Source organism: Saimiri boliviensis, chromosome 4, assembly GCF_048565385.1.
Source record: "Saimiri boliviensis isolate mSaiBol1 chromosome 4, mSaiBol1.pri, whole genome shotgun sequence".
NCBI lineage: Eukaryota > Metazoa > Chordata > Mammalia > Primates > Cebidae > Saimiri > Saimiri boliviensis.
In genome coordinates, this window is record NC_133452.1 from 99,444,432 (window position 1) to 99,669,388 (window position 224,957).

General features: G+C 46.7%; 4 protein-coding genes across 28 annotated transcripts; 3 read left to right on the forward strand and 1 right to left on the reverse strand.

Annotated features, from left to right (window-relative positions):
* Nucleotides 1-5,025: 5,025 nt before the first annotated feature.
* TCP11 (t-complex 11) lies at nt 5,026-149,512 on the reverse strand. Of its 18 annotated transcripts, none has more exons than XM_074397945.1 (14): nt 149,288-149,512; nt 134,595-134,670; nt 78,056-85,489; nt 67,160-75,683; nt 50,756-50,869; nt 27,093-27,230; nt 23,165-23,258; nt 16,725-16,845; nt 12,028-12,248; nt 10,789-10,925; nt 10,313-10,527; nt 10,044-10,225; nt 9,109-9,272; nt 5,026-8,263 (listed from the first exon to the last, which is right to left on the reverse strand). In XM_074397945.1, exons 5-14 carry the CDS (start codon nt 50,760-50,762, stop codon nt 8,031-8,033), a joined length of 1,512 nt encoding a protein of 503 aa, XP_074254046.1. In that variant the 5' UTR covers nt 50,763-50,869; nt 67,160-75,683; nt 78,056-85,489; nt 134,595-134,670; nt 149,288-149,512; the 3' UTR covers nt 5,026-8,030. The 18 variants fall into 18 exon arrangements, with proteins under 18 accessions (XP_074254046.1, XP_074254041.1, XP_074254036.1 ...); XM_074397940.1 differs by lacking the exon at nt 149,288-149,512 and having other exon boundaries at nt 78,056-78,143; nt 84,938-85,489; nt 134,595-134,923; XM_074397935.1 differs by lacking the exon at nt 149,288-149,512 and having other exon boundaries at nt 78,056-78,146; nt 84,938-85,489; nt 134,595-134,923.
* On the forward strand, nt 103,581-142,949 carry SCUBE3 (signal peptide, CUB domain and EGF like domain containing 3). Of its 4 annotated transcripts, none has more exons than XM_074397930.1 (23): nt 103,581-104,170; nt 117,297-117,419; nt 118,324-118,449; nt 121,461-121,595; nt 122,245-122,370; nt 122,581-122,697; nt 124,810-124,857; nt 127,509-127,625; nt 129,702-129,824; nt 130,296-130,412; nt 131,366-131,491; nt 131,756-131,872; nt 132,019-132,123; nt 132,421-132,537; nt 132,861-133,019; nt 133,261-133,476; nt 133,832-133,993; nt 134,204-134,371; nt 134,889-135,050; nt 135,469-135,666; nt 136,181-136,333; nt 136,441-136,520; nt 142,044-142,949. In XM_074397930.1, the coding sequence occupies exons 1-23, from the start codon at nt 104,086-104,088 to the stop codon at nt 142,131-142,133; spliced, it is 2,970 nt and encodes a 989-aa protein (XP_074254031.1). In that variant the 5' UTR covers nt 103,581-104,085; the 3' UTR covers nt 142,134-142,949. The 4 variants fall into 4 exon arrangements, with proteins under 4 accessions (XP_074254031.1, XP_003923226.2, XP_003923225.2 ...); XM_003923177.4 differs by lacking the exon at nt 142,044-142,949 and adding an exon at nt 138,742-139,771 and having other exon boundaries at nt 103,583-104,170; XM_003923176.4 differs by lacking the exons at nt 124,810-124,857; nt 142,044-142,949 and adding an exon at nt 138,742-139,771 and having other exon boundaries at nt 103,583-104,170.
* A 54-nt stretch (nt 149,513-149,566) lies between the features above and the next one.
* ZNF76 (zinc finger protein 76) lies at nt 149,567-183,366 on the forward strand. Of its 4 annotated transcripts, none has more exons than XM_074397931.1 (14): nt 149,567-149,723; nt 168,508-168,676; nt 173,936-174,016; nt 174,129-174,206; nt 175,436-175,635; nt 178,265-178,381; nt 178,621-178,696; nt 179,250-179,375; nt 179,529-179,708; nt 180,525-180,758; nt 180,852-181,015; nt 181,759-181,923; nt 182,465-182,578; nt 183,174-183,366. In XM_074397931.1, exons 2-14 carry the CDS (start codon nt 168,604-168,606, stop codon nt 183,276-183,278), a joined length of 1,713 nt encoding a protein of 570 aa, XP_074254032.1. In that variant the 5' UTR covers nt 149,567-149,723; nt 168,508-168,603; the 3' UTR covers nt 183,279-183,366. The 4 variants fall into 4 exon arrangements, with proteins under 4 accessions (XP_074254032.1, XP_010332358.1, XP_074254034.1 ...); XM_010334056.3 differs by lacking the exon at nt 149,567-149,723 and adding an exon at nt 149,730-149,837; XM_074397932.1 differs by lacking the exon at nt 149,567-149,723 and adding an exon at nt 152,107-154,854.
* A 2,259-nt stretch (nt 183,367-185,625) lies between these two features.
* DEF6 (DEF6 guanine nucleotide exchange factor) lies at nt 185,626-211,786 on the forward strand. Of its 2 annotated transcripts, XM_039467407.2 has the most exons (11): nt 185,626-186,602; nt 198,251-198,391; nt 199,041-199,226; nt 200,870-201,106; nt 201,194-201,340; nt 207,827-207,935; nt 208,120-208,418; nt 209,489-209,655; nt 209,784-209,982; nt 210,908-210,998; nt 211,202-211,786. In XM_039467407.2, exons 1-11 carry the CDS (start codon nt 186,507-186,509, stop codon nt 211,423-211,425), a joined length of 1,896 nt encoding a protein of 631 aa, XP_039323341.1. In that variant the 5' UTR covers nt 185,626-186,506; the 3' UTR covers nt 211,426-211,786. The 2 variants fall into 2 exon arrangements, with proteins under 2 accessions (XP_039323341.1, XP_039323342.1); XM_039467408.2 differs by lacking the exon at nt 199,041-199,226.
* The last annotated feature ends 13,171 nt before the right edge of the window (nt 211,787-224,957 follow it).

The following is a 224,957-nucleotide window of genomic DNA, read 5'->3' on the forward strand; positions in this document are numbered from 1 at the left end:
GCCTGTACAGGGTCTTGATCATCAATATCACTGTCTGCCGCCTCCACATCTTGTTTCACTCCAGTTCTTCAGAGGCAATAACACACATGCAGCTACCATCTCCTGTGATAATAATGCGTTCTAGAATACCCCCTGAAGGACCTGCCTGAGGCTGCTTTACAGTTAACTTAAAATATATATGTAAGTAGCAGTACACTCTGAAATAATGATAAACAGCCCAGTAAATATATAAGCTAGAAACACAGTCATTTACTATTGTTATCAAGTATTATGTATTGCACACTATTGTAAATGCTATATTTTGATATGACTGGCAGTGCAGGTTTTCTGGAGTTTTTGTTTGTTTTTTAGACTGAGTTTTGCTCTTTTGCCCAGCCTGGGGTGAAATAGTGCGATCGCAGCTCACTGCAACCTCTGCCCCCAGGTTCAAGCGATTATCCTGTCTCAGCTTCCCAAGTAGCTGGGATTATATGCAACCACCACATACGCCTAATTTTAATTTTATTTTTAGATTTTTAGTAGAGATGGGATTTCACTATATTGGCCAGGCTGGTCTTGAAATCCTGACCTCAGGTGATCCACCTCAGCCTCCCAAAGTGCTAGGATTGCAGGAGTGAGCCACTGTACCTGGCCTTGCAGTAACATGTAATAATACATTGTCCTATGAGGTTATGACAGCAATGATATCACTAGGTTAAAGGTATTTTTCAGCTCCTTTATAAACTTAGGACCACCATTAACCTTCATTGACCTAAATGTCATTATGTGGGCTCGTCACAGTGGCTCACACCCATAATCCCAGCATTTTGGAAGACTGAGGTAGATGGAGCACTTGAGGCCAGGAGTTTGAGACCAGCCTGGCCAGCATGGCGAAACCCCATCTCTACTAAAAATATAAAAATTAGATCGGTATTGTGGCACACACCTGTAATCCTAGCCACTTGAGAAGCTAAGGCAGGAGAATCGCGTGAGCCGGGGAGGCAGAAGTTGCAGTGAGCTGAGATCGCACCACTCACTCCAGCCTGGGTGACAGAGCCAGACCCCATCTCAAAAATAAATAAATAGGCCTGGCACGGTGACTCACGTATGTCATCCAGCACTTTGGGAGGCTGAGGCGAGTGGATCACCTGAGGTCAGGAGTTTAAGACCAGCCTGGCCAACATGCCAAAACTCTGTCCCTACTAAAAATACAAAAAATTAGTGAAGCATGGTGGCAGGAGATGGTAATCCCAGGTACTTGGGAGGCTGAGGCAGGAGAATTGCTTGAACCTGGGAGGCAGAGGTTGTAGTGAGCTGAGATTGCACCATTGTACTCCAGCCTGGGCAACAAGAGTGAGACTCCGTCTCAAAAAACAAAACAAAAAAGAATAAATAAATGTCATTATGTGGCATGTGACTATATAATGGTTCTCTTTACTCCACATCCTCACCATATAAACAGAACTATGTATGATCCAGCATTCCCACTTCTGGGTATACATCCAAAGGAAATAAAATCACTATTTTCAAGAAGAATCTTTACTTCTATATTCATTGCAGCATTATTCACAACAGTCAAGATATGAAAACAAACGTCCACTAAAGGATGAATGATAAAGAAAATGTATGCACACACACCAGAATATTATTCCATTTTTTAAAAAGAAAGGAAATCCTGCTATTTGTGACAATATGGATGAATCTAGAAGACATTATGCTAAGTGAAATAAGCCAGACACAGAAAGACAAATAGGTCACGAAACCCTGTCTCTACCAAAAATACAAAAATTATCCAGGTGTGGTGGCATGCGCCTGTAGTCCCAGCTACTCAAGAAGCTGAGGCAGGAGAACTGCTTGAACCCAGAAGGCAGAGGTTGCAGTGAGCTGAGATCACGCCACTGCACTCCAGCCTGGGCAAGAGAGCAAGACTCCGTCTCAAAAAATAATAAATAAATAAATAAAATTTAAAATTAGCCAGGTATGGTGGCATGTACTTGTAGTCCTAGCTACTTGGGAGGCTGAGGTGGGAGAAAGGGATCACTTGAGTCCAGGAGTCTGAGGTTACAGTGAGCTATGATCACAACACTGCACTGTAGCCTGGGTGACATAGCAAGAAGCCCTATCTCTAAAAAGGAAAAATAAAATCAATAATCTAATTTTACATCTAATGAACTAGAAAAAGGAGGGCAAATTAAACCCAATGCTAACAGAAAGAAGGAAATACTAAAGGTTAGAGTGGAAATAAAATAAGAGCACAGAAAAACAATAGAAATAATAAACAATACCAAATGTTACTCTTTGAAAAAGATCAATAAAATTGACAAATCAACAGCTAGATTGAAAAGTATAAAAAAAGAGAAGATGGCTGGGCATGGTGGCTCATGCCTGTAATCTCAGCACTTTGGGAGGCCAAGGCAGGCAGATCACTTGCAGCCAGGAGTTCAAGACCAGCCTGGCTAACATGGTCAAACCCTGTCTCTACTAAAAATACAAAAACTAGTTGGGTGTGGTGGCGAGTGCCTGTAATCCCAGCTACTCGGGAAGCTGAGGCACAAAATCGCTTGAACCCAAGAGGTGAGGCAGAGGTTGCAGTGAGCTGAGATCACACTACTGTACTTCAGCCTGAGTGAAAGAGACTCCATCTCAAAAAAGAGAGAGACAGAGAGAGAGAGAGAGAGAGAGAGAGAGACAGAGAGAGACAGAGAGAGACAGAGAGAGAGAGAGAAGATATACATAATTAAAATCAGAAATAGGGCCGGGCGTGGTGGCTCAAGCCTGTAATCCCAGCACTTTGGGAGGCCGAGGCGGGTGGATCACGAGGTCGAGAGATCGAGACCATCCTGGTCAACATGATGAAACCCCGTCTCTACTAAAAATACAAAAAATTAGCTGGGCATGGTGGCGCTTGCCTGTAATCCCAGCTACTCAGGAGGCTGAGGCAGGAGAATTGCTTGAACCCAGGAGGCGGAGGTTGCGGTGAGCTGAGATCGCGCCATTGCACTCCAGCCTGGGTAACAAAAGCAAAACTCCGTCTCAAAAAAAAAAAAAAAAAAAAAAATCAGAAATAAAAGTGGGGAAATTACTACCAACTTTACAGAAACAAAAAGGATTATAAGAGTAAACTATGAACAATCATATGTAAAATTTAGATAATCTAGATAAAATGGACAAAGCTCTAGGAATATCAATTACCAAAATGGATTCAGGAAGAAAAAGAGAATCTAAATAAATAGGTCTACAACAAGTAAAGAGTTTGATAATCAAAACTTCCCAACAAAGAAAAGTTCAGTACTACATGGCTTCACTGGTGAATTCTACCACTCGTTTAACGAATTAACACCAATCTTTCTCAAACTCTTCCAAAAAAAAAGAAAGAAAGAAAGAAAGAAAATAGAAGAGGCCAGCATTACCCTGATTCCAAAGCCAGACAAAGACACCACAAGAAAACAGACCAATATCCCTTAAGAGTACAGATGCAAAAATCCTCAACAAAGCACTAGCAAACTGAAATCAACAGCGTATTAAAAGGATTATACACCATGATCAAATGGGACTTATCCCATGAATGCAATGTTGATTCAATAAGAAAATCAAACAACATAATATGTCATTAATAGAATGAAAAAAGTAAAGCATATGATCAGCTCAACCGATGCAGAAAAAGCATTTGACAAAATTCAAGGCCAAGTGTGGTGGCTGATGCCTATAATCCCAAACTTTGGGAAAACAAGATGGGAGGACTTCTTGGGACCAAAGGTTTGAGACCAGCCTGGGCCACATAGTGAGATCTCATCTCTATAAAAGATACAAAAATGAGCCAGGCGTGATGGCACACACCTGTAGACCCAGCTACTCAAAAGGCTGAGGCAGGAGGATTGCCTGAGGGCAGGAGGTCAAGGCTGCAGTAAGCCATGGTCACCCCACTGTACTCCAGCCTGGGTGACAGAGCAAGGCCCTATCTCCAAAATTAATTAGACAAAAAAACTCAATACTGTTTCATGACCAAAAAAAAAAAAAAAAAAAAAAAAAAACCCAAAAAACAAAAAAACTGAGCAAACTAGTAATAGAAGGCAACTTCCTTAACACAATAAAAGGTATTTATGTAAAATCCACAGCTTAACTGTATACTCAGCAGTGAATGACTGAAAGCTTTCTCTTCAAGATGACGATATTAGACAAGTGTTTTTATCATTATCTTTAGACATTGTACTGGAAGTTCTAGCCAGAGGAATTAGGCAAGATAAATAAAATGGATCAAAACTGGGAAACAAAGATCCAAAACGATTTCTATTCTCAGATGACATGATCTTATACATAAGAAATACTAAAGAATTCACACACACAGAGTATTCAATATATAAACTCAGTGAAGTTGCAGGGTACAAGATCAATAAACACATTGGTTTTCTTTCTATACACTGCCAATGCACAATATAAAAAGGAAATTAAGAAAAACAATTCTATTAACAATTACATCCAAATGAATGAAATACTTAGGAATAAATTTAACCAAGAAAGTGCAAGGCTTATACACTGAAAACTATAAAATGTTGCTGAAAGAAACTAAAGACCTAACAAAAGGAAAAGACATTCTGTGTTTATGGATGGGCAGACAAGATGGCAATACTCCCCAAACTGACCTAAAAGTTCAATATAATCCCTATCAAGGCCAGGTGTGGTGGCTCACATCTGTAATCCCAGCACTTTGGAATGCTGAGGTAGGCTATCACTTGAGGTCAGGAGTTCGAGATCAGCCTCGCCAACATGGGGAAACCACATCTCTATTAAAAGTAAAAAAATTAGCTGGGCATGGTGGTGGGTGCCTGTAATCCCAACTACTCAGGAGGCCGAGGCAGGAGAATTGCTTGAACTCAGGAGGCAGAATGCTACTGCACTCCAGCCTGGGCAACAGAGTAAGAAATGTGCGTGTGTGTGTGCGTGTGTGTGTGCACGCATGTGCATATATATATGCACGTGTGTGTGTGCACACACGTGATATATATATATATATATATATATATATATATATATCCCCTATCAAAAATTCCAACTTCCTTTCTTACACAAATGGGATACTAAAATTCTTACAGAAATGAAGGGGACAGCCACGTCATCTTGAAATACAGCCTAGTTGGAGAACTTATACTTCCTAATTTCCAAACTTACTACAAAGCTACAGTAACCAAAACAATGTGTTACTGGCATAAGGCTAAACATACAGACCAATGGAATAAAATAGAGTTCAGAAATAAACCCTTCATGTATGGTCAATCAATTTTTGACAAGAATCAAAGACCAAGAGCATTCAATAGGAAAAGGAGTCTCTTCAACAAATAATGCTAGGAAAACTGGATATCCACATGCAAAAGAATAAAGTTGGACCTGTTCCTTACACTGTATACAAATACTAACTCGAAATCATCGTTTCCCAATAAATTTAGCAGAGATTATCATAAAACTCGGCAATTCTATTCCTGGATATATGGGTAGACACTCAAAAGCACAAAAGACAGGTGTTCAAACAAAAACTTACATATGAGTTTTGTAAGTAATGCCAAGTATTCACTGTGGCATTATTTATAAAAGCCAAAATATTCAGCATTATATGTTGAAAGGTACACATAGGCAGAGAAGGGAAAACTGAGGGCTTGCTGGCTTCTCAGCTAGGGCTGAAGTAATACGCACTGACTGATGAGTAGATAAGTAAAATGTGGTATATTCACATGACAGATTATTTAGCCATAAAAAGGAATGAAGTACCAATACATGCTAGAACACTAATGAATCTTGAAAAACGAGTGAAATAAGCCAGTCACAAAAAGCTACATATTATATGATTCCATCTACAGGAAATATTCAGTCAGAAAGCCCATTAAGACAGACAGATTAACGGTTGCCATCAGCGAGAGAGAGGGGAAAATGGGCTGGTTACTGGTTACTGGAATGGGATTTCCTTTGGTGGTGATGAAAATGTTCTGGAACCAGTCAGTCATGATGGTTATACAACATTCTGAGTGTACTCAATGTCACTAATGATAACTTTCATATTACGTGTATTTTCTCCACAATTTGAAATATGAATATACATTAATTGTTTAAAATTCCCTCAAACCAGTGGGCAGGATTGAGTGCAGCTATCTTTCCTTGCTTAGGGACAAGATCCCTGTCTCCTCCATGAGAAAGAATAAGAAAATAAATTCAAATTTTCTAATGTATTGATGATTCCCAATTTTAATGGTAAAGTACAAAGTGAGGTTCTATTGGCAGTTCAGGGTCTGCAACCACCAACCAGACAATCTTCTTTCCTGGAATCCTTTTTGCCTATAAAATAATGAGGCTTCCAAAATGTGGATTTTTTTTTTTTTTTTTTTTTGAGACGGAGTTTCGCTCTTGTTACCCAGGCTGGAGTGCAATGGCGCGATCTCGGCTCACCGCAACCTCCGCCTCCTGGGTTCAGGCAATTCTCCTGCCTCAGCCTCCTGAGTAGCTGGGATTACAGGCACGCGCCACCATGCCCAGCTAATTTTTTTGTATTTTTAGTAGAGACGGGGTTTCACCATGTTGACCAGGATGGTCTCGATCTCTTGACCTTGTGAGCCACCCGCCTCGGCCTCCCAAAGTGCTGGGATTACAGGCTTGAGCCACCGCGCCCGGCCAAAATGTGGATTTTTAAAAAATTGTTGCAAATCAGAGAATCCAATTGGGTAAGCCTCACTGTTTATTAAACATACCCCTTGGGCTTCCTCATCCTGAAGCTGTCTAGTTATGACTGGAAAATGTGAATGATCCAGGCCCTCCAACTTTTCTGGTCATAGTATAAGTCACATTGTGTTGACCTAGCTCTGTCACCCACCTAGGATCTACCCTCTTAAAAAAGGAAATCAATTAGAAGGAAACCCTGGGCCTAATGGAACTCAAATCCCCCTCCTGTTGTTCTTCCTAGATTAGGTGTGTAACAGTCAGCAACTTCCATCACCTGAAATGATGAGAACATTGTTTTTCTTCACCTTGCCTTGCAAACACATAACTGAATTTCCATTTTCTAAATCTGAATTGAGTATTTTCCTCATTTCAGCCACACTAGGCTGGAGCTTGTCTGCTGCAGTCGGCCTGAAAATGATGAGCTGGTCTCTACAATCTCAGGAGACAAGCCCAAATCCTTCCTAGAATGTCTCTCATTTGTAATGCTAACAAGAGCTTACAACTACAACTGCCCAGAATGGAGGCTGCTCCACCTCTGAATGCCCACATTACCTCTGTCTGGAAGAACCGGGTGTTCTAGGCTTAGAGTTGAGGGAAAGGAGACTTACTGGGCTAGAGAACAGGACCAGGAATAAATTTGATCCAAGTCAGTCACAAACCTAACTGTCCAAGTCTGAACTCTGGATAACTTGAGAGAGAGCTCCCATGAATGCTGAAATTGTCCTCAACAGAATGCTTGCTTGTAGCTAATACCCATTTTCATCCAGCCTCAGGTTTGCAAACTGCTTCAGACCATGGGAACTGAGACTAAGGGAACTGAGGCTCTTAGTATTCCTTGACTTCTTGTTGCATCCTTTGAAACCTTTTGAGCTCACTTCCCTAAACCACATCCTCTCCTAAGGTGAACTGGACAAAACAAAGGCTTCCAAAGAAGCCCCCATAGTCACAATTTGGATAATTCCAGAGTTCTCAGGGCCCCCCGAATAATGCTTTACCCTTAAAGAAAATAATGCTAGCACCTGGGTGTCTTGGCTGCTCAGCTTTGTATGTTGAAAGGTTCACACAGCCAGAGAGGGGGAAACTGAGGGATTGATGGCTTCTCAGCTAGCTGAGGGCTGAAGTCGCAGGGCTTGGCCTCAGCTGCAGCACAGGAAAAATGGGAGGATTTTTGACACTTCAGAAGTTTATTAGCGAATGGTTTTGGGCCAGTTGGTGTTTACATGCTTGATCCCTATACTAGCTGCAAGGGCTGGGATACAACCTCACTATCTGCTGGTCACTGGTGATGCTACCCTACGAAGATGATGGGCCTCTTGGATCCAAGGTACCAGGGCTCTGAGCCCACGCTATCAGACAGACTCCACCTTTGTTTCCAGTGCCTGGGCTGGGGAAATGAGAGTTTTGAGGATCTCAGTGTAGTAGGGACCAAACACCTCCTGATTGTGATGTGTCAAGTTGATAAACTTTTGGCCCAGTTCTGCCAGTTCTGCTTCAATGAGAGTAAGGCCTCCAGGGAGGTCTAACAGAGACCGCTGCACACCAAGAACCAAACAGCATTTGAGAAACAAATGGATCCGCTGATCTATGAGCAGGAAAAGACAGTGAAAAGGGAAAAAGCAAACAGATTTCAGGAAGAAACATTTCTCCTGCACTCTACTCACTCAGGTTCTAAGTTAACAGATATGCACCAACCTGCCCACTTACCTATAGATAAGGAAATTTGTTTTGTTTGGAAAGGGGGTTGCTATCTTGCTCTCAAGGACAAATATCAAAAACTAGTGTGTCAGTAAATTCCAGACTATTCAAAAGATCTTTTTTTTTTTTTTTAAGACGGGGTTTCACCATGTTGGTCAGGCTGGTCTTGAACTCCCAACCTCAGGTGATCCGCCCGCCTTTGCCTCCAAAGTGCTTGGATTACGGACGTGAGCCATTACACCCAGCCCAAAAGATTGTTTAAGTATCCATCAGTTAGATCCTAGTGAGTGATGTAACAGGAGGATCTTAGACTGATCCTTCAGATGGCTAAGGTAGGAGCAAGCTAGCCAAGTTCATGGCCTCCACTCCTGGGGAGTCCCTACTACAGGAACATGTCTTCCAGCCAAATTCACCATTAGTTTCTTGTTGGGAGATGTGGGAAATGTCAGATTTCCTGGTGCAGCCAGAAAATGACCTGAAGGCCCAAATGACTTAACAAGGTCAGCTGGATTCCACGCCTAGAAGTCATGAATTTCTGGGTGCAAATCATCCTTAGAACCATGGTCAGTCTTTAAACTGATTTGGATATGACTTCAACCCAGCATTTTGAAAAAACTCAAGGCTAAACAGTGACATACTGAATGACCATGCTTCCTGTTATTAAAGGTTGGGGTTCTATGGTCAGGATCTCTCTCTCCCCTCACCATTCTCACTACCCCACAACATACTCACCAATGACACTGCGGACACAGTTCTCCTTCCTGGCAATGTTCTGTAGCTGTCCCATCAGAGATGTTGCATTATCACTGCTTAGAGCAGCAAGGCCCATATTCTTGAGGCTTTGATGGATTTCCTGAGACACCTGTTCACTCACAGACAGTATAGCTTCCTCGGGCCTGAACATGAAAGAAAGTAAGCTGGCACCCACCCGGTAACCCTGGCATAGGCCCAGAGCCCAGCATGCTCTACACCAGATGCCAGGCCCACCTGAGGGAGAATGTCAGTCATCCTCTCCACCTCCAAATCCCAGCCCCTGGCAGGCTGCAGGGTCCAGTGGGAAGGTACAATATCCTCACTGTAACCCTCAAGACACCAGCTATTCTCTATGTGTGGTACCATGTTCTACTTCTTAGCAAACAAAGCAAACTATAAAATCAACTCTGGAAAAGTGTTTAGCTGTATTCTTGAATCCACTCATCATTCCTTAGTTCCATGGACTTTGTTTTTACATATACATGTTTAAGACTTTATTGGGCATTTTCCAGGATCATGTGTCCTACCTCATCATATATAACTACAAACCTGGCCTTCTGATTCCTCCTTTTCCTCTGGTGTGATGGCCTGCACACAGTGGGATATTCAATCAGTATTGCTGAGCAACTGACCAAGTCCTGGATATATGCGATGATACCAGCCCACTGTTACCACTCAACTAGATAATGGCCCTCTTGCAGCAAACTATCTTCCACGCTACCTTTTTTGGAAGAAAGTTTTTCCTTTGTCACAAGCCTCATGACCACTTATGGAAAAAAACGAACAATCTTTGTAGATGGTTCCAAACGGCCTTTCTGTGGTTTGTGGTAGACAGTAAGCAATCATTCATTACCTGTCTATGTTTTAAATACCACATATCACCTTCCACTCTAAAAAAGAACTATGCAGCTTACCTGGAGTGAAAGTCTTCCAACAGGGATTTGGTTATGCGTTTCAGTTTATCCACAAACTGAGGTGAGCCAAACAAAACACTGCCAGAAAAACTACTGGCCACCAGCAAGACTGAGGCCATGATGGTTAACTGGTGCAACTGGGACTCCAGCTCCTGCAGCCGGGTTCTGTCCATCAGCAGGGTCTGGAACCAGGGAAGAACAGACTGTCAGGGGAGGTCCTGATGGAAGCCCTGAATACAAAACAAGGCAATTCCCCCAGACATTCCTACCTCAGGGAACTCTTCATTTTCAGGGTCCCAGAGAAGGAGGTTCAGGAAACCCTGAGACAGCACCATTGTGGGGCTGAGAGGCTCTGGGTTTTTGGCCTCGTTAGGAGAGGGGCCGGCCACACTGGAGGAGTCTGAAGTGTCTGGGCAAGTCGGAGGTGACGTGGTAAGTTCTGCTGCTGCTTGGGTCAGCCATTTGGTGGTGTGATTAAGGAGGCCTATGACAGGGAAGGGAGTGTGTAAGCATCTTTAGCATCTTCATCTATGTGGCTTCAAAACCAAGGTTCTTTTCAAGATATTCCTGGTCAATAAATAAGTGCTTTGAGGGTCTTTCTGTCTTAGATAAATGTTCCTTCTCCCTCCTCTCACCTAATGAGAAACTTTCTAGTCCCAGAAAGAGACAGAGTACTCTCTAACATTATAAAAGTCAGACCCAAGGTAATATCTTTCCCACTCCTGGCCTCACATTAGATACATACTAGGCTGCTTATTGAGGAGTTCCTGGAATTTAGCCCGTTCATACTGAATGGAGTGTTCCTGCAGGTGGGGTTGAAGGCTCTGGATAGTGTAGTTCACCATGTCCATTTTCATCAGGCCCAGAACCTGGAAGATCCCTCTGACACAGGAGGAAAGAGAATATTTATATTAAATGGAACCTAGTAAGCTGGAAACGCACCCAAGGAGTCATTAAATCACTGTATTTTAGAGTTAGGAGGGGGCTTAAGAGTAACTTAGTCCTACCTCCTACATTTTCAGAAGATAACATGTGGCCCAGGACCCAATACCCAAGGTGAGTTAGTGGCAGAATTGGGAACAGCTAAGTCTCTGGACCTTGAAGCCTTCAATCTAGATCTTCACTATGGTCATTCTGTTGTCTCTTAAAAAGGGTAGTCAGTGGAAAGAAATACATCATCATGCTAATAATTTTCTTATAGGATTATAGAAGATTATAAGTAATGCTATTTCTGACTCACTGGGCCAATTTTTTTTTTTTTTTTTAACTTTCTGGGTCTTGGTTCCTAGAGCTGTGAAATAGGGATGACCACCCATCACTGGCTCCTCATAGCGTGTGAACTAGAAGAAGAGAAAATCTAGGAAAGGGCTGGGTGTGGTGGCTCACACCTATAATCCTAGCACTTTGGGAGGCTGGGGCAGGTGAATCACCTGAGGTCAGGAGTTTGAGACCAGCCTGGCCAATATGATGAAACCCTGTCTCTACTAAAAATACGAAAGTTAGCCAGGCGTGGTGGTGAGTGCCTGTAATCCTAGCTACTTGGGAGGCTGAGGCAGGAGAATCACCTGAACCCAGGAGGTAGAGGGTGCGATGAGCCAAAATTTTGTCACTGATCTCCCCGCCTGAGCAACAAAAGCGAAATTCTGTCTCAACAACAACAACAAAAAAAAAAAAAAAAAAAAAGAAAGAAAGAAAGGAAAACCTGGGAAAGGGATATTTCAACTTCTTAGAAGAAAGAAGTATGTACTGTAGTGTCTTATGGCATTATAGAGGGAGGCCCAATCAATCAAGCTAAGGTCTACAGAGCTGTCTTTGGAAAAGAAGAGTTAATTGACCAGAAAAGAGAAAAAGAGAAAAGGATTCTTAGTCAGGTCTTTAGCAGGGGAAGAGTTGGTCAAGATAATGGCTACAATCTAGGTCTGGCCCACCTTTTCCCAGCTCAAGGGCTAAAGCAGATTTTTGGGGGCAGTACCAAGTTTCATACCTCAGTAGCCAAACAGGATCCGTAATGCTTTCTAGTTTCTGCACCGCTTCATCTCGAACTGGTGCACAGAGCAAAGCCATCATGTTGAGAACATACTTAGAGAGAGAGGGGATTTTCAGGGCCCCGTGTTTTGCTTCCTCCTTGAGCAAGTCCATGTCCAGAGTTTCTTCAATCTCAATTCTTAGGCGGTTCTGGCGTGGCAATAGCAGTGATAGCAAGATCTGCCCAGGAAAGAAAGTCAAAGGAGTTGATCTGTTTAGAGCCCCAAACTTTACCCAATGGGTAACCCCTTTAAAGACATACCAGCCTATGTTTTTTAAGGATCAAGAAGCTGGATCTCTGTATTTTCCATGGAATGTCATTTATCTTTGTTTAGAGGCCAATGATAACTCAAGGCTTAAGGGGATCGATTACAGGAATTAAAGGAATATGACTTTCTAGGGAGAATGAGATACAGAGATGAATAAAATCAAGGAGTGTGTTAAAAAGACATATAGGGTACGATAAATATAAAATACCCACCATCACAGAGTGATGAAGTCTCTTAACTTTAAAATGTAGGCATTTTTTATATTTTAATTCAAAGGGCAAGGAAGAAATAGGCATAGGAGCTGTTTCAAGTCATTGAAATAGCCTATTAACCCCAAAAATAAGTTACTGGTGAAGAGGGGCTCTTATTCATCCCTGTGCTTCTGTAACACATAGGACATGATGGGGGCCTAGGGGATAGGGTTCAATGAATATTTAATTGAATAGGATATGGTGTTGCCAAAGTGAGATCTCAACTGTTTACCCTCATGTTAAACAAATAAAATCAAAGCTGTTCCATACTATCTATTTTAATTGCCAAGCTCTGCCATTTACCAGTTCAGAGCCTCTCAGCTCCAAATCTACTCTTCAGTGCCTACTCTGCAAAAATGGAGCTGGGCCCTTAAATTATTTTTCCTTTGCTAGCTGGCATAATGTTAGATTTTGTCAAAAGAGGGTGTTAAAAAGAAACTGCAAAAGAAAAGGGCCTTCCTTTCTGGCTCTGGTATACTCCTCTCGGCAAGCTCCTGCACTGTGGAAGCTTCTCTTTGTTCAAATTATTGCATGGTTTCTGTCTCTTGACTGGTCTCTGACTGATAAAAAGTTGGTACCATGAATGAAGTTTGAACTCAGATAGTCATATGTCCACTGGATCTGATGACCAGGAAGTATCAACTACTTTAGATGCCTTAGAAACACATGCAAACTTAGGGATAGCAGATGATTACCACAAAAATTCAGGGGCCTGTCGCCTCAGTAAAGTTTCTAGAGTTTCAGTGGTCAGGAGCTTTTCAAATGATCCCCTCTAGGGTGAAAGGCAAATTACTGTACCTGAGCCACTCACCATTTTTAAAAAAGGCATAACACTTAGGTCTTTGGAATTTTTTTTTTTTGAGAAAGAGTCTTGCTCTGTTGCCCAAGCTGGAGTGCAGTGGCATGATGATGGCCTCCAACTCCTGAGCCCAAGTGATCCTCTCACCTCAGCCTCCTGAGTAAGCTAGAACTACAGGCACATGTCACCATATCCAGCTCAGTTTTCTTTTTTTTTTTTTTTTTTTTTTTTTTGCTGTAGAGATGGGATCTCGCTATGTTGCCAGGCTGGCCTCAAATTCCTGGCCTCAAGCTATCCTCCAATCTTGGCCTCCCCTCCCCAAGTGCTGGGATTACAGTCATTAGCCACTACACCTGGTTCTACTTTTTGGATTTTTTTTTTTTTTTTTTTTTTTTTGAGACAGAGTCTCGCTCTTGTTACCCAGGCTGGAGTGCAATGGCGCAATCTCGGCTCACCACAACCTCTGCCTCCTGGGTTCAGGCAATTCTCCTGCCTCAGTCTCCTGAGTAGCTGGGATTACAGGCACGCGCCACCATGCCCAGCTAATTTTTTGTATTTTTAGTAGAGACGAGGTTTCACCATGTTGACCAGGATGGTCTCGATCTCTTGACCTCGTGATCCACCCGCCTCAGCCTCCCAAAGTGCTGGGATTAAAGGCGTGAGCCACCGCGCCCGGCTACTTTTTGGATTTTTTTGAGACAGGGTCTCGCTCTGTTGCCCAGGATGGAGTGTAGCAACATGATCACAGCTCACTGCAGCCGCCACCATCTGGGCTCAAGTGATCCTCCTACCTCAGCCTCCCAAGGAGTTGGGACTATAGACATGACCACCATCTGCAGCTAGTTAAAAAGATTGTTTTTCAGCCGGGCACAGTGGCTCATGCTTGTAATCCCAGCACTTTGGGAAGCCAAGGCAGGCGGATCATGAGGTCAGGAGATTGAGACCATCCTGGCCAACATGGTGAAACCCTAGGTCTCTACTTAAAATTAGCCAGGCATGGTGGCGGGTGCCTGTAGTCCCAGCTACTGGGGAGCCTGAGGCAAGAGAATCACTTAAACCCGGGAGGTGGAGGTTGCAGTGAGCTGAGTTCATGCTACTGTACCCAGCCCGGTGACACAGTGAGACTCCGTCTCAAAAAAAAAAAAAAAAAAAAAAGATTTTTTTTTTCTAGAAATGGGGGTCGGTCTCACTGTATTGTCCCTGCTGGTCTTAAACTCCTGGGCTCAAGCAACTTATAACACCTATTGGCCTCTCAAAGTGCTAGAATTACAGGCCTGAGCCACTACAGCCAGCCCCTTTTTGGATTTTTGAGGCAATATACACCACATTTGTGTTTGTTACTTTCACATTCATTTGAGTGATTTTGATTTAATTAGAATCACTCAAGTTTACCCATATGTTGTAGGGTGGGGGGGGCGGTGCTAACAAACTAGAGCGAGAGCAGGCTCTGCAGCAAGTTTAGACTGTAGTACAAGCCACTCTACTATTTGGGCCTTATGATCCTGCAGATCCAATGACACTTTAAGTGTCCATAGCAAATAAGGGTGCTGTACAGCACCAATAAGAGAACCACACATGGACCTTTAGTAATTGGAAGCAAATCTATCCCTTCTTTACTGATAATTATTTGCCTTTTGAGAAACAGTTTCTTGGGCCTTGGCAGAAAGTAAATGTCTCAGGCTCTTCAGCAATGAAGGTTTGGGTCACTGTACCAGATAAAGAACCCCGACCAGCTGAAGTTCTGGCCAAGAACAAGGGAAATAAGGGATGAATGAATAGTGGAAGAAGAAAGCCATAGATATCAACTATAGCCTTGTAAGCAGTTATGGAAACAGAACTATAAATTTTATCTTTGCTTACTATACGTATGTTTATTTGTATAGGCCAACATTTTGTTCTTCCTCCTTCTTTCCATTGATATTTTATATACAAGTTGTTAGAAGTTAACTTTATGATTTAGCCTTTAGGTAACAGAACATTCAGTGAAACTGGCTGAATTTGAGTGATGGATACAGTAACTATTTCGGCCATGTCTCCTCAGTTGGGGAGAAGATAAATAATAAATAGCTAGCTGTCCTGTAAGAGTTCTTTTCAGGAATTCAAATGTGTATAGAAGAGTGCAGGTAGAAGTTGAATAGCTATAGGGGTGGAACATGCCATCTATCAATATATTGCCTCACAGATCCTAATCCATTGTTCTTTTCTCTGCTCTGTGAAAATGGAGCTAAGTCCTTTCCATATCTTTCCTTTTCCAGATGACACATTTTAAGCTTCATCAGTAGAAGGTGTTACTTAGTGTTTCGTGCTGTCTAACATATTGCCATAATCCTAGCAGCTTATAACAACATATACATTTATTATCTGTTTCTGTGGGTCAGAAGTATAGACGCAGTTTAGCTGGGTCTTCTGTTCAGGGTCTCACAAGCCTGCAAGCAAAGTGTTAGCTGGGCTGCATTCTCATTTGTAAACATGACTGGGAAGATTCTGTTTCCAAGCTCATTCAGATTGTTGGCAGAATTCATTTCCTCACAACTGTACACTTGAGGGTCCCAGCTTCTTACTGGCTGTTGTTTGGATGCTAACTCCAGATCCTAAAAGCCACCTGCAGTGCCTTGCTATGTGGCCCTCTCGGTAGGCAGTTCACAACACAGCTGTTTGCTTCTTCAGGCCCAGCAGGAGAATCTCTCCCTCCAGTCTCCTAAGACAGAGTATTACATGATGAAATGTAACCATGGGAGTGATACACCATCACTTCTGCCATATTGGTTAGAAGTTGCAAATCTCATCCACTCAAGGGGAGAAGATTATACAAGGGTGCAGAACATTGTGATCTGGTATGTCTGCCACATACTATAAAGACATTGTAAAAGGCAAGAGCTTTTCTTCCTGGTTCTGGTATGCTCACTCAGCAGGCTTCTGCAGTACACGGCTCCTGCAGCATGAATAGCTCCTCCAGTGCCTGGCTCCTGCCGTGTACGGTGGTCAGCAGCATACGCAGGTCAACAACTTCTCATGGAATAGATATGCCTTCTCAAATGGGGTCCTTGGCTGGCCTCTCTCAGCCGTAGGGGTATGACAGATGCCCTTTATATATGATGTTCAATAATGCTTAGTTCTCTTTACTCTTAGTAGCCAACTCCTCATTTCTCCTGTTCCCTGTTATAATAATTTTATATTAAACCCTCCCTGCTGAAATTACTGTGCGATTTCTGTTTATTGCTTAGTCTCTGACTGATTCATGGACCATGTTCAGTTGAGATTTGCTAGCTACTGACATTCTAATGAGCTGGAGATGTCTAGAAACTTTACATTTACAAATGGAAGGTCAGTCACTCACCTCTTTAATTTCTTTCAGAAGTTCAAGAGCACAACTGAAGTCAGGGGGAGTTGCTGATAGTTGCTCTTTAAGATGGTCCCAAAAGGCATTGTGCATTGTCTCCTTGACCTTGCCTTCCAGACTATAAGAGGGTTAAATGAGCAGATTATTGTCTCAATCCCAAAACGGTTACAGTGTCACAACCTCCTAAACCCCAAACTGAGTTTACTATGGTAAAAGAACATTATAATAACAGGGAAGGGCCAGGAACTATGCTGGAACTGCAGCAGAGTTGAACAAGCAAGGGTTAGATTTGTATTTCAAGGGCAATCGTAAAACCTCTCAGAAGGGCTCCTTGTAGTTCCAGAGCAGCCCTCCCCCTGCAATAGGAAGAACCCTGAATGGAGAGAAGTTAGGTCGACTTTTACCGCTGACTGTGCATCTAGCCTAGACATATAACTTGATTTCCATTTGTGTATATACAAAGCATTGAGCTAAATGGTCTTTCATTTTCTTATACTCCTGAAATCTAGGAAAGGATATTCCTTCTTTGCAAACACCAAATGTCCACAGATATGTCCAAATCAGCATGTCTAAAACCATATTCATTATCTTTCTCCTCCAAACTTGCTCCTCTTGTATTCCCAATTTCAGTGGCACTACCATCTATCGAATAATGGAAGCCAGAAAGATCAGTCTTTCTTTTCCACCTTGAAAAAAGAAAAAAAAAGGAGCAAAGGAAATTTGTTTTACTTTTGAGACAAGGTCTGACTCTGTTGCTCAGGTTGAAATGCAATGGCACACTCAAGGCTCACTGCAACCTTAACCTCCCAGGTGCAAGCAAACCTCTTGCCTCTGCCTCCAGAGTAGCTGGGACCACAGACATGAGCCACGGTGCCAGCTATTTTTTTTTTTTAATTTTTAGTAGAGATGGGGGTCTCACTATGTTGCTCAGGCTGGTCTTGAACTCCAGGGCTCAGCAATCTACTTCCCTCAGCCTTCCAAAGTGCTGAGATAACAGTTGTGAGCCACTCACTGCACCTAGCCAAGGCAATTCAATTTAGAAATAAGAGCTTTTCAACAAATCATGTTGAAACAACTAGATATCTACATTAAAAAAACAAAAACAAAAAAAACTTAAATGCAGGCCTTAACCCTTCACAAAAGGTTAACTCAAAATGGATCACAGACCTACTTGTAAAATACAAAACTGTAAAACTTGCAGAAGATAACATAGGAGGAAATCTAGGTAACTGTGACCTTGAGTTTGGTGATTACCTTTTAGACACAATGCCAAAAACATAATCCACAAAGGAAAAAAATTGCTAAGTTGGACTCATTAAAATTAAAAACTTCTGCTCTGTGAAAGACACTGTTAAGAGAATGAAAAAACAAGCCACAGACTAGAAAACAATCTTTGAAATACATATCTGATAAGGCTATGTATCCAAAATATACAAAGAACTCTTAAAATTTGACAATAAGAAAATGAACAATCCATTAAAAAATAGGCCAAAGACCTTAACAGACATCTCACCAAAAAGGATGTACAGGTGGCAAATAAGTGTATGAGAAGACCCTCAAGGTCATTTGTCATTTGGGAGTTGCAAATTAAGACAACAAAAAGAAAAAAGACACCACTATATGACACCTATTAGAATGGTCAAAATCAGAAAACTTACAACACTAAATGCTGACAAGGATGTTGAGAAATAGGAACTCACATTTACTGCTGGTCAGATATAAGTGGTACAGCCAGTTAAAGGCAGCTGGGCAGTTCCTTACAAAACTGAATATATTCTTACACATGATCTGGCTATCATGCCCCTGGGTATATACCAAAATGAGTTGAAAGCTTATGTTCACACAAAAACCTGCACACAAACGTTTATAGCAGCTTTATTCATAAAAGTCAAAACCTAGAAGAAACACAAATGTCCTTCAACTGATAAATAAACTGTCCATAAAATGGAATATTATTCAATGATAAAAAGAAATGATTTGGGAGGCTGAGGTAGGTGGATCACTTGAGGTCAGGAGTTCAAGACCAGCCTGGCCAACATGGTAAAACCCCATCTCTACTAAAAAACACAAAAATTAACCAAGCGTGGTGATGCACGCCTGAAATCCTAGCTACTCAGGAGGCTGAGACAAGAGAATTGCTGGAACCCAGGAGGTGGAGGTTGCAGTGAGCCAAGACTGCACCACTGCACTTTAGTCTGGGTGACAGAACAAGACTCCATTTCAAAAGAAAAAGGCTGGGGGCAGTGGCTCATGCCTGTAATTCCAGTACTTTGGGAGGCCAAGGCAGGCGGATCACCTGAGGCCAAGAGTTCGAGATCAGCCTGGCCAACATAGCAAAACCCCATCTCTACTAAAAATACAAAAATTAGTGGTGCCATGTGGCTGCAATCTCAGTTACTCAGGAGGCTGAGTCAGGAGGATTACTTGAAACCGAGAGGCAGAGGTTGCAATGAGCTGAGATCATGCCATTGCACTATAGCCCAGGTGACAGAATGAGATTCCATCTCAAAAAAAAAAAAAAAGAAAGAAAGAAATGAAAAGAAAAGAAAAAAATGAGCCATCCAGCCACAAAAAAACATAAAGGAAACTTAAATGAAATTACTAAGTGAAACAACTAATTGGAACAGGGTCCATATTGTATGATTCCAACAATATGACTTTCTGCAAAAGGCCTCCTGAGCAGCTGGGTTTACAGGTGCACACCACCACACCTGGCTCATTTAAAAAAAAATTTTTGGTAGGCCAGGTGCGGTGGCTCACGCCTTTAATCCTAGCACTTTAGGGGGTGAATCATGAGGTCAGGCGATCGAGACCAATCTGGCCAACATGGTGAAACTCCATCTCTACTAAAAAATACCAAAAAATTAGCTGGATGTGATTGTGCATGCCTATAGTCCCAGCTGCTCAGTAGGCTGAGGCAGGAGAATCACTTGCATCCAAGGCAGAGGTTGCAGTGAGCCCAGATCACACCACTGCATTCCAGCTTGGTGACAGAATGAGACTTTGTCTCAAAAAAGAAAAAAAAAATTTTTTTTTTTTTTTGGTAAAGACAGGCTTTGCCATGTTGGCCAGGCTGGTCTTGAACTCCTGGCTTCAAGTGAAAGTGATCCACCCACCTCGGCCTCCCAAAGTGCTGGGATTACAGAGATAAACCACTGTCCCCGGCCCCCTCCCATCATCATCTCTTACAGTTAACTAGTCTCCCTGCCCCTAGTCTTGTTCCTTTATAATCTGATTTCCACACTGCCACCAATTCATTCTAAAAGTCATGCTTTTTCTAAGAGGCCACTTTGATCATGACATTTCATTTAAAATCCTTTGGGGGCTCCCCCATCACCAGCAAGATAAACGACTTATGTTACCTTATATCATACTGCTCTGCCCTCTCTTTGCAATGTATTTTCTTCGGCCTTGTAACACCTTGTGCTTAGCCACAGAAAACTGCTTGTGAAGAATGTATCATGTTTTACCACCTTTCTCTGCCGCTGACATGTTATCTCCACTACCTGCTGCGACCTTTCAGACCAAGACCACCTGGAAAGCACCTATTCAACATCCAAGACTCAAGTCTTCATAGGCCGCATCTTCCTCCATAGGCAAATCTTCCCTGATTCTCCATAGGTAGCTGAACAGCTGCTATTAAACTCTATATATGCACAGCTACAAGCGAACTTATTGGTCTAGTCAATCACTTTCTATTATTCAACTGTCTTCCCTACAAAAGCTTCTTGATAGCAAAAACAATGCCTTATCTGTATCTATGCCTAGCCCCCAGGATTTTGCCTGTAACATAATAAGGACTCAATAAATGGCTGGTAAATGAATATCTGAGAATGGAATTTCCCTTAGGAACCTACAATTGTAATTAACATCATCCTATGAACCTAAGGTAAAGCCAACTGCCAATATGAGTCACCTCAAATGATTTCAGCCTTTTTCCAAAGTAATTTTTTATATCACCATACTTGGGAAACCCAGCTCTGAACAGTACTATTTCTCTCACTTCACTTTTTCCTCTCTCGTTTCTTCTACCTGCCATACCCCTCTATCCCCCATGCACCTGCAACTCCCTCACCACCACCCTATCACAGACCTTATTCTCCCATTTTCAATTTTCTCTCCTCCCCTGTCAGCAACAAACATATCTAAACAGCAAGAGAGCAGCTGGGAAACCCGAGTTTGGTGAAAACCTGTTCTCAGAGTTATGCCTAGCGTGGAAACTTGCTGACACCAGGCAAGAACAGATCAAAGGAGCATGAAGACCAGAGGAGCAACATGTGATGGAGAAAGGCCCGTTAGTAACAGATGCCCCGCACTGGCCTTCTGACAAAAGCATTTAAGGAATGCAAATGAATCACAAGTTGTCATTATTTGTCTCTTGGTGGGAAATTAGAACAAATTTATTTTTAATTTTTATTTCTTTTTTCAGCCTCATTTGTGATAGAATATTAAAGCAAATTTTTTTAGAGACAGAGTCTTGCTCTGTTGCCTGGCCTGTGGTGCAGTAGCACGATCACAGCTTACTGCAGCCTTGACCTCCCTGGCTCAGGTGATCCTCCCACCCCAGTCTCCTCAGTAACTAGGACTACAGCCATGCACCATCACGTATGGCTAATTTTTTTTTTTTTTTTTTTTTTTTTGTAGAGACAAGGTTTCACTATGTTGCCCATGCTAGTCTTAAACCCTTGACCTCAAGCGATCCTCCCATCTCAGCCTCCCAAAATGCTGAGATTACAGGCAATAGCCACTGTGCCTGACCAAGAATTGTTTAAAAATATAAAATCTGACACTGAAATTTACCCACTTATTGTCAATAAACCAGCAGAGTCAATTCAATTCATACTTACTGAATGGTTCTTCTTTACCACAATGTCACTATAAGAACAGTAAAAACAAAGCCTGGTATGGGTGAGAAAGCATTCTTTATCAACAGAGTTCAGATTTTGATAAACAAATTAAGCTGAATTACGAACCTGGGGGGAAAAAAATCCCAACAGTCAAAACTCCACTAACAGAAAAGCTTTATCTGTGCCTATTTAGTATGAAGCCACTTAAAAGGATAGCTGATAGGAGCTATATGGTAGGCAGCTGACAAGACGGCCCCAAAGATCTCTGCTTCCTGATACAGTTATCCCATGATATCCAAGAGGGATTGGTTCCAGGATCCCCCTCAGAAATCTATGGATGCTCGAGTCCCTGATACAACATGGTATAGTATGCATATAACCTACACATATCCACCCATAAACTTTAAATCACCTCTAGATTACTTAAATATCTAATTCAATGTAAATGCTACGTAAATAATTGTTATATTATATTGCTTTTTAAATTTGTATTATTTTTATTGTTGTGTTATTTTTAATTTTAGTTTCTAATATTGTCTATCTGCAGTTGGTTGAATGCCCGATGCAGAGCCCACGGATTTAAGAGCCATCTGTATTCACAGCTTTGTGGAAACCTCTCCTTGAGTGTGGGGAGCGTCTAATAACTCATTTATAGCAAACAGAATGTAGCAGAAGCAATGGGATATCACTTCTGACATTAGGTAAAAAAGACTGGTTTCTGTCATGGGTACCATCTCTCACACACACCTTGTTCTCTCCCTTGGAGGAAAGCCAGCTGCCATGTTTAGAGCTGCCCTATAGAAAAGTCCACATGGCAAGAAACTGAGGGAGCCTCTGGCCAAGACTCACCAGACTGATTACAACCCATATGAGACTCTCAGCCCAAGGCATACAGTTAAACCATGCCCGTATCTCTCATCCACAAAAACTGTGACATAATGAATATTATTTTGCTGGGCACAGTGGCTCATGCTTGTAATCTCAGCACTTTGGGAGGCTGAGGTGAGAAGACTGCTTGAGCCCAGGAGTTTGAGACAAGCCTGGCCAACACAGTGAGACCCCATCCTAAAAATTAAAATTAAAATTAAAAAGTGAGGTAGGAGGATCACTTGAGCCCAGAAGGTAGAGCCTGCAGTGAGCCATGACCATGCCACCACATACCTGCCTAGGTAACAGAGCGAGACCCTGCCTCAAAATAAACAAACAAACAAACAAAAACCAAAAAACCCACCCCAAACGAAAAAATGAAATGTTATTTTAAGCTGCTAAATTTTGGGGCAATTTGTTATGCAGCAACAGGTAAGTACTACAGGCTGCTTCCTCCAAGTCTGTCAGAGAAGGATCTGAAATCCACATTATCTAATCCAATAAATGCTGCTTTGGTTTATTTGCTGGCTAAATAACATTTGCTTCTTGATCTTCTTTGGTACTAACAACTTATTATTACTCTTCTGTTTCAGTTGTTGAGACCGCTCAGTTTAAATACTGATTGGATTATTAAATAAAAATGCTTCAAGTCCGATCTGAAGCCATTAGAGCTAAGTACCTATGCCCAAATGAGTAACATGGAGAAAGAAGAAGAGTCTATACCTGCTTGGAGGTAAAACCTTCTCTTCCATGTAATCATGATTCATCCCAATCTCGCTGCTCAGCTTGGAAACTTCATTAACAGTTTCTGTCAGACCTGTGACAGAAAGAACTGATGGTGGACAACGATGAACCCATGCAAGTCTGAATTTCTATTTTATTCAGAAATTCACTCTATCTAGTAGGCCTCAAATTTAGATTCGTCAAACTGGTCTTACACAGACTCACCCAACTATTCTAGTGGCTTATGTTTCCTGCACTCTATGCCCCACAACAGTGCTAGAAACTTTCAGAATAAGTAGTCCAATACTGGGGGGAGGTAGGACAGAGAGCTAGTTTATAAAATGCAGGAAGTGAAACAGATGAAAAACTTTTCTCTTAAGGGTAAAATCATAAATATAGCAGCAATGAAACAATAATTTGAAATTTGCAAAAATAATCATTTCTCTAAGTATTAAGATTCCATGTTCCTTTTCCTGCCTCTGATGCTGCACATGATGAAAGCTAAATTCTCCCTAGAGATAATACTCGGATGTTACTGAATAGTGTCAAAGTCATTTGGTCTTCTAAAGTGGTAGCTCCCAGATTTTAGGATTTCATAGACCAATAAAATTTCCAAAAAGATTTTAAGGAATTAAAAACAACTTTGCCAACTTTTTATTTTGCCTACTATGGACACTGAAACAAGCAAATAAAAATCCATCTACCACCACCAAAATCATCATCTCATCAAAGAAAAGATAGTTTAACCTCCAAAAAAAAAACCCAGAAAGGAAATATTGTCAAAATAAAGAGCAGTCCTTTAAATTCGAATTAATTTAGCTAGGAAAACTCATTACAATATCTTTATGATTTCATTTCACTAAATATTGCTAAGAATTTTGTCATAGACTAGCACAGGCATTTGGCTACCACTGCTAAGTTGCATTCACACCTAACAGGTATATATAGTAGTTACAATGATTACTTGGTGTATAAAATGAAAACAATCAATAATATTTTATCATATTTCATCATTCTCTTTTGATGAAGCATCATGATTTTTCACAGAAAATTATTTGGCTCCAAGATGTGGAGGAGATATGGATGAACAGAGATTGGCCATGAGTTGATCACTGTTGAAGCTGGATGATGGAAAAATGGGGGCTCACTCTATTTCATGCATGTAATTTTTCTATCGTAAAAATATTTGAAACGTAAAAGGAAAAATAAGGTTACTGTAGAAAAGTTACATAAGAGAAAGCCCCTGCTCTTAGATACATGATGAAATATTTAGAGGTAAAGTCATGACTTTGTACCTCACCACAGCTCAAATGGCTTTTATCCAAAACGCAGGCAATTGCAAATGCTGGTGAGGATGCGGAGGAAAGGGAGCCCTCGTACACTGTTGGAGGGAATGTAAATTAGCACAACCACTATGGACAATAGTTTGGAGGTTCCTCAAAAAACTAAAAATAGAGCTACCGTATGATCCAAAAATCCCACTGCTGGGTATGTACTCAAAAGAAAGGAAATTAATCTATCAAAGAGGTATCTGCACTCCCATATTTATTTCAGCACTATTCATGATAGCCAAGATCTGGAAGCAACCTGTGTCCATCAACAAATGGTAGATATACACAATGGAGTACTATTCAGCCAAAACAAACAAAACAAAACAAAAAACCAACACAGGATCCTGTTATCTGCAACAACGTGGATGGAACCAGAGGTCATTATGTTAAGTGAATTAAGTCAGGCACAGAAAGATAAACTTCACATGTTCTCACTTACTTGTGGGAGCTAAAAATTAAAACAGTTGAACTCAGGTATACAGAGAATAGAATGATGAATAACCAGAGTCTGGGAAGGGTAGTTGGGTAGGGTGTTGGGGGGTTGCACGGAAGCACGGATGGGTAACGGGTACAAAAAAATAGAATAAGATCTAGTATTTGATAGAACAACAGATTGACTATAGTCAACAATTTAGTTGCACATTTTAAAATAACTAAAAGAATATAGTTGGATTGTTTGTAACACAAAGGATAAATGCTTAAGATGATGGATACTGCATTTACCCTGATGTAATTATTACACATCATATGCCTGTATCAAAATACGTCATATGCCTGATAAATATATATACCCACTATGAACCCACGAAAAATAAAAATTAAAAGAAGTCCATCCCAGCACTTTGGGAGGCTGAGGCAGGCAGATCACCTGAGGTCAGGAATTCGAGACCAGCCTGGCCTCGACCCCGCCCCTACTAAAAATACAACTATTAGCCAGGCATACCCAGCTACTCAGGAGGCTGAGGCAGGAGAATCACTTGAACCCAGGAGATGAAGATTGCAGTGAGCTGAAAACACGACATTGCCTGGGCGACAGTGTGAGACTCCATCTCATAAAAACAACAAACAAACAAAAACCAACAACAACAAAAATTAACTAATGACGTTGCAATTTTAAATGGGGGAGAGAGAAATACACACACAGGGAGACAGAAAAAGCAATATGGCAGAATATTACAATGTGGGCATTCACTGTATTTTTTTTTTACTTTTCATCAGCAGATTTAGAATATTTCAAAATAAAAAGTTAAGGGGATTGCAGACCTTTACCAGAAACCCACTGAGTCCCTTGCTTAGGGCAACATAAAGGCGAACTGGACCTTAAGTGGATGCTTGAAGTTCCCTTTATTTCTGCAGCCTCTTTGAAGTCTTTAGTTCCAGCCAAAGTGGCAAAACACAATCAAATATGGAAACAGATTCGCTGCTAATTCACTCATGCTAAATGAGAGCTAAGAGAAAATCTTCAGAAGGGGATTGAGCTACAACAGCTTATTGAGGGATGGAAGGAAATACACACAGAAACACTTTCCAACTGCAACAAATCAAAGTTCACAGCCTGCCTCGGTAAGACTGTTCTGTTGCTCAAAAGTAACACAGCACTAAGCAACTCCAACACAGCTCTAAAATTCAGGAATGAGGAGAGCTCGAAATTAGAGATAAAATTTAACTGAAATAGATTTTAAAAACCCAGATCCCCAAGACAAAGACATTTTCAAGGAATGTAACCCAGGTCAACCTAATATACAAAATTTCAAATTCTTTAAAAAAGAAATTTGATTATTCATCCTACTGAGAGTTGTTTTGTATATGGATTCACTTAAATAGACACCTCAAAAACTTAAATTGTATTTACAAAAAAAAAAAAAAAGAACTTTTCATCCTTCACCAAGGGTCACAGCTGTTGAAAATGCCCCCAATACGCCGCTTTGTTAACCAGCAGCGACCCCCTGTGGCCACAAGAGAAACGAATCTAACTCAGCCGCAGACTTTCAAACTTTCTCGCATTTCAATAGCCAAGAATTTTAGCTCAAGTTGTTGCATGTGGACAGCTCTTCAGTTTGATGACTAATCACGTTCTCTGGAGATTAAGAGAAATAAAGCCTGAGTCCCAGTGAGACTGTACCTACCACGAAGCGTGGAGGAGACCTTGTGCCCCAACATGAGTACAAAAGAACATCATCTACAGAACCGAGCTGGAGACTCAGCCCAGGACACTCCCACTTCTTGAGTCAGCAAAGCGCTGAGAAAACCCAATTCCTGTCTGGGATCGTTCGTGAAATCACCCCCAGATCTGCCAGTGCCCCCTACATATTCAAAATACCATACAAAGGAGGGCTTTGAACCAACTCAGTCTCCAATCTCGTCAGATTCAAGCAATCACGCTTGGGTCACTTCTTTCTCCAGGACCAAAAACTCTTTGAAGACCTCTGGTCGACAGGGGGCCCCGGGCCCATAAGTAAAGGCGGGTGGGGGAGAAAAGAACAAACAAGAGATGGACGGTGAAAGAGAGAAAAGCTGGGGAATGGGGCGGGGGGTCTGCGGACTCCCCACATTAAGCAGCCCCGAAGGGGCCGCAAGGACCGCCGACCTGGACCTACAGGAAGGGGGGTCCTCGGGGCCGCTCTTGTCTTCCTGGGGGAGTCCTGGGGTTTCCGGCTTGCAGGACCCGCCCGCTGAGTCACCAGGGTCCTTCGGGGGCACACGCTCCTCGACGTCCGGCATTTTGCTGATGGTATCTGGGTGAGGGAGAAGGGCGGCTTGTTGGCGTCTGGGAAGGGGCTGGGGGTGGGGGGCGGCAGGAAAGGAGGGTAGCGGCCTCAGGGTCTTTGGGGGTGCCAAGGGGCAGACGGGGCAAAGGAGCCTGGAGGAGCGGGAGTCGGGAATGAGAGAGAAATGGAGCGCTGGGCCGCAACGAGGAAGCTAAGGCCACGGAAGGCCACGGACGCCCCGCGCAGGGCGGGCCGCGTGGGAAGGCCCCTTCCTCCGCGGCGAGGCGGGCTCCTCGCCAGAAATGCCGCCGCCGGCCGGCCTCCGGGTCCCAGCCGTTCGCCTCACCTCCTCCTCCCCCGCTGCGGGGCGCCCACTTGGCGCCGGCTCGGGCGGCCTCGTGCCTGGCGCCCCGGACCGTACCACCGCGGCGGGAGAGGCCGGGGTCTGAGAACAAACCGCCGCGGTCGCCGGGGCAACGGGGCGGGGCGCGTGCCGCCCGCCAGGGCCGGAAGTGGCAGGCGCGTGCGTCCCTCCTGCGCTCCGGGCCAACCAGGCCTCGAGCGGGTCGCTCGGGCCGCCCCTACCGCGCAGCTCCCGCCCCTCAAAAACGATGGCGTGGAACTGCTGAGACGAGGCCGGAGCTTGCTTGGGGCTTTTCTCCAGCCTGTTCGGACAGACGAGAAGCGGAGCCACCCCCAGGAGGTTGTTTCCACCGCGTGTCCTCCGCCACCGCAGTAGGGGCGTGGGGGCCGCGTGCGCTTCCGTCACATGCGGGAGCCGCGGCAGAGCCGCCAGGGCTGCGGCCAGGTTCTGCCCACCGTGGTTCCCGCGCGTGGCCGCCCCCCGGCTCCTGGGCTCCAGCCCTCACCTTTCTTGACTCTGATTCTACTTGGTCCCCCTTGCAGTGATGTGAAGACATGGAGTGCCCCCGCCTGAGAAAATGGAAAGGAAGCATTTCCGCTTCACCTGCTCATGTCCCTCCTTATTACTGTCTTGACTTCTTACCGTAAAAGTGTCCAGTAACAAAACAAAAGATGAAAGTATTACGGTAAGAAGCCGAGCGCTGTGGCTGATACCTGTCATACCAGCACTTTGGGAGGCGGAGGCGGACAGTTCACCTGAGGTCGGGAGTTCAAGACCACCTTGACCACCATGGTGAAACCCCATCTCTTACTAAAAATATAAAAATTATCTGGGCGTGGTGGCAGGCCCTATAATCCTGGCTACACGTGATGCTGAGGCAGGAGAATCGCTTGAACCCGGGAGGCGGAGGTTACAGTGAGCCGAGATCGCACCACTGCACTCCAGCCTGGGTGAATAAGGGAGACTCTGGCTCTCTCTCTCACACACACACACACACAAAAGATACTACGGTAAGAAACTGCCTTGACTGATTTCTCCTTAACTTTGCCTTGGCCAGGCGGGGTGGCTCAGGCCTGTAATCCCAGTGCTTTGGGAGCCTGAGGCAGATGGATCACCTGAGGTCATGGAGTTCAAGACTAGCCTGGCCAACATGATGAAACTCCCTCTCTACTAAAACAAAGTCAGCTGGGTGTGGTGGGGGGGGGGCACCTGTAATCCCAGTTATTTGGGAGGCTGAGGCAGGAGAATCACTTGAATCTGGTGGAGTGGAGGTTGCAATGAGCCAAGATCGTGCCACTGCACTCCAGCCTGAGAGACAGAGCAAGACTTCGTCACAAAGCAAAAAACCAAAATCTTTGCCTTGTTAGTGTGGGGTGTGGATGTGTGGATATTTCTTGCACAACTCATGTGTTTGGGAGGGGAAAATTATAAAGAGGCCCAATAAGATTTGTGTGTTAAAAACGTCCATTCCACTTTGAGGCCCAGGCAGATATGAGGAGAGTGGCCTAGCCAAGTTACTGTTTATCCAGAGTATCTCAGACTTATCCATACCAAACCTGTCCCTTCCTTCTCCTCACCCTCGCCTGCTGTTTGCCTCAGGGATGCCAACTGTGAAGCGGCCAGCCTTCACCCTAAACCCACCAGAAGTGTGAGGAAGTTGCATGGTGAATTCAGCAAAGAGTTCAATGAAATATGATGCTTGCTTATTACACAGGGAGATATTTAGGCTGGGCGATGGATTTCTCTTTAAAAATACAAATCGGGAATTCCATTTGGCATTTCTGGGAGAAAGTTTCCAGAATGACACCAGTTCATTTCCCCTAGAAAAATGGCATTGCTGTAAAACTCCCTACTGATGTCTGAAATTCCTCTAAGAATTCTTTCATATACATTAAATTGTCTCTTTAAGTGTTCTCAATATCCAAATTCTCTGGGAGGGTCAGTGGGAAGAAACAGTCCAGGAGCAAATGGTAGTGAGAGTGGGGGGGGGGGGGGGAGGGGACCAAAGCCAGAAGAGGAGGGAAAGGAGGTAGTAGAGAAAGACAAAATTAGTTTTCCTAGGGTCAGCCCAGGTACAGCATTTTATGATCTTTATCGTTAATAGTCATCAGAACCAACCAGGCAAAAGTTAGAGGTTGAGGGGAGTAGAAAGAGGATGTGAGAGATAAGCACGTCTTCTCTTTGGGGTCTTAGTTAATAACTGATTTTTGTGTAATGATTTACAGAATGCTTTTACATTGCAGATCTGTATGCTCTGCACACAAGCCTATTCAGTAGCAAGGCAGGTGTTATACTGGACCGTTTGAAAGGTGAACAGGTTGGGGATCAGAGAGTAACCAAAAGTCACACAGTAAGCAAGGTCTTGACTCTTGATCAGATACTTTTTCTTAATTCACACCACCTCCTTGACTCTGGCTGAGAATCCATATGTACACAAGAAAATATGACATAGTAAGTATCAGGGCCAGGGATATGAACAAGAGTGCTACCTGAGGACTTTGAAAGGTTGAGAGATCTTACTGGTGTTTGGGTCAGTTCAAGCCTAGCTTTTAGCCAGGGTCCTCAGTAAGATTCTCTAACTTGGCTGGGCACAGTGGCGCATGCCTATAATTCTAGCACTTTGGGAGGCTGAGGCAGGCAGATCACCTGAGGTCAGGAGTTCAAGACCAGCCTGGCCAACATGGTGAAACCCTGTCTCTACTAAAATACAAAAATTAGCTGGCCATGATGGCAGGTGGCTGTAATCCCAGCTACTTGGGAGGCTAAGGCTGGAGGGAGGCTTCAACCCGAGAGATGGTGGTTGCAGTAAGCCGAGATGGCACCACTGTACTCCAGCCTGGGCAGCTGAGTGCGAGTCTACCTCAAAATATATATATAGATAGATTCTTTAACTCATTTGGTCTTTGGCTTATGTTAGGTCTAGTTCTCCCTCAGCCTCAGGACCTTTAAACTCTTGTAATGGATGAAACTAAAGTTTCTACATATGTCCATTATTTCGCAGGAATGCCCTTCCTGGATAACTTAACACCACTGCCCTATTAAAGTGCACGTACCTCAAATGACCCATAAGGCAAGTATTTCCAAGCAACCCAAGAACAGAAGTAAAAAAAAGCCCTGTCTCCTCTTACATTGAAGTATACCCAAAGCTGTCCAGCCCAGGGTTCCCTTTTTATACCAAGATGTTGAATGACTTTCTCTTCTTTTCATAATATATCCATTTGTTTTAATACTAAAGTCTATTTCCCTCCCTCAAATCTTTTTTTTTTTTTTCTGATAGGGGCTCACTTTGTTCCCCAGGTTGGAGTGCAGTGGTGCAATCTTGGCTCACTGCAGCCTCAAATTCCTGGGTTCAAGCAATCCTCCTGCCTCAGTCCCCAAGTAGGTGGGACTACAGGTGTGTGCCACCACAACCAGTTAATTTTTGCATTTTTTGTTGAGATGGGGTTTCACCGTGTTGCCCAGGCTGGTCTCACACTCCTGAGCTCAAGCAATCTGCCCACCTCGACCTCTCAAAATGCTGGGATTATAGGCATGAGCCACTGTGCCTGACCCCTCCCTCAAATCTTTGGGTGGAATTCTTGTCCCAGAAGGAAGGACTTCCTGTGCTTGTTGGCACACCTCTGTATATCCCGATGGGTGCCTACAACCTAGTTTGAGAAACAAAGTTTATGGTAATTTCGGGCCTGCAACTACAATCTTCCTATTCCTCAACCACGTTCTCACATATGAGAGCTTTAACTCAAGCCCAGTAGTGTGATTTGTTCTCATTTGTTAAATGCTATTCTGTGTACACTATCCCACAAAAGCACATTATGTAGAAAGTCAGTACTACACACAAAGACATTCTGAAAGGGGCGTATAAAGACAAAGATACAAGCAAAATACTTGGAGGTGGCTGGAAGAGGTACAGAATCACAGACTTTAAGAAGAATTCTGGATACAAATCTGCTAGCTAACACAAAACAAAAATGTAAACCCCCTCACTTTACAAAGAAACATTTTAGGCTTGGTAAGGTTAAATGACTGGGCTAAGGTCACCACCAGTTTATGGAAAATTCAGGACTAGAACCCATATCACAGTCTGTTTACTCTGTAATGTATAGAGGTATGCAAGAGTAAAAGTTAATACTGTAAATAAATATTTACATTTCCTAAAGAAAAATGTAAATGGTAGGGTGTGGAATGGAGAAAGTAAGGGATGCAGTTAAATAAAGGCCAAGACGCAAGTACAGTCGCGTATACTGGAAGATAAACAGTCAACTAAAGTGGGAGGGACACGTAAATACAGGGTGGGATATTTAAATGGAACCATTTGGAGTCATGTAAACTGGGACTGACTTCATTATAGCCTCCCTTATGGTACAGAACCGCACGTCAAAACTATTTGCTTTAGTCTTTTGACAAATGTGTTTTCTCCGCAGAACCCAAGAGAAAGAGAAGGGTTGAAGGAATCTGCGGGCAGTCTGGAGGTGGTCCTTTGAAGCTCAATGTGAAGTATGATGGATGGGGAAACCACTACAAATCTTTAAGAGAGGAGGCTCAAAGTGGAAGACAAAGAAGATTCTGGGAGCAGTGTTTACTGCCTCCTTTTCTGGCCACAGCTCACTCCGTCAGCAACACCTCACAGGCCTGCTCTTCCGACCTCAGGGTCTTTGCACATGCTGTTCCTTCCACCTAGCATGCTTCTCCCTGCTCTAAAAGCCCCTTTCGCCTCCCTGACTCTCATCCTTCAGAACCAGCTTACAAGGCCTAACTTCCTCAGAGGACCTTCCATGGCCCTCCATCAGCTTCTCTCCACACTCTGCACGTTTTCACCACAGCACTCATCACACTTCGTAATCACGTTTTTGGCATACTTAATCTTTATTGAAATATGACTCTCCCAAGAGACTGTGACTCTCCCATGAGACTGTGAGCTTTCTGGGAGCAGGAACTGTATGCATTTTATTCATTGCTTGTTGCCTGGGACATAGTAGGTGTCCAATCAATAATTATGGAATTATTGGGAGACTGCATTGTAGGGGGGGTGACAGAGAATGGGCCACTGCTCCTCCCACACACCCAAGAGGTCAAGCAAAGTGTCTCTGGATCCAGTCTCGGTTACCAGCGTCTGTCTCTCTTTTTGTCTCATAAACATATAGACATGTTTTCTCTCTTTCTGTCTCTCCTCTGTCCTTAGCTTCCTGAGAGAGCCTTTTAAACCAACAAAGACAATGTCTGAGAGAAAAGGACTTTTAAGGCCCTGTGACACTGGAGTGCCCCCCCCACCCCCAACCGGAAGGTGGCAGCAGGGGGCAGTGGCACCATGGGAGTAACTAGAGGCTGGCTCCTAGATGAAGGAGTTTCTCTCTCTCTGCAGAGCAACCCAGGGTCAGCAGCAGCCGAAAGCCACAAAAACTGACTTTAAAAGTCCTCCTAAGAGCTGCATCTTTTGAGTCCCCAAAACAATCACGCCTTGTGCCCCAGGACATGGCGCGAGTTACACACTTAAAGCAGTTTCCACAGAACCGCATTCAGTTGGTTTTAAACTCTGGGGAAAGCTGGCAGCCTCTTTGTGGGTTTTTAAAAAAAAAAAACGAGTTAGAGGGACAATTAAACCTTTATGGGCCCCAGAATGTACCTATGCAGACATAAATAAGGATCATTCTTCATCACTGGAGAATCCACTTTCTGGCAACAGATATATTTTTCTGCCATTGCAGGACAGAGTTGAGCTCACGTCTGAGAACCTTTATGATTAAATGGGCAGGTGATGGGGGTTAGCATGAGCAGCATTAGAATTTTGACCCTAAATTTGGCACAGCCCCTTTCTCAAAATGGACATATCACAGGCCTTGGGCTTAGCTGGTCTTAAATAAATCATATAAACTCCCAGAGCCTTTCCAGAAACTCACTGGGATTTTAGGCCAAGAAAACTCATCTTGTTCCCACTTTGTGTTACTTCAGGCCAAAATGCTCCATTTGTCAAAGAATCCCGACTCTTTTATTCCCATTCTTACAACACAATACAATGTATTCATATATTTACAGTGCAGTGCCCTTCAATGGTCCAGATGAGTTTTTTAATCCAATAATATCATTAAATGCACCAGGGGGCTCTCTTCTTAAAGAACTTCTGAGTAAACTCTTTTGTTAAGAAAAGCAGTCTTTCGTAAGGCAAATCATCAGCCTCCAATTTGTTTTATAAATCTGAGATTCTCTTAAACCAGGGTCCACTTTAGATGATGGCTTGTGCATTTTCTTTTATTTTTCTGACTTTGGTTAAGACAAGCTTTTCCTGACTAGACATTATTGGGTAGGGATGAAGGAACCTCAAACACTTGAGAAATAAATCAGTTTCAGTCATTTGTGTCATCCATAGTTCTTTAGAACCACCAGCTTAAAGCAAAGTATAATGATCTCCTGACAAAGAACCCAGCCGCACAGACTTAAGGGCCAGCCTATTTGAAGTCCGTCTCCAAAGAAATGTGAGGGGAGGGTGGTTAGGACATTATTGTAGGTTTTTTTGTTTGTTTGTTTGTTTGTTTGTTTTTTTATTGTGGCCAAGTACACAGAATAATATTCATCATTTTAACCCATTTGTGTGTACAATTCAGTGGCATTAAATAAATTCACGATGGTATGTGATCATCACCACTATCTATACTCAAAACTTTTTCATCGTCCCAAACAAAAACTCTGTAACCATTAATAATTCCCATCCCTTGCTCCCTCCAGACCCTGGTAAGCTCTATTCTTTCTGTCTCCATGAACAGAGAACAGTTTTATACTCAGTTTTTCTTTGGGACGTTTTTTCTTCCCACAACAGTGTGGTGGGGCAATGGGGAAAGTCATCCTTTTTCACCTTGTAGATCCTTCCCAGTCCCGCCTCCCCACTCCCCTTTCCTTCACCGACAGCGTCTCTTAAGATGAAGCCCGAGCTCATTTGAACGGTTTAAACTTGCAGAGGGGCTGCAGTCCCCAGCGGGAACAAAAGGAGGTCACTGGGTCTGAGTCTGTGTTACTAGCTCAGGAATGGCAGGAATTTTCTGACTTCAATGGACTGAGGAAGTGGAACTCGATGAACTAGGTGGTTGGTTTGGTGTCTGAAGCCTATGTGGCCCCCGTTTATCACCAATCAGTTGCAGAGTTACTCACCGGAGATCTGTCAGGGCTAAGAGAGATGAGATTGCAGTAAGAGGCATAGAGGGCTCCCTGGGGCACCCTCAAATTCCATGCTGTGGAATTTTTCATTGAAAAACACTGGCTAAGCCACTTACAACCCATGCAGAATTTACATCTCTTGTACCCATTTATGGCCGACAGAGTCACACTCAGAATGACTCATATCCTTCAGTTTGGGTTTTACTTTGCTCATAATGCTTGGAAACTCTCAAAGGAGCTAACCTCCCCCGGCCTCCCCACCCTCACACAACTCGGGATAAACAAAGAGATTCAGCTTATGAAAAATCTAATTTTTGGTTGTTTCAAGAACTACTTGGGAACCCCCAGTCTCCCCTGCCCGACTTCTAGGACTGTGAGACTGTTGAGGGGTCCTTAGGACAACCATATCAGGGTGATTCAATGGTTCAGAGAAACTGCAAACCATGGGATGGTGGAAGGATGGTCACCTCAAAGACGGGAGGCATGGACTTCTGCTGCTCCCCACCTGCTAGTGACCCTGGGCAAGTCACGTCACAGCCCTGGCCTCATTTCCCTGAAGTTGAGTGGAAGTGCCCTGCAACTCTGAGAATTTGGGGGTGGCAGGGAGAGCAAGGTTTTCTAATGTCTGGTACTCTTGAGACCCGGAACAAAGCCTTTTGTTTCCCATAGGTGCTGACCCTTAATGGAAAGAAGGGTTGTAAGGAGGAGGAGGAGATTTGGGGAAGGAGGAGAGTGGATGGCCGTTTTTTTTTAGGTGTATTTTAGGATAGATTGCGAATGACATTTTGCTGGATCTTTATGAGGAATTGTTCAGCAGGCATCTGGAAATAAGCACCTGGAGTTAAGAGGGATTGGGACTGATAACAGGAATAGAGGTCAGGAATCATGGTTGATAAATGAAATAGTAATAATACCAGACACATCTATTTACCATGTGCCAGGACCTTGGGAAGCCAGTCACATAGACATGTTCCTACAATACACACAACCACCCTATGACAAATATGTTATTTTTATACTACTTTACAGATGAGGAGAACTTAAATATCCCCTCCAAGGCCACAGAGTGAGTAAGTGATAGGCCAGGGGCTTGAACCCACGGAGTCCGACTTCAGAACCCTTAACCTGATTTTCCTATCACCTTATGAAGCCACAGAGGTGGAGAAGCATGGGAGAAAAGAAATACTGGTGGACAGAAACTTGACCAATACGGAAGGAAATATCCCATACTTGATCAACTGCGACCTAAAATCAGATTCTGAGAAGACGAAGATGTGGGTCAGAAACAGAGAACTATCCACTTCTATCTAGTGATGTTGGCAATTGGGATGGCTCCACACAAGTTAAATAATGACACCAAAAATATATTGAGCACTCATTATATGCGAGGCACTGTTCTAAGAGGACTTCACGTATAATATCTCATTTAGTTATCTTACAACCCCTACAAAAAGCTAGTATAGTGCCCATTTAACAGGAGAGGAACTGAAGCTTCAAGAACTTAAGGAACTTAGCCAGCTGGGAAATTTCAGGACTGGGAACTCAAAGCCAAGCTAAGCTGTGTGCTTCCAGAGACAAATCAAGATTTGCCTCCTGAAAGCAGTCTTTCCTGACTGCCTCTGGCAACAGAAATGGAGTGAAACCTCTTGACATTCCTGATTTATTTTGTGTTAAGATACTCCCTGGTTGCAGTTAACACCAGTATTTGAAGTCAGTAACTTCGGGAAGTTGCTAAAGGGTAATCAGCTGTCTTTAACTACTGTTTTAAGTTTATTATGTGCACCTTAGAGTTAATTTAAGTCAACTAGAACAAAGCACCATCTAATTTTTGGGCCCCGAGGCTCGCCCAACTCATTCCCACCACACCCAGTTCCATGGAGAAGCTTGATTGATCCACAGGTCCTGTCTCCCTTACAGTGATTCCTTCAGATAAAAACACGTGCCACAAGTCAGGCCAACGAATCACAAGGAGAGGTTAGCTAGCAGCTTCCAGCAACGTCCCTGCTCCACGTGCTTCCTCAGGCCTTTTTTTTTTTTTTAAAGTGAGAGTCCTTCTTGCTCCAGACTTTGTCCTACTGGGGTGGGAGGCCACCTGACTCCAGCTTCACTAAGAGGAGAGAAGCAGGGAGCCCTTGAAGCCCACCCTCCTGCCCGAGATTCCCCAGTATCCAGCCAGTACATTTTCATTGAAGCTCACTTGTTTTGGGATGCTTGCCGCTCCCCACCCGCGCTGGAATGTGCGCCCCATGAGGGCGCGCACCCTGTCCGTCTCCACTGCTGCACCCCCAGCGCTTATACACAGCTGGACACGGGGAGATGCCTCATCATATAGCTGAATGATGAACAAGTAAAGCCATGAATGAACGTAATATAACCTCAGAGTGCAAGGGGATAGCTGAAAAACACCTTAAAAATAATCTAATCCCTCACGCCTGTAATCCAAGCACTTTGGAGGCCAAGGCAGGCGGATCACCTGAGGTTGGGAGTTCAAGACCAGCCTGACCAACATGGTGAAACCCCATCTTAAAAAAATAAATAAATAAAAATAATCTAATCCACATCTCTCTTTTCTACTATAGTAAGAAAAGAAACAGGAGCTGCAGTGTTGGAAAGCAGTTATCCTGGCAGTGGCTCACGCCTGTAATCCCAGCACTTTGGGAGGCCGAGGCGGGCAAATCACGAGGTCAGAAAATGGAGATCATCCTGGCTAACATAGTGAAACCCCGTCTCTACTAAAAATACAAAAAATTAGCCAGGCGTGGTGGCGGGCACCTGTAGTCCCAGCTACTTGGGAGGCTGAGGGAGGAGAATTGCTTGAACCCGGGAGGTGGAGGTTGCAGTGAGCCGAGATAACCCTACCACTGCGCTCCAGCCCGGGCGATAAAGTGAGATTCTGTCTCAAAAAAAAAAGAGTAGCTATCCTAACTAGGGCAGACACTCACTAGTGCCATAATGAGGATCTTTGGTCACTGTGAGGCAAGCATCCCAGAGGGGCTCTGATGCCATGCCTGGTTCAAGTTGAGAACAGGAGACGCAGAAGAATCCAGCTAAATAAAACTTCAGCGTCAGTTGATGATAGAAATGGAGAGTTGGTAAGAAAGATACAAAATTTTGTATTTAGCTTTTTTTTTTTGAAGAAGAAGAACATACTATCTTTGTACTAGTTGGTTAATGTTTATTGTTGGCTGTTTTGATGAATAAAGTTTGGGAAATACATGGTTATGATTCCAGGGGCCTTTAGCATATAGAACTCCATCTGCGTCTCACTTTGGACATAGGACTGAGACCATGCACAGCCTTGTTTGCTGAGAATACACCTCTCTAAACATTCACAATTGCAAAATGAGAGTTACGAAGCACTGGCAGACTTCATGACTCCCTTACATTCCATTCCACAGTTTGTCTATGCTTTGTACCAAATATTTTGTTTCTTTCTCTGAGTTTCAGACGTCTACATTCCACAAAGATGTTCTTTTAAAACCAAGTTTATTGAGGTATAATTTTCATAAATGTGCAAATTTTAAGTATACATTTTGATGAGTTTTACGAATACATCTATCCACGAAGCCTCCACCACAGTTAAACAGAATACTTCCATCATCCTCGAGGGTTTCCTTGGCCTGGGTCACAGTTAGTATCTGTCTCCTTATCCCAGGGCCCAGGCAACCACTGATCTGTTTTACCTGTTCAAAAACTTCATATAAATAGAATTGGCCGGACGCAGTGGCTCATGCCTGTAATCCCAGCACTTTGGGAGGCCAAGGTGGGTGGATCACCTGAGGTCAGGAGTTCAAGACCAGCCTGGCCAACATGGTGAAACCCCCGTCTCTACTAAAAAAAAAAAAAACCCAAAAATTAGCTGGGTGTGGTGGCAGGTGCCCGAAATCCCAGCTCCCCGGGAGGCTGAGGCAGGCTTGAACCCAGGAGGTGGAGGTTGCAGTGAGCCAAGATCATGCCATTGCACTTCAGCCTGGGCAACAAGAGTGAGACTTTGTCTCAAAAAAAAAAAAAAAAAAAAAAAAAAGGGAATTGTACAATATGTAGTTGTGGTCAGGTAGCACTGCCAAAAAATATCACAGACTGGGTGGCTTAAGCCACAGAAATTTATTTTTTGCAGTTTTAGAGACTGGAAGTCCAAGATGAAGATGTCAGCAGGTCTGATTTCTTCTGAGGCCTCTCTCTTTGGCTTGCAGATGGCTGTCTTCTGGTTGTGTTCTCACATGGCCATTTCTCAGGACACACACATCCTTGGTGTCTCTTCCTCTTTTTATAAGGACACTAGTCCAACTGGGTTAGGGCCCCAATTCAATAGCACCCTATTAGATTTGACTTACTGGCCCTTTGACTTCATTTAACCTTAATTATCTCTTTAGAGGCCCCATCTCCAAATACAGGCATATTATAGAAAAAAATTTCAACTTAGAAATTTTGAGAAGGACATGATCATTTCATAACAGTAGTCTTTTGTGTCTTTTATGACTCAGCATGTCTATGTGATTTATCCATGCCATGGCATCTATCAGTAGCTTGTACCTTTTCATTGCTGAGTGGAAGTCTATTGTATGAATATATCACAATTTATCCTTTTATCTGTTGATGGACTTTGGACTGTTTCCAGTTTTTTACTATTACAAATAAAACTCCTGTAAACATTCTAGTGTATCTTTTTTGTGGACATATTTCTTAATTTCTCTTGAGTACATATCAAGGAGTAGGATTACTGGATTAGATGGTGTTTATTTGTAAGAAATGGTCAAACATTTCTCCAAAGTGGGTGTACCATTTTACATTTCCACCAGCAGTGTATGAAAGTTTCAGCTGTTCCATATCCTTACCAACACTTGGAACTGTCAGTTTTTTAAAAAGTCATTCTAGTAAGTGTGTAATGGTTCCTTTTTTTTTTTTTTTTTTTTTTAAAGGCCTTTAGGCCAGGTCTGGTGGCTCATGCCTGTAATCCCAGCACTTTGGGAGGCTACTTGAGCTTGAGCCCAGTAGTTTGAGACCAGCCTGGGCAACAAGACCACATCACTTTGGGAAAAAAATATATATAAATATGTATTTTTTTTTCTTTCTTTTTTTTTTTTTTGAGACGGAGTTTCGCTGTTGTTACCTGGGCTGGAGTGCAATGGCGTGATCTCGGCTCACCACAACCTCCGCCTCCTGGGTTCAAGCAATTCTCCTGCCTCAACCTCCTGAGTAGCTGGGATTATAGGCACGCGCCACCATACCCAGCGAATTTTTTGTATTTTTAGTAGAGACGGGGTCTCACCATGTTGACCAGGATGGTCTCGATCTCTTGACCTCGTGATCCACCCGCCTCGGCCTCCCAAAGTGCTGGGATTACAGGCGTGAGCCACCGCGCCCGGCCTTATATATATATATTTTCAAACAATTTAAAAGCACTTTATTTTTTAAGAGCAGTTTTAGGTTTAGAGCAAAATTGAGAGGAAGATACAGAGATTGCTCATCTACTCCCTGCCCCCACGTGTGTAGACTCCTCCATTATCAACATCCCCTGTGAGTGTGCTGCAATTGTTGCCATTGATGAACCAACACTGACACATCATAATCACCCAAAGTACATAGTTTACATTAGGGTTCTCTCTTGGTGTGGTACCTTCTATGAGTTTGGACAAAGGTATAATGATGTGTATCCATCATTATAGTGTCACAGAGTTTTCACTGCCCTAAAAATGCTCCGTGCTCTGCCTATTCATCACCCTTCCCCACTCTATCTTTCTTTAAATTGGCATTGGCAACGTTTTATTTTTTATTTTTATTTTTTGAGACAGAGTCTTGCTCTGTCACCCAGGCTGAAGGGCAGTGGCACAGTCTTGGCTCACTGCAGCCTCTGTCTCCCAGGTTCAAGTGATTCTCCTGCCTCAGCCTCCCAAGTAGCTGGGATTACAGGTGCCCGCCACAATGCCTGGATAATTTTTGTATTTTTAGTAGAGACCAGGGTCTCACCATATTGGCCTGGCTGGTCTTGAACTCCTGACTTCAAATGATCCGCCTGCCTCAGTCTCTCAAAGTGCTTGCAGGTGTGAGCTACCGCAACCGGCCGGGCAAAGTTGTTTATAATATTCCCTTACAATACCCTCCTATTACCTGCAAAATCTGTCATTAAGTCATTTCTCTTATTTCTGATATTCTTAATGTGTTTTTTCTCTCTCTCTCTTTTTTCCTGATCTATGCCTAGAAGTTGATCAATATGATCTTTTCAAATAACTAGTTTCTGGTGTCATTGATTTTCTCCATTGTTTTTCAGTATTCTATTTCACAAATTTCTGTTTTGATCTTCATTATTTTCTTTCCTCTGCTTACTTGGGGTTTCATTTGCTTTTCTTTTTCTCATTTCTTAAGGTAGAGGCTAAAGTTATTGACTTGAAATCTTTCAAGTGCTGATTAGTGGCACCCACAAATTTTGGTATGTTGGGTTTTAATTTTCATTCCATTCAAAATACATTCTGACCCCGCCTGCCTTTTTGACTGATAAGTTATTAAGAAGTGCCTTATCTAGTTTCCAAATATTTGGAGGTTTTCCAAGAATCTTTCTACTGTTCATTGTTTATAATTTAATTCCATTGTGTTGAGAGAACATTTTTATTATGACTTGAATCCTTTCAAATGTATTGAGACTTGCTTGATGGCCCAGAATATGGCCTATTTTGGTAAATGTTCCTTGTGCTTTGAAAAGAATGTGCATTCTGCTGTTGTTGGATGGAGGGTTCTGTAAGTGTCAACTAGGTCAAGTTGATGGATGGGGATATTCAAATCCTCTATATACTTGCTTATTTTCTACCTAATTATCTATTGGTTATTAAGAGGGAGTAGTGAAATCTCTGATTATAATTATGATTTTTCTATTTGTCTTTGCAGCTCTATCCATTTTTGTTTCATGTATTTTGAAGCTCTGTTATTAGGTATATAAACTTTTAGAATTTTGATGCATTGACTTATAATTATCAAATGATCTTCTTTACACTTGGTAATATTCTTTGCTCTAAAATCTTCATCTCATATTCATATAGCCAGTCTATCTTTTTTTTTTTTTTTGAGACGGAGTTTCGCTCTTGTTACCCAGGCTGGAGTGCAATGGCACGATCTCGGCTCACCGCAACCTCCGCCTCCTGGGTTCAGGCAATTCTCCTGCCTCAGCCTCCTGAGTAGCTGGGATTATAGGCACGCGCCACCATGCCCAGCTAATTTTTTGTATTTTTAGTAGAGACGGGGTTTCACCATGTTGACCAGGTTGGTCTCGATCTCTCGACCTTGTGATCCACCCGCCTCGGCCTCCCAAAGTGCTGGGATTACAGGCTTGAGCCACCGCGCCCGGCCTGCCAGTCTATCTTTTGATTAATGTTAGCTTGTTATATCTTTTTCCATCCTCCTTTTATATTTGAATATATTGTGTCTCTATATTGTGTTTCTTATAAGCATTATATAATTTGTCTTGTTTTTAATCCAGTCTGACAATCTCTGCCTACTAATTAGAACATTTAAACCATTTACTTTTGTTTCTCACCTCAAATATGTGGGTTGTTTTGTTTTCATTGTGATAAAATACACATAACATAAAATTTATCATCTTAACCAGTTTTAAGTATTCATACAGTCATGTTAGGTATATTCACATTGTTGTGCAACCAATTTCTAGAACTTTTTCATCTTGCAAAATTGAGACTTTATGTCCATACAACAACAACTTCCCATTTCCCTTCCTCCTCACCTCCTGGCAGCCACCATTCTACTTTCTGTTTCTGTGAGTTTGGCTGCTCTAAATATCTCATATAAGGGAATCCTATAGTACAGACCATTTACTTACAATGTGATTATTGACAGGTTAAGTTTAAGCCTATGAGCTTCTTTTTGTTATTTGCTCCATTTCTTTTTTGTTCTTTTCTCTTTTTTCTCCCTTCTTTTGGATCGATTTCTTTTTTAGAATTTCACTTCATTTTCTTTGTTAGGTTAGTAGCTATAATTCTTTATTTTGTTATTTTAGCGGTTGCTTCAGGGTTTATGGCTTGTATATCTTATCACAGTCTGCCTTCACCACTTTGCATATAAGAACTTTAATATACTTCCATTTCTCCTCTCCTGACCTTTCTGCTTTCATTATCATCCTTTTTACTTATTCACATGTTATAAACCACATAATACATCATATTCTTTAATTTAAGCAGTCAATTATTGAAAGATAAAAATAGTTGTTTATAAATCTTATGTATTTGCCCATTTATTTACCTTTATTCCTATGGGTAGATCTGTGTTTCAACCTGGTATCATTTTCCTCTACTTCAGGAACTTTCTTTAACATTTCTTTTCTGTTTGTTTGTTTGAGGCAAGGGCTCGCTCTGTCACCCAGGCTGGAGTGCAGTGGCATGATCACGGCTCACTGCAGCCTTCACCTCTCGGGCTCAAGCAATCCTCCTGCCTCAGCCTCCTGAGTAGCTGGGACTACAGGTATATGCCAGAAAACACAGCTAATTTTTTTTATTTTTTGTAGTGATGGGGGAGGGTCTAATTTTGTGACCCAAGCTGGTCTTGAACTCCTGGGTTCAAAAGATCCTCCCATCTCGGCATCCCAACATGTTAGGGTTGCAGGTGTGAGCTACCGTGCCCAACCTAACATTTATTATAGTACAGTTTTGCAAGTGATGAATTTTTTTTAACTTTGGCGTGTCTGAAAAGGTCTCTATTATACCTTCATTTTTGAAGATATTTCTGCTGATGTAAGATTCAGATTGACAGATTCTTTTCTTTCAGCATTTAAAATATCCTGCTGCACTGTTTTCTCATTTGCCCTGTTTCCGGCGGGAAATCTGCTGCTATCCTTATATTTGTGCCTTTAGACGTAATATGTCTTTTTTCTTTTGACTGCTTCTAAGATTTTATCTTTATTACATATATCGAGCAATTTGATTATATGTGCATTGGTGTAATTTTCTTCAGATTTCTTGTGCTGGGGCTCATTGAGCTTCTTGGATTTGTGGATTTACAGTTTTCATAAAATCTGGAAAATTTTTAAGCGTTACTTCTTCAAATAATTTTTCTGTACTCCCTGTATTTCAGGGACTCCCGTTACATGTATGTGAGGCCGCTGGAAGTTGTCCCATAGCTCACTGATGCTCTTCCTATTTTTTAAGCTTCATTTTTCTCTATATGTTTAATTTGGAATAGTTTCTATTTTTATGCCTTTCTTTTTTTTTTTTTTTTTTTTGAGGCGGAGTTTCACTCTTATTACCCAGGCTGGAGTGCAATGGCGCGATCTCGGCTCACCGCAACCTCCGCCTCCTGGGTTCAGGCAATTCTCCTGCCTCAGCCTCCTGAGTAGCTGGGATTACAGGCACGCGCCACCATGCCCAGCTAATTTTTTGTATTTTTAGTAGAGACGGGGTTTCACCGTGTTGACCACGATGGTCTCGATCCCTTGACCTCGCGATCCACCCGTCTCGGCCTCCCAAAGTGCTAGGTGCCTTTCTAATAACTAAAATTTTCCTCTGCTTTGACTAGTCTGCTGTCAACCTTAGGCAGTGTAATTTTCATCTTACTCATTGCAGTTGTCATGTTATTAATTGTAGTCTTCATCACAAAAGTTCATTTTGCATCGTTTAAATATTATATATGTTTTTGAACATATGGAATACAGCCATAATAACTGTTTTAACATACTTGTCTGTTAACTCTACCATCCTTGTCAGTTCTTGGTCAATTTTAATTGACTGGTCTTCTCCTCCTATGGGCTATATTTTGCAAGCCTGGTATTCTTTCATTAGATGCCTGACGTGAATTTTACCTTGTTGAGTACAGAATATTTAGGTATTTCTATAATACTATTGAGCCTTGTTAGATGATCAGTGTAGGATTCTATTAGGTTACTTGGCAACAGTTTGATTCTTTTGGTCTTTCTTTTAAGAGTTATTAGGTGGGAGCCAGGCAAGGTGGATCACACCTATAATCCCAACACTTTGAACACTTTGGGAGGCCAAGGTGGGAGGATCACTTGAAACCTGGGGTTCAAGACCAGCCTGGGTAACATCGTGAGATTCCATCTCTATAAAAAAAAATTTAAAAATCAGCCAGGCATGGTGGTGTGGGCCTATAGTCCTAGCTACTCAGGAGCCTGAGGTGGGATGATTGCTTGAGCCCAGGAGGCTGAAGCTGCAGTGAGCCAAGATTGTGCCACTATACTCCAGCCTGGATGACAGAGTGAGACCCTGTTTCCAAAAAAAATTTAAAAGGGTTATTACATGGGACCAAACCAATGTTTTGTATTGGGGTAATTATTCCTCCCGGCCAAGGCAATACCCTTTTGAGTATTTTACCCAGTGCCCCATGAATTATGAAGTTTTCCAGTCCGGGTGGTGATAACAGACACTGTTCCCACCTCTATGTGAACACATAACATTGCTCTCTCATCCTCTTAGAAGTTTCTCTCCCTAGCCATGGGTAGTTTTCTCACCCCAGGGGTCACTATTGCCAAATACTTGGGGGAGACCCTCCGTACATCTCCAGGCCTCTGCGCAGCTCTCTCCTGTCGAGTATTCTGTCCTGAAAATTCTAGATACCTTGGTTTCCTGGACTCTTAGCTCTGTCTCCTCAACTCAGAGAACTAGCTGAGACATGCCTGGTTTTCTTTCCCTATACCACAGCCTGGAAGCCTTCATAAAGCAGTAAGCTGTGGGACAGTTGTGGGGCTTACCTTGTTTTTCCATCTCTCTGTAAATGTCCTTTCTTGCCTGAAACAGTCTTGAAAACCAACCTTCCTTCCTTCCTTCCTTCCTTCCTTCCTTCCTTCCTTCATTCATTCATTCATTCTTTCCCCCTTTCTTTCCATTCCTTCCCTTTCTCATCTCCCTCATTCCTCCCTTATCTCCCTCCCTCACTTCCTCCTTTCCTCCATCCTTCTTTCTTTCATTTCAGGAAGGAGACGAAATCCAGTCACTATTGTTCCATCTTGGCTGGGAGCGAAAAGTCTTTTCAAACTCTTTCCTATTCTTTATAACAGCTAGAATAGTGCTGGACACATGGTTGGTTCATTGACTGACTGCTTCTTGAGTGCATTCATCTTTTAAGTAATACTAACCAAGTAAAAAATTGTTTAGAAATTCAATTGTAGGGCTGGGTGTGGTGTCTTATGTCTGTAACCCCAACACTTTGGGAGGTCAAGGTAGGTGAATTTCTTGAGCTCAGGAGTTTGAGACCAGCCTGGACAACAGGACAAAACCCTGTCTCTACAAAAATTACAAAAATTAGCTGGGCATGGTGGTGCACACTTGTGGCCCCAGATACTCAGGAAGCTGAGGTGAGAGGGAGGATTGCTTGAGCCCAGAAGGTGGAGGTTGCAGTGAGCCAAGATTATGCCACTACACTCCAGCCTGGATGGATGACAGAGCAAGACCCTGTCTCATAAAAATAAATAAATAAATAAAAAGAAAAGAAAGAAAAGAGATTCAGGCCGGGCACGGTGGCTCAAGCCTGTAATCCCAGCACTTTGGGAGGCCGAGGCGGGTGGATCACGAGGTCAAGAGATCGAGACCATCCTGGTCGACATGGTGAAACCCCGTCTCTACTAAGAATACAAAAAAAATAGCTGGGCGTGGTGGCGCATGCCTGTAATCCCAGCTACTCAGGAGGCTGAGGCAGGAGAATTGCCTGAACCCAGGAGGCGGAGGTTGCGGTGAGCCGAGATCGCGCCATTGCACTCCAGCCTGGGTAACGAGCGAAACTCCGTCTCAAAAAAAAAAAAAAAAAGAAAAGAGATTCAGTTGTAGGAGATTGGGCTAATTTTTCTCAAGTTCAATAATAAATTATTACAATTCTTACTCAAATGAAGACAATTTTTTTTTTTTTTTTTTTTTTTTGAGACGGAGTTTCGCTTTTGTTACCCAGGCTGGAGTGCAATGGCGCGATCTCGGCTCACCGCAACCTCCGCCTCCTGGGTTCAGGCAATTCTCCTGCCTCAGCCTCCTGAGTAGCTGGGATTACAGGCATGCGCCACCATGCCCAGCTATTTTTTTTGTATTCTTAGTAGAGACGGGGTTTCACCATGTCGACCAGGATGGTCTCGATCTCTTGACCTCGTGATCCACCCGCCTCGGCCTCCCAAAGTGCTGGGATTACAGGCTTGAGCCACCATGCCCGGCCCGAATGAAGACAAATTTATTTATGAAACTGCATGGAGCCAGATCGCAGATGTTTTGACGACATACTATATAGAAATGTTTTTGAAATGCTTGCTTCCTATGTACCCACCTTTAGTTATTTATTTTAAATTGTTTTTCTTTTTTCACTCTTGTTGCCCAGGCTGGAGTGCAGTAGTGCTGTCTCAGCTCACTGCAACCTCTGCCCCCTGGGTTCAAGTGATTCTCCTGCCTCAGCCTCCCAAGTAGCTGGTATTATAGGCACCTGCCACCATGCCCAGCTACTTTTGTATTTTTAGTAGCGATGGGGTTTCACCATGTTGGCCAGGCTGGTCTCAAACTCCTGAGCTCAGGTGATCCTCCCACATCAGCCTTCCAAAGTGCTGGGATTACAGGTGTGAGCCACTGCGCCCGGCCTATTTTTCTGACATAGAAGATGATAAATATGGGATAACACATCTATAGCAGAAATCATGTTTATTATTATTATCAGAGTCTTCCCAAATGCCTGGCACGTACTAAACACAGTACATATTTAAAGAGTGATTGGGCTGGGTGCTGTGGCTCACGCCTATAATCCCAGCACTTTGGAAGGCTGAAGCAGGTGGATCTTTTGAGATCAGGAGTTCAAGACTAGCCTGGCCAACATGGTGAAACCCTGTCTCTATTAAAAATACAAAAATTAGCCAGGTATGGTGGCAGGTGCCTGTAGTCCCAGCTACTCAGGAGGCTGAGGCAGGAGAATGGCTTGAATGCAGGAGGCAGAGGTTGCAGTGAGCCAAGATCATGCTACTGCACCCCAGCCTGGGCAACAGGAGCAAGACTCCTTCTCAAAAGAAAAACAAAAAAAAAAGATTGAATATTTTTGCGGTTGAATACTTTTTTTTTTTTTTTTTTTTTGAGACAGAGTCTCCCTCTGTCACCCAGGCTGGAGTGCAGTGACACGAACTCAGCTTACTGCAACCTCTGCCTCTCGGGTTCAAGCAGTTCTCCTGCCTCATCCTCCAGAGTAGCTGGGACTACAGGTGTCCACCACTATGCCTGGCTAATTTTTATTAGAAACAAGGTTTCACTCTGTTGGCCAGGCTGGTCCCAAACTCCTGACCTCAAGTGATCCGCCTGCCCCAGCCTCCCAAAGTGCTGAGATTATAGGCGTGAGCTACTGTACTTGGCCTAGAATACTTTTTGTTTCACCAAACAATATAATTTATTTCAACAATATCACTATCTGATGTTCCTCTTTCCATCATAAAAATTGAAGCTCTAGTTTTATAACTAGAAGACTCATGTCTCTTCTGGTCTCTTTACAGTGTGATCTGTTGGCCCTCACTTTGTAACACTTCTGGTCAGATGAAGTTAACACAAATCAACATTTCTTCCTCTACAAGAGAGGCTGACATTCTGATTTGGAAATCTTAATTGAAGACATTTGGCTTATACTCTCGGAAACTTCAGGCTTGCATAATACTTTGACTTCTAGCTTAATTCTTGTGGAATCTTGGGCTTTAGGCCCCTCTCCTCAAGTTCTTTCTGTGGCTCAGCCAAATCTTGCACATCCTTCCAGCCCAGCATAAGCCTTCCTGCCTCTGTGACACCTTCTGCCATGGTGATCTTGCCCTTCTACCTGCTCCTTGGAACTTCATTGTCTTTTCCACTCACTTGGTGCCTAATGGACTATACTGCCTTGTCATACCCTTTGTGTTTAGTCAGAGCATCTGTCTCAAGCAGCTTGTAACCACCTTCAGATGGGAGGCCCACAGTGCCTAACACAGTCATGATAATCATAGTAATCACCAGCATTTACTGAGTACTTACCATGTGCCAGGCCCTATTCTAAGAGTTTGTTATGGATGACTTCAGTTAAACTTCACCTCATTCAAAGGGGATAGTGCTGTTACAATCCCACTTTCCGGATAAGGAAGCAGAAGAGCAGGGGAATTGGGTCACTTGCCCAGGGTAGCTAGCAGAGCCGGGATTTATTTATTTATTCATTTATTTATTTGTAGTAGTTTCTTTCTTTTTTTTCTTTTTTTTTTTTGAGAGGGAATCTCACTCTATCACCGAGGTTGGAGTGCAGTGGCATGCTCTCAGCTCACTGCAACCTCTGCCACCCAGTTTCAAGCAATTCTCCTGCCTCAGCATCCCGAGTAGCTGAGATTACAGGCATGTGCCACCACGTCCGGCTAATTTTTGTATTTTTAGTAGAGATGGGGTTTTACCATTTTGGCCAGGCTGGTCTTGAACTTCTGACCTCATGATCCACCCGCCTTGGCCTCCCAAAGTGCTGGGATTACAGGTGTGAGCCACCACGCCCAGCCTAGTGGTAGCATTTTTTTTTGACCTGGAGCCTCACTCTGTCACTCAGGCTGGAGTGCAGTGGTGCATTATCAGCTCGCTGCAACCTCTGCCTCCCGAGTTCAAGTGATTCTCCTGCCTCAGCTTCCCTAGTAGCTAGAACTACAGGTGCCCGCCACCACACCCAGCTAATTTTTTGTATTTTTAGTAGAGACGGGGTTTCACCGTGTTAGCCAGGATGGTCTCAATGTCCTGACCTTGTGATCCACCTGCCTTGGCCTCCCAAAGTGCTGGGATTACAGGCATGAGCCACTGCGCCCGGCCAGAGCCAGGATTTAAACTCAAGTGCTCTGAGAACAGAGCCTGAGCCACCCTCAACCCCTACACTCTGTCGTGGCACTGGGGGTGCAGTAGTTGCTCAATACATCTTTGTTGACTGAATGAAAACATGGAGGCTTGGCCTGTGCAGAAGAGAAACTTCCAGAGGAGGCTCTGTTCTGTTATTCTTACAGCTTTACTGTTTGCCATCACTAATTGCACATCATTACTGTTGTTTCAGGAGCAAGATCCTGTGTGGTCCAGGAGGGAAAAGAGGTTAGGAAGTAAGATGCCCACACTCCTCTCCTGCCTTCCTCTCTTGCAGGTTGGGCAGAAAGCAAGTTGGGGCAGCTCTTCCTCCTGCTACCCCCTTGCTCTCAGAGCTAGCCACCAACCTGGAGCAGGGAGAGGTGGCAGGGAAGGCATGGCGGGCAGCGACAGCCTTAGGATCACTGGTTCCTGGGGCCTTTGCCTCCCGAGGCTCAGTCAACCGGATGTTCCTTTAGCTCACCGGAATTTGGCCAGATTTACAGAGATAAGATCAATCTGACCCTTAATTCCTTAAATGTAATTTATGGGCCTGCCTCCTGTGTGCCACAACACGTCTGGCTATCCGAAATCTGGTAATTATTTATGTAAACACAGCATCCTGCCTTTGTGGATTATAATTGGACTTGAACAGCAAGAAGCAGGGACTTACACAGTTGGGGCTGCACTGAAACCCTTCTTTTGAAAACACTCACCTGAGCCTTTGAAATCTTCCCTGTGGCTCATGGGTGGCTTTAACCAGACCAAAAAAAAAAAAAAAACTTTTTTCCTCCTCCTCCTGCAGGCCTGGGCACATTTATTCCCAAATACCACCAGGTTTTCCAGGTCCTCTCGGAGGATGGGGTGAAGCTACTCTGTCATCTGGGCTGGACTGAGAGGACAGGAGCCCTGGGAGGGAGCCTCCCCAGATCTCCTCATTGTCTGTTGGGACATGAATTTTTATACCCTCTCTAAGAATAAACAGGATTAGGAATTTTATGCTGTTTGGAAAAGAGGAGAGGTGGCTGGCACGAGAGAAAGATCTTTGTTTTTTATTCATGCCGTGAGTTCCCTAGGAGCCTTTGCTGTACATACACACATGAGAGCCAGGAGGATTAGAGGAAAGAAAATGAGCTGATTGAACCAGATGGTTCGGGAAGCACTCCCAGGAGGCTGCTGGGATGGATGAATCTGCATCTTTAAATAACATTAATTTCTGAAAGGGCCAAACTGTTTCCTAAATTAAGACACTGAACTCTTACCTTTCATCTATGTTTATGGCACCTCTCTGGTTGAAGCCAAGAGCTGCTACTTTCTGACAAACCAGCTCTGGAGAAATCCCTCATCCTTGATGCAGCTGGTGAGAAACTGCTTTCCTGAAGGAAAAAAGAAATCCTTAAGAATCAAAGCACTTTGAAAAACAGACTTAGGCAGAAACAACCACCCCTGGGTGATCAGAACAAGCTACCAAGTTCTGATGCCAGCTGAGACACTCATTTCCTCAGTGGCTGGGGGCAAACCACTTAACCTCAGTTTCCCCACCTGTAAAATGGGGTTAATAATGCTTACCTGCTGCAGGAGTGCTGTGAGGTTTAATTGGGTAATGGCTGCGGAGCCCTTTGATGTAGTCAGTTTTATTAACTTGCAAGGGATTCCCTGAGGCCAGAAAAAGCAGTTAAACCCAAGAGAGAGAAGAAAGGCACTAAAACGAAGCAAAGCTCAGCTAAGCATTTCACCTCCAGCTCCAATTTCAGAAGTGCAGAGACCAGCTGCTCCATTGTGAATGGAAAGCAGTGGCTGGGGCTGGAGACTGAATGGCATCTGGGGAGAGAAAGCTTCAGGGTCATCTCAGAGGGAGCCTGGCTTTCAGACTGTGAAGGGTGAAGGTAAGCAAGTAGTCTTGCTTGATCAAACCAGGGTAATTCTTTAGCCCCACTGAGGTTCTTTGCTATGAACCTTCTCCAGTAAGACAATTATTTTGCTGTTAATCCAAGGTCCTTATCACTGAATTTAGAAACCCCTAGCCTCTGGCCTCTTGCTTCTCAACAATTAAATAGAGAACTGGCCTCTAGCCAGGATTGCTGACCAGAGCAGAGTTGGAGGGACAGCACCAACCAAAGGCCAGAAAACGGGGGCGTTTTCCAAGTTCCACATTCACAGCTAGGCAGACCAACCTAGACTGCTCAGCCAGCTCTGTGCCTCAGTTTCCCACTCTATAAAATTGATTGTGATCACACGTCCTTGCCATTAAGGCCCAAGTAATTAAGATTTGGAATGTGAAAATGCACTAAAATGACAACGAACAAACCCCTACTTGCCCTTCAGTAAGTTAAAAAAAAATTTTTATTTTGAATTTGAATTATTTGAATAATATAATAATTCTCCAAGCCAACTCATTCAGCCTAAGAGACCCTATGCTCCTCCTGCTCCTTTCTAGCTTTTGGTGAGTGCCCAGCACACAGCCACAGTCATTCAGCATCAGCTACATGAACACAGCCCAGGAGGGTGATCAGCTTGTCCTGGTTTGCCTAGACTATGCCCATTTTAGCTCTGAAAAGCTCATGTTCCAGGAGCCCCTCCTCATCCCAGGCAAACTAGAATGGTTGGTCACCCTAACATGTCCTTGGGCTGTTTGGAAAGTGCTGGCCACACTTCCTGTCAAGCAGCTATTGACCTACCACGGGCATATCTTGGGAAAAGGGGCGCTGTGGTCAGGCAGAGGTGAGGAGTCCTATGATCCAGGCTGTCATTCCTGGCTCTGCCTCTAATGACCTCAGATGAGACCCGTGGCCTCAGTTTCCTCATCTGCAAAGGGAGGCAGTGTGACATGGTGCCTTTTCACCTTTCCTCCAGGAGACATGGCTGCAAAGACAGGCCTGTCAACCTGCCCAGCCCTAGGGGGGATGCTATGTACTTTGCAATGAGTGGCAAAACACACAGCCTGGGGACACACTGGGGACCAAAGTCCATCCCTGCTTGTGGGATTCCACTCCTTGGTGCCCACTGACTCCTTCAATGCCCTTTCTTTGTGAGGAGGAAGCACATGGCTGGGAATGTGTTAGCCCTCAACCAACCAACTGAGTGTTGTACGTGTCTCTTTAGATCCCTTTCCTTCCCAAAATGCACACATTATATCCCTGAGATCTGAAACTTGACTTTTCCAAGACTATGTTCAAGTTTGGCAAAATGAGTGCTGAGTCCAAAAATTAAAGCAATTTAAAGTGATTAAATTTAAAAGACCCACTGTTTCCCTTATCGTAGTTTAGGTTACACGTTTTAGCATGGTTTTCTATTCCTGTGTTTTATTTTACCATATAAACAGAAATACCTGCTGTTAAAGGAAGTAAAATTCTATAAATTCTACATATGTTTTGTCTTCCTTGTCCAGATTTTCCAGCCAGCCCATTGCCTGGATATCCCCTTTGTTCGACCCCTGTAGACAGAGGAGATGATCAGGGTTGGGATTGTTTTGATGGAGGGGGCTTTCTTTTTGGGGATTGATTCTTTTTAAAATGCCCTTGATAGGCGCTTATGTTAATGAAAACAGTCTTCTCATGACAAATCAGAACCTGGCTTTTATTGCATTTAAAAAAAAAGTAATTTACATTAAGAAGAAACGGGAAACAATGATTGAATCAAAGCCACCCTGAGCAGCTTCCCCCTGCTCTGCCTCATCTGAAAACAACCCTGTTTCCATTTCACCGCTGAGCTCAGCCTGCCTGCTCCAGACGTCCAGACCTCGCACTCTATAAATTGTCTCTGCCCTTGCCCCGGAGTTGCTGACTATATGTATTTTTGGGCCCGGCATTAATTCCCTCATCCTTGGCTGGTGACATTAAGATTTGTAACTGATAGAATGTGTTTTTAATGTATTTCCTGCAGGTTACTATTAAAGAAATCTAATTCTTCTGAACTTGCAAAAGGTTCTGCTTCCATTAAAAAAAAAAAAAAAGGTATTACGGGAAGAATTTCCCCAAAATCTCCAGATGGACTGGGCAGCCAGAGGGGTCTGGGGCTCCAGAATTCTCTGCTTAGCTCTGCCACTCACTCTTCCTCCTCCCGTCTAGTCCATTCTCTCTCTGCACCTTAGTTTTCCTGGGTATGAAATGAGGATAAATATTTGTCTACGAGATGAGGGTGTTGTAAGGATTAATTGGTTGGTGTTTCGGGAAGCCTTTGAAGATGAAAGACGCGCTCTGCAGATGCTAAGTGAACTCATAACGTGTCTGGTTTTAATGAGCCAGGTGAAGCCAGTGGCGATGGCTGGAGATTAACTGTGCCTAGTTCAGAGGCTGCCTGCATGGGCTGGACTGGAAACGGGGTGGAGCTCCCCACTGGTCCCCTGGATTTGATCCCATCACTGTTTCCCCTGACTCCTGGCACAGAGCCTGGCACATTGGTTCTCTAGAAATATATGCAAAAGGAAATGAGTTAGAATTCAACCTAGCCTCTCATGATGCAGAGAGCAGGGGTTCAGACTTCCTAAATCATGCTATTGACTCTCATTCTAGCACATGGCCTGGGCAAATTACTTAACCTGTGAATCTCAGTACCTCATTTGCCAGTGGGGATAGTCAGAGCCCCCAGTCTCGAGGGTCTGTGGTGAGGATTTGTCATAAACATGGCTAACAGCAATGGAGCACTTGATGGATGTCAAATACAGGTTCTAAGCATTTTGCACTCATAAACTCACTAAACTCTCCCCACCAGGGAAGGACTCTTTTTTTTTTTTTTGAGACGGAGTTTCGCTCTTGTTACCCAGACTGGAGTGCAATGGCGCGATCTCGGCTCACCGCAACCTCCGCCACCTGGGTTCAGGCAATTCTCCTGCCTCAGCCTCCTGAGTAGCTGGGATTACAGGCACACGCCACCATGCCCAGCTAATTTTTTGTATTTTTAGTAGAGACGGGGTTTCACCATGTTGACCGGGATGGTCTCGATCTCTCGACCTCGTGATCCACCCGCCTCGGCCTCCCAAAGTGCTGGGATTACAGGCTGAGCCACCGCGCCCGGCCGAAGGGAAGGACTCTTATCCCCATTCTACAAAAGGCAAAACTGAGGCACAGAGAGATTACTTCATAGCTTACTCAAGGCCTGAGTTCTTTAGTGTTAGTGAGACCACTGCTCACAAAGTGGAATACTGCCTGTTATACCTAACAGAGTGCTGGACACGTAAGTGCACAACAAATAAGTTGCTTGAGGGGTTCTCAGACTGCCGGATTTGCCCAACCAGGAATATAGACGCCAGGAGAAAAGGGTCCAGAGCAGACACAGACAGGGGCCCCAAGCTGGGGGAAGTCACCAGGTCCATTGTAACAAGCCAACGTGGTGCAGGTTTCAGAAAGGTGTAAGTCTGGGTCTACTCAGGGTGACCGCATTTGGGACCCATGATACTTTGTCAAAAAATATTTTCCTACCAATTCATGGTACCTCAAAGACAATCTGAGCTACAAGGTTTGAATGCTGACCTATGGGAACTCCTGGGATGGTGCCATGGCTTATGGTGGAGGATCGTGCTATTTACTGTTGCTATTCCAGGCAGTCAACAAACCAAGGATCAGAATGAATCAACATACATCAAGACTCTGGCCCAAGCAGTCCTCTGCGTCCACCTAGGAGCCAGAAGGGAGACTGAGACCCATGGAGGAATGATTTCACACTCCAGCACTGTGACATCACAGCCCAGGCTCTGACACAGGAAGGGAAGCAGCTGAAACGTGGGTTGGGGAAGCCTCTGGTCAGAACAGAAATATCTTCAGTAACTGCTACTGGTGATAGAAGGGGAAATGGAATTTTGTTTAAATATTATGTTGTTTTGAAAAGTCTGACTAATGTGAAAGTCCCTATTTAAAAAGGAGTTGACTCTACATTGAAATTGGTTGGTGTTTCCACACCCACATGTTGACTAAGGCCTTGAAAAACAAACTTCCTGGTAGATCCTGATGCAAATCACCTGGGAGCAAAGGCTTGAAGGTACAATCTGTGAGCTGTGAGCAGACTGGCCTAGCCAAGAAAAATCCTGGGTCTGTGTTTATGAAAAGGCAAACAGATCCCAAAAGGAGGCCCAAGCCCTAGCTGGCTTTGGGCACCGGCCCTCCAGGAAAGAACACACAGATTGGAAGGAGGCCCTAGCACACGTCTCTGGGACCCCATTTCAGAGCCCCTCTCAGAAGCACAGAGAATGAGGGAAGAGAGGAAGGGCCACATGGAGCCTTCTCTTACTGAGCATAAATGTGTGTCATTCACTGAATCTTTAGCACAGCCCCATGAAGCATGGAAATTCATCACAATGTCCATTTTTCTGATGTAGAAATAGGCTCAGGGAGTTTCAGCAGTGTGACCTATGTCCCAGTTTGCCCCAAAGAGTTTTGATTTATGCTGCTGTCCTAGCATAAATGGTAACAGCCTTTCCTGTCATTCTTACAAGGGCCCCCATTTAACAATCTAGGTTACGTGACTTGCCCAAATTCACCCCACTAGTGAGTGGCAGACTTGGGATTGAAATCTGATTTTCCTCTGCTCAGAAAGCAGACCCCAGGGCAATTTCTCCTCATTCACAATAACAAAGGTGGTTCAGGGGCATGATGTGCAAAGTCTCCGCAGCCCTTGGGGAGCTGAGAGCCTGCTCTCCTTCTCTCTTTCACTAAGGGCCTCTCCAAGCCTGATTGTGTCTCTGTGCAGGAAGGAGCCTACTGTGGCATTAGCTCTCAGCAGACAAAGCACACATGTTCACCAGCAACACACCTTGCTGTGTTTATTTTGTCTGCTGAGCACGTTTCTACCAGCTCCTCCACAATAAAAATGCAAGATGGGGCTTCCCCATTTGGGCCACCAGCCCAGCTCCTGAGCCCTAACCTCAGCCAGCACCGCTTCACCCAACTGAGAAGACCCCTTTCCTTGGAAGACTGCCCTGGGGCCAGTCCTCAGCTGTCCTTCCATGACCTCTTTCTCTAACACTTACCTTGAGACATAGTGAGGAGTTGTCTGTTTTCCCAAGTTCCTCTGCAACTCATTACATTTTAGGACCACAGAATCGATCCAATCTAAGTTCATTTTTCCAGTGAAGAAACCCAGGTCCAGAGACATCAAATGACTTGCCCAAGAGCACACAGCTGAAAGTTGAAGGCAAAAGACCAGGTCTTCTGACCCTGAGGCTAGTTTCTTAAAAGCTGTGTTAATTCTCACTTTGGCCTGAGACCTCTTGGTAGGGGGAGACCTCCAGTAATATACCTGGAGAAGGCCTTTACATGAGGATGCTTGGATGCCAGAGACCAAGATTTGTCTGCATGACCCCATCCCTCAGCCCATCTGCTAAAATCTCAGGATCAGCAACCTGCTGGGTGGTTACGCAGAAACATCCCTAAGTAAAAGAAATCACTACTCCTGAGGTGGCTCCTGTCTTCAGACAACTGGCTGCTAGAGATCCCTTCTGATCATGGAGTAGAAGATGGTTTCCTTTCACCCACTGTAGGGCAAGTCTGGGGCCCCTTCTTCACACCCTTAAAGTTGAAGATTCATAATGACTGCTCTTTTGATTGTTCCTCACGTGATGTTGTTTTGGAATATGCATTTGGAATGCAGACTAGATGGTCAGACCTGAGATTGAAGCCTACCTCTGCCTTTTATCTGCTGTGTGGCTTTGGGCAAGTGACTTAACCTCTCTGAACTTCAATTTGCTCATCAGAAATATGCTGAGATCACACTTAGTGTTTACTTCATTGGGTTTTGTAAGGATCACAAAATGATGAGATGATCTACATTACTGGCTAGCTCCAGTATCTGGCACAGTAATCACTTCTAAAGGGGAAAAATTAATATTCTTACTTTTTTTTTGATATAAGGTCTCTGTCACCCAAGCTGGAGTGCAGTGGTGTGATCGTGGCTCACTGCAGCCTCGCCTTGCCAGGCTCAACAAAGCAGAGGCTCCCACCTCAGCCTCCTGAGTAGCTGGGACCGCTGGCACATGCCACCATGCCTGGCTAACGTTTTTTAAATTTTTTTGTAGAGATTGGTCTACTTATATTGCTCAGGCTGGTCTCGAACTCCTGGGCTCAAGTGATCCTTCCTCTTGGCCACCAAAGTGCTGGGATTACAGGTGTGAGCCATCACTCCCGGCCAATTTTCTCACTTTTCCTTAACTTCACACTGTATTTCTCTAAATGCAGCACCAAACTTTTTGATTCTCTGGAAGCTGTATCGCATGACCAACTTTTATCATGAACTGAAATGCGTGTCCCTTTTTCACACACACAACTGCTAACACATTTTACCCCTAGCATGTCCTCTCACCATGTTATTTTGCTTCATTCTTCCCCTCGAGCTTGCAGCTCCCTGGACTCGTGTTCATCCTTTTAGAGGCTGCTTATCTTTCTGGCCCATCAGGACTCTCTTCTCGATCGGAGAGTTGGAGACCGGGGAAGACTATAACCACATGAAAACCACAAAGGCTCTGCCGTGTGAGGCTCCCGCCTGCATCTTTCTGCTTTCCCCCTCCGTGGGTCCTTAAGAGCCCGCCAAGCTGCCCAGTGAGGTGACCCCTTCGAGCCTGCCTGGCTGTATTGACGTTCTACCAGCAATTGTCTAGAGAGGAGCTCTCGTGCTCCTTTTGAAGTTCAGTGGAGTGAGGTGTAATCTGAGTGAGCTGGAACACATTTTGATAACACAGCTTCCATGGCCAGGGCCTCCTTTAGGCAAAGCCATTAACATGGGAAGCGGAGCCAGGCTCAGCTGAACTTTCCTGTCTGGGTCCCCCAGGCCTTCCACTGGCTTTTGATCACAGCGCATTAGGATTTTGGTGCTCAGAGGGATAGCTCAGTGTAACCCCTTCATACCCAGATGAGGAAACTGAGGCCCAGGGAGGGGAAGTCATTTGCCTGAGGTCACATTGCTGGTGAGGCGCAGAACCAGTGCTGGGACACTTGTTCACACTGGCTAGACCCTCCCTGTACTCTACAGAACGGTGGGTGAGCAGGGAGGAAAATGACAGAAAGGATAATGCAAACATGGACGGGTCAGGTTTCCTCCCTGGAGGAGGCCTGGCGGGCCCTGGTGTCCACACACAGGCCAGGTTGGCTGAGGAGGGGAGGATAACAGCTTAAGTCTGATGAGTCCTCACAACCTCCTCAAAGCATGTTTGCATTGTTGGTCTTAACTGAGTCCCATAACAGCAGGAGGAACTCGTCAGGACTGGTGCTTGCTGATGGGGAGTCTACCAGAAAGGTGAATTGACCTGCCCAGGGTCTCAAAGAGCAGGTGGAATGCTTCCATGGGAGTGTTTTGCCCTGGAAAATGGCTTTAAAATCACTAGGGTAACATATGGGAAGTCACAGAATCAATTTAAAGTTGTAAGGTTGCTGTGAGGATTAAATAAGTGCTTAGAATGGTGCCTAAGTAGGGCTGGCTTATGTCATCACCATCACCACCACCATCATCACTACCACCATCACTATCACCATTATCATTACCACCACTATCACAGCCACCATCACCATCACCATCACCACCATATCACAACCACCACCATGACCATCACAAGCACCCCACCATCGCCATCACCAAACACCACTACCACAACCACCACCATCACCATCAATATCACCACTATCATTACCACCACCATTACCATCCCAACACATCACAACAACCTCCACCATCACCACCACCATCATCACTACCACCATCACTATCACCACTATCATTACCACTACTACCATCACTATCACCACTACCACAACCACCACCATCACAAGCACCCCACCATCACCATCATCACCACCACCATCACCATCAATACCACCATCACTATCGCCATCATTAACACCACCATCATTACCATCCCAACACATCACAACCTCCACCATCACAATCACCATCACTACCACCATCACTATCACCACTATCATTACCACTACCACCATCACCATCACCACCACCCATTGCAACAACCACCACCACAACCACCACCACCATCACCACTACCACCACCACCATCACAATCACCATCACTACCACCATCACTATCACCACTATCATTACTACCATCATCAACATCACAACAACAGCCATCACCACCATCACAACCACCATCACTACCATCATCACTATCACCACTATCATTACCACCATCGCTATGACCATCGCAACCACCACCATCATCACCACCACAACCACCATCACCACCATCACCATCACAGCCATCCCACTACCACCACCATTACCATCACCATCACCAGGACAGCTGTTGTTCTTACCCACCCTCAGGACTGATCCAACCAGCAAGGCCTACCCTTCCTCTCTTCCCCTGGGAGAAAGGAAAGCTGCTCTGGCAAAAGGTGGCCTCATTCCCAGACTTCTTGCCCAGACTTCTAATCCACTGATCAGAGGACCTTAGGAGTACCCTATGGAAATTCTAGATCCATGGTGGACCCCCACATTAGGGGAGGTCAGGCTGACATCCTGAGGTGCCCAGCCTGTGTTCTGGCTCTCTAGACGCCCCTCTGAGCTTCCAGAGACCCTGAGAAAAGGGAGCCAGCCTGTCTTACATGTTCCCACATCCTTGTTTTCCGGGGAGGCTTCTCAAGAGTAGAGGGCTGGAGAAGGGCTTTCCCCACTCCTGAATGCCAGCAGGTCCCCCAGAACAAGACACGCAGCCAGTCCCCCACCATCTGGAGAGTGAGTGGGGGCAGAAGGCAGGGGGGACCTGATCTTTTTCTTCAGCCTGGGAATCTCCATGTGCTGCTCTCTAACAGCAGATGGTTCTTCCTAACTACGTCTGCCAGGCTGGTGTTAGAATGAGTTGGCCTTCGTAGGAATCGATGGGGTGAAGAGAGCCAGGGCCTGCTCAGGGCACCAGAGGAACCTTTCCAGAGATTGAACCAGAGCCTTCACGGTTCATCTTTTTGTGTGTACTGTATTTGAATTATTCTTTGCTTCATTCTAGTATCTTAGCTTTTCGAGGACAAAACTCCAGGACATTTTTTCTCTGGGAAACTCTTCACGGCAACTATCGGCTGACTTGTCATTATGTATGCGTAAATGGATGGATCACTTCCGAGCGGCATCCTACATCTCTCCCTCCACCCCTCCATCCTCGAGTGAGCACCACGTTTCAGACCTCATGCTGATCAGCAAAGGCAAAGACAGAGAAGACAGTCCCTCCCTCAAGAAACTCACTCACAGTAAACATCACACCTCAGACCACGTGGTGGGTGCCATCAGAGAATGGTACAGGTGTGTGGAGGGAGCAAGAGGAGAGGGACCCAGTCTGACTGAGAAGGGTATAGTCAGGGAAAGCTCCCTGGAGCAGGGGATATCTGAGCAGAGTTCTGCTGTAGGGCTCTGAGCCAGCAGGTATAGTGGGTAGGGATTTGGAAGGATATTAAAGATATCCCAGGCCACAGGATCTGCCTGAGTCAAGGTGCAGAGGCACCAAAGAACAGATAAGCCTGGGCCACTAGGAGATGAGCAAGCTGAACATGGGGTGTGAGAGGGTAGAGACAGCGCAGGGTGGAGACGGGAGCAAGGCTTCGCGGTGATGAGACAGCTCATGCTGATGGCAGCAGCATCCTCGGTGGAGGCTCATGTTTGTTCAGTCTCTCAATCAAAGAAGCAACACGGTAGGGGTGGGCAGGAGGAGGTGGCGGTCTTTCAAGCCTAGGGCTGAATCCTGACTCAGTCCCGTAGTGGCTGTATGATGTGGACAAGGCACTTAATCTCTCTGAGCCGTGGCCTCCTCTTCTGGAAACACAGGGATAATGGTCCCTCCCTTGGAGAGTTACTTGGAGAATTCACAAAAGCCCCCAGTATGGTTCCTACGACTTAGAAGGGGCTCCAGCTCCATCGAGGCCAGTTAGTCATTCCTTCCTTTATTCATTCTGGTTCTCCCTGCTGCTGGGTCAGTCTCTACAGTCAGCTTATTATGTTAATCACGACATAGGTTTGGCTGCTGTGACAAAGGCCAAGGTAACACTGGCCCCAACAAGACAGCAGGTTATTACTCTCTCACACAGCAGTTTAAGCATGGGTGACAGGGTGCATACGGTAGCTACACATGGCTGGGCACCCCGGCTCCTTCTCTGTAGCTGCTCTGCCACCTTAACACCCAGCTCCCATCTCAGGGCCTAAGATGGCTGCCCCAGCTCCTGCCACTGCCTTCGCATCCTAGCCAGTGGGAAGGAGAGATGGGAAGTAGATGGCTTACTCTTCCAATTAAAGGCCTGACCTGGCATTTGTACACGTCAACCTCCCTGAGTGTTCCAGGTCGCATGCCATTGGCCAGAACTTGGTGACATGGCTATATCTGGGTGCAAGGGAGGCTGGGAAATGTATCTCTAACTCAGCAATGCTCAACGGAGGAGACTTTTTTTTTTTTTTTTTTGAGATGGAATCTCACTCTGTCGCCCAGGTTGGAGTGCAGTGGTGCAATCTGGGTTCACTGCAACCTCTGCCTCCCGGGTTCAAGCGATTTTCCTGCCTCAGCCTCCCAAGTAGCTGGGACTACAGACATGCACCACCACACCCAGCTAATTTTGGTATTTTTAGTAGAGATGGGGTTTCACCATGTTGGCCAGGCTGGTCTTGAACTCCTGGGCTCAAGTGATCAACCCGCCTCAGCCTCCCAAAGTGCTGTGATTACAGGCGTGAGCCACTGTGTCCAGCCTGAGACGTTTTTGGTCCCAACTGGGAGAGTGGTTGGTGGTAGGTAGAGCCCAGGAATTTTGCTAAACATTCTACAATGCACAGGACAGCCCCCTCGCAAGAAAAAATCATCCAGCCCAATATGTTAAGAGTGCCAAGGCTGAGAAACCCTAGTCTAACTGAGCAGCCAGAACTTCTATCATAAAATGGAGGAGAGAAATGGTACAGGGGATAACCAGCAATTTCTGCCATATTTACATATGCTAACGGTTACATGATTGAAGAGGATTCAAATGATATGTTTTCCCAGGGGTATCTCTCTCCAGCAGGGATCAAAACTTTAAGTCAATGGAGCTTCAGGGACTATCAAGAATTAGCTTGCAAGACAGAGAGGATTGTGGTTGGCTAGTCCTGAAATCTCACCCCCTGGGTGGCCCACCAGAGTCACCAGGGAGGCCAGAACCCACAAAGCCTCCCAGGGAGACAGTGCTCCACAGGTGGGGTTCAAAGCCTGGCCTGCAGCGGTTCCCCTTCCACAAGGTTATCCTGGAGATAACTTGGGACCTTTTGAAACACATTTGTGATTGGTTCTGTTTTCCAAGGAGGTGAAATCTGGGCTGGCCACAAAAGAGGGTGAGAGATAAGGGGGCCTTAACTTTCAGGAAAAATACAACAGTAAAATTTTGGGGGTATTCATTGGGCAACAGTAAATTACTTGTCTTAAATCTCTGCATGAGAAATGCCAACACAGAGGAGTAGGGATTTTAATATATTTTGTGAAGCTATCCCTATTCAGCTTGGCTTTCTCAGTATCTGTGGTTATTGGGCATCTACAGCATTCCAGAGACTGTCCTTAGCACTTTATAGATGTTACCTTCTTTAACTTCTCTACCAACCCCACAAAAAAACTGTAACTGTTACCCCCATACAGAGAATCAGAGAGATGAAGTAATTTGCCTGAGGCCACACAGCTAGTAAGATGCAGTGAGACAAGTTTTGGCCTCAGGAATGTCTGGCCCTAAAGCTCATATTCTTCCCACAACTACCTCTTTATCTGCCAGGACGGTCACATGGGATCTACCCTATTGTTAAATGTCTACGCATCCCGGGAAGGAGGTTCACCCCAAGGTTCACCCCATCCCGTTACTCGCTTTTGTCTCACCCATAAATAAACCTCAGCTGGTGGATAAACGGGGCAAAGAATGGAGTCACCTATTCTCTAATGGCCAGCTGGGAAACCAGAGCACAGAGTGGTCAAGTGGCTTGTTCAAAGCCACACAGCAAGTCAGAAAGTAACTCAAAAGCCCTGTCCCTCAGCTTTAACGAATAAACAAACAGCTAGGGTGCCACAGTCCCTACAGCCCTTCAGGTCTTGCCAGGAAAGCTGAGCTATTCATCTGGGGAAGAGGTACATGAGGGAAGAGACACGAGATTTTCATAGCGGTGGGACTCCTGGGGCTGCACAGAGGAAACCAGCCACGAAGAAAGGTTGTTTTTGTCAGCGGGAAGTAAACAGCAGTGACTCAAAGACACACGTGCTCTGAATCCATTGAGCAGCCAGGGCCCATTTTTAGATGGATGCTCTTTTGAGCCATAACCACACCCAGTGCCACAAGCCGGCATTTGTCAACAGGAAGCCCATCCCTGTGATACATCTTGTCTCCCTCCTGCTGTCCGCCAGGGGTGACTGCTGGGGGCCAGTGGGAACCAGAAACAAGGGGCTAAGCCACCAGACTGCAGGAGCCAAGCCCAGGGAATGACCTTCATGCCTCTGAGGAGGGCAGTTGTGTCCAGCAGCCAGACCTCAGATTTTCCCAGGCCAGGTCTACCACGAAGGGGCCTGAAATAGCTCTGAGGTTCTGTGCCCACGAGGCAAGGAGGGCAGGGGCAGGGACTGTGGGCAGTGGGAATGAGCACAGTGCCACTTTGTTGGGGAGGTGAGAAGCTCTGCCTCCACCAGACTGTGGCACCTGCCAGAGACATAGCTGAGCAGGGATGCTGGCCCATGGGCTCAGCTGAAAGAGAAAGTCATTTGTAAGGCTACAAAAAATGGTACCATGAACCTGAAACTAATCACGAGGAAAACAATCAGACAATCTGAACAGAGGGACGTTCTCTCAGATAACAGCCTGGACTCAAAAAGTCAGTGTCATAGCAGCATTATTCACAACAGCCAAAAAGTAGAAACAACCCAAAGGGCTATCAACAGATGTATGAATAAACATAAATAATATTCCACTGTATCAATATGCATATAGTGGAATATTATTCAGCCACAAAAAAGAATAAAGTTCTGATTCATGCTACAACATGAATGAACCTTGAAAACATTATGCTAAGTGAAAGAAGCAAGTCGCTAAAGGCCACATATTATATGACTCCATTTACATGAAATGTTCAGAATAAGCAAACCCATAGAAACAAAAAAGTAGATAAGTGGTTGGTCTGGGCTTGGGGAAACGGGGGAATGCAAAATGACTGCTAATGGGCATGGGGTTTCTCTTGAGCATAAAACTTTCTGAAATTATTAAGTGGTGACAGTTCCATAACTTTGTGAATATATTTTTTAAAAGCCACTGAATTGTACACTTTCGAGGAAGGAATTTTATGGAACGTGAATCATATCTCAATTTTTTTAAAGTTTTAAAGACATTACAACTAAATACAATGTGTAGTCCTTAATTGGACTCTATACTGAAAAAGAAAAAAAAAAAAAAACAGCTATAAGGAACATTATTGAGGCTGGGCATGGTGGCTCACACCTGTAATCCCAGCACTTTGGGAGGCCAAGGTAGATGGATCACTTGAAGTCAGGAGTTTGAGACCAGCCTGGCCAACATGATGAAGCCTTGTCTCTACTAAAAATACAAAAAAAAGCCGGGCGCCGTGGCTCAAGCCTGTAATCCCAGCACTTTGGGAGGCCGAGGCGGGTGGATCACGAGGTCGAGAGTTCGAGACCATCCTGGTCGACATGGTGAAACCCCGTCTCTACTAAAAATACAAAAAATCAGCTGGGCATGGTGGCGTGTGCCTGTAATCCCAGCTACTCAGGAGGCTGAGGCAGGAGAATTGCCTGAACCCGGGAGGCGGAGGTTGCGGTGAGCCGAGATCGCGCCATTGCACTCCAGCCTGGGTAACAAGAGCGAAACTCCGTCTCAAAAAAAAAAAAAAAAAATAAGAAAAAAAGTATCCAGGCATGGTAGTGCACGCCTGTAGTCCCAGCTACTTGGGAGTCTGAAGCAGGAGAATCACTTGAACCCAGGAGGTGGAGGTTGTAGTGAGCTGAGGTCATGCCAGTACACTCCAACCTGGGCAACAGAGTGAGGCTCGAGACAGTTAGAGACATTTGAAAATAAACAAGGTATTAGATGATAGTATCAGTGATGATAGTTCTCAGGTCATATAGGGCAGTGTCTCTGTTCTTGGTAGATACGTGCTGAAATATTTAGAGTCAAATGTCATGACGTCTGCAACATACTCTCAAGTGGCTCAGTATTTACAGCTAACCTCTCAGTTGTGAGAAAGGACAAAGTTAAGAAATTGGTTATTATTTTGTACAGTGTTTAAGAGCATGGGCTATAGAGCCAGACTGCCTGGAAAAACATGTATCTCTGCCCCTTACCAGCTGTGTGACCTAGGGCAAATTACTCAACCTCTCTGTGCCTCATTCTTCTCCCTTTAAAGAGAGGAATGATGATGAAGATGATAACAATAGCAGCATCTACTTCCTGGTGTTATTTGAGTTTAAATGTAAAGCCCTTTGGAGAAGGCCTGGCACACTGAAAGTGATCTGAATGTGTTTAGGGAAAAAATCTGGAACCAGGCTGATCCTAGCAGAGACCAGAACTTCATGCTTCTTCCTCCCTAGAATCTCACAGGCTACCAGGAAAGAGAGCACTTTCAAAAGGGCCAAACTACTGGGAGAGGAATGATAGGTGAACAGGCCAGAGAAAGGGAAGGCCAGCCACAAGGGGCAGGACCTCAGAAATCAAGTCTAGGAGGGTGGGATGGGACGGGAGTGGGGAGAGAGCAGATGTTGCATAGGTCGGGGGGGCTTACAATTGGGTGCCCTGAACCAAAGAAGGGGAGATGGGCTTAGGACCTCCCATGTTCTAGCTCAGGAAACTGGGCCCCAGAGAGGGAAGTAATAAGACCTGGGGCTTACAACTCATAGTGGCAGAGCTGGGGAAGTATTGACGGGACTCCTGGTCCCCTGCTGTACCCTGATAGGAAGCCTCAGGATGTGGATCCTGCTGCAATTGAAAAGAAAAACACCTGGATACTTAAATGATGAGCATTATTAAAATGTTCTCTGAGGGATTACCATTGCTTTCCGTACTTTATCTCTTTCCCACACCATCTCTTGTCCCATGAATGGAAAGCTGTTATTGAAAGGAGACATATTACCTAATATTTATTGTTTCTTACAAGACTAAGAGCCATGCTAGGAAAATTACAAAAACCAGTCAGATAGGTTCTATTCCTATTTCCATTCTGCAGATGAGAAAAATGAGGTTTACCAAGATTAAGGAGTTTGACCGAGGTTACAGCTAATAAATAATAGGACAAGATTTATACTAGATCCTTCCGGCTGCAGAGTTGTACTGTTGATGCTGTACCAGTGGTTTTCAGAGTGGGTGCTTGTGCCCCAGGAGCTGAGTGGGAAGTAACATTAGAATGTCTATTTTTTATTTATCCTTTTAAAATCCCTACATTTTAAAAAGGTTTTTATTTTTTTAGAGATAGGGTCTTACTATGTTGCCCAGGCTGGAGTATGGTAGCTATTCACAGGTGCAATCATAGCTCACTGTAGCCCTGAACTCCTGGGCTCAAGCAATCCTCCTGCCTCAGCCTCCAAGTTTCTGGGATTCCAAGTGTGTGCCATCATGCCCGACCAAATCCCTATTTTTTATGTAGGTCTTATAAGGTACCCAAAACATTAGCCCACTCGTTCATGTGTAAGCAGACTCTATAGGGCAGCCACACAACAGCCCACCCCAGCCCCACTTCCCTTGTTGCCTAATACTTACCCAGACTCCCTTGTGGCCAGTGAAGCCATGTGACCAACATAGCCAATGAGACATCAGGGCACATTCACCACGGGACAGACATTTTGCTTGAAATGGGGCAGACATTTTGCTTCCTAAAAAAGGGACAACAAGTATTAGAACATGACCGGCTAGCTGCTGCCACCCTCCATTTTCCTGCTGAAAAGGCAGATGCAATATTAACATGTGATTCTGAAGGGACAGACGTAAGAACAAAAGTCAACACACTAAAGATGAAGGAACTTCAGAAAGCTGGAGAGATAGCCCAGCCCGTAATGACATCCTTGATCTAATAAAACCACCTCAGACCATCCTCTCCTCTATCTCATTTTAGGTACCAGTAAAGGTCCTCAGAGATCTAACAGTTACTGCCTGGCCTTTCCGTTATTTGCCATTTCATGCAACTGGACTGACTAATGGGAATGAGTCCATAAACGTGCATCTATTAGGGATACGTGCTCAAATTTTTTTTACTGGGATGGAATCATGTGATAGGGATTACAAAATACGGACCCTACCATTTTCTGCAGTGCTCTGGGGCATAGGGGGCAGATAAACACGCCCAAAATGATGAACTCTGTCCCACTCTCTGGAATGTTGGGGGAGTGACGGGGGATTGAAGTGTGTGTTTGTAAACTGGCTCTCAGAAGAATCCAATCTGTGCAAACTGCTGAGTGCTTGGAATTCTGTTTCCCCCCATTAGTTTTGCTTGCCTATAGAAACTCACAAAAGAAAGTGGGCCCTATGTTGCTTCTCATTCTCCAGAACTCTCAGCAGGTTTAAAGCTGCCTTCCTGATGACCCAAGTCCAGCAGGTAGAAACTGAGAGCCGAGAACTGAGGACACGGCCCTCTGCATTCCATGTGAGTGAGCAGAAGAGGAGCAGGAGACCGTGTATCACCAGAAACGAGGTCCTTGCATCTGGAGAGATTAAACAGGGCTGCAGAGGACGGGACAATCACATTGCAGTGGCTTAAACTAGATAGAAGTGTACTCTGTCATGTAAAAAGTCTGAGAGTAGGGAATCTGGATTGATATGGTGGCTTTCTGGTAATCTGAGACTCCACCCCATATATATTTCTGCTGTACCATCCTAGTGGCTTTTATCCTCAAAGTCTCCATATTGTCTGAGACAGTCGCTGAGCTCCAGCTCTCACAGCTGAAATTCTAGGCAATGAGGAAAGTTAAAAAGGGTCCATCCTTTCTACCCCTTTAAGAGTTTTCCTGAGGCCGGGCGTGGTGGCTCAAGCCTGTAATCCCAGCACTTTGGGAGGCCGAGGCGGGTGGATCACGAGGTCAAGAGATCGAGACCGTCCTGGTCAATATGGTGAAACCCCGTCTCTACTAAAAACACACAAAAAAGTAGCTGGGCATGGTGGCACGTGCCTGTAATCCCAGCTACTCAGGAGGCTGAGGCAGGAGAGTTGCCTGAACCCAGGAGGCGGAGGTTGTGGTGAGCCGAGATCGCACCATTGCACTCCAGCCTGGGTAACAAGAGCGAAACTCCGTCTCAAAAAAAAAAAAAAAGAGTTTTCCTGAGGTTTCTGCTTACATATTACTGACTGCAAGTGAATCTGGGAATTTTTTATTTTACCTGGGCACAAGCTGCCTTGAATACAATTGAGGTTCTGTTGCTAAGGAAGAAGTGGATTTGGGGTGGCAACTAGCACCTTCTGCCCTGGTCTCTAAAAGCAAGAGGCATCTCCCGTCAGAGGAGAGACGATGGGACCAGAAATCAAAGGACATGCTCTAACCTCGATGATGAATCCGTGACTTTGAGTGGGTCTCAGAACCTTGCTGAGCCTCAGCCCCAAGCAGAGTGCCATGGGAGAGTGAAATGAAACGATGCTGTGGAAGGGCTCCCTAAACCATTAAGGACTCTTCCCATGTAAGCAATTGCTATTTTTGCTGCTGCTGTCATGAATAGTAACCGTCGCTGGCCGTGCTCTGCGGGGAGAAAGGCGGAGGAGCCTGGAGGAAGAAGGAGGACAGCATTTACTGGGACACATAAAAGAAGGAAGGAGACGCTGCTGCTATAGCTGTGCCTGAGGAACACCTCTGCAACAGGGATCTGTTCCCCCAGTGCCACACGCCCACGTCATGTAAACACCTACAGTCTGGCAAAGGCCCGTGCTGCCTGCTTCACTCCTCAGGGCCCCAGACAGACAGGCAAACAAACCCCAAACTGTGGGGGAAGCCCAAACACCCTGGGGAGAGGGGAAAGCCTTCAGGAGCAGAAACCAAGGCCTGGGTCCCCACAGGGCCAAAATAACCTGCCGATCGAGTCAACTGGACAGCACATTGGTCAAGCCAGTGGGGGAGAAACTGAAACCCCAGCCAGATCTATTATTTAGCAGTTTGTCACAAAGCAAAAATAAAAATTATCCCGTCCCCCCCGACCCCAACCACGGGGTTGTTTGGTGTCAGGCCTCACCTTGGGTCAGCCCAGGCCAAGTTGATGTTTCAGACTGGCTTCCTCCACAGCATCCAGGAGGGTGTCTGGGAGGCGGACTCCTCATGTCGGGAGAAGGGGCAACTTCTCCTCTAGGCCTCCGGGCCCTATGTCCTTGACAGCAGCACCCCAAGGGGCTGCAAACAGCCCGTTTCTGACTGAAGGTAGTGAGAGGGCTCAGTGAGAGCCCTGTGGTACACTTGAAGACCTTTCATGACACAGTCCACCACCAAGTACGCTAAATGCCTACTCCCTGTCTGCAAGCCCAGGGTGATGGTGGGTTTCTGTTCCAGGGGCTGTGAGCTTGGGATCAAGAGCCTCTCTTGATGCCACTGTACCCCATTTCCCCCATGGCTCCCGCTCAGTGTGAGCTGTAGACAGTCTGCTGTTTGGAGTCCAAAAACTAATTGGTTACAGCTCATGGAGGCCTGGGGAGGGGGCAGTATGAATTACGGGCAGTGTAGAAAATAAGTCTTGTTCCACAGTCCCTTTGGCTTGGCACAGGTTAAGTGTGTATAAATCAGGGTTCTGTAGCTTGCCTTTCTAGTTTGTCATTCCCTTCACTCAAGACTCAAACCAGAACTTCAAAAAAAACACAAAGTATTTTCTAGAAGTAAACATGTACGGAAAAGAACACACGTAAGTGCAAAACAGCTGGAGAATTTCCCCAAAGTGCACACACCCAGGTCACAGCATCTAAATCAGGAAGCAGAACGTTGCTAGCCCCAGAAGCCCCTTAGTGCCCCTTTCCAATAATTATTCCCCAAGGGTAACCCTGTCCTGACCTCCAGCACCGTAGATGAGTTTTGTCTGTTTTTGAACTTTGTATAAATGGAAGCATACAGGATGCCTTTTGTGTCTGGCTTCTTTCACACAACATTATGTCCGTAAGATTCACTCAGCCTGTTGTGTATGGTTGTCATTTATTCTCACAACTGCATAACATTTCAGAAGGCATTCATCCATTCTGCTATAGATGGACATCTGGGCTGTTCCCATTTGGGAGCGACCACAAAAGTGCGGCCAAAAGCAGAACTTTTCTTTTCACAATCAGGTTCCATAGTCTTTCCTGAAAAGTGTTTTATTGTGGTGAAATATGTATAACATATACTCTGCCATTTTAACCATCTTTAAAGTGCACAAGTCAGTGGCATAATTACATTCAATGTGTGCGATCATCACCATAATCTATTTCCAAAACTTTTTCCTCATTCCAAACAGAAACTCTGTAGCCATTAAGCAATGACTCCTCATTTCTACCTCTAATCTACTATTTATCTCTATAAATTTGCCTATTGTAGATACTTTACATAAGTGGAATCACTCCATACTTGTACTTTTGTGTCTTCTTTCACTTAGCATAATGTTTTGAAGATTCTCCTGTGTGTTAGCATGGATCAGGACTTCATACCTTTTTATGGCTGAAAAACATTCCATTATATGGATGTACCACATTTTATTTATCCATTCATCTGCTCATGAACATCTGGGTTGTGTCTGCCTTTTGGCTCTTGTGAATAATGCCACAGTGAGCAGTGTTATACACTTACCTGTCTGACCCACAGCCTTCTACTGAGGACTTGCTGTGTGTCAGGAGCTGAGATAGGTACTCACCCAACCACTAGTAGACTGTCATGTGAATGAATTGGAATTATTATCCCCAGGCTACAGATGAGGAAACGGAGGCTCAGAGAAGCCAAGGAACTTTCCCAGAGTCATAGGGCTGATATCAAATTGGCTGAGGTCATGGCTCAAATCGAGACCTTTTGACTTCGAGTCTGTATTCTTTGCATCACTCCCATTTCTTACTTGCAATCCTGGTCATGGAGGAAGTTAGAAGATTCTGGTTTATGACCTAGTTCTTGCCTTAGTTCCACGTAGAAAACTTTCCCTTGGAGCCACTAACCTTGGACTTGGACTTTCTGGAAGCGTTTTCCTCTCTCCTGGCAAACGGCCCAGGACAAGGGAACAAGAGAGGCGTCTTGGCCCTCTTGACTCAGTCCTGAAACTAGTGCTCTAGTTTTGTTGCTGTTGTTTGTTTTTTTAGGCTACGAAGTTAAGTCATATTCCTGTCCTCCTGCCACCAGCCTCCTGAGTGGCCCAGAGCTCAGGCTATATTTCTTAGTTTCTCTCTTGGTACAAAAGACAGAATTTCTGAGACCTAATTTGATTTTTACTCAGGGGCACAGAGAGAACCACTGGATGCAAAGCATCCTCTTTCTCTGCCCTGTCACAGTGTTTTGGTGAAAGACACCTACTGTGTGCTGGGTCGCCTGCAGTTGTGCTCTGGGAAGTGGTCACATGTGTGATGCAGTCCCTGCACTCAGGGTCTCCCTGTCTGGCTGAGGAGGCTGGACACAGCTATGGAAACCTAATGATCAAGCCCATCAAGCAAGATTCTAACTGTACAGGAAGGCCACAAGGAGTTCTGGAGGGAGGGTGTGGCTATGGAGCCCAGAGTTCAGCGTGATGTTTCCTCGCAATGTTCACCATGCAAATGTTTATTGAGCGCTTGCAACGTGCTAGGCTTCTTGCTGGGCCCTAAGGAGCCAGCCACAAACGCAGGGAAATCCCAGGACCTGCCAGAGCTGTTCTCAGGCTCTAAAGTGAGGAAAACTGTGCACAAATCCTGTGGCACGCTGGGCACTGAGCTCCAGACCCTGTGCAGGCGGTAGTCGTCTCTGCTCAGAGTAGGAGCTTTGTGGGCCTCCCACCCAGCATCAGGAGAATAAGGGCCCACGTTGCAGGCCGGCGATCTAAGTCGCGGCCACGGGGCGCCCAGCCGGGGTCCCCAGCCCCACCCCCAGTCTCGCTGTCCCCGTGCCGCGCCACCTCCCCAGGCTGACAAATGCGCCTTTCAGGAGCCTCCGCCCCTGCTGGAAAACTCCCGCGCGGTCGGTCTCCGGGGCGGCCGGCGTCTGCTTTCCTCGAGGTGAGGGATTCCGCGCCCCCGACGAGGTACAGCTGCAACGCGCCCGCAGGCGCCGGCCGAGCCGGGCCTGTCTGTGACTCACCGCCCCCGAGCGCTAGTCTCTGGCCCGCGGGCCCCCAGGGGACCCGGGGAGCCCGCACCTCCTCCCCAACTCCGATCCAACACACTTTTAGATGTTGCATAAATATATACATTCCATATCACACATACTTTTTAAGTCTGTTCTCTTTTCTTTTCCTTGACTTTTCTTGCCCTCCATCTCCAGGTAACTCATACTAAGAGCCTAAAATGAACCTTTCTGTATTTTTCTCCATGTTCATGTAAACATATGCAAACATCTCACTATACATTTACGTATACACAAAGGCATATAAATGGGATATTGTTAGAGATTTTTCTGTATCTTTTCTTGTCCATGACTGGTATGGTTGCATAGCAGTCGTTTCTTTAAAAATTATTATTTACATACAATTCACCCATTTCAAGTTTATAGCTGGATGAATTTGGGTAATTGTACTTAATCAACAGTTCCCTCACTCTAGAGTTCCTCTGCCCCTTTGCAGCAGATCCTCTCTCCTCACCCCCATGGTGTAGATAATTGATTCAACTATCCCCTTCTGACAGGCATCCACTGTTGCCAGTTTTTTGCTATTTTGAGCCATACGGTGATAAAAGTCCTTGTCACATTATCTTTGTGTGCCCAGAAGTTGGATTGCTAGGCTGAAGTGTCCCTGGATTTAATTTTAGAAGATATTTCCGATTGCTTTTGCAGAAGGTCTAACACAATGTCCACGTCCTGGCCAATAGTCGATGAGGGTGCTTTTTCCCCCACACCCCAGCGGCAAATAGATGGCACAGCCCTTGGTGATTTCTCAGTCCTCTGAGACCACCCTGAGGTATCTCACTGTTACTTTAATTTGCACTTCCCCAACCCCTTAATAAACTTGAGCACATTTTCATCTGCTTGCTGGCCATGGGCTTTGCTTTTCCAGCAACTGCATCCTCTTGGTACATTTTTACATGCTTTAAGCATGATGATTCCCACTTGCCCAGAACGGCCGGGGAAGGAGGTGCTTGGAGTTTATGGAAAGGTCTAAATAATAGAGAGTTCCTTCATCTGTTACACCCAGTTATGAGCTTTCAAAAGATGAGACTATAAGCACATACATGTAGTAACAGTATAGAGAATAGGGAGTGGGCTTTGGGGTCACTTATAAGCTGTGTGCTTTTGGGTAAGTTATCTAACTAACCTCTCTGAGCCTCAGTGTGCTCACCTGTGAATCCCAGGCTTGCAACTGGAGATAATGATGATTGTGCCACCTGTCTCTTTAGAGTTGAGGAAGAGGTTAGCAGTAATTTATGTAAGTAACCTGGGACATCACAGATGGCCAATAAATGAAGTCAGGTATTTAAACTGGGATGATTAAAGTTTCCTGTGGACCCAGTGATCAGATGCACAGAAATTAGGGGTTCACAACCTTAGCACTATTCATATTTTAAGCTGGATCATTTTTTTGTTGTGGGTGGGGCTGTCTTGTGCCTCAGAGGATGTTTAGTGGAACCCCTGTTCTCCACCCACTAGATGCCAATAGCAGGCAGGCAGACACACACACACATATACACACACACACTGGTCATAATGATTAAAAATGTGTCTTCCCTATAGCTGTCCTTGAAATGCCCAGCCTGAGCGCAGGGGAGAAGGGGGACACCTACCAGGTGTCCTCCCCATATGTAGAAGCTGCCACATCTGCCCTCAAAGGTCTCATAGTTAAGTGTCCTCAGGCTGAACAGTCTGGGAGGCCAAGGAAGGAGGATCACTTGAGGCCAAGTTCAAGACCATTGACTTATCATTGATTCTTATTTCTCCAGCCAGTCAGACACCACAATCTGTTGATTTTCTGCATTTAGAACCTCCTGCACCTACCTGTCTTTTTCTCTGCATCGTTCTCAGCATTGCACATAAACGGGGGCTTGGTAAGGGAGAGAAGGATGTAGAGATGTTGGGAGTTACGGTCAGGGATGCCCAGCTGGGCCAGGAGACACCACCCCGGGCAGGCACCGGAGGTGGTAACAGTTTTGTTTTGTTTTTTTTTTAATCAGTTAGGACTCTTGTTTACCCTTTGTACCCAGTGCTAGCCTGGTGCCTGAAACACAGTAAGCACTCAAAAATAATATGGGGGTTTGATTAATCAATTGATTAATTAATTAACTTGATACACACACACATTTGCATGCATAGAGATGGCCTCTATTTTTGCCATCCATTCACATACACATTACCTTTCATTGCAGAGACACCAGGTTACAAAGAAAACCCTCAAGGGTTTGCTGTTGACTTGAGCAGTGTCACTTGTAAGAAGGACAAAATATGTATGTGGTCAGCTCGAATCCCAGGCTTGCAACTGGAAATAAACTAACCCCTTGTTGAAATCGCTCAGGAAACCTGAGGGGAGGTGGGAGAGACGGGTGGCAGGAAAATGCCTGAGATCTTACACAACTTGTGCAAACAGAATGACGGGGCTAGGCAGCCCCGGGAGTCCAGGAATTAATAGCCCTGCTGAGGCTCCGGGGCTCCGGAGATGGAGCTATTTAAAGTCAAGAAATGTCATTTCCACCCACAGAGGCTGCTCTAGTTGCATTATCTGGAGCCTCTTCAGCCCTGGTGTTCCGAAAGCCTCCTGGTCTCACCTCCCAGTGGCAGGACTACGGGGCTTATGGCCAACATGTCATCATTGCTCTGTTGGAGGGTTGGGGAAGCTGACCTTAGCCTCTCCCCATTCCTCCTCTCTATTCTGGCCTAGTACAGGCTGAGTGGACACTTGGGGCCCATCTCACCCCTCTGCAAAGGCAACTAAGAGCACTAAGGCTGCTGCCCACATACAGGGGCCAGCCAGCCCAGAAGGGTGGGCCTAGGGTTGGGGCTGGGGAGAGATGGGGTCTGGAGACACAGACCCTTTCCTACCAAAATCATATTCTTGTCCTGCTGTGTGACCTCAGGACATTTGCTTACCCTCTCTGGACCCCCATTTCCTTACCTGGAGTGGAAAATGAGAGTCTTCCTCTCCTTGCCCTGTTTCTGGGGAAGGCCACAGGAGATCAGAGAAGGGATTTCTTTTGAACCTTTAGGAAGAAAAGCACCATAGAAATCCAGGTATTATCTGCAGCCCCTCCTCCCCTCCCTTCCAGGCAAGGTAATCCAGGAATGCTTCCTCCGGAGGCAAGAAGGCAGGAAGCTGGCGTTTGAAGTGTCAGTGGGCTGTAGACTGCATGACAGAGCCATCCAGCACCATGCTCCCGGGAGCCCAGGTTCACATTCTTGCCAGGCATCTAAGGCGACAACTCCCTCACATCCTGTCTGCTCTGATCTTATGTATCTGCTCTGGCTGATGCTGCTGCAGCTTAGGGCAGGTGGGGGGCTTAGAAGCCCAGACAATGTGCCAAAACCAAGTCTGCCCTGCAGGTGTCTAATGCCTAGGGATTGCTGGGCTTTTTTCCTGAAGCTGAGGCCTGGCCAGGAGAAAGCACAGTGGCGCTAAATGAGTTTCCAAGAGAGGTGTAATGAAATGCCAGGGACACCCCAGCCAGAAGTCTTCCTTGAATTCATTGCTGCTACCACCCAAGAGGTAAAAGGGAGCTAGGAGATGTCTTTTTTTTTTTCCTTTGGGAAACAGTAATGAAAATGCAGCCTTCTACTCTCTTAAGTCCCACTTCTCTTGTCATATCTTAGAACTTGACTGAAAGGTATGGATATTTTCCTCATTTAATTTTTTTTTTTTTTTTTTTTGAGACGGAGTTTCGCTCTTGTTACCCAGGCTGGAGTGCAATGGCGCGATCTCGGCTCACCGCAACCTCCGCCTCCTGGGCTCAGGCAATTCTCCTGCCTCAGCCTCCTGAGTAACTGGGATTACAGGCACGCGCCACCACGCCCAGCTAGTTTTTTGTATTTTTAGTAGAGACGGGGTTTCACCATGTTGACCAGGATGGTCTCGATCTCTCGACCTCGTGATCCACCCGCCTCAGCCTCCCAAAGTGCTGGGATTACAGGCTTGAGCCACCGCGCCTGGCTCATTTAATTTTTTAATTGAATTATTCTGGATACACTAAAAGGTATGTATCAGAATAGCCTAGATTATACTGCAGTAAAAGCCCCAGTATCTCAGTGGCTTGACACACTTTTGCTTCTGCTACTTACTGCTTCTCACTTCAGCTCTATGTCCTTTGTGGATGGGCAGGGGGTTCTGACCACTGAAATCACTTAGGGACCCAGGCTGGTTTCTCTTATCCACAGGAAACCACTGTCTTCGTTTTAAAAGACATGCTCATAAGCTCATGACAAGACAAAGCAGCCAGGTGCTTGGGCAGAAGGGCAAGGCCCATCATCTGAGGGCCCAAACACCTTAAGCCAAGCTCAGACAGGATGGTTAGAACCTTGGCTCAAAGGTGGTGGCCCCTCATTTGGAAGGCTCAGGGCAACAGCCATGGTCTGGTGAATCACCCTTGGGTAGTAGTGCCCCTGCATTCAGAAAGCCAACAAGAAGCCTTCAATCCTTCAAGTAAGCAGTTGGCAAGACTAGGCCGGGGGCAGGTGTATGAGGGAACTGTAATTGCAGCAGTATTAGTGGTGCCAGTAATCATATTAACTATAGCTTAACTAAGGAAATCAATCCACAAATGCATGTTGAACCCAGGTATCAGCAGGATGTGACTCCAGACTCTCTAAGGGATATGAAACGTTTTTTAAAAACCACCTTGGCCGGGCGCGGTGGCTCAAGCCTGTAATCCCAGCACTTTGGGAGGCCGAGGCGGGTGGATCACGAGGTCAAGAGATCGAGACCATCCTGGTCAACATGGTGAAACCCCGTCTCTACTAAAAATAAAAAAAAAAAAAATTAGCTGGGCATGGTGGCGTGTGCCTGTAATCCCAGCTACTCAGGAGGCTGAGGCAGGAGAATTACCTGAACCCAGGAGGCGGAGGTTGCAGTGAGCCGAGATCACGCCATTGCACTCCAGCCTGGGTAAAAAGAGCGAAACTCCATCTCAAACAAAAACAAAAACAAAAACAAACACCTTAATCAAGGTATAATTCACATACAATAAAATGTGACCACTTAAAGCAGCAGTCCCCAACCTTTTTGGCACCAGGGACCAGTTTTGTGGAAGACAATTCTTCCACAGACAAGGAATGGGGTGAGAGTGGTTTCAGGATGAAACTGTTCCACCTCAGGTCATCAGGCATTAGATTCTCACAAGGAGCATACAGCCTGGATCCCTCACATGTGTAGTTCACAATAGGGTTTGTGCTCCTGTGAAAATCTAATGCTGCCACTGATCTGACAGGAGATGGAGCTCAGATAATGGTAATGCTCACTTGCCTGCTGCTCAGCTCCTGCTCTGTGGCCCAGTTTCTAACAGGTTGAGGACGAGTACCAGTCTGGAGGTTGGGTACCCCTGACTTAAAGTGTCCAGTTTGATGAGTTTCAATAAATGCCTACCTTTGTGTAAACAGCAGTATGATCAAGATACAGAACACTGATAAGAATATTTTTGAGATACTGCCACTTCTTTCAAGGAGTCCTTCATCTGCTATAAGAAAAAGATACATAAGAAAGATAGTCAACTATACAATGCAGGAAAGCATAAGTTTCAATCATTAGCACAGGCTATGAGGGCCGGGGCCTGGAGGGGGCAGCCAGCATCTTGGGAAATACTTGATCCTAATGCCAATATACTTGGGGCTGGAGGCTCTCCATCACCCAGAGAGAGCCAAGGCAGAGGCAGGCCAGGCACCACAAGACCTGCTTCTCCCAAAATATTTCATTGGCCTGAAATGCCACCATGAGTCACCCCTTTGGTTTAAAACATTTGGTAGTCCCTCTGGAATAGCCATATTAAAATGTACACAAATGACCCACAAGACAACCTTTGAGGTGTGTGGCAGTTTTACCTCCGCTGACATGTGCATGTAAAATTGGTTATCAGATTCTGCCACCTCAGGAAAGGGGAAGGCAGTATCTCCTTTTTTTCTTTTTTTTGAGACAGAGTCTCGCTCTATTGCCTAGGCTGGAGTGCAGAGGTGCGATCTCAGCTTACTGCAACCTCTACCTCCCGGGTTCCAGCGATTCTCCTGCCTCCTGAGTAGCTGGGATTACAGGCATGTGCCACCATACCTAGCTAATTTTTGTATTTTTAGTAGAGATGGGATTTCACCATGTTTGTTAGGCTGGTCTCAAACTCCTGACCTCGTGATCCACCTGCCTCAGCCTCCCAAAGTGCTGGGATTACAGGCATGAGCCACTGTGCCTGGCCATCTCATTTTTTTAAAAGCCTGTGAGAGAGTGATTTCCTTCTTTTAGGACATCTCTAATCATTACATGGAGGCAAGCCCCATCTGAAAGCTTGTAACATCCATCCTGACTCAGAAAGAAGGGGGATTTTGTTAGAATGAGTTCAGCGGGGATTTGGAAGAGGCCCAGCACAGGGGCGAGGGGAATATCCAAAGTCCATTGTCATTAGGGGCATTGGGGCACTGAAGGTTAGGACTATAGGCGTTTCCCCCTGGAAAAGGAAAGACTGCAGAGGTAGGAGATTGCTGTCCTCAAATATCTGAAGGGTGGTCGTGAGGTAAGAGGACTGGAATAGTTTGATGTGGCCTAGCTGGCAGTTGGGTGGGGAAAGCCAGAGGGTAGCAGGTTTTAGCTGAACGTAGGGAAGAACTTTCTTATGGTCAGAGTTAGAGGCAAGGGAATGGGTTGCCCCAGGAATCGGTCAGATCCCTGTCACTAGAGGCATGTAAGCTGAAGCCAGACACCCCTTAGCAGGAATTCAAGCCCTTAGGTCCCTTCCATCACTGAAATTCTCTAATTTGTTGACAATTTCATGGCTAGCCCTTAGTGAGCCCCAAACCAACAAATATTACTTGAGCAACTGTTTTGTACAAGGCAGGATGGGACTTGGAGACCAAGGAACAAAAGCCATGGCCTCTGGCCTGTTGTCTCCTGGGCAGGTGGTATGGGGCAGGGTGTATTTAGAATCACAGAAAGGAAAGAAAACACATGCTTTTAGGAGCTAGGCGTGGTGGCTCACGCCTGTAATCCCAGCACTTTGGGAGGCTGAGGCAGGCGGATCACCTGAGGTCGGGAGTTTGAGACCAGCCTGACCAACATGGAGAAACTCTGTCTACTAAAAATACAAAATTAGCTGGACGTGGTGGCACATGCTTGTAATCCCAGCTACTCGGGAGGCTGAGGCAAGAGAATCGCTTGAACTTGGGGAGGGGAAGGTTGTGGTGAGCTGAGATCATGCCGAGATGGTGCCATTGCACTCCAGCCTGAGAAACAAGAGTGAAAAGCTGTCTCAAAAAAAAAAAAAAAAAAAAAAGAAAGAAAAAGAAAGAAAAGAAAAAGAAAACACATGAAAGAAAAGAAAAAGAAAACACATACTTTTAGATTTTAGAAGGAGGAGATCCTGCCAAATGCTAGAGTAGTCCAGGGAGGCTCCCAAGAGGAGGCAAGATGGGGGAACAAGCCCTGGGAGAGTCTTCAGAATGCAGACAGGTAGAAAGGGAGGGTCCCCAGAGCGGGGAGGTAGGAAATGATGAGGTGCCAAGCTGGCTGGAGGGATGGAACATGAGGAGATACACTGGAGTATCGGAGAGCGGCCTGAGGAGGCTGAGAGAAGACAGAGAGGAAACAGCCCTGGGAGGACCAGGAAGCGGGGCACAAGTCCGCGGAGGACAGGCAAGACCCACAGTGTGGCCCGGGGCCAGGGCATCACTGGAGTGCTGTGGGTGTGTGGAGTGGATTTCTCTTCCACCCCGAAATGTGCTGCAGACCACCAGGCACAGCCTCTCACTCCCTTCCCTCAGCTCTGCCATGGCCTTCTCCCTCAGGGCAGTGAGTGCTGGAGAAAGACAGGAAAACCCACAAAAATCTTCCAAATAAGACAAATATGTAGTGCAGACAAAGGCCGCGCTGGGTGGGATGAGGTTTCGGTTGCTCCCCAGTGGGGCGGACCCATCAAAGTGGCTTGTGGCCACAGAAAAAATGCGTCCTCTCTTGCTCTGGGTGGGGGTTCGTTGTCTCAGCTACCCCCAAAGAAAACCCAGGCTGGGGGTTCCCATGGCCAGGGAATTGGGTCCTCCAGGTCACCCACATGGCCCTGCTCACCCTTCAGCAGGGCATCCAGGCCTTCTCAGGGAACTGGGACACCCACTTTGGGGTGTTGGTGGGGCTGTTTTAAGCTGTCCCCCTGTTGCAGCTCCTGGACTTGCTGGTATGTGGTGAGTGTCCAGGGCATGGCTGGGATGGAAGGCACCTGTGCAGCCCCCAAGAATCTCATGAAAGTATTGGGGGGTGGTTAAGTGGTGCTTGCAATGAAGTCATGTGCCACCAGAAGCACCTCATTAGAGACGGGGGCCGGGGAGGCGGGGCGGGTAACAGAGGGTGATGGGAGGAGGCGGGGGAAGGCACTCTCCTCTGTCCCTTGTCTCCCCAATCCCCTCCCCACTCTCACACCCCTCCAGGCTCCCAGGCCCCTAGGGTTCATTCCATTTCTGCTCCATTTCCATGCCTGTTAATGGCCATTGTTCTGTGGAGAAAGACAAAAATGTTTTCAGTTTAGAAGCATTGTTTCGGACTTTCTCTCTGTGGGCCAAGGGCCTCGATGGGAAGCCTCTATTGGCAGAGTGGTCCCAGGCATGGAGAGGCTGGTTACACTGGGAAGTGGGGGTGGGGCAATGGGGGAGGAGGGCCGGATGAGAGGCTGAGTGGAGTCCTCTGTCCATCTGTGCTGGGCATGCATAGGGACCGCCCCCGAGAGAGGCCAGCCTCTTCTGTCTTTGGTCCCCTCCTGGCCCCCAGCCCCACCCCAGCTATTTTGGCTTTTCTCTTTAGGCTCCCTGACTTTGGATGGGTGAGCAGCTTTCTCTCTGTGGGCCTCAATTTCCTCGTCTGTAATATGAGAGGCTTCCAAGACTCTTCCTGCTTCTACACTTCTGAGCTCAACAGCTCAGTCACATCAACAGCCCTTTCTTTGCTCTAAGACTTCAGTGGTCAGAACTGGCCTAGAATTCAGGCAGTGGCTGAGTTGGTGGCCACCTGGGCAGCAGGCTTTGAGTGGGAAAGTACCTGCCTCTGGCACCATAAATGCCTTTGACTTACCTTGTGGTCTGGAATTCAATCACTAGAGAATCACTCTTCGGGGGCCTCTTTCAAATGCCATTTTCAATAAGGGGGGAGATAATTGCTAATACCCTCCAACAATGACTGAAAATAATCCTTTGCTTATATATTTCTCTTCACAATGTTGAAATCATTTTCGGCTATATGATCTCATTTGAGGCTGCAAACAACCCAGGGTTTAGCTGACCATTGCAAAGTTAAGACCCCAGAGGCTGTGACTCAAGATAAGAACTTGGACACAGGTGGCTTCCTTCCAGGAATTACCTGTATTTTAATGGAGGACTATCTTGAGGGTAAAAATATCACAAAGTAATGCTTCTCTGGTGGCAGGCATTTGAAGCCCTGAGACACCAGGCAGGCAAAGCTGTCTAGGGTGGCTGGGAATGAGGATGCTGTGCCCAGTGGGTGCATGCTCACTCAGCCCAGAGCCAGGCTGGGCCTGCCCAGTGCCTGCCACTGTTGTCAAATCAAGTGACCAGCCCTCAAGGGCTCACTAGACCCCTGGCAGGGACAAATCAGTGTGGGCAGGTACCTGGGTTCATAGGAAACACCCAGAGAATTATTCCAGGAAGTCGATAATCATATTTCAGAGTAAGGAAGCCAGGTTTGGTGACTCATGCCTATAATCTCAACACATTGGAAGGCTGATGCGGATGGATCACTTGAGATGAGGAGTTCGAAACCAGACTGGCTGACATGGTGAAACCCGTATCTACTAAAAATACAAAAAAATTAGCTTGACATGGTGGCAGGGGCCTGCAATCCCTCCTACTTTGGAGGCTGAAGCAGAAGAATCACTTGAACCCGGGAGGCAGAGGTTGCAGTGAGCTGAGATCATGCTACTGCACTCCAGCCTGGGTAACAGAGTGAGACTTCGTCTCAAAACAAACAAACAAAAACTGGTAAAGAATTGCCTGTGCAGGAAATAGCAAGGATGCTCTTTGTGCTCACACATTATAGGTGCGAGCCACCTCGCCCAGCCTTTTAACCAGTTATTTTTTATTCACCAAGTAATGAGCAGTAAGGGTTCTTCTTGTGCCCCAGCTTGGTAAGATGACCACAAGAGGCAGAAAGCATCTCTACACAGCAAAGTTTTTCTATAAGGGGCCATATACAGTAAATATTTGGGGTTTTACAGACCATATCATCTTGTTGTAACTACTCAACTATGGGGAAAGTAGCCATTAGCATTATATAAGTGAATTGACGTAACTATGTTCCAATAAAACTTTATTAAAACAGGAGTCAGGCCAGATTTGGCCCTTGATCCATAGTTTGCCCTTTGAGAAAGCAAGATTTACAGTTAAGTAATAGGGCATGGCCGGGCGCGGTGGCTCAAGCCTGTAATCCCAGCACTTTGGGAGGCCGAGGCGGGTGGATCACGAGGTCAAGAGATCGAGACCATCCTGGTCAACATGGTGAAACCCCGTCTCTACTAAAAATACAAAAAATTAGCTGGGCATGGTGGTGCATGCCTGTAATCCCAGCTACTCGGAAGGCTGAGGCAGGAGAATTGCCTGAACCCAGGAGGTGGAGGTTGCGGTGAGCCGAGATCGCGTCATTGCACTCCAGCCTAGGTAACAAGAGCGAAACTCTGTCTCAATTAAAAAAAAAAAAAAAGTAATAGGGCATGAGTTAAGCAACAAGATGAGTGTCATGGACCAAGAATACGGGCTCCCAGATATCCTAGGAATAACCAAGAAGTGGTGAGTGTACCAAGAGTTTATGGCATTTTGCATGTTGGAGAAGCAGGAGAGGTGAAAAAGGAAAGGCAGCCTGGAGTCAGATTGTGGCACCTGGGCTTTGAATACCAGGCTGAGTACTACTGGGAACAGAGATAATGTTCCCCCTACTGGGATACCATGAAGGTGACATTCATATGGGAGATTTATACTCGTAAGTACACCCTGGAGCTGAGCTGTAGCAGAGATAAGCTAGGCTTCGTGTTCCAGGGAATTTCCTGTAAGTTAGTTTACATTTCCAGGTAAATATGGAGTGCCAATACATCCCAGCATTTTGAGGCTAATTTCTTTTCTTTTCTTTTTTTTTTTTTTGTTTTTTTTGAGATGGAGTCTTGCTTGGTCGCCAGGCTGAAGTGCAGTGGCACGATCTCAGTTCACTGCTATCTCTTCCTCCTGGGTTTAAGCAATTCCCCTGCCTCAGCCTCCCGAGTAGCTGAGACTACAGGCATGCACCACCATGTCTGGCTAATTTTTTTATTTTAGTAGAGACGGGGTTTCACCATGTTGGCCAGGATGGTCTCAATCTCCTGACTTCGTGATCTGCCTTCCTCGGCCTCCCAAAGTGCTGGGATTACAGGCGTGAGATACCACACATGGCTGAGGCTAATTTATGTTCATGTATTGTAGACAGAGAAAATGGCTGCTCTATCTTTTAAATAATTTGTTTGAGTATTTCTTTTAAAGTATATTGGAAAAAAAAAGTCTTCTCAATTTGTTGGATATAACATTAATTAAAGTTGATAAAATTTGTCATTCGATTCCTCTATTATTTTCATTATGACTTTTTTCTACTTGACCCATAAATTTCTGAGCCAGTCTATTAAAGCTTTCATCCATGGCCATAGATTTGTTCATTTCTCCTTGGTTTATATCAGTGTTTGCTTTATGTATTTTGAAGCTGGGTTGTTAGGTGCCTAAAGATTCAGAGAAATTGTATATGTTTGGAAGATTGTAATTTTTACCAATATATCTCCTTTTTTTTTTTTCTTTTTTTGAGACTGGAGTGCAGTGGTGCAATCTTCGCTCACTGCAACCTCTGCCTCCCAGGCTCAAGCGATCCTTCCACCTCAGTCTCCCAAGTTGCTGGGACTACAGGCATGTATTTTTAGTAGAGATGGGATTTCACCATGTTGGCCAGGCTGGGCTTGAACTCTTGACCTCAAGTGATCCATTCACCTCAGCCTCCCAAAGTGCTGGGATTTCAGGCATGAGCCACCATGCCTAGCCTTTCTTTGTTTCTTTTAATGCTTTTTGCCTTTGAATGTCATTTTGTCTGATACTAATATATTTCTTTTTTGTTATCGTTTGCTTATTTCCCCCAACTGTTCGTATTCAAAATGTTCTTGTCAATTTCAATACATCTATATAAACAGCATATGTATAGAAGGATTTTGCCCTTTAATGGGAAGTTTTCTCTTTTCTCATGTATTATTGATGATATTTTTAGACTTACCCTGTCATTTTATTTTATGCTTCCTCTTTACCTTGTTTTCTTCTTTTTCCTCTTTCCCTGCTTTTTGTTATATTGATCAAGTCTTCTTTGTCCCCTTCCCCATCTTTTTAATTCAGTCTATTGACCTGGAAGTTGATTTTCCAATTCTCCATCTTCTGTTGATTATCTTTAAATTTGAATCCTATTTTTTTTTTCTTCCATACCCTCCAAGGCAGATGGATCCTATATTCTTTAACTTTTGGTTTTCTATTAATGTCTTGAGCTGATCAGGCAGGAATTTTTTCTCCCTTAGCATTATTTAACTTTCCTCCTCCTCCCCCACCTGCCACCTCCCAAGTTGAGATCATCTGGGTAGATTATTGCTCCAAATTGTTATTTTAAAAATGTTTACATTATGCCTCAATAATTACTCAGACTAAAAGTTTTACTAGGTTCTTTGTTCACCACAGTTTCGGCATCCCACGTCTTCCTCTTTCTTGAATTCACTATTTTTCTATTGAAGCACCTCCTCTGGACATTCTTTAAGTAATATGAGGGTGGCAAACTTTCTTCCTGTAAAAAAAGAAATTTTTTTAAGTAAAAAAAAAAAATCTTAATTTTCCTCTCCCACTTGAATACTTCATTTCCCTTCAGAACCTTGGAGATAATATTTCACTGTCTTTTAACATCCAGTCTGATGCCAATTTAATATTATTCTATTGAAGACCTGCTTTTTTCTCTCCAGACGCTTCTAAGCTTTTTTTCCTTTATTTTTATTGTTATAAAGTTTTACTATAATATCTGTAAGTGTGAGTCTTTTTTCCTGGGAAAGGTCAAGCTAATGATTAATTTCTTTCTTCAGCAATGGGGAAATTTTCTTTTGTTAGTTCTTTAATTATTTTCCCTCTTCTATTCGCTGAAGTTCTAGCTTTCTGTAATGCCTATCCCACAGATGGTTCTTAATTTTTTTCTCTCAGACTTTCTGTCATTTTATCTTTTTTATTGTGTTTAAGGAGACTTTCTCAGGTCAGTCTTCCTGATAACCAGATCATGAAACCTATCTAGACCATCTACTGAGTTTTGAATTTCAATTATCAATTTTTAAATTTCTCAGACTCCTGGTTGATTCTTTTAAATGGCTTTAATATTATTTTGCATCTCTTGAAGATAATAATTATACATCAACTAAATTGGTTTCTGTTTTTATTTGCTCTATTATCTCTATTACTTTGGGTATTAACCCTTCAATATGTTAAGTTTAGAGCTATGCTATCCAATACAGTAGAGCCTTGCTGCTTAACTTTAATTAAAACTAAATTAAATTAAAAATTCAGTTCCTCAGTTGCAGAAGCCACACTTCAGTTGCTCAACAGCCACAGGTGGTATATGGCTACAAACTGGACAGCTCAAATACAGAACATTTCCATCATTATAGAATGTTCTATGGGCAATATTGGCTTAGAGCGACTCCCTATCATGGTTATATTTTTCATGAAATTTCTGGTGATTACCGATGTTCTGCTCTTCCTTAATTTGCCAGCTTTCAGTTCACTGTAGCCTGTCTCTGCTACAGGGTGTGGGAGAATGGTAAGTGGCCTGCTGTCAGCCTTGCTCTTGGCTGAGGGGTCCCTATTCCTCTCCCAGAGTGTAGGTAGCTACTTGGAGTACTGCTCACCTTTCTAGGCCAGCACCTTGGGGCAAACCCACTGCTGCTAGCTGCTGAACACTGGTGTTCAGAAATACCCCTGGGACTTCCCCTATTCCTTTGAGTCTGTTGTCTCAGGCTCGAAGTCCCCCAAACCACTCTTTTTTCCATAGCAGTCTTCTCCTGCATGTTTTAGCTGTGGTTTCCTTCCTTTTTTTTCTTTTTCTTTTTTAGACAGAGTCTTGCTCTTTTTTATTTATTTATTTATTTATTTATTTATTTATTTATTTATTTAAGATGGGGTTTCACCATCATAGCCAGGCTGGTCTTGAACTCCTGACCTCAGGTGATCCACCCACCTCGGCCTCCCAAAGTGCTAGGATTACAGCGTGAGTCACTGCGCCCAGCCTGAGTCTTGCTCTTTTAGACAGAGTCTTGCTCTGTCACCTGGGCCTGGAGTGCAATGGCATGATCTTGGCTCACTGCAACCTCTGCCTCCTGGGTTCAAGAGATTCTCCTGCCTCAGCCTCCTGAGTAGCTAGGATTACAGGCACCCACCACCATGCCTGGCTAATTTTTGTATTTTTAGTAGAGACTGGGTTTTACCGTGTTGGCCAGGCTGGTCTCGAACTCCTGACCTCAAGTGATCTGCCTGCCTTGGCCTCCCAAAGTGTTGGGATTACAGGTGTGAGCCACCGTACCCTGCCAGTTTTATTTATTTAATGGCTTTTTTTCTTTTTTTTTTTTTTTCTGAGACAGAATCTTCCTCTGTCACCCAGGCTGGAGTCCAGTGGCATGATCTCAGCTCCCTGCAACCTCTGCCTCCCGGGTTCAAGTGGCTCTTCTGCCTCAGTCTCCTGAGTAGCTGGGATTACAGGCGTATATCACCATGCACAGCTAATTTGTGTGTGTGTGTGTGTGTGTGTGTGTGTGTGTGTGTATTTTTAGTAGAGATGGGGTTTCGCCATGTTGGCCAGGTTGGTCTTGAACTCCTGACCTCAAGTGATCCGCCCACCTCAGCCTCCCAAAGTGCTAGGATTACAGGCGTGAGCCACCGCTCTCAACCTCTTTATAGCTTTGATGTTGTTTATCTCTCAGCGATCCAACATTTCTGATCTGCTGATAATTCTTGTTTCATCACATGATATTGAGTTTACTATTTTATTTGTTCTAAGAGTTTTTCTGTCATTTTGTGGATTGTGGCAGGAGAGAGCGTCTTTTGCCAGCTTGACCCAAACTGCAACAATGCCTTTGTATAAGCATCACTCTGTTCCTTGTACACACATTTTTCAACCAATGATTGAAAACCTTGCAATTCTGAAATTCAGACAGGTGCTGGGCTGGCTTAATTGGAATCACCTGAGAATCCATGGACCCACTCCTAGAGGCTCTGAATGCACAACTCAGCTTGGGAATCACTGGCTTACTAAGTGGGATGAGCAGGAAAGAGAATCAAGTACTCAAGACAGACCACTTTGTTTGTGGCCAGTGTTCGAATGTCCAGGATCTCCAGTAGCCATGTGAGTGAATGGGACAGTGGGCGAATGTGGAGATGGGGAGTTTAGGGGCTTCTTTCCTTTAGGACTGAAGGAGAATGAGGAATCACAAAACCCACTGGGGAAAACTCAAGGACAAGAGAGATAAAAAAAAGTGCAATTGAATGGAACTGTGAGGAATGATTGCTGCAGGCCTCTCTCCCTCCCACAGTGATATCAACCCCAGAGATCAAAATGTGGCCAGAAAATTCCCCCACCTAGAGATTTTTTTAAAAACTTTAATTGCTATCCTACTGAGGGGCCAACTCCAGCTTTGAGGGGATATATTTACTGGTTAGATTTGCAGTAATGATTATTATTGTTACTGGTAAGAAGAATACACTCATTGTCTCCAGTGAGCTCACAATGTTGCACAAACATGACCTCATTTCTCCTCTGAATGGGGCAGGTATTGTTAACTCTGTTTTCCAAAAGAAGGACATGGAGGTCCACTGCAATCCAACGCCTTGAGCAAGGCCACACATCAAGAGAGGGAGGGAAGATGGAACCAGGCCCTGGACCTCTCCCATTTGGGACATGGGGCTCTTTGCACAGATCTAGGCTCATGTGTCTGGTCAGTCTCTAGACTTCACTTATGATCACAGAGCTGGTTCTGGGGATCTGAGGGGTTCAGAGAAGTCAAGATCACCAACATCAGATACCAGGGGAGGAATAATCATCATCGTTCTGTGGCTCAGACAATTCTACACTACAGGCTCAGCAAACAACACCTCCCTGGTTTGGCCCTAGTTTTGCTAGGCTCTAACCTAACTGATTTCCCTCCCCGCTTCCTCAACAACTTAGGGGACTTAACTACTTCACCCCCTTGGATCTACTCAGACTGAGAATCATATTCACACCAGACTTGTCCTTTTGCCACACGACAAGTTCCTGCTGCCTGTTAATTGCAGTACATTTTGGCCACTGTGAAATTCTTTAGGCCCTTGCTTCTGCCATCCCCTAAACTGTCTTGAGATTAACCTCCCCGCTTCCTACCCAAGCCTCAAGCCTCAGCATGCCCAAGACACCTTCCCTAAACCTTCCAGAAAAGTCCCTCTCTGAACTCCTGCCACCCTTATCCATTCATTCCGCGGGTAATCACTGAGGACCTACTGTGTGGCGGGCAGTATGGGAGATGATGAGAATACAATAGTGAACAAGTCAGACATGGTCCCTGGTCTAATGGAGCTTACATTCTAGTTGGGGAGAAGGGAAAAACAAAAGTAAAAAACTCACTAAGTCAAATATTTACAAGTTCCCATAAGCTCATATGAAAAGGCCTCCCTGGGCTGGGTGCGGTGGCTCACACCTGTAATCCCAGCATTTTGAGAGGCCAAGGTGGGTGGATTACCCGAGGTTAGGAGTTCAGAACCAGCCTGGCCAACATGGTAAAACCCTGTCTCTACCAGAAAAATACAAAAATTAGCTGGGTGTGGTGGTACACCTGTAATCCCAGCTACTTGGGAGGCTGAGCCAGGAAAATTGCTTGAACCCAGGAGGCAGGGGTTGGAGTAAGCCAAGATTACACCATTGTACTCCAGCCTGGGTGACAAGAGCGAAACTCCGTCAAAAGAAAGAGAGAGAGAGAGAGAGAGAGAGAGAGAGAGAGAGAGAGAGAGAGAGAGAAAGAAAAAGAAAAGAAAGAAAGAAAGAAAAGAAAGAGAGAGACAGAGAGAGACAGAGAGAGAAGTGGGCCTCCCAGTAAAATCTAAAGAAATTAGGGCCTCTGAAACTTACTTCAAATCTGCCCATATCTGTCCATCTTCCACCCTGTCCAAGAAAGAGCTTGGCTTATCTAGGTATGTCAAAAAGGGATGTGTAGCTAAAGAGTGATGTTGGATGACAGCAGAGGCGCACAATGTGGGGCAGGAGAGGGAGGCAAGGCTGGATTACACAGGACCTTGAAGGCCATGCCAAACATCTGGATTTCATGCTCAGAACAATAAGAAGACATGGCAGGATTGTTGACCAGGGAGTAACATGGGCTGACTTATACTTTATGATGGAGATTCTCAGTGTGGCAGCGGGAAGAGGAGACAGGGAGATGATTTCACTCCCCTCCTCCAGGGGACATTTGTCAATGTCTGGAGACATTTTTGGCTGTTGCAACTAGGGGAGGGAGTGCTGCTGGCACCTAGTGGGTAGAGGCTAGGGATGCTGCTAAATATCCTACAATGTATAGGATGTCTCCCCAACAAATGTCACTCATGCTGAGGTTGTAAGGCCCAGCTTTAAACTGACTCTGGCGGCCATAGGAAAGATAGATTCTCAGCCCCCAAGAGTGGAATTAGGGAGAGCACCTGGAAAGCTATTTAAATCAACTTCATATAGCTATAGTATTGACCCACCTGCACCTTTCTCCCAAATCTTAACCTCCCTGGTGTGGGGTCTCTGCTTTCTGCTGAGTGACAGCCAACCAGCCAATCAGCCCAAGTCACCCTCCAAGAAGCCCCTTTGCATTTTAACCGGGACCTTCTGGAGACAATGCTATAACCCAAAAGAACAGTCAGGCTGGCTGAGCAGTAGGGCGAGTCATGTCAAGGCACCACTGTGCAGAAGCCACCTGCTCGAAACCCTGCAGATGAGGGTTTAGGGACCAACTCCGAGCATGCTATTTTCCTCCATAGTCACAGTCAGCCCCTGTCATGCCAGCTGCTGCCAGCTTGGCGCTCTCCTCCTCCCTGACCCTGAGAACGCCAGGTCTGTATGGGCTGCAGAGGATCTGGACACTGAAAGCATGTGATGCCCTGCACTTACTGCGAGTTTATGAGTATTTACACCAGCATGTAAACCTATCGTTTACAGCCTTGGCATGTAAATCAACATAGGATTCAAGGGCTCTCCTCTTGACCCCTCCCCACCAACTTGAGGTTGGTTTTAAGATTGGGGAAGCACATGATTGAGCTGTGGTGACAATGGGAGGTCTGTGGATAAGGAACTCAAGGAGGAGAGGAAGGTCTCTCCTTAGAGGCAGGACTGGCCAAGCAGATGGTGAGGGTAAGAGAGTTTGTCTTCTGTGCCCCAGTTACGGCCCACTCTTCTACTAACATAGAGGCTGTTAACCTTTTGAGAGAGAGAGAGAGAGAGAGACAGTATGTGTGTGTGTATATGTGTGCGTGGGGGTAGTTATGGAAGTTTTGAAGAAAGCTATAGAAAACCTCTCTCTGAAAAAATGAATACTGTCAACAAAAGTTTGTATGCAATTTAGGAGACTCCCAAATCCCTTTAAAGTGACAAGAACTAATTCACACCAAGGTATAAATGACTAACAAAGTTCAGTATATTTCCATTTAAATGGAGGAGGAAAGCCCTTAAACCAAAGGAGCTGGAACTCTTACTGGGGAACTTCTCTAAATCAGTGGGTTGAGATACATTCTAAAGAGACTGGGAAAGCATCTCCTAACTTCTGAAATCTCTGCATACTCCTACTGTACCTACATATAAAACTGAGTTTGGATATAGGGAAGCAACAGAGGGAGGAAGAGCGACAGCATGTTTTTAGGCTAATTTAGACTCAAAAGGTCGCCTGAAACTCCACCCAGGGGTTTGTTGGGACCTGGGTACTAGATATTCCTGGTCAGCCAAAGTATCTGATCTTGTTAATGGGCCAATAAAAATTAGGGGGACAAAGGCCAAGCCCTGGCTACTCAAATGAATTCCTCTGTGAGAGCCGAGCAAGCAAGAGCAACTCGTTAAAGAGTTGTAACCGAGCAAACAGAGGAATCATTGCGTTTCATTAACTTTAATAGAGCTTGTTAGGTTGGCTTCCAAGGGTTGTGAGACGGGAGAGAAAGCCAGACTCATCATCGGGGGTGGGGAGCAAGCTGGCCCTCACGGACTCCCCCTGCGTTTCCCAGCTCCAATCTGGAAGCGGCTGCTCTTGCCACCCCCACGGGCTCCCCAGCCCAGCATGACATCCTGGCTACACAGGCAAGGAGCCCAGGCCTCAAGGACTAATTCTTTCTTGCCAGGGTGGGGAAAGACAGACAGAGACAAAGAGCTTAGGGCAAACCATCTCCAGGCTTGGGCAGGCCACCTGGCTCTGGGCACCCACAAAGAGGCCCCCTCCGAGGGACATCAAAAGTTCAGCTTCAATGCCCACAAACTCCCATTAAAGGATCCCAGCAGCCCAGAGCCCGGCCCAAGGACCATTGTCAATGCCAGCCACAATCCGGTCCTCCTCTTCCTCCACCCCAGAACCGTGCAACACCAGAAAAACAAAAAAACAAACAAACAGGGCCAGCAGAAAACACATCACCACACAAACTCGCCTCACATTGTCCTCTGTGGTTGGCCAGGGCAAGAAGCCAGAGGGCATTTGCCTGGAAAAGCCAAGAAGGTCTTTGAGCTTAGCCCCTGAACCTTTCAGGGTCTGCCTTGCCTCCTCCTGGGCTGCCTCCTTTCTCTCTCTTCCTTCTCCATCTCTCTTTTCTTTCTATCCATTATTTCCCCCATCACTTCTTTCTATGTCTTTTCCCCCTTTTTCTTTCTGTTTCTTCCTGCATCCATGATGAAATAAATTCACTAAAAATTAACACATTGAAGAAATCCTGCTGCACACATAAAGCCAATTCATGATGCAAACCCGCCACACTGCTACTTTGCTGTAAAGTCGTCGGGTTCCTGGAGCCTATGCAACACTGTCAGCCACTCGGCATCTGACGGAAACAGGCTCTTCACTATCTGGCCCCATCCCACCCTTCAGATCGTCCTCCACACTCTCTGAAATAATTGTCTCTGATTGAACCACATTATTAATTCTGTGAAGACATTCTCCTCTCTTAAGTCTTTGCTCACGTTGCTCCTGTCACCTGGAAAGCCCGCAATCTCTTCACCCAACTCCATGTATGAGAATTCTATATATTCTTTGAGGTCAGCTTTAAACCCTTTCCTCCTCCACTGAGTCAGCCTCCTGCTTCCAGCTAGAATTAATCTGTGCTCTTTATGGCCTCATTAGAATTTTACGTTGGCACCTCCATATTTGGACATTTACCACATTCTGCCTTATGTTCCAATTATTTAGATATGAATTTCTCTTACCAAATTATAAACTTAAAAGGAGAAACCATGTCATTTGGAATCCTCGTGTTCTTTAAGTCCCTGGTATATAGTAACTGCACAATAAAGGTCAAACATGAGTCTGTGGTTATAAAGAAATACGCATACAATTAATTCCACATCTTAACTTTACCAATGTGGGTCTATTTCATATATAATAATTTTACTTGCAAATTTCTTTGAGGCAGTGGGTTCCCTGAGTAGACTCCCAGAGGTCTGGCTTTAGTACTTCACCAAGGGCTGAAGGATGGTATGTTAGATGGCGGCACCTACTGGTGAAGGTTGGCATTACAGCTTGGGTCTACCAAAGCGAAGCCACTAAAATTTCTCAGTCCCAGCAGCATTGGACTGGGAACTGGAGACAGAATAGGAATTAGAATGAGTTCCTCTCTGGCTTGGTGCAGTGGCTCACACCTGTATTCTCAGCACTTTGGGAAGCCGAGGCAGGCGGATCACCTGAGATCGGGAGTTTGAGACCAGCTTGACCAACATGGAGAAACCCTGTCTCTACTAAAAATGCACAATTAGCTGGGTGTGGTGGCGCATGCCTGTAATCCAAGCTACTCAGGAGGCTGAGGCAGGAGAATCATTTGAACCCAGAAGGCAGAGGTTGCAGGAAAATCGCTTGAAGCCAGGAGGCAGAGGTTACAGTGAGTGGAGATCGCACTATTGCACCCCAGCCTGGGCAACAAGAGTGATACTCTGTCTCAAAAAAAAAGAATGAGTTCCTCTCCCTCCTCAGTAGCCCTTACGCTGATCAAGAGGTGAAACATCGCTGAGTCCCTGGGTCAGGGCCCCAGGGAAAAGCCCATTCTTCTCCAGCATACTGCAGCTTCGTACAGACTAGATTTTGCAGGACCAGAGCAGGGCACCAAGGAATCTCAGCCTGACTGTGATATCCTTTAGCTTTGCCAAGTCGGCTCAGAAGAGGAGATGGGGCATAAAGAAAAGAGAGCCTCTTGCTGCAAAAAGGAGGCAAAATTTTGTAAGGATATCAACACTCAGCACAAGCACATAGCTGGCACACATTCTGAGGATCCTTCCTTACTGCAGGTTTTCAGCTTCTCCTAGAATGATTTTCAGCCCAGTGGGAGCCCTTCTCTGAAAATGTGTTAGAAGCTATTGGGTAACTGAGCTTCGTTTTACAGCAATTTGCTTTATGGTCTAATTGAAGTTGGTTCATGGACACCTTGAACTTTGCCCCAATACTTCCATCTATCCTTTCCTTGATCCAGGAAATTCATAGGTGTGGTATTGGTAGATGGAGTTGTCCTTCTCCACCTCTCTGTCTTTTCCTCTGAGGAGGGAACACAGTGAGGATCTAGGAAAGGACAGCCATAAAGAATAGGGGAGGGGGAGGGAAACCAAGCCACCTCTCAGCAAAAGTTCCTTACGAGTGTTCCTACAACCCCCTCCTCTGACACTCACAACACATTTGTCAGGGTGTCAGCTGATAACTAAAGTTTTAACTGGCAAAGGCCATCACCCTCTCTCACAAGAATATTTGTATTTGGAGCCAAAGAACATAAGGTTTAGCTCAGAGGAGTGACTCTCCAATAATGGAATTTTAAGCATCAGTCAGAAAGATCTTTGATGAGGTGGCAGAGAATCTCCCAGGGACTTTCAAGCGACCTCACCTAGGGTTCTCCCCTCCTGTACCTCCCAGAGTTCAAATGAGAGCTGCCTATAGACACCTTTCATCTGCTCTGGCCCCAGACCTCTGACCACTCGGGCTGCTTTTTGCCCAGTCTCCTGCCTCTGGCTGCTTTATCTAGGCTGTCATTACCCAATTCTTCAGACCTTTGGGGATATCCTGAGCTCTGGCTTGGAAGGTTCCACATATGTCTTCCAGACCCTAAAAGTCTCTAACAGGAGTCCTCTCCTAGGTTCCCTATGTGTCCATGGTCTTTCTTCAGTGGGGGTTTCCACATTGCTTTTTCATTCAACACGCTCTGCTGTCCTATGTCCTCCAGGAAACCTGAAGCATCCTCAGACTGGTGGGAGGCAGGGAGGCAAGATCAGGGAATGCTTCACTTCTCCTCTGAGATTTGTGAGACTCACCCTTCCTTCATTCTTTCAGCCATTCAACAAATATTTGCTGAACACAACTATCTGCCAGGCATATGCTTAGAGCTGGGGACACAGTGGCGACCCAAATGAGTCTTTCCCTGAAAGGTTTGACTGAACTAGCGGAAGATAAACAGACCATTCCCATTACCGTATGGCCAGGGCCATGACTGGGATATATTTCAAGGACGACTGAGCTCCAAGTTTCCTGGGGCAGTAAAAAGACTTTCCCAACAAGGTACCATGTAAGCTGGATCTTTTAAGTTTTAACAGGGTCTCATGTAGCCCAGGCTAGAGTGCAGTGGTGAGATCACAGCTCACTGCAGCCTCCAACTCCTGGGCTCAAGAAGTCCTCCCACCTCAGCCTCTGAGTAGCTAGGACTACAGGTGCACATCACCACTTTGGCTCATTTTAAAATTTTTTGTAGAGACAGGGTCTCATTATGTTGTCCAGGCTGGTCTTGAACTTCTAGCTTCAAGTCATCCTCCTGCCTCGCCTCCCAAAACACTGGGATTTCAGATACGAGCCACTGCACCAGCCCTAAGCAGGATTTTACAGGGCAGTAGTAGTTCTCCAGCTGACAAGAATATGGTGTGTGCCAGGCATGGTGTAGCTAGGGTGTAGTGATGATGAAGTCAGAAGACAAGCATGAAAAGTCACTGGAAAGAAAGGCTCAGGACTGGCACAGAAGGCCATGTACACTGTGCCAAGCAGCTAAAACTTAGCTCTTCCAGGGCGTGGCCCACAGGATATACAGAAAGTACCTGAACTGTAGCAGCAGCAAGAGGAATGGGGAGGAGAACTGTGCTTAGAACGCGGAGGAATCCAAATGCGGCCCCTGAGTGGGTTATGAAGCTGTTAACCTCAAGATGGAGATCGCAGGAAGGAAACAGGTCAGGGTGGAACATTGCGAGGAATGAGTTCAGTTGGGGGTAGGTTCAGCTTGAGGTTTTGAAAAATACCTTTGGAAGTATCTATACATAGATGGAAATATAGGACTAGATAGGAAAGAGAGGAGGGAGCTAGAGCTATAGATCTGCAAACTGAACATATGGAATTAGAGTTAGGAGAAAAGTGAGGTTAGGGATATAGATTTGGTGGTCACTGGCACACTGGCGGTGCCTGGAGCCATAATACCCCACTATGTGCTGTCCACCTATTTTGTGAGGGACCTTCCATATAAGTCATCATCAGTAACACTCCAACAACCTGCAAGGTCAGAAGTTTATCCTCCCTGTTTTCCAGATGAGGAAGATGAAGCTCAAAGAGATGAAGAAACTTGCCCAAGCTCACCCATTGATGTTGCTGGAAATTAAACTTAGGACTGTCTGACCACAAAGCCAGTGTTCTTTCCATCACCCTTGCTGACTCTCAGAGAGTCCCTAGGGAGGTCGCATAGAGTGAGAAGTAAAAAAAGCCAGGCTAGAAGCCCAAACTCTCTAGCATTTAAGAGGCCAGTGGAGAGAAAGCAACCAGCAGGAGATGCAGGAAAAGAAAGCGCTCCCAGAAGGGGAAGAAGAATGTTCAGAGGTTTTGGATGAGGCAGAGAGGTCAGGCTAGATAAGGACTGGCAAGCAGCCCTGGATATGAAGACGTGGAAGTCGCTGGAGACGTTGGGGGGAGGGGTGTCAGAGGGAGCCTGGGACAGAATGAGCTAGGGCCAGGGGTGAAAGGGAAGCACTGACATGGAGACCTCAGGCAGAGAAGCTGGGAGTCTGGAAGGACGGGAGGCAGTAGGGTCTGGGGAACTTTCCTGTTCCTACTATAGGATGCTGCAGATCTTTTTGTGTTTATAGAAGAGCTGAGATGAGGCATTCAGGCAAAAGAGGGGATACCTGACAGAGCGAGCTCCCTGAAGTGGCAAGAGGGGATGAGATCCCGGTACATGTATATGGTATTAGGCTTGGACAAAAGGAGGGACCCCTCTCTTATCAATGGAGAGAGAAGGGGGCAGGGACTAGGCGGCTCAGGTCAGATGGCTCCTGGGTTTTTGGAGAAATAGGAGTTGAGGATGCTGACTGGAGAAGTATGGGGGCTGGGGTGGGCAGAAGAGAAACAAATTTGAGAAGGCAGCTGTGTGGACCGGGACAGGGTGTAGGCCTGGGGTGGTTGGAGACTTGCCTTGTGATGTGCAGGGTTCTGGAACCACACATTGGTGATGATGCCAATTGGCAAAGTAGAGATTTTTGTTTCCTTTGTGGAAGCAGCTGGGGTGCAGGTGGAAAGGAAGCAGGTGGTAAAGTAACACAGGAGTGGAGGTGGGCAGAGACGGGGGTGGGAGGAAACTGGGGTGAAGGGCCAAGGGAGTTAAACTGGAGGTGGCCTAAGTATCCAGAAAAGAGGCTGGAACAGGTATAAACAGCTTGGATTGGGTTACCTCCGCCCTATATCCTGGCAGGGCTGCCTGTGGACCCCTCTGTAAAGCCAACACTAAGGGCCTGGGAAAAAGGTACTCCTAGAATCCCAGAGCTGGAACAGATTTTGAGAGAGGGTTACTTCTAAGCCTCTGCCTATATGGCAAAATGACTCCTCAACCATCCTGAAGGAGTGCAAAACACAGACAGAGTCGGCCTGTCCACCAGCCTAGTAAGATCCCCTCCCTCCCTTCCATTTCTTTTGTTGCTGTTCTGACTGGTCTCTTTTCCTCTCCATCTGTCCATTACTGATTTTTGTTTATGTGACTATTTTGCCTTTTTTTTTTTTTTCCATTTTTTAAGACAGAATTTCACTCGTCACCCAGGCTAGAATGCAATGGCACTATCTCAGTTGAAAACTCAACCTGCCAGGTTCAAGCAATTCTCCTGCCTTAGCCTTCCGAGTAGCTGGGATTACAGGTGCCTGCCACCATGCCCACCTAATTTTTGTATTTTTAGTAGAGATGGGGTTTCACCATGTTGGCCAGGCTGGTCTTTGAACTCCTGACTTCAGGTGATCCACCTGCCTCAGCCTCCCAAAGTGCTGGGATTACAGGTGTGAGCCATCGTGCTTGGCCTATTTTGGTCCACTTCTTTCTTTCTTGTTTAACAGTCATCAAGATTCAGCTCAAATCACCCCTCATTTATGAAGTCTTCTGGGATGACTGACTTCTGTTTCCTCTGAATTTACATGGCACTTTCTGTCTGGCCTTTTCAACGTCGCTCAGATATTCTTCATTCAAATATTCTGTTTTTCATATGCGGCCCTTGCCTACCTGCTAAAATACGTGGCATTTGGGGAATCTGCCCTGTGATGCATAGTGGTGGTGTGTAACCTTACATTGGTGTTGCATCTCCTCCGGTGAGGATCACGTTTTTCATTTCTTTTGTATACTCTAGAGGGTATATAACAGCTTAGCTGGAGGTGTAACTACCTTATACCACCGGATGGAAGGGCTGATGACTGGTCAAATCATCAGGAAGAAGAAAAGTGAGAACCAGAAGTAGGTACTGGCAGCTCTGAGGATACAGGCTAAGGAGTGCTCATTTAGGAGTCAGAAGTCAGGGGAGACATAGATTTTGCTTCCAGCTTTGTATCTTAAATATTGTGTGACTCTGGACAAGCCATGTTACCTCCCATCATCAGAGAGATGATGGTCAAAGTCTTTTGCAGTTCTATTAATGACTCTCCAGAGCAAGGAAATGTGTACAGAGCCCTGTATGTGAAGATGCTGGTCTATGACCCTCAGCCTGCCTCAGTGATTAGAGTGTAAGAGTGGCAAAGGTGTATCAAGTTTCTGTGAATTCAGAGGAGGCAATGTGGACAGCTGAGGAGGTATACAAGCTTCAGAGTTAGGTCTGGGCCCAAGTCCTGGCTTTATTCTTTCTTAGTCTGTCATCATGGGCAAGTTAATCTCCCTGAGACTGTTTTCCCACCAATAAAATGGGAATAACAATTCTTGCCTTATCGACTCATGATGGAGTGCCTGGTACAGTGCCTGGCACATAGATAGCACTCGGTAAATGGTAGCTGTGAGCTCTAATTTGTGTTTCAGGGTGTCTTCTTAAGGCAGAGAAGGAGGTGCAAGACAGTAGGGATGGAGAGACTCCAGAGCTACCTAGCTGGCAAGTCAATATTCTTCTAACTGCATAATGGATAATTGCTGCTGATAAGGGTAGTGTGCTGGAATGCATGGAATTTTTGGAACGTTCTCAGTAGGAATGTATGACAGACGGGAACCTGCTGGGGGTGCTGAGAATCTAGCCCAGTTGGCTGTGCTCACACCCAGTGGCATCAAAGCCTGATCTGGGACAAGGCTGCTTCCTCCCACCAAGCACTACTGTACCTTTGTTATCAAACACTTGGGTTTTTTTTTTTTTTGGACAGAGTCTTGTTCTGTCACACAGGTCAGAGCAGTGGCACAATCTCGGCTCGCTGCAACCTCCACCTCCCAGGTTCAAGTGATTCTCCTGCCTCAGCCTCCTGAGTAACTGGGATTACAGGCATGCACCACCACACATGGCTAATTTTTGTATTTTTAGTAGAGATGGGGTTTCACCATGTTGGCTAGGCTGGTCTTGAACTTCTGACCTCAAGTGATCTGCCCTCCTCAGCCTCCCACAGTGATTGGATTACAGGTGTGAGCCATTGCACTTGGCCCCAAACACTTGGGCTTTTGTTCTTCTGAGAAGTAGTGGAAAGAACAATAGCCTCCACCTATTGAATGCCTACTATGTGCCAAGTGTTTTCCACATATTATCTCATTTCATTTACACCATTAACCCTATAAGGTTTTTATTCCCTATGTCAGATGAGAACACTGAAGCTCCCTGAGATTGAGTAACTTGCCTGAAGTCACAGAGGTAGAAAGTAACAGAGCTGAAATTTGAATTGCAGGTTTGTTTAGAGTACACACAGACACTGATGGACACCTTTGAGGTCATATAACCGTATCTGTTTTTCCAGATGAAGAAACAACTCACCAAGAAAAATAGATGGCTGGGAAATAGTAGGGCCTGACATTGCCTCAGGGCAATTTACTTCTAGCTCATATGTGCTCTCCATTAGACTATGTGGCACTGCCCTTCAAGGTAGGGTCACTGGAGTCATTTTATATATGGGGAAGCTGAGAAGCAGAAAGAAAAAGCAAAGCTCATAGGAGACCTGGCAGGGGAGGGGAAGCCTCTGAGTGTGGTGGGGCCCTGGCAGAAGGATCCCTAAACAGGGCCTGAATCAAGATCTATCAGATATGGGCTCCCGACCCCTGTCCAGTCTTCTCCCCAGATATTTTCAGGAGCAAGTAGAATGAAATGAGTGTCAGAAGCATTCCTGAAGGAAAATGAAGCCCCCAAACAAACTGCAACCTTAGAGGTGGGTGTGGGAGGCCCAGAGCCCACTGGACATATTGTCCCTGCTGGTTATGATATGGCATATGCTGCTGCTGCTTCTGTAGTACCACTTGCAAGAGCCATCTTGTTATTCCTTCCCTGTTATCTTCCTGAGTTACTGTCCAACTGAGTCCCTGCAGAAGAGGACAAGGCAGAAGGCAATGGGAATTGGACCAGCACCCCAATTGAGGGACAGCAGAGAAAAGAGAGAGGATATTTTAAAAACTGGGGCAAACTGTGCAGAAGGAGCAATGTCCTCCAACCATGGAAGCTGCCTCTCGACTGTTCACCCTCTTTCTATCTTCTTTCCTTCCATTGTAAGGGAAAGAGGAAAGACCTCTTGAAAGGTTGTGAGGACTTTCTTGGAGTGTGAGGCTATGAGACTGGTCTCAGAATGAGACCAGACCAGGTCCAATTTTCTACAGGGAAGATGCTGCTAGGACCCAGACTAGCCTCACAGAGCCCTCAGGGTATCCAGGAGGAAGAGGCAATGACCAGGATAGGTGACTCAGTTCTGAAACCCTCAATATTGGATGCCCACATCAGCTGGGGAAAGGGGTGGGCTTTGTTGGCAATGGTCCTGTCCACCAGGAGAAGAGCTGAACTGTTCCTTTCCTAGGGATTGAGTAGAAAAGTAGGATGGAAACAGACTCAGACTTCTTTCCTGGGATAAAAATTAGTTTTAAACAAGTCCTATGTCAATGGGCCTCAGTTTCCTCAGAAAACAAGAGTTGGAAGGGGCAGTGCCCCCAGGAAGCCTGGGGGAGGAGGCCTGGAGAACCTTGCATAGCATCAGAGATGACCGTTGGGATGGGAGCACATAGATCATGGGAATGATGTGGAGGCCACAGAAAAGGCTGGGTCAGATGATCGAGGTCCCTCCCAGCCCTGTCACTCTAAGATGCCCTCCCTCCTTTATTCCACTGGCAAACCCCTCCCCTTGCAGCAGTTTTGCCTGCTGCCACCAATTATGTGTAGGGTTGGAGGACAAGTATAAACTTGCCATCCTATTTGCCCTAAACCGCATGGTTTCAAAAAAAAGAGAAAGATTGGAGGTTGCCAGACAGTTCCTGTGATCTCCATGGGGGCACAGAGAGAGAGCCGAGGAGCCCCCCAAGGCTGAGAGGGGAGATGGCACTCTGCCTTGCTTTGCTCTTCCTCTGCCTTCTTTGGACACTAGTGTAGCTCCTCTGGGTCCCTGGGGGGATGGAGGGAGGGCCTCTACATCCTCCTTAAGGTGGACAAGGAGGATTCCGTAAGGGGGTTATGGGTTATTTGGGGTCTTCAGTTCAGGGTGATTTCCCGGCCCTCTGAGTATGGATATTGCCCTGGCTTTCAGGGAGGGAGGTTCAGGTGGATTGTTCCACCTCAGCCACTATGTGTCTGGAAGATCGTTTTTGTTACCCTCTAGTTGCCTTTTATCTCATCCTACCAGTTTCCCTCTGATGATTTCTTCTTCTCCCCTTGGACCAGCTGAGCTTCTCCTCTACAACTCGGCAAAAAGAGGCAGTTCCCTGCTCTTCTCTCCCACTGCCACCCACCTAATCTGGTTCCAGAGTACCCTTAGCTCTTCAGAGGATTCTATAGGGTAGAAGCAGGGCTTATATCACCAGGACACTGTGAATTGGGGTGCTGGTCCAATTCCCATTGTCTTCTGCAGGGACTCAGTTGGACAGTAACTCAGGAAGATAACAGGGAAGGAATAACAAGATGGCTCTTGCAAGTGGTACTACAAAAGCAGCAGCAGCATATGCCATATCATAACCAGAAGCAGCATATGCCATATCATAACCAGCAGGGACAGTATGTCCAGTGGGCTCTGGGCCTCCCACACCCACCTCTAAGGTTGCAGTTTGTTTGGGGGCTTCATTTTCCTTCAGGAATGCTTCTGACATTTCATTCTACTTGCTCCTGAAAATATCTGGGGAGAAGACTGGACAGGGGTCGGGAGCCCATACCTGATAGATCTTGATTCAGGCCCTGTTTAGGGATCCTTCTGCCAGGGCCCCACCACACTCAGAGGCTTCCCCTCCCCTGCCAGGTCTCCTATGAGCTTTGCTTTTTCTTTCTGCTTCTCAGCTTCCCCATATATAAAATGACTCCAGTGACCCTACCTTGAAGAATGGACCGGACCAGTCACGACCACCTCTTGAAGCCAGGTGCAGGTTCGGAGGAGCCTCTTGAACCTGTCTTTATGTCTTCGTGTTTAGACACATAGACATGATTCTGCGGGGTAGCTTTCGCCCCTGTGCTGACCACATGAAAGTGTCTGTACGTTAGTCCATGTCTCGATGGGTAGGGTGGTTCAGTGGGCTTACCTCCGAGGCCTTAACTGCAAGGGAGTCTGCCCTGGAGCTGGCAGTTTTAGCATGGGGAGGTGACTTTCTTCTTGGTCCTCAAAGTGGACTCAGATCTAGGAATGGGGACTGAGTCCTGAGAGGGGGGGTGTCATAGCTGTAAAAGTTGGGAGGGGGTTACTCAGCCTGGTGTCGGAGGCGCTCTGTATTTCGAGGTTCTATGTCCCGTGGCAGGCTGTGTTGGTGGACATGTCCGAGTGCCCACATGTCCACGTCTGCCCCAGCCTCCCCGACACCTCACGCCCTCTTTGTCTCCGGTGGAAGTGTGCGTGCAAACCTGTGCCGCACGGCCTTCCTCGCGTGAGAGCGGTGGGGACGCACTCTCGCTTCCCCAATCTTTCCTCTGGGAGAGAGGACGAGCCGGGGCCCGGTGCTGTTTGGTCTGGAGCCGAGCGGGGCTTGCATTGATCCATTGATTGTGCGCGGTCTGCGCCTGACCTCCCTGCTCCCGGGGAAGCCGTCTCCATGGAGACCAGGCCCGCTCCCCCAGCGCGGGATTGTAAATTCCTGCAGGCAGCGGCCCGGCAGCCTGGGGAGGGGGCCGCCGCGCCCGGGCGCGCAGGGGGAGCGGCCGCCGCGCCAAGGCCCCATTTGAAAGAAAAAAGGGCACGAAAAAGGAGGTGGTGGAGGAGGAGGAGGAGGAGGGGGAGGAGGAAGAAAACGAAAAGGAGCGAGGAGAGGAGGAGAAAGAGGAGGAGGAGGAGAAAGGCGAAGAAAAAGAGCCGTAGAGACCGAGAAAGAGCGAGAGGAAGAAAGAGAGGCAGAAAGGGCGTGTTTCTGGCGCTGCGTTTCCCCTCCCCTTTCTCAGGTCCTTCGCTCGGGGCTCTGCGCGCTCTCCGGCTGCAGCTCTCTCCCTGCGAAGCTGGAAATTGGGTGGGATTAGACAGTGTAGCCCCGCCGCCGCCGCTGGCAGAGCCCGGCTTGGAGAGGGCGGGGGTTCCCCTCAGTCAGTCGCCCCGGGCGCCCCTCGCCTAGTCTCACTCTCCGCCTCGCTCTCCCCGACGTCTGGCCAGGAGGAGCCAGTAGCATCGGGAGCCTCCCGCTGAGGGCGCCGCGGTCCGCGCCCCGCGGCTAGAGCCCCCGGCCTGGCCTCGGCGGGGCGCCCCCTCCCCTCCCCCTCCTGCGCGCTGGGACCCAACTGGCTTCCGCCCTCCCCGGGCCGCGAGACCGGCCCCGGCGGCCGGGCCGCCCGTAGCTCCAGCCATGGGCTCGGGGCGCGTACCCGGGCTCTGCCTGCTCGTCCTGCTGGTCCACGCCCGCGCTGCCCAGAACAGCAAAGCCGCGCAAGGTAAGGAAGGAGGGGCGCACAGCCGGGGGGCTGTCCCAGCTGCTGGGCCCCAGGGCCTAGGCGCGATTCCCGAGGGGCAGGGCAGGTGCTGGGGAGCGTGCTGCTGTCAGAACTCGGCTCTGTGCACCCGCACTCCCCCGCCAGGGGCCCGACTGCTGGGCGCTGCGCCCGGAGCGAAAAGCCAGACGAGCTGGGGGCGGCAGAGAGGAGTGAGAAGCTCTGGGGGCAGTGGGCAGAAGAGACCACGCGCCTCAGAATTCCGCCCGACTTCATCTACCCCCAGCATCTTCGAAAGACTTCTTGTCCTTCAAAGTCTGAGAGGGAATCTTGTCTTCTCTCAAACATTGCCAGAAACTTACGCTGTGGCCTGGAGAGACTGAGGGAATAATGAAAACTTTTCAGCTGTGCGGTATATTTCTTTCCCTTACCCCCAACCCGCATGCAAAGTTAGACAGACATTTCTAAGTTAATGCCCTATCAGTGGAAAAATGTTGAAGAAAAATAGCGTCTTTTATGGAAAAAAATCAACTCATCTCTCACCGAATGGTAGGGGGTGAAGAGGAGAAGAAAATTTCTCTGACTGACTCCGACAGGAATGTTGCGTTTCTGCCTCTTTGGGGGGAAATCTCTTTCGTCTTGCAGGGCTTTCATTTCTTATCATAATATTTATTTATTAAGGCCTCGGGTTTCCAATTTCATTTAAATCCAGGTCACAATTGCATTAAAATAACAAAGTAGAATTCTAGGCTGGGGAGCTTTGACAGATCCCTCTAAGAATTAAAGAGAGAGACCGGGAGGCCTCCCGCCCCCGTCCCTGACCCCCAGCTCATCGCCTGGCGGGTCCCAAGGCTGTGCAGACACCGACAAGGCTGATGTACCACAGTTCTCTCAGGACAGTTTCCTCCTCCCACTTGACCTCTTGCTGTACCCCTCCCCCATCGTGTCCTCACAGACAAGAGATTTATATGGACAAAAAGAAAATTCCTCCTGGCAAGGTTTTGCCCAGGAGGGTCTGATTCTGCCTATTGTCTCAGGGGCTCCTGAAGCCAGCTGGGGCGAGGAGGTGGCTGGACCAGAAGGAAAGTTGAACTTGGGAGTTGAGGAAGCCTAAGTGTCTGACGTAGGTCACTGTGTCCCAGAGCCTGAGCTCTTGGCTTTGAAGCTGCTCTGTTGTATGGGATGGGCTCCTGCTCTGTGAAAAGGAAGGCGCTGTGTCAGTACCACTCTCCTCTCCTCGAACACTGCCTCTTCAGCTAACCTCTTCCCCCTCCAACCTGTCCTTTCGCAGAACTGAAATTAGACCCTCAGCTGTCAAATACTGGACCCTCTCCCCATACCTTCCAACCCTGGACTGCCTCTTTACCAGGCCTGGTTCCAGACAGCCCACCACCACTGCCACCTCAACCTGGGAGCAACCCCTCTCCTCATTGTGGATTTGTGTTTTCATAAACAAAGCTGGCCTTTGTAGTGTGTGTTGATTTATTCATAACATGGAATTCGCTAGGGAGTTTAGTCTGAAGGAAGGAACAGATTTCATGAAGTAATCTAGAGACAAGATAAGGGCCAAGTTGAAGCCAGTGTCTGTAGTGGTCTAGTGAGGCTGGGGACCAAAGGAAAAGCAGTGTATTCCAGGGGGGCCTGGCCCCTCCAAGGGACAGGTGCCATCAAACCAAGGCACTCAAGTATGGGAGATCAGTTCATCATTCGGGCATGGGAGTCAGAATTCCTCCGTGGTACTCCAGGGCTCCCACTTTCACTGGACTCCCTGCTGGGTACAGAGGAAAATGCTGCCAGAGTGGAGGCTCCTGCCCTCAAGGAACTTATAGAAGGGTAGTTTTGTCCCCAGCTTATCTCATTCATAGGCCACCCTTGCTGTGACTGGACTGCAATTAGCTTGGCATAGTCCTTCTTTTCTTCTGATCCCTAAGCTTGGCCTAGAAGCTTATCTAATTCACAGGCCACCCTTGCTGTGACTGGACTGCAATTAGCTTGGCATAGTCCTTCTTTTCTTCTGATCCCTAAGCTTGGCCTAGAATGGAAGCCTTTCATTGAACCCTTCTCTTCAGGAAATCTACAAACCCCATCTGCCAGAGATTGCCTAATAGCAGGTTTGCTGGGTTACAGGGATGTCTCTGGGCACAAATTTGCAGGCAGATCCTGCAGGAAGAACTAGTACTAACCAGGTGGGGCAGCCTTACCACCTTACCCATAGACAGAGTCTGTGGGCATCAGGGAGGTCTTGCCTTCAAACATACCTCCTGGTTATCAGCAGTGCCACAAAGTGTGTCTTTAATGCCACATGCTTTATGTGAAGCACTAGAAGATCTTTAAAATCAAATACGCTTGGTAAGTATCTTGCATGGAGTTACTATACCTCTGGGGATATCTGGGTTTCTGTCCCATTTCATCAGAGATTCCCGCAATGGGAAAACCAAAGTCATGTGGAAGGGGGGAAGGAGGGAGACAAGGAAGGGAGCCCTAAGTGTAAAGGTGAGTGTGCGAGTGTGCACACGAGAGGTTCACCACGATCACCCACAGGCAACATAGCTGGATGTCTGTGTTTCTTGCAACTTAGTTACTAAGAGTAAACTGCTGTTTTAGTGTGAGAACTGTGTGGAAGAGTGGGTGGGTAAGCCTGTGTGACTGGGAGGGAGGGAGCATGAGGGGACAGGGTTTTGAGTGTTTTTCAAGTGCTTGTCTGTATATTTTAAAGTAGACAGACTGGATAACCAAGATAATTGTTAACTTAAAAGCATTAATTTGCTTTGCTCGTAGGGGGGTAGGTGTGGGGGGGCGGCGAGTGGTTTAAAAGACCTAATCCTCACATAGGGCTCAGGTTACAGCTGAATGAAAAGGTCTCTAGGCCTCCAGGGAAACTTGTCCCCAGGGCTGGCTCCAGGAGAGCCAGGCTGGCCATTTAGTTTACCTGGTAGTTTTCTCTCCCTGTTAGGGATAGAGTTTTGATAAAGTCATGCATTTAGAATTTCCAAGTAACACCATACCTGGGACTGAGAGTGTTCGTGTGGTGGCAAACAGTGTCTCTCTGTCTCGGTGTGTCTCTCTGGGTCTCTGTCTGGGTATATGTGTCTCTTTCTTTCCCCCACCCTTCTCTTCCTCTTTAATGTGGCTGTTTCCTCTTCTCCCCGCTTCCCTGGGCCCCTGTGGCCAGCTCTTTACAGTGAGGGGACTGTTCCTCCTAGCCCCTCCCTCCAAAATATGAAATGAAAACCATAACCGTGTCAGCGGGTAAGGGTGGCCCCGTGGGCAGCCGGCTACTGCTTGTGCCCCATCCAGGCCACACTGGAGAGTCCCCACTCACAGCCTAATCTTTAGTCAGTTCCCTCTAAGCCCACCCCCCATTTTTCCAGAAAGTGGAGAAGGGAGTGGACTGCTTAGAAATTCCTCAGGAATCCCTTTGACCTCTCTTCTCTCAGTGACATGTCTCGGAGGTGGGGAAAGCCTGAGGGTGGGAGGATACAGAGACTTTTTCCTGTTTTCAACCCCTTCTCATCTCCTTGAGTCTCTGCAGGGTGGAATAAATGAAAGGGGACTGGAAGACACTAAGGCCAGAATTACTGCAGGCAGAGAAAGAAGACAGCCATCAGCAGCCCTCAAATGATATTGTTTTCTGAAACTTTCAGGAATCTGAGAGCATGAGAACCGGTTTGAGATGTGAGCAGCTGGGACCTGTTGTAAAAGGAGCCAGCCCTGGGTGTGAGTTTGGGAATGTGAGGTGTGCATTCGCTGGGATGTGTGAACGTGTGTGCATGACTCACAGTGTGTGTGTGTGTGTGTGTGTGTGTGCACGCACAGGGCTCTGGTGAGAGGAAAGAGGAAGTGGGGCAATGTGCGTTTTGTTTTAGTTGGAGAAGTAAAGAAGTGGAATGGCTTGGTCCAGTGCCTTGAACTGAGGACAGGGAAAGGGAACAAATGGCTTCAGACCTTTTGAGAAGATGGAGCTGGAAGAGCTTGCTACCTGAACCCATTCAGTCCTTGACCCCGGCTCTGGTCCCCAAATGTCAGGGTGTGGGCCTCCTTTGATGTCCTGTATCCCTGGTACATGACCACTTATAAGAAAGAGTCCCTGTCAGGGCTGGAAACTGTGGCGCTGCTCTGAGGCTGGCAGTGCCCACAAGAGGCCCAGACCTGGGGACAGCTTCTTTAGGCTCAGTTAGAAGACTGGAGTCTGGAAACAGAAGAACTGCTGGGCCTTGGGGATAGAAGTGAAACAACAGTCAATCCAGGGATGTTTCGGGGGTACAGGAGCTAGTCGCCTGGGTGAAGAGGGGACAGAGACTCCCTACTGGCCACTGGACATTGGACTGGCTACTCTCCTGTTCCCATGCCCACCCAATGCCAGCCTCAAGTGGCACTGGGGGTACAGAGGCAGATGGTGCCAGTGGGTTTAGACAAATGCAGAGCCTAAGGATTTGAGCCTCTGAGATCAATGAAATTCCTCTCCTCACTTGTAAGATATCAGTAGGGTTCCTTGCAGCTCTGAGATTATGCACATCTAATTGAAATCCGTCCTGCTGAAAGCTGAAGATGCTGTGGCAAGCCTCAGTCCTGAAATGGGGCCTCCACAGGTTACTCACCCAAATCTCAGGCCCTCTCCTCCCTGGACACTGCTCCACTTCTGTCTGCATGAGACTAGATCACTTGGATACTCTTTCTTTCTTCCCCTACCCCAGTTTCCTGGAGCCCCAAGTAGCTAATAGTTCTTACTGGGTCCATAAGTGAGTATTTACCTCTGGAAATAGTCCCTGAAGAACACATGTGTGTTTGTGTATGTGTGTATCCAACAAAGTTGGGAAGTGGAGCTGGGCCCCAAGACTAGCTCCTAGCATGTTTCTATCTCTGAGACTAGCTGTCTGTATTCTGCCCTAGCCTAGACATGTCACCCTGCAGATCCAAGCACTGCTTTGTAGTTGCTATTGGATGCCGTGCTTTGGCTGCACAAACGGGATGATGACCCCCTATATAGGGCACAGTGGTCCTTGCTCTTACCTATGGTTTTCCCTGTGGCTATAATCATAGCACTAGAAAGCTGTGGGGTATGGATTTCTGAGCCCCACAAACAGCTGTGGGGTTTGGATTTCTTCAGGTCTAGTCACTGAGGGTGACAAGCTGAGGAAGGACTTGGGCAGGGGCTGCAGGGCTGGAGGGAAGATCCAGGATAAGGAAACAGATCTAAGGAATCGCTCCATAAGGCGGGAGTATCAGGATATGTGGGCACTGAGGGGAGGGTTGGGGAAGGGGAGTGCTTGAAGGGTAGACTGTGGGGAGCAGGTTTACAGAGAGGACGTTTTTACAAGTTTCTAATTATATTTATTTGGAGTTTTCCTCTGGCGGTTTGAAGCTGTTAACAGCAGGAACCTGTATCCCTGGTGTTTGTTTTTGTTTCTAACCAGCTGCTTGGCCCCAGCATAGTGAATCCAAGGGCAGGCAACACCTGCCCACTGCTGCACCACCCACCCTTTCCTTATTGCAACTGTGTCTGCACCCTCCCTGCCCACTACTTGGCCCTGCTCTCTTGTGCTGCTCCCATGCCCAAAGCCTCAGAGCATCAGCATTCCCACTGCTAATTTCCTCCTCAGATCATCCACATTTCAGCTCCTTCCATTCCATGGTTATGTACTGGATACATGCTTCATGCTGAACTAAGTGCTGAGAGGGAGTTGGGGGAGGTACAACAATGACTAAGGCATGGATTTCCTCCCTCAAGTGCTTAGAGAAGACAGTGGGTAGTGAGAGAGCACTGGACTGGGAGTTTGAAGATATGTGTCCTGGCTCTACACTACCTGTTTGTTCTTTCCTGAGATATCCTCACTGGGGTTCACTTTCCTCATTTGTTCCATGAGAGAAGACAGTTTGAAGACCAAGTGAACCAACCTGTACACTTCATGAAAAACTGTACGCTTCATGAAATTATACAAATCTGAGTTTACTTTTTCACTTAATTTAAAGAGATAATAATACTAATCACAAAACCAAAATCTACCCATACCCATTGGCTGCCTCCCTGCCCCTCACTCCACAATGTTCTGTTCTTCCCCCATTTCACTACCCGTTCTCTAAAAGCCTCTGACTCAGGGTTGTTGATTTTGTCCATACTGAAAGGGAGAAAATTCTTGTCCAATTAGGGTTACATTCAAATGATCAAGGAGCCAGATTAGAGGTAAGGCAGGACATCAGAGAGAAACTTATCAGGGTCCCGGGAAAGTGACAAGGTTCTGAGGTTCAGCCCCCCACTCCCCTCCAAATCACCAAACACCAACAGCTTTTCCTGGCTATTCAGTTGAGCAAGCTAAGCTTGAGAGAGAGGAGAGGATACTTTTTTAAAAAGGAGAAAGTGCCCTGTCTCCTCCTTGGAATCAACAGGTGGTCATTTGTGTGGTTTTCTGGACTTTTCTAGGCCACCCTCATCCTTGCATAAGCTTTTTCCAGACTGAGAATGGGTCCAGGCTCTCGCTGAGGTCACATTGCCTCAGCCAGTCCCAAGACAGCCTGGTACTCCAAGCTCTGCCAATCTCCCTGGCTGCTATTTTGATCTGGAGGTAGATATGCACAGATGTGGGTACATGTGCATGTGCTGTAGGTTAGGATATCACAGCCCAAGCCTGGGCTGGTTCTATTTTGGATGTTACTTAGATGTAGCAACTTAACAGGTGAGAATGAGGGAACTCACCAGGGGCAAGCAGTGGAATGCCTGTCTCAGGCGCCCCATCACTGGGTGTTAGTTAGCATAGAGGCTGGAGAACATCTGTTGATGGGGATGCTCTGAAAAGATCCCTATAGCAGCCCCACATGATGTCTGAAGACTCTGAGACCCTATGACTCATTGGTCCCAGTCTCTTCTGGCCCCAACATTCATCATATGGATGCCTTTAAGTAAGTACTATCCCTTTTTGAGTTTCCTCTCTCCCTAGTCTTCACTTGAGACTAAACTTCCTGGGACTTCCCTCCACCCAGAACAGATGTGGGATCATAGGAAAGAAGTGAGATTTTTCTCTGAGGTAACACAGAGCAGAAGGGATGCCACAGATAGACCAATCCACTTACCACTAAGCCATCTATCTCTCCATCCACTCGCCTAGCTGTTTAACAAATATTTACTAGGTGCCTTCAACGAAGAATTCATCTCTTCTTCACTGACAAATCCCCAGCACCTAGCACAGTGCTCCCCATGTTGGAGGTGCTCAGTACCATTCACTGAGTGAGTGAATGAATGCTCAGCTCTATTCCAGTTGCTGCATGGGTTTCAAAGCTCTAGGAGCCATGGCCTCAAGGAGCTTACAGCTTCAGTAGGAAAATTATACCCATGAATCAAAAGTTAAATAATGGTACAAGGTAACATATGAGGTATCACAGGCCTGGGATTGATCAGGTGACCAGAGAGCCTGACAGTAAAAGTCTTAGGAGTGAAGAGAAAGAGTACATCACAGAAGGCTGGTAGTGTCACAGGGAGTGTCCCAGCAGAGGCACCTGAACTGGGTCCTCAAGGACATTTAAGGAGAGGAAAACAGCAGAATGCAGTACACACACCATATATCCTGGGCTAGACTGGCTGGGCCGAGGATGTCACAGCCATGTGGGTGGGTACATTAGGGCACTAGACAGGCTGTTTCTGACTGTCCCACTGGGCCCATCAAATTTGCCCACAACTACCACCACTCCTGTGGGTGGTAAGGTAATTACTGTGGTAATGGAAAGGCGGGGTGGACTCTACCTAAGGGGTCTGCTTGTCCACAGCCGGCATCCCTCCTTATTTCTATTTGTTACTCTTCCTGAGCTGGGCCTGGGCAAACTTGTGAAGTAGATGAAGTATTTCCTTAGAAACCCCCCTGCTTCCTTTTTTAGGGTACACCTGCCCATTCTCAGAATCTTAGGACTGCTTGTGTTCTAATAATCCACCCTTCTGGTCTGACCTTTTGACCCTCATATCCCCTACCCCATCCTACCCTTCCTACTTACATTTAGGAGAGTTTATGGAGCGCTCTGCTAGGCATTAAAGCAAATTTCAGAAGAAATGCCAGATGCCGCTGGGGAATGCTGCTGTAGTTAACGACCTGTGCCTTTGTGCCAGGACAGGGTGAAGCAGGGAGGTCTTGGCTTGCCTATGGTATCTCTGCAGCTACCACTCTCCCCCACTTCAACTTTGGTTCCAATGCATGGCATGAGGTAGGTGGGGATGAGGTCTCTCTAACCTTCAAAAAGAATTGTGGAGGACAGTTTTTGGGTTCCCAACTGGCCTCTCACCCACTTCACCCCCACTTTTTGGGCAGTTCCCAGCACAGGTAGAGTAAGCAGTGGGGATGTGTCTCCCCAAATCCTCCCACCAACACATGCTGCCCTGGTGCTGCATTCGCCACACCAGGCCTGAAATGGGGCATTGAGAGGGGAAAGGGAGTTCAGAAAGGATACAGGGAGAAAGCTGGAGAGAAGGAATAATAGTAGCAAATCTTGGTCACACATGGTGGCTCACACCTGTAATACCAGCACTTTGGGGGGCCAACATGAGAGGATCACTCAAGTCCAGGAGTTCAAGACCAGCTTGGGCAATAGACCCTGTCCCTAAAAAGAATTTTTAAAAATTAGCTGGGCATGATGGTGCATGCATATAGTCCCAGTTACTCAGTAGGCTGAGGTGGGAGGATCACTTGAGTCCAGGATTTTGAGGTTGCAGTGAGCTGTGTTCATACCATTGCATTCCAGCCTGGGCAAGCAGAGCAAGATCCTGTCTCTGTTTCAACAATAAAGGGAAAAAAAGCCAACATTTGTTGAGCACTTGCTATATGCCCAGAATGTGGTGCTAAGTACTTGATGGGCATTAACTCATCTGATGTTCCTGGAAGCCCCATGGGGAGGTACTATGATTAGTATTATTCTCACATACAGAAGAGGAAACTGGTAAGTTCAGAGGTTGGCCCAGGACCACACAGATACAGGTAGAGCTAGCATTAGAACTGATGGTGTTGCTCCAGAACCCCTCTCTTAACTACTCTGTCATGTGGCTGCCCCCTGATCTCTTCCCAGTTTAGGCAAATAGTTTATTTGCATTACCTGAGTTGGGAAAGGAAAATAGATGTGGCCCCGGCCTCACCCTGGAGATCCTGATTCCGCTGGCCTAGGGGGCACTTGTACATTCACATTTTTTCAAAAGCCCCCAGGGAATTCCAGTGTGCAGCCAGGGTTGAGAACCACTGGTCTAAACCAGTCCACACCCAATAGCATCAACTGGTTTGCCAGCTAGTAAACACTTGCATCCTGAGAAAACAAACTAAGATGAAACTGCTGTGAGTGTTGAAGGGTCCTTGCAAGGACAAATGCTGGATGGGCACATATGGTAGAAAGGAGCTCTGGAAGAAATGAGTGGCAAAAAGAGGAGACGCTGGATATAATGTGGGGCCCTTTCACAGCTCTTAGGTCTGTTCTGCGTCGAAAGAATCCAAACAAACATTGAAGGGACATTTTCCTGAGCAGGTACCTAGCCAAGTGAGGAAAGCCGAACATGCTTAAAGTATCAGCGGAGCAATTCAGTGACAGATGTAAATGAACTGAGGAAAACAGTCCCCTTGGACCAGGAACTCACTAGGATCAGGGCTTACAAGGAAGAGCTTTTGGGAAGACAATTTTGAGCCAGAATGGAAAGCTGAGCATAGTGTGGCTGGAAGAGAAAAGTAAGGAGTGCATCTGCAATGTGAATAATGAGACATGTGCAAATGCATGGAAAGGAAAAGGATGGTTAGGTATTGTAGGGGAAACAGGAGAGAGAAAGTCTTCTAGAGCAGAGACTTTGCTGGAGAAGGAAAAGCATTGTGAGCAGGGAGATGAGGGAGAGGGGCCAATAAGATGGTAGAAGAAATCTGGCTGTAGATGGGGTCTAAAGAATCTGCAGCCAGATGCAGTGGCTCATGCCTGTAATCCCAGCACTTTCGGAGGCCGAGGCAGGCAGATCTCTTGAGGTCAGGAGTTTGAGACCAGCCTGGCCAACGTGGCAAAACCATGTCTCTACTAAAAATACAAAAATCAGCCAAGTGTGATGGCATGCACCTGTAATCCTAGCTACTCAGGAGGCTGAGGCAGAATTGCTTGAATCTGGGAGGCAGAAAGTTGTAGTGAGCCAAGACCATACCACTACTGTACTCCAGCATGGACGACAGAGCAAGACTCCGTCTGAAAAAAAAAAAAAAAAGAATCTGGGGGCAGGACAGGTAAAATAACAAAAAGAATCTTCTAGGAGGCCTGGGTTTGTGGTGATCAGCATCAAGATCCACTCTAGTACTGGTGAGCACTGAATGGGAGGCAAAGGGAAGAACTGGGAGCCAATGTAGCCTGACACAGTCTTAAAGTACCAGCTGATTCAGAGATAGGCACATACCTCTGATATCGCCAGGGGAGCAGTTCAGACCAATCTCCATGCTGCTGGACCCAGGGAGTATCTCTTATTCAGAACCCCAGAGCAGTACTATCTAACAGAACTTTCTGTAGTGTTGGAAATGTTCCATATCTATGCTTTCCGCCATGGTAGCCTCTAGCCACATGTGGCTATTGAGCATCTGGCCTGTAGCTAGTGCAACTGAGGAAGTGAATTTTAAATTAAATAACTACATGTGGCTAGTGGCTGTCATACTGTCCTAGAGCCATCTGTTGCCTGAACAGTGAATGAATACCATCTCAAGCTTCCTGTATTGGGACCCCACTGTTTACCAGATACTTTATTAGGCAATTTACACAAATTATCCCATTAACTACTCACAGCCTCTCATGAGGAGATATTATCATCCCCATTTTAATGGAGAGGAGATGGAGAATAAGAAAAACATCCCTAGAGATGGGTAGAGCTGGATTTGAATCTGGGACCAACTGGTTTCAGTGCTTATGATTGTTCTGTGATAGCACATTTCTTTATATTGTTTTCATCAGTGGGACAAACTGATTCTCCACAGAGCCTCTTACCATCTACAAGATTTCTCTTGCCTTTACCTATGAACTAGTCTTTCATGCCCTCTCTTTTCTATTCTTTCACTATGGGTGTCTACCTGCTGGCTCACCCACTTCTCAGGGTGGGCCAGCAGGTAGACACCATAACTGTAGAGCCTGAGCAAGGTGGAGAGTAAGTGTAGACAGAGGCTTCTGGCACTTAAAATCAACAGGCATGATGGTTGGCTGCAGAGGAGTTGAAGGGTAGAATGCAGGACTGAACGGAAGCCTGTGAGATTTCAGGCAGGGTGTTTGGGGATTTCAGTTCTCTTCATAGTGCCAGGAAGCTTCAGAGTATAAAAGCAGAGGACAGATAACTGTCTCAAGCTAGGACTCCGGGTATCTATAAATTGGAGAGAATACTGGTCCATGCATCCATTCACTCAGTTAAAAATATCAATCACTTAAGGATTTGGATTCAAAAAGGCTAAAATGAGTCCTCAGAATATGCATTTTAACAAAATCCAGGCAAGTCTATGGCCCATAGATCACACTTGGATGTCAAACTGTCTTGGTTTCAAATCTCATCTCTTTCACTTGCAGGCTTCCACTTAAAATACTACTTTGGGTTTCCCAGTTTACTTCCGGAAGTAATCTTTCTCCTCTGATCTGCCCTGTAACACAGGTTCTCAACCTTGACTACACATCAGAATAACCGGAAGAGCTTTAGAAAAATACTGATGGCCAGATATTAGTCCAGGCTATTTGACCAGAATCTCTGGGGATGGGGCTTGGGCATCTCCTAAGAGAGCTGACTCTGATATGCAGGGTCAAGGACCGCCTCACCTTATCTTTCATGCCTTCAGGGCATTTACCTCATCTTGCTTCATGTTTTTTCTTTCTCCTTTTAGCTGGGCTGAGTCACCTTTGAGCCTCCACAGCCATCATTATGATGCCTTTCACAAATTCCCAATAAGGCATTTTCAACTGAGTAACATGTTTCTCTATTTCAGTTCAGATTTGAGGGTACCATAATATTGCCCCAGAAGTTGGAATCTTTTACCCAAAGACTCTTTTCTGTGTCCTTTCTTTTTTTTTTCTTTTTCTTTTTTTTTTTTTTTTTTTTGAGACGGAGTTTCGCTCTTGTTACCCAGGCTGGAGTGCAATGGCGCGATCTCGGCTCACCGCAACCTCCGCCTCCTGGGTTCAGGCAATTCTCCTGCCTCAGCCTCCTGAGTAGCTGGGATTACAGGCATGTGCCACCATGCCCAGCTAATTTTTTGTATTTTTAGTAGAGACGGGGTTTCACCATGTTGACCAGGATGGTCTCGATCTCTTGACCTCATGATCCACCCGCCTCGGCCTCCCAAAGTGCTGGGATTACAGGCGTGAGCCACCGCGCCCGGCCTTCTGTGTCCTTTCTTAATCATGTTCTTTTTGCTAGATCACGACTGGCCTCTTCAAGTATAGCTCTATGTATAGTACCTATTGTTAGAGCAAGGGCCAGGAGAGAGAGGAACACTGAGGGTTAGGGCCTCAAGGGCTGCACTTATTGGGCTCCTAGTAGCTGGTGCTAACCTCTGCCAGCTCCAGATGTCTCCATTGTTGGCAGCACAAGGGCTGAGAAAGATCATCCAAGATGGAACGTTTTTCCTCTAAAGCGTCTTGGAGCCATGGTGGGCAAGTGGAAGCAGGCCTGGTCTCTAGCAGAATCATGAGACAGATGAAGACCTCTCAGATGCCCCACCCCCCTTTCTTCCTCCTTTACCAATGACTGCTGGACCCTGCTACCTTCTCAGAGGCCACTGTTCCCATGCCTTTTCCCTTAACACTCCCTCCCTCTAAGCCTGCTTCTAAGAAAGATAAATTCATTCACTTTAAGTTGATAACTCCTAATCAAGTTACATATACTACCCACTCTAAGGGTTGTCTGTTTGTTTTCAAATAAAAGAGTGTTTTGAATGATGGAGTTTTAGCTGTTACTGTGGATTAAGTATTTTTGAGGGCAGGGGGTTCTTTCTGAATTCCTGAAATCAGTGTCTGCCGACTCTGAAATCAGAGGGATGTGGGACAGCACCTGTTTCTGGAGGGATCACTGCCTCTGTTTTAGAGAAGAGGGGATTCCACCTTGGAAGCCCACCTTCAAGATACCCCTTGAGAGGTGCCGACAGAGGTTCTGATGTGCCCCCTCTGCTCCTGCCAGATGTGGATGAGTGTGTGGAGGGGACTGACAACTGCCACATCGATGCTATCTGCCAGAACACCCCAAGGTCATACAAGTGTATCTGCAAGTCTGGCTACACAGGAGATGGCAAACACTGCAAAGGTGAGGCTGTGAGGGTACCTGGAGGAGAGGGACCTGTGGAAGAGGGCAAACCAGTGCCACTGCCCTCAGTTGGCCACTCTCAATCACACCAAGGCTAGAAATTCCACTGGTCAAGTGGGGCGGATGAGAGGGCAAATACACTTCCCAGAGAGGGTGCCATTTTCTAATTTGCACAAAGGCACCATGCAGGCTAGCAGAAACCCTGGTAGGGACAGTTCACAGTCTGTCTGGGGTAGGAGCATAAGAATCATGAAACTAAGGCCTGAGGTTTCCTGGCATTGAAACCTTTATCTTTAGACCCTTACACCAAGCCCACAATGGAAGGGAAGAGACGGTATGCTTCAGAGGAAGTTCATAATGTAAACACATCTTCCCCTCACAATTAAATCAATACAAATTAGTCTTGAGATACCGTATTTATGAGCTTCAGTGTCGGTAAGACTTTTAGTGGACAGGGTACACTTCATTCCTAGTTGCATTATAAATTGAAAAGTAATTTTGTAATACCTACCAGGAATCTTCAAAGGTATTTATTTCCTTTGATCCAGGAATTTTACTCTTGGGGACTTATTCAAAGAAACAAAATAATATATGGGAGAAGATGTTCCTTTGATGCATTATCTATGATGGTAAAAATAAATGAAAGAAATCTAAATGTCTAACAATAGAGAAAAAAGTTATGAGAATAGAAAAATAATATTCTGCAACCATGTACAGTGGTAATTAGAAAGACTGGTTGGAGACATGAAAATGTTTATGACTTAGGCTTAAATGAAAACACCAAAATGCTAAATGCTTATAGGACATAAACATAACTACGTAAACACAACCATAAGGCTGAGTCTGGGGGTGGACAGTGAGTTCACAGGTGGGTTCAGCTGTCTTAGCTTCTCTTTGCCCACAGACGTGGATGAGTGCGAGCGAGAGGACAATGCAGGTTGTGTGCATGACTGTGTCAACATCCCTGGCAATTACCGGTGTACCTGCTATGATGGATTCCACCTGGCACATGACGGACACAACTGTCTGGGTAAGCAAAGGAGAGGGGATTTGGTGGAGGGTTGTCTTGTGGAGAAAGAGGTCTTTTCAGTATTTCCTATTTCTCAGGGAAGGAGGAGAAAGTGATCAAAAAGAGCTACATTAACAAGAGAATAAGGTCAGCCTCCTTTTTGAGACAAGCCACTTAAGATGAAAAATCCTGCTGGATGAAAAACATCAGAGGAGAAGCTGCTATGAAATGCTCCTAGGGCAAGGGCCAGGAGATGGGAATAGTGGGCTTAGCCAGTGGTGAGGCATGTTAGAAAGCTGATTTGGCTCCACACAGATATCTTGGTTCTGCTGCTTACTAGCTTTGGGTCTTGGGAATATCAGTCAGTCTCTGGAAATCTCAGCATTCTCTTCTCTAAAATGGGGGTGGGACCAGGTGTGATGGCTCACACCTGTAATCCCAGCACTTTGGGAGGCTGAGACAGGAGGACTGCTTGAGCCAGGAGTTCAAGACAGGCCTGGGCAACATGGTGAGACCCTGTCCTTACAAATAATAATAATAATAATAATAAATAAGTCAGTCGTGGTGGCACACACCTGTAGTCCCAGCTACTTGGGAGGCTGAGGTGGGAGGATCACTTGAGCCCAGGAGGTCGAGGCTGCAGTTAGCCATGAATATGTCACTGCACTCCAGCCTGGACAATCTTATCTCGAAAAATAATAATAACATAGAATAGATGTGGTAATAACCCACTCAAAGGCTGCCGTGTGGATCACCACAAGACAACATGTGAAAAGAGCCCTGTACAATCCTTAGCACCTAGTAGGTGCTCGGTAATGGGAAGAATGTTGATGATGATGATGACGGTGCAGAGGCCCCAGGGAGCCTCTGCTTCTTACAGGCTTGTTTTCTCCCAGTTCTTCCTGCAATCTCGTCTCACCCTCTCCTCACTGATCTCCTTTGTCCAAAGAGCTGGGTCAGAGATAAGAGAATCTTTAAGGAACTGAACTCAACTATGGTCTCTGTCATTTTGGAAAATTACTGGGACCAAGTCAGTCTCTTCCCCAAGTAGAAAACCTGAAACTCATAGCAGAAAAGGATTTGAAATTTGAACTCAGGGCCTTCTCCTAAACTCCTTCCTGTAGCCACAATAGAAAACAGGCAATAGAAGCATAAAGGACCAGGAAAGGAAGAGAAACAAGAGGAATGATGTTCAGAAAAGCAGGCTGGGCTGGTCCCCATCCACCAATTGACCAAACAGATGAATTCTCTGAAGTCCTATTGGCTGAGGAGAGTCTCCTTACTGCAGAGCCTCCTCCAAACACAGTCATACCCCATCCCTGAACCCAGGTTAAAGGTTTCTACACCCAACCCAGGCCTCCAAATCCTGATACCTGCTGGGCCCTTAATCCCAGCCCTGGTCACTTCTCCTACCATTTTAGCTTCCAGGGAAGGGCCTCATTTCTATCTGCCCAATCACTCTTGACGGCCTCTTATGAAACTCCTTTGGGAAGGGAAGCTGTGGCACTTAGACCAGGACAGTGAGTTGCCTACAGGACACGCACATGAGCTTTTGAGTTCTTTGGCCACCTTTGACTTTTCTAGGCCCTGATTCTCACCATATCTTGTTTCCCTATAAGTGTTTTTGGGAGAACCAACTAGAGGGACAAGATAATGATTAGGTATAGAGTCAAGGGACAAAGATTACCTAGGGTTAGGGTTCGAAGTCTCAGTACTAACTTTGGCTCTTAGGGGAATCTTGAGAAAGTTGTCCATGCTCTAGGCCTCAGTTTCCCTACTGATAATTGGAGGAAAGAGCTTGGCTAGAGTAGCAAAGCTACAAGGTTAGATGGTAAGGGAGCAGACAGAAGGATGGAATGTAGGATGTGGCAAGAGCAGGAAGACAGGGATGGGGAGAAGTCAAGAGAATAGCAAAAGTTAGGGCGGAGACAGGAGCAAAGCACAGTAAAGTACACCTTAGCTCTTCTAACTGGTGTATTGCCCAGGCAAGAGCCAGCTGGATCTGGATCTCTCTGCCCTGGCCAGAAGGGGGAAGAAATGGTTTCAGGATCTCAGCAGAGAGGATGGGAAGAGAGGGGCAGATGAGGCCCTCAGGAGCCCAGATTCTAATTGCTCCATTTGACAACCAGTCTACCTGTTGCCTCTGTGGGCAAGGCAAACTGAGAAGGGCCATGGACTTGGGAGGGCAGTAACTAATGTAGAGATGGAGTCAAGATGTTGAATTGAGGGCCCCAGGGTGAGAGTCAAGATGTTGAATTGAGGACCCCAAGCTACTGAACCTGGTGGGTGGTGATTTGGGGGTGAGAGCCTCTTCTTCTCCCTATACCTTCCACCTCCACCATCTAGGGTGTGGCCTAGCAGCTCTCCCCAGATCCCTCCCTGCCAAGCTGCCACTTTTGTTTTGTTAAACCAAAATAGGAGAAAGGCTAGGGATATGGCAGCAAGCCCAGGCATCGGGGCAGGGGAGGAAGGACGGGGCCGTGGCCTGTCGGCAGAAATGGTCTCTACCCCACAAGAAGTTGAGGCTCAGCTGCCTTTCCTCACCCTACCCCTCCAGCCTCAGCACCATGGCCATAGCTCTCTCTGTACCCAGAGCCACTTCCCAGGTTCCTAGATTCCCTGGCTGCCCATCGCAACCAGCTGCCACCCCCAGTTACCTCTCTCCAACCAATGTGACCAATCTCCATCCTTACCATCATCACTGTTCCTCTTGCTCTGGCTTCTTTCCTGATGTCCTATGTCCTCATACCCAGTTTCCACAGGTGAGGAAAAGAGAGGCATGGTTTCACCTAGGTGACATTTGAGATTCAAAGGTCTCCTTGTCCCCCACTTGCTTAGCTTCCCAGCTCTGCCCTCAGGGCAGCCTCTTCTCACTTAGTGGAATATTAGCTGACAAGGGTGTGAGGACTTCCTGGCTTAAGGCTGGGCTTATGGGGTAGTAGTTCTTAAAACTGCCTTTGGTGCTGAAGTACTGGGATACAACCTGGAGCCCGCCTGCACCTACGGCCCCACTGACTACCTATCCTGCACAGATGTGGACGAGTGTGCCGAGGGCAACGGTGGCTGTCAGCAGAGCTGTGTCAACATGATGGGCAGCTATGAGTGCCACTGCCGGGAAGGCTTCTTCCTCAGCGACAACCAGCATACCTGTATCCAGCGTCCAGAAGGTCAGCCCATGAGCTGGGATGGCCCCCTCCCTGCCCTCCCCAGGCTTTTCTTCCCAGCTGTCCCTCAACAGCCCTTAAGTCTCACCCTCTGTTCTCAACTCAGCTAGCTCCTTCTCTTGTCCTTCAACTCAGTAACACCCTAAGGGATCCAGGAACAGCCACCCTGTTAGGGCAAAATCTGGGGAAATTACCTTGAGATTGGGATCAATATGGGATTAGGACTATTATGGAGTATCTTCCGTGTACAGACCTGAGGTGAATGTTGTTCCTACTTGTAGGTGGCTGAGCTTCTCTGAGCTGCTGCCTATCTGAGAGGGCCTCATCAGTGCCTTCTTCCTTGGATTGGCCTAGCAGGGTCAGGCAGGAATAATGGGGTATATATTGTCTATTTCTATGACTCATGCCCTCACTCCCACTAGACTGTGACATCCCTGAGGGCAGGGACTAAATGTCTAATTCATCATTACATCCCCAGCACCTAACATACTAGCCTGCATGTAGTGAGAGTTTAATAAATGTTTGTTGAACAAAATTGCATAGGAAACATCTATACCAATTATCCTCCCTAGGTCCCCAGTTGCCCCGTCTCGTCCCCTCCACTAGACATCCAGGGGTACAGAGCATTCACCCCCCTTTTCTTCTCTTTTAGAAGGCATGAACTGCATGAACAAGAACCATGGCTGTGCCCACATTTGCCGGGAGACACCCAAGGGGGGTGTTGCCTGTGAATGCCGTCCTGGCTTTGAGCTTACCAAGAACCAACGAGACTGTAAATGTGAGATAATTGGGATGGCAGCTGGGGGAGTGGGGTTGGGGATGAAAACAAAGAGGAGGGGTATAGGGCTTCAGGAGCAAGAGGACAGGGCTAGGAGGAAAAGGGAGTATGGGGGAGGCAACTAGGCAAGAGGGCCAGTACCCACATTGTGGGAAACCGTGGAATCCAGTGAGGAGCAAGCTGACAGACCTCTGTCCTCTCTGTGCATAGTGACATGCAACTACGGTAACGGCGGCTGCCAGCACACGTGTGATGACACAGAGCAGGGTCCCCGGTGCGGCTGCCACGTCAAATTTGTGCTCCATACCGATGGGAAGACATGCATCGGTGGGTGAGGCCAAGGGAGAACTCAGTCTACCTGAGATGGGGGTGGGGGTGGGAGTCCGTGGGAACCAGGGAAGTAGAGGAATGCATGTGCCCAGCTGCTGGGCACATAGGGCCTGGTGAGGGAGTTAAGACCCCAGACAATGCCAGGTCTAGTGAGGGACAACTCTAAGAGAAACTGAAGGGCTCCCCAGCCCTCTTCCCCTCCCCATCCTACTGGTTTTACCACCCTGTCCCAGGAGCCTCACCACCCTCTTCATCCCAGAACAAAGTGTTGCTAAACTGGGAATAATAAGCAGAGTTACTTATTGAGCAAGGCTGTGGTTGAGAAGTGGGAAGAGAGCTGGGGAAATGCATCTGCTTAGGCCTGTCCAGAAGCCCTTGGTTGACTAGTGTGATAAGAGAGGAATTATCAAAGCCCAGTGTCTCCACTCTGGAACTGAGGGTGGGACAGAATGCTCCTTCCTGGAACAACCATCCCTGAACTGACAGATGGGGTTTCCAGGCTCCAGGTGTCTTTTTCCTCTTCATTCTTTCTCTCCTCACTCTCCTGCAATTCCCCTTTCTGCTCACCTCACCCTAGTCCCCATTTCCTTCTCTCCTCCATATGCCAATGGTACTCCCTCTCAGCTCCACCAGCAACCCTCTTTCTTCCTCACCAACTCCAGCCTTCCATCTCTCACCTTGATTTGGGGCCCTCTTAATACCTGGATCCCTCCTCCTGAATTCCTAGGCCTCATCTCATATATTTTCAGGTACCCTAGATTAATTTAATTCCTTTAATTCATAATTCCCTCAGCCTTTAGGTCTTTAGTGCTGAGAAGGATGATGGGATAACATATCCCCCTGGAGAAGTGGGAAATGAAGAGATTTGGCAAGGAGAGAGGCTGTGTCTTTAGCCAAGCAGGGCACAAGCTTGCTGTGTAGGCATAGGTGTTTATCAATGACTGTCCATCTGGTGGGCTGCAGCATGCTGAGGATGGAGAGGTATGAATCCAGTCATTGTGTATGAAGCCATATATATCAGAGACATGACATTAACTGAAGAATTAGACTCTCCAGAGACCTCTCCCCTTCACTGCAGGAACAAGAACTGGAGAGCAGATCACGCTCTTACAGGGCTCCCTTAGGCACTTGCTCCACAGACTTGCAAATACAGTTCTGAAGTCCCTATATAATTAAAATCTCTCCTGCCACATTTCCCTCTGAATTAACTCTCCAAAGACCCCAGAACATTTTTAAGTCTTCTCATTGCCTTCTTTAGGCTAGTGTGTTTCAGCTCATTTCACTTTTTACTCATAGGTCTAATTCTTTTGCTTTTCAAACCTCCCACCACCTCCTGCACACATTCACACATCCCCAAAATTTCTCTCAAAAGAAATTGTTTGTTGTCCCCAAAGAAAAGATGCATGAATCAGGGACCAGGGATGTGAGGGTCTAATCCCTCTGTGATTTCTTTCTGTTCAGAGTGCCAGACATGGTTGCTTCTGAAAACATCCCTATTCAGCTTCAGCTCTTCTCTAAGTCAAGACCTATTCCACCACTGCGCCACGGCCAAATGAGGCAGAAAAGAGCAAATGAAGCTATTCTGGGGTTTACAGTTATCTTCTTTCCTAGTTCCTCTTCCTCTTCTCCAACAGAACTTATTTTACCTTACTGTATATCTAATTTTTCTGGCCATCCCTGGTAAGAGGAAAAACCATTGTTTGGGACTTTCAGAACATTCAGATTCAGTGGGAAGATGGAGAGGGCAGTATAGTTTAGCAGAAAGGGCGGCACCCTTTGGGATTTGGGATTCTGTGGTTAGTCAGACTTAAGGGTGCATTCCCAGCTTAGGTCTGGGCATACTCTATGGTATTGGGCCCATGGTTGGTTGCCCCTTTCTAAAACCATTACAGTTTTTCAGTCACTTGAGGGGAGCTTGGCATCTTTGAGGATACCACCGGACAGGATAAGGATGAGGAGTGAAGCTGTCATAAGGGTCCCAGGGTTCATCATCTGGGGCTAGTGGTTTGGGCTGGCAGCGGGGAGGAGAGGGTGGGAAGGGGTCTGGGGCCCAGAGGGCCACAGTGGCTCCTGCCCAAATCTAAACAGCTTTTTTACAATGTCAAACAGGGGAAAGGCGGCTAGAGCAGCACATCCCCACTCAGGCCGTTTCTAATGGTAAATATGTCTGCTCTCTCCGCTTGCTCTCACTGGCTTGCTAGGGGAAGTGCTAACCTGCTGGAGCTCCCACTAACTGCATGCCCACTGGGCCCAGCCTGACTGGGCCCCAACCTGCCAGCAGAACTACGCTGGCAGCCTGGGCACTGGGCCCATCGGGTGACAAGAAACCTAAATCCCTAAGAGCTGGCCTAGGAGCTTTCATGCTGGTCTTATCTTTGTTCCTGTCACTCTCCTTCTGCCCTTCCTCTTCTGCTGTCTCCTCCCACACCCACATTTTAACACCCCACCCCCTCTCTACCCAGCCACCCCCATCTTCCCCACTGTGCCACCTGAGATAGGGGTGTGATAGGGTTAGATGCCATCCCCTCCTTGGGGCTTCTTTCTTGGGTTCTTACCCACATTAGTTCACAGTCCCCGCATCGCTTACCATTCTCTCCCACCATAATGGTTAAGAGCATGGCATGTGTGTTCAGGCAGACCTGAGTTTGAATCCTGGCTCTGCCACTTTCTAACTGTATGACCTTAGGCCAGCTACTTTCCTCTCTGATCCTCAGAAAAAATCCTCATTGACCTTAGGGTTGTAATGATTGAGTACATGTGGAGCATCTATCTGGGAAGTGCCTGGCACAGCAAAAGCACAGGGTAACTTGTGGGGTTTTTTTTTTTGTTTTTTTTTTGAGATGGAGTTTCGCTCTTGTTACCCAGGCTGGAGTGCATTGGCGCGATCTCAGCTCACCGCAACCTCTGCCTCCTGGGTTCAGGCAATTCTCCTGCCTCAGCCTCCTGAGTAGCTTGGATTACAGGCATGTGCCACCATGCCCAGCTACTTTTTTGTATTTTTAGTAGAGACGGGGTTTCACCATGTTGACCAGGATGGTCTCGATCTCTTGACCTCGTGATCCACCCGCCTCGGCCTCCCAAAGTGCTGGGATTACAGGCTTGAGCCACCGCGCCCGGCCTTACTTGTGGTTTTAATATTGTGACCTTAAAAGCAAAGGGGTGAGATTATATACACGGTCCTGCTGCTCCACCCTACTCTCGAGAATGCTGTCCTGCAGAGGTGGGCAGCTATGCCCAGCTTGTCAGCCTAGGATGGACATTGTGCCAGCTCTGCTATTCCCTATATCCTACATCATTCAGAAGCCAGCTGGCCTTGGCACAGGATCTCTGTGCCCCTCCCCCTGCTCCTGGGCTTACTGGACCTCTTCTGCTAAGAGCACTCTTAAGGGGCTAAGTTTGGAACCTGAACTCAAGGTTCCCTACTAGGTTCCTCCCATAGTCTTGGGAGCCTCAGGAGAGACTGAAGTGGAAATGGTACAAAGAATATCCCACTCCAGGTTGGGCTGCTCCACACATGGGCATTTGATGGACCAGGGCCTGGCCAGGAACCCAGATAGAGTTAGGCTTCTTTTGGAGCCCTGGCCTTCTTGTTCTCACTGGTGACAAGAGTTGGGCCTGAGTGTGAAGAGTCAGAAACTCAAGAAGATGGCAGTACTTCTAGTACTTGTCTTATTCAATTCCCTTGATTCTGAGAACCACTCTTCTATCTTTCCTAGTGGAGGCGTTGGGATTCTCTCTCTCTAATGGGAAAATTCTAGTCACCCCAAGAGGACAGTCCACACCATCTCCACGGTCTCTGTATCAGGGCCTTTCACTGTTTAAACTAATGGCTTTTCCTTGGACACATCTGACTTTCCCAAGCTACTATTTAAACCTGTTTTTTCTCCTGCTCTGAATTCAGAAAATAGGGAGAGCGACCAAGCCACATACTCCTCCTACTCTGACCTTTCAGTGAAAGGGAAAACTTACCAGTTAAAAGGGAGCAGCATAAGAGACTTAGCCAAAATAAGGATTTAGGTCTTATCAAGCTCTGAGGTTAATTCTTTCACTGTAACCTTTTTACACTTTTCCTTCTCTGGATTTTTCTCTTTTGCCCCTTCCTCTCCTATACAACATCTCCCCATTAGCAAAGTAAAACAACAAAATAGCCAGCTTATCTCCATCTAGAACTAAAAGGAGGGTTTGGGAGGAGCTGAAGGTAGATTAACCCAGTATGTGTTGTCTCCTCTGAGGATGAGCAGTCTGTGTCCTGGAAGTGGGATCTTTCTTAAGATAGTCAGGCAGGGGGGAAGGGGAAGATAAATTGATGGGTATTCTTCAGTTGTCTTAGGAATGGCCAGGCTCATTCTTTCCAATCCACCTACAGTAAGATTGTCCCACCACAATCCCTACACAGCCACCATAGAGACAGAAAACGAAGAAACTCCTATCTGTCCCTTCAGTTCCCTGGCGGCCAGAACCACCCTCACTTAGCTCCTGTCCCTCCCTACACCCCACCACCTCCTCCACCCCCTCAGCACATTCCTGCCTGACAGCTCTGGCTTGTACCTGCCTCACTGCTGTCCACCTTGTTTCAATCAAGTAGGGGGCAGGGAAGTGGACTGCTTGGCTGTACTTGTAAGGGGATGGGGGTTGGGAGTGATGGGAGGAAGGGGGCTGGGAGCCTCCCTCGGCTTAATGCTCCTCCTAAAGCACAGGGAGGCAGCTGAGGCCTTCCCTCAGGCCTCCGTGATCTCCATTACCCTCAGAGTCTGGGACTCCTCCAGGTTTCTAACCTGGTTACTATCCCCCATCTCTGTCCTAAACAGAGACTTGTGCTGTCAACAACGGGGGCTGTGACAGTAAGTGCCATGATGCAGCGACTGGTGTCCACTGCACCTGCCCTGTGGGTTTCATGCTGCAGCCAGACAGGAAGACCTGCAAAGGTAAGGACTTTGAAAGGACAGAAGCAGAGTGACCTTTGGTAAGAGGCTGAGGTTGGGACCAGAGATAGGGTGCCTATTATGGGATAACACCTTTTCAACTTCCTTCTTATAAAGAACCCAGGACATAGCTTAAGTGTTGTCTCCTATCTACCTGCTCCATCTAAGTTCAAGGGGCAGAGAAGTCCAGCCAGTTCCTTAGTGCCCCTTCTCTTACTCCACCTTGTTTCCCTACTCTCATTCCTATCCCCCACGGGTCCCTAACTCTCTTAATTAATGGACATGTGATTCACATTTGCTTCTGGGTCTGGAAGGATATTTGAGCCGACTTTGTGTGTGGACAAGGTCATAGGTGTGTTCCATAACCTTCATAACCTTTGTTCCATAACATCCCTCAGACCTTTCCAGTGGGCTCTGGGGAAATGATCTCCCCACCTCAAAAGGCTGTACTGGTCAAAGGAAAAGTAGGATACCAGTTAGGAGGACTGAAGCTGGAGCCTAGCTACTTGGGTTCAGATCCCAGCCCTATCTCCTACTAGCTCTGTGATCCTGGGCAAGTCACTTAATGTCTCCATGCCTCAGTTTTCCCATAGTGCTTGCCTCATACTGTGTTGTGAGAATTAAATGAGTTATTATATAAAAAGTACTTAGAACAGTGCTTAGCAAATGGTAAGCACTTTGTGTAAATTGATATTACAGTATAGTTACCCACATAATCCATTCTGTTTCCCCTCCTTTTAGCCAGGTCTGAGAGAGAACTGGGGGAAAGGGAGGAGGAAAAAGGAAGGGTAGCCATAGTGAAAATGGTGATTCATTAGGTCCATGTCCCTGGTCACAAGGAGTGGGGACTAGAAGGAGGACTGGGCTCGTTCTTTGTGTCTTTTGGCCCAACAGCTGCAAGAAGGAAGGGGGAGGCTGGGGCAGCAGGTCAGCCTGCCAGAGTTGAGAGGTTTCCTGCTGGGAAGGACTGTTGACAGGTATGCCAAGAGTGAAGTGGAAGGCTGCCCTCTCTGCCCTCTTCCCCAACCAGGGGTGAGCAGCCTGGGTCCTGTCTGCCACCAGCTTGGGGAACTTGACCTCGGGAAGGAAGCCATTTACCACCCCCCTTTCCTTTACTAGTGCTGAAAACTGCCTCAGGCCTGAGTCTCTCCAGATCTCTCCCAGTCCAGGCCCCTGCCTGGCCCCTAGCCCTCCCCCATCAGCTACCCAGCCTCACTGGCTCTCCTGGAGGTCCTCCCTGCCTGGCCTCTTTCCCAGCTCCTCCTCCTCTCTGAAGGGCTGCCCCGTTTCAGTGAGTCCCTTTTGACTCTCCACCTCTCCTTGACCCCCTCCCTGCCCGCTGCCCCGATGCCCTCCTCAGAGCTCTTGACAGGGCCCTTATGACAGGACTGAGGGACAGGAAAAAGATAACCTTACCCCAGCCTTTCTGGGAATGGTCATTAGCTGGAGACTAAGAGCTAGCCCTGTAGGTCAAATGCCCACCTGCTCCCTCTTCCATGCAATTCCCTGAGGGCCTGATTCTGTTTCCCATTTGCCCCCTTTTAAGTACACTCAATCAGGACCAGGTGCAGTGGCTCACACCTATAATCCCTACACTTTGGGAGGCTGAGGTGGGCAGATCACCTGAGGTTGGGAGTTGAAGGCCAGCCTGACCAACATGGAGAAACCCTGAAATACAAAAAAATTAGCTAGACGTGGTAGTGTACACCTATAATCCCAGCTACTCAGGAAGTTGAGGCAGGAGAATCACTTGAACCCAGGAGGCAGAGGTTGTGGTGGGCTGAGATTGCACCATTGCACTCCAGGGTGGGCAACAAGAGCCAAACTCTGTCTCAAAAAACAAAAAACAAAAAACAAAAAAACCCACTAAATCCCAGAAGAGAAGGTGCTACTAATGGCCACAGATCCCCTGAACAGGGAAGAAACAGAGACGGGAGAGAGACAGGAGAGAGAGGAGTCAGAAGAGGCAGGCCTTGGACTCTCCTTGATTTTTGCATGTCTGTCACTGAGGGAGGGATTCGCTCCTTATTTGTTCTCAGCCTTTGATATTATCTTTTATCCTATTTTTTCCTTCTTCAGATATAGATGAGTGCCGCTTAAACAACGGGGGCTGTGACCACATTTGCCGCAACACAGTGGGCAGCTTCGAATGCAGTTGCAAGAAAGGCTATAAGCTTCTCATCAATGAGAGGAATTGCCAGGGTGAGCAAACTCCAGCAAAAGTGAAAGCCTTAGGAGTGGTTCTTATTGTGGGAGAGCTTCAAAGAGGCCAGAGGACTAAAGTCTTAGAATAGACACCATGCAGTCTCTACAGGCAGTGTCATCCTGTGAATTAGCAAATGCTACCCTTTCCCCTCAGCAGACCAGCTCCATATCAAAGCACTCAGCTTGGCAAGGAGGGATGGATTTCACCCCAATTCACATCCTTGGCAGAACAGGACAATATCCTTGGCAGAGTAGGATATACCTAACCACACATGGTGGCCCTTCCTAATTCTAAGGACTCCAAGTAAAGGGAGCATAGAAGATGAATTGGCATGGTTAAATCACTGGTCCCAAAGCTAGGACATGAATAGGACTCTTCAGTTCAAGGGGGAAAACCAAGGCTTTGGGTCCTTCACCTAAGCAAGGGTCAAGTGCTCCATTCAGTGGCTTGAATCTCTGCTCTTCCAGATATAGACGAGTGTTCCTTCGATCGAACCTGTGACCACGTATGTGTCAACACACCAGGAAGCTTCCAGTGTCTCTGCCATCGTGGCTACCTGTTGTATGGTGTCACCCACTGTGGGGGTAAGCTAGTAAGCCTGCACCCCCAGCCACCCTGGCCCCCTCACCTCTTCACCCTCCAATTGAATAGGTCCCTGTGTTGGCTTGTAGCTATGGGCCATCCCTGGGTGCATGTACCATGTCTGCATCCACTGTGATAAAATAGGAGGAATTAAGACAGGGTCTGAAGAACAACTGGGAGACTGAGGAAACAGCATCCTGCCTCCAAAATTCCTATCTCCCATTGCTATAACTCCCTGAACTCCCACTCTCATCTCCCAAATGATGGTCTCACTGGTGTGGAGGAGTAAAGGCTTTAAAAAGTTTGTTGGCTTGGCCAGGCGTGGTGGCTTACACCTGTAATCCCTGCACTTTGGGAGGCTGAGGCGGGTGGATCACAAGCTCAAGAGATCAAGACCATCCTGGCCAACATGATGAAACCCCATCTCTACTAAAAGTGTAAAAATTAGCTGGGCATGGTGGTGCATGCCTGTAGTCCCAGCTACTCGGGAGGGTGAGGCAGGAGAATCGCTTGAACCTGGGAGGCAGAGGTTGCAGTGAGCTGAGATCGAACCACTGCACTCCAGCCTGGAGACAGAGCAAGACTCTGTCTCAAAAAAAAAAAAAAAAAAGAAAAAGAAAAGCTTGTCAGCTTGGCCCTTTCTCAATCATTCCTTTGGAAACAGTGATAAGGAGAGGATGTTTGAGCCAAGAGTCATCTTACAGTGCCTAGAATGCTTTTTTAACTTTTTTAAATTGTAAGAATATTTAACATGAGATCTACCTTCTTAAATTTTTAAGTGTGTACTACAGTACTGTTACCTATAGGCATATTGTTGTACAGTAGATCTCTTGAACTTACTCATCTTGCATAACTCAGAGTACCTGGAACTCTAACCAAAGGCCCTCACTGCCCACTCTCTGACTCCTCCTCCAACTCCATCGTTGTTCTTCTGTTTCCCTACTCCTTCTCCCAGATGTGGATGAATGCAGCATCAACCGGGGAGGTTGCCGCTTTGGCTGCATCAACACTCCTGGAAGCTACCAGTGTACCTGCCCAGCAGGCCAGGGCCGGCTGCATTGGAACGGCAAAGATTGCACAGGTGGGCAGTGCCCTCTGCTGGCCAAAGATGACACTGCATCATAGAGTATCGTGTTGAGGAAAGGTGTGAGGTGGGAAAGGGTGGAGAATGTAGCCATTTTGAGTTAAAGACATGAAATTCGTAGTGAATAATCCCATCAACCAGTCTCCATGGGTACAACAATTATTATGCAAGTAGCTGATTATTTTCCTCCAAATTACCCAACTGAGGGAGAGGGTGGGAAAGGAATGTACCCATTTCCTCAGGCCTCTCTCCCCTTCCTAGAGCCAGTGAAATGTCAAGGCAGTCCTGGAACCTCAAAAGCCATGCTCAGCTGCAACCGGTCTGGCAAGAAGGACACCTGTGCCCTGACCTGTCCCTCCAGGGCCCGGTTTTTGCCAGGTACATGGGAGGAGGGTGCTGGAGAGCTGTGGAGGAGAAAAGAGGAAGGGCTGGCCATTCAGGCAGCTCCTTCACTCCCTTTGGATTCCTCCAGCCAGTGGGGGTTGGAAAGGCAGACCAGAACTGTGATAGGCTCCTTCTCTCAGAATCTGAGAATGGCTTCACGGTGAGCTGTGGCATCCCCAGCCCCAAGGCTGCTCCAGCCCGAGCTGGCCACAACGGGAACAGCACAAACTCCAACCACTGCCATGGTGAGCACCAGCCCAGAAGCCTTGTTCACACCCTACTCTTTTGCATTAATCCCTTATTTTTCTTCTTCGTCAATCCCCTAGCCTTCCTTTCTCCTGGATCCTCTTTTTTGCCCTGTCGTAATTCTCCACCCCTGCTCTCTCACTGCCTCTGCTCTAATATCTGATCTCCTTGGCTTTCAAAATCTCACTTCCCCAGCCAAGCCCCTGGCTTATTGCCCAGCTTCCTCAACATCCCCCACAGCACCCCTGAACTCCATGGGCATCCCATACTGTGCTGAGTTTCTGCCATCCCTCTAGAGGCTACAGTGATGCCCATTAAACAACGGGTCTCCTTCAAGATCAAAGATGCCAAATGTCGTTTGCACCTGCGAAACAAAGGCAAAACAGAGGAGGCTGGCAGAATCACAGGGCCAGGTCTGGACTGGGGACCCCATTCCAATTTGCTATCTGGCCACTAAACCCTCCTTACCCCTCAGCTCCTCTTAGTGAGATCTCTTTCAAAAACCCACCAGCACCCTGAACTCTAGGCAGAGCAGAGGAAAAAGCAGCTATAGGCAACAGGATCCAAGGAAGTTCCAAAATATTCCCCTCCACCAACTAATTAGGACCCTAGATTAAGAGATAGTTAGTCAGAGATCTGGGGAGGTCTGTCTGGGTTGGGGTGAAGAAGTGAGACTGGGAGTGAGAACTTTCCAGGGGATTAAACTTTCCTGGGGTTGACAAGCTCTCTCTCCCAGGTGGTGCCCCTTGCTCTGAATGCCAGGTCACCTTCATCCACCTTAAGTGTGACTCTTCTCGGAAGGGCAAGGGCCGACGGGCCCGGACCCCTCCAGGCAAGGAGGTCACACGGCTCACCCTGGAACTGGAAGCAGAGGTCAGAGCCGAAGAAACCACAGGTGGGACTGGGAGCTCTGTTGGGAAGAAGACTGGAAGGGGAGGGCAGAGGTGGGGAAACCACAGGTCTCAGTAGCAAAAGGAAGGGATGGAGCCTGTACTAGGGGCAGACCTTATCTAGTGCCAAGCCTAAGCTAGTCCCTTTTACCATACCCCTCCTAGCTCCCAGCTTTGTTCCCCTGCCCTCCTGCTCACAGCAACTCTTTCTCCTCCTCCCTGACACACATGGCCATCCACCACCAGCCAGCTGTGGGCTGCCCTGTCTCCGACAGCGAATGGAACGGCGGCTGAAAGGATCCCTGAAGATGATCAGAAAGTCAATCAACCAGGACCGCTTCCTGCTGCGCTTGGCAGGCCTTGATTATGAGCTGGCCCACAAGCCGGGCCCAGTAGCCGGGGAGCGAGCAGAGCCGATGGAGTCCTGTAGGCCTGGGCAGCACCGTGCTGGGGCTAAGTGTGGTAAGGGAGCTTACTGGGGAGCAGAGATGTGGAAAAGACCCAGTTTGGGCCTGGCTCAGAGCAGGACCCTTTGTGGTCTCAATTGTGTTTCTCAAATTATGAGGCAGCCAGGATGCTACTGCCTGCTGTCCTATCTTCCCTGGTCCCAGGCTGAAATCTAGAAGGATGCCATGTGGGGCTAGCAATCCTCCTGCACACAGCTTTGACCCTCCTATCCCCACAAGTAGGATTGTGTTTGTTTGCTGACAAAGAGATTCTCCCTAAATCTGGGGCTATGGGGGGAGTGGGGAGTCCCAGGCCTGGGTGGTGGGAAATGGGGGGGGGTGGGTGGCTAGCACGGCCGACTCTCCCTCAGTCAGCTGCCCGCAGGGAACGTATTACCACGGCCAGATGGAGCAGTGTGTGCCATGCCCAGCGGGCACCTTCCAGGAGAGAGAAGGGCAGCTCTCCTGCGACCTTTGCCCTGGGAGTGATGCCCACGGGCCTCTTGGAGCCACCAGCGTCACCACGTGTGCAGGTGCCAGGGGAACAAACAATACAGAGTGGGGTAGGGTGGGCACTGGGACGCCCATGGGCATGGGATTTCCCAAAGGGCAGGCCCAGGCTCCAGGCCACTCTCTTATAGTCAACATCCTGTTTGTATGCCTTTGTCCCCTGAGATTGGGTGACCCCCATGGGGATGACTCAGGACCATCCCCATCAGAGTTGGGTCCTTGATTCATTGCAGGTCAGTGCCCACCTGGCCAACACTCTGTAGATGGTTTCAAGCCCTGCCAGCCATGCCCACGTGGTACCTACCAACCTGAAACAGGACGGACCCTATGCTTCCCTTGTGGTGGGGGCCTTACCACCAAGCAGGAAGGGGCCATTTCCTTCCAAGACTGTGACACAAAAGGTAAGTAAGCTATTCACCTCCCTGGGGGATTCCCCAACCCCAACTACTCCCAAAAAACTCCAAGTTCCCAGAGTGGACCTGAGTGTGTTGACCCACCATTTTCTCCAAAACAGCAACAGGCCCAACTACTTGACCAACAATACCATGCTGCTTCAAGGACCCACCCTGCCTCTCCACCGGTCCCAAGCTTGGGAACTGAGAAATCATTAACAGTCCCACTTACCCCTCCACTTTAACTGGTGGCATATTCTCCATATCCCAGATGAATTTCTATATAGGTTTGGAACTGTGCTCAGCATCTGAAAGAAAAGGATTGGCACTGTAGCCAACCACTCTGTAAACTTTGTTTTTCCATGGGCTTAAATTCTGGCATGACTGGGAAAGGTTGAGACCCTAGAAAGAACTTTGATGTATCTGACCTCCTGATTCTCCAAGATGAATGTATCCTGTCCATCCCATGCCCCGTAACTCTCAGCTGCCCACCATCTTGATTCCTGCCTTTCTCCCTTGCCTGCAGTCCAGTGCTCCCCAGGGCACTACTACGACACCAGCATCCATCGCTGTATTCGCTGTGCCATGGGCTCCTATCAGCCTGACTTTCGTCAGAACTTCTGCACCCGCTGTCCAGGAAACACAAGCACAGACTTTGATGGATCTACCAGTGTGGCCCAATGCAAGAGTATGTGGCAAGCCAGGCTGTGGAAAAGGGAGGAAAGAGGCCTGGGAGCAGTAGATTAATGTAAAGAAGGGGTGTGAAACCAACAGGGAGCAGGGCTGGGAGGGGGAGGGGGAGGAAAGCCCCACTTTCCACTTCTCCCCAACGTACTCAATCTCAAGGCCAGTTGCTAGGCTGGACCCTGTAGCACCCTCTCCCTGGAGACAGGTAATGAGGAAGCAGAGATAGGTGAAGTCAGAAGAGAAGGTACTAAAAGGGAAGGAAGGAAGATGGACCCAGAGCTTGGAAAATAATGATGAACTAGGATGGAGGCTTCCCATAAATGTCTGACCTCTACTTCAGAACTCTTCGATTCCCCCAACTCATTTCCCCACTGACTTCCCTTCCTTTTCTTGTTCTATCTACTGGGGCTTGACTGCAGATCGTCAGTGTGGTGGGGAACTGGGTGAGTTCACTGGCTATATCGAGTCCCCCAACTACCCGGGCAACTACCCAGCCGGCGTGGAGTGCATCTGGAACATCAACCCCCCACCCAAGCGCAAGATCCTTATCGTGGTACCTGAGATCTTCCTGCCATCAGAGGATGAGTGTGGGGACGTCCTCGTCATGAGAAAGAACTGTGGGTGGCTTGCAGAGCTGGGCCAGGGAAGGGCAGTCCAAATCTAGTTAAGGCGGGAAGACAGAGAGACTGATACAGGAAGAACTGAGGCAGTGAAGTCAGGGATCTATGAGGGTGAAATAGTGAGAGGCTTTTAGGAAGAGAGAAGCTAACAGAGGAAAACAACAATGATACACGTTTGGTGGAGAACAGAGTTAAGAAAGCTAGCAGTGGGGCCAGAACTCCAATGGTGTTACGTGCATCACTCCTATCATAGCATTTTTGCCATTCCATTCATTTAAATGTCAAATGTGTTACACTATGTGAGCGCCCGGGTATCAAGGAGGAATTGTGAATGAGCCCAATGGGCAATGGGAGAGGGTGCGGGGTGGGATGTGTGTATGTGAAGGGGTAGCCTTTGTCAGAATGGTTCTCTCTTTCCCCATACCCCCCACCATAAGCTCTACGGCCCACGTTCTAGGGGTCTTGGGTAGCCTGCCCTGCTGCTCTACTGACCTGCTGCTTGCCTTCCCAGCATCCCCATCCTCCATTACCACTTATGAGACCTGCCAGACCTATGAGCGCCCCATTGCCTTCACTGCCCGTTCCAGGAAACTCTGGATCAACTTCAAGACAAGCGAAGCCAACAGCGCCCGTGGCTTCCAGATTCCCTATGTTACCTATGATGGTGAGCCAAGGAGGTGGGTGAGAAGGGGAGGTACATAAGTTTTAAGAGGGAACCAGGAGAGCAGGAAGAGCTCCCACCCCTGAGCCCCTCCTTGGTTGACTTTGCAGAGGACTATGAGCAGCTGGTAGAAGACATTGTGCGAGATGGCCGGCTCTATGCCTCTGAAAATCACCAGGAGATTTTAAAGGTAAGTGATTGTTAACAGTAATGACAGCGAACATTTAATCAACATGTAATAATGTGCAGGCAATATGCTAAGTGCTTACATGAATATTCTCATTTGATATACACAATAGCTCTATGAGGTAGGTGCTTTCTCCATTCCCTCTTTACAGATGAGAAAACTGGGGCATAGAGAGTTAAAGAACCTGCCCATGGTAAAGCTGGGATTTGGGCCCATCTGACTGTAGTGTCACCCACTCTATATTACACCTTGGGGAAACTTGGAAGAGAAAGGGAAGGCGAGGAGAAGAAATGTCTCTACCTCTTCCACCAAGAGATACGTGGAAAATGAAGTACAGAAAGATACTTTTGCATCAGTCCCTTCCTTCCCTTATTCCCTCCCCAGGCCCCATTAAGAAGCAGCAGATCAGCTAGGCATGGTGGATCACATGAGGTCAGGAGTTTGAGACCAGCCTGGCCGACATGGTGAAACTTTGTCTCCACTAAAAATACAGAATTAGCCAGGTGTGGTGGCAGGCACCTGTAATACCAGCTACTTGGGAAGCTGAGGCAGAAGAATTGCTTGAACCCAGGAAACGGAGGTTGCAGTGAGTTGAGATCATGCCATCATACTTGGGCAACAGAGTGAGACTCTGTCTCAAAAAAACAAACACAGTAGCAGATCTAGCATAGCTTTCTCAGAAATCAATTCATGTATAGATTTCTTTTCAAGGAAAAGAAATACTTCCAACATTGAAGACTGGACTAGATGCCCTGGGTCAGTGGATCCCAATTTGAGAAAATCTTCTTTAAGAAATAGAATTATCCTTCATAAATTATCACTGCAAAAAAAGTTACTAAAATATTTTTATATTATCATCAAAATAAAAGCCTTGATGACAGAAATCACCTAGAACTTACAGACTTCAAAGAATATAATTTTAACAACACTTTTCAAACATTTTTAAACCATCTGAACCCTTATTTCAAATCAAATGTACTGTGGAACTCCAATACATAAAGCAGTGCAGCTATTCAAATTAAAGTGGGGTGAGAGGGCCAGGCGTGGTGGCTCAAGCCTGTAATCCCAGCACTTTGGGAGGCCGAGGCGAGTGGATCATGAGGTCAAGAGATCGAGACCATCCTGGTCAACATGGTGAAACCCCGCCTCTACTAAAAATACAAAAAATTGGCTGGGCATGGTGGCACGTTCCTGTAATCCCAGCTACTTGGGAGGCTGAGGCAGGAGAATTGCCTGAACGCAGGAGGCGGAGGTTGCGGTGAGCCGAGATCGCGCCATTGCACTCCAGCCTGGGTAACAAGAGTGAAACTCCATCAAAAAAAAAAAAAAAAAAAAAAAGTGGGTTGAGAGGCTGAAATCCCTACTTCTTATTCCACTGATGCCATGGAAGGAGAACTAGCCTAGGAGCCAGAAAGTCTGAGTTTTAATGCACAGTGCCTGGTACCTAGTAGGCTCTCCACATACCATGCTGCTGTTACAGGGTGGTCAAGAAAGGCCTCTAAGAAGAATAGACCCAAATGAGGTAAAAGGGCTCCTTCCCCATTAGAAGATGAGGATGAGCATTCCAGGCTGAGGAGCATGGGAGCAATTTAGTGTGTTTAGGAACTTCAAGAAGGCCAGCCAGTGTGGCTCAGCAGAGGGAGAAAAAGTGGAGGTGGAAAGTTAAGACACAGATCACATTCAGCCTATGGACCATGCAAGGGACTCAGCTTTAACTCTGGGTGATAAAAGAAACCTGAAAAGAGTTTCAAACAGGAAAAAGATGAACCAATCAAAAACACAAAAAGTCACTCTGGCTGCTGTGGGGAGAACAGTTTATGGAGGGACAAAGATAGAAGCATAGAGACCAATTAGGAGACTACTACAGCTTTAAGTCAGAGATGATGATGGCTTGGGAAGATGGTGAGAAGTGGTCAGATCCAGACACATTTTGAAGATAGAGTCAATAAGATTTGCTTTCACTGTAAGCAAGAAAGAGGATTCAAGGATGGCTCCAAGGATTGGGACCTAAGCAACAGAAGGATGGTGCTGCCATTGACTCATTTGTGGAATTCCAAAGTAGGGGCAGACGGTGGGGAAGGGAATCCAGAGTTTACCTCTAGATATATGCATATCTTCATACATGAGATGCCTAGTAGACATCAAGAAGGGCTGCTGAGTCATAGTGTTCCTCTTTCCCACCCCCAACACTGAGGCTGACATTGTTCCCTGCCATCCTCTGCAGGACAAGAAGCTCATCAAAGCCTTCTTTGAGGTGCTAGCGCACCCCCAGAACTACTTCAAGTACACAGAGAAACACAAGGAGATGCTGCCAAAATCCTTCATCAAGCTGCTCCGCTCCAAAGTTTCCAGCTTCCTGAGGCCCTACAAATAGTAACCCTAGGATCAGAGACCCAATTTTTTAAGCCCTCAGACTCCTTAGCCCTCAGAGCTGGCAGCCCCCTCTCCCCCTCAGACAAGGAACTCTCTCCTCTCTTCCGAGAGAAAAAGAAAATATCACTACACAGACCAGGCACTCTCCCTTTCTGTCTTTCTAGTTTCCTTTCCTTGTCTCTTTCTGCCTGTCTCTCTACTGTTTTCCCTTTTCTTACATGCCCCATAGAAAAGTCATTCAGTACTGGCTCTAGTCCCCCTGAGAGGTAAAGAAACAGTACAGCCCCTTCCACTGCCCATTTTACCAGCTCAGATTCCTAGCCCTATCAGCTTGGAAGGGTGCCAGAGGCCCATGAAGGAAGTGGGTCTGGTGGGGAATGGGGAGGGGAAAGAAGGGCTTCTGCCATTATAGGGTTGTGCCTTGCTAGTCAGGAGCCAAAATGCCCCCTGGCTCTGCTCTCTAGGGTGATTCTAACAGCCCAGGGTTCTGCCAAAGAAGGACCTGCCAAAGGGACTGTAAGCCTTTGATTTACAGGCTTAATGCCAGCACCAGTCCTCTGGGACACATTGTTTGAGCTCTGGACTGCCCACATGGCCAGCTTTCTTGTCTATACAGATTCTTTTTCTTTCTTTCCCCACGTCTGCCTGGGGTCTACTCCATAAGGGTTTACAAATGACCCACAACACTGAGTTAGTGGACACTGGCTAAATGAGGAAGAGCAGCAGGCATTACCATGTTGAAGGCCCCGCTGTGGCTTTCTAAAAGACTAGCTCTGCAGGACAGAAACCAGTTTGTAAAGCATTGCCCCCAAAAAAGAAAAGAAAATGTATCGTCTAAAGGACTAGACACAGAACAATTGGAAGTCAACTTCAAACACTAATACCTTTTCTTACTTGTCTTCCCTGGCTCAGCCACTTCCTCAGCCCCACCTGAATGCTCCCTGGGGGAGCCTGCTCCCCTTGCTACATGTTGTCCTTAAAGAAATACGGCTATTGACATGAAACCAGCCTAGGCCTTGCCCTACAGTTGTCTTTCCCTTGTAGCCCCAGCTGGTTTGTGGGCTTCACCAAAGAGGACCCCACTCTGCAGCCAGCCTGGAGCCACCTACCTCTGGCCTCAGGCTGTGGCCAGCAAAAAGGAATGTGTGTGCACTTGGCAAGCCTCCTGCCCACCCTGTCCACACCTAATAAGTGCAATCATTTTGAGTCTTCCTATGTTGTCTAGAGGGAGGAGTTTTTGTTTTCTGGGTTTGTTTTTTGTTTTTGTTTCTTTTTCCTCTATTAGAAAAATCCTATTTATAGCTGCCCAAGAGAAAAGAGTATGTTTGGAGTGGAAGAAAATCAGTTTTCAATCTCATGTACCTTGAGTGCTGGAGCATCTGATCTGTTTCTATGCCACCAGTGGCCACCTAGAACCCTTGGCTGTGGTAATCCAGGGTAATTGTGCAGAGGCATCTGATGTGTAGGAAAGTAATTCTGGGGATTTGATGGAGCAGGAAGGAGAGGGACCTATGTTTGCTAAATCAGTCCTGCTGTTGCTATGCTCTCGATGGAGTCAGCGTGGACCTCATGATTATAGAAGTCAATGGAACCGGTCAATGAATCTCTACCCCAAGTAGGGAAAACCTCCATCTTTTCCCTGTCTTTATCCTGTTATCCCCTGGTGTACACATGGAAGAGGACCAGGGCATACCACCTGGGGATGGGCTGACTCGGTCCTGAGCCAGAGTCAAGGCTGTGGGAGCCAAGAATAAGACAGAAGGCATCAGATATCTGCCTGGCTCTGGTCAATTCCCTCTCAAAGTTGACTTCAAGCCTAGCTTCCTCAACTACTGTTTTTCAAAAGGAAGAATCAAATGGAAGAAGAATCAAGTCTGTGCCCAAGCCCAAAGCCTGCAAACATTCTGCCCTTAATCCAACTGCTGCCTATAACATTATTTTCAATTTTCTCCCTCTAGTTCTCCCAAAGCTGTAGTCCTAATCAATCAAAGGCTACCAACTGACTCCTCAGGTTCATTTCTTTTTCTTTTTTTTCTTTTTAACTCTCCTGGTAACTCACAGAACCACTCAGGTTCATTTCTAGGTGACTGTCCTAGGCTACTGCTCCTCTAGGAGCCTCAAGAGTAAATAAAGGAGCCTGACCCCCTACCCTCCCATCAGTAGCATTCACCAGCAAAGACAGCCACAGCCGTAGCGGTGGGTAGTCAATGACACAGCTAGATTCCCTGACAACCATTAGCCAACATCATGGCCCTTGTGGGTAGAGTGTCTGATTACCTTTGTCTTTCTGGGTCAAAGAGGGCCACTATAAAGATGCAAAATGGCTGCTTCCAAACAAGGGAAATGGTCATTTGGTAGGAGTGTCTGTACTTCTCAGGAAGCGCCGTGAAAACTGCTTTAATCAATTCTGACCATCCTAATTCTTCACCAGAAGCTAGGATAACTTTCTGATTCCTCTCTTCTTGCCATTTTGCATCTCTTGGAAAGCCAAACAGTGAGCATGCTTCTCGACTTGTGCCTTCAGGGTCTGGCTTCTCCTTTCTCCCTTCCTTTCCCATCACACCATCCATACATACAAATACACTTCCTCTAGCCATTTATTCCATTTGCAGGTTTATGAGACCTGCAAATGAGGTCCACAGTATGGAAGGCATAGACCACTAGGCTTCTTAATGGATATCAAGGCAGATCTTGGTAAGCAGGTAAAAACCTGGTATTGTCCACCAAGTTTAATTTAGGTCCTTCAAGTTGGAGGTTAAGAACCCAGGCAAAGCTGCTGCTGAACCTATGGAGGAAGCTGGCCCTGGGACATCAAACTAGGGGTTAAGTGAAATTCATTGAATGAGGAGTCAACACTCAGGGACATTCTAGGTCTTTACAGGTCAGATAGAAAAGAGGTTTTTACCACTGGAGGGGAAATGGAAAAATGGTATAAATAGGAACCCTTCATGAAGCAACCCAGAGGCCTCTCTGCAGGGTAGGATGTGGGGCTACAGTATTGTGGGGCCTCCATTCATCTTAGTACAAAATCTGACCTGCTCTAAGCCTGGAAATGGGAAGCAGTTTCCATGAAGATACCAGAAAGGTACTTATATCCTCAGCAATGCGGCAGTTCCTCCTTACTTCTCTGTCTCCCTCTTTCTATATTATCAGGCCATGCCTATTCCTACAACCTGCAACAACTCTTGGAATCAGGAGAAAACTGACCAGATCCTGGACTTGAGCTGCCTTCCCCAGGCCTAGAAATCCCCAAAGGCTGACACTGAGCTGTGACCGATTTAACAGCCCTCAGGATTTGGTCAGTTTGAGGTAGTGGAGACTCAGATTTGTTGCTGAAAGTTCAGTAACACAGTCCTGGTCTTTGGCCCTAAAGAAACTTTTTATATATGAGAAGTGTTCTCTATATACATGTTTGAGGTGACTCTGGAATGGATTACGAAGTTGTATCTCAGAATGTCAGAAAACATTACAGAGCATTCAAACTTTTGTATTTGCTGCTTAACCTCAATATTACAGCCACAAACGGGGTACAAAGACAAAGCATAACTGACCATAAGCAGAATATTAACCTTCCAGGTTTCTTTCTTAAGCACAGTAAGAGAAAAGTGGGAGCAAACAACACAAGGATATTTTTACATGTGACCCATCTCAAAGGAAGCACACCCTATCCTTGCTCCATTATTTGTACAAGGAAATATATGATTAGAAGGAATAGAACCCCCAGTTGTCATCAGCTTTTTTAGATACCACAGGTTATAGCAATTTGAACAAACTGAAAACTTTATTCTTCTGTGTGAGCTGAACTGAAGTTTCAGAGAATAATCATCGCCATGTGGAAGGCTTTTTACTAAGTGCAGGAGAAATCGCAAAATACTGTATTTATATCTGCCTTCCACTGCTGCCTATATAGTAAGCATCTCCTACAAAATCAATAATAAACAGCAAATGATGCAGTTCATAGAGTATTTTGCACTTGGGGAAAAATATGTATCTGAATTGTAAAAAGAAATGTTTGGATTTTGTATGTCTTTTTTATTATTATTAAAATACTAAATGAAACTCCCCAGCCTGGCATCTTTTCCTCTATCTCAACAGCTTATCCTAAAGCCAGAAAAAAGCTTTGAGGAGACAATGTCTTCTGGCTTCCAGATAAAACATACCCAAATTTTTTGGCAACTCATCCTAATGATTTTAAAATTGAAAAGGCTTGTTTTTGTTTGTTTGTTTTGTTTGTTTTTTCGTCTATCCTTAAAAGCAGTATCAAGTATTATCTCCTGAGGGGGACTTAGAAGTAGGGGAAATTTGTTGCTCCTCCTTGCCATAGTACAGTCCACAACAGCTGGCCAGGCTACAGGCGGTTCAGCACCTTCCTAGCCAAGATGTCCCACCTCTAGGAAAGCGCCAGAACTGAGGGTCACCCAGTGTCATTATTTTTATGTAGTACACTCTTGGCCACCAAATAGTATTGTAAATACAGATCATTCAGCCATTACCACCATCACTACTCCTATAGGGCACAAGAAAGCAATGCCCAATCTCTTTTATAAACAAACAGGCCCAATTTCTAGGATCAGAGATGACAGATAAAACTTAACTATTGCAATTATATAATTCCCTGACATGATATTTTATTGGATTTAATATATACACGATATAGCCATTTAAGAGTATAACTTGAGGAACAAGGAAAAATCTACCTTATCAAAAAACATGTTGGGGTGGCCCATCAGAATCTTAAACTTCCCCTTTAGCATCTATAGTGAAGTTATAGATGAAGTACATTCATTCCATGATTACTGAGCTCCTATTATATGCCAGGCAGTGAGCATCTGCTCATCAGCTTATTGACAATAGCCATGCTCAAGATCCACACTCCTCATGTAACTTTCTGATTATAATCTTCAGATAGGATTCCCCAACAGGAGAGATAATCCAGTTCACTTGGTGGCTATAAGTATGAAAGAATACACTGGCATTCTATTATGCACATTAAACTTCCTATGAATTTGATTTAATGTGACAAAACATGAACACCTTTGTGTGGACTGACAAAATCACACTTCTAGAACTGCAAAGCCAAGGACCGTATACATGACCTTCCTACTACACCAACTTGGTGCCATTGTCTTTGACTTCTCTCATAACTTACTTCTATTCCAGGAACAAGTCTTCTTCCTTACTTCCTAGGACATTTGCTTTGTTGTCCCAAAATAATGGATAGTCAGGGACCTTGGAGTTTGGATATGCCTATATTAAGAAGTCTTCCAAGTTGGGTAAATGAAGATTTTCCAAGGGTATATGAAGACTGCAAGGAATATCCAGGCAATATCCTCAAATCAGTCGGAGGAGAGTTTTAAAGGAATAAATTTCTAGATCTTCAACTTCTCTGTGAAATATTTCCTTTCTGCTGACAAGCGATGGTGTTTAAGGAAAAAAACAAAAAGAAAAAAGAAATATGGCCGGGCGCGGTGGCTCAAGCCTGTAATCCCAGTACTTTGGGAGGCCGAGGCGGGTGGATCACGAGGTCAAAAGATTGAGACCATCCTGGTCAACACGGTGAAACCCCGTCTCTACTAAAAATACAAAAAAAAATTAGCTGGGCATGGTGGCACGTGCCTGTAATCCCAGCTACTCAGGAAGCTGAGGCAGGAGAATTGCCTGAACCCAGGAGGCGGAGGTTGCGGTGAGCCGAGATCGCGCCATTGCACTCCAGCCTGGGTAACAAGAGCGAAACTCCGTCTCAAAAAAAAAAAAAAAAAAAGAAATATTTGCTAACACCAGTCCAGGTGCGATGACTCACGCCTATAATCCCAACACTTTGGGAGGCCGAGGAGGGAGGATCACCTGAGGTAAGAGTTCGAGACCAGTCTGGCCAACATGGTGAAACCCTGTCTGTGCTAAAAATACACAACTAAGCATGGTGGTGCACACCTGTAACCACAGCTACTCAGGAGGCTGAGGCAGGAGAATCGCTTGAACCCAGTAGGGGGAAGTTGCAGTGAGCCAAATTGGGCCACTGCACTCCAGTCCTGGTAACAGAGCGAGAGTCCATCTTAGAAAATAAATAAATAAATAAATACAAAAAATTAGCCAGGAGTGGTGGCCGACACCTGTAATCCCAGCTACTTGGGAGGCTGAGGCATGAGAATTGATTTAACCCAGGAGTGGGAGGTTGCAGTGAGCCCAGATTGAGCCACTATACTCCAGTGTGGGCAACAGCAGGAATGAAACTTCATCTCAAAAAAAAAAAAAAAAAAAAAAAGGCCAGGGCACAATGGCTTATACCTGTAATCCCCAGCACTTTGGGAGGCCAAAGCAGGTGTATTGAGAGGTCAGGAATTCAAGACCAGCCTGACCAACATGGTGAAACCCAGTCTTTACTAAAAATACAAAAATTGGCCGGGCATCATGGTGAGCACCTGTAATCACGGCTACTCGGGAGGCTGAGGCAGGAGAACTGCTTGAACCCAGAAGGGGGAGGTTGCAGTGAGCCGAGATTGTGCCACTGCATCAGCCTGGGTGACAGAGAGAGACTCCATCTCGGAAAAAAACAAAAACAAAAACACAAAACTTCTAAAACCAATCTGTTTGAGAGCCAGTTGACATATTCATGCACACTCTCCATTCCACCATTATCCCCACTTTTACCATAGTCCTTGTCCTACTTTACAAAAGAAAGGACTATCCCTCCCCTACACCGAATCTTGATGCATGGTCCAGGGTGTAAAAACCTAGGGAGCTGGGAGGAAGCGATTATTTTTCACTTCATATCAAAATATTCCCATTGCAATCAGTCTTCCTATTTCATCCTACAAATGTTTATTATTTTCTATCTCCTAGTAAAAAATGAAATTGCTAGCTGCACAATTCATTATTTCTTAGCAAATAACAGCTTTCCTTTCTAAAAAATACAGAAGAAAAAATTTGTGTAACAAGATTATTAGTTATTTCTGATTTTTAGACATGATTCTCATTTAATTGTTAAGAAGTTGAACAACAAGAGTTTGATGAAAGCAGGCACACACACATTTACCAGGGGAATATACACCTTCTATATGATGTCTCAAAACTGATGGATTTAACTACACATTATACCTTACATTATATATATAATTAGGAATAATTATATAATGAGAAATAGTACTGCCTCATTTTTAACATTTATTATGTTAATAGTAGGTTTACATAATTTTAATCTTAACTGGTTGCTTAGTGGTCTGTTTTACAAGCTACAGTTAATCACTTATTTCCTAACAATTTTTATAATAGTTCTCAAAATGAATGTTAATGTATTTATTTGAAGGGAAGAATAAAGTCAAACATTTTTCTAACAGAAAGTAGGTCTGATTTGGCTGATTCTTTTGAAATGAAAACTGGCTTTGCCAATTCCACAAATGCCAGTTGTTTTCTATACAGTGAGTGAGCTGAATCTGCATTTCAGTTTAACAAAAAAATCCTGAAACATAATAATAAAAGAATTTTATAAAAAATATTGTTTTGGCAAAGAAGCATGGAAATCAATATCTGATTAACAAGGTGCCTCTGAGTATAAAGGTCACAGATAATTAATAATCATGCTTAATAAAACTGAAACTGAGACTCTAATAACTAGATAAATCCTTTTGGAAGTTCAGTGGTTTCTAATCCCTTGCTTTTAACAAAATTAAAAGAAGACTCTATTTGATAGTATTTGATAATATTAATAGATCACTCTGTGATTGTTGGCATATAATTTAGAAGTTCAGAGACTCAAAGAATATAATTGTAACAAATCTCTTTCTTTTCCAATTATGCAAACAAGGTTTCTCAGTGCTCATGTCTATAAAAATAAAAAGCAGGTAAAGGATTGATATTGCACCTTATCTCCTTCCACCATTAGGTAATATTAATCCATGAATACCTGAACCAACTGGGGAGAAACACCATATTTCTCATTAAGAGATGCATTTTCAATAAAAATTGTACTTTTTAGGTTTCACAGGTCATAAAAATGTTAAAAAATATTTAGTAATATTTAGTTTTAAAAGTTTAGTAAATTATATACTAATAATTACAAGAAGTAAATGGAATTAGAAGTTTAAGGAGAAAGAGAACTATATAAAATTTGTTAAAGAGCTTGTTCATACATTTTTAAGTGAATGATAGCAGGTATTAGATTTTTAGGGTACTTGGAATCCACCGGATACTTTTTTTTTTTCTTTTTTTGAGACAGTCTTGCCCTATTGCCAAGGCTGGAATGCAGTGGCATGATCCAAGTTCACTGCAACCTCCGCCTCCCAGGTTCAAGCAATTCTTCTGCCTCAGCCTCCCTAGTAGCTGGGACTGCAGGCATGCACCACCATGCCTGGCTAATTTTTGTATTTTTAGTAGAGATGGGGTTTCACCATATTGGCCAGGCTGGTCTGGAACTCCTAACCTCGCGATCCACCCGCCTCGGTCCCCCAAAGTGTTGGGATCACAGGCGTGAGCCACCATACCACGCCTGCCGGATACAGTAAGAATGATGTAAGTCTTAGTTTAAGATATCAAAATTTGAAATTATATCTTTTATAAATATTTAAATTAATGAAGGAAAATTTAGGTATCAACTTAGAAATGAACAAGCAGTACATAGCTCTTCAAAATTCTTTTATGGGTTCATTCTAAAAAATGTCTGAAGATCACTAGAAATGTTATCAACTTAGAAATGAATCAACTAGAAATGTATCAACTCTGTATCAACTAGAAATGTATCAACTTAGAAATGAACAAGCAGCACATAGCTCTTCAAAATTCTTTTATGGGTTCATTCTAAAAAATGTCTGAAGATCACTAGCTTCTAAGTTGAGAGGATGGGATAGGACAGAAACTGCTAGCAATGATCTTCAATATTGCCCTCCAAAATATCCTCACCAATTCTTCTGAGGACCTGAAATTACCTTCCTTTAGGATCATTACTTCAGATTCCGACAGTTCCCAGAGCTCTTGTTAAATGTACAATGGCAGAGGTGACTGGCCATCAGATTAGGATCCACAAGCAATGTGACAAAGGACAGATATATACATACACATACATACATACATATTTTACTATGAAAAAAAAAAGGTGGTTGGAGAGGGACAAACTCAGGTACAGCCTAAGTTCTATTCCCTGTTGTATTTCTAACCCTCAATTCGTATTAGAAGAGGAGCCACTTGGCCCGGCGCAGTGGCTCCCATCTGTAACCCCAAGCATGGGATTCCATTCCAACCATCATTTGTCACTCACTGCCTACCTGAGAACCTGATGAGAACTCTGGTCCCCGCCTGAATAAGGTCAGAAAGGGGTCTTTCTAGTTAAGGTCTTCAGGCAAGAGAGGAAGACGATGCCTGTGCCCTCAAAGATACCTTTAGCAGCCGGGCGCAGTGGCTCAAGCCTGTAATCCCAGCACTTTGGGAGGCCGAGGCGGGTGGATCACGAGGTCGAGAGATCGAGACCATCCTGGTCAACAAGCTGAAACCCTGTCTCTACTAAAAAAAAATACAAAAAATTAGCTGGGCATGGTGGTGTGTGCCTGTAATCCCAGCTACTCAGGAGGCTGAGGCAGGAGAATCGCCTGAACCCAGGAGGCGGAGGTTGCGGTGAGCCAAGATTGCGCCATTGCACTCCAGCCTGGGTAACAAGAGCGAAACTCCGTCTCAAAAAAAAAAAAAAAAAAAAAAGATACCTTTAGCTACTACAAGCCCCAAACCCAGTACTTACATTGTGTCTAGTTTATGTCCTTTTAAAATTAGTCTTAGTAGGCTACATTGTTTTTGGGGGCAGGGAAGATACCAAAGAAACCAGTCTGAAAGGATAGAGAGGGGAAAGTTTCTCACCTGATTCCTCCAGGCACCCAGTTAGTTCCTCTCCTAAGAGGCCATCTCTGCCAATTCCTTCTCTAACGCCCCTCCTTTTTAATCTGATTTTTTTTTACCGAAAGCTCGCTCCCTTTTAATTTTCCCTCAGGTTTCTGAAAATTTCCCAGTCGCAGCCCCTTCCAGGAGGGAAACAGTAAAAGGGCTTGGTGATCCCGTTCACCCCAAAGCAAGCCTAGCCTGAGGGTGGGGCTGACGGGGGAATGAGAGAGAACCGGAGAGGACCGCCAGGGCGCCCTCCCGGAGGAGGCGAGTCCCTCACCGCCCCCTACATCGTCCTTTCCAGTAAGTAGCTCTTAATACCTGCAACCGCTCCCTTCAAGGGGTGGCTTGAAGATCAGCAGGCAAGGCCTGCGCCCTGCGCACCTTAAAGCGCTCCGGGACGGTAAGGCAGCGAGGGCCGAGCGCGCAGCCGGGAGAAAGCCTGCGAGGCTCCGAGCTCGGAGGAGACGGCAGTCCCCGGGCCCGCGTCCCTCCACAACCTTCGCCTCCTGTCCTCCCGCGCTACTCCCAAAGCGCACCTGCTCGCCCGCAAGCCGCGGAAGTGACGGCGCAGAGCCCTCGGGGCCTCCGTCACCTCCTCACGCCTCAGGTGGACCGAATCCTTGGACGCGACAGGTAGCGGCTCCCGATTGCTATAGCGACAGCCCGGCTCGGAGCCGCGCCCTGGCCTTGACCCGGGCGTCGTGACGTCAGCACGCCCTCCCTGGGCGCTCGGCCTCGCGAGCCATGCGTCACCCCGGCCTGCATGGGCGGGGCTCCAAGGAGCTCCGTTCAGATCCCGGCGGCCGGGGCTTCAGGAGCCCCGGAACCGGGATAAGTAGGACGGCCGCCGCGGTGAAGCGGGGGGCGGGGTGGAGCGTGTCCGGTATTTTCTATACGGGTTCCCGGGCCCGGTAGAGGCGCGCCGAGAGGAGAGGAAAGTGCGGCGGCCCTGGAACCTGGATATCGCGGGAGGCAAGCTGCGCGCGGGCGGGCGGGCTATGGCGCAGGCGGGTTGCGGGGCCGGCGCTGGTGGCGGGGCCCGGTGCATGGCGGTCTGTCGGCGGAGTCGCCCTCGGGGGCTGTCAGGTTGGTGGCTGCGGGAAGACTGGGTCCACCATGCCCAGGGCGGGAGGCCGGGCGGGCGCAGGGCCCCGGGAAGGTCCCGAGCCCGGCGTGCCCACCTCCCTCCGGCCCTAGCCGGGCGGCCGGGCCGCTACACCGCGGCCGGGCCCCCTCCCCCACCCAGGGTGCCTGCCCCACTTTTCCGCTCTGCGGCTCCTCCCCCGTGACTCCCAAACCCCACCCCGTGACGACGCCCGCCTCCACTCCGGTGACCCCCACACCCCACCCACTGACCCCAAGACCTCACCAGGTAACCATTGATTATTATTCATTGGCTGCTAACCCAGGAATTCCCTAGCACTTCTCAGAAACCCACGAACCAATGACTCCCTCAGTTTTAATCCGGTAACTCACAACACCCTAAGATCCCCACACTCCTCTTTAGTGACCCCCAAACCTGGGTGACCCTCCTGGCCCGAACCCCTCCGACTCTACCCTGTGTTCCCCACAAACTCGGTGACTCCCCTCAAAACTCTGCAGGCAACTCTGAAACCCTACTCCAATAGTTTTCCATCCACTCGTGTTCTACACAATCCTCAGTATCTTTGCCCTGTAGCCCTATGACCCTCATTCCATCTTTCCCTTTATCCTAAAATCAACCCCACTGGCATCCCTCTCTGCGCTCCCAGCTCTTCAGTGTGAATCAGCACATAACTTACAAGTGCCCAGCAACTTTCTGGTGCTGAGGAGGATTAGAGATTAATATGAAGTAGTAATAATTAGAAGCATAAGAGAATTCTGGATCAATCCAGAATTCTGGGAGAAGTCCCCTCCTCACTCTGGATCTCAGTTTCTCATCATGATTGTCATTAGGTTGGGTTAGATGATCTTGGAGTTTCCTTCCATCTGGTGAAATTGTGAAATTCTGCAATTCTCGGTCAAGATAATAATTTTTCCAATCATTTTTGTACCTCACCCTGCAAGTTTCCTCTCTGTAACCTCACTCCAGGATCTGCTTTCATCATGAACCTTACTGCCTCATTCCCATCATCCACTTCATTCTTAATAGTGCATACCCATTTCCCTTGATCAGGCCCCATCAGTTAACATGTTTGCAAAGCGGTGTAGCAGAGTGCTTCATTTGAGGGCATTGAGGTCGTAACAAACCTAGGTTCCAGTCTGGTTCTGGTCCTTCAGCTATGAGACTTTTGATATATTATTTAGCCTGTCTTAACTTCAGTCTCCACATCTGCTAAGGGAGGAAAATAGTAGTTCCTGACATAACACATGTAAAGCACTGGGCACCATGCCTGGCACATGAGAACCTTTAGCATAAGCTGTTTTTAGAAATAAGAAGCTCCTGTGGATCTTACTGTGTCCTGAGTGCTAGGGATTCAACAGACTGAACATGTGGTCCATGCCTTGCATTATATTGCTGCTCCTGACATTTTGGAATCCCTGTCTTCTCCCTGCTGTGGCCTCATTTCTCTGGTTCTTTACCCTGGTTTTGCCTCAATAATGATTGGCTTGCTGAATACCTATTGTGTGCCAAGCTCTGGATATGTAAGTTCAATTTACCACTCAACAACCCCAAGAGTTAATGATTATATCCACCATTTTCCCTTCCCATGTTTTTGTTTGTTAGGTTGGTTGGCTGTGGAGAAATGAACCAGAAACTCACACAGCTAAGTAACAGATTTAAACCCACAGTTAAAAACAAAACAAAAACCCTATCCCATTGCCTGTCTTTCCCCCAGCTTACCTGGACCCAGCAGAAGCTAGCTTGTTCCTTGACCCCCAGGGTTCTGGTCTTGAACTCCTAGCCTCAAGGGATCCTCCCACCTTAGCCTCTCGAGTAGCTGAGATTACAGGCCTGAGCCACTGAGACTGGCCCTGACCCCCAAGGTTTCTGTTACCCTTTACCACATAACTTGGTGACTTTCTCATCTTACTGTTTGTGACTTTTGATCTCATATCCCCTGAAAGCCCTGCACCTTGTAGGGGAGGGAAAATATATTTTTAGGTTCATGGTTTAGGCCCCTATAAGAAAAGACAGATTAAAAAGAGAAGATCTTACACTTTAATGTAAGTTTTATGTGACAGGAGCCTTCATAAGGAAATGAAGACCCAAAGAAATGATTAAACTTGTGTGTTTTTATGCTAGGTTTGATGAAGAGTGGATCGTTTTGTAAAAAATACAAAAAGGGTACTATCAAATAGTAATAAGCTGGGAGAAACTTAGCAAAGCCTTTTTGTTCAGACTCTTCTCTATGTTCCTGTGTCTTCACAGATGAGAGGGCTTCTTTCCTCTGAGTATAGGGAGGGCATCTCTCTATGAGGGTTTTATGACCTGCTTCAGGGGAAAGTCAGAAAAATCATTTCTAGGTTTTATGATCTGCTTCAGGGGAGAAGAGACTTGGAGAAAGTGAGAGTGACCTTCCTACTGCCATTTTCTCAAGTTGCCATATTTTGGAGTAGTGTCTTGAACCCAATCTATCTCTCTTTTCATCCTTTGCCCAAATATCTCTTGTGCTATGCTCCCAGACTTTACCCTGTGAGCTCACTCACCTTACAGTGTCTCCCACCTCACTGGCACTTTACCCCAAATCCTCTCATCTTATTAAGTCCTTTAGCCCCAGGAATCCACATGTCTGTATGCTCTAAAACCCTCTAGTGCAGTAGTTTTCATCCTATTTTTAGTCTTTCTGCTCCCACCACCCCACCTTCTACCTTCCTCATCCACATTCTGTGATCTGAAACCTTCATCTAATTCACCCTTCATTTAGTGACCTCTTGATATGCCTAGCTCAATGGAATAATCCCCTTCCATCCTAGCATGAACCCATCCTGCATAACTTGCACACCCTCCTATTCTAAGGCCTCTCCTCTCATACCCCTGCCCAGTATCCTGTGAGATCCTACCTCAGATTCCTCCCTCAGTGATTGCCTTTTCAACTGGATTGTCTTTCACTCTTCCACAGAGCCTTCTCCTTCCTGCCTTCCTCTTACTCGTCCCCTCAGCCATCCTCACCTCACCAATCTTGATAAGTGATTACAATGTAAATATCCCTTCCATCTCAGCTCTGCTCCTTTCTTCTTCCACTCTCTTGTGCATCTAACTCTAGGGCCATGTGTATGCCCCTGCTGCTTTCAGCTCTGCTTCCTTCATACACTGCACTGTCCCACCAAACTTCATCAGTCTCTTCAGTTTATCCAGAGGACTACACTCTTCTCTGGGAACTGCTGATGGCTTCTGATAATAGATCACCAAAGGATCTCGGTCCTTTAGAGGGCAGGGAGAGAGCCCTTGGAAGTCCTCCAGAATCAATCTAGCTATGTCTCCTGGACTATCCTATCCTGTTATGGAGTGGCTTGTTGTATATGGCCTGAGGGTAGAATGCTTTGGGCATCAGCCTCTGCAGGCACTGAATTAGCCCCATTGTTTTCCAAGGCCTGGGAAAACTTTATAATCCCTACCCACTGAAGTCTGGAGAGTCAGTAGCAAAATGTGACATCAAACATCCACATCCAAAAGTCTATTCTGTGGGTCGCCAAATTCCCCGGTCTCATAGTGTACTTACTGGCTATACAGCAGAAGGCAAAACTAGACTTGAGGAAGCAGTATATCCTGGGTTCTACAACTGCTGTGGATGGATTTTTAAAAGGAGCTCTTGCTTTAGATTTGTTTACTTAGGGCACGGAACATACTCTGCCTTGTATTTCGGTTATTTGTGTACTTTTTTCACCCCCACCCTGTGCGTTTCTTGAGGACAGAGACTAGGTTTTTCTTTTTTGTTTGAAATAGAGTCTCACTCTGTCACCCAGGCTGGAGTGCAGTGGTGTGATCTCGGCTCACTGCAACCTCCACCTCCCAAGTTCAAGTGATTCTCCCACCTCAGCCTTCCAAGTAGCTGTAATAACAAGCGCCTGCCACCACACCTGGCTAATTTTTGTATTTTTATTAGAAACGGGATTTCACCATGTTGACCAGGCTGATCTCAAACTCCTGACCTCAGGTAATCTACCTACCCCAGCCTCCCTGAGTGTCGGGATTGCAGGGTGAGCCACTGCACTAGCTGGTTTTCTTTATCTTCTGTCTTAATCTCATCACTCATATTTAGCAGGTAGTCAGTAAATACTTGTTAAGTTAACTCACTCAGAAATTCTGCATCAGGTGTACACAAGTAAAAGCAGTTCATGTCTACATTCATTTTGCAGACACAGCCACACCCCTCTCCAAAGTTCTCCCAACTTGGTAATGGGCATGTCCCTTGATTTAAATAGTCTGGAATTTAGACATTACTTTTTTTTTAGTAATTGCTGGGGTGGGGAAATGGGTATAAGTGTTTTCTCGATTTTTTTCCTAAAGTATTTCTGGAAAGATAGATTGTTTGATGCAGTTGCTCAAATACTGTGATAATAGCATCAGGGTCTATCTTATATAGATCTTTTCTCAAGAAAACAGCTAGTTGGAATATTTAGTATGGGTTGCAGAGGCAATTAGGGAACAGAGGAAACCAAGGAGGCAAAATGTTGATAATTTTTGAGGTTGAGTAATGGGTTCAAGACGTTCATTGTACTATTCTTTTATGTATGTTGGAAACCCATTATCAAAAGATTAAAGGAAGGGGCAGCTAGATGAACAAGTGCAAATTTAGCACTGTTCCTTGGAAAACACCTCAGAGCAAATGAGCTACTGTTTCTGAATCAGTACCGTTATCTAGGTTAAGTAGTATATTTAGTTCTAACCTTTCTCTGACCTCTTCTGTTTGTAAGGTATCAGGATACTAAATTTAAAAATCAGCACCCTGCAGAATTTTGTACCTGGTGGCCTGGGAATTGTAACATGCTGGCAACAAGCACCTTTTGCCCTGCTTCTCAGCTTAGGTGTGGTTTCTGGTGGAATGGGGCTGGACTGGACCTGAGAAGAAGATGAAGCAGTAAGGAGCAAAGAGGGACCCAGGGCTGGAGAGAGACCAGAGCACACCTAGGGTCTTCCCCTTTTTGCCTACAGCTTTCAGATTATTGGGAGATCTTACAGGTATATATATTCATTCATTCACTGATTCATTCATCCCACAAATACTTGGTGAATGTCTGCTGTGTGCCAGGCACTTTCTAGGTACTGGGGATAGAGCAGTGAGCTCACCATTTGGGGAATGGACAGAGGAGAGACAGACAATAAACAAATAAGTAAAATATACAAGAGAAAGTTAAGCAGAGAAGAGAGATAGAAAGTGCCAGGAGTAGGCTGGGTGCAGTATCTCACACCTATAATCCCAGTACTTTGGGAGGCCGGGGTGGGTGGATCACAAGCGGCCAAGAGTTTGAGATCAGCCTGGCCAACATGGCAAAACCCCAGCTCTACTAAAAATACAAAAATAAGCCAGGTGTGGTGGTGGGTACCTGTAATCCCAGCTACTCAGGAGGCTGAGGCACGAGAATCGTTTCAACCCAGGAGGCAGAGGTTGCAGTGAGCCGAGATCGCGCCTCTGTACTCCAGCCTGGATGACAGAGCAATACTCTTGTCTCAAAAAAATAAAAAGTGCCAGGAGTCTGGGGGTTAAAATTTTAAATAGGGTAGTTGAAGAAAGTCCCACTAAAAGGTAACATTTGAGCAAATACCTGAAGTAAGTTAGGTGGTAAAGCAAGCATATATCTAGGGGAAGTTTATTTCAGTCAGGAAGAACAGCGAACACAGGCCCTGAGACAGGAGTGTGCTTTATGTATTCAAGAAACATGAGGAAGCCAGCTAGTGCAGTTGCAGTATATGAGTGAGAGAAGAAATGGCAGGTACAGTATTGGGGTGGGGGTAAATTGGGGCCAGATCACACAGGCCACTGGCTTTTACTGTGAGTTGTGAGTGGGATGGTAGCCATTAGAGGATTCTAGACAGTAAGTAACATGGCCTGACATTGAAAAGGTCATTCTGGCTACTATGTTGAGAATAAGCTATAATGGGGTAAAAATGGAAGGAGGAAAACTGGTTAGGAGGCTACTACAATAGAAGACAAGAGAAGTCGGTATCTTGAACCCAAGATAAAGCAATGGAAGAGTGAGAAGTGGTTGGCTTCTGGATATATTTGGCAAGGACCAAACAGGATTTGATGATGGGCTGGATGCAATATGTAAAATAAATAGCAGTTGAGGATGGCTCCCACATTTTTGGCCTGAGCAACAAAAGGGTCGAATTTCCATCTACTGAAATTGGGGAGCCTGGAAGGAGGGTAGGTTGTTAGATGGGGAAGATAAGGAATTCACTCTGGAAGGTGTCAAGTTTGAAGTGTTTTTTGGATATCAAAATTGAGATGTTGAGTAAGCAGCTGGATATTCAAGTCTGTTGGAGCCTAGGACATGCCTACTCTCAGGAAATAAAAGAACACTATCACCTGGCAAGAGACAGAGGAGTATGGGAAGAACACTGGTGGTTAGGTGTTAGGCCCTGCTCTGCCACCAGGTAGCTATGTGATCCCTTGGGACTCCTTTGGCAACGCAGGCCTCTGTTGCTTCATCTGCAAAATGAGTGCTTTATTTTATTTTGTTTGTCTACTTATTTGACAAGGTCTTGTTCTTTCGCTCAGGAGACAAAAAAAAGACAAAAATTGGCCGGGCGTGGTGGCGCCCATCTCTGTAGTCTTAGCTATTCAGAAGGCTGACATGGGAGGACCAATTGAGCTGAAGAGGTCGCTGCTGCAGTGAGCCTCCATGAGTTTCAGATCTAGTCTCAGGGTTCAAGTTAGATAATTTACCATAAGCGGAACTGAATCAGGATTCAAATTTGAGCTAAAGAGCTCAGTTAGCTATGTAACCTAATAGTATTAATCATTTCGTATCTGTGGGCACATTCTTTGTTAGGTGCTAATTAAGCCGAAAGGCATGCTCTCCAGGAACTTACATTATAATCACTATAACACAAAGTAAGAATGTTATTTTCCCCTAAAAGAGTCAAGTGTTAAGGAAAACACACTCCGTGAGAATGTAATCCTTTAACTGTGTCTGGAAACTGTCCCTGCAGCTATGTTTATCCTTATGTCATTTAGATGTCAACGTTTATATCATGAGGAGAGTCTCTTTGACCAGATAAACAAGAGTTCAAAATACAGTTCATCCTAATTGACAAAATTAGTCACCCACAAAATTAGTTTAGGGGAGACATAGTCAACATCTACCACTTAATGGAATGGGGAAATTTTGTCCTAGATAGTAAACAAACAAACAAACCTGGCCAGGTGCGGTAGCTCATGCCTGAAATCCCAGCATTTTGGGAGGCCGAGGTGGGCAGATCATGAGGTCAGGAGTTCAAGACCAACGTGGCCAACACAATGAAACTCCGCCTCTTCTAAAAATACAAAAATTAGCAGGGTGTGGTGGCACGCACCGGTAATCCCAGCTACTCAGAAGGCTGAGGCAGGAGAATTGCTTGAACCAGAACCCAGGAGGCAGAGGTTGCAGTGAGCTGAGATCCCACCCTGGCACTCCAGCCTGGGCTATAGAGCAGGACTCCGTCTTAAAATAAAACAAACAAACCTGAGATGCAAATCCAAGTGCAACTGAAGCCATTGTCTTTAACAGATGTCCCTAACCTGTTTTGGGTGCTGTTTCCTAAAGCTGCCAACAAACCTCAAATGTCTCTTGCCCTGACAGCTATGAGTCAAGGTATAGAAAGCGACGGTCTTGTAAATCTTATGCAGTTGTCTCTTTTGCTAGTAAAAGTATGAGGCCTACTCAGGCTCCTCACTTACAGTTCAGAATCAGAAGGATTTGTGATGTTGGACAGTTCATTCAGGGCCTCAGGCTCATTATACTGTTACCACCTAGAAGCCAGAGCACGTCTTCTCTAGTGCCTCTGCTTTGACACTCCCCCAGAGCTGGCCCTCCAGTGAATAGTTCATTCCTGAGAAGTATGGATATAACTTGTTAGCCTGGTACCATCTCACTTCATCACTTCATTTGTTGGAAGTTCCTGCTACTTTCAGATGGTTGATACAGTATGAGACTCATACAGTTAAGATAAGAACCAAGGAACTGGGAGCTCTTTGAGATTGTAGAGCTGACCTGAGGCTTTGATGTGGGGGACATTGCAGGGGTACCTAAGACTAGAGTTCTTTCTCTGAGATCATCTTTTTATCCTAGGAAATACTGTCCCATGGCCATGTGGAGCAATGAGGGAGAAAGGTAGTCCCAGCTTAGGCCACCACTTCAGCCAGACCCACCCTTGTGACCAGACTGGTGACACACGTTGAAGCCACCATGTGTCCTCAGGTCCTGTATAGACTTACTGTTGCCTAAGGCTCAGCTGATCAGCTTTCCATATGATATTATAGAATGGCCTCCATGAATTATGAAGCTGAGTTTTCAAATGTGCTTTTGCTATAGACTAGTAACATGGAATTCGTCATAACAGCACTGGACTATCCACTCCTCATGTGTGGAGAATCATAAATATTCCTGTAGCCAACAAAAGGAGTACAAAGCATGCTTTTAGACTTTCTATTTTTAATTATTTTATTTATGTTGCATAGGCAACACATTCTTAAGGCTTTATTTATTTATGAGACAAAATCTTGCTCTGTCACCCAAGCTGGAATGCAGTGGTGCAATCTCGGCTCACTGCAACCTCCGCCTCCCGGATTCAAGTGATTTTCCTGCTTCATCCTCCAAAGTAGCTGGGACTATGGGCACCCACTACTATGCCTGTCTAATTTTTGTATTTTTAGTAGAGATGGGGGTTTCACTATGTTGGCCAGGCTGATCTCAAACTCCTGACCTAGTGATCCACCTGCCTTGGCCTCCCAAAGTACTGGGTACAGGTGTGAGCCCCCATGCCCAGCCATTTTTTTTTGTTGAATATAAAAGATATTCCATGAGAAGTCACCCTTCCATTGTCATTCCAACTCAGTCATCCTTCCATAGGTAACCCTGGTTAGTAATTTCTTTACTATCCTTCCGCAGACTTTTTTAATGCCAATGACAGTACATAAAAGGCACTGTTGGCCAAGTGCAGTGGCTCACGCCTGTAATCCCAACACTTTGGGAGGCCAGCGTGGGAGCATTACCTGCGATCAGGAGTTCGAGGCCAGCCTGATCAACATGGTGAAACACCCTCTCTATTAAAAAATACAAAACTTAGCTGGGGGGGTGGTGGGCACCTGTAATTTCAGCTACTCAGGAGGCTAAGGCAGGAGAATCACTTGAACCCAGGAGGCAGAGGTTGCAGTGAGCCAAGATCATGCCATTGCACTCCAGCCTGGACGACAGAGCGAGACTCCGTCTCATAAATAAATCAATAAGTAAATGGTACTGTTTTATACCTTGCCATTTTTATTTTATATATTTTGGAGATCTTGCTGTGTCAGTATGTAAGGAGCTTCCTCATTTATGTCTGCATAGTGTGGAAGTTTGATGTTGATAGACATTTATGCTGTTTCTAGATATTTGCTTTTATTTTATGCAGGATGCCATAGATAACCTTGGAAATGTTCCATTTTTCACACATGTCCATCCACCTGTAAGGCTAGATGTGAAATGAGTTAGACAATATGAACAGTTGTAATTTTGGTTGATATTGTCAAACTGTCTTCCATAGAGATTGTGCCAATATGTACTCCCACCACCAACAGTGTATGACTGTACCTGTTTCTTCACAGCCTTATGGACTTTGCTTCGAGTTAAGAATGTAGCAGATTCTGCCATGCGGTGGCTTATACCTGTAATTCCAACACTTTGAGGCCAAGGCAGGCAGATCACTTGATTCTGGGAGATCGAGACCAGCCTGGGCAACATAATAAGACCTCATCTCTTTATAAAAAGTTTAAAAATTAAAAAACAAAAATTAGCTGGGCATGGTGGCACACACCTGTTGTTCCAGCTACTCAGGAGGCTGAGGTAGGGGGATCATTTGAGCCCAGGAGATCAAGGTTGCAATGGGCTGTGATCATGCCACTGCACTCCAGCCTGGACAACAGAGCAAGACCCTGTCTCAAAGCAACAACAACAAAAACAGTTTGAAGAATATCGCATTAAAAATATACCCACCAGGCAAGGTGGCTCATGCCTGTTCATCTCAGCACTTTGGGAGGCTGAGGTGGGAGGATCACTTGAAACCTGGAGTTCAAGACCAGCCTGGGCAACATAGCAAGACTCCATCTCTACAAAAATAAACAGATAAATAGAGATAGATGTAAGTAAATAAATAAATAAATTAGTCGGGCTTGGTGGCACACACCTGTAGTCCCAGCTACTTGAGAGGCTGAGTTAAGAGGATCACTTCAGTTTAGGAGTTCAAGATTGCAGTGAGCCATGATCATGCCATTGCACTTGTAACCTGTGTGACAGAGCAAGACCCTGTTTATATATATATATGTATATATATATTTATTTATTCTTGTATCTTCAAGGGGTAGTTGGATTTCTGGTAGTTAAAGAAAGAAGACTTCTTGAGACAGTTCACCCTGGTCTTTATGCTAGCATGAATTAGAAAAGAAGTAGATGAATGTTTTTTGTTTTCTTTTGAGACAGGATCCTGCTTTGTCACACAGGTTGAAGTGCAGTGGCACAATCATGGCTCTCCACAGCCTCAACTTCCTGGGCTCGAAGGATCCTCCCACCTCAGCCCCCCGAGTAGTTGGGACTACAGGCCGTGTGCCACCATGCCTGGCTAGTTTTTTTGTAGAGACAGTGTCTGCACCTGACCTTGGCCTCACATTGATTTTTTTTTTTTTTTTAAAGATGAAGTATCAGTTGGGCATGGTGGTTCATGCCTGTAGTATATGGGAAGCTGAGGCAGGTGGATCACCTGAGATCAGGAGTTCGAGACTAGCCTGGCCAACATGGCGAAACCCCATCTCTGCTAAAAATACAAAAAAAATTAGCCAGGCCTGGCAATGTGCACCTTTAATTCCAGCTACTCTAGAGGCTGAAGCAGGACAATCACTTGAACCCAGGAAGTGGAGATTGCAATGAGCCGAGCTCACAACACTACACTCCAGCCTGGAAAACATAGAGTGACACTCCGTCTCAAAAAAAAAAAAAAAAAAGATGGAATCTCACTCTGTTGCTCAGTGCCCTCTGAAGTGCAATGGTGCAATCTTGGCTCACTGCAACCTTTGCCTCCCGGGTTAAAGCGATTCCCTTGCCTCAGCCTCCTGAGTAGCTGGGATTACAGGTGTGTACAACCACACCTGGCTAATTTTTGTATTTTTAGTAGAGATGGGGTTTTATCATGTTGGCCAGGCTGGTCTTGAACTCTTGACCTTAAATGATCTGCCCACCTTGGCCTCCCAAAGTGCTGGGATTACAGGCATGAGTAAGCCACCACGCTTGGCCAGACATTGATTTTTAAAGCCCAGATCAGGGCCAGGCACAATGGGTCACATCTATATTCCCAGCACTTTGGGAGATTGAGGTGGAGAGGATCCCTTGAGCCCAGGAGTTTGAGACCAGCCTGGGCAACATAGTGAAACCCCCATTTCTTTTAAAAACAAACAAAACACTTATAAAAAAGAAAACAATCAATGTGCCTTATGCAAATATATGTTTACCTATTTTAAACTTCTATTATGTTAAGTTTCTGTTACTAATTTCCTGTTGTCTTGTCAGTGTTTGGAAACCCATAGAACCAGGCCTGTTCACTAGATTTTTCTGTGTGTAGTGTTTTTCTACAATAACAAATATTGAATCATTTTACTGCAACTTTTCCAAATCTGGTTCTAATTTGTTTACCACTCATCTCCATCAGCCTTTATCCCTCCCAAACTAATGTGTCTTTGTCCTCATGAGAAGTTTTCTATGTTTACAAATGAAGAATTTTCTGAGTGAAAATTAAGTGATAATTATTTTTCTAATCAAAATTGAACATTCTTCCCTTTTCAGGCAAATGTTTTTGTTGTTGTTGTATTTTTTTGGCTTCTAAATAACAGTTGCCCTCTGGGCTGGCTGAGGCAGAGTACAGAAGCCTCGTTCCAACTGTCCAGAGAGTTCTGGTTGGCAGAACATGATAGAATAATGAACAGGTGCCTGTGGTCAGCACAACCCAGCTCCCGCATTATCTCAACCATGATAAAGTGGAGAAACACAAAAACTATGGCTACTCTTTATTTTCCTGTGTTTCACATTCCTTAGTTTTCTCCTTTGAGGAGGCAGTTTAAGCACATCTTGATTCATGGAGAGGCCTAAAGATCCAAAGTATCTAAAAAGTTGGGAGTAGTGGTAGACACCTATAGTCCCAGCCACTCAGGAGGCTAAGGCAGAAGGATTGCTTCAGTCCAGGAGTTTGAGTTTACAGGAGCTGCAGTCACGCCACTGCACGCCAACCTGGACAGCAGAATGAGACCCTGTCTCTAAATAAATAAAAGGTTTTTCTAAATGTTATCTTTCCTCAATAATTACACTTTATGTTTTTACATTAATAAACATATCAAGACCGGGCGCGGTGGCTCACGCCTGTAATCCCAGCACTTTGGGAGGCCAAGGAGGCAGATCACCTGAGGTCAGGCGTTTGAGACCAGCCTGCCCAACATGGAGAAACCCTGTCTCTATGAAAAATACAAAATAAGCTGGGCATGGTGGTGCATGCCTGAAATTCCAGCCACTTGGGAGGCTGAGGCAGGAGAATGGCTTGAACCTGGGAGGCGGAGGTTGCAGTGAGCCGAGATTGCACCATTGCACTCCAGCTTGGGCAACAGGAGTGAAACTCCATCTCCAAAAAAAAGAAAGAAACACTCAATATATTGCAAAGGTGTAGGGTTGTTTTCCTGCATCAGAACTAATAATGGGTTAAGTTCATTTAAAAGTGCAGCAAAGGCCGGGCGCGGTGGCTCAAGCCTGTAATCCCAGCACTGTGGGAGGCCGAGGCGGGTGGATCACAAGGTCAAGAGATCGAGACCATCCTGGTCAACATGGTAAAACCCCGTCTCTACTAAAAATACAAAAAAGTAGCTGGGCATGGTGGCATATGCCTGTAATCCAAGCTACTCAGGAGGCTGAGGCAGGAGAATTGCCTGAACCCAGGAGGCGGAGGTTGCGGTGAGCCGGGATCGCGCCATTGCACTCCAGCCTGGGTAACAAGAGCGAAACTCCTTCTCAAAAAAAAAAAAAAAAAAAAAGTGCAGCAAACAGAACTGGACTTGCTCCTGGTTCTCACCTTGGGAGAAAAGAGTGATGACAGAAGGGAGCACTCTTAACTACCCAGCTCAGGTCATTGCAGCGCTAGTAAACCTTATATCCTTCAAGGAGAAAACAGAGCAGCCACTCTCACTGCCCCTCTGCCCTCACTCAGGGGCTGCTGGAGTAACTAGTCTGAACTGTCAAGTGCAGGCAGAACTGCTCACACATAGTCATCATGGAGCAGTAACGAGTCTTTCTTTGGCTCCACCCATGTCACTGTTGTTAGTTCAGTGCCAGCACAAGAAGATTCAGAGTAAACCATCATTGAAAGAAAGTACAGGGATAAAAATGTCAATCAAGGTACTGGTAGATACCTGGCAGCCATAAAACTTCCTCTTCACCCTCTGCAGTCAGGCTTTTTTGGAAGGCAGCTTCAGAGGTTAGGAAAGGTTAGGGAACAACAGTAGCCTCTTTTAAAGGTTTATATTATGAGGCTTAGGAAGGAAACGTGAATGAGTTGGAGTTATTTAGCCTGGACGCGAGAACATGAAAAGGAGTGGAAATTTGTTTTCTTTGAATCTAAGAAGGGTTATTTTGGGAAGTGTGGCTACCAGCTATTCCCTCTTTCCATTGCGGGTAGGCCAAGAAGGACTGGGTTTCAGTTACAGTGGGTGAGATGGAAGTTAAACAACCCGTATTCAAGTGTTTTGAGTGCTGACAGAGTGCTGGTCACAGTGGATTAGCAGAAGGAGGAAGTGTGCCAGACATTGAGAAGTATGGGCTCCAGAGCCAGCCAGCCTGGCTTTGAATCCTGGCTTCAACACTTAGCAGCATTGGAACCATGGACAAAGTACTATACCTCTAAGCCTCAGTCACCTCATCTGTAAAATGGGTGTAATATACTTACTTCCTCATGGATTATTTTTAAGATTGAGTTAATATAAGTAAGGTGTTTTAAAAAGTGGCTGATATATATTAATCACATTTATATGTGATAAAAATAAATATTAGCATGAGCAGTAGAAAGGATCTTAGGGTAATTTGGGCCAGCGTTTCATTGTACAGATAAGGAGGCAGACGTAAAGATAGAATCAAGATTAGAAGGCAATTCTGTAGACTTCTAGTCCAGGGTGGTTGCCACTAGTCCTAGCTGTTTTAGGAACCCATGCTTCAAAAGCATTTCCATGGCCAGGCACGGTGGCTCAAGCCTGTAATCCCAGCACTTTGGGAGGCTGAGGCGGGTGGATCACGAGGTCGAGAGATCGAGACCATCCTGGTCAACAAGGTGAAATCCCGTCTCTACTAAAAATACAAAAAGTTAGCTGGGCATGGTGGTGCGTGCCTGTAATCCCAGCTACTCAGGAGGCTGAGACAGGAGAATTGCCTGAACCCAGGAGGCGGAGGTTGCAGTGAGCCGAGGTCGCGCCATTGCACTCCAGCCTGGGTAACAGGAGCGAAACTCCGTCTCAAAAAAAAAAAAAAAAAAAAAAAAGCATTTCCGTTTAGGTTCCCCTTCCTTCCCTCCTCCTGAGAGTCAGTATCTCTAGAGTACAGACATACGTGTCCTCATTTAATCCCTTACAGCAGGCTATGAAGCAAATGCCACTATTACCCCATTTTTTAAAAAGTGACATCTGGGGCCCAGAGAGGTTTATTTACCTGCCCGAGGCTACACAGCTGAGAACTTGAGCCTGGACAAAACCCAGACCTCTGACTCTAGAGCCTGTGCTCTTAACGACACCACTGATTTTCCTCAGAAAGTTCCACTGGAGTGCAGATGTGCAAAATCAAACCATGGGAGCATTTGACAAAGGTGAGCTGTAGGAGCCACAGGGCCAGGGAATCTGAGGGTATTTTGCAAACCCTTTTCAACCTATATCTGCTTTGTTTTTATTTTTGTTTATTTTTTATTTGAGACAGAGTTTTGCTGTTGTCGCCCAGGCTAGAGTGTGCAGTGGTGCAATCTTGACTCACTGCATCCTCCGCCTCCTGGGTTCAAGCAATTCTCAGCCTCCCAAGTAGCTAGGATTACAGGCACGTGCCACCACACCCAGCTAATTTTTGTATTTTTTAAATAGAGATGGGGTTTCACCATGTTGGTCAGGCTGGTCTCAAACTCCTGATCTCAAGTGATCCGCCTACCTCGGCCTCCCAAAGTGCTGGGATTGTAGGCATGAGCCACCATGCCCAGCCTGCTTTGTTTTTAGACCAAACCTTTCTAATGTGTCTTCTGACACAGTGCAGTTATACACTGAAACAGGTTACCCAAAGAATCTCCCGGTTGAAGAGAGTGAAACTTAAGGATCATAGAGCAGACCAAGAGAAGCCAGGACCAGAGCTCTTGTGAAATACGGACCACATGGAGGTTATCAGGGCTCCAGGCAAGGATGCTAATAGACTAAAGATGTCAGCTGTCAGAATCCCCACCTTGATCAGTGGTTCTTCACCATTAATCTCTGTCAGACCCTGATGACAGCCTTGGACTTTCCTCTCTCCTGGAAAATGTAAAGGCTCACACACCAAAGAAGTATTTTTTTTTTTTTTTTGAGACGGAGTTTTGCTCTTGTTACCCAGGCTGGAGTGCAATGGCGCAATCTCAGCTTACCGCAACCTCCGCCTCCTGGGTTCAGGCAATTCTTCTGCCTCAGCCTCCTGAGTAGCTGGGATTACAGGCACGCGCCACCATGCCCAGCTAATTTTTTGTATTTTTAGTAGAGATGGGGTTCCACCATGTTGACCAGGATGGTCTCGATCTCTTGACCTCGTGATCCACCCGCCTCGGCCTCCAAAAGTGCCAGGATTACAGGCGTGAGCCACCGCGCCCGGCCCCAAAAATGTATTTTTAAGTAGCTTCAAGGCTCATACTTCAAGGCCCAGCTTCACCTCTGTACTTGGCAGCATAGTAATTGAGGTCACATTTTTGATCAAATGGCCTGGATTTAAATCCTCCTTTACTAGTTAGCTGTGTAACCTTGAGCAAGTTACTTAACTTGGTCTTGGGCCTCAAGTTCCCCCACTTGTAAAATGAGGATAATCATAGCATTTGTTTAGGGTTGTTAGAATTAAGTAAGTTAATGTATGTGACATTCCTAGCACATACTCTATGGTAGTATTAACTCTATAGAGTATTCGCTATTAATAATAGTAGTATTGCTGTCCTTGGACCTTAGCCCATTTAGTAAATGTTTAGGGACAGAATGAATAATTCTAGTTGAGATGCCAACCCTGGGGTGTAGAGCATTCCAATCAGTGTGTTGCAAATGATCTATGGTTCTGCCACAATATTGATCCAGTCACCCCTCAGGGGTGCCAGAGTCCCAGTTGGTTGCTTCTGGCTTCAAGTAATGACATCTGCAATGTCAACTTCTGGCTTTAAGCAGCAGCATCTACAATACAACATATGACTTATCTGTCTCTCTAGGTCCCCTGACACGAAAACCGTTTGGGTAGCACCAGACGGGGATGTTGGTTGGTAAATCGTGAGACTCTGGTAGGCAATCCAGATTATTCTGAGTCCAGGAGAATTTGGAGAATGGGTGACAGAGTCTTCACCACTGCACTGAGAGCAGAGGCTGTGGGCTTCCTGCAGGCTTCACAAGTGTGGGGGTCCACAGCTAGAGCAGGCTCCACACCACAGTAGGTACAGAGGATGTCCTGCCAGCAGGAAGCTTCAGTGCTTCCCACCTTGCGCATCAGGGACCCAGGGAGTCATTCACAGGATTTGTGGAGAGCCCACAGTATGAGGTGCTGAAGAAACCACTGTGATCCAGAAACCAGACTAGAGTCCAAAGCCTTGTGTAGGCAACAGACGTTACACAAATAGTGATTAAGTACTGAAGTAGGTTGAGCCCAGAGGTGTGAATGCTAGGAAAAGGTGGTGCCTAGGCTGTGGGAGTTTATAACAGGACTCAGCCTTGTCTGCAAGATGGACTCTAAGGGCTATAGGAAACTATGGAAGGGTTTTAATCAAGGAGGTATTATGTTCAGAGTTGTACTTTTTTTTTTTCTTGCAAATCCACTTTTATTTATTTACTTTTGATTAGTTTAAGTCCTTGAGGGGCACAGCATCACACAGACTCTGTATTCAATAGCCTTAGCAAGATTGCTTTGGAATTTAGCACAAACCATGTCACTGTCTCCATGGGCCTAAGTTACCTTTCCCAGGTTACACTGGTTTTCTTCAGTTTGCCGTGAGCAGTCACTGTGTTGTTCTTTGCTTTGTACATATAAGTACATCTCTTGCCTAAATAGAATTGTTTCATCTTGAGCATAAACACCTTCAATTTTAATAAGAGCTGTGTCCTCCCTTTAGTTCTGGAGGCCCCACTTTTAGGTAGCAAAAAATGGCCTTGGACCACAGCCTTCCAAATGTATTTATCTTATTATTACTAATTTTGAGACAGGATCTCGCTCTATCACCCAGGCTGGAATTCAGTGGTATGATCATAGCTCACTGCAGCCTCAAACTCCTGGGGTCAGGCAATCCTCCCACCTCAGCCTCTTGTGTAGCTAGGACTATAGGCATGTGCCACTGCAATTGGCTAATTTTTTTGTTTTTTGGTAGAGACAATGTCTTGCTGTGTTGCCCAGGTTGGTCTTGAACTCTTAGCCTCAGATGATCCTCCTGCCTCAGCCTCCCAAAGCACTGGGATTATAGGCATGAGCCCATATTTGCCTTTTAGAAGTTCTGTTCTCAGCAGGCCTCTACAGTCTCCAAGATGGAAAAGAGAGCTGTACTTTTTTTTGAGTTCAGCCTGACAGCATAAACATGAATGTTAGAACATGAATTGGAAGAGGCTGAGGCAGGAGAATTACTTGAGCCCAGGAGTTTGAGGTTACAATGAACTGCGATGGAGCCACTGCACTCCAGCCTGCGTGACAGAGTGATACTTTGTCTCTAAAAAAGGAAAGAAAAGAAGAAAATGAATTGGAAACAGACAAAAGTTTATCTGAGGACATAAGTTAGAAGACCCTTTACAGTAGTCGGGAGGTGAGAGGTGATACTTGCCTGAAATAAATATCTGGACTTTTGAGGGAAAAGGATGACTCTAGCATGATTCCACCCAATTTTGGGTGGAAGGCGATACCATCACTGGGATAGGGCATACTGGAAGAAAAAAATAATAATAAGAGACCTGGAAGGCTGGGACACATTGTGAGTTCTGCTGGGGACTTGTTCACTGTGTGGTACATGTGGGATATTCCCTGAGGATGGTTAACAAGTCCAGTGGATACATAGGTCCAAGTACAAGAGAGATGTTGGAGTAGGGAGAGAGAACTGTCAGCAGTGGGGTTGACTGCTTGCCTTCAGCAGGGCTCCTTCCTAAGGGGAGAAAGTTTAGAAGTGGGTTTTGATCACTAATTTCTTACTTTAAGACCAATTTGATTGGCATGCTTCTCTTTTATGCTCAACTTTTAGAATTCTTAGATATATATATTTTGAGCCCTTTTCATAAAAACCAATGCAGTTCACTTCTTTGAAGAATTCGTCATTTTTCTTCTTGGCTGGCCTTATTAACTCCTTCTCTGAGTGTCTTTGCAGTAGGAGAAAGCTGGATAACTCATAATGTGATACTGTTCATTTTCTTAGATTTGTGACCCAGAAGGAAATCTCTGACCTCGGCTGTGGCTCTTGGTGCTGGCCAGAAGCCAACTTCATGTCTGAGTGCACGAGCAGCAGTTTGTCATGGAGAGCTTGGGGCTGCAGACGGTGACCCTTAGTGATGGGACGACAGCCTATGTCCAGCAAGCTGTCAAAGGTGAGTATTTCTGGGGACCTCAGCATCCCGTGCCATCCCTCAGCCTCTGGGAAGGAGTGTCCACTTCTAAGAGTCCCACCTTGCCCTCCTGCCTGCTCACCCTTGCCCACCACCACAACTTGCTCTGCATTAGAATCTCCTGTGGTGCTTGATGAAAAGAGAACTCTAAAATAAAATGCTGCAAGTCAGACAACCCCAGCCATAGGAACCAATACCTCTCAAAGACAGAATTCCTAATATATAATAAGTAGCTCATAAATATTTCTGGAATGAACACAGTGCTAGTTTGACTTTCTGCTTTTCAGATATTCCCTGTCACAGTTTTTTAGGGCCTTCTAGAAGCAGTTTGTCAATCTTAATTCAAGCATATTCAAACATTCAGTTTATCTACTAAGCATCTGCCATGTACAAGATGCTCTTCTAAGCCAGGCATAGTGGCTCTGGCTTAGAAGAGCCTATAATCCCAGCACTGAGGAGGCTGAGATGGGAGGATCATTTGAGGCCAGGAGTTGGAGACCAGCCTGGGCAACATAGCAAGACTCTGTCTCTAAAAAAACTAATAAAAATAATAATCTGGGTGCAGTAGCATGCATCTTTAGTCCCAGCTACTCAGGAGGCTAAAGCGGGGGGAATCACTGAAACCCAGGATTTTGAAACTTCAGTGAACTATGATTGCACCACTGTACACCAGCCTGGGTGACAGAGCAAGATCCTGTCTCTAAAAAAAAAAAAAAAAAAGGTACTCTTATTGATTCAAGAGGGGAACACCCAAGCAGAAATCTCATGCTCTAAACCCCACTATGGATTGCCAGAATTAAGAAATAGGGCACATAGTTAAATTTGAATTGGACATAACAATGAATACTCTTGTAGCACATGTATGTCGCAAATATGTATACTATATACTAAGGACATACATGTACCCCTTATAAGAGATAGACATACATAAACATGGGATTAGGTAGGGCTCAGTGGCATGCACCTGTAGTCTCAGCTACTTTGGAGGCTCAGATGGGAGGATCTCTTGAGGCGAAAAGTTTGAGGTCAGCCTAGACAACAGCAAGACCCCATCTCAAAAAAAGGGGAGGGTGTTAAATACTATAAAGTACTAAATAATAGTAAGTTCTTTAAAAAAATGTATTATTTATCTGAAATTCAGATTTACCTTGGCATCCTGTATTTTATCTGATAGTCCTACCCCCCACTCTCAGGGTACTTAAAATCAAGGTAGGTATGGAGTCAGAATAAAGTGTTTTAGGGCAAGGCCTGCAGGCCAGGGACACTCTTCCTTTCTTGCCAGCATTCTCAGGCAGCCAGATAGCATTCGTGTCTTCCTCAGACAGCACTGGGCAAACACTGCCTTGTTCCTACTCTATTTGGCCTTTTCTGGACTCCATGAGTGTCATTGTCACCATGAAGCATTGTCATTGCAACATTGCCCTCCTTCATTTCAACACACTATCAAAATATATTTCCACCCCTAGATTTACAGATGAGTTGTTTATTGATTTAAGTTGTGTATTTTCTGATGATGACTGAGGATGCCCTTTAATCTCATCAGGAAGTTATTTCCATATGAAAGTGTGTGGGGGTCCCTTCTGGAAAGGTTTCTTGTCAAGAGCTGTCTGTGACATGTGAGTTCTTGTTGGCTTCATCCTTTTGAGAGTAAAACTTCTCAAGAATATTTTTGAAGCCTGAAACTCTCTGCTGACTTCCCATCCCAGGCCTTGCCCCTCCAGTTCAGTCTCAGTGGGATGGAAGAACTTAGAACTCTAGCTAGGGCTGTGTTCCTTGGACCCAGTTGTTCCCATGCCTCAGTCTTCCACTGAGAATTATTGGTCGAATGAATAAAAAGCAGGTGAGCACACCTGACCTGAGAGAGCCACTCTTTCCTTATATCTTCTTTATACGTGGGTCTCTTTGCCTATCTTCCCATTTCTTTCTTGTGTCGGTTTTCCTGGCTGTAATCTGCCTACTCTGTGGTGATGCGGGGTGTGCTTGCACACGCACGTGTGCAAACACACATTCACTCCCAACAGATTTTCCTACTGCTCAGGGTAGAGCTGTCCTTCAGAGACCAGAACCACACTGTCCTGAAAGGCTTCTCTGAGTGGTAAGCTCCTCTGAAGCTTTTGACTGAGGCACTTCTGTCTCTGTCTGCCAGAAGCCCTAAAATTGTATGAGACTTATCTTTAGGATAAGTACAAAATGTATTATTCAAACCCAGCGTTTTAAAAGTGGACGAATGTGCTGTTAATAAATGTACTAGGACTGTTCCAGGCAAACTGGGATATATGGTCACTTCTCTGTAATGGGATACGAGGCCCATGTCAGTCAGCTGTTCCCCTCACTACCTCTTTCTGTTGTAGTCTCTGGTTGTTTGAGGAAATAGTAGGCTAATTTTTTTCTTCAGACAACTTTTCTCAGGTACCTTGAAGTGGTACCCACTCTGCTGGCAGTAGCTTGCCAATGCTTTCAGAACCCCAAGTACTGTGACCTTGCCAGGATTAAAATGAGGGTAGCCTACTGCTTGTGGGTGAGAGGGAAAAAAATGGTTTCCTCTTCTTTGTCTCCACCTTACCTGCCTTTGGTTGGTTGTAGGACTGTTAGTTACTGACCCCAAGAAGACTTAGTTTGGGAACAAGTTTGGGGATTCCTCCAAAGGGGAGATGTCAGCTGGAATTAACTGTCTTTCCCACGTAAGTGCTCAGTTTCCTAAACCTGAATCTTCTAAGGAAAAGACAAATCACTTGTCATTAATCTTTTTTTTTCTTTTTTCTTTCTTTCTTTTTTTTTTTTTTTGAGATGGAGTCTCACTCTGTCATCTGTCACCCAGGCTGGAGTGCAGTGGTGTGATCTCAGCTCACTGGAGTCTCCACCTCCCGGGTTCAAGCAGTTCTCCTGCTTCTGCCTCCTGAGTAGGTGGGACTATAGGTGTGCACCACCACACCGGGCTAATTGTTTTGTATTTTGAATAGAGACAGGGTTTTACCATGTTGGCTAAGTTGGCTTCAAACTTCTGGCCTCAGATTATCTGTCTGCCTTGGCCTCCCAAAGTGCTGGGATTACAGGTGTGAGCCACCAAACCTAGCTTTTTTTTTTTTTTTTTTTTTTTTTTCCGAGACAGGGCCTCACTCTGTCACCTAGGCTGGAGTGTAGTGGTGCGATCTTGGCTCACGGCAACCTCTGTCTTCCAGGTTCAAGTGATTCTCCTGCCTCAGCCTCCTGAGTAGCTGGGACTACAGGCATGCACCAACATGTGCAGCTAATGTTTGTATTTTCAGTAGAGACAGGATTTCACCTCATTGGCCAGGATGGTCTTGATCTCCTGACTTTGTGATCCACTTGCCTCGGTCTCCCAAAGTGCTGGGATTACAGGTGTGAGCCACTGTGCCCAGCCTAACTTTTTTTTTTTTTTTTTTTAAAGACAGGGTCTTACTCTGTCACCCAGGCTGGAGTGCAGTGGCACAGTCATGGCTCACAGCAATCTCTGTCTCCTGGGCTCAAGGAATCCTCCTACCTAAGCCTCTTGAGTGACTGGGACCACAGGCATTCACCACTGCACCCAGCTAATTTTTGTGTTTTTTATAGAGACAGGGTTTTGCCATGTTGCTCAGGCTGGTCTCAAACTCCTGAGCTCAAGCAATTCACCCACCTTGGCCTCCCAAAGTACTGGGATTATAGGCATGAGCCACCACATCCAACTGTCATTAACTCTTCTGTCTGCCTTTCTTTCCTTTCTCACTTTTCTCCTTCCTTCCCCCTCTCTCAGACTCACTGGACACAAGGAAGGGTCATGTAGGTCTAATTCCAAAAGCCTTAGGAGAAGTGCTTTCTATTAAGATAAAAGAAGATGAATATCTTAGGAAATCTGAAGTCTTGTTAATTTTCATGCTGCTTGTTGTATTGCCTTAGGTCATCTAACTTTTTACCAGAAAATTAGGAATCATTACTCAACAGCGGCAGTGGAATAAGACCTACATGGAACACAATAGCATAATAGTTGTACTCACATAGCTCTCTATTGCTTTACTTTTCATTTCTTCTAAAATGCAGATTAGGCTTATAATAAATGCTAGGATTTATTGAGGGTTGGCCATATGTAGCTGGCATTCTTCCCAATCTTTTATATTCATCAACTCATTTAACCCTAACAGTAATCCTATGAGAAACACATAATCTTCAATCCCCATTTTAAGAAAAGGAAACTGAGGCGCAGAGAGGTTAAATAAGCTGTCCAAGGTCACACAGCTGGCAAGAGGTAGAGCTGGAATTCAAACTCAGGAGGCCTGATCTGGTTCCAGAGTCTATTGTTTTTAACCATTAAACTAAACAGCCTACCTTCACAGGGGCTTCTGGTCTTAGCACACTGTCATAGTGAGGGATGAGGGGATACGTTGTTGTTTTTTTAAAAACTTTTTTTTTTTTTTTTTTTTTTAAGACAGGGCTTCACCATGTTGGCCAGGCTGGTCCTGAACTCCTGACCTCAGGATATCCGCCCACCTCGGCCTCCCAAAGTGCTGAGATTACAGGCATGAGCCACCACTCCCAGCCAATAAACGTTTTTTTTTTTCTTTTTTTGAGACGGAGTTTCACTCGTTATCCAGGCTGGAGTGCAATGGCACGATCTCGGCTCACTGCAACCTCCACCTCCTGGGTTTGGGCAGTTCTCCTGCCTCAGCCTCCTGAGTAGCTGGGATTACAGGCACCATGCCCAGCTAATTTTTGTATTTTTAGTAGAGACGGGGTTTCACCATGTTGACCAGGATGGTCTCGATCTCTTGACCTTGTGATCCACCCGCCGCGGCCTCCCAAAGTGCTGGGATTACAGGCGTGAGCCACCGCGCCTGGCAAGGGGATATGTTTTAATTTTGTTAGTTTGAGCTATATCTGAATTTTGACCCATTGGGGCATTTAGGCTTAAGGGCCATTTAGTTCAGTCTCAGCAACTTACTGTTAAGTTGGAAGTTTCCACTTGGCTGGGCATGGATAGAATAATAAATGAAGTTGCGCCTCCTGTCAGTAACTGGAAGGGAATCTGTTGGGAGATGAGGGGTTCCCGCAAGGCAAGTGTCTTCACCTTTAGTGCCTTAAGGCCCAGGCCTAGGGAGACGGGGCAAGGAAACAAGGAAGATGTACCCATGCTTAGACCCTCAGGCTCGTGCCTTGAGACTCAAATAAGCCTCAGCTAAAAACAGGCAAGTGTATCTTAGTCCTCTTCTGGTCCTCGCCTATTTCTCTCCATTTCCACCCTAACAGGAGAGAAGCTTCTTGAAGGGCAGGTGATCCAGCTTGAGGATGGGACCACCGCATACATTCACCAGGTGACAGTACAGAAAGGTGAGGGCACCCCAACATACCATGCCTTGTGGAGGGAAGCCTGACAGCTCCACCAGGGAACCCCTCCATGGCACTGAGCTCCAGGGAAAGGCAGGCATTGCTTTCGTTACAGAATCTCTCTCCTTTGAGGATGGTCAGCCTGTGCAACTGGAAGATGGCAGCATGGCTTACATACACCGCACACCCAAAGGTAGGGTCACCATCATCACAACTGGGGGAAGGATGGGAGGAAGGACTGGAGGATGAGGTAGCACACTGTGAGGGTTGGGGTGTAGACATGGGAGCTGTCATCTCCACGGTACACACATGCTCACCTGGATTAGCAGCCTTGCCCACCTACCGTACTACAGACCGCAGAAGCAGCTATGTCTGCCACTAGGAGGTGAGCCTTGGAGATTAGTCACATGGGCTTTGATGGTGGCCTTGGCTCCAGCACAGCCACAAAGTCTTAGGGCTTTGGGGTAGGACCTGAGGAGATCATCCAAGACCAGGAGAAAAAACTAATATTTAAGAATGAAGCTCCTAAAGTGCTGAAGAATAGCAGTTTATTCCTTCTACCGATAGTTTCTTGAGTGACTGTTACATGCCTGGCATTGTGTTAGGTGTGGAGTATACAAGGGAGAGCAAAGTCAGATACAGTCTTCGCTGTCCTAGAGTCTAGAGGGGGAAATAGAAGGGAAAGAAGCCATCAGTGATGAACTGATCATTACAAACAGATATCAGGCTCAGGAAGGGCTTCTCTGAGGAAGTGATGCTTGAGCTGAGAGGTAAAGAATGAGGTAGACTTAGCTGATGGAAGACGGATGGGAGGGAGGGTTCAGTACTTCAGGCAGAAGGAATAGCATGTGTAAGCCTAGAGCTGGCGGGAAGAAAGAACAGCACATTCCAGGAACTGCTAGAAGCTAGAGCCCTGGGAGTGAGGGCAGAATGAACAGGAGGAAGCTGGAGAGAGAAAGGAAGGGCTGGCCCACTCTGGGTTTCAGCATCAGGGTGAGGATTTTGGTCTTTATGCTGAAACCAGTGGTAAGCATTTGAACTATTTAGGCAGTTAAGTGACATGGTCACATTTTTGGCCCGCAAAGATCCCTCTGGATATTGTGCTGCCTGGAGGGAACTAGAGGGGTGAGGAGCGACTGGTCAGGAGGCTTTTGTGATCTTCTAGGCCAAGATGATGATGGGCTGTGTCAGGTCCTCAAGGAACCTGTGATTTCCCATTCAGTGCACCGTAGGAGACCTCATCCTTAGGTGAGGCAGCCCCAGAAGGAGGGCCAGCAAGAGTGCATCACAAAGTGAAGGGCCAGGAGAAATTGGATGCTGAAACCCTCCTTGGTATATATGCCTCTCATTAACTTAAGGCTAGGGTCCCAGCTGTATCTCTTCCCTTGTGCGGCATCAGGGCTAACCGTGTGTTCCCTGCAGAAGGCTATGACCCCAGCGCCCTGGAAGCCGTCCAGCTGGAAGATGGCTCCACTGCCTACATTCACCACCCTGTGGCTGTGCCATCAGACAGTACCATCCTGGCTGTCCAGACAGAGGTGGGCTTGGAGGACCTGGCGGCAGAGGATGATGAGGGCTTCACTGCAGACACAGTGGTGGCCCTGGAGCAGTATGCCAGCAAGGTGAGCACGCAGAGGCTAACACTGTCCGTCACTCTCTAAACAACGGGGCCTTGCTTGTGCACTGCCTCTTGGCCCTGTCAAAATTTCACCTCGCAAGAGGACAATGGCAGCCCTGTGCTCGGGCACCATGTGGGATATTCCTTTGCTCCTCCACCCCAGCTCCCCCAACTCACCTTTCCCACGTCATTGTTTAGGGCATGCAGCACAACCTGGCCTGGCCGATGTCAGCTGTTTATGCTCACCCTTGTTTACACTGTCTCTGCAGAGGGACGGCTGCCATAAGAAACAGTGATACCCCTATGCTGGGGAGTTAGGCTCAGCTTCACTTTGGCTGCTATAGTAATCCTCTGCACTAGCTGGGAAAGCCCTTGTTGGTGACTTTTATTAGCTTTCTAGTCCACTGAGGTAACTGTATTTATTTCTTTTCTGTGACTCACTTAGTCATTGGAAACAACCTCAGTGGGCTATGACAAGGGCATGTGCAGCAGAGCAGCTGGGATTCCTGGATTATGAGGCCCACACAGTAGCTCAGCTGGAAAGGAGAAGGATCCTGGCTCTGCAGATACCAGTTAGTCCAAGTTTTTTTTGCTGGAACCATGGTCTTGCCTGCCGGGAAGTGGGTACACAGATCTCTGAGCTTTCCAAACCAGGGTGTTCCCTTCCTGGGATGACTGCAAAGCCTCAGGCTGGGTGTGCCAAGGCTTCCTGCACATTCCTTCCTTCCAGCACTTTTACCTAAAGATGGGGGAGGTTTATATATATATAAGGAAATCAGTGTGGTTGAATGGTGGAGGAAAAGAGGAAGTCCTCATGTCTTTTCAAAATGAAACACAGGCTGAGTGCATTGGCTCATGCCTGTAATCCCAGCACTTTGGGAGGCTGAGGCAGGTGGTCTGCTTGAGTCCAGGAGTTTGAGACCAGTCTGGGCAATATGGGGAAACCCCATCTCTGCAAAAAAATACAAAAACAAACTAGCTGGGCATGGTCATGTGCACCTGTGGTCCCAGCTATGGGAGGCTGAGGTGGGAAGATCAGGAGGTAGTGATTACAATCAGCAGGCTACATTCACTCCCATCCCAGTCCTCTAAGGTATATTTTACAGACCAAATTTGAGACTTGATGCTGATATAAAGAGAAGTGGGTTTTATTTAAATCATGAGCCCTGAAATCTGTGCTAGCTCTACCACTACCTAGTCCAAACTTGGGTGAGTCCCTGTTCTCCCAGACCTCAGCTTATTCCTAATATGAGATGGGACCAGATAATCTCAGAGGTCACTTCCATCCCTGATTTTCCTTGATTCCCGTGATTACCCCAAGAGCTAGTGAGACCTGGGAATGAAATCCAAGTGCCTGTATGGTTTAGCCCACCAAGCAGGCCTGGCCACCTCTGACCCTACTCTCTACCCAGCCTCTTAAGTGTCCATGAGACTCTTAGCTGCTTGAGCCCCTGAGCTGGAGCCTGCATAGACAGACCTTGCCATGAATTTGGCCTCGCTCCTCTGTCCCCTGCTCACCATGATTTGCACAGTTTAGTTTTAGGATCTCCTGGAAAGACCAGAGTGTGATTCTGAAGCTTTCCAGAAAGCAAGACTAAGTGACAGCTGGGCGTGGTGGCTCATGCCTATAGTCCCAGCACTTTGGGAGGTGGAGGTGGGTGGATCACGAGGTCAGGAGTTCAAGACCAGCCTGACCAATATGGTGAAACCCCATCTTTACTAAAAATACAAAAATTAGACAGGCATGGTGGCATGTGCCTGTAGTCTCAGCTACTTAGGAGGTTGAGGCAGGAGAATCACTTGAACCTGGGAGGTGGAGGTTGCAGTGAGCCGAGATTGTACCATTGCACTCTAGCCTGGGCAACAGAGCAAGACTCCGTCTCAAAGAAACAAAACTAAGGGACAGTCCTGCCAGGACCCTGCCCAGGAAAGCAGAAGAGCAGTAAGGGGCTCCCTGCATCCAGGGGCTGGTATGAGATGGGTGGCTTTAGCAGTATCCCCACATGAGGAGACAAAAGGGGAAGACTTGTCAGCTGGGTGCTGTCATTAGAGCTGACATTTCTGTGGGAACTGCAGCCCTCCCCTGGGTGCTTCTGGTCATGGCCACCTCACTCGGCCCCATGTCCTATCAGGTGAACCTAGGTGAGCTCATCTCCACAGCAGTAGCTGCCTTGTTATGTACCTTTTAAGGACTAGTTTTCCACCAGGAGGAAGGAGACCCCTCCCATCAGAAGATGTAGGTCTCAAGAGTTGCAGGCTCCTAGGTGTATGTGCTTAGAAGGAGGGTTTCTGGCACTTGGCCCAGTTCAAGCATGGCCATTCAGAAAAACTCCCTTTCCACCTTATCTAGCTGTCTAGGAAATAGCTTTTCTTTAATAGCTGTCACAGCCACTGTGACCTGTAGGTCTCCCTTTAACCCGTCAGAGGTGGGTGGTGACTCCCCATGCCCACCTTCTTTCTTGTGTAGCATGCCCCAGCATCTGTTCCTTGTCTGTCTGAATGTGTTCTTCTGCCCCAGAGACCCCTGGCAGCCTTAACCCTGCCTACTGGGTCTTAAGCTGCCTGCAGGGCCCTGTGTCCCACTTTCTTCACTAGGGAGAATACATATAGGGATCTTAAGGTTTTTCTCCCAGGTTCTTCATGACAGCCAGCCTCCCCATAATGGAAAAGGGCAGCAAGTTGGAGACAGAGCATTCCGCTGTGGCTACAAGGGCTGTGGGCGTCTCTATACCACCGCTCATCACTTAAAGGTAAGGATGCTGGCAGACAGCCCTCACTTCGGCAGTCTTCCCTTCCAGGCTGTAATTCTACCTTTCAGCTTTGATTGAAATTGGTCCCTTCCCTCAAGTTGCTGGAGGGAAGAAATGAGGGTACACAGGAAGGTCAGCACAGAGGGCTTGACACACATGACATCAGGGCCCTAAAGAATACAAAAGAGCCCAGGTGATACCCTTGCTTCTCTGAATTATGTGATTGTTTGTCCTCACAGGTGCATGAACGAGCTCATACAGGTGACCGTCCATACAGGTGTGACTTCCCCAGCTGTGGAAAGGCCTTTGCCACAGGTAACCTCTCTGGGGGCTGCTTCCAGTTGAGGGTAGAGGGTTTTAGTTCTGTTTGGAGTCTCCCTGAAGGGAACCCAACACCAGGCTGCCTTCCTGGAGAAACTACCTTCAGAGTCCTCTGACTTGCAGGGTGCTCTCTCGGGAGGAAACCTTGTTACAGGAGTGAAAGGCAGCTGGTTCAGGCCAGCAGAAGGAGCCTGGAGGGTTGGTGGAGAGACCCAGCCTCTTGTGTCAGCTCTGATGCCAACCAGCTGTGGATTATTGGGTGGGCTGTTGCATCTCTCTGGCCTTATTTTCCCCTTTGTGAAACTAGGACCTTTAGCCATGAGTTCTGTAAGTTTCTTCTCATGCTCATGTTCTGGTATGGTTTCAGCTGCCCTTTGAGAGGGAAGCAGGGCAGAGTGGGCTTTTCTAGCCCCCACCCAGGCAGGGGTGGGATAGAGGCAGACATGGGCTTCTTGAAGCAAGGGAGATAGCCTCTGTATGAAGTGAATGGTGGAGGATGAGGCCCCACCAGGTGCTCTTCTCGTACCTCCCTGCCACATGTGGACAGGCTATGGACTGAAGAGCCACGTTCGTACGCACACTGGTGAGAAACCGTACAAATGCCCAGAGGAGCTGTGCAGCAAGGCCTTCAAGACCTCAGGAGACCTGCAGAAGCATGTCCGTACCCACACTGGTATGCTGGGCCCTGCCCAGTCCAACCCCATTCCCCGGGCATGGGGAATTTAGCTTGCCTTTCAGACTTAGACCTGGAGCTCGGCGCCATCCCTGCTTGCTCCAGCATGGCCCTCTTTCCTGAACCACCCCTCACACCCCACCATTTGCATAGGTGAACGCCCGTTCCGGTGCCCTTTTGAGGGCTGTGGCCGCTCCTTCACCACGTCTAATATCCGCAAGGTACATGTGCGCACCCACACAGGCGAGCGGCCCTACACCTGCCCGGAGCCCCACTGTGGCCGAGGCTTCACCAGTGCCACCAACTATAAGAATCACGTGCGCATCCACACAGGTGGGCCAGCTGGCATGCGAGGAGTACCCTCGCTGAGGCCCCAACCCCTCTACTGTAGGCTTCCCATCTAAGTCACATTCTCAGCTCCCAGCTCAGAACCCTTCTGTGCCAGCCTTTCCAGGCTGGTCTGGGGGTGCGGTATCTCCAGAACAACTCTTTGACTTGCAGCGAGCAGTTCCTCCATTTCCAGTTAGGTCCAATCTGAAAGGTATTGCCTGTCCTCTCTGGGGTCCCTCAGCTCCCTGCCACCTCTCTACACCCACCTTGAATTCTCCAACTCTGACTGAGCTCCTGAAAAGAGGCCAGGGTTGGGAATGACAGGGAAGAAGCAGAGTGAACTGTCGCCTACAACTCCTCACCTTATCCACCGTCCATGACTCCTTTGTATCCTCACCCTCCCCAGTGTTGTGTCCCTCATCCAGCTTTCCGTGTTGTTTCTTGGCATGTGTGTCCATTCTCTCCCATCATAGCTGATACTTCAGTCATCCCTGCCTCTTGCCTCTGCTGTTCACCACTCTCAACCTCCCACCCTTCACCTTATAAGCCCCAGCACCCCTACCACCACCTTCACTAGCCCCAGTCTTGCCCTGTCCCTCATTTCCTTTCCGCCTTGTCTCTGGATTCAGTACTTCAACACCCATGCCCTCTCCATTCCACTGGCCATCTTCCCCAACCCTGTCCATTTAGAGTCTCAGTTCTCAGTCCCTCTTCCTCCCTCTGGCTCTCCCTTCACCAACCCTGTCCCTCACCCCTGTCCCCTTAGTTTTCCCCTTGCCAGCCCCAGTTCCCAACCCCCTCACAGCCCAGTGTCCCCAGGGGAGAAGCCATACGTTTGCACGGTGCCAGGCTGCGGGAAACGCTTCACCGAGTACTCAAGCTTGTATAAGCACCACGTGGTGCACACACACTGCAAGCCCTACACCTGCAGCACCTGCGGCAAGACCTACCGACAAACCTCTACCTTGGCCATGCATAAGCGCAGCGCCCACGGCGAGCTGGAGGCTACGGAGGAGAGCGAGCAGGCCCTCTATGAGCAGCAGCAGCTTGAAGGTAAGGGGAGTGGGCAGGGGGTAAGAGTGGGGACAAACCAGGCCTCCCCATGGCATCTGGTAGCAGGTGTCAGCCTTGGCTCTCCTCTCCCAGCCGCCTCTGCAGCCGAGGAGAGCCCGCCACCCAAACGACCCCGCATAGCTTACCTTTCGGAGGTGAAAGAAGAGAGTGATGACATCCCAGCCCAAGTGGCCATGGTGACCGAAGAAGATGGGGCCCCCCAGGTGGCCCTGATCACTCAGGATGGTGCCCAGCAGGTACAGGCCCTGGAGGGCAGAGGTGCCATACTTGCTGGGACTCTCCACTCTCTTTGGGGACTCTGACAGCCCCACTAGTTTCACAAAGGGGAAAATAAGGCCAGAGAGATGCAACAGCCCACCCAATAATCCACCCAGCTTCCTGTTTCAGTTTTATAGACCTCAGAGGCTGAGGCAGCGGGAACCACATCTTGTAACAGAGCTCCTCGTCTTCCTATGCTTCCAGCCCAGTCTCTGGGACTTCTGGAGCACAGTTAGTAGTTTCTCTCTTTACTTGGGAGTTGACAGGACCTGTTCATCTGAATGGGACATGGGATGTCCTTCTCAAGAGAGGCATGTTCATATAGCAGCCAGAACATGGTATGGGGTCTGAAAGCCTGAGGTCTGGTCTTACCAGTGTACTAGCCAGCTGCATAACCTGACCCTTGTCAGTACCCTCACTAAAAAGTACACCGGTGCTTTCCAGAGTTGTCAGGACACAATCAGGCGGTGACCCTGAGCTGCATACAACAGGGCCCAGAGGCAAAAAGTGGTGATAAATAGAAGTAAGCAGTGGAATTCTTCTAGTGTGGCCTCTCTTGGAACCTTGGACCCATTTTATTTGCTTGTCACTCACCCCTTCTACCCCTGTGACATGAAACTAATAAGCTGACCTTGTCTGGGAGAGCAGGTATATCTTCCAGAGGGACTTTCAGACAACCCTCCACTGACATTGCCAGCTCATCTTCCCCCTCTGTTGGCAGGTCAGCCTATCCCCGGAAGACCTGCAGGCCCTGGGGAGTGCCATCAGTATGGTCACCCAGCACAGGAGCACCACCCTCACCATCCCCAGTCATGATGCCGACCTGGCCACATCTGGCACACATACAGTCACCATGGTCAGCGCCGATGGCACCCAGACGCAGCCCGTATGACCAGGCGGTTTGCTTGGGGTTTCTTCTTCTCTTGTCATTCCTTTCCATGGGGTGGGCATTAAAGTGCAAGCTAAACTAGTCAAGTCTTCTTACCAGCACAAAGATTCCCCCCAAAAAAGGGGTGTTCCTCACAGTTCCTGGGCCATCAGCAGCTCTCATCTTTAAAAGCAGTTGAATGGAGTCAAGAGATACTTCCTAAATCTCAATTCAAACCGAATTTGTTTTGCAACCTTAGATAAATCACTCTTCCATGAACTTCTGTCTATTTTCAAGTGAGGTGATTAAAGTATCTCCAGAATATTTTACAGGTCTGTTCTTCTATGATTCAAAAGCCCTAAATTAAACTGGGCTTTAAGTTGGGAGCAAACCCAATCTTACTTCGCTCTGAGCCCCAAGCTAATTAATCTGACCCATATGGTTTTATCCATTCTCTTCTGGGTTGTTCCCAGCACTTTACTTGGAGGGATTTTTATTTGGATTGTGGGGAAGGAGAGTATACTGCAGGTGGGATGGAAGACCTCCATTTGCCTTTCAGGTCACAATCATTACCTCTGGGGCTGTGGTGGCTGAGGACTCAAATGTAGCATCTCTTCGTCATCAACAGGTGGCACTGTTGGCCACAGCCAACGGAACGCACATTGCAGTGCAGGTGAGTAGAGATCTGGCAGGAAAGGGGATCCCACGACCAGAGAAGGCCGCAAGGAATAAAGGGGGACTAGGCGACGATCTGGAAGGGAAGAGCATCTGACTCAAAAAGAGCCCATTTCAGAGGACAGATCCCTTTCCTCCTGCATCCATGCATCTGTCTCGGGCTCGCTCTTGGCTGAGGCAGAATGTTGAAGCCTCTTCCAGCCTTCAGGATAACTCTTATGTCAGTCTACCTGTGGTTTGAGCCCTTCATCTCTTTGTATCTCTGTTTCTTCATCTGGAAAATAAGGAAGCTGAACTAGACAATCACTACTGTCCTCTTCAGCCAGTCCTTCCATGAGCAAGCCGGTCTCTCTGACCCTGACTATTCCAGGGCCCCCTGGCCATGCCTAGCCTAATAGGACTCTTCATCCCTGAACTTCATGTTTATTGGAGCCCTACTAAGTGCTCAGTGTTTGGCACTGGGTAGATGGTGGAGAGTCAAAAAAAAAAAAAACAAAACAGTAGGGTCACACAGTAGGTCACATACTACTAACACTGGAATCTAGGCAGGGAGGGTCTCAATCTCTCCTTCCTTCTGCACCCCTTTCCCACAGCTGGAGGAACAGCAGACCTTAGAGGAGGCCATCAGCGTGGCCACCGCAGCCATGCAGCAAGGGGCCGTGACCCTGGAGACAACAGTGTCGGAGAGTGGCTGCTGAGTCCAAGAGGGCTGGGTCCCACACCATGTTGGAGGAGGTGCAATGCTGCACGGCCAGTCTTGCCTCCAAGGGCCCAGGCTGTGGCTGACACATGGAAGGTGGCCACATAGGTCTCCGGGGTGAGAAGACAGCAAGAAAATGGCCTAACTGAAGGGAATGGGGGCCCTGCCCAAGAGTGGGAACAGGCAGCTGGAATCAGGGGAGTGCGTCATCCTTGGGAGCTGAGAACAAGCCTCGTTGCCAGGCTACACCAGGGCACCCTTCTCTCAAAATCAGCTGGGTGCCTGCTCTCCTCCTCCTAAAGAACACCCTTCTGGCCCTCAGTCTGCTCCCCTTCTCAGGTAGAGATTGGGGCTGCTGTGGGGACTGGCCCTCTAGGGGAGAGCCACAGACAGCTCTTCAGCCCAGTAGCAGCAGAGCAGGCCCTGGCCTTCCCTCCCAGCAATAACCACCTCCCTGGAGGCCAGCTGAGATGCCTGCCTAGTTGGCATCAGGGACTTCCTGCCACCACAGTCAATTAATTCCTCAGGGGCCTGTGGCTGGAGAAAAGGTGCCCAGCCCCCACCACTCCCCAGCTGCTCCCCAAACCTCTCTATAGCAGAGGGGCAAGGGAGTGGCCCTGTACATACACTGCTGGGGATTGGGTTTGATTTGTTTTTTGTTTTGTTTTTTTAAATTCCATTTTGATAATTTTTTTCCCTGCTCTGGGTGGTGGCAGCACATGGATGAATGAGTATTTAATAAAAGTTCCAAATTTCTACCTGGGTCCCTCTGTACTTTCAGCTCTAAGCCTGGGTGGCAGGGTTGGTCAACTCAGGCTCTCAGCCCTATATTCCTGGCACAAACCCACTCAGCCTTGGTGCCAGAGTGGTGGGGCTGGCCTGCTGGGGGAACAGGTGGGAGGGAAGCCCAGTATAAGATAAAGCCCTGGAGAGCTGCTTATGGATTCTTGCCCACAGCTGAGCAGGCAGGCTCCAGGGTGGCTGCTGCTTCCAGGCTCTGGCTGAATCTCAGGCCTCAGGTGATTGATCTGGAGGAACTCTTTTCCTGCCTTTTCTTTTTTTTTTTTTTTTGAGACGGAGTTTCGCTCTTGTTACCCAGGCTGGAGTGCAATGGCGCGATCTTGGCTCACCGCAACCTCCACCTCCCAAGTTCAGGCAATTCTCCTGCCTCAGCCTCCTGAGTAGCTGGGATTACAGGCACGTGCCACCATGCCCAGCTAATTTTTTTTTGTATTTTTAGTAGAGACAGGGTTTCACCATGTTGACCAGGATGGTCTCAATCTCTTGACTTCGTGATCCACCTGCCTCGGCCTCCCAAAGTGCTGGGATTACAGGCGTGAGCCACCGCGCCTGGCCCTTTTCCTGCCTTTTCTTGTTGAATGTAGTCAGAGCTCCTCCAACCCAGCCACCCCCAAATCACACAGTCAGCTTCTCCAAGAGGGCAAAGCCCCAGGTTAGAGTTAGGCTAGAGGGTACCTTTGCCAAAGTTGCTGAGGTTCAAGGAGTAGAGTCAGATGCCTCTGGAGCTGAAGTCTTGGCTCTATTACCCAGCTCTGGGGGTGCCCACCTATGTATCTAGGACTATGTTGTGGGATTTCAAAGCCACAGTCAGACCCCACGGAAAAGTAAGTTGGTGAGACCAGATCAGCTCTGGTGGGAGAAAGGGATACAGGGGAAGGCACTTGATGGGAAGAAGCTCTGGGTTTGCCTCTGCCTGGACAGGAACATTGCAGGGATTGGAGTGCCCTTTTCCTCTCTGCCGTGATGGATATGCCCCAACCCCTTCGTGCCTCCTAGGATCGGAAACCCCTCCTCCAATCCAGGCATCTCCTAGGATGCCTAGAAAGCTCCCATGTACTCCTGCCACCAGCTCCTTGGGAAGAGTGCACGGGCATGCTTCTAGGCAGGGGGTGTTCCCAGCACCTTACTTGGAGGGATTTTTATTGGGATTGGGGGGTAGCTGGGGGAGGTGTCTCAGAATTGGCTTGAGCAGATGTCTTCAACATCCGTGACCACCATTCCTGGTGTGCTGTGTCCCAGTCCTCTTGGGCACTGGATCTGAAGAAATGGAAGCCCCGACGTGGAGGCCTCTGAATCCCAAGCCTGCTGCTGCCGGAACCCTTGAAGTTGAGGTGCACCACAAGGCTTACCCCCAGGCGCGGTGGCTCAAGCCTGTAATCCCAGCCCTTTGGGAGGCCGAGGTGGGTGGATCACGAGGTCGAGAGATCGAGACCAACCTGGTCAACATGGTGAAACCCCGTCTCTACTAAAAAGTACAAAAAATTATCTGGGCATGGTGGCGCGTGCCTGTAATCCCAGCTACTCGGGAGGCTGAGGCAGGAGAATTGCCTGAACCCAGGAGGCGGAGGTTGCGGTGAGCCGAGATCGCGCCATTGCACTCCAGCCTGGGTAACAAGAGCGAAACTCCGTCTCAGGAAAAAAAAAAAAAAAAAAAAAAAAAAAAGAAAGTTTCCAGTGTCTTCAGAGCCATTGGGCCTAGAGTGGGCAGTGCTCTGAGTGGCTTTGAGCCAATGCTGAGGGGATAGGGAGCCAGCAAGTCAAGTGCCACATCTGCCTGACCTGGAGAGGTGCCCTGGCCCAATTCCTTCTCCAGCTTTGTGATGTTGCCTTTGTTTCCTTCTACTCGAATGGAGCCCCACCACCATGGTAATGTTAGGTGGCACCAAAAGCTCTACCCAGAGCCTACTATGTGCTTTACGTCCGTTCTCAGGCATTCTTACAACACAGAGGCATTTTTCCTGCTTTACCAGTGAGGAAACTGCTCAAGGAGGTTCAGTAACTTGCCCAAGGTCTCCTATGCAGTAATGTGGAACTAGGACTAGACCTTTACTTTAGTCTGTCTGACTCCAATATCAGAATGAGATTTCTTTTTCCCTCAGCAAGCTGCCTCTGGGAGCCCCAGAAGGCTCCAGAAGGCTGCAGGGCTGAGGAGGCTTCTAAAAGGGCCTCACATGCCCAGGGAGCTAAGTGGATACAGAACGAGGCTTCCTGCTTTCAGAGAGTTGGTCCCCAGTTCCTATGCAGGGAGTAGAGCTGAGCACAGAGCAACAGGCAGGGTTCCCGCCAGCACGGAGCCTCACAGAGTGAGCAGGCAGGTGGAGCTCTCGCTCCACCACGGCCCCTCTGCGGTCTCTGCAACCGTTTGCATTTCCTGAAACCGGATCTTGGTGTCAGAGCCGCCCCCAGCCAGGCAGGCGCCTCAGCCATGGCCCTGCGCAAGGAACTGCTCAAGTCCATCTGGTATGCCTTTACTGCGCTGGATGTGGAGAAGAGCGGCAAGGTCTCCAAGTCCCAGCTCAAGGTGAGGGGCACCCGGGGCCCAGGGGAGGACGGCAGATGCACCACACCGGCCCCTGCTGCCTGGGAGCCCAGTGTGGACATTATGCCACTCCAGGGGCACCCAGCCATCCAGCGTCCCAGACCTGGGGTTGGGGGTGGCTGGTCCTGGGTAACTGGGCCAACGTAGCCTGGTAGATGCTGCTGCCCACCCTCCAGAGGCCCTAGTGAAGTGTGTACTGAAACTTTGCTCAGAACTTGGCCCGCCAGGTGAAGGCCAAGGGGTTCTGAGGTCCAGGAGCCGGGCCACATCCCAGGCTCCGTGTGATGAGCACACATCTCCAGAGTCATGCTTGGGCACGCAGTCTGCTCTTTCTTGCTGCTTCCTCCTGACTTTTAAGAGAAACAGTTAGCTAGTACTTGGCAGTCATTTCCTCTGGAGCTGAGAGAGGCATAAAGGGACCTCCCCCAGTCCCAAACTGGTCTGGTCTGCCTAACCCTGCCCCCAGGTGAGACAGCTGCGGAGTAGGGGAGTACTGAGGACCCTATTATACTGCTACCCAGCTCACCCCCTATCCTCCACACATACCAGGTGGGGAAACTGTTACCTTAGGCCTTGAGACCTCAGATCGGGAAGGGGTGGAATCTAAGCCCAGGAAAAGCCCCCTCAGTGATTGTCCTGAAGTCGATCATCTGGCCTAGACAATTTCCGGGAGGCTGAGGAGTTTTTCTCTCTCTTCCTCTAGCCCTCCGTTAGTGCCGCCTTCACTACCCTAGTTGGTGGAGAGAAAACAAGGCCCTTAGCTACTAGAATCAGCAAATGCTGGGGGAAGGAAAGGAGCAAGATAGGCCTCGGCTCTCTAGGACCTGCCGTAGGGGTGCCTTCATTCACTCTGACTCGACTGAGTGCCCCTCATGAGGCTCTGTGCCTGGCATGTGACTAGGCACTGGACTTCTGGTGTCTCCCTTGTGCCATCCTCCAGAGTCTCAAGGAAACCTCCATTCTTAATGACCGAGGTAGAAGGTGCCTGGATACCTGAGAGATGAATGGGACAGAATAGTTATTGTGCCCCACTACCGTTCCAACCCTCTACGAGGAACTAGGATATCCCAAACTGGCCCTATGTTACAATTCCTTACCCGGATTTGTGAGCATCTAATAGATGATTTTTCACTCTCCCAGGAAGGAGAGCCCTCTACAATCTTTTGTCATGTGGGGAGTCCCTCCCAACAGGCAGATTCTTCTTCACATCCTATTTAAATCCCTTTTATTGCAGATCATGTCATCTGGTTGGGTCCTCAGTATAAATGGAAAAAAGTTGATCATCCAAAATCCATTTCTGCTGACGCTGTGTGCCACCCCTGCTTCCCACCTTGCCCCTTTAATATCTTGCCAAACAATACCAGCCCCCATGGCTTTTTGCTTCCAGGATACCAGTTTCCACCTTTGCATCACCTGTGGCCCCTGAGACCTCTCCAAACTCTTTCTTTCCTTCACACATGGAAGATAACAGGCCTTAAGTGGCTCCCTTTTTCCTAATGCCATCAGCTAGTAAAACCTCCTAGCTTGAGCCTCCATCTTGGCCTCTAGCTGGGCCAATACCCGCTTCCTCACTCCCACAGGTTGTGTATTTCTAGGGAAAATGCTCCATGGAGAGCTTGCATGCTTGAACTGTCCACTGTCTGTACCTCGTCACAGCTCATTGAGCCTACTGCCAGCAACATCTCTGGTCATGCATGACCAATAGTGGAGTTCACTCCTACTTGACAAAAAACTTGGCTACTCTGGAAACCTGGGCTAACAGTGGGAGTCTCAGGGGCCAAGTGGGGATGGGGCAGAAATGGCAGGGGCTCCTTTCAAGCCCATAGTGAATATTGGAATGGGAGGAAGTAGTCATAGTGTTGGGGGTGGGGATTCCAGCAAGGCAAAGGAGTAATAGAGAAGTGGTCAGAAGGCAGAGGAGGAAGCAGATGAGAGAGTTATATGAGCAGGGCCCACCCCTCCCCTGAAAAGACTTAAGGGTGAGGGAAAAGACCTTGGAGTCAGTCTGGTTTTTTGTTGTTGTTGTTGTTTTAGAGATGAGAGATGAGGTCTTGCTCTGTCACCCATGCTGGAGTGCAGTGGTGCAATCAGAGCTCAGCATAGCCTCAAACTTCCGGGTACAAGCAATCCTCCTACTTCAGTCTCCTGAATAGCCAGGACTACAAGCACATGCCACCACACCTGGCTAATTGTGTGTGTGTGTGTGTGTGTGTGTGTGTGTGTGTGTGTGTGTGTTTCAGAGCCTGAGTCTCATTATGTTTCCTCGGCTGGTTTTGCTCTTGGCCTCAAGTAATCCTCCCGCTTCTGCCTCCTGAGTAGCTGGAATTATAGTCTTGAGCCACCTCGCTGGGCTGGTTACTAAAACCGTCCCTAGCCTTGGGGTCCTGGGTTGGGACCTGGCAAGAGACCTGTGCCAGTCCAGTGCAAGATGTGTCGGTATATGACATTTGCCACTTCTCGCCTGATGTGTTGGTAGAGGGACCGCCATTGGCTGTCCTGGGTAAACCCATGATGAGGCCAGAGAGTAGGAGGAAGCACAGCGCGTCCTCTGAGAAAAGCCCAAGGAGTAGGGTGGTTTCTCCTGGAGAAGAAAAGGTTTGAGGGAAAAAAACAAATACTTCTGGCCGGGTGCTGTGGCTCACACCCGTAATCCCAACACTTTGGGAGGCTGAGGTGGGCGGATCACAATGTCAGGAGTTTGAGACTAGCCTGACCAACATGGTGAAACCCCGTCTCTACTAAAAATATAAAAATTAGCTGGATGTGGTGGCGTACACCTGTAATCCCAGCTACTCAGGAGGCTGAGGCAGGAGAATTGCTTGAATCCAGGAGGCAGAGGTTGCGGTGAACCGAGATCACGCCACTACACTCCAGCCTGGGCAAAAGAGTGAGACTCTATCTCCAAAAAACAGATACTTCTTCCTCTCTTTAAATTCTTGTAGAAAGCATAATGGCTTCATCCAGTTGGGTTGAGAACCAAGAAAGTAAACCAATAGGAATGGCACTCCTGCCCAGGATGGATTTAGGTTGAACACAAAACTTCCCAGGACTTGAGGGCTGTGAGTTTTTGCAAGGTTCCCAGAACCACCTCTAAAAACCTTTAGAAGGTAGCAAACCTGACAGAGGGCTGTAGAGAGGGGAGCCCTTGGGAATGATGTGTGTTCTAATGGCCACACCCTCTTTCCCAGGGGAGCAGTTTTGATTTTAGACCTAGCGGAGGATCAGCTGATAATTTAGCCTCCTTCCCCCCGACTGTCAGGCAGTGGGGTGAGGGGTATGTAGTTGGAGCAGTGTGTCTCTGGTTTGATGAGGATTTGGGAGGCACCAGGCCTACCACTTCCTCCTTGACTGGCAGGAGCTAAAGGAAGGGAGGAAGGGTAGACCAGGGGCCTTCTAGTCTCCTGTACCTCCAACTGACATTCAGGGCAGTCCTGGAACTCAGAGAGAGACTCTTGGCCACTGAGAGTCTATGAGCTTCAGGCTCTGCCTCCTCTGGAGAGGGACAACCACCTTCTCCTTAATGGAGGAAAACTTAAGAACAGCTCCAGTCCAAAAACCCTGCTGGCTAGGATCATCAGCTTTCTCCTGACCCCTGTGTGCTGCTGGTCTCCCCAGGTTAGGATTTGTGGGTAGGGAGGGGAGGATGATTTAATGTTGTGCAGAGCAATTGACTCAGAACCACATAGACTTGGATCTATACTGCTCCCCAGCTGAGTCACATTAGGCAAGTCACTGTCATCTCCAGCTTCTCACCTATAAACCAGGGGGTTTGTCACCAAGCTGTCTAGCCAGCCTGCAAAACTAAAGAATAAATTCTGGGCCAGGCGTGGTGGCTCACCCTTGTAATCCCAGCACTTTGGGAGGTTTGAGAGCCCTTGCAGTCCCCTCCCAGCAGTGGCTGGGTACTCTTTGCTGTCCCAGAAGCTGGTCCCCTATGGGTTCATCTTGGCCTGATCCAGCCAGGTGGCCTTATTTCCTGCCCTGTCACCTCCCCTCCTTGAAATCTGGGCTCTGGTGCCCCCTGAAGATTTCCTCCAGCCCTGAGCATTTAGTCTCCTCCCACTTCCCGGGGGCTTCTAGAGCTCTCCCCGCCCCTCAGGTCCTGGCCTTGGGTCCTTGTCAACCAGAGGTCTAGGTCTGGGACAACCCTTATTGTCCTGAGTGGACCAATCCAAAGGCGAAGTGATAGTGACTCGTTGATGTTGGGTCCTGTAGGGTACCAATTTAGGCTTGGATCTATACTGCTCCCCAGCTGAGTCACATTAGGCAAGTCACTGTCATCTTCAGCTTCTCACCTATAAACCAGGGGGTTTGTCACCAAGCTGTCCAGCCAGCCTGCAAAACTAAAGAATAAATTCTGGGCCAGGCGTGGTGGCTCACCCTTGTAATCCCAGCACTTTGGGAGGCTGAGGTGGACAGATCACAAGGTTAAGAGATTGAGACCATCCTGGCCAACATAGTGAAACCCCATCTCTACTAAAATACAAAAATTAGCTGTGGGTGGTGGTGTGCGCCTGTAGTCCCAGCTACTGGGGAGGCTGAGGCAGGAGAATTACTTGAACCCGGGAGGCAGTGGTTGCAGTGAGCCAAAATCATGCCACTGGTGGTGCCTGGCGACAAAGCGAGCCTCTGTCTCAAAAAAAAAGAATCAATTCTGTACCTCAAGTAGGTGAAATTGGTCTGTGATGGCAGCCTCTCCTTTCCTTCAACTGGACCTCTGTCTTTTGATGCCCACATCCACCCTCTCCAGCCCCCGCTTGCTCTCAGTAGGTGACACAACTAGTCTAAAGATTCCCATCTTTTAAAAATTTCCAGTACTCCTCCATGATAGTAGTTATGCTTTTCTAGTAACCCAGTAGAATATATTCGGTAACTCTTAAGATTTGTGTCTTTTTTTTTTTTTTTTTTGAGACAGTCTTGCTCTGCCACCCAGGTTGGAGTGGCAGTGGCACAGTCTCGGCTCGTTGCAACCTCCACCTCCCAGATTCAAGTCATTCTCCTGCCTCAACCTCCCAACTAGCTTGGATTACAGGTGCACACCACTACACCCAGCCAATTTTTGTATTTAGTAGAGACGAGGTTTTACCATGTTGACCAGGCTGGTCTTTAACTCCTGACCTCAGGTGATCCGCCTGCCTCAGCCTCCCAAAGTGCTGGGATTGCAGGCGTGTGCAGTATCTTGAAATATCTTTTGGTGGCTAACCATCTTACTGAATAAGAGACACAATTTTTGTAAACTACACAAGTGGCCATATCTGTGTCTTCCAGAAGGATCACTTGGAATCTAGATTCATTTAAAGACCATGCTGGGCCCTGTGGCTCACGCCTGTAATACCAGCACTTTGGGAGGCCATGACAGAAGGATCACTTGAGTCTAGGAGTTTGAGACCAGCTCTGGCAACATAGCAAGACCCTTACTCTACAAAAAATGAAAAAATTAGATAAGCATGATGACCCGTGCCTGTACGTAGCATAGTCCCTGCACTCCGGAGGCTGAGGTGGAAGGATTGCCTGAGCCCAACCCAAGAGGTCAAGGCTGCAGTGAACTGTGGTTACACCACTGCACTCCATCCTGGGCAATAGAGTGAGATTTTTTCTTTAAAAAGAAGACAACAGTCAGTTTAGGAGAGAATTCTTTCTGAAATCACTGCTGGGTGCTTTTTGGATTCCCAAACCCTGGGGATCCTGAAGGCTGGAAACTGCAGAATCAGTTCTTGCTATTGCCAACATGGACCTGACACCCACACTTGAGTTTTTGAGGACCCACCCCAATCCTCACACTTGAGTTTTAAAGGATCCCCAAGTCCCCAGAGGAGAACTACTCCCCTACATGCCGCCAGAGGAAAGAGTGAATAAATGAAGCCTCTCAAAGGTCAGTGACTGACTGCCAACCCAGAGGCCAGGGGCTCCCTGCAGTGGTGGAGGAGACTGTGGGAGTCCTCTCTGGGGGAACCCGAATGGCTGCTTGTGAAAAATACACCTGGACCCCACCCCTGGAAACTCTGAGTCAGCAGGCCTGGGGTGGGTGGACATGTTTCAGTTTCACCAGCTCCCTGGGTGAGTGTGGTGCTCAGCCAGGGCCAGTGCACTGTAGAGATCAAGAGCAGGGCTTTGGAGTCAGACCTTGGAGGCAAGATGCTTCCTCTCTCTGAACCTGGATTTCCTCATCCATAAAATGAGGATAATGAGAGTCCCTTCCTCCAGGGCTGAGGATTGATGGAGATCTGCAAGTGAGCTCTTGTTCACCACTCCTCCGCCACTACCATTTCCTTTCCAGCATGACTCCTCCCCCTAGTCACACCCTCTCTCCACCCACAAGCACTGCCGCACCCAGGCACTGGAAGCTGATAGTCTGAGGTCAGCCCAGCTCTCTGGAGAGAGGCCCTGAGTGTCTGGGCCTTTAATTCCTCCTTGTCTTAGTATCTGACAGCTCGTGGGGGTCAGAGTCTCTGCCCTGGGCTCTTCAGAATCCGGTGGCAAAAGTGCGTGTGAGTTCTGGGTGACAGAACTAAGCTCAAATAACTGTGCTGTTATGTGGCACGTTCTGTCCTGGGGTAGGATAGATCCTCTCCTAGAACTCTCTTGTTAGAGAGATGAAAACTGAAGCCCAGTGAAGTTAATGTGCTCAGAGGGATTTAGTCCATCTCTGTCTGGCTCACTGCAGCCTTGACTTCCTGGGCTCAAGCAATCCTCCCACCTCAGCCTCCTGGGTAGCTGGGACTACAGGTGTGTGCCACCACACCCAGCTAATTTTTGTATTACAAAAAAAGGGTTTTTTTTTTTTTAACTTTGCCAAAGCATGGTGACGCATGCCTGCAGTCCCAGTTACTTGCAAGATTGAAGTGGGAGGATTGCTTGAGCTCGGGAGGCGGAGGCTACAGTGAGCAGAAGTTGTGACACTGCACTCCAGCCTGGGCAACAGAGCGAGACCTTGTCTCTAAATAAATAAACAAATAAAAATAAATGTATTGTAAAACATGTTAGTGGTTATTTTTTTTTTTTTTTTTTTTTTTTTGAGACGGAGTTTCGCTCTTGTTACCCAGGCTGGAGTGCAATGGCGCGATCTCAGCTCACCGCAACCTCCGCCTCCTGGGTTCAGGCAATTCTCCTGCCTCAGCCTCCTGAGTAGCTGGGACTACAGGCACGTGCCACCATGCCCAGCTAATGTTTTGTATTTTTAGTAGAGACGGGGTTTCACCATGTTGACCAGGATGGTCTCAATCTCTTGACCTCGTGATCCACCCGCCTCGGCCTCCCAAAGTGCTGGGATTACAGGCGTGAGCCACTGTGCCCGGTTCCTTTTTTTTTTTTTTTTTTTTGTGTGTGTGTGTGTGATGGAGTCTCACTCTGCCACCCAGGCTGGAGTGCGGTGGCACAATCCCGGCTCATTGCAACCTCTGCCTCCCAGGTTCTAGTAGTTCACCTGCCTCAGCCTCCCATATAGCTGGGATTACAGGCACCTGCCATCATTCCCAGCTAATTTTTATATTTTTAGTAGAGATGGGGTTTCACTACACTGGCTAGGCTGGTCTTGAACTCCTGACCTCAAGTGATCTGCCCACCTTGGTCTCCCATAGTTATGGGATTATAGGTGTGACCCACCACGCCTGGCCAAAATTTTTTTTAAGTAAAGAAGAATATAATGTTGGCTGGGTGCGGTGGCTCACACTATAATCCCAGCACTTTAGAAGGCCAAGGCAGGCAGATCACCTGAGGTCAGGAGTTTGAGACCAGCCTGGCCAACATGGCGAAACCCCATCTCTACTAAAAATACAAAAATTAGCCGGGCATGGTTGCAGGTGCCTGTAATATCAGCTCCTTAGGAGACTGAGGTAGGAGAATTGCTTGGCTTACTGCAACCTCTGCCAAGAGGCAGGAAGTTGCACTCCGAGAGGCAGAGGTTGCAGTGAGCCACTCCAGCCTGGGCAACAAGAACAAAACTCCATCTCAAAAAAAAAAAAAAAGAAAGAAAGAAAGTTCCTCCCCTCACTCTGGAAGAGGGATCACTGTTAACAGTTTGCAAGTCTTCTAGATTCTTTCTATATACAAAGTAAACATTGTTAGATTGAACTGTATGAAATTTCTGATACTTGATTGTTTTGACCTACTAAAATGCTAGTTTCATATGATTCAATCCAATCTTTGCACATGTGTATTTGGCAAACATTTCATTCTGTAGCTTGCTTTTTTTTTTACATGCCAGTCTCTTTCAATGTCTGTTCATGCAAACATAATAAAGATCACTCGGCTGAGTGCAGTGGCTCATACCTGTAATCCCAGCATTTTGGGAGGCTGAGGCAAGCGAATCATGAAGTCAGGAGTTTGAGACCAGCCTGGCCAACATGGTGAAATCCCATCTCTACTAAAAATACAAAAAATTAGCTGGGTGTGGTGGCGGGCGCCTGTAATCCCAGCTACTTAGGAGACTGAGGCAGGAGAATCGCTTGAACCGGGGAGGTAGAGGTTGCAGCGAGCCAAGATCACACCACTGTACTCCAGCCTGGCCTAGGCAATAGAGCGAGAATCCGTCTCAAAAAAAAAAAAAAAAAAAAAAAAGGCTGGGCATGGTGGCTCATGCCTGTAATCCCAGCACTTTGAGAGGCCAAGATGGGCAGATCACAAGGTCAGGAGTTTGAGACCAGCCTGGCCAACATGGTGAAACTCCGTCTCTACTAAAGATACAAAAATCAGCCAGGCATGGTGGTGGGCGCCTGTAATCCCAACTACTCAGGAGGCTGAGGCAGGAGGATCGCTTGAACCTGGGAGGCGAGGGTTGCAGTGAGCCGAGATTGTGCCATTGCACTCCAGCCTAGGTGACAAGAGCAAGACTCCATCTTAAAAAAAAGAAAGATCACTCACAATTTTTATTAAGCAGTGCATTATGCACCAAGTGTTCTTCACACAAAACACCCTTTAGAGAAGACCCTATCATTATTCTCACAGAAAAGGAGACTAAGGTGTTGGAGAATTAAACATTTGCCCACAAGCACACAAGTGGTAAAAGTGAAATCCTACTAACTACACACAGTCATCCAGGACATGGTGTACCTGTTTCCTACTGAAGGAGCCTCAAGTTTGTCTCCAATTTTTCATAAACAATGTTTAATGAGCATTCTTGTAGCGTAGCTCCCATGAGTGTCTGTAGGTTGAATGATTGGAATTGCCGGGGTGGCCAGGTGCGGTGGCTCATGCCTGTAGTTTTAGCACTTTGGGAAGCCGAGGCGGGCAGATCACCTGAGGTCAGGAGTTCGACTAGCCTGGCCAACATGGTGAAACCCTGTCTCTACTAAAAATACAAAAAAATTAGCCAAGCGTGGTAGCACATAGTAACCCCGGCTACTCAGGAGGCTGAGGCAGAAGAATCACATGAACCTGGGAGGTGGAGGTTGCAGTGAGCCAAGACTGCACCACTACTGTAGCCTGGGCAGCAGATTGAGACTCTGTATCAAAAAAAAAAAAAAAGAAAGATAAGGACATGGGTAGTTTGAAAAGAGGCCAAGAGACAGCAGATAAGAATATGTAAAACTTGAACACCTGTCACTTCAGAAGTAGTCAGTGGATGTTGGCATTATTATTCTCTTGAGTTGGTCACCCTGGGTTTTAAGTGCTAGGTATTGAGCCAGTGGCACCCCTTAGAGTGGGGATTGGTATCCTATGACCACAGATGTGTTAGGCAAGACTTTCCTGGATATTAGTGATAAAACCAAATTCAAATGGCTTAAGGAAGAGGGGATTTATTTGCTCACATAACCAAAAATGCCAGAGATAGCTGCCCAGAGAGAATGAGGGAAAAAAGGAAATACTCCCTTGCTGGGATCTCCAACTTCCCAGTTTGCCAAGGAAAACCTGAGGCCCAGGAGAACACTGAGGCAAAGTTCCAATACTTTCTCCCCCTCCTCTCTGAAAAAAGAATCAAATGAAGGCTTGGCGCACACACTATCTCTGAGACAGTGGCAGCTCCTGCCTCGGAGGAGCTAATTCCAAGGTGAACTGCTGGTGGTGGAGGAGGCCCTTCAATACAGCATGTGTTGGTTGCACTTGATGTACAGAAGAGGGTATAGGTGCTGAGGGATATAAAGATGAACAAAGACCTTGTCTCCAGAGTTCACAATCCATCTGGGGAGGGAGGCATGACATTAATATTCTAACTGGAAGGCAACCTGTAAACCAGGCACATTTAGTTCCAACCTCAGCTCTGCCAGTTACTCTTAAAATTTCCAAACCTCAATATCTTCGCCTGAAAAAACAGCCTTAATAATATTTGTATATATAGGTGATTGTGAAGACTAGAAATGGGGTATAAAAAGCACTTTGACTGGGTGCAGTGGCTCATTCTGTAGTCCTAGCACTTGGAGAGAGGACTAGGTGTGAGGATCACTTGAGGCCAGCAGTTCAGCCTGGGCAACATATCCAGACCTCTGTCTCTACAAAAAAAAAAAAAAAGTTTTGACCAGGGACAGTGGCTCATGCCTGTAATCCTAGAACTTTGGGAGGCTGAGGTGGGTGGATCACGAGGTCAGGAGTTCGAGGCCAACCTGGCCAACATGGTGAAACCCCGTCTCTACTAAAAATACAAAACTTAGTAGGGTGTGGTGGTGGGCACCTGCAATCCCAGTTACTCAGGAGGCTGAGGCAGAAGAATCGTTTGAACCCAGGAGGTGGAGGTTGTAGTGAGCCAAGATCATGCCATTGCACTGCAGCCCGGGAGACAGAGGAAGACTCCATTTCAAAACAAAAGAAAAGTTTTAATTTAAAAAAACCACACACCTTCTATACTGACTGGTACATGATAAGTGTGCAATAGTCCCTAATGACTTTTTGATCATTCACACTGCCTGTGACAAGTGCTATAATAGAATTACCCCAAGGCGATTTTATTTTCACCAGATTTCAGATTTCAACCCTTTTGTTCTAATATGGATTTGTTCAACAAACCGACCTTGCCCCTGCACACCATTATTACCACTATCCCTTCTAAGCCTTGCCTTCTCCATCTCATGGACCATTTTTCATGACCCTTCTTTGAGCCCTCTCCTTTCCCACAGCAGTCACGCTTAGGTGTTAGACACACTGCAGCCGGAACACATGATGGAAACCATGATATACTGGCAACTTCTGCCCTGGGGTGGCAAAAGTCCCTACAAACCCTGCGAACTCCAGCATTATGAGAAGCACTTGGGCTTTGGAATCTGACAGAGCTGGATTTGAACTCCAAGCTCTTCTTGTTCACTGTGGGTCTTTTGGCAAGTTACTGAATCCTTTGAGCCTCAGTCTCCCTGTTTGTAGAAAGAGGACACCAATACCTAATGAAGTGGCTAAGAGTATAACTGCATGGATTCGAATTCCAGTTCTGCCACCTTGGGTGAGAAATATCTCGGCTGCAGGAGTTTTCATCTGTAAAACGGGAATCTGAGTAATTGTTATGGTGGTTAAGTAAGTGATATGTAAAGTGCTTTAGCTCAGCGCTTGGCACAAAGTATGTAAGTTTTAGTTATTACTGAACTGAACAGTGTGTGGTGGAGAACTCAGCCAGGATGGGGTGGGGACAAGCAGAGAGGTGGGGAGCAGTCTTCTGGCCCAGTTTTGGTTGGGGGGGCAGAAAGGCACACTGCCACTCTACTCTATCTCAGGTGCTGTCCCACAACCTGTACACGGTCCTGCACATCCCCCATGACCCTGTGGCCCTGGAGGAACACTTCCGAGATGATGACGATGGCCCTGTGTCCAGCCAGGGCTACATGCCCTACCTCAACAAGTACATCCTGGACAAGGTGGGGCCCAGCTTGTGGGGGACATCTGTAATCTCTCCCCACTTCTCCAGCCTGGCCAGCAGCCTAATAATACCTTGCCACTCCAACTCTTTGCCCCTGCTATAAACTCCTACTCCTGCCTGCTCTGTTCATCTTTGCTCTCCCATCACATCTTAGCCACCTGTCCCCTTCCTGTCCCCCTCAACTCACCTTCAATGTCCCTCATCTCATGAGGGGAGCCCTGCCCCCTGCCCTGCCCCATTCTCCTCCAGCTTCCAGCTATTATAACCTTTACAAAGTGTTTTTCACCCCTCGCAGACTGTCCCCCAGAACCTCCCCACCCCCACTCCAATCTGTCACTGTCTTTCCAGGTTCTTGGCTGTTAGTGTCCTGCTGGGCTTCTCTTCCTTTCTCCCCTGGGCTGAGAGACTAGACTTAATCTGTTGTCAGGGGACCTGGGTGGGTGTGGGTGTGTGTCGGGGGTGGAGTGGTTGGAACCTGCTAGTTACCCAGTAATCAGCTCAGGGATCCCTTGAGTTAGGACCTTGGACTAGGCCGGGTGGGGAGCAGGGGCATAGATGAAATAGATGAACCCAAGAAACCCAGCTGGAGCCTAGTGTCATGGTGGAGCAGGGATACGCAGCCAGCTGATTTGCAGGCCTGGTGGCAGGTGGAGGAAGGGGCTTTTGTTAAAGAACACTTTGATGAGCTGTGCTGGACCCTGACGGCCAAGAAGAACTATCGGGCAGATAGCAACGGGAACAGCATGCTCTCCAATCAGGATGCCTTCCGCCTCTGGTGCCTCTTCAACTTCCTGTCTGAGGACAAGTACCCTCTGATCATGGTTCCTGATGAGGTGAGGGTGATGGCAGCCCCAGGGACTGAATCACTTGGAGCCAGACCTAAGAAAAACCATGAATGAGACCAAATCATCTTTGGTACTTTCCCACATCCCCTTTCTTCACCGTCTCCCCAGGCTGGTACCTGTCCTCACCCAGCTGTCTCCAGATGCTTAGAACTGCCCATGTCAGAGTAATTGTGCCTTCTTCAGGAGAACTGAAATTACACTTTCATGAGGGTTCTGCTAGTCCTCACAGTAGGAAAATGATCTGCAAATTCTGTTTACACAGAGGCGTAAAACGAGATATATTACTGAGCATTACTGGTAATCTAGGAAGGGTGCTTTTTTTTTCTTTACCTTTTGCCACTTCTTCCAGGACAGGAAGGATGCTTTATAAGGCAAAGGGAGAATCTGAGACAGAAGGTTACTCTCGGTAACCAAGTCTGGCCCTGGTTCCAGATTTTTCCTTTCTGTCTTTCTTCTGGAAAGCCAGGACAGACTCAGCTAAGTGACCCAGGGAGAGGGCATCCTGAGAGAAAAGGCCAGGAATCTGGTCCCTACCTCCTCACTCCTGGGTGAAGCCAGGAAAGTCATTTCCCATCCATCTGCACGCTCCCTCTTTTCCTCACTTCCTTTCCTGACCATTTGGCCTTGTGACCCTTTAGTCCTCTTGGTGGCTGTGGAGATGCCAGGGTGACTTTAGGTCTTTAGAGTGGGGTTTCCGGGAGAGGGGGCCTCTGTACTTACAAGAAGCCCCAGCATGTCAATTTCCACTCACATTTGTCCTGGCTTCTGTTTGTGGGAAGAGTGATGTAGGGAACCACCTGAGCCCTGAACCAGTGCCCTCACTAAACACCCAGAAAAGACCCAGGAGCCTCCAGAAAGTCCTAAACAGAGTTTCCCAAAAAGCTGCTGGGGCAGGTGAGGGACATATGTCCATCTGCACAGACACTTGGCTGGCTGCCTTCGTCAGACCCCTGGCAAGGTGGCCTCTCAGAGGCCAGGAGATTGCTTGCTTCTGTGATCAACATACAGAGTGAACAAGTGCAGCAGGATGTACCCCAGCCACCACTTCCGGTTCCTCTGTGACAGATTTCCTGTCCCTGCCCAGCTTACCTCTACCCCCCTCCCACTGCCTACCCCTACTCCAAACCCCCTTCCCCTTTCACATGGGAAGGATTGGAGACTGGGTCTTGGAATAAGGACCTGAATGGGATTCAGGATATATGAATCGGTTTCTGGATGCCCCCAGTTTGCTGTGTGACTTACAGCCAGTCACTTCCCGCTTTGGGCTTTGGTTCTGTCATCTGCAAAATGAGGATATTGGATGAGAGGGCGTTTGTGCTCCTTTGACACTTTCTGTGATTTATTGCTTCTTCCTAAACCTCAGCTCTCAGGTCCCCTTCTCCCTGCCCTTAGGAAGGAGTGGGACTGGAGGCTGTGGAAGGGGAGAGAAAACCAGATTTGGGATTGGGGCTCCAGGATCCTCTCCCAGATCTTTTCCCTGGTCTCCACAGCATTCAGTCCTCTGGTCCCCTCAATGCTCTGTCCCCTGGTTCCCTCTGCCCAGGCTCTAGGAGCCAGCTGGAGCACCCCCCGGTGTTGGTGCTGGCGACAGCGCCCGCTGCATCTACCAGGCCTTCCTTCTCCCACTCCAGGTGGAATACCTGCTGAAAAAGGTACTCAGCAGCATGAGCTTGGAGGTGAGCTTGGGTGAGCTGGAGGAGCTGCTGGCCCAGGAGGCCCAGGCAGCCCAGACCACCGGGGGGCTCAGTGTCTGGCAGTTCCTGGAGCTCTTCAACTCGGGCCGCTGCCTGCGGGGCGTGGGCCGAGACACCCTCAGCATGGCCATCCACGAGGTCTACCAGGAGCTCATCCAAGATATCCTGAAGCAGGTCAGCCAAGCGGGGAACTAGGGGAGGCGCACAAGATGCAGGGCGAAAGGAGGCCTGGGAAGCCTCTGACATAACTCCGGCCGGCAGGGCTACCTGTGGAAGCGAGGGCACCTGAGAAGGAACTGGGCCGAACGCTGGTTCCAGCTGCAGCCCAGCTGCCTCTGCTACTTTGGGAGTGAAGAGTGCAAAGAGAAAAGGGGCATTATCCCGCTGGATGCACACTGCTGCGTGGAGGTGAGGGGCAGGATGGGGGCGGAGGACACCGCAGGGCCCAGAGAAGACAAGGGGGTCAGGAGAGGGGCGAATGGAGAAAAGCCACAGTGACACAAATTTCTGCTTAGATTAGTGTGACCCAAATATATCCGGATGCCTCAAGGCCAGTCTCATCCATGTCAGCACTTTAAAAAAACTAAAACTGCAACTCAAACATCAAAGTCATTGGTGAATAATATGAAATTTGCTCAAGATTTCAGAGGAAGTGCCTTATATCTGTACTACACAGCAAATCTTTCTAAAAATCCCTTTTAAAGGCTTTTCTTCTTCACCCACATTCCATTCCCTTTAGCAACTCTATACTTCCTTATTCTCCCTTCACACCCTCTCCTGTCTGTCTTCCCCTTCTGTTTTCTCCCTTCTGTTCATTACTGTTTTAGAGGCTTAAAACACAAGCCTCTTTACTATTTTAAATAACATATATATATATATATATATATATATATATATGTGACATAACACTTGCCATTTTAACTATATATATATGTTTTTTGAGACGGAGTTTCGCTCTTGTTACCCAGGCTGGAGTGCAATGGCGCGATCTCGGCTCACCGCAACCTCCGCCTCCTGGGTTCAGGCAATTCTCCTGCCTCAGCCTCCTGAGTAGCTGGGATCACAGGCACGTGCCACCATGCCCAGCTAATTTTTTTGTATTTTTAGTAGAGACGGGGTTTCACCATGTTGACCAGGATGGTCTCGATCTCTTGACCTCGTGATCCACCTGCCTCGGCCTCCCAAAGTGCTGGGATTACAAGGTTGAGCCACCGCGCCCGGCCATTTTAACTATTTTTATTTTAAGTGCACAATTCAGTGGCATTAAGTACACAATTCAGTGGCATTAAGTACATTCATGAAATTAAAAATTCTTTTGATTTTGATATATAATAGATGTACATATTTTCAGGGTACATGTGATAATTTAATATACTCATATATTTTGTAAAGATCAAATCATGTAATTGGGTATCCAGATATTTAATATCTGTCTTTTTTTTTAAAGCTAGAAACATTCAAATTATTCTCTTCCAGCTATTTTGACATATACAACAGATTTTTTTTTTTTTTTTTTTTTTTTTTTTGAGACAGAGTTTCACTCTTGTTACCCAGGCTGGAGTGCAATGGCGCGATCTCGGCTCACCGCAACCTCCGCCTCCTGGGTTCAGGCAATTCTCCTGCCTCAGCCTCCTGAGTAGCTGGGATTATAGGCACGCGCCACCATGCCCAGCTAATTTTTTGTATTTTTAGTAGAGACGGGGTTTCACCATGTTGACCGGGATGGTCTTGATCTCTTGACCTCGTGATCCACCCGCCTCGGCCTCCCAAAGTGCTGGGATTACAGGCTTGAGCCACCGTGCCCGGCCCCTATACAACAGATTATTGTAAACTAGCCACCCTACTGATCTATCAAACCCTAGGGCTTATTTCTCGTACCAGACCGTTTGTACCCATTCGCCGACCTCTCTTTATCCTCCCCCAACATTTCCTGGCCTCTGGTGGCCACTAATATCCTCTCTATCTTCACGTGATCCACTTTTTTAGCTCCCACATATAAATGAGAACATGCGATATTTGTTTTTCTGTGCTTGGCTTATTTCACTTAACAAAATGACCTACAGTGCCATCGATGTTGCTGCAGATGACAGGATTTCATTCTTTTTTATGACCAAATAATATTCCATTATATATATCACATTTTCTCAATCTGTTTATTCACTTATGGACATTTAGGTTGATTTCATATTTTGGCTATTATAATTCTGCAGTAGACATGGGAAGTTAGCTATATCTTTATTTTTTATTTTTTTTCTTTGGGAAGCTAGCTATATCTTCAATATATTGGTCTACTTTCTTTTAGATATATACCCTGCAGTGGAATTTCTGGATCATATGATAGTTTTATTTTTAGTTTTTTTGAGGAACTTTCATACAGTTTTCTGTAGTAGCTTTACTAATTTACAGTCCCACTAACAGTGTATCAGGGTTCCCCTTTCTCCACATCTTCGCCAGCATCTTTTTATAGAAAAGACATTCTCAGCCAGGCACAGTGGCCTGTAATCCCAGCACTTTGGAAGGCTGAGGCAGGTGGGTCACCTGAGGTCAGGAGTTTGAGACCAGCCTGACCAACATGGAGAAACCCCATCTCTACTAAAAATACAAAATTAGCCGGGCGTGGTGGCACATGCCTGTCATCCCAGCTACTCAGGAGGCTGAGACAGGAGAATCGCTTCAACCCGGAAGGCAGAGATTGCGGTGAGCCGAGATTGCACCATTGCGCTCCAGTCTGGGCAACAGGAGTGAAACTCTGTCTAAAAAAAAAAAAAAAGCCATTTTAACTGGGGTGAAATGATATCTCATTTAGTTTTGAATTGCTTTTCTCTGATGATTAGTGACATTGAGCATTTTTTTCATATCTCTGTTAGCCATTAGTATGTCTTCTCTTGAGAAATACCTATTCAGATCTTTTGCCCATTTTTCAATTGGATTATTTGGGTTTTTTGCTATAGAGTTGTTTGAGCTCCTTATATATTCTGGTTTTTAATCCCTTGTCAGATTGATAGTTTGCAAATATTTTCTCCTATTCTGTGAGTTGTCTCTTCACTTTATTGATCATTTCCATGGCAGTGCTGAAGCTTTTTAGCTTGATGTAACTCCATTTTTCTGTTTTTGGTTCGGTTACCTGTGCTTTTGAGGTCTTCCACAAAAAATATTTGCCCAGACCAATGTCCTGGAGTATTTCTCCAATGTTTTCTTCTAGTAGTTACATGGTTTCGTGTCTTACATTTAAGTATTTGATATATTTTTATTTGATTTTTGTATATGATGAGAGATAGGGGTCTTGTTTCATTCATCTGCATGTGGTTATCCAGTTTTCCCAGCACCATGTATTGTAAGGACTATTCTTGTCCCATTGTATGTTTTTGGCGCCTTTGTCAAAAATGAGTTATCTGTAAATGCATGGATTTATATCTAGGTTATCTATGCTGTTCCATTGGTCTTTGTGTCTCTTTTTATGCCCGTACTATGCTGATTTGGTTACTATAGCTTTGTATTATATTTTGTTTTTTTTTTTTTTTTTTTTTTTTTGAGACGGAGTTTCGCTCTTGTTACCCAGGCTGGAGTGCAATGGCGCGATCTTGGCTCACCACAACCTCTGCCTCCTGGGTTCAAGCAATTCTCCTGCCTCAGCCTCCTGAGTAGCTGGGATTACAGGCATGCGTCACCATGCCCAGCTAATTTTTTGTATTTTTAGTAGAGACGGGGTTTCACCATGATGACCAGGATGGTCTCGATCTCTCGACCTCGTGATCCACCCGCCTCGGCCTCCCAAAGTGCTGGGATTACAGGCTTGAGCCACCGCGCCGGGCCTATATTTTGGTTTTTTGTTTTATTTTACAGACAGAGTCTTGCTCTGATGTCCAGGCTGGAGTGCAGTAGTATGATCATAGGTCAGTGTAGCCTCAATCTCCTTGGGCTTGTGGGATTCCTCTGCTTCAGCCTCCTGAATAACTGGGACTACAGGTGTGCACCACTGTGGCCAGCTTATAGCATATTTTGAAGTCAGGATGTGTGATGCCTCCAGCTTTGTTCTTTTTACTCAGGATAACTTTGGCTATTTGAGGTCTTTTGTAGTTCCATATAAATGTTAGGATTTTTTTCTATGTCTGTGAAGAGTATCTTTGCTACTTTGATAGAGATTGCACCAAATCTGCAAATTGCTTTGGGTAGTATTGTTATTTTAACAATATTAATTCTTTTAATCCATGAGCATGGGATACCTTTCTTTTTTCTTCTTCTTCTTCTTTTTTTTTTTTTTTTTTTTGCATCAGCATCATCTTCAATTTATTTCATCAGTTTTATAGTTTTCCTTGTATAGATCTTTCACTTTGGTTACACTGATTCTTAGGTATTTTACATTCTTTGTAGCTATTGGAAATGGGATTGTTCTCAACTTCTTTTTCAGATTGTTTGCTGTTAGTGCATACAAATGCTACTTGTTTTTGTATGTTGAATTATCCTGCAACTTTACTGAATTAATTCATCATCAACTCTTAACAGTTTTTTTGTTGGAGTCTTTTTTTTTTTTTTTTTAAGAGAGAGACAGGGTCTCACTGTATTGCCCAGGCTGGTCTCAAATTCCAGATCTCAAGCAATCCATCCACCTCAGCTTCCCAAAGTGTTAGGATTACAGGTGTAAGCCACCACAGCCCATCGAGTCTTTAGATTTTTCTAAGTATAAGACCATGCCGCCGGGCGCGGTGGCTCCAGCCTGTAATCCCAGCACTTTGGGAGGCCGAGGCGGGTGGATCACAAGGTCAAGAGATCGAGACCATCCTGGTCAACATGGTGAAACCCCGTCTCTACTAAAAATACAAAAAAGTAGCTGGGCATGGTGGCATATGCCTGTAATCCTAGCTACTCAGGAGGCTGAGGCAGGAGAATTGCCTGAACCCAGGAGGCGGAGGTTGCGGTGAGCCGAGATCGCGCCATTGCACTCCAGCCTGGGTAACAAGATCGAAACTCCGTCTCAAAAAAAAAAAAAAAAAAAAAAAAAAAAAAAAAAAAAAAAGACCATGCCATCTACAAACAAGGCTAATTTGACTTCTTCGTTTCCAATTTGGATGCCCTTTATTTCTTTCTCTTGCCTAATTGCTCTGGCCATTTCCTCCATTTCCTTACCAATATTACATTGAATAAAAGTGGCAAAAGTGGGCATCCTTTTCTTGTTCCAGATCTTAGAGGAAAGGCTTTCAATTTTTCTCCATTTAGTACAATGTTAGCTGTGGGTCTGTCATATGTAGCCTTTATTATTTTAAGGTATGTTCCTTCTATACCCAATGGGGTTTTTTTTTTTAATCATAAAGTGATGCTGAATTTTTTAGAAAGTTTTTTCAGAGTCTATTGAAATGATCATATGGTTTGTGCTCTTGGTTCTGTTAATATGATGTGTCATGCATATTGATTTGTGGATGTTGAACCATCCTTGCATCCCTGGGATGAATCCCATTTGATCATGGTGAATAATCTACACTCACAATATTGTACAACCATCACCACTATCTATTTCCAAAACTTTTTCATCACCCCAAATGGAAACTCTGAACCCACCAAGCAATAACTCCTCATACTCCCTGACCCCAGCTCCTAGTAACTTCTATTCTGCTTTCTGTCTCCATGAATTTGCCTTTTCTAGGTATCTTGTATAAATAGAATCATGCAATATTTGTCCCTTTGAGTCTGGTTTCTTTCACTTAGCATGATGTTTTCAGGCTTCATCTATGTTGTCAAAATATCAGAATTTCATTACTTTTTAAGGCCAGATAATATCCCCAGCAGCGTATGAGGATCCCAATTTCTCCATTTCCTTACCAACAGTTGTTTTTCTTTTGTTTTCTTTTCTTTTGAGATGGAGTCTCGCTCTGTCACCAGGCTGGAGTGCAGTAGAGTGATCTCAGGTCACTGCAACCTCCAACTCCCAGATTAAAGTGATTCTCCTGCCTCAGCCTCCCAGGTAGCTGGAATTACAGGCGCCCGCCACCACGAGTGGCTGATTTTTGTATTTTTGGTAGAGACGGGCTTTCACCATGTTGGCCAGGATGGTTTCGATCTCCTGACCTCATGATCCACCTGCCTCAGTCTCCCAAAGTGCTGGGATTACAGACGTGAGCCACCATGTCCGGCGGTTTTTCATTTTAAAAAATTATCCTAGCCATCCTAGGCTCTGTCTACTTTTGTCACATAAAGTGTTACTGTGGAAAGGAGCACGGATCTACACAGAAGTCCCAGCTTCACCACTAACAGACTAACAGTGTGAGGTGGACAATCCTGGAGCTCTAAGAACCTCAGTTTCTTTCTCTGTAAAGTGGAGCTAATAATGCCTGCCTGGCAAGGCTGTATAGGTGGAGTGAAGATAAGGATGCATATAAAACACTCCTACAGACTCTAGAACGTGGTAGCTATTATTTTCCACAGAATGTAAGCTTAATGGAGGCAGGGATTTGGTCTGTTAGGTACACCTTAGTCTCCCAACCCCTGGAGCAGTGAGTGGCGCTCAGTAGGCACTCCAAAAATAAGTGTGGAATGATTGAATGAACTGTTAACAAGCAGAGCTATCTGGAAGTGAGTTGTCATGGATAGTGAGGGCGCTGTTACTGGCTGTGTTCAAGCGTGATCTGCATAAACACGGAGTGGTGACTATGCACTGGGCCCCGTGGAGAGATACCAAGATGAAAACGCACCCCCCTAGCCTTCAAAGAGCAAAAGCTACAGAGTTGTGGGGACATAAGTACCCCCATAACTTACGACGCAAGCCATGCAGGCTCCCGGCAGGATGGGGTCCCTAGGGAAGACAGCCAGGAGGGCTAGGAGCTTGAACTGGATCACCTCGGGGGCAGGTGTGGCCCCGACCCAGTGAGGCCAGCTTGGCTGCGGCCACCTACCCTGTCCCAGGTGCTGCCAGACCGCGACGGAAAGCGCTGCATGTTCTGTGTGAAGACAGCCACCCGCACATACGAGATGAGCGCCTCAGACACGCGCCAGCGCCAGGAGTGGACAGCTGGTGAGTGCTCGCCAGGTGGCTTGGGTCTGGCTGGTACTCAGGCGCCTCAGCTGTGTAAAGGGGATGATAATACTTTGTCCAGCGGGAGGCTGGAGAGTGGACTCGGGAAACTCCTAAGGCCCCGTTCTGGCCTTGTGCGAGGGAGGATTCAACTGACCCGCTCCCGCTCCTCGCTCTTCCGCAGCCATCCAGACGGCTATCCGGCTGCAGGCCGAGGGGAAGACGTCCCTGCACAAGGACCTGAAGCAGAAACGGCGCGAGCAGCGGGAGCAGCGGGAGCGGCGCCGGGCGGCCAAGGAGGAGGAGCTGCTGCGGCTGCAGCAGCTGCAGGAGGAGAAGGAGCGAAAGCTGCAGGAGCTGGAGCTGCTGCAGGAGGCGCAGCGGCAGGCCGAGCGGCTGCTGCAGGAGGAGGAGGAGCGGCGCCGCAGCCAGCACCGTGAGCTGCAGCAGGCGCTCGAGGGCCAACTGCGCGAGGCGGAGCAGGTGCGGCTCGCTCCCAGCGCGGGGGCGAGACGGGTGGGCTGGGAGGCTGCGGGGCGGGCCGGCAGCGGAGCGCCCGGGGCGGGGCCTGGGCAGAGGGCGGAGCTCCTGGGTTGAGAGGCGGGGCTTGGAATGAGAGATTGTTGGGACAGCCTGGGGGTTTGAAAGAGAGATTTGGGATGGGGCCTCCGCCAGGCGCAGGACTACGGCTAAGAAAGGGGTGTGGGCGAGGTCCGAGCCGGTGGATGGCTGGGACCTGGTTCGGAGACCTTGGCTGGGGGTTGGGGCTTGGGCAGAAGGAGCCGTTGAAGACTATGTGATTGGGGATTAGATTGGACCGAGTGTGGACTAGAACTGAACTGAGTTTACAGTGAACCAGTTTGAGAGGCAGGCGGGACGCATATGGAGGCGGACTAGGCGTGCAGGGGCAATTGGACTGAGGATTTGAGAGATCTGGATCTGGAGTCAGAAAAAGGTAGATTCAGTCCTTGCTCTGCTTCTTAACGAGCCTGGTGATCCCAGGCAGGTTACTGAGCCTTATCAGTAAAATGCTAATGCTAATAGCACTTTGCTCATAGAGGTATAGTGAGGGCTAAATGAGGAAACACTTGTAGTGTCCAGTAACTTTTCGTTGTAATAATTGTAATTATAGTCACCTCCTTTCTAGCATCAGCCATGATGATAACATATTATTATATATTAGAATAATAATTATTAAGCTAGTGCTAGGAAGGAGATGGCCATAACATGTTTTAATCTCTTATTTAATTATATAATGTTGTGAAATTACATGTTACATGATTATGATTAAGGTTGGTACTAGGAGGAGAATAACTTAAGCCCGTTTCCCCCGTATGGCATCTGTTCACCAACCATTATCTGTTCCAGTCAGGTTCTCAGAAAGGGGTCAGATCAGCAAACCCCTGACATGAAGGAATTCCCCAGACCCTCACCTCTAGACAGCTTAGCAGAGTCCTGGGGAAAGATGGGCAACATGCCCGCTCCCCTCCTCCCCTGCCCCCAGGTGCCTCTTTTGACCTGGCTCTGGGTCCACCACCTCCCCCGCTCCACAGGCTCGGGCCTCCATGCAGGCTGAAATGGAGCTGAAGGAGGAGGAGGCTGCCCGGCAGCGGCAGCGCATCAAGGAGCTGGAGGAGATGCAGCAGCGGTTGCAGGAGGCCCTGCAACTAGAGGTGAAAGCTCGGCGGGATGAGGAATCTGTGCGACTCGCTCAGACCAGGTAGGCCTGAGGAACCTCTTCTGGGTCTCCCACCACCCCTTCTGGAACCCACCCCAGTTTTCCTGCTTGCGGCGCACCCGCAAGGTGCCTTAGCACTAGAGACCACCCAGTACACACCCGCCCGGCAGACTGCTGGAAGAGGAGGAAGAGAAGCTGAAGCAGTTGATGCAGCTGAAGGAGGAGCAGGAGCGCTACATCGAACGGGCGCAGCAGGAGAAGGAAGAGCTGCAGCAGGAGATGGCACAGCAGAGCCGCTCCCTGCAGCAGGCCCAGCAGCAGCTGGAAGAGGTGCGGCAGAACCGGCAGAGGGCCGACGAGGATGTGGAGGTGAGGCCTGGGGTGGGATGGAGTGGAGGCTGGCAGGGCGCAGATTCTGGAGCCAGGCTGCCTTCCCTCAAACCCTGGCCCTAGCAGCCGCTGGCTGTGTGACTTAGGACAAGTTCCCTGACTTCTTGGAGTTAGTCTCTTATCTGGGAGAGGAAATTGGTAATAGCATTGTTATGAAGGTTAAACGAGATGATACATGATATTTAGTATGTAGTAAGTGCTGAAGAAACATTTGCTGCTATTTTTACATTATTATTAATTATTATTAATATTATTAAATATTACATTATTATTATTATTAATTATTTACAACATTATTATTAATCTGGCGAAAATTTTTCTTCTACCCTTCCAAGCCCCTGTCTTGCTATCCCTATACTTTGGCTCTACTCCTTGAAGCCCGAGTCTCCATAAATTGAAACACAGAAATATGTAACGTAGATCTCTCTGTGACCCCCACCCCACACACACACCTCACAACCGCTGCTAATGGCTCCGTGAAATGTTGAACAGAGTTTCCTGGAGTAGGTCCTGGAAATGTGGTGTAGGGCAGTGGCTTCAAGCTCAAACGTATCCCTGGGCAAGTCACTTAACCTCTTTTGAACTTGTTTGTTGTTAATTTCTGCTCTGGAAGTTAAATAATATCATAAACACACTTAGCACATCTTAGCTGTTCAATAAATGGAAACTATGATTATGGTTACTTTTTACCTTTCGGAGGTCCATGAGTCCCCTGAAATTGGAGGCAAACTCTATTCATGTATATATTAATAACTGTCTATGAGCATACATGTTTGTTTGTTTTTTCTGGGGAGATGATCAGTATTCTTGGTCAGATTTTAAGAGGCCTGTGAACCTGAAAAGATCAAGACCCTGTGCCATGGATGGCGGTTCTGATCACTCCCCACTGGCCCTGCCCATACAGGCTGCCCAGAGAAAACTGCGCCAGGCCAGCACCAACGTGAGACACTGGAATGTCCAGATGAACCGGCTCATGCATCCAATTGAGCCTGGAGGTGAGAAGGGATAGACTTTGGGGCTTTCCTTGGAGCTGGGAGGGAGAAAGGAGGGATAAAGGGATACCTCCGGCTCTCCAAGGGTCAGCAAAGACAGGTCTGGAAGTCAGGAGGCTCCCCTTTCCTCTGAGGGCTGAGGCAAGGTGCCCTGCCTGTATCCTTTGCATGCTTTTCTCCTTACTTGCTTGCCTTCTCTCTGCCAGATAAGCGTCCGGTCACCAGCAGCTCCTTCACAGGCTTCCAGCCCCCTCTGCTTGCCCGCCGTGACTCCTCCCTAAAGCGCCTGACTCGCTGGGGATCCCAGGGCAACAGGACCCCCTTGTCCAACAGCAATGAGCAGCAGAAGTCCCTCAATGGTGGGGGTGAGGATCCAGCTCCGGCTTCCACTCCTCAGGAAGATAAACTGGATCCAGCACCAGAAAATTAGCCTCTCCTAGCCCCTTGTTCCTCTCAACGTCATATCCACCAGGACCTGGCCACAGCTGGCCTGTGTGTGATACCAGCTCCTACTAGGAGAGGGAACTGAGGTCCTGCAGCCAGGGACCCAGTCTCTCCAACCATAAACAGGCCAGGATGAAACCTGGTTCATCCTTCATACCAGCTCCAAGCCCCAGACCATGGAAGCTGTCTGGGATGTTGATCTTTGGGAAGTTGGCCCCGTGCTTTAGACCAAAGGACCCGATGACTGGGCTGGGAAAGAGTGAACAAGCAAGCTGGGGCCACCAGCCCCCAGGTGGCCACCAAGTTATAGAAGCACATTTCCAAATAAAAACTGCTCTTAGAATGAATTATTGGCTCAGGTCTGTCCATCTTTCCTGCCATTTCCTCCCTTCCTCCCTCAAGTCCAGTTATAGGTTCCAAAGGGCAGTAAAAGTATAGTAAAGTGGTTAGTTATGTAGACCCTGCAGCTACACTGCCTGGGTTCTGAACCTGGCTTTGCTACTTACTAACTGATTGACTTTGGTCAATTTTCTTTCTATCTCTGTGTTTCAGTTCCCACGTTGGTAAAATGGAGATAATGATTATACTTACTGTATAGGGTTATATGAGGATTAAGTGTTTGGCACATGAGTGAGCGCCATCAACAGTATCAGCCAAAAGTGTTTATTGCATGTCTACTGCAGTTTTCCAGGTTATTTAATTATCATGACAACTCTTAGAGCTAAAAAACACCATTGGCATTTTACAAATGGACAAAATGGGCCAGTTACGGTGACTCATGCCTGTAATCCCAGCACTTTGGAAGGCCGAGGTGGATGGATCACGAGGTCAGGAGTTCAAGACCAGCCTGACCAACATGGTAAAATCCTGTCTCTACTAAAAAATACAAAAATGAGCTAGGCATGGTGGCGTGCACCTGTAATCCCAGCTACGTCTGTCATGGCTACTGCCTTATTCTGGCTCTTGTCACCTCCCACCTAGATAAGACCAGTAACCATGTCTCCTTATCAACTCCTCTCCCCATTGCCACCTGGACAGGATTTCTAAAACGCAGATTTGTCCTTGACTCTTCTCAATTTGCAGTTCCTTGGTGGTATCCTAGAGTTTAGATATTCTAATTCACATTCCCACATGTGGCAGATGAGGCCCATGGCGATCTGGCCCGGGAGGGCCTCCTATGGCTCTGCCTTCTAGAACTACCCACAGCTCCCTCTAGCCTCGCACTCACTTCCTTTCCCCCCAGCCTTCTAACAGCCTCCATAACTAAATGCTTGAGCTCCTCAAGGCAGGGACATAGCTTCTTGAACTAAGAGCCATGGTGACTGGCTCCTAGAAGACATGCAACAAATATTTGTCAAATACCTATATGAATGAATAAATTCTGAAGTGAATGATCCAGGTGTCACAAAGCTAAAAAGTTTTGAAATAGTTGTTTTTTGGCTCATGAATTTTATTTGTCAATAAAATGTAAGTGTGGAATGTTAATAGATTTCAGTTTAGTTCTATAATGTCAAGAATTTAAGAATTAAAAAAAATACTGCAGGAAAAAGATAGTTGTAAATAAAAAACAAATTTAAAAAATTAGGCTGGGCTGGGCGCGGTGGCTCACGCCTGTAAACCCAGCACTTTGGGAGGCCGAGGCGGGTGGATCATGAGGTCAAGAGATCGAGACCATCCTGGTCAACATGGTGAAACCCCGTCTCTACTAAAAATACAAAAAATTAGCTGGGCATGGTGGCGCGTACCTGTAATCCCAGCTACTCAGGAGGCTGAGGCAGGAGAATTGCTTGAACAAGGGAGGCGGAGGTTTCGGTGAGCCGAGATCGCGCCATTGCACTCCAGCTTGGGTAACAAGAGCGAAACTCCGTCTCAAAAAAAAAAAAAAAAAAAAAAATTAGGCTGGGTGTGGTGGCGTGCACCTGTATTCCCAGCTACTTGGGAGGCTAAGGTGGAAGGATTGCTTGAGTCCAGGAGGTAGAGGTTGTAGTGAGCCACGACAGTGCCACTTCACTCCAGCTTGGATGACAGAATGAGACTCTGTTTCAAAAAAAAAAAAATTTAAAAAATTGATTGGCTAGCCAGGCGCGGTGGCTCAAGCCTGTAATCCCAGCACTTTGGGAGGCTGAGGCGGGTGGATCATGAGGTCAAGAGATCAAGACCATCCTGGTCAATATGGTGAAACCCCGTCTCTACTAAAAATACAAAAAAGTAGCTGGGCATGGTGGCACGTGCCTGTAATCCGAGCTGCTCAGGAGGCTGAGGCAGGAGAATTGCCTGAACCCAGGAGGCGAAGGTTGCGGTGAGCCGAGATTGCGCCATTGCACTCCAGCCTGGGTAACAAGAGTGAAACTCCGTCTCAAAAAAAAAAAATAAATAAATAAAATTGATTGGCTAAAAAGTGCTTCATCTTAGATACAGCTTGGAATTACTATCTTAAAAACTATGCAAAAAGAAAAAATATGCAAGAAGCTGCATGGTTCTTATATATTCTTTCAGGATTGGGGGGCAGACAATTTTGCAGGTCATACTATGGAGAACTCATGAGTTGAAAGATGGAGTGAGACCCGGTTTTAGAGATTCTTGGAAGCTATGCAGAGTTTAGATTGGAGGTGACAAGCCAGCTGAACCTCTCAGACTCAGGTTCTTCACCTGTAAATGGGGTCCATTCCAGGCTTTTAAATATTCTATGGTGGGACATAGGAATGGATGGAGGGCGGAGGCATGATATAGTGGTACAGTGAGAGGAAGATCACTTGGATGCCTGAATGTGAGCCATTTTGGCACTGGCATGAGAAGCCCTCAACCTTGGCGACATTTCTAGGTGGAAGGAGAAGATATTTTCTAGACTTTTAATTCCAGGGTTAAAACATAACTCTTCTGTCCTTTCCATCACCCTGGACAAAGAAAAGTATGTCCTGTCTCTGACACCTTCGCAGATACTCATAAACCCTAGGGGCCACGGGGAATGCGCAGCCTTTGTGGTCTCATGTCTTCTCTCTTTCTGTGGCTTATATGTGAGCAGGGCTGAGGAGGTGGGGCTAGAATACAAGAGGCGTCGCCAGGAGTCCACCTGGCCCACGGGGTGCCTACTGAGTCACCTCGCTACTTCCTGCAGCAGTGAGAGGGGAAGGAGAGGGCGATGACTCGAAGGTTGATTTCGGAAGACTGAGGAGGCCCCCACCTGCTGGCTAGAGAATCAAATGGCTACGGAGAATCAAATTCAGAGCGGATTCCGCCTTCCCACTCTAACCTGTAAGTTGTTCAGTTACACAACAACTGGGTGTCAGAGCAGGTTTTGGTAGCTGAAATCCCTGTCTGGTCTGGAACGCGCTGTAAAGGCTTGGCAGGGACCCACTTTTCCCACTCTGAACTGTCCCCCAGGGCAAATCTAGTCAGAATGTAGATTCAGGGAAGTTATTTTAGTCTGGGTTTGTGATTCAAGTAATGGAAACTGACTGATTCAAGCTGACTTAACTGACTTTCCAGAAAAGAAATTTATTAGTAGAATGTAAGGGAGTACATTAAATAATTGGGAGGAGGAATGAGTTGTCTTGGAGGCTATGTAGTCAGAAACAGTACCCAAATCAGACACTCCACCTGCCACTCTGGGTACAGAAGCTGCTGCTTCCTTGGCTAATCTTACCAAATGCTGGATGCTGCTCTTATAACTGCTGCCCCTGGCTGTCTCTGGAAATTGGATGGAACTGCTGCTACCACTCACCTGAATCAATTATGTATCCTCCCGGGTTCTTCATCTTCCCAGCTTCCAGTGCCTCCGATTGGTGTACCTTGGTCATGTGACTAAATCCTAGCTGCACAGGAGGCTGGGAATAAATGCCTGTAGTTTCAGCTACTTTGGAGGCTGAGGTGGGAGGATTGCTGCTCGAGTCCAGGAAGCAGAGGTTGCCGAGATCACTCCACAGCACTCCAACCTGGGTGATAGAGTGAGACCCTGTCTTGCAGGACTGTTGGGCCCCATGGGGTCATGGGGTGTCCCTTATGCTGTGCTGAGGTGCAGGATCCGAGAAGTAAAGAGGCAGGACACTGAAGAACCGGTGAAGAGCAGCTGGACTTGGGAGCCATGAAAACTATGAGCAGAGATCAGTGGGGGGCCCCAAATGCCCAGAAGCATCTGTACTTACTAGGTACAAGCAGGGGGCAGGGTCATAAGTGAGGTCATCATCTATAGGCTTAGTAATAAGGCATACAATAATCACATGAGTCACAAGTGAGGGGGGCCACCCCATTATGTCACCTGGGTGGAGAGGTGGGCCGTGCACAGTAGGGGGCCATGCTGTGTAGTAGAGGGTCGTGTACAGAAAAGAGGTCCACCCCCATTAGGTCACCGAGGCAAGAAGATGGGCTGCGTGCAACAGGTGTCATGCACAACACTTCTTATCTGGGGGCTGGAGACTTCAAAGGGTTTCTAATACATACTGTAAGTCAATGCAGTGGGAGCTGACAGACTTGTGCTCTTCTCTTAAGATATTTATGGGAGGATCAGAGGCCGGGCGCGGTGGCTCAAGCCTGTAATTCCAGCACTTTGGGAGGCTGAGGCGGGTGGATCACGAGGTCAAGAGATCGAGACCATCCTGGTCAACGTGGTGAAACCCCGTCTCTACTAAAAATACAAAAATTAGCTGGGCATGGTGGCACACGCCTGTAGTCCCAGCTTCTTGGGAGGCTGAGGCAGGAGAATTGCCTGAGCCCAGGAGGCGGAGGTTGCGGTGAGCCGAGATCGCGCCATTGCACTCCAGCCTGGGTAACAAGAGCGAAACTCCGCCTCAAAAAAAAAAAAAATAAAGATTTATGGGAGGATGATTTGAGTTAGCACAGAAGCGAGAAAAGACTGACAGGGTGTACAGCCACCGTGACCGTCACACCGGAGGAGTTCTCCCTTGGTTATTTCCAGGATCTCAGGCTGAGGTCTACTTTCCACAGGAACTGGATGCAAGGTACTACAACTCCTTTTTCAGGAGGAGAGGCTCTTGCTCCAAGCCTGCCATACAGCGTATGCCCTTTCAGGCAGGGATGCCACTGCGGGGGTCTCTGGTTCTTGTCCTGTTTTCCCATGGGCTGTTTTCCCATGTACTGCTTCTGTTCTGTGACTGCTCTAGGCATTACCCCTACTACAAACTGCTATATGGTTATACAGAAGGATTCTATAAATCAGCACTAAATGTGTCAGTATAGCACTGACTACAATACCTATATGAGTATATAGAAAGATTATATAGAACTAAGTGTGCTAGCTATAAGTATTAAGTATGATTATATAATCTAGATATATGTAAGCAGTAAGTTATAATTCAGGCACTAATTCTATAAACTAATATATGATTATATAAAAAGGATTATATAAAGGAAATAGCTGAGTAATAACATTATAAACTAAGATATTCTTCAGGCACTAATTGTGTCTGGACAGTTCTCCTTCCTCAGTGCCCATGGGGGGTGTTACCCACACTGTCTCAAAAGAAAGAAAAAGAGAGAGAGAGAGAGAGAGAGAGAGAGGAGGAAGGAAGGAAGGAAGGAAAGGAGGGAGATAGGGAGAGGGAAGGGGGGAAGGGAGGGAGGGAGGGAAGGGATGAGAGAGGGAGGGAGGTAGGGAAGCAAGAAAGGAAAGAAAAAAGAAAGAAAGAAAGGGGAAAAGAAAATATAGGGAAATAAAAAATAGGGAAATGAAGTCAAATGTCAAACATCAGAAAAGCTCTTACATGGAAAGTAATTTTGACTTTGCTTTCAATGCGTAGAACTGCAATTATTGAGTAAGAGCATCAGAGGATATAAGGTTTTTTCTCAATATAAGGAAGACTTATTTTGTTGTTCTTAGAAAATAGCCAGGCAAGATGGCTCATACCAGTAATTCCAGCAGTTTGGGAGGCCAAGGTGGGCGAATCACCTGAGGTCAGGATTTCCAGACCAGCCTGGCCAACATGGTGAAAGCCTGTCTCTACTAAAAATACAAAAATTACCTGGCCGTGGTAGCGGGTGCCTGTAATCCCAGCTACTTGGGAGGCTGAGGCAGGAGAATGGCTTGAACCTGGGAGGAGGAGGTTGCAGTGAGCTGAGATCATGCCACTGCACTCCAGCCTGGGCGACAGAGCAAGACTCTGTCTCAAAAAGAAAGAAAGAAAACAAACCAATAATGTTTCCATTATGGGGAAAAAAACTTGATCGGAAAAACAAACATAGACAATAACTGGCAGAACCGCAATTCAAAGACAATTACTGGTAACATTTCTGTGTGTTTCCTTTCTGTTTTTTGTTTTGTTTCGTTTTTTTTGAGATGGAGTCTCCTCTGTTGCCCAGGCTGGAGTGCAGTGGCACAATCTCAGCTCGCTGCAACTTCTGCCTGGTAGGTTCAAGCAATTCTCCTGCCTCAGCCTCCCAAGTAGCTGAGACTACAGGCGTGTACCACCATGCCCGGCTTTTTTTTTTTTTTTTTTTTTTTTTTTTTTTTTTTTTTGAGATGGAGTCTTGCTAGGCTGGAGTGCAATGGCGCAATCTTGGCTCACTGCAACCTCCGCCTCCTGAGTTCAAGTGATTCTCCTGCCCCAGCCTCCCGAGTAGCTGGGATCACAGGAGCCCACCACCAAGCCCAGCTACTTTTTAAATTTTTAGTAGAGATGGGGTTTCACCATGGTCAGGCTGATCTTGAATTCCTGCCCCAGCTAATGTTTTTGTATGTTTAGTAGAGATGGGGTTTCGCCATGTTTACCAGGCTGGTCTCACCCGATTCAGCCTCCCAAAGTGCTGGGATTACAGGTGTGAGCCACCATGCCCGGCCTTTTTTCTCTTTTTGAGACAGGGTCTCACTCTGATGCCCAGGCTGGAGTGCAGTGGAGCAATCTCAGCTCACTGCAACTTCCATCTCCAAGGTTCAAGCAATCCTGTGCCTCAGCCTCCCTCGCAGCTGGTACTGTAGGCACACACAACCACCCCTAGCTCCTTTCAGTTTTTTTCCATGCTAAGTTTTAGTTTTCAAAACTGTGTGATTTAACTCTCTACATATCATCAAATTATTTTCCACTTAATATCAGATTATAACATTTTTCCACTTTATCACTGTCCAAAAGATCACCAGGATGGCTAAGTAGTGGATAGCAGAGCTTTACTAAGTGATATCAGTTTGAAAACCAGGAAGAGATAGTTTCAGACATGGACCGAAGGTGCGCTCTCTTCAAAGAGGGAAACGGCAGGTTGAGTCTTATGCCTCACAGGGTCTATATTACACAAGAGTCATACATATTTAGCAGATTTGGGGAAAAAACATGTATTTATGAGAGGAGCCAAGTACATGAACAATGGACAAACATACATATAACATGCATCCCATGTTCACTTTGGGGCAGGTTTTAGCATTAAAATGAGGAGGAATTTGGCTCTTGACACAAAAGGTGAACTAAAGAACACAAAGACAATTTGTGTGTAGCCTCTATAAACTGGCTGAAACTGGTTTAAGGTCTACAATTGCTTATCAGAAAAGAATGTTTGTAGGCCAGTGGCTCATGCCTGTAATCCCAGCGCTTTGGGAGGCCAAGGTGGGTGGATCACTTGAGCTCAGGAGTTTGAGACAATCCTGGGCAATATCGGGCGCTCCCATCTCAATTATAAAAAATAAAATACTGGCCGGGCACGGTGGCTCAAGCTTGTAATCCCAGCACTTTGGGAGGCCGAGGCGGGTGGATCACAAGGTCAAGAGATCGAGACCATCCTGGTCAACATGGTGAAACCCCGTCTCTACTAAAAATACCAAAAAAATTAGCCGGGCATGGTGGCGCGTGCCTGTAATCCCAGCTACTCAGGAGGCTGAGGCAGGAGAATTGCCTGAACCCAGGAGGCGGAGGTTGCGGTGAGCCGAGATCGCGCCATTGCACTCCAGCCTGGGTAACAAGGGTGAAACTCTGTCTCAAAAATAAATAAATAAATAAATAAATAAATAAATAAAAATAAAATAAGCTTTAAAAAGCAAGAAAAGAATGTTTGTAAGGCCAGTCCTCTGTCCAATCGGAGTTGTAGTGGTCTGGCTTGTAAATTAGTTAGGAGAGGTCTGATCATTTGCCTGATCCCTCCTGTTGTTAGAGAGTTTAACCAGAATGCAGTTTTTCTTGTAGCCATAGGAATTTAGGGAGTTGCCATGCCAGCTGCATTGAACCCTGTAATTAACCTTTGTTTCCTTAACCTTAGGCTCTGTCTTAGTGATAAAGGGTATGTATTTTGGTCTCTCAGACCGTATTACCAACTCTGTTTGAGCATTACTTTTAGTGGCTGCATAATATTCCAGAAGGAGGATACAGCATAATTTACCTAAACATTTCTCTGTTGTTGGACAATTATCTCCAGTTTTTTGTTGGTTTAAACAACACTGCAAGGCCAAGTGTGGTGGCTCACACCTGTAATCCCAGGACTTTGGGAGGCTGAGGTGGGCAAATCACAAGGTCAGGAGTTTGAGACCAGCTTGGCCAACATAGTGAAAACCCATCTCTACTACAAATGAAAAAACTTAGCTGGGTGTAGCGACGGGTGCCTGTAATCCCAGCTACTCAGGAGGCTGAGGCAGGAGAATCGCTTGAACGCTGGAGGCAGAGGTTGCAGTGAGCTGAAATGGCCCCATTGCACTCCAGCCCAGGGGACAGAGTGAGACTGTTTCTCAAAAATAATAATAATAATAATAAAATAAAAATAAATAAAAAATACTGCAATGAGCATTTTTGTGTACAAAGCCTTTTCTGTATTTAGGATTCCTCAGACAGACTATCCAAAGACAGACTATCCAAAGTAGAATTCTGGGTTCTAAATAATAAATATAGAGATAGATATTTATCATCTACATTATATTAAATTTCATATGTTCTTAATATAAAAATGAAATAGCCGGGCACGGTGGCTCAAGCCTGTAATCCCAGCACTTTGGGAGGCTGAGGCGGGTGGATCACGAGGTCGAGAGTTCGAGACCATCCTGGTCGACATGGTGAAACCCCGTCTCTACTAAAAATACAAAAAATCAGCTGGGCATGGTGGCGTGTGCCTGTAATCCCAGCTGCTCAGGAGGCTGAGGCAGGAGAATTGCCTGAACCCAGGAGGCGGAGGTTGCGGTGAGCCGAGATCGTGCCATTGCACTCCAGCCTGGGTAACAAGAGCGAAACTCCGTCTCAAAAAAAAAAAAAAAAAAAAAAGAAATGAAGTGAAAAATAGAATAACTTATAACTTAAAAATCACAGGTGTGGTGGCTCATGCCTGTAATCCCAACACTTTGGGAGACAGAGGTGGGTGGATCACTTGAGGTCAGGAGTTTGAGACCAGCTGGTCAACATGACAAAACCCTGTCTCTATTAAATATACAAAAATTAGCCAGGCATGGTGGCAGGCGCCCATAATCTCAGCTACTTGGGAGGCTGAGGCAGGAGAATTGCTTGAACCCGGGAGGTGGAGGTTGCAGTGAGCCAAGGTTGCACCACTGTACTCCAACCTGGGTGAGAGAGCAAGGCTCTGTCTCAAAAAATAAATAAATAAATAAATAAATAAATAATTTTTAAAAATCACAATTTATACATTTAGAAAGGAGAATTTCTCATTAAGGGTTGCGGCCTGTGAGATGCCAGTTTTGACAGGCTGGGAGCATAGCCTCCAGCTGAAGCCATTAGCAGGTACTTGAAAGGAGGAGGGCCTGGGACAGGAGCTTTATGCTGAACAGATTGGCTAAATATACATATTCAACAGGTTATAGGAAGATCTATGAATATTCATGAAGGGGATCCAAACATTTGCATACTAAATAAGCATGGATGTTACACATGGCTCATGTTCACCTTGGGGCAGAGACAACATTTAAATGTTGGCCAGGCATGATGGCTCAGGCCTGTAACTCCAGGACATTCGGAGGCCGAAGTAGGCAAAAGCTTGAGCCCAGGAGTTTGAGACCAGCCTGGGCAACATAGTGAGACCCTATCTCTAAAAAAAAAAAAAAAAATTAAATGTATTACAATTAGGCCCTATGAGTCAAAAGGTGAAGCAGGGGCAGGAAGGCATTCAAGTGCTCAGCCTCTGTAAACAGAATCAGTAGTCCATGGTCAGTGGTCTTCTCACCAGGAAAAAGTTAATGAAATCAGACTCTTGCCCAATCAAAGCTGTAGTTATGGCTTGTGGAATGGGGATCAATTAGTCAGTGTCTGGCGGTGGAGTTGTTTTTAATACTACTTATCTCCAGCCCAGTGCTTGTTTATCTGTTAGAGAAAAAGAAAAACTTTGTGGCAGTTAGAACATAGTTCTTTTCTTTTCATATATATATATATATATATATTTTAGTAGAGATGGGGTTTCACCATGTTGCTCAAACTCTTGAGCTCAGGCAATCTGCCAGCCTCAGCCTCCCAAAGTGCTGCGATAACAGGGGTGAGCCACCTCGCCCAGCCTTTCTTTTCTTTTTTTAAGAGACAGGGTCTCACTATGTTGTGTAGGCTGGCTCCAACTCCCGTACTCAAGCAATCTGCCCTCCTCAGCCTTTGAAAGTGTTGGGATTATGGGCATGAGCCACCACGCCAGCAGAAAACATAGTTTATTGTTTAAGTGTAGGAGTGTGTGACTTAACCCTTCCCTGCCACGACCTTAGGTCCTGATTATAATTTGGTATCTTATTGCCACAAAGAGTGCATTCTGTTAGTCTATGATCTCTAATTTTTTTTTTTTTTTTTTTTTTTTTTTTGAGACAGAGTCTTGCTCTTGTTACCCAGGCTGCAGTGCAATGGTGCGATCTCGGCTCACTGCAACCTCCGCCTCCTGGGTTCAAGTGATTCTCCTGTCTCAGCCTCCTGAGCAGCTAGGATTACAGGCATGTGCCACCTCACCCGGCTAATTTTGTATTTTTAGCAGAGACAGGTTTTCTCCATGTTGGTCAGGTTGTCTTGAACTCCCAACCTCAGGTGTGATCCACCCGCCTTGGCCACCCAATTTGCTGGGATTACCAGCGGGAGCCACCGTGCCTGGCCTATGATCTCTATTTTAACATTAATGCTGGTGAGATGTTGTGTCTAAACTGTAAAAGGGAGGGAGTATAACCAGGCTTGTCTGACCTCCTGACCTGTCATGTCTGGAAACTCAGTTCTGAAGTTTTTTCTGGAGTCCCCTTGGCCAAGAGGGGTCCGTTCAGTTAGTTAGAGGGCTTAGGATTTTGTTTTTAGTTTACAGGGGAAATAAGCCTGTTAGGGGTAGACAGGTTTTCAAAGTATGAGTGTTGACAGGAACATAAGCAACAAAGATACGGTTAAAGTGTCCCTTTCTCTTTCTGCCTGGAAAGCCAGAGGAATTCGTGTTTCCTCTAAAAGGGGTGGGACAGAGGAGAGAATGGTGGGCGGGAGGGAGAGTTGGTGATTTTGGAGGAGGCTAGAGGGTGCAGGGCCAGTTAGAAAACCTCAGCTAGGGGTGTGGAAAGGACTTTTAAAAATTTCTGGCCAGGCGCAGTGGCTCACGCCTGTAATCCCAGCACTCTGGGAGGCCGAGGCGGGCAGATCACCTGAGATTTGCAGTTCACCTGAGACATGGAGAACCCTATCTCTACTAAAAATACAAAATTAGTCAGGCGTGGTGTCGGGTGTAATCCCAGCTACTTGGGAGGCTGAGGCAGGAGACTCATTTGAACCCGGGAGGCGGAGGTTGCAGTGAGCCGAGATCACGCCATTGCACTCCAGCCTGGGCAACAAGAGAAAAACTCTGTCTCAAAAAATAAAAAAGGAAAGAAAAACTTCTGACGGGTGAATTTAAACTATTTGCTATCTATCATATGACCTGCCCCAGGGCCCAGAGTACCCTAATGTCTTTGTACCCGTGAATATTCTGTGTGGGAAGAGGTGCCGGCAGTCCTCAGGGAGAGCTGTTTCCTCTCTAGACTTCTGAACTGTGGTACGGCAACAGCCTGGCAAAAGCAGAAACATAGAGGCAGAGATATTTAAGAGAATATAAACCCCCAGATAGTTGCAAAAATGTTAAGAGAGGGTCTTTGATTTCCACAGTCCATTTTGACCTCAGTCTCAGAAGGCAAGGAGGTTGACATCTAAGTTACAAATATAATGCACAATCATTTCAAAAAGCAGGGGAAAAAAAAGAAAAAGAGAGAAGAAGACAGAAGGAAAAAAAAAAAATCATTCATCCCTCCGAGGCCTGGTGGCTCACATCTGTTATCCCAGCACTTTGGGAGGCTAAGGTGGGAGGATAACTTGAGTTCAGGAGTTAAGACCAGCCGGGGCAACACTGCGAAAACCAGTCTCTACTAAAAACACAAAAAAATTAGCCGGTTGTGGTGGTGCACTCCTGCAGTCCCAGCTCCTCAGGAGGTTGAGGTGGGAGGATCACTCGACTAAGGTAGAGGCTACAGTGAGCTGTGATCGTGCCAGGGCACTCCAGCCTGGGCAACAGAGAGCGACCCGGTCTCAACAACAACAACAACAACAACAATTCACATCCAGACTGGGTGAGGTGGCTCACTTTGGGAGACCTAGGCCGGCGGTTCACGTGAGGTCAGGAGTTCAAGACCAGCCTGGCCGACATGGCGAAACCCCGTCTCTACTAAAAATACAAAAATTAGCTGGGTATGGTGGCGGGTGCCTGTAATCCCAGCTACTTGGAAAGCTGAGGCAGGAGAATCGCTTGAATCCCGGAGAGGGAGGTTACAGTGAGTTGAGACTAAGCAACTGCAATCAGGCAGGGGCGACAGTGAAATTGTGTCTCAAGAAAAAAATCAGCCGGGCGCGGTGGCTCAAGCCTGTAATCCCAGCACTTTGGGAGGCCGAGGCGGGTGGATCACAAGGTCAAGAGATCGAGACCATCCTGGTCAACATGGTGAAACCCCGTCTCTACTAAAAATACAAAAAAAAAGTAGCTGGGCATGGTGGCGCGTGCCTGTAATCCCAGCTACTCAGGAGGCTGAGGCAGGAGAATTGCCTGAACCCAGGAGGCGGAGGTTGCGGTGAGCCGAGATCGCGCCATTGCACTCCAGCCTGGGTAACAAGAGCAAAACTCCGTCTCAGAAAAAAAAAAATAAATAAAATAAAAAATAAAAAATAAAAATAAAAATCACTCATCCAGATAGCTAGGGTGTGGCCTGAGGAGCTTGTGGCCTATAGAAGGTGTGGCCGAAGGGGAGGGGCCGGGTAAGCTTTAACGATGATGGAGAGAGAGGACGTAAACCTGGGTCAAGTTTTGTTCATTGCCAGATGAAAGCCAACTTCTTCCACCAGATTGCCTCCCGGCTGCTAGGTAGCTTTTTGTGGTACATCTTAAGCGCCAGGTTGGAATAATAGGTCCCTTTCAGGTCTTAAAGACCTGGGTTAAGAAGTGAGAACAGAATTGTCTACAAAAATAGGGAAGATGTTACCTATTTTAGGTGAATAAACGTCTTACGTAAGCACATGGGAAGAAAGGTTAAGAAGTCTAAGGTAGTAAGTTTCCAGTTGTAGAAGCCTCTTGAAAGCGGAAAGCCCTTTTTTGAAAATGACAGGCGGTATGATCTCCTCTAGTGGACCT

What these genes read in the sequence shown, in the direction of transcription:
- TCP11 (XM_074397944.1), bottom strand. An exon ending in CCCCGAGGACCCCCCTTCCT is followed by an intron (nt 23,259 to 27,092) that starts GTAGGTCCAGGT and finishes TTTCTGTCACAG; the next exon opens with GTCTGACAGAAACTGTTAAT. An exon ending in CTGTGTCCGCAGTGTCATTG is followed by an intron (nt 8,264 to 9,108) that starts GTGAGTATGTTG and finishes TCCTGCTCATAG; the next exon opens with ATCAGCGGATCCATTTGTTT.
- SCUBE3 (XM_003923177.4), top strand. Translation starts at nt 104,086, where the DNA reads ATGGGCTCGGGGCGCGTACCCGGGCTCTGCCTGCTCGTCCTGCTGGTC. An exon ending in AAACTCCAACCACTGCCATG is followed by an intron (nt 132,124 to 132,420) that starts GTGAGCACCAGC and finishes CCATCCCTCTAG; the next exon opens with AGGCTACAGTGATGCCCATT. An exon ending in ATCACCAGGAGATTTTAAAG is followed by an intron (nt 136,521 to 138,741) that starts GTAAGTGATTGT and finishes CATCCTCTGCAG; the next exon opens with GACAAGAAGCTCATCAAAGC.
- ZNF76 (XM_074397931.1), top strand. Translation starts at nt 168,604, where the DNA reads ATGGAGAGCTTGGGGCTGCAGACGGTGACCCTTAGTGATGGGACGACA. An exon ending in TGGAAAGGCCTTTGCCACAG is followed by an intron (nt 178,697 to 179,249) that starts GTAACCTCTCTG and finishes ACATGTGGACAG; the next exon opens with GCTATGGACTGAAGAGCCAC. An exon ending in ATGGCACCCAGACGCAGCCC is followed by an intron (nt 181,924 to 182,464) that starts GTATGACCAGGC and finishes TTTGCCTTTCAG; the next exon opens with GTCACAATCATTACCTCTGG.
- DEF6 (XM_039467407.2), top strand. Translation starts at nt 186,507, where the DNA reads ATGGCCCTGCGCAAGGAACTGCTCAAGTCCATCTGGTATGCCTTTACT. An exon ending in ACAAGTACATCCTGGACAAG is followed by an intron (nt 198,392 to 199,040) that starts GTGGGGCCCAGC and finishes GCCTGGTGGCAG; the next exon opens with GTGGAGGAAGGGGCTTTTGT. An exon ending in ATGCACACTGCTGCGTGGAG is followed by an intron (nt 201,341 to 207,826) that starts GTGAGGGGCAGG and finishes ACCCTGTCCCAG; the next exon opens with GTGCTGCCAGACCGCGACGG.